General features: G+C 44.5%; 15 protein-coding genes and 11 long non-coding RNA genes across 41 annotated transcripts in view; 15 read left to right on the top strand and 11 right to left on the bottom strand.

The window, feature by feature from the left end:
- The window catches only part of sowahb (sosondowah ankyrin repeat domain family member B), a 236,346-nt gene extending 207,461 nt beyond the window's left edge, over positions 1-28,885 (top strand). For both annotated transcript variants that reach the window (XM_079365220.1, XM_079365219.1), the window contains one exon: positions 28,697-28,885. In XM_079365220.1, coding sequence (XP_079221346.1) covers positions 28,697-28,710 — 14 coding nt within the window. In that variant the 3' untranslated portion in view covers positions 28,711-28,885. The remainder of the gene's footprint in view (positions 1-28,696) is intronic.
- Positions 1-49,928, bottom strand: part of wdr7 (WD repeat domain 7) — an 85,758-nt gene extending 35,830 nt beyond the window's left edge. The window contains exons 1-23 of one of the 3 annotated variants that reach the window (XM_079365209.1): positions 49,738-49,928; positions 47,773-47,944; positions 47,557-47,663; positions 46,808-46,886; positions 46,548-46,722; positions 46,348-46,424; positions 45,815-45,934; positions 45,141-45,286; positions 44,949-45,051; positions 38,169-38,316; positions 37,548-37,663; positions 37,118-37,250; positions 36,501-36,721; positions 34,737-34,932; positions 32,288-32,502; positions 26,682-26,915; positions 26,269-26,562; positions 25,843-26,039; positions 20,282-20,379; positions 15,120-15,242; positions 9,506-9,624; positions 9,016-9,139; positions 3,971-4,084 (exon numbers count right to left, since the gene is read on the bottom strand). In XM_079365209.1, the coding sequence (XP_079221335.1) occupies positions 3,971-4,084; positions 9,016-9,139; positions 9,506-9,624; positions 15,120-15,242; positions 20,282-20,379; positions 25,843-26,039; positions 26,269-26,562; positions 26,682-26,915; positions 32,288-32,502; positions 34,737-34,932; positions 36,501-36,721; positions 37,118-37,250; positions 37,548-37,663; positions 38,169-38,316; positions 44,949-45,051; positions 45,141-45,286; positions 45,815-45,934; positions 46,348-46,424; positions 46,548-46,722; positions 46,808-46,886; positions 47,557-47,663; positions 47,773-47,931 (3,298 nt within the window). In that variant the 5' untranslated portion in view covers positions 47,932-47,944; positions 49,738-49,928. The remainder of the gene's footprint in view (positions 1-3,970; positions 4,085-9,015; positions 9,140-9,505; positions 9,625-15,119; positions 15,243-20,281; positions 20,380-25,842; positions 26,040-26,268; positions 26,563-26,681; positions 26,916-32,287; positions 32,503-34,736; positions 34,933-36,500; positions 36,722-37,117; positions 37,251-37,547; positions 37,664-38,168; positions 38,317-44,948; positions 45,052-45,140; positions 45,287-45,814; positions 45,935-46,347; positions 46,425-46,547; positions 46,723-46,807; positions 46,887-47,556; positions 47,664-47,772; positions 47,945-49,737) is intronic. The other 2 variants (XM_079365210.1, XM_079365211.1) reach the window with 2 other exon arrangements.
- A 1,802-nt stretch (positions 49,929-51,730) lies between these two features.
- On the top strand, positions 51,731-61,826 carry taf1c (TATA-box binding protein associated factor, RNA polymerase I subunit C). Of its 4 annotated transcripts, none has more exons than XM_079365218.1 (16): positions 51,731-52,179; positions 53,220-53,331; positions 53,741-53,790; positions 54,000-54,095; positions 54,186-54,253; positions 54,376-54,626; positions 55,193-55,327; positions 55,413-55,530; positions 55,615-55,686; positions 55,762-55,897; positions 55,999-56,127; positions 56,883-57,081; positions 57,166-57,303; positions 58,243-59,497; positions 59,780-60,002; positions 60,335-61,826. In XM_079365218.1, exons 1-16 carry the CDS (start codon positions 52,063-52,065, stop codon positions 60,560-60,562), a joined length of 3,327 nt encoding a protein of 1,108 aa, XP_079221344.1. In that variant the 5' UTR covers positions 51,731-52,062; the 3' UTR covers positions 60,563-61,826. The 4 variants fall into 4 exon arrangements, with proteins under 4 accessions (XP_079221344.1, XP_079221343.1, XP_079221342.1 ...); XM_079365217.1 differs by having other exon boundaries at positions 59,651-60,002; XM_079365216.1 differs by having other exon boundaries at positions 58,243-59,668.
- Positions 61,827-62,352: 526 nt separating this feature from the next.
- On the bottom strand, positions 62,353-70,348 carry ccng2 (cyclin G2). The gene is made up of 8 exons (XM_079365250.1): positions 69,983-70,348; positions 68,555-68,722; positions 68,231-68,368; positions 67,819-68,069; positions 67,044-67,122; positions 66,802-66,900; positions 65,675-65,874; positions 62,353-63,792 (listed from the first exon to the last, which is right to left on the bottom strand). Exons 2-8 carry the CDS (start codon positions 68,657-68,659, stop codon positions 63,660-63,662), a joined length of 1,005 nt encoding a protein of 334 aa, XP_079221376.1. The 5' UTR covers positions 68,660-68,722; positions 69,983-70,348; the 3' UTR covers positions 62,353-63,659.
- A 1,160-nt stretch (positions 70,349-71,508) lies between these two features.
- On the top strand, positions 71,509-84,749 carry ccni (cyclin I). The gene is made up of 10 exons (XM_079365240.1): positions 71,509-71,784; positions 72,697-72,856; positions 77,916-78,050; positions 79,241-79,315; positions 79,938-80,078; positions 80,929-81,057; positions 81,218-81,319; positions 82,523-82,688; positions 82,806-82,990; positions 83,142-84,749. Exons 2-10 carry the CDS (start codon positions 72,743-72,745, stop codon positions 83,358-83,360), a joined length of 1,266 nt encoding a protein of 421 aa, XP_079221366.1. The 5' UTR covers positions 71,509-71,784; positions 72,697-72,742; the 3' UTR covers positions 83,361-84,749.
- Positions 84,750-97,914: 13,165 nt separating this feature from the next.
- Positions 97,915-99,305, top strand: LOC306837532. The gene is made up of 3 exons (XR_013780943.1): positions 97,915-97,985; positions 98,891-98,935; positions 99,042-99,305. It is a non-coding gene; the product is annotated as an uncharacterized lncRNA (long non-coding RNA).
- Positions 99,306-99,308: 3 nt separating this feature from the next.
- On the top strand, positions 99,309-100,697 carry LOC306837529. The gene is made up of 3 exons (XR_013780940.1): positions 99,309-99,555; positions 99,728-99,820; positions 100,421-100,697. It is a non-coding gene; the product is annotated as an uncharacterized lncRNA (long non-coding RNA).
- Positions 100,698-115,527: 14,830 nt separating this feature from the next.
- Positions 115,528-116,911, top strand: LOC306837533. Its single transcript, XR_013780944.1, has 3 exons — positions 115,528-115,593; positions 116,497-116,541; positions 116,648-116,911. It is a non-coding gene; the product is annotated as an uncharacterized lncRNA (long non-coding RNA).
- Positions 116,912-116,914: 3 nt separating this feature from the next.
- LOC306837528 lies at positions 116,915-118,335 on the top strand. The gene is made up of 3 exons (XR_013780939.1): positions 116,915-117,161; positions 117,372-117,464; positions 118,059-118,335. It is a non-coding gene; the product is annotated as an uncharacterized lncRNA (long non-coding RNA).
- A 10,998-nt stretch (positions 118,336-129,333) lies between these two features.
- On the bottom strand, positions 129,334-130,099 carry LOC306837374 (uncharacterized protein). 4 transcript variants are annotated; one of them, XM_079365020.1, is made up of 3 exons: positions 129,929-130,099; positions 129,525-129,845; positions 129,334-129,399 (listed from the first exon to the last, which is right to left on the bottom strand). In XM_079365020.1, the coding sequence occupies exons 1-3, from the start codon at positions 130,049-130,051 to the stop codon at positions 129,394-129,396; spliced, it is 450 nt and encodes a 149-aa protein (XP_079221146.1). In that variant the 5' UTR covers positions 130,052-130,099; the 3' UTR covers positions 129,334-129,393. The 4 variants fall into 4 exon arrangements, with proteins under 4 accessions (XP_079221146.1, XP_079221147.1, XP_079221148.1 ...); XM_079365021.1 differs by having other exon boundaries at positions 129,525-129,716; XM_079365022.1 differs by having other exon boundaries at positions 129,525-129,713.
- An 806-nt stretch (positions 130,100-130,905) lies between these two features.
- On the top strand, positions 130,906-134,365 carry LOC306836620 (cyclin-I-like; the record flags this gene model as incomplete). Its single annotated transcript, XM_079363796.1, has 7 exons — positions 130,906-130,993; positions 131,718-131,800; positions 132,110-132,262; positions 132,393-132,494; positions 133,324-133,489; positions 133,605-133,789; positions 133,941-134,365. Coding segments are annotated over 7 exons (996 nt in total), but the record flags the coding sequence as incomplete, so codon positions are not given.
- A 12,404-nt stretch (positions 134,366-146,769) lies between these two features.
- LOC306837549 lies at positions 146,770-148,153 on the top strand. Its single transcript, XR_013780956.1, has 3 exons — positions 146,770-146,835; positions 147,739-147,783; positions 147,890-148,153. It is a non-coding gene; the product is annotated as an uncharacterized lncRNA (long non-coding RNA).
- A 3-nt stretch (positions 148,154-148,156) lies between these two features.
- On the top strand, positions 148,157-149,579 carry LOC306837548. The gene is made up of 3 exons (XR_013780955.1): positions 148,157-148,403; positions 148,614-148,706; positions 149,303-149,579. It is a non-coding gene; the product is annotated as an uncharacterized lncRNA (long non-coding RNA).
- A 10,989-nt stretch (positions 149,580-160,568) lies between these two features.
- On the bottom strand, positions 160,569-161,310 carry LOC306837094 (uncharacterized protein). Of its 3 annotated transcripts, none has more exons than XM_079364583.1 (3): positions 161,164-161,310; positions 160,760-161,080; positions 160,569-160,634 (listed from the first exon to the last, which is right to left on the bottom strand). In XM_079364583.1, the coding sequence occupies exons 1-3, from the start codon at positions 161,284-161,286 to the stop codon at positions 160,629-160,631; spliced, it is 450 nt and encodes a 149-aa protein (XP_079220709.1). In that variant the 5' UTR covers positions 161,287-161,310; the 3' UTR covers positions 160,569-160,628. The 3 variants fall into 3 exon arrangements, with proteins under 3 accessions (XP_079220709.1, XP_079220710.1, XP_079220711.1); XM_079364584.1 differs by having other exon boundaries at positions 160,760-160,951; XM_079364585.1 differs by having other exon boundaries at positions 160,760-160,948.
- Positions 161,311-162,051: 741 nt separating this feature from the next.
- On the top strand, positions 162,052-163,137 carry LOC306836619 (cyclin-I-like; the record flags this gene model as incomplete). Its single annotated transcript, XM_079363795.1, has 2 exons — positions 162,052-162,227; positions 162,931-163,137. Exons 1-2 carry the CDS (start codon positions 162,054-162,056, stop codon positions 163,135-163,137), a joined length of 381 nt encoding a protein of 126 aa, XP_079219921.1. The 5' UTR covers positions 162,052-162,053.
- A 5,225-nt stretch (positions 163,138-168,362) lies between these two features.
- Positions 168,363-171,094, top strand: LOC306837523 (cyclin-I-like). Its single transcript, XM_079365257.1, has 4 exons — positions 168,363-168,485; positions 169,327-169,492; positions 169,610-169,794; positions 169,946-171,094. Exons 1-4 carry the CDS (start codon positions 168,396-168,398, stop codon positions 170,072-170,074), a joined length of 570 nt encoding a protein of 189 aa, XP_079221383.1. The 5' UTR covers positions 168,363-168,395; the 3' UTR covers positions 170,075-171,094.
- Positions 171,095-178,782: 7,688 nt separating this feature from the next.
- Positions 178,783-240,353, bottom strand: LOC306837524 (uncharacterized protein). 2 transcript variants are annotated; one of them, XM_079365258.1, is made up of 4 exons: positions 240,107-240,353; positions 239,844-239,936; positions 179,618-179,710; positions 178,783-179,047 (listed from the first exon to the last, which is right to left on the bottom strand). In XM_079365258.1, the coding sequence occupies exons 1-4, from the start codon at positions 240,206-240,208 to the stop codon at positions 178,823-178,825; spliced, it is 513 nt and encodes a 170-aa protein (XP_079221384.1). In that variant the 5' UTR covers positions 240,209-240,353; the 3' UTR covers positions 178,783-178,822. The 2 variants fall into 2 exon arrangements, 1 of the variants encoding a protein (XP_079221384.1); XR_013780937.1 differs by lacking the exons at positions 178,783-179,047; positions 179,618-179,710 and adding an exon at positions 238,979-239,255.
- On the bottom strand, positions 180,175-181,532 carry LOC306837537. The gene is made up of 3 exons (XR_013780948.1): positions 181,495-181,532; positions 180,545-180,589; positions 180,175-180,438 (listed from the first exon to the last, which is right to left on the bottom strand). It is a non-coding gene; the product is annotated as an uncharacterized lncRNA (long non-coding RNA).
- On the bottom strand, positions 203,243-204,008 carry LOC306837092 (uncharacterized protein). Of its 4 annotated transcripts, none has more exons than XM_079364574.1 (3): positions 203,838-204,008; positions 203,434-203,754; positions 203,243-203,308 (listed from the first exon to the last, which is right to left on the bottom strand). In XM_079364574.1, the coding sequence occupies exons 1-3, from the start codon at positions 203,958-203,960 to the stop codon at positions 203,303-203,305; spliced, it is 450 nt and encodes a 149-aa protein (XP_079220700.1). In that variant the 5' UTR covers positions 203,961-204,008; the 3' UTR covers positions 203,243-203,302. The 4 variants fall into 4 exon arrangements, with proteins under 4 accessions (XP_079220700.1, XP_079220701.1, XP_079220702.1 ...); XM_079364575.1 differs by having other exon boundaries at positions 203,434-203,625; XM_079364576.1 differs by having other exon boundaries at positions 203,434-203,622.
- Positions 204,772-208,828, top strand: LOC306837517 (cyclin-I-like). Its single transcript, XM_079365249.1, has 7 exons — positions 204,772-204,903; positions 205,550-205,690; positions 206,563-206,691; positions 206,838-206,939; positions 207,785-207,950; positions 208,068-208,252; positions 208,404-208,828. Exons 1-7 carry the CDS (start codon positions 204,787-204,789, stop codon positions 208,620-208,622), a joined length of 1,059 nt encoding a protein of 352 aa, XP_079221375.1. The 5' UTR covers positions 204,772-204,786; the 3' UTR covers positions 208,623-208,828.
- On the top strand, positions 222,901-224,268 carry LOC306837166. Its single transcript, XR_013780881.1, has 3 exons — positions 222,901-223,146; positions 223,327-223,419; positions 223,992-224,268. It is a non-coding gene; the product is annotated as an uncharacterized lncRNA (long non-coding RNA).
- A 3-nt stretch (positions 240,354-240,356) lies between the features above and the next one.
- On the bottom strand, positions 240,357-241,747 carry LOC306837535. Its single transcript, XR_013780946.1, has 3 exons — positions 241,677-241,747; positions 240,727-240,771; positions 240,357-240,620 (listed from the first exon to the last, which is right to left on the bottom strand). It is a non-coding gene; the product is annotated as an uncharacterized lncRNA (long non-coding RNA).
- A 16,226-nt stretch (positions 241,748-257,973) lies between these two features.
- On the bottom strand, positions 257,974-258,804 carry LOC306837127 (uncharacterized protein). Its single transcript, XM_079364648.1, has 3 exons — positions 258,658-258,804; positions 258,254-258,574; positions 257,974-258,128 (listed from the first exon to the last, which is right to left on the bottom strand). The coding sequence occupies exons 1-3, from the start codon at positions 258,778-258,780 to the stop codon at positions 258,123-258,125; spliced, it is 450 nt and encodes a 149-aa protein (XP_079220774.1). The 5' UTR covers positions 258,781-258,804; the 3' UTR covers positions 257,974-258,122.
- A 787-nt stretch (positions 258,805-259,591) lies between these two features.
- LOC306837514 (cyclin-I-like) lies at positions 259,592-263,518 on the top strand. The gene is made up of 7 exons (XM_079365246.1): positions 259,592-259,723; positions 260,258-260,398; positions 261,250-261,378; positions 261,515-261,616; positions 262,475-262,640; positions 262,758-262,942; positions 263,094-263,518. Exons 1-7 carry the CDS (start codon positions 259,607-259,609, stop codon positions 263,310-263,312), a joined length of 1,059 nt encoding a protein of 352 aa, XP_079221372.1. The 5' UTR covers positions 259,592-259,606; the 3' UTR covers positions 263,313-263,518.
- A 15,042-nt stretch (positions 263,519-278,560) lies between these two features.
- Positions 278,561-279,979, bottom strand: LOC306837090. Its single transcript, XR_013780866.1, has 3 exons — positions 279,733-279,979; positions 279,468-279,560; positions 278,561-278,835 (listed from the first exon to the last, which is right to left on the bottom strand). It is a non-coding gene; the product is annotated as an uncharacterized lncRNA (long non-coding RNA).
- Positions 279,980-279,982: 3 nt separating this feature from the next.
- Positions 279,983-281,350, bottom strand: LOC306837091. The gene is made up of 3 exons (XR_013780867.1): positions 281,303-281,350; positions 280,353-280,397; positions 279,983-280,246 (listed from the first exon to the last, which is right to left on the bottom strand). It is a non-coding gene; the product is annotated as an uncharacterized lncRNA (long non-coding RNA).
- Between the last annotated feature and the right edge of the window lie 4,989 nt (positions 281,351-286,339).

Here is a 286,339-nt window from a genome sequence, read left to right as displayed (position 1 = left end):
ACTGGTCAGTGTGTAACACAATAATACTCTCATACAGCAGCTGGGTCCCTCGCTGTGTAGAACAGAAGAGACCCAATCAGGCCGTTCACAGTTTGAGCTCGGACCATTTATCTCTTCATAAGCTCAATCAGTTCAGAGGAGAAATGTGATCTGACCCAAACGACCTCCAGGCTCTGATATTAGATTAGCAGGGGAGGCTAGCGTTTCAGCTAACCAAATCACAACGGGGCTAATGACACAGAGAGGTGAGGGTCAGCCTGACCTCTGCTCTCTGACCTCTATCTGTGCTGCTCTGAAGCCTTCACAAGGACAACACTTCACTTTTCCCTCCAAAAAACAAAACAAAACAAAAAACACAAACACACACACACAGGATGAAGAACTGATGTCCTAAAAAAAAAATCAATCTTTCACAATTATTGTTCATATTCTGCAAAGAATCAGCTGATAATGCCCGCAGGCTTCTGAATCCTGGAGGAGACAAAGTGATTGCCAGCACAGAGGAAATGTGTGTGTGTGTGTGTGTGTTGTGTGTGTGTGTGTGTGTGTGTGTGTGTGTGTGTGTGTGAGAGAGAGAGGGGGTGTTGTGTCCAGCGAGGACCTTTGCCCTCCCTGGGGTCACCCCCTCCATCACAGGCAGAGATGAGATCGTCTCTCAATCTTCTCTCCAGAGGAGAAGCACATTATCGTGGATATGAACAGGTTTTGAATCGCGCTGCAGCATTTTAGTGATAAACTGAAGACAAATTCAGTCACCATTATCCTGAACAGTGATCCAGAAGACAAGAGAAGAAATGATAAAAGGGCAGGAAGATGTGAAAATAACAGTAGAAGAAGAACAGGTGACTCGAGCTTAGGCTTATGAGAATATGTGACGATTTCACAAGAAGTGAGCTTCAGTGTCACAGGATGAAGACAAGCAGAGCAACAAACTGCAGTTCCTACAGTGTCCCCTTGAGGCTGGCTGCATGGCTACTAGGTCCCTTATTAAAATATCCATTTTTTATTATTCATGTTCACAGGCTGCTCTAAAAGAACATTTATGGAGTCAAAGGCTCTTTTCTTCATCTTAAGTCTGGGAGTGTTTTAGGCGTGTCATTGAGTCCACTGGCTGATGAAGATCATCCCTTCATCTTGTGTGATCATTATTTTTCAGTATGGGGAGGCAGCAAAACAAAGACATGAGTCAGAAGAAGGTGAAACAGCAGTAGCATTTAAAACCAATGTACAGAGATTCACACATCTGTTGAAAATGAAGAACAATTAAATACCCAACCCTGAGTTTTTCCTTCAGTCCAAATTCATTGACTCCTATGAACAGTAAAATACAGAATGGTCTGTGTTACTCTGATTCTTAATGCTCTGTGCATTTCACAGTAAAACTTTTTTTTATTATATTGTTTTTATTTGTATTCCCCTTTTTGGATTTCACACTTTGGAAACACAACATGCTAAATGCAACGGCAAGAGAAATTCAATTAACCAGATGTAGTGTGTGTATGTGTGTGTGTGTGTGTGTGTGTGTGTGTGTGTGTGTGTGTGTGTGTGTGTGTAGATGTATGAGGATGACAGGGCTGGGGATCTTAATGACATCCCTTGACACTGCTAGGGTAATAATTATAGCACACACAGGTTTGTGTGTGTGTGTGTGTGTGTGTGTGTGTGTGTGTGTGTGTGTGTGTGTGTGTGTGTGTCAGCTCTGGGAGGTTTTGCAGCTGTGGCACTGAGCAACAACTGTTGTCACCTGCACATCCTGAAATCTGTGTTTTTGTGTGTGTGCATCTTGTGTGTGTGTGTGAGACAGGGGAGACAGGAGACTGAGGTGATGAGTCTATCGCCGTGGTAACAGCCTGCAGCCAAGTGATTCTGTTGCTGTCAACATCTCTGTCGTCTTCCTTTGTCTCCTCCTCTGATCTCCTCCGTTCCTCTCTTTCTCCCTCTCCTCACTTGTTTCCTTTCCTCATCCTTTTGTCTTCTTTTCTTCCATCCTCTGTTTTTCTATGTTTCCTCTTATACTGTAGAGAGGAGGAATGAATACAGTCCCCTGTTACTCTTCAAACGTACATACTGTACATCACTTAAGTGTTTGTATAATTAGCATCATACTAAGCTGCACATTGATTTTGTAAAAAAAAATTCTACTTTGAAATTATGTGAGAAAATTGTTCAACATGATCTATGCATAATGTTTTAATTTGCAGGTTCCCAAAAGCTGAGATGAATTGTTGTTAGCTTGTGATCTTTAATTGAAATCTGACATTTTGTCCAACTAGCATAACAAATAAAATAATAAAACTTTTTTTTTTTTTTTTATAAATCTGGTGTCAGTAAAAACCTTAATTTCTTGACCTTGAACTTAAAGAGCTGCTCTCCCTTTAAGGCCCCCCTCCCTACGTGCCCCACTTTCTCCTGATTGGCCAGCTCTCTGAAAAGGCAGAACGCTGCAGGGCTGCCAGAGGAGGGCTGCTCTCCAGTGCTGGGGGGTAAGAGGTTTACGTAAAGGCTTGAAGACGTCCCGTCTCGTTTCTTACGGGAGGGGAGCATTGCGTGATTTGAGGGGACAAGCTGTTGAGCGCCCTCTGCTGACTTATCCAGAGATTACATCAACATTCCTCATGAACTGAAACTTTGCACACACACAGTGAGGGCATCCAGCATTATAGCACTCTATGTTAGTTTAAAATGGGGATCAGCATGACGGGTCATGTTTTCTGTATGTTCTGGGTTGTGTTTGCTGAAAGTCTCAAAAACCCCACAAACTATCATCTCGATCACTTTAAATGATATCTGTTCTTTTCCCTCAGAGCTTCTTTAAGGACTGTTGCTTAAAGCCTTTAAGGTTATATCGCAAACCAATTATTCAGACAAAGGCGTTGGCATTGGTTACTGCGCTACAGTTTACTACAGCGCCTCATCGTTTCTGAACACCACGAGGCGGTGAGATGAAGAGTGAGAGCTGGAAAGTTTGAAAACTCCACTTCAGCTGAAATCATTCAGACTGTGCTCTGCTCTGTGTTCCAGGCATCGGCTAACAGATTTAATACTGCAGAGACTGAATGTGAAGGAAAAAACAGAAACTGATGTCAATAGGAGAAAAATGAGCTGTGAGAAAAGATAAATTGTCAGACGTGTGTGATATTGAGCGGTCTGAGAGGAAGGACACAGCAGGATGGTGTACCAGCCTGATTTGAGCTATGCTGCTTTTAAAAGCAGCTCATTTTAAATGAATACGTGTATTTCACATTTGAGATTCTGTTTGGTGTTTTTTTCTGCCATCTCTGGATGTGTTGTATTTACTGAAATGATGTAAACCATGTGAGAAGAAAAGAGGCAAAGATTTTAGGCATACGGCTGGTGGAAATGAAACAAATGGGAGACCGTGTGGTGTTGATTATATGTGTTCAGTGATAAATAAAAAATGGTCGAGTTGGTGTGAGTCACCAGAGTAGATCCACATGTCTGTGTCTGTAGCTGTTAAACTTTCAGGTAAATGTGACAAAAGATAAATGGACTGGAAAACTGTGTGTGTGTGTGTGTGTGTGTGTGTGTGTGTGTGTGTGTGTGTGTGTGTGTGTGTGTGTGTGTGTGTGTGTTCACCTGTGCGTCAGGTGTCAGTCGTTTCTGAGGAGAAGTGTTTCTCACCTTTATCATGTGTCTGAATGTGAGTGTCAAAGAGAGAGAGCATGTGTGCACGGCTAAACACCAAACTGCTTTTAACACCGTGCAGGTCACAGTACATCACACACACACACACACACACACACACACACACACACACACTGATTAACGGAGAGTTAAAATCAGCAGAGCAGAACTCTGAGATCTGCTGCACATAAATGATGAATGAGTTGTTCATGTTTATTATATCAGACCAGATGAGGCTCGAGGACGCAGCGAGCACCAGATACAAAAACCCCACTGTCGACTTTCATGTCAGAATAAACACAGGTCTCAACACATGAGTTCCTACCTGCTGTGATGTCATCATCGGTGACGTCCATCTCTTCGGCCGGAGCCGTGGTCTCTATTGGCTGAGCCTCGGGAGGAGGCGGGGCCGGAGTGGAGGGCTCGGTGGTCGCCCCGGCTGAGGAGAGAGAGATGGAGAACGGTTCATGTTAAATATCAGCACAGCGTTGAATCAAGAGTTTGATTAAAAGACACCAAGAGCACACATCCTGAAATATGACAACAACTGTATCTGTGAATCTGAAAGGTGTGTGTGTGTGTGTGTGTGTGTGTTTACACTCCTGAATAGTGTTTATTTAAGTCAGGTCATCAGACCAGGCTAAGTGTTCTGATTAGAAAGCTAATAAAGGTTTATTGGCTCTCCTTGTTATCTAAAGGATTAATGGATGGATGGATGGATGGACACACACACACACACACACACACACACACACACACACACACACACACACACACACACACACACACACACACACACACACACACACACACACACACACACACACACACACACACACACACACACACACACACACACACACACACACACACACACACACACACACACACACACACACACACACACACACACAGTATTTAGTGTTTTCATTTAGCCTTTATCTCTCTCTATTGCCAATTAAGAGAGGCCTTTCATTAACAGCCGGGTTAATGAATGAAGCGAGGAAGGGTAACAGAGCCTGCACTGACACGCTAATCTCTGAGAGAACACGCTAATTGATTAATTACAAACATAACACACACACGTGAAACACACACTCCCCCCAACAAAAACCTTCCTAAGGAAGTCATATGACTGAAGGAGGGCTGGAAAGAATAGAAACATCTGTGTGGAGTTCATGAGTTGGACCTGCACACACCTGGAATCACAGCGTACGTGCAATTCTATTGATTCATTTGACCTGGTTAACATTGTGCTTCATGTTCCAATTAACCTGCACACACACGCTGCTGACAGCGCCACATAATGATGCTTTATATCTCACACACACACTGACAGAAAGACCATTATACAGCCTGGCTGTTGATTATCAGTGTCAAGCATTAAAGTGATAAAAACTTAATTGAACTTAATTAAAACATAATTGATGCTTTGCTGTGATTGGACGAGAAAGATGGACTAATGTCTCTCTGTCTCTCTCTCTCTCCATCGACACTGTGATTAGAAGGAACGCCTCTCTCTCACAGAACAAACACCTTTCACTTCCTTCATACTTCCCTTTCTTTAATCAACCAGATGTGGTCACAGCCTTCCAGCTGTTAAGTGAGTCGTGTGGTTAGTTTGGGCGCCGCGAGCACACAGGCTGTCACGCCCACCTGTGACTTCATTCTCCCTTCCTGATTTCTGTCCCGTCTCTCCAATAAGAGCAATGATTCCCAAAAAACAAACGGTAACACAATCATCCTCCGCTACCACCTCCCGCCTCCATCGTCACCTTCCCTTCATGCACCATGAGGAAGGATCCAGACGCTGCGCACACACACACCATGATTCAACTCTGGATCATAAGCAAACTGCTCCTTCTTTCTTTCTTTTTTCAAACACGCATACGAACACACGCAGGGCCTATAACTCAGCTGTCCTCCACGAGGGGGAGGAGAGCTGCAGGAGCTGAGGGAGGAGAGGGAGGAGAGGGAGGTGGAGGAGGGGTGGAATGACAGGGGGGAGGAGGAGGAGGCGTGCTGCCCTGCTCCAAGGTCAAGCTTGTCATGTCAGCCATGACACATAGCTCCCAGCATGCCTTGTTAACCTTCCAGGATCTGGTGCTCCTCTCCTCTCTCCTGCTCTCTCTGACTCCTCCGCTTAAGGCTCTGTTCTTAGAAGACTCGGCTGCTTCTTTTCTACTGAGCCTGAATCTATGCTGTGTTTTGAACTTGGCTCTTCTGCTGATTTTGTCTGCGGTTGATGCAGAAGTATTTGTAATATGTCGTGTCATGTTTTATTTACAAGGAGGCAGAAAAAACAACAGAACTGAAATACTCTTCACTATTTACAGAGCACTGATAGGTATGTATCCTTATGTCACCTATTCTAACTGTCAATGTGTTTATAAAAACATACTCAATGAAAGAATGACAAAGATGGAGGGGGGAGAAAAGAGAGAAAGAAAAGTTAGAGGATTGAGAAGTAAGAAGAGTGAAGAGAAGAAGAGGAAGACGAAGAGACGGGGAAGAAGAACAGAAGTGAGCAGGAGGACAAGAGGTGATGAAAGAAGGATGCACAAAAGGAAACAAAGTGAAGGAAGGACAACAGGAAGGAGGAGGTGGATCTTAAACAGCAGCAGGTTGATGTGCTCAAACGAAGGAACCTGAACTGAGAGAGACATAGAGAGAGAGAGAGAGAGAGAGAGAGAGAGAGAGAGAGGAAATGAGGACTGCTGTTCAGTGATCAAAGAAACAGCTGCTTAACACACACACACACACACACACACACACACACACACACACACAGTTTGATCCTTAAAATGTGTGTGTTCATGCGAATGAGGACGGACAATGATGTGGATTGTTTAATCAAGTGTGTGTGAATATGAGAGGGAGTGTGTGTCGCCCCCCCCCCACACACAAACACACAAGGTACAAGTGTGAACAACCACATCAGGAGGATTTAAGGGGCAGTCTTCCTGAAATTCTCTAGAAATGTTTTTTTTTTTTTTGTGGGGGGGTAACATGTGAAAACAGCTCCAGACAAACATATAGATGCTCTTATACGGCTTTCAGAAAGAAAAGCTTTTAACAGCCTTCCAAAAAGAGAGCTTTTTCTTTAAGGTGTGGAGACAGTTATCTCTCTCTCTCTGTTTCCTTTGTGCTAAAGCCTTTTAAACTCTTCTCGGAGAGCTGAAAGGCCCCATAACCACTGCTTTGTGTGTGTGTGTGTGTGTGTGAGTGTGTGTGTGTGTGTGTGTGTGTGTGTGTGTGTGTGTGTGCGGTCAGCCCCACGCTGCGACAGAGTGACATTTCCTCAGCACTAAAAGCTAATGGATAAATACAGGTGTCTTCCTTCAGACACCAGGCGGAGAGAGAGGCAGAGAGAGGAGGATAAATTGGCTGTTTGATGAAGGTGTCAACGGCTTCAAATGAGTCCTTTTCCTCTTACGCTGCACTCCAGGCTCTTTCTACTTATAGCTACATAAAGTCAGCCAGTTATGTTTGCATTCATGCCGTCAAAACACTTACCCCACACTGCCTTATACAAAACCCTGAGCTTCTGTTTCCAGACGCAGCAGCTCTGACCCTGACACCCTGTGCTGGTCGGCCTGCCGTGCTGGCTGCACGATGAAACTTAGAAAGAAGAGCAGACTCTGCTCCAGTGACTTTTTTTAGACTCCCTGAATCCTGGTATTTTCACTCGGAAGTTTACATGAACGGAGATAATGTAATGTTCTTCAGTTGTGATAGCTTAACACCTTCAGAGGAGCCTTGTGGATGACGACTTCTCTGCTGAACACTTTCAATGTTTTACCTTCAAATCCCAAGCTGTGGAGATGATGTCACACACACACACACTTGTGGTTAAGTTCAGGGTAAAGTGTAGTGTCGCGTCACTGGGCCACACTCCAGAAAACAACGGCACGCGTCGTCTTAAAGGAAGAAAAAGTTTACCGCTTCAGGTTCAGAAGGACTTCTCCAGAGGATTCAGCACATTCCCTGACTTTCCTGTGATAGTCCGGGATTTCCAGGACTAGGAGGAGTCATCTTACTGTCTGTTCCAGTCCTGCTGTGCAGCACACAGATCAAATTCAATGACCCTTTAACCTCGCTCTCTCTCTCTCTCTCTCTCTCTCTCTCTCTCTCTGCTCCCTCCCTCGTCCCCCGAGGTCACCGGCCCATCACTGCCTCCCCAACCCCCCTGCCAAAACCTCCCCCCTTCCCCAGGCCTGCGGTACAGCTGTGGTAACACAACACTGACCGGTGCCCGTTACCATGGCAACTGTTCCCCTGAGAAACACCCAGCATCCCCAGCAACCACAGGGCAACTCCTGAACAGACACACGAGCACAGCACTTCGAAGGCTGCTTCTAGTAAAAGAAGGTTGAGATCCACCTTCCCATCAGCAGCTCTAAGTATAGACCGAGAGAGAGAGAGAGAGAGAGAGAGAGAGAGAGAGAGAGAGAGAGACAGAGAGAGAGACAGACAGACAGACAGAGAGAGAGAGAGAGACAGAGAGAGAGAGAGACAGACAGAGAGAGAGAGAGAGAGAGACAGACAGACAGAGAGAGAGAGAGACAGACAGACAGAGAGAGAGAGAGAGACAGAGAGAGAGAGAGACAGACAGAGAGAGAGAGAGAGAGAGGCTCAAATAAATGATGGTTATCTGCCTTTCCAAATAGCTCGCTATCTAAATCTTAGGAAAAAATTATATTTCCATTTGTTTTCCAAGAAGCATTGACCAATCATGTTTGAGCAGGCTTTTGATGTCGTGAAAATGTCAGTAAAAAGAAACATGTTTGACAAAATCAGAAGACAATGTAGCGTTGGATGTATCTCTATAAAGAAAATCTCTCCATTTCTCCATCTCCATTTACAATGTTATATTTCACATGTTAGCTGTTTTTTGGCACCAATACACAAAGACAAATTCCTTGTATATGTAAATGTACTTGTCAATAAAAAGGACCAGAGCCTCCGTACATGAGGCGCTAAGCAAACCTCAGGCTACCAGCTCCCCCTTTGAATGTCTTTATTGGGAGGATAGTAGAGAGTGAGAGGTTGGGGGAATACATGCAGTGAATGATGTCGAACTCCAACCTGGACTGTAGCCTCTTGATGAGACACGGGATATAACATCTGAACTAAAACAAGCACTCCGTCCACATGTTTAGGGATATATGGCATTAAGACAGTCCACATGGCATGTTGTGACATCAATTTTCTAAGTTTCGTTTTCGCAAAAAGCAGCGTTCATTCCAGTAGATAACGCCTCGAACTAACTTTTTTGCTTGTCTCATGAGAGCAGCTCAGGCATGAGGGCATGTGTGTATATTAAAGCTATCATGTTAATGCTAGAGACAGTGAAGACAAGGTACTTACGTGAGCTGACGGTGTCCACATACTGAGGTAAATAGGGAGCCCACAAGTCGATGGTATCCTTGCGTCCTGATTGGCCAATCCTTCTTAATTCAGCCAATAGAAGAGCTTGTGCCGCTTCTCGCACCTAAAACAGTTCGGAGGGTAAAGTTAGGATAGAGGGTCTTCAGAGAAGCTGGCGGGATCAGATCATCATGAGGGATTGAGTTCAGTGTTTGTGTATCATTTCCACTTTAACCAAAATGAACAAGCGGGTCTTATCCCTTGGACTGGTAATGCAATGCTAAATCATTCATACAAGTAGACAGGAAATGTCTTCAGCTAATTTTCAGTATGAACATTTAGTAAGACTGGATATGGCTTGTTATTTTAGATATCCGAGTAAAATTCTTGGTATGTATTTCTGTCAGATGAGTCACATTTTAAAAACATCAGCAGGGTTAGCCTGGAATGATTAGCTTGGACCTGTACTTTAGCCGCGTTTCTTTATTACCTCCAGACAGCGGTCCTGCCATCTCCTCGCCAACATCTCCAGCAGAGGTGGTCTGAACTTGTCCAGTCCCAGAAGGTCAGGAAGCATCACACAGTGCATGGCTGCCAGCTGGCTCCAACCTACACACACACAAACACAAAGTCAGAAAAGACTACTCCAGGATAAATACCTCAAAGACACTCATGTAGTCATAAACAAACCCTCACTGCTGTCATATGAAAACACTTAACTTGTTTCATGTCTTACCAAACAATATGAAACAATGGAGCTGACAATACGCAGATGATGTAGCTCTTTACAGCCTTAAGTCATATACACAGGAATCTTTATTGTAAAGGTGCTGCCGGACGAAAGTTAGCTAGCTCGATGAAAATGATGCCAAAGTAATTAGGATTCATCCTCTTTGGACTACGAAACAGAAGATTAACATGAAGATCAACAGACTCTATTACTGCTGGTAATTATACCTAGAATTTGCAAATGGACCAAGGTGTTGGGGTCTAACCAACTGATATAACAATCAGAGATAAAACTACAAATGCTACAGCTATTCACGTTTCTAATGCTAACGATGCTGTTTAAACTACTTCTTCTGCAACTAACAACAACAACCACTACTACTGATAATACTTTTGGGGCTGAAAATATTTACCTGAACCACCATCGTCACAGGTATAAAAAAAAGAAGCTTCATTTATTTATGCTACTTCTATCACAACTACATTCACCTAAATTGTCCAAATGGAACAAAACATTGAATAAGCTACTGGAAACCTTAAAGGCAGAATGTGCAAAATGTTAAACATAACTCCTTGTGTATAAAAATTGTTTGAGTGAGGAACGAGAGAAAAGGAAAATACTGTTTATTTGAACATCATGTAAGCGTTTTAGATCAACGTCATTCTGTGCAAATGTACCGGCAAGGTGCAGCTAAGAGCTAAATAAAGAGCAATATCATTAGCCTGCAAACAACAACGCAGCTCAGCAAGGACAATATCGTCCGCCACTCGTGCTTAGCGCTTGATTATGGTGCTTTCCAATTTCATAACTGATTTGTGGAAATGCGAGCGGAGAGGGGTTGGAGGTGTGACGCTGTAGGAGAACAGGTGTCGTTTGTTTTGGTTCCATGCTGGTGCTCAAGGGCGACATCTACTGGATCAAAAAGTTGCACATTCTTCCTTTAAATGCAATCCACTCTGGACCTTACATGTTTGTCTAAAGCTTCATATTTGGAAAGAAAGAAGACAGTAACATTCTCCATAACTGATTGTTGCTGTAGTGTTGAAATCCCTGATGTGACGCACATCTTTTCAAGCTTTATAAATTGTTTGCATATGACAACAGCGAGTTTCTTGAACTTCTTACACACAAAGTGGAACACACGTATTTCTATAATCCTCACAAACGCACAACAGTTAAACACGGGATGGGAATATTGTTGCTATCGTTTGCAGCCTTGGTTAGAGCAAAGATCTCATTTCTGCTAACCAGAGTCTGTTTGATGACGTTGAACAGGACAACAAGAGACTGACAGCACTGTCGGGTGAATCAACAGAAGCCTCAGCACGATACCTTGGCATGATGAACTTTAGTGCGTTTGGTCTACAATGTCTGTGAATTAGTTTAAAAATATTAAAAACCTTTTTCGTTTGACTAGTGTTTACAACTTGTAAAAGTGCTCTTTTCTTCATTAACATCACTCAGAGTCAGTGAAGAAGAAAGGGAACATTCAAAATGTCTTGGTATCGCCTTCATAGGGCTCATTTCTGGCTGCATCATTCAGAATAGAAATACATATATTGTCATATTTTACACCAAACATAGGAAGTACTTATCCCAATTGTAAAATGGGAGTGATAACAAATTGACAGGAGTGTTTATTGGCTGATACTCAACATAAACAACAGTCCTTACGCACATATATTGGTTCAATATATGGTTTCCAGAAGAAATGTACATATGAAATGCACTTGAATGGACACTGAATTGCTTTTAAGTTGGAAAGAAATTCGTCACAAATTTCTCTTCCAAGGGCCACCACGTGAACTTACCTCCGCCAACGAAACACTCAAGGTAAACTCAAACCATTATTACAGACATTCTGCATTCAGGGGAAATCAAATGTAGAGGTTGACAGATTTATTTTCATGAATTAAACAAAACACAAAAGTCATAATAGCCCTGATTGTCTCAGTAATGGTCATCAGAAAACAACAATCAGTCAACCTCTAGTTGCAACGCCTCCAACACTGTCTTGCAGAAACATGAACAATTTAAGAAGTTTGAAGAATCGTGTAGAACTTAAGTCTCCAATAAAAGATCACCACATGTTCAGGAAGAAGAGACCAGACTGCTCAACAAAGAGTTCATGTTACCAACACAATATGGCCGACTGTGAGAGTTAGGATCTATCCTTTTGGTAATCTGGCTTTCTTACCTTGAAATACATTTGGGAGCATGAGTGAACACTGTGCAGTGTATCAGTGTGTGGTACTTTGTTTTATGTACATTGACAGGCTCATGTTGTTTCAAAAACATTTTCTTTTGCTACAGGTCCCAAAACGTATTAAAGGTCCTATATTCTTCTACTTCTGGTTGTATTTTCTCTTTAGTGTGTTTCCCAGGTGTCTTCTCCTACGTCTGCATGTAACGCTCAGTGTGGCGTCTTTGCCAGTGTTATATCACTGATCCCATTGGCTCGTTGTAGCAAGACCAAGCTCGTGCTGCGCGCCCATGTGACATCCATGCTGAGCGACCAATTACAACAGAGTGGAATGGCTGACCAATCAGATCAGCCTCTGCCCGCGTGGGGAGCCTGATCGTGGGACATTCAGAGCGTTAGAAATGCGGGCAGATGAGACGCTGCATGGAGCGGCAGTACATGAAAACAGACATTTTCTTCAAACATAAGTGATTTTAAACGTACTATAGTAGATACATAAATTCTATATGAACCTCAAAAGGCAGAATAAGGTCGAGTCTGACTGATATGCAAATTTTGGGGCCTAGACTGAAATCAAGATCAGGAAGAGAAAAAAATCTGATACTGATAAATCTGCCGATAGCTTTCTTAGGCCGATGTTTGTTCTTAGAGATAGATATAGATGTGGATTTACACACGAGTTGCTTTGTTCCCACAAATGCAGAAAATCAAACACCAGGGGAAAATATTGATAATAAAGACAAGATGGTCGCTCAACTGGAATGTTAATACGCTAATATCGACCAATATTATTGGCTGGCGGATTATTAGGCCAGGCTCTATTTTGAACTACTACCATAGTAGTCAAGTTAGGATTGCTAGCTAGCAAAGCTTCTATACTCGTGTTGCCAACAAAATATCTTCCAACAATGTTTAGCAGTTGTGGGTAACTTTACAAATGAGTTATCCATCAACTATTTTCTGTTTGGCTTTTATTGAATAAGGAGAGTCCTGTGAACTTGAACTAGTGAAGATGGCTGCATTAAACGGTGCAGACTAAACACCTGCTAGCAACCTGCTAGCACAACTGAAACCGAGCTAGACGCAGCAGGATATACTAACTCAATACATTCACTAGAGTTCTTATTGGGTACAAAGTTGTAGTTCTTTAATAAACTAATGTATCTGAATGTGATGCTGCTCAGTGTATATATTTCGATAGTATATATATTTCAGTAGGAACTATTACGATGCTAAACAAAAGAATATCACAAAGTGTTTGGCATTTTCCTAAAAAGAAAACGTGGTTGAGAATAAACTTCACTTCAGCCTAAACAGAGGAAATCAATCATCAATTTTGCTCCAATCGCCTATTTGTGATCATATAAATATCCATAATAAAACTTCTAATGATAAAGACTTTACATGTATTATTTACGGGTTTCTGCAGGACAGTGTTTCAGGAAGAAACGTAAAATAAAAAATGTACATATCTGCCTTATTTTCAGTTTGCACACTATTTACAATCTGTTGTAGGGTGTCTCTGTGTGCATGCTTGCTGCTTCACAACTAAGCAAAATAAGTTTGAGTTTGTAGAAATTAGATACTACAGGGTATGAGCTCTGAAAGGCACTTTATCTTCCCTGCAGACACTGTAAAGCACATTCATTGTTTGGGTGGAGAGGGCAAAAAGACTTTGTGGTTAAAAGCAAAAATCCTGCTCAGGAAATTTCTGACAGTTTAGGAAAAAAAAAAAAAAACAGCATTAGACTCTCTGAGGGTCACAAGTGGACTTTCATCTATTCAATCTGAATGACTAACGTTGGTTCATTTCCAATAAACTTGAAAAAAAAAAGTGTTTCCCCAAAACCACTGGGGAAAAAGCACAATTTTGATGTCTTTTTAATTTGTTCTGTTTATTTATTTATTTTTATTTATTGCCTGTTTAATTTCCCCTCATTGACACACTCCCCATTCCATCAGGTGGTGTAGCAAGCATGCAAACAGTGAGCGCAGAGAGAGACCGGAGCATCAGGACACGAGGACGTTCTGACAGACAGACAGACATGTAGACTAAGAGACAGAACAGAAACAGGGCAGGACTGCACAGCACTACACACAACTGAAAAAAAGGACAAAAGACCAGGACCTAAGGACTGCGGTCAGTTCCCTCTCAATCATTCAAACATCACTGAAGTCTGCTCGTATGCTAACGATGCAGCTTGTTCATTTTTGGCACAAGGAAACTTGCACCGGGATTCTTTTTGTTCATTCAGATTCAAAGTGAAATCAATGCTGACATGCTTCACACTCTTTAAAAACTCAAATGTTAGCGAAGTGCATTTGTCTCCTTTCTAATCAAACCCTTACTGTAATCCATATTCACTTGACAAGTCCAGATAAATATCTTATTTCTAGATATGATGAGCAAAACATAAGGCCTGACTTGCTTGTAATAACTTTTATATATTATATTATATAGATATTTGCCAATCAGCATGAAAAATTTAATTATTTCAAAACACGTAATGTTCCGCAGAAAGGCTAAAAGAGTGCAATTTAATGTTTGGGTTCTTCACTACATAATGTCCTGATTATTTCTCTCTTTTTTTGGTGCTTTCCAATCTTTTTTTTTTTTTTTTTTTTAGCTATAGAAGGGATTCAGTGAAACTGCTAATTTAGCAAACACTGATTGACTGGTTTGATTCATCACGTTTGGTGATTTGCAGGATTCTGATGCTGGAAGGAGGTTTGAGAGTGGACTGAACTCAGTTATAACAGAAGGTCAGATAAACAGACAGCACTGTAGACAGAAAGGAGGACAAAGACGCTGAGAGAAACTGGATCCAGACACCTGAGATGAAAAACTAACGCTAGCTGCAGGAAGAACAAGACTGATGCAAGAAATGAGAAATTAGGCGTCTAGAGCCAAGAAGGAGAGAAACAGGAAAATAGTAGGGTGATGAATTACTGATGGAGTGAAGAGAGGAGAGGCGAAGAATTGTGATAGAGTGAGGCCAAGAGATAAAGAAAAAATAGGAAGAAGAATGGAGAGTGAAGAATACAAACTAGAAATGGGAATGAGAACCAAAATAAAGTCAGAAGAGAAGATGGAGAAAGCAAAAGAGCTCCACATGAAATAGTATGGCAGAAAGACTATCCCTGTGTTGTACCCATCAGTTCAGTCTGTACCTTCATTGACTGACGGGAGGTTATAAGAAGCAGTGCCGGGGCTTGGGGAGCCAGGGGCCCCCAGAGCCCCAGCCATGGTAGCAGAAGTAACAGCGCTGGAGTTGGCTGTGGCGGCTACAGCAGCTTGTAAAGGAAGAGAAGGAGAGAAAGAGCCAAGAAGGAAAGAAGAGGTTAGGAAGGCATTATAATATCACAGCGGAGAGAGAGAGAGAGAGAGAGAGAGAGGAGGAGATCAGTCAGGAGGCAGGGAGGAAAAGTTTTAGTGACACCATACAAGAACTAAGTAACAGAAAGACAGCCATCACATACAAGTGAAACACCCCTTTGACACAAATAGATCAGAGTGTATATCAGATACATTCAGGAAGTGTGTTATTGATATTGTTCTGATTGGAAGAGTAGTTCTCTGCAGAATGTTCTCTGTAGTCTCCTAAATGGAAATCAACTGTCCTGATCATCAAACCATTAGCATAGATTAGTATGGACTGGTAGCATTGACGGATTTCATGAGATGCTATGTGATTCTAAAGAACCACAAGCAAAGGCTACAGGACTTGTATGTATACAAGACAGATTGAAGGACCAAAACAACTACAACAATTATCAATAATAAAAGTAGGAACTTATTTGGGATTTGCACAACTAGCTTAGCTGTCCAAACAGAATTTCTGGTTGGATAAACTATTATTACTTTTTGATTATGTTGGCTCTTGATGCTGATCAAATGTTGTGTTTAAACGGTTACATATCCACCTGCCATTAGCCGCGACGGTAGCTAAAGACTGGCTGTGTGTAAAGGCTCCTCTCCTCTGGTTCTACTGCCCGGGTGGAAACAAGCACAATGAACGGCTGTTTGGAAGCACTTGGATCAATTTAAGCTGTGGCAGGTTAAAGATCAGCACAGACACTTGGATGTCAACCCTTCAAGAAGTCATCATAAAGTACATCTGTAAATAACCCTGTGATCCAGTGTTATAGTAAGATTACTAAAGCTCTGTAAGATTTAAATTCTTTTATTGAAATATATAAAGTGGGACTGATGGAAGCGGCTCGTGAATCTACGTTAGTTTTAAACAAATTGCTCAATCCCGACCTTTAAAATCAGATTGAGAGACTGCTTTTATAAAGACTGATTAATCAAATCAGTACACAGCAACTTATCTGAAACAGAAACAGAAAATAACCCTCGCTCAAAAAGGAAGACTTCTTCGGCATCGAAAACTCTCAAGCTAAACAAAGAGAAAGCAGTTATAATAGAAAGAAAATACAAGGATATCAGCTGTTACTTTTTTTTTCTTCTGACAAACAACAGGAGTCAAATTGATTTCTAATCGACCAGGACACAAAGGTTTCAGACTGTGGCACGAGCATTTTTCAACCAGCTCCGTCCCATTCAAGTTTGAAAAACGATATCTTGCAGGTGAAAATGTTTTGTTGCTTTCATTGACATAAAACATTGAATTGAATGCTTCTTTATGTTTGAGCGAGGATCCTGAAACTTTTATACTGTGGAGATGAGCCGTGTTATTTTCAGGTTTCAACACTTGACAATTTACAATCAAAGAAGGAACTCCCAGTTTTTCTCACAAAACTAAAACAATGTCTTTAACACATATAACATATAACACATGATACTGTTGTGTTCTCTATTTAAAACAATCATAACATCGCTACACATCTTTACTGTTCACACAAAAGCAGTTAAGCAGCTACGTAAAAAACCAACAGATACTTTGTCAGAGGAAACATTTAGGACAGACAAACACTCACAACATGACATCAGTTGGTGGAAAAGAAAGAAGAAAATAACAAATAAAATGTGTGAAAATACAAAATTGATATTCAGAAAAGTGAGAAAATACTGAAGAGAGTGTGACTGTGAAAGAGAACAGGCAGCAGGCTGAAGCCATGCAGTGAACAACCTCGTGATGATGGAGAGAGAGAGAGAGAGCGAGAGCGAGAGCGAGAGAGAGAGAGAGAGAGCGAGAGAGAGCGAGAGCGAGAGAGAGAGAGAGAGAGAGAGAGAGGGGTAAAGAAAGACTAAAGGCAGTCTACAGCAGTTTGTCAGCATTTATGCAGAAAAGAAATAGTTAATGACAACCTGCTGCATGAGGAGTTTAATTAATAGGAATATTTTAAATCTTATATTATGTATAAAGAACTTTAGGATCACTGGGCCAATAGCTCCTGTAAAGGCTTGGTTATAGAAAGTAATATGGAGATGATACTTCTAATTTAAACTCATTACATCCTGCTGGTGGACACAAGAATCTTTTTTCCTAACATCCTTTCTTTTAAACATAAATGAATACTCACTAAGCCTACACATCAGGTTTAGCCTGAGTCCAAGTGTGCTGTCATTGAGCAAACTAGATTTAACTCAAAGTTCAGCTCAAAGCTGAAGTTTGTTACCGAGGGGAAAAATCTGCAGGAAACCTGAAACATATGAAGAGTTCAATTTCACTTTTTTTTCCTAAAAAGTGACTTTATGTTATGTTGTCTTCTTTTAGAGCTGCAGCTCATTTTAACCTGGTGAGAAACGTTTAGGTCATACACAGTATAAACACACAAAGTACGTTGACATGCAGCTAGAAAAATATGACTCATTGAGTTAGTCTGACTTAAACCGGACTTTTAAAATAGATGTAGACATGTTAGTCTGACTGACATTATACAAAGTTTAAACTCTCAAAGTGAGACCATTAAACTTAGCAAACGTAGATATAAACCTCAACCGGTCCCAAACTGGCCTTTAGGGAAAATGTTTGCAAAATAATCACCTTAAATGAGCTGTTTTAGGTCAAAAATAAACTGAGATACCATCATGAAATATTCAATATGCAGAAGACATCTTAATATTCACATCTAACTGTGGTAGAGTCACAACAACAAATGAATCGGTGTTGTCTGGAGACGTCGCTCGATAAATCCTTCAAACAGGAGCATCTCGGTGTACGGATCTTGTTCTGCTTTCATTTCTTATTGGTGGTTTTTTTGGACCCACTGAGGGATGTTTGTGTCTTTTTTTCTTTTGGTACCTTAATGAGCTTAAACAGCTTGGATGTTGATGTAAATAGTATGTAAAAGGACAAATCTTCACATCCCTTTAAGACAAGCACCATCATCTGCTAATGATCAATCTCATGGATTACAGCTCCGGAATAATCTTTGTCCGAGATTTAATTTAAGTTTTATTTGGAAATGTGACTCATGGACTTGTTCTTCGTTTCCATCACTTTTAGGAGTGTTTTTATATGTATTATTTTTACTGGTAGTTGCTGTCAGTGTGTAGATAAAAGCCAGCAACAAAAGAAAAGGTAGTGTAAGTCTTTTCTGCGTTACTCTGAACACCATTATAAAATATCTAAACGATGTTTTTATGCCTGTTAAATAGTGTGCATGAACCGCGCTCTCTCTGTGAGTCTCAATGTAAACGCTGCACTATATAAGTGGAGCTTCCTCATTTATTTCCATGTGAAAGGAGAGCGTGAGCAGGGTTAACTGCACCCTCCTTCACAAAGCCTCCAACACACACACACACACACACACACACACACACACACACACACACACACACACACACACACACACACACACACACACACACACACACACACACACACACACACACACACACACACACACACACACACACACACACACACACACACACACACACACACACACACACACACACACACACACACACACACACACACACACACACACACACACACGCTGGCTGAGCAGAGGTCATGGCCGAGCGTTCCCCCTGAATGGCGGTGAATAGGCGTGTGGCGTGAATAAGTCCACACGCTTGTCACGCTTGGCCTCCATTAAGGAGTCACAATAGCATTGAAACCCCGCCTACCCTAAACACCCGAGGGTGCCACCCATGGCATATGCGTGTGTGTATGTGTGTGTTTTCAAAGAGACGAGAGTTGGGTGTGTGTATCTGTGTATGTTGAGCTCGTTGTAGTGTGGTAGCTAGTGATGTGCGTGTGTGTGTGTGTGTGCGTGTGTGTGTGTGTGTTAGGCAGATGGTGACGGCTGGTTAAAATGTCCCCGACAGTGAACCAGAGCGGCCTCCTCTCTTCTCCTTTCTATCCACCTTCACTCAGAGAAATATTACTGTTGGCACCATGACACGTGTCCTGTGACTCATTCAAATGTGGATTGTGCAGTGCGGTTAGCACGTTAGCTTTGGGAGCTGTAAGGTGTCAGACCTTTTGTGTCCTGAGAGAAACCTGCAGAAAAAGATGCTGCACCTGATTATCTTTGTATTTTCTCGCTTCTGGAAATATCTGACCATTACAGAATGATGATTATATAAAACACTTTCCTGTGGTCCTTCACACCACAAGGTTTCCAAAAAAGTACAGAAGTCAAACGAAGGAAAGCTCCGGTAAGGTGCTATTATTCTTAAAGGCATGAGATTTGTGTGAGGTCTCTCTTCACTCACATTAGCTGGCTGTTTTAGAAGCCCTGAAAGATGAGTTTAAAAACACTTCTGATGATGCAACTTCTGGATGAAACGTCCGGTAGCTATTTGTGCGTCTTCAGTAAAAGTGAGATTCACTTCTGTTGATGCTGAATGGTTTATAGATTCATATATTTTCATGCTAATAAATATGCATAGAGCATGAATGAATGTCTCTTTAGAGCCATTGTGAAAACAAACCAAGCTTGAGCATCGGTAGGAGGGTCAATGTGAGCAGGGCTCTCCTGTATCTATCCATCATATATCCCAAATCATGACTTTTAATTTGTTTCCAGCACACAGCGGTTAGAATTCACATAAGTAGAGTTCAATCAGCCTGTGTCCTATTGAGCTAACCTCTCCATGTGAATATGATTGGGGTTCAAATGTGTACATCCAAGTATAAATATGTTCCTTTGTTCCTCTACATGTGCTGCACTTGCAGTTCAAGCTGCTCTGCCCTTCATGTCAGAAACAGCAGAAGCTCCTTTAAAGGCCTGCTGACCGAGGAAACAGCATCAGCTTCCTCCTGTGATATTTCAGGTTTTTTTCTAACACTCTCTGTGGGTTCTGTTGCCGGTGGGCTGCATTATCAAAACCCCCGCCTTTCCCCCCTCTAACACCCTCCCCGCAGGGATCCCAGGGGGTGTGTGAAGCGAGCGGCCCCTCCTTTTGTAGTTACCTTGTTTGATCTGGGCCTGTAGCGCCGGGTTGGAGGGCTGAGGGGGGGCAGCCTGCGCCCTGCGAGGACTCTCCGGGGTTCCTCCTGGTCTGGGAGGCCTTGAGGAGGATCACAAAGAGGAGTCATGAAATATTAAAAGGAGCAGGGAGGAGAGAGACGGGCCAACACTCACACACGCACACACACAAGCACACACAAGCCCAAAATACAAAGACACACGCTCACATTAAACCAGAAGTTCACCCTTATTTTTTACTTCTCTTTCCAGAAGCCAACTGATTGTACTTCACAATGTGTTTCTGCGTGTGTGTGTGTGTGTGTGTGTGTGTGTGTGTGTGTGTGTGTGTGTGTGTGTGTGTGTGTGTGTGTGTGTGTGTGTGTGTGTGTGTGTGTGTGTGTGTGTGTGTGTGTGTGTGTGTGTGTGTGTGTGTGTGTGTGTGTGTGTGTGTGTGTGTGTGTGTGTGTGTGTGTGTGTGTGTGTGTGTGTGTGTGTGTGTGCAGGAGGGTTAGTCTGTGTCTTGTCAGGCTCCAGTCTATTGAATTTTGGGTGGAGGACACGGTCCTGGGTCTGAACAGACTGGAGGCGTCTAACTTCCAGAGACACACAAACACTTCCAATACAACAATCAATAGAGTGATCAATGACTGTTGCCAGGCAACACATCTCTGCCAGAGAGTTCTACATTCAGCAATTAAAAATGATCAAAATCAGCGTCATTAAACTGGAAACGGCTGGTTAGAGTTTCTGTATTTTAGTAAAAAAAAGAAAAAAGAAAAGAAAAAAAGATTTGAATTGAAAAGCAGCACGAATCACTTCTGACGTTTTATTTTCTGGCTGCAAAACTGTAAACATTTCACACACGTGAGAGTCTACATGGCTGCGAGATGAGCTGCACGATGAATCACTAACGTTGTGTAACTGGTAGAAACGAATGGGCCGTATTTCAGTGAGCTCGGAGTGAACTGAAGAGAATAAAGTTCACATCCTTCTCTGCATGCTCGCTTTGAAGAGTCCAAACTTTACTTCCACCGAGAACCTCCAGTGAGAACCATTCACAAGTACGGAGAATAAATGTTAGTGCACCTGCAGCTCCCCCCCCCCCCCCCCCCCCCCACACACACACACACACACACACACACCTGCTCTCACTGCTTTTCACTATAATTTTCTCTCTCTCACACACACAGAAAAAAGAAGAATCACACTCACTTCCTCATTTACACACACACACACACACACACACACACACACACTTTGTGTCAATAGGCAGGAGTCCAGAGAAACGTTTTCATAGTTTGGAGAACAGCTGGAGCCCCCCCCCCCCCTCCTCTAATACTGTGCGCACACAGCATGTATGAAGACAATGAGAGTTCCTTGAACACCATTTAGAGAGGATTTTCCAGCGACGGCTACAAAGAGGGTACAGCGAGCACAAGTGGGACCTTGAGTGAGGGAATTGAGCAGTGATTGGTCAAACACATGAGCCAAGACAGCACAGATATCGACGTCTCCTGAAACCTGAACAACGCCTTACAGCACGGCCGACTGAAAAGATTGCAGATCTAGTGGGTATAAATCTATGAAGCTGTCAGTCATTAAACGACGCTAACGTGGTCTCTGGGACTGACGGTCAATATTTGCTTCTTAATAAGACATACAGTGGCACATCTGGCCAGCTGCAGATGGAAACAAGCCTTTCAGCTAACTCTGACTTATTTACAGACATGTTTTGATTGTGACATTAAATGAAATATAAAACCACAGCTCGTCTTTACTCAGCGATTTCAGACGCAAAGCTGAGTAGAAACTCAGAGAGGAAATCTTTATCTAGGTTTAAGTTTCATATCCAACGATGGTTTATTGACATTTATAAAGACTTCACGTGTAGATGACTCTGATGAATGAACAACGTGTTGTAGACTGTCTCTCTCTTTCTTAAATCAAAGCAAAGTCTGCTCGAATGTGATCCCCCCCCCCCCCTGCAGAGTTCATATCAGTTAACAGACACTACGAGAGTGTCTTTAAATGTTCAGTCTTCTCTGGTATAAATCACTTCCCTTCACGACCCACTGAAAACGGCTCCACGTCCCACTTTTGGGTCCCGACCCACCAGTTGAGAACACCTGATGTCGAGTACTGCACAAAGTGTACTGTTCGCAGAGTCAGCAGAAACAGACTAAAAGCTTATAAGGTGATTAGCTTTCAGAGATTGTGCAGGAGACTCTTTTTTACTACGGGTCATAAACGTAGTTTCCTCCTCAGACTCATCATGAGCTGCTTTCTGTATCTGCGTGTGGAATGTGTGCACACGTTTAAAGTGGCTTTATCTAAACGCAGGGCTTGAAGTGAAAACAATCCTGAGCCTCAAACATTTTAGCTTCAAGGGCAATTGGAAGAAAAAAAACTACTCTGAAAGTCATAGAACATTCTGTCTGGGTGATTTCTTGTTATCTTAGTACAAATCAGAGGATCATTCTTTAATTTCCACCTTAAATGGGTGAAAAGGAACCTTGGCAGCATTTCACACCTTGTGGACAGAGTCTGACATGTCCAGTAGGTGAGGGTTCTTTTCCCTTGCTCCTCCTCACAGACAGTTATCCATTCAAATGCTGACGACCTGCTGCCAGTCAAGCCCACAGGCTAGCAGGACACCTTTCATTTCTTAAATGAGTACTGCAGCATTGGCAATATTTATAGATAGAAATAACGGGTTCTTTTCTGATTATTGGGTTAATTATTGAATTATTTGGCGCCACATGTCTCACGCCTGACGCCTGAGTTCAAGTTTAAGCCCCGTAAATGTAATCTTAATCCATCTGTTTCTTATTTTGTTTTCCATTTAAAACCAATGAAAACATATATAAAAATACAGCCCATTTTAAATTCTTGATTGGGTTTTGAGTGCTCTGACGAGATAAAGGTAGGACACTGAAGACAGGTGAGAATCAAGCTGTGAGGACGTTTGAAGATAACGTGTCCTTCAGCCTATCGTCAGTTCATCTCCACTGTGAAGGCGTGCTGACTGCGTGCTCTGTGTAAACCAGAGGAGACGCTTACTGTAGGACTGTTGAACAGGAGAGAAACCAATAACAAGCGTGACGTTGACCTTGTCCTTTCTGAGGCATCTGGTCGCATCCAGATACTAATAACTGTATTCTTAAGCATCATTTCTGTTGTTGGTCTTTTGCGTCAGCTACACAAAGTTGTCGTTAACTTTAAACCCAGCATTGTGTTTCTTATGATGACACGCCCCTTGGACAGAGGCTGTAGTCCTGGTCGCAGCGGCGGAGGGTTTGAATCCATCCTGCATGTCCTCCCCCTCGCTCTCTCCTCCCAACCCTCCCCGTCTCTCTTCAGCTGTCCTGTCCAATAAATAAACTAAAATAAATACAAACAGGAAGCAGCTGTGAGCTTTTCAAATTAAAGATTCTAAACGGCGTCATTTTAACTTTTGATCATGGAGGGAGCTGTTCCATCTCGTGGGATCGTCGTCATGGAGATTATTTTTGGGCACTTGGGGTTCCATCTGAATAACAGAGATGTTTTAATAGTGCCCTTCGGTACAATATGTAAATTAGGTCAGGGTCAGAACAGGAAAACAAAAGTGGATCTTTCCTACTAATGATTTGAACGTGTTTGTTTGACGCTCTGTAAACATCAGCAGACAACAGCTGTGTGTTGTTTTGGTGGAAGTGAGACAGAGCAGTGCTGCGCTTCATTTTTGAAAGTAGAGTTGAGTCAAAGAAAGAGGCAATAAAGACGTTTCTTTGAATGTTTCTTCTTTGAATCATCTCCCTGTAAACAATGTTGTCATGATTTGTTCAATCAGCTTCTTTTTAGACTCAAAGTTGAAAAGAGACAACAGGTGGAAGGAGAGGTAGAGAGTCCAGACGGGCTGCAGCTCTCAGCCTGGCAGGAGGGAGTCATTCTGGTTGTTGTAATAAAATACTAACATCCTCAAAGACTCGAGTCCGACTGCTTTTCAAACTCAGCACAAAGCGAGGAAGATTTTGCACGCTCATTAATGTGGGATGGGGAGCATGAAAAAGCCAACAAGCCAAACACGTTCAAATATTCACAACTGCTCGTTTGCAGCAGAGAGGAGAAGCTTGTTTGAGTTTTACCCATAGTTCATAGCTGCAAAATCCTCGTCTCTGATCCAGACGTACCCTCCAAGAGGAGAATCTGAGACAGCAGTGGAAAAGTTTTCAGAGCGTACCTGTTCTCTGGGAGGTTTCTTTTTCTGTCTCACTCCAATTCATCAAGAAGCAACTTTGTTTTTTACTGTAAATGAATTATTGTTTGAAGGCAGCAGCTGGAGGTAACTTGTAACGGCTCCCTCCTCTTGGCTTTATTGCCCCTCAGAAGCACACACTCACTGCAGGACGTAGTGTGTACGTTTACTGCTTGTACATACACAGCTAGCTACCGCACGCTAACACAAGCTAACAGCCCCTGTTTGTCCAACAGGCTCCAAAAGGTTCACCTTTGTTTGACATTTAGCCTCTTCTCCACAGAATGACTCTCTCTCTTTAATCGTTGTTTTGCTTCATAGAAAGTAAAACTGTGAACCCAGACTGGTGACAGAAGGCCGACGCCTTTAAACGAGGCACCCAGAGATATTGACATCAAAGTTAAGGCAGCAGGAAGGCATGTATGTGTTGATGGCAGATCGTGTCTGTCCATCCATGCTTCGTGTCATTGGTCATGTTCAGAGTCTCAGTGAAAGAGCGGAGGAGAACCTCATGACGAACACTTTGGACGGGTTAGTAAAGGGGACGGCGTTTACCGGAGGCTGGCAGACAAACTTGACACTCGCTTCATTAAATGAAAGAACCAAAAACATTTAGAAATTCACTTCATTTAGAGGTTATGTTTGACACGAAGAGAAGTGTAATTATCGACTGAAAACAGGTGAGGAAGCTAACACCACATGAGTCTCTCTCTCTCTCTCTCTCACTCGCTCGCCCTTCCTTCAGGGTTATTCTGTGCAGGTTTGACAAATGATGAAATGTTGAGTTGGTGTTACAGCAGCAGGACCTTGACCTCTGTGTTAAATCTTTCAGAGCACAATGAGGTCTCAGACAGACTAAACAATGAGCTGCGTGCACACACACACACACACACACACACACACACACACACACACACACACACACACCTCCAGCCTGCTCTGGTGTGTATGTGAGCGGCATCACTGTTCAAGTCCTTTGAATTCAGGTTGTGTCCCCGTTTGTGTGGGTTGGTGTTTTGTTTTTCAGCTGCAGTCACTGACTACACATCGCCGAGTGTCTCCTTCATCCAGGGAACCAAAATAAATCTTCACCTTTGGTTCACGTTATCTAAATTATTTGTGTGAAGTGCTGCAGATGTAGAATCCACAAATATGTTAATCTAACATTTAAAGATCAAGAGCAAGGACTTTAGTTAGAAAAATGTGAAAGTAAAACTCCCTTAAACACAAAGAAAGAATTAAATAAAAAGGAGAAAAAATAAACATATTGCAGTGCTGGACGTCTGTGTGTGTGCGTGTGTGCGTGTGTGTGTGTGTGTGTGTTACCTGGTTGGGGCCTTCTTCATGTGCTCTCCCATGAAGGTGGCGTTGGTCATGCCCATCAGAGTGTTGGCCAGTGAAATCACTGACAGCAGGTGCTGCGTGGTGACGGCCCTCGACACGCCGTACGTCCCCTTCCCCACGATGTCCGACAGAGCCAGCTTCAGACCGGTCATCAGGGACAACTGTCGAAGCAAGGACTCCTGGGAAACGGAGGCAGACAAGTGAAGTGAGGATCCTGAAAATACCGGCGTGAGGTGTAAAGTCGATAACCTGAGCGATCTGGAACTACTTCAGCTGACGTCCAGCTTTCTTTCATGATTCTTACTGCAGCATGTCGACATACAGGAATCAGAAAAATGTGAGCCCGAGTAGGTTCATTGATTAGATGTCTGTTAAAGTGTCACACGTGTTAGCAAACACCCAGGTTACCTTAAAGGTGGGCAGCATCAGCGACATGTGTCCTCCTCGTGAGATCAGACCGAAGGAGATGGGGCAGTGCGGTCTGAGCATGCCCAGTCGCTCCAGGCAGATGCCGTCCAGCTGCTCGTTCAGACCCCAGGCGTGCAGACAGGACATGAACAGCTTGGCCGTGTCCATCGTTAGGTTGTACTCCAGCAGACTCAGAGACTTGGACTTCTCCTCCCGCCTCCTCATCTCCTCCTCCTCTTCCTCGTCCTCGTCCAGAAGGTGCTCCTTGATGGTCTCCTTCATCGTCTCTTTCACCTGGTTTGGACAGAAAACCGGTTTAAATAAATAACAGACCTGACTGTAAGACTTCAGCGCAGTCGTGACGGAGCCCAACTTTACGTCTCCCACCCATTTCTCCTTTTGTATAAACAAACCTGTTTGAAGATCTTATTGGCCAGGAAGGAACCCCCCTTGTCGGCCCCAGCCTGACTTTTCTGCAGCGTCTCAGGAGACACCAGCATGGGGTTGGGTCTCTGGGCTTCTTCTGTCAGCAGCTGGATGATGACGGCCTCCACATCGAAGAACAGCACGTGCATGTCAGGGTCCGTCAGGTTGGTCTTCATGGCCTGAACAACCAGGGCATTGTGGGAATATTTGGACTGGTTTCCCTGGAAAAAGAAAGACAGATAACTTCATTGAATGAAGAATTCATCAGAAGGGTCCTTGTGATTAATAACAAGTGTCTGTGGACATGTTTCCATTTGTCCATGTGGTAAAAACTGTTGTTTGTTAAAAAATGGAACTACCCTTGGAAAAGTTGAATTGAATCAGTTTGTTCGGAATTGAACAGTGACCAATGAAATATGTTAAACACAAACACTCGGTCGGTGGAGATGTGACTAGTCTGTGTTCTGAGATGTGGTGGGGAGGAAAAGAGCAAACACAATGTGCCCAACGTAACACGGGTACGTGTTTTGTAGATTTAAAATATTTCTTTTAGCAGCAGTGTTAAATGGACTTGAGCTTGTATGGTGCTTTTCAAAGCACTTTTACACCACATGACTACCTATTCACACCTATTCACACCCATCCACACACTGATGGCGTTGGTTGCAATGTACATTTACCATCAGAATTAACTACTTCCATTCGCACACATTTATAGGCCCCTGGCTCAGCAGGGGGAGAAATTTGAGCTTTAGTGCCCGAGGACACATCGGACATGTTGCTCACAGGAGCTGGGTATCGAACCCTTGGCCTTCCAGTCGAGAGACTACAACGCTACCAAGTGAGCCTTGAATAGTAGCCAGTAGGAGGCGCTGTGATGGAGAAAAATGTGACAGCCGCCACTACTCCAAACAAGCGTACAAAAGCTTGTGTAGAAACGCTGATACACAGCAACAGCTGAGCTATAACAGTCTCAGTTTTTACGGTGACAAAATGTTCAGACATGGACTCAAACCAAGGCTGTGGGAAACCCTCATTTCCCATAATGCAACTGGATTGTGTTTATTGTTTACAGGTTAAAATGCAATCCCTCCAAGCCTGATGACAGAGTGTGTTAGTGTCTCTGAGCTGTCTGTTTTCTTCATCGTTACTGTCATGCCTTTACCTCTCTGTAAAGTAGGATTACATTCTAGATGTTTTAGTGAACATACTGTGTTTTAGATTTAGAATATTTGAGGCTATAATGACTACTGTAGAGTAGAATATGAAGTGATAGGGTTGATCTCGTGTGTATTTATTCCTCTGCTCCTGTGGCACCACTCTTTCCCAGTTTAGAAATAAAACACACATCTATCTGTCCATCTTTTTTCTGCCTAATGCAGATGGCGACGCGGTTGATGAGAAGTCTACGAGGCTGTTCACGCCTGACATTAACATCTGTTCTCTTTAATAAGACAGCGTGTGTCGTTGTTTACTCGTGGTGGAGGGCTGGCATTGGGCCGATGTGGACAGATGCATGCTCACACCACCTCCATGGGATCTGAGCTGTTGGACCCGTCCGACATTAAAGCAGTCCACTTGTGATCTAAATCGCCCTCGACACACGTTAATGCTCCGTGTTAACAGCCTGAAAAGAAGAGCTGGAAAACAGATGTTTTCATTTGTTGACACAGAATAATATTGATTTAGCTTTAACATTCACATTCTTCTTTATCTGAAATCCAACCATAAAAAACATAAAGTACTATTGGAGGAGGATTATTCCAATCAGTCATTCCTTTAAGTGCAATCACACACAAACACACACACACACACACACACACACACACACACAATTAGCTTTAATTGTAACCAATACTAACAGTCTGCTCGATTTTAATTGTATTAGCAGAGACACCTGCATTGAGCTTTATGCAGAGCGGCCCTGTTTGTTTACATGTTAATGACTTGATGACAGCAATCAGACTACTGTGATCTCGTTAGCGTGAGGAAGGAGGAGGAGGAGGAGGTGATTAAGGGAAGAATAAAAATGGAAAGAAGGGATGTTGATCTGAGTTTAGAGGATATTTTAGAACTGATGGATTCATGTGTTTCTGTATCTGCAAAATGTCGACCTGAATTAGTCAGATTTACAACACTAAAGATGCATATGTTCATATTTTAATAGGACTTCTTTCTTGGCACATTGAAGAAAGAAAAGTTTCCATCTGTGGTGATAATTGGGCTGACAGTCACTCAGGATCATAGCGAACCATCAAAGTAACAAAGCAGGCCGCTCCACTGCTGAGGCTGTGACGTCAGACAACATGACAGCGAGACATTTAGGGATGGAGTCAAGACACGATGATGAAAAGGTCGAAGGTTAAATGAATATATAAAAGCAACTGTGCACAGAAGACGAATCAGGAAGGAGTAGGAACGGATAAAAGAACGATAAAAAATAAGAAAGAAAGGATGAATGAAAGGAAGATTAGAGGGAGGATTAAGAAGGGATAAAACTCATTTTAATGGAGTAATTAATAATCTGCTGCTTCAGGAAACACTGGTTTTTATTCTATTGACTGTCATTGAACTGCCTGAGTGTGACTGTGAGAGAAACACACACACACAGCACTATTTATTTCTCTTTGGTTATTCGATGCTCGCTCTGGATCCTTCCATCAAACACTAACAAGTGAACAACACGTCTGATGTTGGTTAAAGCTGTTAGAGTTCTCTTAGCAACACGTGTATTTTTGTGTTTGTAGATTTCTTGGGCTTTAAGAAGAATCTGATCTGTGTTTTATTCTGTCAGCTTTGTGTGTGACTGTGTGTGTGCTGCTTTAGTGGATGAACACTGCCATCTAAAGGCAGCCAGACACATTACACACATATACACAGTCACAAGCACACACGCTCGGACGAGCTCATGCTGATGTTTTTGTTCGGATGTCAACACTGTCCTATAGCTCCTGGGCAGGAGATCCAAAGGTCATTGTCCTGCAGGGCCCTTCTGGCAAACACCACTGGAGACCAACACACACACACGCACACTAAACACACACTCCCACACACACGTTATCTCTATAAGTTTCTATTAAACCATGAGCACAGCTTTGACATATTCATTCATTTCAGATGACTGCAGTTTCCATATAAGGGCGTGCAGTCATGATCAAAGAGAAAACTAAAGAAACCTCTTTGTCTTGTTGCTCGACTCTACATTCCATCTTCAATCTTTAGTCCATGTGGCCTCGGCTCCTGGTGTTGTGTTTCATGAAATCTGTTGGTTGGCTATTTCACTGTCTGGTTATTTTGTGTTTTTTCTATCTTTGCTTGTAAAGCTGTTTCAGTCAAGGACTAGAGCGAGGAAGAAGAAGACACTGACAGCCTATTGAAACGTTACCTCTCAAACACACGTGTAATCTTCCTCACTCATCATCAGGTGAGCGCGTCCATGCTTTCACAGCGTTTGAATGCTGAGCTCTCTCTAACTCTGAGTTCAAGCTGACTCGCTCGGTCAGGTTTGTTTATTTATTGCTCCATGTGTCCTTATTGCAATAATGTCCTGGCACATTGTTCTCTCATCACGCAGGCTGTTAATAGTAATAATACTTTACATTTATATAGCGCTTTTAGAGGCTCAAAGCGCTGAACAGAGAATTGGTGTTAAGTGCAGGATCATCAGAGTGACCAGAGGAGAAACTCAAAGTCACACAAAGGAGATCAAAACAACAACACACATCAGCTGTAAACACAGCGGCTGGGCTGGGTGCAACGTCGGGGTTGATAGTCTGACATTTCACAGTCATTATCTGTCATTTCACACAACAGGGGAGCACACATTTACACTCACTCCCACCGGGGGAAGTGGATAGTTTTGGCCCATAATTTGAGTAGATATGAGAGAGAAATGACACCGGGGTGGAAGGCAGCAAAGGGAACAACAATGATGTGTTTTTGATGGAACGGGGAGAAAAGATTGCAGCTGTTGTGTGTTGGCCTTTTCAGAAAAGAGCTGTGATTAAGGGCAGTTATAGAGGAAAAACCCGGGAGACACCTGCAATAAAAAGCAACATACACAGAGGAGACAAAAGAAACAACACAAAGGTTATCTGCTGGGAGGAAAAAAGGAAAAATAAGGAGAAAACAGGACAGGAGGAGAGGTGAAAGGCTGACGTAAACAGCTTCCAACTGACAGGCTAAAAGTCAAACTGTAGCAGCAGCTGAACTAAACGCTGCTCAGACACTAAATAATTCAGAGCGTTTGTTTTCTGTGCTGGGAGGCCCAGGTGGGTGGAGTTTACTCCGTCAGGGCAGATCAGATCATCAGAGTCTGACAGGTGAAGCTCTGATCCTCTGAGGGGGTTAACGTGGACAATCACCTCACACACACACACACACACACACACACACACACACACACACACACACACACACACACACACACACACACACACACACACACACACACACACACACACACACACACACACACACACACACACACACACACACACACACACACACACACACACACACACACACACACACACACACACACACACACACACACACACACACACACACACACACACACAGTGTCGTTAAAACAGCCATCTGAACGGTGATTTGTTCGAAGTGAGGCTGACATAAACATCAACGTGCAAATCACAGGTCGCGTTTGTGCCGGCCCTTCAGCACGTTTTGCGTGTGAAGTCTGGAGAAGTCAAAAGAGAAATATTCAGGAAAATTCCCTGAAAGCTTGTGGGAGGGGTCGATGGCGTTTCATCGCGTGACCACACGCTGTCGTGTAGAGCGGTTAAAGAAGGCGCCTCATTATGTTTTCAGTTCACCTGCACGGTGTCTGCAGCGCTTTCATTGAGACGATAAATGTGCAGCGTTCGAAAGTTAAACAACCGTCATCATCGTGTCTGACTGTTGATTTGCCCGCCACTTTGGCCCCGCCCCCTTCCTGTCTGACAGGAGTAGTGCAGAGAGGCATCAGGGGAGGCCTGACTGACATGTTGTGTAGTAAGTTCTTCTTCATAAAGCTAACAGAAAAGAAACGGCACACTTCTTTTTCTTTAAAGATTTTGACATTTAAGAGAGTTCATCCTTCCCTTGGAGATCCTGGTAAGGGTCTCTCTCTCTCTCTCCGTCTCTCTCTCTCTCTCTCTCTCTCTCTGACGCACCCCCTCGCTCTCTCACTCACAAACACCGGCTGTAGCAGTGACCTTTAGGTTTGTCTCCAACAGAGTTTTAATTGGTCTGCAACTTCAGCCAGCTTTCTGACCAAGACGATCATTCTGTGTGTGTGTGTGTGTGTGTGTGTGTGTGTGTGTGTGTGTGTGTGTGTGTGTGTGTGTGTGTGTGTGTGTGTGTGTGTGTAAAGTTATTCTTTGTGTTATGTTCCAACTACACACCCAAAGAAAGAGAAAAGCTCTAATATGGGTGGAGGAGAGAAACCTAAACTATTTAATCTCATAAACGTTCGTCTGTATCGAGCTTTAAACCGACCTTCGTGTGTTGGTTTGTTCTGCTAACATTTGAATCCAAAACGTCTCCAATGAGTTGTTAGAGTTGACACAACTGTTGAGCGGTTGGTCCGTACCTTGTCGGCGTTCTCTGCTGCCAGCAGGTTGGTGGCGAGCGTCTGCAGTTTGTGCTGGGCCATGTTCTTCAGCGCTGCCAGGCTGCGTCGAGTCATCGCCTGCTTCAGGTTCACAGCCGAGTGGCTCAGAGCGTCCACCGTGGCTGGAGCCAGCTCGTCACAAGCGTTCAGGATCTCCACCGCTGTTATTCCCATCACACAGCGGTCCAAGGCTCCTGGAAACAAAAACAAGGAAAGAAACCGTTAACAAGGTCGACAGAGGAACTGAAATGAAACGGATAGAGGATCTGGAAGAATCTCAACAAAGTGCTTCTTGAGCTAATCTTGGTTACATGTAGATCATTCTTATCAATTAGTTTTTCTTTGGTTCTATTAGGAGATATTTACCTCATGTAAATGAATTGGGCAGCTTGCGTCGTACAACTACAGTCCTTCTAATGACCACTAGAGGGAGCCTTCACTGGTCGTTTATAAGAAGTCAGGACAGGTGTCCAGTGACTCACCTATAAGTTAGCTGACTGTGTAAAAAATTAAAAACAAAAATCCCAAATACAGTAAATGCACCACTTCCCACCAGTCAGTGTAAAGTAGTCATGTTTTCTTGGACATTGATGTTAATTTTCTACGTGGCACAATAAGAAGAGTAAAAAGTTCATGTTTGTTTAATGGACCTTGATGTGCATTTAAGATTATTGAGTGGCTTTTTGTAATTTCACTCACATACAAACAGTATCTTAATTCAGCTGATGTGTACTATGTAATTAAATGCAAGCGATGTGATGCAAGTAGCTCTTAGCGACACACTTTTTTTAAAGTAGCTCTCAGGTGAAGAAAGGTTGGAGACCCCTGTGAGAAAGCCACCTGTCAATCAGGGAGAGGCTTCTTAATGCTTAAATCACTCTTCTGCCCAAACACGGTCACTCCTGACTCCGAAGGAAAAAAAGATGGCTGAAATTTGAAATCCAAGGCTTGGAAAGACAAATAAATCTGTGGGTGTTGTCTTTGAGACTTTGAGGCTATGCTTTTGTCTCAGCCTCCTTCTGCGATCTGTTCTTTTATCAATCTCTCTCTTCTCGTCCTTGCTTTCTCCTTCCATTTATATCAATCTTCCAAACTCTCTCGCAGCATCTTGCCCTCGCCTCAGCGCTCCCTATCATCACCCAGAACATCTCTTGAATATGATTCAGGTCACAGATAAAGACTTCTCCATCTCTGACGGCAACAATCCTCAACCTTTAGCCAAAGAAAAAAAAAGGTTTAGAGAGACATCATTAGCTGCAGACAGAGCTGACATCAGTGTCGGCTCAGGTATTGAGTGAGAGGAGAAGTGGTGTACCTGTGTGTGTGTGTGTGTGTGTGTGTGTGTGTGTGTGTGTGTGTGTGTGTGTGTGTGTGTGTGTGTGTGTGTGTGTGTGTGTGTGTGTGTGTGTGTGTGTGTGTGTGTGTGTGTGTGATGAAGGGCCTGTGAGCCATGGCCCTATTACATGTCCAACGCCTGAGTACACACACACCTTCCTTAATTTCACACTTAGCTACCCTGCAATCTCCCAGCACTACAGCTCATTCTCACACACACACACACACACGCATACACACAGGCACGCACGCACACACACACACTTACTTACTCTCTCTCTCACACACACACACACACAAACTCACATACTCTCTCTCACACACGCACACACACTTCCAGTTTTTTTCCAGTGGCTAGTCATCATTCAAGCTAATGTTGCCTCCCTGCTGTGCCACAACCATGTTTACTGCAGATTGTGTTGTCATGGTAACGACAACAAAAAGGAAGGGGAGAGCAGGGTTGTCTGAAGGTGGGACGACATTTAAAGGACTAGTTCGGCATGCTGACTTTTTTTTTTGAGAGTCACCTCATCGACATCAATCATCTCTTCCCTGCTGGTTTCAACGTGTCGTTAGCCTAGCTTAGCATTTCTCTGTCTGCAAGCCCAGACTGCTGTATCTTAAGATAACATTTATTATGGCCCTTTATATAAAACATTTAATGATTGATTGAACTTGGGTATCAGGGCCTTCCCTCAGAACACTCTGACTGCAGGAGCCGGGACTTCATGATGAACACTCAATGAGGTTTTCATATACGTCATTTCAAGAATTTTAAAAATAGTTTACTTGTCATAATAAGTACCTCAGCTCGGAAGAGTTCTCGGAGGTCACAGACAGTGAAAGAAAACTTGGTGAAAGGTTTTAGTCATCAGTTGAGGTGAGAGCAGATATTAAACATATTTGGGTTAAAGCTGCATGTCTGAGAGCAAATCAATCAATTCTCTGGAGGGATCCAGAATTTTACTGCCTGACTACTTGGTCACTTCTTCATTGAACGATAGATTTTCCACGTGTCTCCAGTGGTGAGTCAGGCCTGGACTTCTGCACTGAACACCAGGATCCACTGCATTCCTGCTCATCCGCTTCTCACCTGTGTCCATCTGCCAGACGTAGACGGAGCCGTCGGAGCATCCTACCACCAGGTAGTCGTCTGCTGGACGCCACTTGATGACCTGGATGGGGAAGAGGTGTCGGGACGCCAGCATGATGCACTTCCTCTCCCTGAGACTGAGCAGGCCGACGGAGTGGTCGCTGGCCACCGAGCAGACGCAATGCTGCACCCGGGTCTGCAGAGGACACACAGCAGCTCCAGTGTCAGTCTATGTAATGTTTGAAATGACTGGAGTGATCCACCAGAGCACAATGTACATCCCAACGTTTCAACGTTTGTCTCTGCTTGAAACATCAGTCACTTCTGGCCCGTTTATTCTAAAATGATTTTTTTTTGTAAATATAGTTTAGGCTTAAAGTTACCGTAAATTCCGGACTATAAGCCGCTACTTTTTTCTCACACTTCGAGCACTGCGGCTTCTACTCCGGTGCGGCTAATGCATGGATTTTTTATGGGGGACAATGAGCTTCTGCCGCAAAAACATTTGACCTCGTCACGTCGGATCTTAATATCAGTCATTTTGCGCTTCATGCACGCACCCTCATGATGGAAAACACACGGAGAAATGCATATGATGCAGCTTTCAAGTTAAAGGCGATCGACCTGGCTGTCAAAGAAGCTAACAGAGCTGCTGCACGTTAAGATGACACTGACAGCGACAACAGAGACTGAGGAAGTGAGTAATGAAGTCATTCTGAGGCAGTGAATGGATGGACTTTTTCTTGTGAAATATATTACGGTCATCTTTTTCATCAGCCGTGTTACAGACACCGTCGGCTAGGCTTCGTATTGTAACGGTTCATGTTGTAAAGTCAGTAGTTGATAATGTGTTCATAATTCCGATTGTGTGGAGAGTCAGTGAATGCAACAGCGAGAACGTGTTGAGTGGCTGTATGAGAGAACTGGATTGTTACGGCAAGTTATGTGTTGCTCTCTGCTGTAAACGGCGTGGTCACGGCCGACAGTGATCGGGTTATTAAAAGTTATTATTTGAACGCTCTCGTCGTCCTTTAACGTCCGTACGAACGCTACATTATTTGCGGATGTTACCGGTAGCCTACGTCTGTGTAAATAGCTCTTGTTATAGCGTGGACACCTGCGGCTTATAATCAAGTGCGGCTTATATATGTACAAATACATTTATTAACTTATTTTTAGCCGGTGCGGCTTATATCCAGGTGCGCTCAATAGTACGGAATTTACGGTACTCTAATTGTATAAAGGCTCCATGTTGAGTAACTCTTCAGTAGATGAGCCGTTAGCAACACAGCGAACTGAAGGAACACTTTCTGCTTGAAATCTTCTCCTGTAAAATATTTTGAGTTATAATTTCAAAACTAGAACAAGGATTGAAGGTTTCATTTGTATTTTCATAACAGTGGACGGATGCTTAACATCCTGAGTCTTCATCAAAGAATGTGTTCAACAGGTCAAAGCAGCAGCTGACTTCTTGTTTCTACGACAACAACACATCTTAATGTCAGTTAAACAATGAGACGTTTCCATTGGTGTCGCGGTGCTGTTTGTCCATTTCAAATTCGACCACAACGACATAATGTCATTAAAGTTATTTCCATAGTAACTACGATGACATCATCCCCTTAACATTTACATCTAATGTCAGCAACATAACAAACTCCTTTTCAGCAGGTCGAGCACACGGAAGGTCAGAGCCAACAAATCGAAGGAGTGAAAAGAGGGAAAAGAAATGAACACAGAGACTGATATGTCACGAGGTCTTACGCTGCAGTTTTCCGGCGGGACGATGAGCTGGGTGATCTCGCCTCCGTGGACACAGAATATGTGCTTCATCTCTCCGGTGAAAATGTCCCACACGATGACGGAGAAGTCCACACCACCGGACACCAGCGAGCGCTGGTCGTAGCGAGGAGAGATCTGGTACGGATACAGGACGCACGTCACCTTGTTCCTGTGACCGCGCAGGGTGCGGTGTGGCGGCCAGCCTGCCGGGTGGACAGACAAAAGAGAAACACGAGGACAGCTGAAGCATGACTCTGTGGACAGGAGCTTTTTATCTTTTCATCCATATGTTCTGATTTCATTTTAAAATTGACAGAAAGCTGGTGAAAATATTTGGATTCCAAAAAAATCCATAGAGTGAATTCTGTAAACAAAACAACAACAATCTAACCAATCAGAGAAGAGATGAATTCATGGAGCACTAGGAAGATTGCTACCCTTAGAAAAACAAAACTTTGCAGGAATTACTAAGAGTATACTGGATCATTCCCAAACACTCATAGAAATAAATAATAAAGTTCCCCTTTAAAGTCAACATACAGTTGATTTCTGTTCAATGTTTCTCAGATTGAATCAGAAGTCCCCCCCCCCCCCCTCACCTCTCCTGAGCATGTGCTCGCCCTGCAGCAGCTGGACGATGGCGGTCTGAGTAGCAGGGACCAGGATGATGCTGCCGTCCTCTCTGCCGCACACCAGGCGACCCTGAGAGGGGATGTACACGCTGGCCGTCACCTGAGAGAGAGACAGACAGACACACAGACACACACACACACAGAGAGAGTTAGAAAGCTTCAAATCAACAAGTAGTGTTTTAGATTCAGACTGCATGTTATATTCAACATGCACAGAAACTACACAGATCCTTCAATTCATATCAGAAAGAAGATACAAACAAAGAGAAGAAAGGTAAAATGTACTTTAGGATTTCTCAACCCAAAACTCATAAGAGCAGTCTTTCAGGAGTGCGGAGCCTGAACTCCTCCGTTCACCACATTACAGACATGTACTTCCTGTTTTCAGAGTTCAAACCTTGATGGGTTCTTCTTTGCCAGGCAGGACGCTGAGCTGGTCAATGATTCCTGCAGACACGGGGGTCAGCTTATCAAACGCCTCCTGGAGACTGACGGTGGACGACACCTGCAGCTCTGAGCGGAGAGACGGAGACACAGTCAAAACCAGAGAGAAGGACTACAGTCCACATGAAGACTCTCAGGAAATAAATCAGCCAGGGCCGATAACTGAAACAAATACTTTCTAATGGATCAGTATTAAGTCAGAGTTTAAAATTTTGTTTTTCAGCTGTTGATGACGGAGAACTAAAATAAAAGCTCAGTTCTTCGGATCCTGAATGCTGCAGTCGTGTCTCTGTGAAGATCAATGGAAGCCTTGCTTCAAGGAAAAGATGATTGTGTGTTTTGTAACTTCCATTTCTCTATTGTTTGTGGTTGTTTAGTTGTTTGAATTTGCAGGGTTTCTTTGCCCATTGTTTCAGGACAAGAGTGGCTCTTGTTATCGACTGTGCGTCTCTTTTCAGTTCTAAAAACTGACTAACATTGATGTGCTATTAGCAGTAACTAAGAGGCCTGACTTTTGGCAGTGCTGTTGTATTTTGTGTGTTCATCTTTTGATTTATTTATGGTCAGTTCACACCTGCAGGTGTGGACTGCTGCTGTGGAGGCGAGGCGTCTGGGATGCTCCACATGGACAGTCTCCCTGCTGAGTCGCCCTGGATCAGCAGCTTGTGGAAAGGCTCCCGCCGGCCGAAGAAGAAGCGAGTCACAGGAGGACAGATCAGGAGCTGCAGCACGGATTGAGGGGAGAGAAAAAAACAACACATCAACGTCTGATACAATCTGAAGAGTGGGGTCTCCCAATTACATGCATAGAACTTGTCAACCCTCCGACCCGTCCCCGAAAAGACTCCAAAGAGTTGGACTTTCTGAGGTTTTATAAATGCCATGTTTGGTCTGAGTTGTCATGCCCACATGAAGATGTAATGTTTGGTTTTGCTCTTTGGTTTCATCCATAAAAAAACAACAAAACACAGCAAACGGCAGGAGAACAGAACCAAACGTATCCGATTCACCAGGACATGTGACTCCTCTACAGGCTGAGAAATTAAAATCACATGGGAACAGTTACTAACTGGTTCTGACGTGCCATTTGGAGAACGTATATGTTCAGGAAAAGGTTGTCAAAAGAGTGTCACAAATATCGATATGAAGAGTGAGAAACATGAAGAAATCAAACTGTATCTTTGTCCCTTTGCTCCATGTCTTGAGATGCGACGTCTGTCCACTGAAGGAAATCATGGACGAAATCAAGAGCCATAGACCTGAACAGTGTCAAATCTATCACTCTGGATATACAGTATGACAGTCTGACGGGGTTTGTTTTGTTTTGACATGTTGTTAAAACTCATCCAGGGTGCAAAGTGAAAGTGAAAGCAGGAACTGAGTGAAATGAGCTCAGCTGTGTTAAAAAAAAAAACACCACCAACAAATCCTGAACAGAGGAGACGTTCTGTCACAGTGTTGGCAGGAGTTCACTCCAGAAGTGTGTGGTTCCTCATCTATCCGAAGTCTAAAAACATCAGTTTTATATATATATATGTATTTTTTTACATGTATAAATAGTTTTTATGACCCACTGATAAGAAAATGTTTAACTGATGTGAAAAAGCAAATGTTCACTGTCTATCTGTGTTGCCTGTATAAAAATAAATAAATCTGGTCTGACTCCAGCCTGTGTCATTTACTGTTCCTTCTCAACGTCCTCCTCACTCCGCTCCACTTCCTGCTCTCAGGCTGTAGGATGGAGAATGAGACACAGGGTATTTTTCAAACCGTCCACGACATCCTAGCCCCACCCACTACCCCTCCACGCGGAGGGCCCGCCATATTAAGTCCGTCTCAAACCACTTAGCAGGGAGTGGTAGTGGGCCATAAAACCCTCCGCCAGCGAGTCTGCACCGATGCCCACTTGATGATCACGTGTAACGCCTATAGCGTCCGGTCGTCACGGAAGCAGTGAGCTATACAAAAGTAAGTTCAGTGTGTAAGTGTTTGTACAAACCAAAACACTGCTCCAACTAAGATGGACATTTAATATGATCATACAGACGTTAATAACTTCACCTGTTTATTGTTTTAAAGATCAAATAAAAGCCTCCTCTTCTTTTCTTCCTTCTGTTCACCCGTTTATTTCATTGTGTTTCATATTTAAAGGGACTGTTGCAAAAACTAAAGAATATTAAATCATGTTGCAGACAACTTCTCACTGTTATTTATTTATCATTGTTTTACTTTCGATTTCTTTGTAAAACTTAATTTCGGCTACAAAAAAATAAACGTCTTGCAGCTGTGATGTTCATTTATAGTCTCCTTGTCTGCTTTCATTGAAGACAACCTGTTCTTTGATATTATAATAAATTAACTAAACTAAAACTATTAAATTATAAATTATAATAAAGAATGTGGTCTCCATCTGATCGTTTTGCTATAAGTCTACGCAAATATAAATTTACTAGAGAAAAATAATCTACATAATGACTTTTACAGAATGTATTACGTACATTAATAAGCCGTTCCCCCAGGATGCTGCTGAGTAACCATGGTAACACACACTTCCTGTTTCCACCTGAGAGAGTGAAGTTTGTCCCAATGCCTGCTGCTGTATTTCTACCCTACACCTGGATGGAGGGGACTTCATTCAGCTACGAGTGTGACTTCTGATGGAGTGCACTCCGTCACGGAGGGGGAGTGTGTAGGGGTTGGTTTGAAAAAGGCCCACAGACTCCTTCACAGACTCTCACGTGTATGACCTCTGACCTCACCTGGAAACATCAGGCCGGTGAATATCCAGTGTTTTAGGGCCGGTGATGATGCTGTACGAGCACGTATGACGAGCGCGCGACAGGTTACGGGTGCAGTTTGCCTGACAGCCCTCCCTGTGCATTTTTAGGACAAGTGTCCTGAAACTGAAGCCCTGCTAAAGAAGGTGAAGGGTTGTGAAGATCCATCCCTGCGCTAAATGATGGACAGGATGGACATTTCATTTCATTTCAGTTCATCACATCTGAACACAGAGGATGAGCAAAGAGGGAAAGAAAGGTGCCACACAATGTTTGCTTTCGACACGATAATGGCACACACATGAAGCAAACCTCATCTGAACCAAAGATGTGAACAAAGCCCACATCAGTGAGCAGACGGCCCTGCAGAGGAAGAGAAACCAGAGCGATGCAATGATGCTGGGCTACTTTCAATCTGTTCTCTTTGTTTTACTTTTGGCTGAAATTCAGTGTAAAAAAGATGTTCTATCTAAATGTGTCGAGTCATGATTTATTGTTTGATGCTGATATTGGCTGGCCAATATATCGGTCGGACTCTCATAACTACCCAAAGTTCAGCAAATTAAAAAAACCTCACCCACCACCTATTAAAGAGGAACAAACACAGATTACTAAAAAGGAACACTTAAAGGCTGCCAAACACAGAAACATGTTTTTTACTTCCTGTATCTGTGACATTTAAAAAAGATCAACGTGTAAAATATAAACAATGCATTATAATTAGCTTTTAATTCACTTGTTATCCATTTCAAACTTGATTTAACTTGCAGCTATGACTGTCGCCATCTTCTGTCTAATATATACAACACGCTCATCTTACCTCCCATGAGTCCACTGTGTGTCGAGCTTGTATTATTAGTGTTCATTGGAGTTTAAAGTTTACTTGCAAAGACACAAAGTGTTTAGTTCAGATTTTACAGCTGACCAAATACTCTCCAAACCATGAGAGTGTTCTTCTTGCTTCTGTCCTGACTGTGTCGCACACACGGGGACTTTGCATGCATCGTCATCAGTATGGAGACAGATGAGGGGTGTGATGGTGCTTTTAGAAGAGGAGCTTAGTTTTAGTGGGAGGAGAGAGAGAGAGAGCATGAAATCAGGGAACCAGAGGGAGTTCAGTCTCTCAGTCAGGCAGGAAGGAGAACCGGCGGAGGAGCAAAGCAAACAGGCAGGTGACTTTAAACGTCATCAGCCACTCAGCGGCTCACTTTTCTACCCAAACACAGCGGGAAGAAATCTGACCTCTACAGTCATCACACACACACACTGATGCTTCTCTGGGAAACAATGGCAGGAAGAAGATATCATAAAGGATCATATGTTACTGAACATTTCTCTACATCTGGCGTTCCCAAAGGGTCTCTTATCTCCACCTGCTCACCGAGGTCGTTTTTAATGTTCCCTTTAAAGTGTCCCGCCTCATCACACACACACAGCATCTATTTTACAGGACTTTTCATTGGAATGAAACCTCTTACTAAATCAACTTTAACATACAGTAAATCAACAGCCGTTTCATTTAAACTGTAATCTTGACATTGGTCAATCAAACAGTCCATTCTGTCATGTTTCTACAACTTCTCTCTTTGTCTCTGTTAGGAAATCAAAAACACTGTTTTGTTTTATTATATAAAAGAGGAAAAATCCATCAACAGAGCACTTTACTGAAATTATTATTGCAGTCTGTCGCTTAGAGTTTATAGACTCCTCGTCATCCAGAATAGTAGAAATCAACAGCTCGGTGGGTTAATTAAAGATCACAGAACTCTTTAAGCTCAAATATCATGTTTTCAAATTTTGACCCACTTGGTGTCGTTTCATTCTGAACTTTTTTTTCTGAAATATTTAAATGGAGGTTTAGAAAAGTCTCATTGCAGGGTGAATGTGAGACACTGTGTGGACGTCTCCGTCTCACTGCTGTCCTCAGAGTTTGCTCCTCTCAGCTCGGGTCAGGATTTCTGGCCGAGCTGCAAAAGTCCAACTTGTGAAAAGTCGAGTTGACGTCTAACAAAGCTTTGAATAAAGTAACTCTTTTAATTTACAAACCACACTGATGGACTTACAACTTCACACTTCCCTGACAACAGGAACACGTCACTGTGCTCTTATATACTTGATATTTCATGGCATTGAGTTTGTTTCTTTAAATATCAGTGTTTTAAATTTGCTGCAGAAACATGCTGAAGTAGAATTTAAAGAATAAAGAACAACTACTAAAAGGATTCAGTGTAGGTAACCTACAGTAGTTTTACACATTTCAGCTTTTGCAGCTCAGCCAAGAAACTGAACCATCTTCTTCCTGCCTTTTTTTTTTTTTTTTTTCTTCAAGTGAGCATTTTCTCGGGCTTACTGGCGCCTCTAGAGGCCGGTGGTGGAATAGCAGCTCTGGGGTGTAGAGCTCCAAGTCGCACCCGCTGGCAGGGAGGCACATCACCTCCACAACCCCCACCTCCTCCTCCTCCTCTCCTCTTTCCTTCTGAGAGAAGTGAGGAGGTCAAAGGAGGGACGGGGGGACGGGGACAAAGGACAAAAGGAGGAACAACAAAAATAACAAAAGGCACAGACAACAAATATATACATACAGTACAAGACAATAACTCATAAATACACACAACACACAAGTGTACAGAAGCAGCAGGTTGATACATGTCTCTGCCTTCAATGAAAGACTTTAACATTTCAGGATTCATTGTCCTCATTCAATTCTTAAATGAAGGCTTGTATTAGACGCCTGGCCTTCACTTATGTAACGAGTGCAAAATCCAAACAGCTCGTAGCTACAGAATCAGGTTTTCTGGAATCTTCTGCATGTGAAATGTAATTTTTAAAAAAAAGTCAGTTTCCACATCACTGAAGCCAGATGAGAGAAGGCGTTCATGCCACAGAAGCCAGTTTACACTCCAGTGGGATTCATGGGAAATATTTTGTGATTTTTATTTTACAAATAGGAGCAGTGTTCCTCCAAGGTTTTTCTTCTTCTAGGAGCTTCTGTTTCATATCTACTGTCAACTGAGCCACGCTCATCAACCGACACACGCACAGAGCAGCGCTCCTCCGTCGACGAGCTCTCGCCACTATAAATATTAACCAATGAAAACCACAAACAGAGGAGGCTTTCTGCAACAGAATCAACATTACTGCGCTTTTGATTTGTCAACACTATCCACCATAAGAGCAGCGTGCTTGGGGCGCAGATGGCCTAGTGGTAAGTGGTACTCTAGCCACCGTCCTGTAGAAGGATAAAGGCTCTGAAAACAATTCTCTGACTCTCTCAGAGCAGCATGCTTCACTCACGTGTGTCAGGTAAAGCAGTAAAGGTCTGCAGGTTTAAAAAGAAAAGCTGTTTCAGTTTCAAACATATTCAAAGAAATACCTTTCAAAGAAGCCGACAGAACATGGTACATGAGAAGGAAACTGCTGACTCAGTCAAAATATTCCTATCCTCCTGCTTCGTCTGAGACAACCCATAAAAACACACACGCGTGTGTGTGTCAGCGTGATCGTGGGACAGACGAGGAACACGAGAGCAGGGCTCGATCGTCCTCTGCAGAAATCCAACCAGTGCTTGGAAATCACATCCACCATAATCAAGTCATTCAGGATTTTCTTTTGCCGTGGGCGCTCGCTCACGTTCAGGGTGTCGAGTCATCACTCTGAATGAACCGAAGTGGAAAGACTGAAGAAGTTGCCATCAATGAAACACTTTTTGTGTGCAGCTAAAAAGGTTAGCGAGTGCTGTGGAGACTTTGAACCACTTTGGCAGAGATGCCAGTTTAACATACTAATAAAGCTGCACACGTCTGCACCTTCCACCTGATGTCACCAAAGCCTCCGTGTTCGTCACATTTCTTTCATTAGTAACTGTGCCTTAACTTTCACAGCACGTTTAACAAGAAGGTGCTGATGAGAGCGAGGGCTAGTCTGCTCTGCTAAAATCCACCAATCAGAGCGAGTCTGAGCTTTTCCCCTCAGAGCTAACTGTGAGGAAGACAAACAGCACTCCACCCTCAGGAAGCTCGTCTTTCACTTTCAGCACACGTTAACACACCTCAAAGTTACATCCTGCTCTGACGTGATGTTTGTGATGTTGTATTTGTTCTGAATCACGATATCGTCCTTTACATTTGACTTTTTCCACGCTGTGTCTCCACTTCACTGATATATTTACTTCCTTTTCATTGTTATGGGGAAGCTGCTCTTCAACTGGGCAACTGGATTTACACTTATTTCAGTTGGTGGGAAAAAAAGAGAAGCACACTTTCACTTGTCTTATTCCATACTGTTTGATTTCCAGATACTTCTGTAGGATCAAACTGAGAAGCTAAAACACAAATATGTCCTGGACATGAACAAACAAACAGAGCTGGGACACATGATGAGGATTTGTTTTCTGCAGGAAATGTTTTCCTGTGTTGTTCCAAATATGCCGAGCCTGAATAGTAATGCTTCTATAATATTATTTATTATAGTTCCTAACACGCAAGATCACAACGCTCACAATAGACATGGTCAGAGAGTCTTGTGTTGGTTGGAAACTTAAAGCAAACCAAAGGAACAGTGGAGCACAGAGGACTGACCTGTTTGTCTGAGAAGCCGGAGATGCTGTAGATCAGTGGAGGGATGGAACCTTCTTTGGTTTTCCCGACGTCGCTGCGGAAATGTTCACTGGAGGGCGAACAGCTGAGGAGCACAAACAGAAGTCCCAGTCAGAAAAACGCAGCTCCGGTGAGCCTGACATCAGGAGCGATGGAGCGGAGCGTCGGGTTCACCTGGCAGGGAGTTTGTAGATGTGACTGCAGCCGTCTTCGGTCCAGATGATGACTTTGTCTGCAGAGATGAACTCTCCTCCGGTCCAGGCCTGCTCGTTCTCGCTGGGCACCGAGCACAGTAAGGAGTAGTCGCCTGCATCAAACACCTGACACACAGAGGCACAGACGTGACTTTCACTGTGGTGGTTCAGCTGTGGCAGAGACTCAACAACCAATCAGCTCCTGCAGAATTCCACTCAAACACTTAGGCCCTGCCCACACGTAGCCGGGTATCTCACAAAACAAAGATATTTTTCTATGTTTTGGCCCCTCATCCACACAAAAACGCAGATTTAGAGCATCAAAAATGAAGCTTTTAAAAACCTCCGACCAAAGTGAAGATTCTCCGTTTATGCATTTGCATGTGGACGTCAATAACTGGGGTTTTGCGTTTTTGAAACGTCACTGCCTGCGACAAAATAAGTTCTTACGTCACGCATGCGACCTGTGTTTACATTGGGAAACAGTCTGGGTGTGCTTAAAAAGGTTACGTGTGGATGAAGTTTTTTCTAAGAACGAGGTTGTGTGTACGTAAGTTTTTTTTCTGGACGAAGGGGGCAGGATATTTGTTTTTACAAAAACCCGGCTACGTGTGGACAAGGACTTAGTCTGTAGTGTTCACTTGTGAGTCTTACCCTCCAGTACTTTGAACAGACGACGAGCAGGCTGCTCTGAGTGAAGGTGCAGAAGGAAACACTCTGACAGCCCTGACAGTAGATGGGTTTGGACTCTTCTTCAAACACAGGGTCCAGGTCCTGAACACACACACACACACACACACACACACACACACACACACACAGATAAAACAAATTGCGCCTGAGTATTTTTACACATCAATGTCTAGAGTACAACCAAAAACATGAATGTCATGAATTCATTATTTGTAATCATTGTTTGCTTCTTTTTTCCCCCGAGGTGGTTTGAGTCCAAATATTCAACCCAAAGCTTTGTGCTACTGTACGGAGTCTCAAAAACACGACACCTGTTCACAGCGAACCTGAAGGAGTTTCTTCCTTTACTCTGACTGTACATAAAGTCGTGCGGTACAGTGACTGCACTTCTGTATCTATCACTGAGTTTGATTTCCTGCAGCACACAGGACTCATGGTTCACACACTGACGTTGAATAAAAAAAAAAAAAAAAAGAACCTGTCTGCCCGTGTACCTGCATCCTGCTGACCTCAGCTGTGATGATCCAGACTTTCAAAATCCCCGTCACTGACACGGCCACCACGGTGTCCTCTGCACAGACAAACAACGCGAGTGGCTCAATGTCCATTTACATGAAAGAACATGGCTATGTCTCACAAGCTAACACATTAACATGCAGGACGCGAGAGTGGAACGCCGTGCTCCGTCTCTCACCTTGTGTTCTGTGGGAGCGGATGATGCTCATCGAGCTGATCCAGTCCGGGGAGATCTTAGACACCAGCGAGTACAGGACCTCCAGGCTGGTGGCATCCACCACAAGGATTTCTGGGTAATGGCCGTTACAGAGCAGACGTCCTTCCCTCTCAGTGCCGATGGTGAACTGATAGAACTGGAGACGCAGAGAGTAGATTTAGATCTGCTCTGCATTATTCTCATCATTCAAAGAAGTTAGCTTTAAGGAGTGTTTCTCTTACATTAATGCCAGTGTGAGCGCACGCCAGCTTGGTGAACTCAATACAGCGTCCATCATTCACATCCCATAAACACATCTCTCTGTGGAGACATGAAGACGTTCGGTTCAGACTTGGAGTGAAGACAGATAAACAGCCCTTCTGTCTGCTTCTGTGAAGCTGCAGCCACTGAAAGACTGAAGAGTCCTCTGACAGGAAGTCAACTGACGGCAACGCACCAAACCTGCCGCTTCAGAAGTCCCTTTGTGTTCATCCCTCAGAGTCAAAACCTCACTGTGATCATGTGCTTGTGTTGATCCTTGGAGCTCGTGTGTCAGCGCCCTGCTCGGACACTTGAGCATGGTCTTTCAGTGCCATGTCCTGCCCTTTATATGACAGGGCCATTGTGTGTGTCATTACCCACAGAGACCACACGAGGGTGCTGGTGTGCCAGCAATCATCTGTCATTTGTTGTTTTTAAATGTATGCAGGTCTGGGTGAGCTGTGGAACCACATTATCCTCCGGGTTAAATAAAGCGTTCTATGTCTAAATTCTCAAGCGCAGAGGGAGTATAGCACTTATATATTTTTTTTTTTAAATGTAACATTTAGGAGACGTTCGGACGGCTGGTGAGTGCAAGAACAAATGTTCAGGATTCTGGAGGCGTTTTCAGAACGATGTTGGGCCTAACACTTCGCATTTGCAGTTGGTTCTATTTAGAGCGATTTATCACAATCAATGTAAATGTTCCGACCAATCAGAAAGTACTCACCCGCTTTCTGAAGCACTGACGATGTACTGCTTTTCACTGCATGCACTGGCTTTAGACAGACAGGTGATGGAGGCTGTGTGACCAAACAACATGGCCCTGGGACAAATCTGCAGAAGAAGAAGAAGAAGAAGTGGGAGTTAATACAAAACTACAAAAAGCTGAGCTAAAAAGATGTAAACCCCCCCCCCCCCCCCCCCCGCCCTCTCTCATCAGCACCTCCAGCTCGGGCGTCATGTCCCACAGGCAGATCTGTCCGTCATGGCAGCCGGTGATGATGGTGCTGAAGTCGTCCATCACCAAGAGGCTGCTGATGCAGTGGGTGGGAGCCGTGCGGCCCCATAGCACTATGGGTAGAACCAGGTTGTTCCCCGACATTATGCTGGTGTGTCTGGAGGGAGAGTTAGAACAGAGACGGAGAGGAGTTTGGGTTTTTTGAATAGCTTGTCATCATGTCGTTGCTTGAAATGATGGTGTGGAAGAAAGGTTGAAAGCATTAATGAAGAAAATGTCAAAGACTTCATTTTGTGAAGTGAATCAAATAAGAGGAATCATGATTAATTCAATATTTGAACAGCACCCTGATCTGGCATTTTCCATTGTTGGCCGAGTTCATATTTAACCCTTTAGATGAACTGCTTTACCCCGACATACACAGCTTGTCTTTGTAGGTCTGCACCCCGTAAATAGCTGTTTATTGGCCTTCAGAGAGGTGAGAGCAGTGCTCCTGTAGTTTAACATGAACAGTACAGTCTTTTGTTTTTCTGAATCTAAACTGTCACACTTCTCGTATTGGGAAAAAAACATTATGAAAGGACAGTATGGCACATCTCTAGATCTTTGATATGAACATGTATTTTATGTCATATTGATATTTAAACTCTGCACCTCTCGTATAAGTTCACAGAAACTGTGAACCGTGAATGTTGTTCAATGTGTTCTCTTACGTTTCATTTACAAATATATCCACAACTTTTTATATTTCTCCTAAACAGAATTAAAAGACATCCAGAGAGGAGTTCAATGAGAGCTTGGTGAAAACAATAAGTTTGGTCAAATTTAGAGTGGTCACCCAGGAAACTTCTAAGGTCAGTCTGGGAGGACTTGGGTCGGGGACTGGAGGGTTAACAGACCAAGTTTGTAAATTTGTTGTGTCTCTCCATTAGTGCAGGACCATTGGATCCTGTTTGTGTATTTCAGCCTGTGTTTGTGCAGCAGGAGTGTAAACAGTGAAGTTCACCTCGAGGGATTAAGAAAGTCCATCTCTTCCTCTTACTCATCTGATCGAGATCAAAGTAACTAAGTGTAAAAGGTGGCTCAGAGATAATCCTTTATTCATCTCACAAACGGAGACATTTACAGTGTAAATAAATGTGTAAATAAATAAATTAGATACAAATGTAATAAAATATGCATCAGAAATTAGTTAAAAATAACAACATCAATATGTAAGTCTGTTTTAAGTGCAGCACTATCATGCACACAGTGCATATAAAGATGGACATGCTACATGTCATGTTATATATAATAAATGTATATAAATAAGATCAGGTGACATTTTATAACAATATTAATGCACAAGAGGTAGGAGTGAACTTACGTCTTATGATCTACTGAGAGCAGGCTCGGTTAAACATCAGCATCGTGACATGCTGATGTTTAACAAGCTGAAATATCAGGAGGTATTGTGTGTAAAATTTGAGAGCGATACTATACTAATTTCCCAAACAAATAAAACATAATCAACAGGACTCGACACATTTACATATGTCAGATGAAGACAGACCACAGAAAGAGAAACACAGCGGAGAAGGTTTGATGAATCAAACCCATTAAAACATGCCTTCGTCTCAACGATAACATTTAGTTTATTTGTGCTTCATTTAATGAATTAACCTTGGAGTTACATTTATGTTAACGGGCTGTTTTTGCGATATTTAGAGGACGCATTAATTTGACTTTCAACTGCTGAACCGTCCCCCACACCTGAGGAGCAGCCTGCGACGCTGATATTTATTATATATATTAATATTATCAAGCTACATGTCACATAAATCGTCGGACATAAGAGAAAAGATTAGCTGTGCAGTGATCCATAAAACTACACCTGCAATGTGGCTACTACCGGGTTAGCAGCGCGGCTAACAGGACCAAAACACGGAGATAATAACGGTAATAACGTACCTCTAAACAAGTCCTACTGGGACATTTCCTCCTTTTTGGAAGCTTTTACAATGAAAGTGGGCCTCTGTGGCTGACAGGATCCGATTTTATCCTCTTTTTTCGGCTTATTTTAGGCTGCTTATGCCACTGACGAACAGATCTGTTCGGTCAGCTGATCACGCGACAACTGAGAGCTGCTTCCGGTCAAAGTAAAAGCATGAACCGTTACGACGCAATCTTGCGCAGTTTTCGTCTTATTTTCTTTATTATCTGTATATTCTAATTATTTATTTTTGACTGTACTTATTTAGGAGCAAAAAACCACAAGTCATTTTGTATTTGAAAAACAAAAAACACTTTGTCAGCGTATACAAATATATAAACGAAAATGAACAAACATCTCAAGCAATTGTTCTTTTTTACTTCCTGGATTTATTTTATCAACTGAGAAAGATTATATTTAATGATTTAATACTCTGTATGTATGTATATATGTATATACACTGTATACATTTGTAGTATGGGTTTTATTTTGAAAAGTATTATATCGCTTGCATGGTGGACTTCCGATATATTTAGTTAGCCTTCAAAATAAAAGTCACACTGCAAGTTTCAAACAGACTGTATTTCAAACGTCAGCACGCATTGAAGCCATAGACTGTACTTGAACCAGTTTTTTTTAACCATTTTATGTCATCCAACGTGCTTTTACTAAAGTTGTTTCGCTGACATATTGCTTTTTGTGTTTCTTGAAAAACTTTTTTTTAAGAGAACCTTATTTTGTGAGAAATAGAGACCTCGTTTTGTATGTCCTGTGTCAACAAAGAATGAATATAAAAAGCTGATTATCGCATAAGAGATTAATATTACATCTTTTGCTATTTTTTTTAATTGATAATCTAAATTCGTCTGTTTCTCTTTATTTACTTGGACGTAAATATATCCGCTGTAGTAGTGGAGAAAAAGTAAACTTGTCTTGGACTGGTTAATATATTACATTACTTCACGTTTTCTTATCTCTAAAGAGAGGTGCTAATTGTCAACAGGCCAGGCAGGTAACTGCTTGGGGCCCTAGACCAGCAGGGGGCCCTAGCTGCTGACCAACTTTAAACCACAGCATTGCCTGAAAATGAGAAGATTGTGCAGTGACAGTGTGAAACTTGGACATATCTAAACACACATATAAATGTATGTAAGTATGAGATATCTGGACACCATCTGCATTGACTGCTTAATGTCTCTTCTCACACCACTGGCACCAGTGTACATGCATAAACAACAAAACAACACATACTTCTAGAAGGTCAGCACTTCGTTTCTGAGGTTCCTTAACTGTTTAGGGGTCTCTTTTAAACAACACATATTTTCATGTAAATTATAAGTACAAATCTATTTTTAATTGCAAAGGTTTAATTTTTATTCTTTGTTTATTCTCAGACATCTGGGGGGGTGCTTCTAAATCTTGATTCGGGTTTATTATATACAGAGGGAGGATGTTTACTGTTTATTGTAACTAATTTCTTGTGTCCTGCATGTCTTGTATACTGCTACTGGATGCCATGAATTTCCCTGGGTATTAATAAAGCATCCATCCATCTGAAAGCATCCTCGGTGCCCTGCTAAGCGTTTAAAGCATTATTGCTATGAGAACCAGAATTTGTCAATCAAAAGGAAGAAGAATAATTATCTGTCCATGACTGAAAAAAGAAAAAGGAAAATAATCATGAACGCTTGTTAGAAGGACCCAATTCATTTTTGCCTGGGACCATTATGTAAATTAAATTATTAACTAATAATTAATATACCTACATATATATATATATAATATGTAGGTCGGTAGACATTCAGGTTACCAAATTAAATGTTCATTAAATAATTTTCGTATACTTTTTCATATGTCCCCTTTAATGTAAGATACTGTCACATAGCTCAAGCTACATCCTCGGTACAGTAGTTAACTTTCAGTGATGGTAGTAAACCAGACAATAAATTAAAAGTAGCAGAAGAAACCGGAAGTCCACGCGCTGCTAACAACTTTGAGCTTGACGTAAATCTGGGCGCAACTCAGCACGTGTCAAACGATACACTGCGGATTTGACATTTTCATCGCAAATATTAGCTTCTTATACTCGTCCTTTATCTCCTCGGATTTAATGGTGTAGTAGTTTGACCTTTTGGAGGCTTGTCACGGCGATTTAAAGAGGAGAAAGGTGTTTATTCGTGCTTTCTGAGTAGCTGCGTGAGGAGCTAACAGCTAGCCGAGGAGCCGGAGGAGGACAACATGTCCAGACTCGAGGAGAGACGCACACATGCACAGCTGCTTTGAACATTTCAGGACGTACATACATGGATTACCAGTTTCCACAGCAGCTGTTCCCCTCCTTTTATAACTGCGGCCCTCCGGACCCGGTCCTGAAAGTCCGGTCTGGAGATTGGGGCTGCTACGACCGGGTCAGACCTCAGGTGGGTCAGCTGTTAGCATCGTGCTAATGACAAGTGCTAACACGTTTGCACATGCATTTATGAAAACGGGTTTTTATTGGCAGCAGTTTTACATGCAAGCTGCCTGTTTATACTAGTTTTTTTTATTTAAAGTGAAATGTTCTGTGAGTGTGTTTTTTTTTTTTTTTTAATATTTTCTATGACGTCTTATTATCTAGGTAACTACCTAACCACGTGTCCAAGCACAATGTGTCACATTCTTTCTTTAGCTTTAGTATTTTATTTATTGGCTACCCTTTTCATTGTATTGCTGTTAATCGTTTTACCCATGACAAGTCTTTGTGATGCATTAACATTTTATTAATGACATACTAAATGTATCTGTTGTAAATCCGCTTTAACTTTATATTCTTCCGTTTTCGCCTTTATGTTTTATACACGTTTACTTTGGTTCAGTTTGTTGTCTGTTCGCTGATGTCTTCTTAAAATCTCGTTACCTTTCTTTCATTATTATTTTTACTGTTTTTATTATTTTTTCACTTCTTTAATCAAGTTGATTTTACTTTCTCAGCCCTCTGAAACTCAATGTTCACACTTTGATTCTTCATTTTTATTTATTCTTTTTGATATTTTTACCTTTTTGTTTGAAACTCGTCGACTTTTCTGTTCTGACTATTGTCGTTTTATGTTCCTGACTTCCTGCCTTTGCTTCATCTGTCAACATCACTTTGTTCAGCTGTCTTTAAAGCTGGTATGTTACTATCAATTAAAGTTATCCCTTTATTAGCTTTTGAGCTGCTCGTACGTGTTTATCGTGGGGCCAACTCAGTTAAATATTGTTTCTAAAATGTGGTTATAGCACCAAGTTATGAATGATTTTGGTTTTGTAAATAGGAAGAATAAATGTTTTGATCAGAGAGTCAGAGGTTAAATTTGAAAATGGTCAGTCTTAAATAGTGAAGATGTGCTTTAGATAATTTTCTCGACATGGGTTGTTTTTCCGCTTTAAATCTGTATCTCTGCGGCTGCAGCGTTACTTCCCTTTGTGTTTGTGGTTTCAGGGTGGTGATGGTCCTCTCTCCAGCTCGACCTTTACACCCCGGCATCGGGTCAAAGGGGAGACGTGGCGTCACACTGAGCCGGTACCGATTCCCCTCCTGGACCCGAGAAAATGTGAGTTTCTTCCAAACGTTTGATTTCATGGATGTAGGTCATTCAAATGTCAGATGACATTGGGTCGAGTTGAGTGCGCTGAAGAAGGCCTGAGACTCTTTATTTACCACCTTAAAGGTCTGGGTTTCTTTTTCCTCAATATTAACAACAACAACGAACGAAACATCACTTCAATGTCAACATTATGTTTTAGATCTGTTGGCTTAAAGTGTACACACGTATTTGATGTTTGTGTTTCTGGGTGAACAACCGGAGGGAAATAATGGACAAAGACTTGAAAACATAATTAATGAATGAAGTAAATCACTGACATAGAAGATTAAATTCAGATTCTCTTCGCATATCCTTTTTTTCTTTTTTCCCTTGTTTTCATGTTGTTGATTCTTAATTTGTATTGTGTTTTTTTCAGCCGTCCCTTGGCCTTCAAAGCCTCCAAATCCTCTGGACTTCAGAGAACATGTGAGTACATTAGTCCAAGAAAACCATTCAGTGTGTGAGGAGGATTTATCTTCACGTGGAGAACAAGTCGTACGCATCTTTAACGTTCTTGTTGCTAGTAAATGCGACGTACATCTAAAGCAGTCTGATGTGTAATGAATCCAATGTGTGTGAAAGCGTGTTTGTCTTTTGGAATGAAAGGCTTGTAAACGACTTGTTTTCTTGTTTAGATAAAGAACTTCTTCATGGATCACTCTCAGGACGCCTTTGGGTGCATGAGTGAGCTTCTGGGGGAACACTTCTGCTTCAAACACGGGAGGAAAGAGGTGAGACGAGAACGGTTGTTGATTTGTTCGTTTGTCGGTGTTGAAAGAGGCAGCATCATCAGTGCGTGTAAATGTGTGTTTGTTTCTCAGCTTTATCGTAAGGATTCAGTCCACATGTGGAAAGTGAAAAAGTTCCTGGACGAAATTAATCTAAAAATGTGAGTGGACCCGACTGACTGGTGTGGAAGTGAGTGTCAGTGGACAGAACTTTGAGTAAGATGAAGAAACAACAACTCACTGAGTGTCTGTGTTTTTAAATCACGCCGTCTCTTTTCTCCAGATGTCAAAGGCATTCTTCGTCCAACACGCTGAACGGGTACGGCGCTCTGCTGTCCGACGTGGTGCACGCCGTCCCTCCTGATCTGCTGGGAGACCTGCTGCATGAGGAGCTAACTGAGCAGAGGGACCGTCTCCTTTTCTGTGAAGGAGCCACAGGCGGGGCTCTGGCCTTTATTCCCTTCTCACAGAGCAGCAGCCACTCCCAGCACGGCTGTCTCATCTACCCCAGAAACCAGGGACTGGACGGCCTCAGTATCCTGAAGAGACAACCGAGCTTTTCCTTTTTGGAGGTGTAAAGCCAAAACGCATATTCAGTTATATTTCCATCCAGAGAGAGAGAGCAGTGGCGGCCCATTCAAATGTACAAGGAGCAAATGGTGAGGTCTCACTAGTCCTTTAGTTACAGTGAATCATAGAGAGGCAAAAGTTGTGCTCATGTATCATACAAACAAAAAGAAGAGGTGATATGTTTCCAATCTATTAGGGCTTTCACCCTCCTGAACACTTCCTGATATTTCCTGGAGGAGCTGTGTATGCGAACACAAACAGACACATTTTACAATCTGACTTCCACCAGAGTTTCTCCTGCCAGACCCCGAGTATTTATTCCACAGCAAGTCAGAGTGAGCTGATGTGAGAATTCATCTCAGGCCAGCGGGAGTGACGTTCATGTCCTCTTGACTGCTGCGCTTGTAGTTTTGCTGCCGTGGTATCAAAATAGTCGTTCTGCTATTTAAGATTCTTGTTTAGTGTCAACCTTCAGCTTTGTGTTGTTGCTGCTTCTGGTTCTGGTTCTGGTTCTTAACGCAGTACCTCAGACTTCCACAGAGTGGAGCTGCAGAACCACAGCGGGGCTTCTCCTTGCGTGAACGCCAGCTTCACACAAGGCCTGTCCAGCTTCCAGCTTAAAGGCCCCGTCAGACAGATCAGCTCGGCCTCCCTGTTGAACCAAAGTACGTTTAAAAAAAAAAAAAAAAAAAAAGATCACGTGCAAGTTCTAGTGTGGCATCTTGTGCAAACTTTTCAATATGCCTGCAGGTTGTGTTGCTGTGCGGTCGGATTATCTGTGTGGCGCCTGGAGGATGAGTGAGACTAACAACCCTCATCTGCTGCAAGTCATCAACACCAAAGAGGTGGCAACGTGCGTCAGTGTCGGGTAAGGAGCGCAGCATGAGAAGAAGACGGGTTCAAACTGAAGGAACGGTGCATCACAAGTGTTTCCTCTGCCATGTGTCGTCAGTCCTCATGTCTTAGGCGAAGTCCTGGTCGCCAGTGAGAGCGGAGCGGTGAACCTGTGGACTGTCGGCAGAGGGTGAGGACACGCTTTATTCGTCCAGATGTGCAAACAGCTGTGAGTCGGGTTACAAAAACCTCTCTGCCCCATCAGTACGCAGAAGGTTCGGGAGGAAGACGACAACCTGTACTTCAACGCAAAGTCAGCGTGGCGATGGTGCGAGTTCTCCGCCCACCCGAGGGTGATTCTGTACGCAGACAGGTCCGGGGTGGAGCTCACCGACATCAGGGTGAGAGCAGTTTGCGGGTCATGTCGTGGTTGTCGTGACGTGGGTCTGGTCTTGAAATGAACTAAATCTCCCGTCTTGGTTTTTTCCCCGTGTCGCTCCAGAGAAGTCCCGCCGAGGGTCACACACTGTTTCGCATCAGCAACAGTTCAGAGTGCCGCAGTGGGGAGAGACTCATCCTGTCCAAATACCTGGGAGACGCTCACTGCTTCCACCACCTCGTCACCACTCAGGTACCACACTACACACAAACTCTCCCATATTTACCACAAAGTATCCAAAACTCTATTTTACATCGTGTGACGCATCCACAAGCCGTTAAGATACCAAATAATATGCTTTTACTTCACAACACTGGTAGAATATATATCCTTTGGGAGGATGGAGTACTTGTTTGTGACCACTAGAGGTCAGGCTCTCGAGTGTTCAGATGTTTAAAGAAAGTCCTTTTTCCTGGACCACAGATCCTCAGAACTTTAAATGTCTTGTCTTTAAACTCTAATTTTAATGTGAATTTTATAAAATGATATTATTTTCAATGACTTATCATTGAACACACAGCCTCCTGATCATGCAAAGAGATATGTGGATTCTTTATTATTAGGTTCAACTGAAGGCGCATCATTTCCACTGGAGTCTGACTTTTATCACATATGCAAAAATGAGGACGCAGGCTGGTGCTGACTGATATATTGAATGGATTGTCATGAACGCGTGTTATTAATTTGGGCACCCTCTGGTTGCATGTAATTGTATTTTTAAATGACTGAATGTCAAACCTGCAGCTTTAACTCGCAGATAAAAGAAGCAGAAGAAGGTTTAAAATCACATGTGAGGATGTTTTGAAAAAGTCCCTAATCTTCCTTTCTGTTTTTCTGAAGTTAAATCAGAGTAATGATGATGAATAGATGATCGCTTTATGACAGGAGGCAGCTCATCTTCCTCTTCGGAGGATCTGTGAAGACTGACCGCTCCTCCTCTCTCTCAGTATTCAGCCTACATCATGGACGAGCGTTTCCCTGGAGTCCCCATGCTGAAGTGGGATCACTACATGCGGTCCCCGCCCATCTTTTGTCACGTGATTCCCGGCTCCGCCTCCTCTGAATCTGCAGTTGGCCGGACTGTGACCACCAAAGTGGTTTTGGGCTCTCACGGTTCTCAGGAGCTGACGCTGCTGCAGTACTCGGGTCAGTGTGCATGCTGGCTGTGTCATTGAGGCGTGTTCTGACTCTTCACCTTCGTGCGTGACCTTTCCCTCTGTACGTGTTCAGGAGGCAGAGCGGAGGCCTGTTCCAGCCATGGTCCTCCTCAGTCTCTGCTCAGACCCAGAGACAGCCTGACACACCTTCCTGTCCAGATCCCTCACCGCCATGAAGTCGCAACCAACAGACTGTCATCACCTGCAGCAGGTTTGTGTTCCACTCTGTTTATCAGAGATCAAGAGAGTGAGACCGAGTTCAGACTTCATCACAAAGAGCTTTTTCACACACTCCTGTAAATGTCAACGTCTTCCTTCCTGACACATTAAACACCACACAGTGGCACAGTATTGACTAACACATGGTGAAGAACTTCCCTGATGATTTCCCACATCGGTTCACTCTGAAGTCTCTGAACAAGGAGGCTAGCTGGTGGAAAAAAAATGTAGGTAAAGTCAGAATGTTGTCTCAATGAGTTTTAGGAAAGTGTTTGTGTCTCCTATGAATGCTGCTGCTGCTTTGTGTTTACCACAGCTCATCTCAGCAGCAGCTGGCTGAAGCTATTCACCGAGCAATGCCAAACGTTTAGTAGCTCTCAAAACAAGGCCGAGGTTTAACCCCTTGATGCCTGTTGTCGCGAATTTGCATCAAACCGCTTCGGCTCCAAATGCAGCCAAAACAGCGTCCGTATTCCTCCACTGCCTGTTGATGCACTTTCAATACAAACCAAGGAACCTTTTGCAAGCATTACATTGTCATAGGAGCAGAACAACATCCATTTGATGTGCTATATATGTGCTATTTTTTATGTAATATCTATTCATGTGCTATTGTCAAATTAACTTTCTCAACTTAAAAGGATACTTCACCCATTTGCATGAAGCTTTGTCGTCTCAGGGCAAAATGAGGGCTGGACTCACAACCATTCAACACTACTACCATGTTTCTAATGATACACAGCTTCATGTAAATGTGTGAAGTATCCCTTTAATTTAGCATCTGCTTGAAAGCAGAAACACATGTAAACGTTTTAATACTTGGAATCAAATTCAGGCGTCAAGGTTTAAAGGTTCACCAGAAATGCCTTTAAAACATGAAGTTGTGAAAGAAAGAAGCGCTTTATGTGATCTGTCTGGTTCTTGTTTGCAGGTCTGACTTGTATCCAGATGAGAGGAAGAAAAGAAGCAGGCGCTGCAGAGTGCCTCTGTGTCCTGCAGCTGACAGAAGCAGGAGATATTTTCTATCAGCTCCTCGAGCCTGAGCGGTCAGACGTCAGTCCACCTCGAGCAGCCGAGGACCGACCTGCAGCCGACACACCGGGAAGACGGCCTGCAGCAGATCGTCAGCTGGTCGTGGCAGAAACGTCGAGCGATGATGATGACGTCATCGAGCCCACTCAGCCTCAAACTGTGAAGATGTTTGTGAACGAGACACCCTCCGATTCTTCTTCTTCTTCTGAGGATTCAGCGTCCAGAGCGCGGAGAGATCGGAATCTCAGGCGGTTGAAGCTGCAGGTTGTCGTCAACGAGTCGGAGCCAGATCATAGAAATGGTTTCGATAAAGAGGCCGAAGAAGGACGAGCGGGTGAAGATAATGTGGAGAAGCCCAGGAGCGTCCCGGAAACGGTCGGCCGGAGCAGCCCGGCGCACGACGCTCAGACTCGGCTGAGGATCAGCGACGGCGCTCTCGTTAAATGGAAACATTGGCTTGTGAAATTGACGAAAAAGAACCGCGGAAAGAAGCCACGCCCACTCCGCCTGCAGCACTTCACAGTCCAAACCGAAGGCCTCCTCCAGCCGCCAGACAATCAAGAGAGAGATTCTGCAGAACAAGAGCGCTTTGAGGGGCTGAGGAGAGATCTCACGGCGTGCATGTCCACACGCTCTCTGCTGCTTCACGCCGCCGTCTCAGACTCTCTGACGGCGCCTGACATAAAGCCGCTTCCTGACCCGGTGGACACAGACGCCTTTAAGGATCAGCTGAGCCAGCGCCTGACGCTCTCCTGGCAGGGCGAGGAGGCGTGGCGGGCGTGGTGGGAGGACAGTTTGGGGCTGAACAGGGACAAGAAGGTGGAGAGTCTGAGGAGGAAGAGGAGGAGGGAGAAGGAGGCGAGGAGAGCTTCAGGGAAACGCTGGGAGCTGTCAGGGAGCTTCGGCTCGTCAAGCAGCTGCCAGTCCGGCCTCTCGGACTTCTCCGATTCGCAGGGCGGGAGCTTTGCGGCGAGTCAGGTCTCCTGGTCAGACATGGAGAGCGTCAGGTCCCGCTCGGTGGGAAATAAGGAGAGCGGAACGCCAAGAGCCGCAACGCCCTCTGTCGAGCAAACTGACGGTCCGGTTCCTGCTACACCTCAACGTGTCCGAGATAAACCAGAGGAGCAGCAGACTCCCAGCAGGTCCCAGTCCCAGTCCCAGTCCCTGACCCTGACCCTGACCCAGACCCAGTCCCTGACCCAGACACCGAGACCGAGACCGAGCTCCATCTCGCAAACTGACGGTCTGGTTCCTGCTACACCTCAACGTGTCCGAGATAAATCAGAGGAGCAGCAGACTCCCAGCAGGTCCCTGTCCCAGACCCAGTCCCTGACCCAGACACCGAGACCGAGCTCCATCTCGCAAACTGACGGTCTGGTTCCTGCTACACCTCAACGTGTCCGAGATAAATCAGAGGAGCAGCAGACTCCCAGCAGGTCCCAGTCCCAGTCCCAGTCCCTGACCCAGACACCAAACTCCATCTTGCAAAGTGACCGACCATTTCCTGCTACACCTCAACGTGTCAGAAATAAACCAGAGGAGCAGCAGACTCCCAGCGGGTCCCGCACCCTGACACCGAGACTGAGCTCCACATTGAGCAGTCAGAGGAAGAACAAACGTCCAGCAGCGGACGTCCTCAACTCTCTGTTTGCACCACAAGTAAGGCAGAATGTTTTATTTACTATTTATTTATTTACTACTATTTATTTACTGCCTCACATGTGTAACGACCTTGACGAGGTTTAATTAGAGAACAACAAACCCCCGCTCTCTGTGAATGATCATGACGTGGTGAGGAAGAAAAGATGTCAGAAGGTCTCTCTCCTGACCCCTGCTGCCGTGTGCTGTGCACTACAACCCCCCTCACCTCCATGCTTTTTATTTGTGTCAGATTGACAGAAACTGTTACTGTGATAGTGCCCATCCTGCCCGGTACTCTCACCCTGAACCTCAGTGACACTGTGTAATCAATGTCTGCCTTTTGTCCTCAGCTGGAGTCCTCGCAGCACGACAGTTTCTACCTGGAGGAGGGCAGCAGCCTGCAGCGTGCTCCTCCACCTGTCGCCTCCTCCTCCCAGCAGAGCTTCAGGGCCAGCCCGTCTCAGGACCCCTCCTCCTCCTGGTCCCAGCCTCGGACCTTCTCCCAGAGTTCACAGGGGCGACTGGGGCTGTCGCAGGCGTCGCAACCCAAGAAGAAGAAGTCTCGGATGGGATTCTGATTCAGTGCTGGAGTTTACGTTTCACTGTGGAGTGCTCGATCGATGTGAAAAGGTGGATGGAAAACCACTGTGATTCCTGCTTTCTTCAGCTGCCTTTAAAGTGGATGTTTGAGGGTTTTGTTCACTCGGATCGTACTTGAACATGCACGCTGGATATCAGTCTGGAGGACTTCATGTTGGAAAGCGTGACATGACGAAGAACCTCTGGAGGCTGAAAAGGACTGACTGCAGACTGGTTTGGTAGGATTCAGCCGAATTTCTTATCTTTTGTTCTGTGCTCGTGTCTCCTGAATGTGTGCGCGCTGATGTTCCCACGAGTCCTGTGCGACGCTAACGACGCTGTATCGACAGGTTAGAAGTGTGGAAAAGGAAAAGTTCAGCAGGATCTCAAACAGGGACACAGAATGTAAAGAAAGGAAAGTCATTGTTTGGAAGAGAAGTCGGCAGTGAGAGAGTAAGCCGAGCTCAGACTACGAGAGTTTTAGAGATGTGGTGTGAGCTGTACTGAGATGATCTGCAGCATGCTGACTCATCAAGGCCGCCCTCATAACATCAGACATGTCAGATGTTCAGGAGTTAATGTATTTAGGGACGGTACACTCCGGTTTTCTTTAAAGTCACACAGCCGGGTGTCTGTGTGTGTGTGTGTGTGTGTTATTTCTCTGCACCGCAGTGTGAGGACGGGCTGCACTCATGTTTCTGCTTTTCTTACTGGTGTATCAGTCACTCCCAGTCGTCTTAAACATCGTATCTGAACCAGTTCTCTCGCCCGCAGTAACTCCTGTCCGTCTGTCGGGGGCGTCCAAAACGGCCGACTTGTGCTTGGCATGTTTCCTTTAATGTCTGATGATGTCGTAAATGAATGTTCTGAACTTCTCACACTGTGTCCTGTAGTCTGAGCTCACTTACACTTTCTCTCTGCTGTGATAAAGCCGACAATGACCTGAGACACCTCAGCCAATCAAGTGAGAGGAACACTTCTCAAAGTCAAAACACAATGAGAGGAATTTCTGTATTCAGGAAAATTCATTGCTTTAACCAGGGTGGATGTTTTTTCTGGTTTGTGTTTGTGTAAGATAGTGTGTGTGTGTGTGTGTGTGTGTGTGTGCGTGTGTGTTGCGTCCGTTCAGCAGTTTCTGTTTCTCAGAAATGGCTCGATTGTGTTTGACTGATAAATGAAAGAACACTTCACTGTCAGAGAAACTATTTTCCACGTCTGCTCTTTTCTAAACTTATTTTATAAAATAAATCTTCTTTGATCAAACCTGAGACTCTGAGCTCTCCCTGTTGACCTGAAGAAGCTTTGATGACATCACACCGGGTTGACCATGAACCCTGTGATTTGTTCACTCCTCCCTGATGTTGACGACACGCTACGTGACAGTTAGCATGTAAAATAATAACATGGCAGCGTGTCCACAGACTGAACTGACACGCTGATTTGGCTGCTAATAAATTATGAAATGTTTCCGTTGATGCACACAGCGGACATCTTGGATTTTATTTCTGACTACTTAAAGTTTCTCCGAGTCAAAATTCAAACTTCAGTGGGACTTAAAATGTTTGAGCTCGAATGGATTCTTTGTAAAGGACGGCGGGGCCACGGGACAGAATCCGTCCTGGTCCTCTTAATGTTTGACAGATCAGACTTTTAAAGGTACCGCACATTTAAACTACGTTTAATGTCCTTTTAAATTCTCCAGACTAATTAAGGAGGAGAACTGATTTTCTATTCGTGCAGCTGATTGGTTTTTTTCAGGTGTGACGAAGAAAAGAGCAAAGACGAAGGATTAAAAAACAATATTTTTTATCAGATTTTCTGGTTTCAGTACAGGTGACAAAAACAGAATAAATAACTTAATATCTACAGAAAACTATTAACAGATTTTTTTTGTACATCATTTACAGTTTTACATGTTTTTATATTAACATTTTTGACATTTTTAGCTTTTTTTTGACACAGTCATCATTTCTTTCAGAACATCCTCTCCAAACAAAACCAAACTTTCTTTTTTTTTTTTTTTTTTTTTTTACGCTACATCCTAAAGTTGGCAACTTTGACGTTTTAAACCAGGGTCATACATACACACACACACATCCACAAACACACTCGTTAAATATTTATCTGAACACCCCAAGGTGTGACGGGTTTGAGTCTGAGGGGGAAAACGCTCGGGTTGGTCTTTGCTGCCTTTAAGCAAGGCACTTTGAGAGGACGGCCTTGATCTCTGTTTCCCTTCAGACTCGAACCTTCAGTCTGCCCATTTAACACTTGAAAAGAAAAACTGTGCAAATGAAACTTTTTTTTGGAACAGAAGACGAGAGCAGCCGTGATCAGTGGTCTCTGGAGATGTTTGAGACCGTGTGGTCCAGGAGGAGCAGGAGACCCTGTTAGACCTGATTCAGGTTCAGATCCCACTGGAGTCATGACCCAAGTTGTGTTTTAAGATGAATCTTTTAGGGGGGTTTCTGGTACAGTTTAAAATGAAACTGTGAGTCTCAGTAAAGATCTGGGTCAGTCCTGTGTCTCCTTACTTCCTAGGTCGAAGCTTCAATTTGCAACATGACCACAAAAAAAACTCCCCAAAATCTGTGCACTCCTGATCCAAAGACGACGTGTGTTATTCTTTGAGTTTTAAATATGACGAGCAGAAAGACCACAGCTGCTCTCGTGTTCTGTGCGTCACTACGAACTCGTCCTCAGTCTTACTAGGAACAGTCTTTAGATTAATAACAGTCAAAAACATTCTCATAAATAAATCACATTTTTAGCCTCTTTTTTTTTTTTTTCTCCCTGTCGACAACTCGAACCGTTTCTGACTCCACTGTGCACGCTCGGCCCCGTGAAGACCTGACGTCACAAGTCGACTTTTTCCTCTAATGTTCGTCCTGGAATGTGACATCTCAACATGCACCGACACGTCTACAGACTAAAGAATCAAAACAATCTAGCAGGAAGACTCCCGGGCGCTGCTCATCTGTTTTTGTGCGATTCTCCACCAGCAGCACCAGCGTGAATTAAAAGAATCTGTGTTTGTAAAAAGGTGAAGACGTTAGAAGGTGGCGGCGGTTGAGGCACGTGGTGGCGGCGCAGGCTTCAGGCGTGGAGGTGTTGGCGGTGTTTTTGGCGGCGGAGGTGCAGAGGGAAGTAGGGTCCTTCGGCGTCGCTGCCCGGAGAGCTGCTGAGAGACTCCTCGCCTGAACTCATCACGTCCTCGCACGAGTCCTCACTGTGGAAACACGAGCAGGGACACACGGTTACAGAAGACGTCAGCGCGTGGTCAGAAATGACCCGTCAAAAATATCACAAACTAACTTCAGCTCCGTCATAACGAGTGAAAATAAAACTGATACCGGCAATTTAAAAAATCTTTTTTGTACTCAAACAATCAAACAGTGAATATGGAGGACTCCTGTATTTGTCGACATGGTATGTTATCATGTTTCTGTTTGTTTCTTTACAGTCTGTGTTTGAGGCCTTGAAACGTCCTCATCAGAGTGTGAAGTCTTTAAAGTTGAAGGTTTTAAATTGAACTTAAAAAGAGTTGAATCTCTTAAATGTGCTTTGAGGAAGTTTGTTTGAAAACCGCTCGTACACGACGTGACTTTGTACTCGAGCAGTAACCGATGATTTAGTGTCGACTTTTAAAGGAACGTGAACCTGATATTTCAACTAAACCTGAGAAGTCAAGAGCCGAAGTTTAGTGTTTTATTTCAATGTTCCAGCTTTAACTGGAGGTTACTGAGCGTGGTCAATGATTGTCACTCACAGCTTCCTGATGAGTGCAGAATAACACACACACACCATCCTGTGTGTGTGTGTGTGAGCAGCTGATCTCACGTCCTGACTCAGTTAAAGTCCGACTCGGCTGATTGTGGAGGTCACGGAGTGGAGTTGAACTTGATATAAAATGATATAAACATAAAGGAAGGTTTCAGGATGAGCGTGTTTCAGAGCTGTCCTTTCTGTTTGCTCGACTCAGCGGGAGAAGTTTTCCCCGTCCGCTCCTTTCTTCACTTCACCGTTACATAAACGCACGCTGCTGAACTCCTGTGACATCATGGAAATGTCTGTGTCAGTGGGACGTGACTGGCAGCTCGCACGCCCTCCCATCATAACAAGCAGAGAGATATGAGAGGCCCCGACGAGCGGAGACAGCTGTGTGTGTGTGTGTGTGTGTGTGTTACAACATATACAGCTTGGTGTGTCGCCTCGGGCTCATTCTCAGTAAACAGCACACGATATGTTGTTCTTAACAGTGATGTTACACAATGACCTCAGTGTTTGTCAGAGTGCTGCTGATGAACAAACGGAAACATTAGGTGTGTGTGTGTGTGTGTTTATGTGGCAACACAGCAGGCGTGTGTGCTTCCTTTTAATCTTTAATTCCTCTCTCGTCGTCAGGAGTTTTTTCAGATTTTACAGCCGAGTGTGAGCCGTCACATGAGGTCACATGAACATCTGAGCGAGAAGGAAACTGAATCCAACACAAGTCACAGGTCGGACTGTGGAAGCGTCTGAGGACAGAGCTGTGAGCTCGGACTGAAGCCAGTCTGCAGCAACACTTTTAAAAACCACTGACGTTTAGTCGTACTGGTTCACATCAAACAAATGTGTTTTTGTGTCTTCTTCTTTAATTCTCGTTTCGTTCTGACGTTTACGACTGTTTGGATCTTGCTCGGGTGTGTTTATGAATAAAGGATTATCTTATCTTATCTTTATGGTTCGGATAGTTTTAGAATCTTCTTCAGGGAGATTCGGGGGTTTTGACCGTGTTGCCTTCGAGGACCTGACAGAATGAGTGACTGACTCAGTGCGTTGTGAGGATCGGTCTCTGCATGGCGTCCTTTCAGAGGCTGCTCACTCGTTGTATCGGCTCTGCTCGTGTGTTCGTGTCATGTTCAGCTGTGTTTTTGAGAGTGGTCTTTATTTTGATGTCAGATGCATCGACGGTTCGGCCAGTGTTGAGAATCATGTGTGTCTGTGGTCTGAGCGTGTGGGGATCGTTGTTTGTTTTCATAGATGTAGAGATGCTTGGGTGGGTTCTGGTTTGTGAGTGTGTGAGGGTCTCATGTTAGCATCGTGACCGGGTGAATCGGGGGGGGACTGACCTCTCGCTCTCATCCCAGCAGCCCTCGGGGATGGTGGGCAGTTCAGGGACGCTGCGGTAGCTGTGCAGGTTCTGGGCGGTCCGCCGCGAGACGATCCACTGCAGCTTCTTGTGGTTGGGTTTGCTGCATTCAGGGGACGCGTAGTCCAGCAGACAGCGTGCCACACGCTCACTCCATAGCAGCAGTTCACCGTCCGCAATCTGAAACCAAAGCACACAGGCGTTCAGTTCAGCCGCTTGGCCGCCGGCCCCGTACACTGACTGATCGTCTGTTTAAAATAACCGTTACTTAACACGGCGTTCCTGTAAACGCAGACCTGGTTTCTTTTTCCAGGTCAGGAGGTGACGTGAAACCAGGTTAAAACAGCGTCCGTACGTTTGTTCTGAAACCTGATCAGCAAGGTCATTTAACACCTGACGGGTCAAGTGTCGGGGGGTGGGAGGGTTTGAAAGACAAACACCCAGGGACCAAAATATCCCCGCGTCAGCACAGTCCACAAATGTCCCTGTGAGGAACCTTCACTTACAAAAACTTGTCCTCCATTATTGTTTTAGGCTCAAATTTAAAGGGAAAATGATTCATAATTTTAAAGGACTTTCTTTTAGGGAAACGGATAATTAGATTTCAGAAATCCCACCGTGAACGCAGACCTTTAAACGTCTCGTTATTATGCGTCGCTTTTAGCCGTCACAACACGACTGCAGGTTACATAACTCAGGGCGTCGATTGGAGGAAGAAAAAAAAAAAGGTTTTGAACTTGAGCCAGGCTAGGAATAAACAAACGAGCCTGCTGCCAGTCCTAATGAGTCCACGCCTATTCGCGTGTTGTGTTCACTTCCCCCCCGTTTAGTCCTAAACTAGAGGTTCATTTGGAGTTGGTTTGCCTGCAAGTTTATCAAGTCGTTCGTCATGTCAGTGTTCTCGTTGTCCCTAAAAAGTTTGTTCTGATACCAACAGAAACCACTCAGCCCGATTTTAAATCCAACCTTTAAAACATTGTCTGTCCTCTGAATTTGATTGGCTCAGAGCTGCTGCGGCCCACCTCAGTTCTTGTTTATTTTCACCGGCTGTTACTCTGCCTACATGGTGGTGAGGTTGTTGTGTTATAAAGACATGGGAGTGTTTACCTTGAGGTGTCTTTGGATGTGATAGAGTATCTCCAACATGTCCTCGGACTGGCCCGCTTCGATCTCCTGCCTCAGGAGAGACAGGGCGAGGACGGACGGCTGGACGGACAAACACACAGCCAGCGGTTAAAGGTGGCACAAACAAAATCTGTCTCTGTGCAGCTTTCAAACAACGACGTCTCATTAGAGCGCTGAGCAGCTGTAATCCAGCGTGACCTTTGAAACATGCACTGAATTCTTACCTTGGCTTTGGAGAAGGAGATTCTGCACAGACAGGCTTTGAGCTGAGCCTCCAGCTTCTCCAGGTTCAGAGTCTCCTTCCTGTTCCCACAGAAAAACACAAACATGTTCAGGTGAGTTCTCAGACGAGCTTTCAAGACTGTTTACGGCTGTTTGAGAAACGCGGTGACCTACAGTAACCTTGTGTGTGAAGTTTGGAAGCAAACATCGGCTAAGCATTATCGAAACAACACACTGTGCCAGGTCTTACACAAGCGTGAGGGATCTGTCGGGCCAAATCTTATCGCAGTCAGACCGAGTCGGCTGATAGCTGACTGCTGGCCTACATCAGGTGGAGCTACTGTGACAAACAAGCAGCAGGGCGCAGGAGCTCGTCCAATCACAGCCTTGGGAAAATCTCTGTTTGCACACCAACCCAAAGTCGATTTATGTAAACACTCAGGGATGTCCAATTAAACCAAAATGTGTTTCGACAGGAGCAGAAAAGAAAAAAACCTGATGTTGAATAATAAATTCACTGACTTTAAGGTCAAATCAAAAACCAGTTGATTCAGACAGGTGTGTGTGTGTGTGTGTGTGTGTGTGTGTGTGTGTGTGTGTGTGTGTGTGTGTGTGTGTGTGTGTGTGTGTGTGTGTGTGTGTGTGTGTGTGTGTGTGTGTGTGTGTGTGTGTGTGTGTGTGTGTGTGTGTGTGTGTGTGTGTGTGTGTGTGTGTGTGTGTGTGTGTGTGTGTGTGTGTGTGTGTGTGTGTGTGTGTGTGTGTGTGTGTGTCTCTTACCTGTCTGTGCAGTGTGAAAGTGTGATCTGGTGGTACAGGTGGAGGAAGGTTAAGGCAGTGATGGCTTTGGATTTAAAGTCGAGCTTCTCCGAGACGATCTTCTCCATGCGGTTGAGGTCGGACACGGTGAACCTGCACTGTCCGATGCGGATGAGCTCATCGCCCGGCGTCACGTTGCACTCCTCCTCCGTCACTTTGGCCGCCATGTGGAGGCAGCTGAGGCTGACACAGGAGAGGTGCTTTGGTTGGATCTGAGGTGGATACACGAAGGAGAAAATGTTTAAGTACAACCTGAATAACATTTAATTTAAATCCACTTTATTTGTTTTAACTTGTAGCTTTAAAAGTGACGCTGCAGAGCTTTCATGCAGCACAACTTCAAAAACAAGAGCTGTCGGTGTGCTTTTCGTACCCGCATCATGGCCAGGAATCTGTCCAGCAGGTTAACAGCCAGGACGAAGGTCTGTGTGCTATAACCAAAGAAGCTTGTGAGACTCCACAGGTCCTCCACTTTGGCATCTCTGCACTTGGCCGAGATTCGACTGTCATCCTGCAAAACAAAGACAAGACGTTCAATCACAACACTGCTGGTGACTTTTGGTCGAGGTTATTAGAAGAAAGGCTTAGCCTGCTAGAAAAGCATGACAGACTTGGATTATATACAGTATGTTATGGCATTGTTTTATAATAAAGGTGCTTTATGGATTTAAGGGTGATTACGAGGGACTTCTCTCACCTGTGTTGTGGATTCAATGAGGCTCAGTCCCGTCTCCTTGGGGAGGTAGTGAACTTCCTGCTCATAGTTCAGCCTCAGATCCTTCATCAGCTTGTAGGCGTCCATGTCTCGGCTGGCACTGGATTAAGGGATCTTTCTTCTTCTTTTTTTTCAGCACAGTATTTCTTACTGCAAAACAGGAAACTCTAAATCAGATTTTGTACATTGGTTGTTATTCTTGCAACAACAAAAAAAAGCTCCAGGCCATACAGTGGACGCTGAACGATTTGAGATGACTGTTTAAAGCTATTAAGAAAGCAACAATGAATTTCTAAACTTTGAAAGTCATCCTGTTATTATGAAAAGAAGTGTTTCCAAGCTCTGTGAGCACAGAACATTAATATCATTTAATACTGTCTGATATGTTGTCCCTTTTCTTTCTGTTAAAGTTTTTATATGATATCCTTGTTTAAAATGCATGTACTGTATCCATGGCCTACATTTGTTGCCTTCTCGCACAGGGGTCAGAGCTCGAAGCTCCGCCCACTCCTCTCAGAGCTCGAAGCCCCGCCCACTCCTCTCAGCTGGGCTTCGGTGTCAGATTTCCTGAGGTAAACGCCTTCCCCTTTTTTTTTGGTCTGACCGAAAAAAACAACTGCTTATCAAAAGGATCTGCCTGTTTATAATAAACAACCCCAAAACTAACAAAAAATATAATCTCCACGGTCTCTTTTTTACCTTGTTTGTTGATGCTAATCGAGGGAGCTAACGTCGAGCTAGCGTTTAAATCCTGTGTGAGGAGCGGGGGAGGGGCTGCTTTATGTTTCAATCCTCCGACCATAGAAGGCCTTTTTATTCTACTGTACAATCAATTTATCAAAATCAAATATTTTGTTATTGATCAAAGCACAGTACGGATGCACCAGACCCCCCCAAAAAACACATGTTATTGTTTCTCAATGTGTTTTTAACCGTGTAAAAATCTGCTTTAAAAAACATGAGATGAATCCAACAACAACAGAGCAGGAAAATATCTCCGGCTGTCGTCAGGAAATTGTCCGTGTAAAGTCGCTTAAATGTGCTTTATTGCATCTCAAAAGTGACAAGAATAGGGAAACACTTGCTTTAAGTGCCATTATTTCCTCAGAGAGATTTAAACGAGAAAATCCACTTGTATGTTATTACAAACATCCCTGGTGAAGAGAAAGACGAAAATCACTTGAAAATGAGACTTTAGGCTGTTAATTTTCGGCAAATTATAGCTTCGGTTCTTTAATGTTTATTGATATTAAATGTTCCTTTGTCGACAGTTCAATCTGATCAGCTGTGGTCCTTCTATTTCCAGTCAATTTGTAGCATAAAACAAGGCAAGATTTGTTCACAAGAGTAGCAAATCTATGTTTAGATAAGATTTACAGAGTGTGTTTATAATATAATAGTGTACGCTACCTGTTAATGCAAATTAAATCCACATATCTGTTGTCTTCGGCCGCAGCGTTTGGCGTTTCTCGTCTTCTCTCTCCTTTCTCCTTTTTCCTCTTTGTTGATGTCCCTGAAGCTCACGCCCACTCTGTGACGTCAGAAACTAGGAGTCAATCAGAGGCGAGGGTTTCAAGAATAGAGCTCACCCACTTTCCGCCTCTTACCGTGCTAAATGTCAAGACTTAAAAAACAAAAAATCACTTTGTCGACTCTCTGGCTGTGTCGTTCAAAATGTCACGCTTTATGAGCGTTTATAAAGCTTCAATCAACCTTTAAATCGAAAAAGAGCCGATCGTTCGACTTGAGACAGTCCTCTCTGAGCGATATGTCCATTAGCCAATCAGAAAACCGTATTTTAGAACGTTCAAATAGTCCGCCCAAAATGGTTTGATTTGATTGGCTATAAGCTATTTTTTATCCTGCCGCAACTTTAACATTACGTAGTGCCCGGTGCCCTCTGATAAAAGGCTCTGCCGGTGCCTACTGACTTCTTCTTTTATATTTTATTAACAAATGTCAATGTTTATGCTAATAAATATTAACAATTATCACCGGTCTGGTTGTTGGATAAACATAGTTTTATAGAGAGAAGAAAAAAAGAGATTTGGTCAAATAAATTGCATTTATGAGACAAATAAATGAAAAAAAATAAAATAAGAAATAAGAAAATGAACAATCTACGTGTTTGAGAAAATCGTTTTGGGGAACATTTGCCATCTTGATGGAAAAGTCAACAAACACCTTTGAGTTCCTCTTTCTCTTTTGAGAAAGTTCAACACACGCAAAAACTGGGTTTCTTACATCATAATGTGAAACACACAAGTGTTATGACGTTTTAAACGTAAATCCACTTGACAAATACTCATTCAAAGATTGTTTTCACAGTTTATTGTGTATATCAGAACTTGCTTCTGCTCTCCATAGACCAAAGTATAACTTTTAATATTAATAAACACATAAAAATGTCATGACTGAATAAGACAATATCACAGTGAGGAGAGCACTTGTGAACATGGTAATAGAGCATGTATTATCAATAAGTATTCTTATTTGATCATGCTATGAGCTTCAACTAAAGTCAAATATTATATTTTTAAATCACGTCTCAAAACCCACCTGATCAAACTCATTCTGACATTTCAATACAAAACTCTTGTTATGTAAAACGAAGATAGAGATGGATGGATGGATGGATGGATGGATGGATAGATAGATAGATAGATAGATAGATAGATAGATAGATAGATAGATAGATAGATAGATAGATAGATAGATAGATAGATAGATAGATTTATAGATAGATTTATAGATAGATTGATAGATTTATAGATAGATTGATAGATAGATTGATAGATAGATAGATAGATTTATAGATAGATAGATAGATAGATAGATAGATAGATAGATAGATAGATTTTTTTAGATAAACACTCCATAATACCAATAATAATAATAGTATATTGTTGATAGGAATTTTCCACAGAGGGTGTGTTTGTTTTGTTACCCCGTTCTGCCTGGAGGTGGGCGGAGTCTGCTTCCCTTATCTCTTCCCCCAGGTCCCCCTCCTCCTCTCGGAAGTAGACGTAGCTGTCTATTCCGTTCTTTTATTTTTATACATTTTTTACCCCTTTTCCCCGACACTTAGCACCATGGCCGCCACGATGGACGATTAAATCGAAGAACGGGTCCCCGATTTCACCCCCAAATTATCCTTGAACCGACCGGACCGGATGAAATCCAACTGTGGGTTACGCCGCTTCGCAGGGGAGGTAAGGCTCCGTCTATTGCCTGGATCTGACTTAGCCGTTGAAACGTCCCTGCTAACAGTTATCCCTTTTATGCGCTTTAATAAACTCCACATTTCACACCACACACTCTCTCAGGGTAGCGAACAACATTAACAACACGCATTTAAGAGATTTATATAATTTCACAGTTTGAGTGCGACGTCAACAAGCACAGCTAACGTGTTGCTAATGGTGCTAGCTATCAGCTTAGCTCCTCAGTTCCAGAGAATAGTCGCATCCAGCGTGATAATGAAAGGTGGTAATGCCTCCGCTTCGGACAGCCAGGTGCTTCCCGACAGAGAAGCCTTCCTCCTGGGTACATTCCCTAAAATAATGACACGTAGTTAGATATCAAACATCAGACGGCCCCTACCATCTGTACGATTGTTAATTGTTATGTAACTTAAAGTCAAATAAGGTTACAGCTGGCACACAGAAAGTGTCATCTGTGCAGTTAGGTTAAAAAAGTAATATACATGCAACATGGCACGTTTATGTACTTGTGTCAGTGTCTCCTTTTATAGTTTAAAATAAGTGAATATTTGTCTATAATTGTGCTGTCATTAAATGCTGCATCATGTTTGTGATATTTGTGTAGTTCCCTTGTCTTCTTTGTACAGTTTTTATCTCGTCTGTTCTCGTATCACCTCTTTCCGTTCTAGATCACCGAGTACTGCTCTGTGTCCTTGAGCAAGGCACCTAACACCCCCCCCCCCCCAACACACACACACACACACAGCTCTGGAGCACTCCCTGTGGAGCAGCCACATTTCAATGAGCGACAACATTTCATGTCCCTCAGCCTCTCCTCTGTCTCCCAACTGATAATGTGAAAAGGATGTGTTTTTTTTAGACATCTTTAATGAAGTGTTGATGTGCCCTGTCTCTGTTCAGGTAGCTGTATCCAGTGGGGAGGTAGGCTCATCCAGGAGAGGTCAGAATGAAGTTCATCGACCCCTGGGGACGCCAGAGGCTGTCTTTTCTTCTGGAAAAGGCCGCCTCTAGGGAAGCCAAGATGTGGAGGGTCTACGTGCCAAAGAAACCCTCCTCACAGGTGAGAGGATGACTGTAACCACTCAATTATGAATGGAGTCAGATTGATAACAAGCAGTGAATTCCACGTGTCTTCGTTACTGGAATGGGTGAAATAGTGCTTGAAATACTTTATGTTTTCATGGTTATCTTCTTGTTATTGGTTGTCAAACTCACAGATGGTGAGCTGGCTGTTTTCTGTAAAGTAGTAGGGTTGCTAGTTCTGCTGCATCACAAACACCACAGTTTGATGACGCGTAATGATGAGAGCACCTGTTTGTTAGAAACTCTGTGAGTCACTGAACACAGACATCACATGTTCTATTTAATCACATCCTTCGCCAGCTGTTCTCGCCCAGTGTACACGTCAGTCCAGACACACACTCGTATGCTGTCACGACGTCGAGTTTCATCACACCCTCAGCCAGTCACACCTCGCGAATGGACTCGCCCTCGCCTGGAATTACTTCAATTCATAATCTAATCATTCCGCGCCACCTTCTTTTCTTGAAGGTGTTTTTGGGTGCGTTTGTCTTTCTGAGATCGGACAGCAGAAGGGAGACGGGACATGTTGGGAGGAGAGAGCGAGGGGACAGAGGTTGGATTTTGAACCCATGACTCCTGCGCAGAGGACTCTAGTCTCCATACATGGGGCGCACGCCATCACCGCCAGGCCGTCCACACATACACTGTTTGATTTCATGCAGTAGTTATTGTCTTGATCATACGCCTTTCATTTTGACTCAAATTGAAAACGAAAACTTGAAGGAATGCATCACAATCACATTTTATTTAGGTAAAAAGGTTGTCAACAAAACATCTGAAAATGAATTCCTGACTTAAATCTTTCTGAAAATAGAATTGTAGTGTATCAGACGAAGAAGAAGACATTCCCACTGTCTTGGTAAACCTGTGTTCTCTGGTTGACGATCAGGAACTCTTCCTGCTTTGTTGCTCAAGTATTTTCCCTGAACATTTCCTGCTTAGAGACGTGTCAGAGCGGCTCGCTCAGCGTGCCGTGATGAAGCTAATGGAGCAGATGGGATTGACAGTGGGGCATCTCTAGTCCCTAATCTGTACGAGAGACACCTGCAGCGCTGCAGTCACACCCCTAAAGGAACCGTAATGCATCTCATCTGTGCTGCGTGCCGAAACCATAAACACATGTCATCTCAGTCCTTACACTCCCAGCTGATCGAAAGGTGCAGAGATTCAAATTAAGTGGAATTAGCATTGAGGTAATCCCTGACTGTTAATCCAGATCTTCCACTGCTGAGTCACTGTAGCATGTTCATCATGTGTCTGCCACTGTAATGGGGCCAATGGGACACCTTCCACCTCCTGCTGTTGATCTCTTTAGGTTTTGGATCCCTGAGTGCAGCCAGGTTAGCCAAGCACGGAAACCTCTGGTCCCGATCCAAACCACCGCCGGTGTCTTTACGGAGGTGCCCTTAGTTGATTGGCTGCTTCTGAACGTGTTTAAAAAAGAAGGTTTTCCTCAGTATGCTGTCCGAAGCTTCAAGTAAATCCCATCATTGAACTTGAACATTTCCTGGAGGTAAAACTCGGCAGTAAGCTCGGTGAGCATGTTGTCCTCAGACAGCCTCACTCAGTGCTCCTAATGCGTGTGTTCAGACTGTGCTTATTATGATGGTGAAACATGCACATTAACCTGACTTTACTTGAGAACACAAACACCTGTGTTATCACAGGACCTGCTTATCGTTGGTTTGGACTTGGGAGTGATAAAGAGGCAGTCAAGGACGGCGCTGGGACCGACGTTATAAAACTTCTCTTCTCCTTTTACTGAGGTGTAAGCTGCTTGTAAGAGGTGACTCTGTCTCCTCAGGACAAACAAACGGCAGCCATGTTTCTGGGTGAAATCTGTTGCTGCGTGCTCGATCACTGTCTTAGATTAATTACACCTCCCTGTGGTCCTTTACGTAATGCTAATGCAATCTTAATGACGGAGGCGCACAAAGGCGATGAAGTTTTGTTCAGTACTAAACTGTGAAGATTTATTTTAATAATAATAATAATAATTTACACTTTATTAATCCCACGAGGGGAAATTCGGTTTTTACACTCTGTCTAACACACACATAGGCCGAGATACACACTCATGCACAAACAGGGTTCTAGTGACATGCATTAATGGAGAGGTCTCAGAGTGAGGGGGCTGCCCACAGCGAGCGCTCCAGAGCAGTTTTGGGGTTCGGTGCCTTGCTCAGGGGCACCTCGGCAGTGCTCAGGAAATGGACTGGCTCCTCTCCAGTTACCAGACCAGTTTCCGGACTTGGTCCGTGCCGGGACTTGAACCGGCGACCCTCCGGTTCCCAACCCAAGTCCCTACAGACTGAGCTACTGCCGCCCAATAGAATAGAAGAAAAAAATTGAAGAAAAAATCAGTAGAAAGAAAACAAATACTGGAGAATAAGCAGAGTTTACATTCCTCCAATTTATTTTTTAATCCAAACGATAATCCGTAATCTTCTGTCAGAGAAGCCTTTCAGTGCTGCGTCTCTGATCCAGTCCTGTGTTTGCTCCTGAAACTGACCACCTGGACTCATTTGCCTTCTCAAATCTGAACAAGCATTCAGTTTTTACTGGTCAGAGGCCTCTGACAGCCAATGACACAACTCCGACAACTCAACCTCGGCTCACACTGCAAATACAATGAAGCTGAACATAATCCGTCCTCTCAGCCAGGATTCCATCTCGAGTGTTTTTCTCATTTTCAGTTTTTGAATGAAAAACACAGAGCGGGAAAGCCAGCTGTCGATCCTCCTGATTTAGACGGATGGATGGATAGATACTTTATTGATCCCGAGGGAAATTGTTCCTTTTCTGAAGTCATGTTTGATCACGTGAGTTTCTGTGAGATCTCGTGTCTGTGAGATCGTACAAACGGCAGGTTGTGTGGTCTCTTGGTCTGGCCCGGTCGTCCAGTGTGTTCATTGGAGGATTATAATGACAAACATTAGTTCAAACTGTCCTCGGTCGCAGCCTATGTTGGACTTTGTAAATGTAGCAACAGGGCTGAAACTGAAGGACGCTCACTCACTGTAGCTGCTGAGACGCAGCACTGAAAGCCTGAACTCACATTTCCTCAAACTGAGGAGTGATCGGCCTCTCCACGCTGGAAATGGAAATAAACAGAATCCAAATGCAGTTCCAGAGGTTGGCGGTGAAATGTGTCGACCTAAACTTTCTTCACCTCGCTCGCAGGTTGAAACAGGGACGAGTGTCTGTGCACATGAGCGCTCGCGTGCACGTGCACCAGCCCAGTTCCAGATTCACAATCCAAACATGTTTACCGTAAAGGAGAAATACATGTGAACTAAATGAGCTGAGGTTCGTCTCCTCTGGGTGCTGATGTCACAGGGAGATGATGATGTATATCTGTGCTGAATACGAACAGAAAAGGTTTGAACACACATCCTGTCCTCTGCAGGGACTTTGGACTGAGAGACACGGAGAGGGGGGGGACACGTTTAAAAAGAGGCAAATGTTAGGTATGCTCCGGTTACCCTGAACTTGTAAAACACTGGAGAGAAACGAACTCGACGACCTTTTCAGCCATGAGAAGGAGCTCAGACCAGCGACTCGCGCTGTCAAAACAAACCACCTGAAGAACATGAGGGTCTCTCTGGTTGCTGCTGTGACCTGTGGACCGGTGGAGGACACTTCAGACAGATTTGGGTGATTTTTTGGGGGAAAGGAGTTGAAGTAGGCCGTTTGTTTGTAGTGAAGACAGTAAAGAGCTCGGAGGCTGACCGGTGTCAGTTTGCAGATTAAGTTTGTGAGCGGGGTCAGTGTCCTCCTGACCTTTTGTCTCCTGCTTCCAGTCCACTGTTACACCTGCTTTGGTGTCAGCCGTGCGTTCTCCATCAGAGATCACATCCCACCGAAATGTGTGATGACTTTGATTTGTTGGTTTCCATGAGCAAATGTCGTTCGCCATAAAGTTTTTGTTTTTTTTAATAGATATTTGGAGATTTTTTGGCCTTTTATACAAACAGTGAAATTGGATGCGCTCACTAACTACTACACTAATAGCACCCGAGACCACGTCTTGTGTTAGTAGTAGATTTCACCACTCAGTGTTATTTTACATGAGCTGCCATCCCACTTTATCACCACAATGCTTCAGATGTTTCAAGAATTCAAGAAAGTGTGAACGCTAACCAACTTCTATCTCCCCCCGTCTTCACCTGGGCGTCTTCCTGCCCGGCCCCGGGTGTTTTATCCATGTAGTCTGAGTGAGCAGATGTGTGAACGGGGGGAAGCTTCACTCTCTGAGGGCGGGCTGTTCCTGAAATGATGTTTGTCAGAAGAAGAGTGTTTGGTTTTAGTAGTGTATCTCCCTTTATAAGTGCTTCTGTGATTGAGGTAAAGATGTTAACAGAATCATTTGAGTCAGTCTGTGTCACCCTGAATGATGTTTGTAACGATCATTCTTCTCAGAGACGCAGATCTTCATCGGCGCTCAGCTCGAGGTGAAGTCAGCTGTCAGACGCTGGAACATACTTGGAATGTTTTCTTTTGAGGCTTTGGGCTGATTGTTGAGGAAGATCCTGTTTCTCTGCTTAGTGGGTCTACGTCCGACACAAAGGCCTCCTTCAGGTCCTCGTCAGGTACTCCAAACTGGCAGACTGAATTGGCCCTGCAGCAGAAAGCAGGTCGACTGCTGCTCTGAACACGCCGTGCTGCTGTTGTTGTCGTCTTTGTCCAGAAATAATTTGTTTTGTTTTTCTGTCTGTGTCCTGATTTTAACTTTGGGTTCGTCTGGTGGACGGCTGTTTATAGGTACAACTGGCACACTGTTGTTTTTCTATTCGACATTTTTGTCACAAATCAGTGGAAAAATCTCTTGATTTATTCTCCACTCAGTATGAGTCAAACTGTCATCCATGACGTCTTATGCAGCTACAGAAAACTCCTCGGGATGTTTTTGAGGAGGCGCTGCATGTTTGAACTCAAACAGCCACAGCCTGCAGGACCTCCACAATTGTTTTCTGAAAGGCCTGCTTAGGTTCAGAGGAGAGAACAACCAGCTCTGATGTTTGTCTTTGTTTCAGGATACAGACATCTCCCCGGCCCAGCGGGACGAGGCCGTGCGCTGGTTGACGGAGCTCCATGGTAGACTGCAGCTGTACCCAGAGACCCTGGTGTTAGCTGTTAGCATCCTGGACCGCTTCCTCGCTCCCATCAAGGTAAAAAAAAACAATGTGGCTGTGAGTGTCTGCAGTGGCTGCTCAGGTTGGATCACTGTGTGTGTTCTCTGTAAATCATCAAACGACCTGAGGCTGCTGTTTTTCTAAAGTGTCCTGACATAGGAGTTTTATGGTGCCATATGAATGAAAATGGATGCATTCATTTGTTGACATTTATGTATTAGGCAGCTTTCATAGAATAAGGCAGCCAGAAGACTTTCACATTGAAACATTAAAGACAGAAAAGAAGAACAAAGGAAACGATGTGTCAGGACTTTACCATCACATATTCAGATGTAGAAGGACCGGGCGCCGCTCCTGTCATGGTTAGTGCGTCCCCCACGTAAGGAGGCTGAAGTCCGCCAAGCATGCACCCGGGTTCAAATCAGGCCTGTGTCTGTTTTCCTGACACATCATTTTTCTCTCTTTCTCTTCCTGCCTGAGTTCGGTCTCTTATCTTGTGTGTCCTAGATCTATAATAAAGACATAAAAAGCCCAAAATAAATCTTTAAAGACGGGAAAAAAAGGGTAGTTAGACAAAGTGTGCTGCACTCCACAGACAGAAAGTTCATGTTTGTAGCTGTGGAGTGAAACGCTGTGAGACTATCAGGGCCCTGGACTCTGTGTGCTCCTGATAAAGACTCACTTCAGACTGAAGTTCATCACGGACGTCTTATACAGTTTAGACTGTCCTATGATTTAGTGATCCCGACCTACATCAGTGATAAAAACTGCTACCATGACTTTTTATTTTTCTGAACAGAAACACAGCACACAACATCAGGAAGATTAAACGATATCACTGAGATGAAAAAGTAAAGTAAGGGGATATGATGTAATGTTCAAAAACAATATGAAGGCAGCACATCTCAAGTTAAGGAGGACCAAACATCGACTGACTCGATCTTTTTGATTTATTTTAAATGCTTTTTTTAATTCCTGAGGGGGAAATTCTTGTTTGGTTTTTATCTGGTCCAATCACTTCTATCTGAAGCAGTTCCACTGCCCGCTTCCATCGCTGCAACACCTGTTGACCTGATAACTGCTCTCATATCTGGGAAACCCAGGGGCGTCCAAAACGGCCATGCTGAATGAAAATGTCTCTCAGCATCCCGACAACTGAATCACATTCAGCAGCTCAAGTGTTCATGGATCAGATCTGTGGTGTTAACCTGACTGTTTGTCTTCAGGCTCGTCCAAAGTACCTCCGCTGCATCGCCATCGCCGCCTTCTTCCTGGCTGCCAAGACCTGCGAGGAAGACGAGGTGAGCACGCATGCACGCACACACACACACACACACACACACACACACACACACACACACACACACACACACACACACACACACACACACACACACACACACACACACACACACACACACACACACACACACACACACACATCAGAAAGTAGAGCTTCGTGTAAGCCGCATGTTTGATACAAAGCCTCGGATGAGAGGTGAACTGCTCTGATCAGCAGTTTTTGTTGAGTAAATTTCACACACAGGAATCGAGTGATCCATTGAAGCTTCACAAACACCTGAGAGATATGTCGCAGTTAAAAACACCTAAATCTGGTACAGAGACATTTGTTTTGACTGCAGCAACAGCTGAAAGCCAATGACAGTGCACGACACAGAGAGAGGGAAATATCGAGGGGAGGAGCGTAAAAAATGAACTGATTTTCTTTTCTTATTCATACTTTTTAAAACTTCAAATCGAAGCACAAAACAGCTTGGATCAGTCGCTCTTTCAAGTGTTTCTGGTTATTTTAGATCACAGAGGATCAATCATGTGACGTTAACTGAATTCTCACTGTGTGTGTGTGTGTGTGTGTGTGTGTGTGTGTGTGTGTGTGTGTGTGTGTGTGTGTGTGTGTGTCAGTGTGTGCCCTCTCTGAAGGAGCTAGTTGACTCCAGCAGCTGTGGCTGCTCCTCTGCAGAGATCCTGAGGATGGAGCGTCTCATCCTGGACAAACTGAACTGGGATCTGCACACCGCCACAGCACTGGACTTCCTGCACATTGTACGTCTTTTACACACGCACACGCACACACACACATATGCAACCTTCACTGTGTCTCATATTATCTGATATTATTCTCTAGCTTTCTCTTGTTTGTGTTTGAGCCTTATTCATTCAGTGCAGCATGTGCCACCTGGTGTTAAAGAGATGTTACTGCACCTGACTTTGTACCTCTCTCTGCATGATATTTTGTTTGTTATTAAAGGAGCTCCCCTCCAGAATAAGCAATGAGTGGAACGATGTCATGTTCAGGAGTCGAATGTAAATCAGTTAATTTTCAGACAGTTGTAGCTTCTTTTTGGGATTTCAGCCTTTCCTTAGACGTTCTCAACACGTCTGCCTTTTTCCCTGCTATTATCATGAGCAACTACCATAAAATTCCCTCCATCGAACACACTTTTTTTTCTCCATTTAATAAGTTGACTACACATAGACTGGTGTGATCAATAAGCCAGAATAAACCGCTGACACAAGCAGCGCCATGACTGGAAGTGCAGAAGCAGCCACCATCACCCTCCTCATGTGTATGGAAATGTTGAGCTGTGCTGGGACACGACACAGATCAGACTGGCAGCTTCTCTCCCTCATCAGGTCGTAGTCATGCGTTTAAAGAAGCGGTGATATACAGTTCAGTAAAGAGAGCTCGTGGAGCGCTCTGTTCACTGAAAGAGTCCTCGAAGTCAACGAGTGACCAGCGGAGGTGAAGTGCAATCTTAACACAATGAGACACGAGCTCAAACGCAGCATGCGACTCAGTCATGGATTCATGGCAGCACATGTCCAGCCCCAAACGTTCAGACTGTATGAAATAGACTCAGTACCTTGTAGTAATGGCTTTTCTTCCTCACAGTTCCATGCGATGGTGTTGTCGTGTCGTTCTGGGTTTTTGGACTCCATGTTGGGACTGAACCGCTCTCAGCACCTGTCCATGCTCACTCGACGGCTCTACCAGTGTCTGTCTGACCACACACTCGTACAGGTACACACACACACACACACACACACACACACACACACACACACACCTTCACTTCATCCCTGTGGAAATCTCTGCTCTGCTGCTGTCAACTAAAAGCAAAGCTGCTTTTTTTCCACCTGCCTGAAAACTGACCAAGTTTGACCCTCATGTGCTCCCGTAGCTGAGAGGATCCATGCTGGCCTTGGCCCTCATCACTCTGGAGCTGGAGACCTGCTGTCCTGACTGGCTGGCTCTCACCATCGAGCTGCTGAAGAAGGCACAGGTACCCAAGTCAATCTGCAAGTGTTCCGTTTGGATCAGCAGCAGCACAGAAGGCTCAAAGAAAGATCAAGAAAAGACGTCAACTTGAAAATAAAATCTTAAAAAAAAACTTCAGAAACTTGTAAAGGAAACTAAAGGGGGTCATGTTGCACGCCCCATGTAAAGAGGCTGTAGTCCTCATTGGGTTTGAATCTGACCTCTGCCCCTTCCTGCATGTCGTCCTCCGCTCTCTCTCTCCTCCCGACGTTTCCTGTCTCTTCAGCTGTCCAAAACCAACAGCACACTGAGCTTCAAAATCTCTTTTTACTCCGCTTTAACTCATCCGCTCAGGTAAACGTATTTAGTACGAGTCGCTGAATGAGAAGACTAATGGGGCGGCAGTAGCTCAGTCTGTAGGGACTTGGGTTGGGAACCGGAGGGTCGCCGGTTCAAGTCCCGGCACGGACCAAGTCCGGAAATTGGTCTGGTAGCTGGAGAGGTGCCAGTCCATTTCCTGAGCACTGCCGAGGTGCCCCTGAGCAAGGCACCAAACCCCAAAACTGCTCTGGAGCGCTCGCTGTGGGCAGCCCCCTCACTCTGAGACCTCTCCATTAATCCATGTCACTGGAACCCTGTTTGTGCATGAGTGTGTATCTCGGCCTATGTGTGTGTCATTAGACAGAGTGTAAAAAAACCGAATTTCCCCTCGTGGGATTAATAAAGTGTAACTTACTTACTTATTTACTTACTTAATGCAGTGCGGGGTCAGCCCAGCAGAGGGCGCTAAACAGGCAGTCGAAGTGATTCAGAGTCAGAACAGAGGAGGTCATATTTACACAGCGCTTGAACAAACTGAAACTACAAAGAGTTTTTTTTTTTTCGGTGATCTCTCCTGTGTTTGCCTTCCCTGCTCCTTCTTTAGATCCAAAAGTCAATAAATAATACATATTTGTCCTCAAGCTGTTTGTCATCTTGGGGAGATGAATGTTTGCTGTTTATTGTTCACAGGAAGGTCAGGAGCGCTGACATCGTGGTTGTTGATCTTAACAACGAGACTCATCATTTCAGTGATTGTTGATTCTTCAGTTTATCTCTTTGAGCTTTAATTTAGAGCACGCTGATTTAGATATCAATCCACCAGCTTCTCTGGATGAGCATAAAAACCAAAACTTTTTATCTGAATAAGTCTCGTCTGTTATCCCTCCCTCCTCTTCTTGTCTCTCAGATCGACAGCTCCGAGTTGATTCGAAGCCGAGAGCTGGTGGCTCGTAGTCTGTCCACACTTAAGGCTTCCCTGCCTCCCAACACTGTCTACATCTACCAACCCCTGCAGAGCCCGACCAGCCTGCAGCCTCCGGACCAGGACCCCACACTCCGCTGCTGCACACTGGGTACGTTAAAGGGACGCTGCCCGAGGTTTTCCACATCAAAGTCTAGTCCCAGGTGTAAACATGCGTGTGTCTGGAGTCGGTCCTTTAACTATTCAAGCATTTCTGTATCTTCTCCAGGGATCAGAAACTCCACCGCCGAGTCTTCTAGGGACCACGCCGTCATCATTGCTGCTCCACAGGAGCAAATAACACCTGGCTCCTCCACTGACATCCCAGAGCTGCTCTCTCCACCCAAAAACTTCCACCAACTTAACCACCTGCAGAAGGTCACACTGCGCTGCAAATCCTCCTCCAAACGCAAGGTACCACCATCTCTCTCTTTCTCTCTTCCACACTTGCAGACTGCAATACCTCAAGTGTCCACTTGAGGCTTGATGCAAAAAGCCAATAAATTGTCCCCATTTAAGTCCCATCTTCAAAAGCCCGTCGCTACATAACCGTCTGTGTGTCCAGGTGGAGGAGATGGAGGTAGATGAGTTCTTCGACGGCATCAAACGACTCTACAACGAAGACGTTACTTCCACAGCCGTCCAGGAGGGGGCGACACCTGCAGCGGGGGCGCCAGCAACAGAAGGAGGAGGAGGAGGTCTGGGTGTCTGCAGTGTCCTGTTATCCAGACAGGAAGGCAGCCGTTCCCCCTGCCCGCCTCTGCAGCCAGTCAGTGCCTCCTAGAGACCAAACAGGAACCAAAACCGCCTTCACGCGCTCGCCATCTTTATTTTTCAAATTCAAGTCCACAAATGAGGCAGCAGCGATGGGCAACTGCCCCAGCAACAATGAAAGAGACGACTTGTACTCAAGGTTCTCATTTGCATTAAAGCAATATAAAGGCAGCTCCTGTGGAAAGGTTGCTCATCAGAGAAAAGCGTGGCACGCCAAGAGAACGTTCACGTTGGTCACACAAAGTGGGCGCTGATAAAGACGGTTTCAGTGGTGAAGACGGTTTTGGTTTCAGTACAAACGACCCCGAGCTGCTCAGTCGTCCCGAGGTCAGCCGCCATCGTCCCCTCAGCCGGGAAAAACAGAGCCCAAAAAAAGTTTAAACATTTAAAAACTAAAAAACGTGCTGCTGCTACTATCTTAATAATTATATTTGTTCAACACAAAAACAATATTACAGAAATGTAAAAAAAAAAAAAAAAAAATTACACATATCAAGAAAACCTAGAACTAATGTCTTGAATCCCCGTGTCTCACTCTGTCAATGTTCGTCAACTTATATTTGTTTTTCACATCTTCATCTTTCCATTTTCATATTTCTGTTTTTATTCCGACTTCTTCTCTTTCCTCCCTCCCTCTGCATGTCGTCATCTCTGTAGCCTCTGCTTAGAGTGGAAATCACATGTATGAATGTTGCTCAGTAGACGATTCTCTGTCATATTCACCCAGATAGAAAAATGTTTGTTTGTTTCGAGTGAAGTGTGATTTGATTGTTAATAAGATGCTAATATAAAGATCCCTCCTCTGATGTTCCTCTTCCCCCTCTCAGCGTGTGGTGACGCCTCGTCTGAATCAAACGTTCTCAGCTTGTTTTATTCCTTCTGCAGAAGTCTTGACTTCAACATGCTGATTTATGGTTTGTTAAGAAGCCAAACAAACTCCTTAGTTACTTAATCAGCTCTTAATACGCTGAGTTAATCTTTATAGTCTGTTACTGTTTACCTAAAAAAAGGGGGGGGTCAACAATCCTGCAGGACCTCCAGTACTTTTGGTCCAATCAGGGCCTTCTACTCCTGCTTTAACATCCAGGTTTGACTGAAGAACAGCACTCTGCTAAAGATCAGACGTCACTCAGAGTCGTGGTATTTAAATGTAATAGAACAACCTCGAGTGAATTGAAATATTCTAAGCTGAGAAACAGAAATGTGACGAGTGACGATCTTCACTTTGACGTTTAAATACTTAGCTGACAACGCCCTCTGTTTCCATCTCTTGAAGTTCTGTTGAATATCGATTTTTTTGTTCCTGTAAAAAGCTCTGTTGATCCTGCTGGGGGAGGTTCTGGTGGCTGCTCCGGGTCCCTGAATGCACCACGGCACCAATGAATAAAGAGATAAGAGATTAAAACTGGCTGAGAATCGTGTCTTCATTTTATCTCTCAAAACATTTAATGTTAGATGAACAGATAATTGTTGTCTCGCTGTAAGTGGATTGACATTAAAAGAGCTGATGTGTCCAGGGGTGACAAACAAACATGCAGGTAGAGGGTCAGAAAAATAGAATGAAGTTACACAAAGTCCAGAGTAGGTCAAATGGATTTTAAGACCCAGAGAGGAGTGGTGATGAAACAATTCTCTGGTCGCTGTTTATCAGTCAAAGGCCATTTCATCTACAGCCCTGTCCATCCATTCACTTTTCTAGACTACATCTAACCCACAACCTGTGTACCTACCTACCTACCAACCATTGTGGAAGTGGTGAGTAGATAAGCATTAGGTCACAGGTGTCAAACTCCAGTCCTGGAGGGCCAGCTTCCTCTGACTTTTATGTGTCTCCCTGCTCTAACACACCTGCTTTAAACCAATGTGTTGTCATCAAGCTCTGCAGAAGCCTGATAACGAGTCAATCGAGTCGTCACCCCTGGCTATGCGCTGGGTCTCCGCCAGGGTAACAGGGACATGGCAGAAGTTGTCCCGAGTGAGTCCAGCCCACCACCCTTGCAGACTCAATGGTGTCATCTGCTTTTGGAGGGAGTGGAGCCAGGTTCCCCCGTCTGTGTTGCTGGGCTCCGCCGTCCGTACACGGGGCAATGCGGGACACAGGGGCAAGGGTCTGCATCGTCCCGTCTACGCAGACCCTGGGCCGTTTCCCTGATCATCAGCCCGCCTAGGGCACCTCACGCTGATGTGGCCAACCTGGATTCACTTGAACCGCAGATCTCACAGCAGGTCCACCGCCATTGTGGTCACATCCTGCGGGCCCTCCAATAATCTCCCTCTCCAACGCCAGCTCCAGCGCCTCCTGCAGAGTGCGGGGGTGCGCCAGCTGGGTCTGAACACGCAGCTCCCTGGGTGTTATGGCACGAACACCACCGCACCACCCAGCCAGCCCTTTGGGTTTGGGTGCGCGTGCGTGCGTGTGCATGCTGCAGGTTATGTTGGTGTCAGACGGATGGACCACTCGGACCATCCAACCAACTCGCCCTCCTATCTAAAGTGCATGTTTTGATGATTGTGGGAGGAAACCCACGCCTCAAGGGAAGAACATGCAAGCTCCCCATAGAGGCCCTGACCCCCTGCAACTCAAGGCCCCAGAGAGTTCTTTTTAATTTTTGATTTGAAAGAGCCTCTACTTATAACCTCGGTTGGCTCGTTCTGTGACGTCAAGAGTCACGTCATTAATTAGCTGCGCGTGCAGAAAGCCTCTGTACAGACTAAACACGTTGTGACGTCACGCTCCGGCTCCAATATGGTCTAAAACCGATGGGAGGTGGTGCACACTGATGAAGTAAACAAACAAAGTATAGATAATAAATACATGTGTAACCTCCTGCCTGATAAGAGGGGGACACGTTCTGTCCTTAACAATGTCCGAACATCAACAGAACTTTCCATATCTTTCATTATTCATACATTGGCACACCTGGCTCCACCTAGTGTTAAATTTCTGAATTACAAACAAAATACTGAAAGCAAACAGAGATTTCTCAAACAGAGATAAATGAACAAGTAAAGCTCAATTAGCTCCAAACAGTATTATCTATCTATCTGTAAATATCTCTTTAGTCTATGGAGACCAAACCGTACTGGCGCCTGTGACTGGCATTGCCACGGTTCGCTCTCTGTTTTGTAGATTATTGATGATTATTTTTTTCACTATATGTGATCTTTGCAGCCCAGATGACAAATGGAAGTGTCCTGGCTTTACTAACCTATGATCGGGACTCTTTATTTCGTATCAAAGAGTCATTGGAGGACATGTTTCATACCTGGGACCGTTACAAACAGGCATTTCTGCCTCCGTTTGAAATCGATCCCGTCTCACCTGACTACTTGGTGCTGTATCGGGTGCCGGGTAGGACCCGCAGGAGATCCAGAAAAAGAGGCTCTCGGTCCGGTATCCAAGTGAAGCGAGGGCGTGCTGCGGCTGCCGGGGGCTCCGTCGTCTTCGGCTGCCGGGACCACGCTCGGTTCCTGCGTCGGCATGTCCTCGCTGCCGCCTGCCCCGCGCTTCAACAGGTGTCCTGGACCCTTCACAGTGCTGGAGCCATGATCAGGGGTTTTCATCGCCATCGCCTACTTCCGTGTTTATGCCGGCTTTTCCAGCGTGGACCAGCTGGAGCTCACGTGACCGCTGGATGTGCCTTCGTCCAGTCCCGCTCCGCAACACGGACACTACCTCCGAGACGTCAATCCACGTCGGCCTATTGGATGCTCGTTCAATGTGACTCCGACACTTTCAAGAGTCAACTGGGGACGTTTTTATTTGTCCAGGCTTTTGGTTGGTCTCTTTTAGGGCTGCTATGATCTCTGTACTGTCTGTTTGTTGCTTGTGATGTTTTAAACCCTGTTTGTGAAGCACTTTGTGGCCCCTGCCTGTGAAAAGTGCTATATAAATACATTTTACTTACTTACTTACTTTACTATAGGCTATATGTTGGTTTGCATATTTTGTACCTGTGCTTGCGTGCGCGTGTATCTGTGCTTACACGTACAGCTATTTGGTTGGATGGTCGGATTCGTCCGTGCGCGCGCGCGCACACGCACACACACACACACACACACAGACGCACACGCTGCACTCTATGTTGGTGTCCGATAGACGGACGAATCCAACCACCCAACCAGCCCTGTGTGTTTGGGTGCGCGTGTGTGTTTCGTCTGGTTGGTTACATGGTCGGATTCGTTTGTCCGCCTACACACAAGCTGCAGGCTGCAAGTTATGTTGGTGTCAGACAGATGGACCACTCGGACCATCCAACCAACAAGCCCTGTGTGTGTGTTTGTGCAGGCTGGTTGGTCTGACGGTCGGATTCATCTGTCCGTCGCACACCAACATAGCCTGCAGCCTGCAGCGTGTGTGTAGGCTCCAGGCTGCAGGTTATGTTGGTGTCAGAGGGACGAACTACTCCGACCATCCAACCAACTAGCCCTCCTATCTAAAGTGCATGTTTTGATGATTGTGGGAGGAAGCCGGATTACCCGTGAACCCACGCCTCAAGGGAAGAACATGCAAACTCCCCATAGAGGCCCTGACCCCCCTGAAACACAAGGTCCCAGAGAGTTCTTAAGTGTTTGCAGGCTGGTTGTTCGGACGGTCGGATTCGTTTGTCCGTCGCACACCAAAACAACCTGCAGCCTGCAACGTGTGTGTAGGCTCCAGGCTGCAGGTTGTGTTGGTGTCAGAGGGACGAACTACTTCGACCATCCAACCAACTAGCCCTCCTATCTAAAGTGCATGTTTTGATGATTGTGGGGGGAAACCCACGCCTCAAGGGAAGAACACGCAAACTCCCCACAGAGGCCCCGACCCCCCTGGAACACAAGGTCCCAGAGAGTTCGTAAGTGTTTGCAGGCTGGTTGGTCGGATTCGTCCGTCGATCGGACACCAACATAGTGTGCAGGCAGCCTGCACCCAGCACGCACACACACATGCTGGAGGCTGCACTATGTTGGTGTCAGAGGGACGAACCACTTGGACCATCCAACCAACTAGCCCTCCTATCTAAAGTGCATGTTTTGATGATTGTGGGAGGAAGCCGGATTACCCGTGAACCCACACCTCAAGGGAAGAACATGCAAACTCCCCATAGAGGCCCCCCTGGAACACAAGGTCCCAGAGAGTTCTTTTTAATGTTTGGTTTGAAAGAGCCTCTACTTATAACCTCGGTTGGCTTGTTCTGTGACGTCAAGAGTCACGTCATTAATTAACTGCGCGTGCAGAAAGCCTCTGTACAGTCTAAACACGTTGTGACGTCACGCCCCGGCTCCAATATGGTCTAAAACCGATGGGAGGTGGTGAAGTAAACAAACAAAGTATAGATAATAAATACATGTGTAACCTCCTGCCTGATAAGAGGGGGACACGTTCTGTCCTTAACAATGTCCGAACATCAACAGAACTTTCCATATCTTTCATTATTCATACTGTTGAGATTTGTGCTCTAATTTCATTTTGTGTTGAGATTATGCCCCTGTCTGTATTTGTTTTTCTATTTTGATTTCCCATGTGTTGTCATGTGACCTAACCTGTGTAATTAGTGACCCTACAGGTGAACTTAATAAAAGTGCGTGTGCCCGCAATGCGGATGTTCACAGCAAAGAGAAGTTCATGTGTGTTTGTGTCTTCGTTTGAACGCTGCGTAAAAAGTTGTTCTGCTAACAGGTTATGGGCCCAAATCTCATAACGCACAGTGAGATTTACTTGTCGGGTGAGAGTCGCGACGTTTACAGCGTGCACCTGAATTCTGTGTGAACCTGCAACATGAGCAGAAAGTAGCCGCTGGGCGAGACTCGTTGTTGACGGTGACGAGAGAAATTATGAACTGTGGGAAACGACATTTTTGGGTCACCTTTGTCTACAAGGCTTGAAGGACACAATCCTAAAAGAGCCCATCGCCGATGATGTGGAGGAGGAGGGGGAAAATGCCGAGGCTTACGCGGAGCTCATTCAGTTCCTGGATGATAAGAGCCTGTCGCTTATAATGAGAGAAGCAGCAGATGATGGCCGCGCAGCGCTAAAGATTCTCCGAGAGTACTACGATGGAAAAGGAAAACCAAGGATTATTAACCTGTATACCGAGTTAACCTCTTTGCAAAAATCACCAAATGAGAGCGTCACCGAATATATAATCAGAGCAGAGACTGCAATCACTGCCCTCAGAAAAGCAGATGAACAATTAAGTGATGGCCTTCTGATAGCGATGGTTTTAAAGGGGCTACCAGAGACTTTTAAACCCTTTGCAATCCATATAACCCAGACTGACGATCAGTTCACTTTTGCTGAATTTAAGACGAAGCTGAGAAGTTTTGAGGACAATGAAACCATGCGCGCAACAGCTTTTGAGGACAATGTGATGAAGGCAAGAGCGCATTATGAATCAAAGCATGATCGAGAGGGAGCGAGTGGACGTAATACGGACATTGTGTGTTACAAATGCGGCAACAGAGGCCACATAGCCAGAAACTGTGTGCGCAAACAGTGGTGCCATCAATGTAAAAGTAACACTCACAACAGTGCAAGTTGTAGACGGAGGAAACAGCGGGACAAAGCACAGAGAGTTTCAGAGAAGACTGGGTGTAAGGAGTTCGCCTTCCAGATAAGTGACAAAGACGCGGAGAAGCAGGTGCCTGGTGTGAGAAGAGGGCTGATGGTCGATGCAGGTGCCACGTCACACATTGTCACAGACATTGCAAACTTCAAAAAGTTTGATGAAAGTTTCCAGGCTGGTACCCACTGTGTGGAACTGGCTGACGGATCCAGGTGCAATGGAGTGGCCAAACGCAGGGGTGACGCGGAGGTGTGGCTACTCGACAGCAAGGGACAATCATTCCGAACAATGCTGAAGGGTGCCCTGTACATTCCTACATACCCTCAAGATATCTTCTCCGTGAAGGCTGCTACTTCAAATGGAGCTACTGTGATTTTCAGCGAGAAGAGAAACGTCCTGCTACATAAAGACGGTACCAAATTCCCCATACATGTGCACAACAAACTTTATTATCTACACACAACAGAAAATGACTGTAATGACAAATGCAAGAAAAGCTTAGATCTGCAGGGCTGGCATGAGATTTTCGGACATTGTAATTTTGCAGATTTAAGGAGAATGTGTGATGTTGTTGATGGGATGGTCATTGATAAAAAGGGAGGCATACCTACCCCTAGTTGTGAGGTCTGCATACAGGGGAAATTTGTGCAAACCAGAAACAGAAATCTAGATCGAAGGGCCAAAGCGCCACTTGACATGGTTCATACTGATTTAGCCGGCCCCATAGATCCAATGTCTCTAGATGGTCACAGATACGCATTATCTTTTACAGATGATTATTCTAGTGCGGTATTTGTTTATTTTCTGAAAAAAAAAAGAGTGACACCGTGCAAGCTACTGAAAAGTTCATAGCTGATATGGCCCCTTATGGGACAATAAAATCGATGCGATCTGACAACGGGACTGAGTACACGGGCAGAGAGTTTCGGACATTGCTGAGCGAGAAAGGTATCCGGCATGAAACCTCGGCCCCATATTCCCCGCACCAAAACGGCACAGCCGAACGCAGTTGGCGAACACTGTTTGATATGGCCAGGTGTATGCTCATCGAGAGCGAGCTACCAAAATATTTGTGGACATATGCTGTCCAGACCGCGGCAGTCGTAAGGAATAGGTGTTTTAACAAGCGCACTAAACAGACACCTTATTACATGTTAACCGGTAGGCAGCCAAATGTCGCTATGCAGAAGTTCGGACAGATCTGTCTCACAAATAGGCCTAGAGATAACTGAAAGTGACGCAGAGCGCGACTCAGGCGCAACAGGCACAATAAAAGCGGAGAAAGAAGAGCGTGAGAATGGAGATGCGCCTCTAGAGAGGCGCTATCCTGCCAGAGAGCGAAGAGAGCCAGAGCGTTATGGCGATTACATTTGTGGTTTCGGAGATGATATGACCAACATTGATTACTGCTATAAACTTTTATGTGATATCCCTTTAACATACAAAGAAGCTGTAAGTTCAGTAAACGCGAAGAAATGGCGTAATGCTATGGATGAAGAAGTGCAATCGTTAAATGACAACTCAACATTCACCCTGACCACACTACCCGAGGGCAAAGGTGTAGTGGGGGGAAGGTGGGTTTATGCCTTGAAAAAGAACACTGATGGAACAGACAAATACAAGGCTAGATATGTCGCAAAAGGATTTAGTCAAAAACAAGGCGTAAATTATGACGAGACCTTTTCTCCAACAGCGAGCATGACGAGCGTAAGAGTTTTTGTACAAAAAGCGGTGCAGAATGATCTGATTGTCCACCAGATGGACGTGAAAACCGCATATTTGCATGCGCCAATTGAATGCGAGATATACATGGATCAGCCAGAAGGTTATGAAATAAAATCTGGAGATAATGGCGATAATGACACACTAGTATGTAAACTAAACAAATCCCTGTATGGACTAAAACAGTCAGGACGCAATTGGAACAAGATGTTGCATAACTATCTGTGTGAAATGAAGTTTGTGCAAAATCCAGTTGACCATTGTGTCTATAGTAAAGTCACTGAGAAAGTGAAGATTCACATAATCATATGGGTTGATGATTTAATTATTGCTGCTAGTGATGAGAAAATCTTGAAATGTGTCAAAGAAATGCTGAATTCCAAGTTTCAAATTAAAGATCTTGGCAAACTCTCTCATTTTCTTGGTATTGATTTTGTACAAAATGGTGACACTGTCAAAATGTCTCAGAGCAAGTATGTACAAAAAGTTCTGGAAAGATCTTCTATGTTAAACTGTAAACCAAGAGCAACCCCACGTGAACAAAAACTTGATTACAGTAATGATGCGGAAGACATGGATGATGTCAGGAAATACAGAGAGGCAGTAGGGAGTTTAATTTACTTAGCAACCTGTACAAGGCCAGATTTAAGTTTTGTTGTGAGTAAACTGTCTATGTATTTCAACGAACCTTTTTCTGATCAATGGGCAATTGTGAAGCATGTTTTACGATATTTGAAGGGAACCCAAGACAAAGCATTGTGTTTTTGTAAATATGCAGAGGACAACCTGATTCATGCCTACAGTGATGCAAATTGGGCTTCTGATGTTGATGATAGAAAGAGTACGACAGGGTACTGCATCAGCTTAAACAAGAACGGTCCACTGGTTTCTTGGAAAACCAAACGACAGCCAACAGTTGCATTATCTACCTGTGAGGCCGAATATATGGCATTAGCTGCGACAATGCAGGAATGTTTACATTTAAAACAGCTGATTAAGTGTTTTGACGGTCAAGGTTACAAATGCTGTGTCTATGAAGACAATCAAGGAGCTATAGCTTTAGCCAAAAATCCAGTTCATAGACAACGCTGCAAGCATGTCGACATAAAATAGCACTTTGTTAGGTCCTTAGTGAATGATGGTGAAATACACCTTAAGTACTGCCCAACCAATGATATGGTTGCAGATGTGTTAACGAAGCCTGCTACTAAGTTAAAGCTGGAAAGGTTTAAGATGTTTGTTTGGAATATGAAGTGTCTGCATTTTTCTGTATGCATGTTCATAAGATGGAATTTGGGAAATGTGAGCAAGCGGGGGTGTTGAGATTTGTGCTCTAATTTCATTTTGTGTTGAGATTATGCCCCTGTCTGTATTTGTTTTTCCATTTTGATTTCCCATGTGTTGTCATGTGACCTAACCTGTGTAATTAGTGACCCTACAGGTGAACTTAATAAAAGTGCGTGTGCCCGCAATGCGGATGTTCACAGCAAAGAGAAGTTCATGTGTGTTTGTGTCTTCGTTTGAACGCTGCGTAAAAAGTTGTTCTGCTAACACATACATTGGCACACCTGGCTCCACCTATAGTGTTACATTTCTGAATTACAAACAAAATATTCAAAGCAAACAGAGATTTCTCAAACCGAGATAAATGAACAAGTAAAGCCCAATTAGCTCCAAACAGTATTATCTATCTATCTCTGTAAATATCTCTTTAGTCTATGTTTCTATAGGCTATATGTTGGTTTGCATATTTTGTACCTGTGCTTCCGTGCGCGTGTATCTGTGCTTACACGTACAACTATTTGGTTGGATGGTCGGATTCGTCCGTGCGCGCTTGCGCACACACACGCGCGCGCGCACACGCACACGCTGCACTCTATGTTGGTGTCCGATAGACGGACGAATCCAACCACCCAACCAGCCCTGTGTGTTTGGGTGCGCGTGTGTGTTTCGTCTGGTTGGTTACATGGTCGGATTCGTTTGTCCGCCTACACACAAGCTGCAGGCTGCAGGTTATGTTGGTGTCAGACAGATGGACCACTCGGACCATCCAACCAACAAGCCCTGTGTGTGTGTTTGTGCAGGCTGGTTGGTCTGACGGTCGGATTCATCTGTCCGTCGCACACCAACATAGCCTGCAGCCTGCAGCGTGTGTGTAGGCTCCAGGCTGCAGGTTATGTTGGTGTCAGAGGGACGAACTACTCCGACCATCCAACCAACTAGCCCTCCTATCTAAAGTGCATGTTTTGATGATTGTGGGAGGAAACCCACGCCTCAAGGGAAGAACATGCAAACTCCCCATAGAGGCCCTGACCCCCTGCAACTCAAGGCCCCAGAGAGTTCTTTTTAATTTTTGGTTTGAAAGAGCCTCTACTTATAACCTCGGTTGGCTCGTTCTGTGACGTCAAGAGTCACGTCATTAATTAGCTGCGCGTGCAGAAAGCCTCTGTACAGTCTAAACACGTTGTGACGTCACGCTCCGGCTCCAATATGGTCTAAAACCGATGGGAGGTGGTGAAGTAAACGTCAACAGAACTTTCCATATCGTTCATTATTCATACATTGGCACACCTGGCTCCACCTAGTGTTAAATTTCTGAATTACAAACAAAATACTCAAAGCAAACAGAGATTTCTCAAACAGAGATAAATGAACAAGTAAAGCCCACGTAAAGTAAAGTAAAGTAAAGCACGCACGCACGCACGCACACGCTGCAGGCTATGTTGGTGTCCGACGGAAGTACGAACAAAGTATACAAACAAAGTATAGATAATAAATACATGTGTAACCTCCTGCCTGATAAGAGGGGGACACGCTCTGTGTGAGGGTTAAAAAAAGGTCCTTCAAAGAGGCTCTGGGTACACTGTGAAACTGGATGATCTGGATCATCTCTCATGGTGCGTTGTACACAGGTTTGTCTTGCAGGACCTGAACCACACTGTGATACAACTGGCCAGGACTCTGTCCACTGAGCCTCTGTGAGCTGGAGAGGATGAGTCTCCATCAGTCTCCCTGGGAGGTGGAGACGTCCTGACACCAGGTGAGGTCGCCAGAGAGGTGCACACTGAGTGACGAGTGACGATCTTCACTTTGACGTTTAAATACTTAGCTGACAACGCCCTCTGTTTCCATCTCTTGAAGTTCTGTTGAATATCTATTTTTTGTTCCTGTAAAAAGCTCTGTTGATCCTGCTGGGGGAGGTTCTGGTGGCTGCTCCGGGTCCCTGAATGCACCACGGCACCAATGAATAAAGAGATAAGAGATTAAAACTGGCTGAGAATCATGTCTTCATTTTATCTCTCAAAACATTTAATGTTAAATGAACAGATAATTGTTGTCTCGCTGTAAGTGGATTGACATTAAAAGAGCTGATGTGTCCAGGGGTGACAAACAAACATGCAGGTAGAGGGTCAGAAAAAATAGAATGAAGTTACACAAAGTCCAGAGTAGGTCAAATGGATTTTAAGACCCAGAGAGAAGTGATGATGAAACAATTCTCTGTTCGCTGTTTATCAGTGAAAAGCCATTTCATCTACAGCCCTGTCCATCCATTCACTTTTCTAGACTACATCTAACCCACAACCTGTGTACCTACCTACCTACCTACCATTGTGGAAGTGGTGAGTAGACAAGCATTAGATCACAGGTGTCAAACTCCAGTCCTGGAGGGCCGGCTTCCTCAGACTTTTAGATGTCTCCCTGCTCTAACACACCTGCTTTAAACCAATGTGTTGTCATCAAGCTCTGCAGAAGCCTGATAACGAGTCACTCATTGGATTCAGCTGCGTCCGAGCAGGGAGAAATCTAACAGTCTGAGGAAGCCGGCCCTCCAGGACTGGAGTTTGACTCCCCTGCATTAGATGGACAAATAGGAAACGTGTAGCCTTAAAACTTATCTCTGAAGTCCAACAAACGAATGAAGTGGGGTCAGCTTGAATATTTCATGTCCATCTCAAGTACAGCTCTGTATATGATAGATAGGTGGGGAGCTTGGTAGTGTATGCAGATAGATTTAGTAAGATAGGGAGTGCACACCTAAAGGTGCATTAGTGTGCTAACACACAATAACAGACCGAACATCAACAGACCTTTCCAAATCTTTTGTTATCTATGCATTGGCACACCTGGCTCCAACCACCTGGAGCCTTGGCTTTATAACCAGCATGAAACCAGGACTCCACCTAGTGTTACATTTCTGAGTTACATACAAAATACTCTGAATTTCCCTCGGGATCAATAAAGTATCTATCTATCTATCTATCTATCTATCTATCTATCTATCTATCTATCTACTCAAAGCAAACAGAGATTTCTCAAACCGAGATAAATGAACAAGTAAAGCCCAATTAGCTCCAAACGGTATTATCTATCTCTGTAAATATCTATTTAGTCTATGTTTCTATAGGCTATATGTTGGTTTGCATATTTTGTCCGTGTGCTTCCGTGCGCGTGTATCTGTGCTTACACGTGTATATGGTTGGATGGTCGGATTCGTCCGTGCGCGCGCGCAGACACACACGCACACGCTGCACGCTGTGTTGGTGTCCGATGGACGGACGAATCCAACCACCCAACCAGCCCTTTGTGTTTGGGTGCGCGTGCGTGCGTGCGTGCGTCTGTCCGTTTACACACACACACACACACACACACACACACACACGCTGCAGGCTGCAGGTTATGTTGGTGTCAGACAGATGGACCACTCGGACCATCCAACCAACAAGCCCTGTGTGTGTTAGGGTGTGCGTGCGGGTGTGTGTTTGTGCAGGCTGGTTGGTCTGACGGTCGGATTCATCTGTCCGTCACACCAACGTAGTCTGCAGCCTGTAGCGTGTGTGTAGGCTCCAGGCTGCAGGTTATGTTGGTGTCAGACGGACGAACCACTTCGACCATCCAACCAACTAGCCCTCCTATCTAAAGTGCATGTTTTGATGATTGTGGGGGGAAACCCACGCCTCAAGGGAAGAACATGCAAACCCCCCACAGAGGCCCCGACCCCCCTGGAACACAAGGTCCCAGAGAGTTCGTAAGTGTTTGCAGGCTGGTTGGTCGGATTCGTCCGTCGATCGGACACCAACATAGTGTGCAGGCAGCCTGCACCCAGCACGCACACACACATGCTGGAGGCTGCACTATGTTGGTGTCAGAGGGACGAACCACTTGGACCATCCAACCAACTAGCCCTCCTATCTAAAGTGCATGTTTTGATGATTGTGGGAGGAAGCCGGATTACCCGTGAACCCACACCTCAAGGGAAGAACATGCAAACTCCCCATAGAGGCCCCCCTGGAACACAAGGTCCCAGAGAGTTCTTTTTAATGTTTGGTTTGAAAGAGCCTCTACTTATAACCTCGGTTGGCTTGTTCTGTGACGTCAAGAGTCACGTCATTAATTAACTGCGCGTGCAGAAAGCCTCTGTACAGTCTAAACACGTTGTGACGTCACGCTCCGGCTCCAATATGGTCTAAAACCGATGGGAGGTGGTGAAGTAAACAAACAAAGTATAGATAATAAATACATGTGTAACCTCCTGCCTGATAAGAGGGGGACACGTTCTGTCCTTAACAATGTCCGAACATCAACAGAACTTTCCATATCTTTCATTATTCATACATTGGCACACCTGGCTCCACCTAGTGTTAAATTTCTGAATTACAAACAAAATATTCAAAGCAAACAGATTTCTCAAACCGAGATAAATGAACAAGTAAAGCCCAATTAGCTCCAAACAGTATTATCTATCTATCTGTAAATATCTCTTTAGCCTATGTTTCTATAGGCTATATGTTGGTTTGCATATTTTGTACCTGTGCTTGCGTGCGCGTGTATCTGTGCTTACACGTACAGCTATTTGGTTGGATGGTCGGATTCGTCCGTGCGCGCGCAGACGCACATGCACATGCACACACACGCACACGCGCACACACACACGCACACACGCTGCACTCTATGTTGGTGTCCATAGACGGACGAATCCAACCACCCAACCAGCCCTGTGTGTTTGGGTGCGCGTGTGTGTTTCGTCTGGTTGGACAAAAGCATATTATAGAAGATTATTATTAATACACTCAAAAAACTGATTCAAGCCCTTCTTAGATGTGACACACTTAAGTATTGTTGAATTTATTAAAAAATATCGAGTTTTAAAATATAGACAGATATATTTAGTCAGTGAAACATAAACTTTCTCATAATTGATCCTGTGGGATTGATTTGATGTTGATTAACGCAAAATAAATGAGTTCAGAATTTGGAGCCGCCCTTTGCGCATGCGCATAATCTTCGCGGGCATAACGTCTTTCCGCTGGATTAGACCACATCAACCGTAATCGGGAAACCTGCAGCAGGTTGGAGCTCGGTCTTTGGTAAGTATTAATTGTTTTTTATAACTGTAATACTGTAGACTGTACCGCTGGTGTATTCAGTGCTATATACCACAATTCGTGTAATGTTTGTGGGGGTGAACTTTACTTTTAAAGTCCGAGTTTGCGTGCTAGTTTGGTAACCTCCAACATGGCCGCTAGTTTAATAGTCCAGAAATGAACACGGCAGTCGGAAAACTGCACGATGATTGTGAGGTGAACGAATTTGCCCTCACTTATTATATAACATAAGTCAGGCCGGGATGAACGTGAGGACCAGCGTGAGCGGGTAAGATTATTGACTCGACAGTCGGAGATAAATGCATGTAATGTCTGCCCATGTAGTTTTACTTTATTCAATGTGTGTGCTTCCGCTGGGTCCGCTGCGTTGCGTGTCAGCTCCGGCACTCCGGAGACTGCCTGTATGTGTGTTTGAATGCGTGTTTATAAGGATTATATAGTGTTTTATACCTCATAAAGAGTATTATCTCGCGCTATCGCGAGTGACTCTGGTTGAAGTTCAGGCACCAGATCCTGTTGGTGTTGAGCTTGCCCTGTTTTGTTGAACTCCATCATCTCCGCCGGTCTCTGCCTCTTTCACACCCTCTCTCCTTCAGTAAAGCTGTCGATTAAGCAGTAAATGTAGATTCTAGGTTATAGATGGTCAGTGAATACATGCAGGAAGGTTAATATTGTTCCTGTGTTTATTTTAATAAAATGGCAGAATTTAAAATAATCTCATGTCTTGAATTTAATTATTGAAACTTAATTGTTTGTCAAATAATGGGTAGCCTATTCTAAATGTTATCTTGTTTTATTGGTCAGAGCTTTAATTCAATTGCAACTTGTCTGCATTTCTGGGTATTCTGGTACTTGCACTCACAACTTAATGTTATCATCTTTTGCAGATTGATCTTTTTTTTCAAGCTTCATGTGGCAGCCTCTTAGTGATTGTAAGTAATAGGTTATGTGTTTAATGCTGGTACAAGCTGATCTCTATCATTGTCATCCTTTTGATGTGATGTTATATATGCTAATTCTCTTTATTCTCTATTTCAGGACTATGAACGTGGCAGTGTAAAGAATGCAGTTTGGAACTATCTAGCAGGTATTTGTTGTTGCAGCATTTTAGGCAGACTCACGGGCATTTAAGGGGCAGTTATCGCTATCCATGTCCATATGCAGATTGCCCATGCAGGTTTTAGTACATGGAGTAAGCTACTAAATCATACATACAAAGTTCATGGTAAACAGCAAACTCCCAAAACAGCAGAAGTAGCTACATTCAAGTGTCATGAACAGAGGCCCATGATTGAGGAATTCCAGCAGAGTGAAGTAAGTTAACTTGTAACTTGTATTGATATTTAACTGTAAGAAAATGGTAATTTTTTCTAAAGATTTTTAAAAATATATTTTTCAGATTAATGAGGAGTTCTTGCGGATCACTACAAAGCCACTGAAGTCAAAGTTTATGTCACAACTGGACCACTTTTCACTCAAGTTGATGCAGATCTTCAAAAGCAAAGGATTGAAGGGGCAACAAATCAAAGACGTTCTGGCAAAAATAGATTTGGTAAGTAGAAATACTCGAACCGTTTTTATATATATATATATATATATGTATGTGTGTGTGTGTTAGTTTATCTTGTTTTTTCACACCCTCTAGTCAACTTGCCCCCCTCCCTGTGCCACTGTTGCACCAATATTTAGCCAAATTCTGTTTTGATTTTTCACCCCTGCTTTAGTGTGACGACATTGACACCAGGAGGGAGTGCATCCTGAGAAGCCTTGTTATCTACCTCAATGAAGATCCAGACACTTTCTTCGAGGAATATCTGGTAAGTCAATAGTTCGTCTTACACAGTAGCATGAAATAGTGTTACAGATTCATATTTACATATATTGTGGTCCTTTGAGCTCAACACACTACAACCTTTTGGCATTTTGTAAACAATGTGGCTCTTTAAATTTTTATTTTGGTTTGAAATCACTGGTAGGTGCAAGAAGAGTCAGAGTCAGAGTCTCCTAAGCTGATAGTGGCAAATGGTCGGAGGCCCTGTGGAGTAAAACAGCTATTTCTGTCCCACAGGTCCATCTCTATAGGGATGTGGTTGCCTAAAGGATCATTTAGCAGCAATTGCATTATGTTCATGGCTGCTTGCTGAAGTTATTTACTGGCCCAATGTCAAACATATTATTTTATATATATATATATATATATATATATATATATATATATATATATATGGTTAACTTTCCAATCACATTTAACTCATGATAGATACATGATTGATTTGACAAGCAATGAGGACTTAAAAAAAAAAATCAAATTCATATATAACACATTACAGATGCATGCCACAAAACAGTTGATTTTCTGTTAGTGGTGTTCAGCCTTTTATCTAATACAAGTGTTATGTTTTTGTGTTGTTGTTCAGGCCTCCGCCACTGAGGATGCAGAAAGGGACATTGATCCTCACGGTCATGGGGATATACATAATCCGTGGAGATGGCGAGAGGCAGCCAGAGGATGTGGGAGTTGTTATCGAAGGCATCAAAGTCCTGAGCAACGTGGACAGTGTCATCATGGGGGTCATAATGATGTTTGGGCTCATTTATGCCCTGGATCTAAACTTTCCAGACAACCTCAAGTACACATTTGAGTTTTTCTAGAAGATCCTAATGAACCTGGATGGGCACAAGCTGAACACAAAGATACAGCAGCTGAAAAATGAGGTGAACACTTGTTGGCAAAGTTCATCATCGGATCTTTATTTTTGGTTGTATTGTTCTTGCCTTCATTTTCACCCCATATAAAGACAATCTATGACCTACAACATTTTGGACTTGAGAATTGGACTCAGAATTGACTTAAGTTACAGGGAAGAAGAGGCTGTTTATTGAACTGCTGGAAGTACACGATCAACATCATATGCAGTCATGGGGAGTGGAGAGAGATTACGGGGGTTTAGACTGGATGAACAGTTTGCTCACTTTACCTCCACATTTTATCTCTGAGTGTGACTACCCTCCACACTTCTCACATCCATTGTCTCCTCCATCACTCATGTCAGGATAAATGGAGTTCGTTTCATGTTTTGTTTTTACTGGCTTACATTCAAAGGACATTTTCTACTAGCATCCCATTAATATCAGATTCCTGGTCTGTGAATGTTAATTTTCTTATTTTTGTTTGTTGCCAATTTGATCCATGGGAATTTAGTTTTTGCCTTGTTTTCTTTTCTTTATCTCTAGTACATTAAGGCTAATGGCTTTTGTAACGACTGTTTCATTAACTCAACAATACTTGTCAGCTTTTCAACCTTTTCTGTTAACTGCTGTATTGTGTCCATTTTAGGTTTTCTTCCTGTGCTTTCCTCCTTCACGCTAGGACACTGAGTTGCATTTATCTCAACCTGAGTACTGTGCACATTTGTGTGCTTTTGACGAGTGACTGGACCATGGCGACGCTGTCTTTCACTTTCATCACTCATCACCTTTTTCAGTTGTTTCAGGATAGCTTCATCAGTGACTGTAGTATCTTCAAGCAGTGGTTTTAGCTCCCTTTGAATGTCACCATGTCTGTGCCCTAGACCTTGATATACAGTGTGGAGAAAAACATCTTGGACCGTGCTGGCAGAGTATTTTATGTCTGTGTCTGTGTGTTTCGAAGCAAGCAAGATCTTCTGTTTCAGTCCTATGACTCTATATAAGAACTGTTGGGGTGTCTCATTGTCATTTTGTTTGGTGCACATTAACTCTTGGAAAAGCTCTGTGTTGTTTTGTTCACCAAGGTGAGAGTGTAGGAAGTCTTTAAGCTCCTCTACTGTAAGTTCATCTTTGTTCATTAGCATGTCCTTGACATTTCCAGGCTTGATGACTTGGAGGACAGCTCTGACAATTTCAGCATCACTAAACTGTTCTTTAAAAGCTTCTTTTATCTGGCGACAAATGTTGTTGTAACTAATGTCTGACCCCTGGTCTCCAATCTGACCCCCTTGAATCTTAAACTCTCTACGATGGAGATAAGACAGGTCTCTTAAGGAAAACCCATTGTCATGTGTTACATGTTTTGAGTGCTCAACAGGACTTTTAGCTGAATGTTGTGATACATTTCTACTTTGTGACCTGGACTGTGTCATTACAGGTGGCTGACATGCAGACTGATCAACGGATGTGGGCATATACTGCATAATTTTCTGATTGAGCTCTTAAGTAATTTCTGCAGCTCTGTGTCATTCGCAACTGTACGATTAACATCTGCATGGTGAGTTGCCCTACCAAAAACAGGCTGTCTCTCATCTTCATCATCTACATGTAAAGCTAACTTGACATTACCCTTAGCTTGACTCTGTGCAATACCATCAGCATTAAACTGATCATCTGAATTTACTTTGGCTGCTATTTGTAATAGTGGCTCAGATACACGACTTTGAATGACTTCATCCACTACATCTTTCAAATTCATTGTGACAAACCCTGATCCTCGGATTCTAACAAGGGCTTACTGCACATGAAATTACTGATGTACTCAAAGCAACTGTCTTCATCCCCGAACTTGGGTCGAGCCTGGTCCCCTTCTCCCATCGGACCGAGAGTCTTGACGATCTGGAACACTTTTTAGCTTGCTCAATTTCCAATCAAATTTGAGTTGGGCATGATGTAAATCAATTTAGCTTAATAACCAAAATAATTTCATTTCCTTCTGCAGGTGGTTAAGTGTTTTATTCCTTCTGCAGAAGTCTTGACTTCAACGTGCTGATTTATGGTTTGTTAAGAAGCCAAACAAACAAACTCCTTAGTTACTTCATCAGCTCTTAATACGCTGAGTTAATCTTTATAGTCTGTTACTGTTTACCTAAAAAAAAAGGGTCGACAATCCTGCAGGACCTCCAGTACTTTTGGTCCAATCAGGGCCTTCTACTCCTGCTTTAACATCCAGGTTTGACTGAAGAACAGCACTCTGCTAAAGATCAGACGTCACTCAGAGTCGTGGTATTTAAATGTAATAGAACAACCTCGAGTAAATTGAAATATTCTAAGCTGAGAAACAGAAATGTGACGAGTGACGATCTTCACTTTGACGTTTAAATACTTAGCTGACAACGCCCTCTGTTTCCATCTCTTGAAGTTCTGTTGAACATCTATTTTTTGTTCCTGTAAAAAGCTCTGTTGATCCTGCTGGGGGAGGTTCTGGTGGCTGCTCCGGGTCCCTGAATGCACCACGGCACCAATGAATAAAGAGATAAGAGATTAAAACTGGCTGAGAATCATATCTTCATTTTATCTCTCAAAACATTTAATGTTAGATGAACAGATAATTGTTGTCTCGCTGTAAGTGGATTGACATTAAAAGAGCTGATGTGTCCAGGGGTGACAAACAAACATGCAGGTAGAGAGTCAGAAAAAATAGAATGAAGTTACGCAAAGTCCAGAGTAGGTCAAATGGATTTTAAGACCCAGAGAGGAGTGGTGATGAAACAATTCTCTGGTCGCTGTTTATCAGTCAAAGGCCATTTCATCTACAGCCCTGTCCATCCATTCACTTTTCTAGACTACATCTAACTCACAACCTGTGTACCTACCTACCTACCAACCATTGTGGAAGTGGTGAGTAGATAAGCATTAGATCACAGGTGTCAAACTCCAGTCCTGGAGGGCCGGCTTCCTCAGACTTTTAGATGTCTCCCTGCTCTAACACACCTGCTTTAAACCAATGTGTTGTCATCAAGCTCTGCAGAAGCCTGATAACGAGTCAATCGAGTCGTCACCCCTGGCTATGCGCTGGGTCTCCGCCAGGGTAACGGGGACATGGCAGAAGTTGCCCGAGTGAGTCCAGCCCACCACCCTTGCAGACTCAATGGTGCCATGTGCTTTTGGAGGGAGTGGAGCCAGGTTCCCCCGTCTGTGTTGCTGGGCTCCGCCGTCCGTACACGGGGCAATGCGGGACACAGGGGCAAGGGTCTGCATCGTCCCGTCTACGCAGACCCTGGGCCGTTTCCTTGATCATCAGCCCGCCTAGGGCACCTCACGCTGATGTGGCCAACCTGGATTCACTTGAACCGCAGATCTCACAGCAGGTCCACCGCCATTGTGGTCACATCCTGCGGGCCCTCCAATAATCTCCCTCTCCAACGCCAGCTCCAGCGCCTCCTGCAGAGTGCGGGGGTGCGCCAGCTGGGTCTGAACACGCAGCTCCCTGGGTGTTATGGCACGAACACCACCGCACCACCACCGCACCACCCAGCCAGCCCTTTGGGTTTGGGTGCGCGTGCGTGCGTGTGCATGCTGCAGGTTATGTTGGTGTCAGACGGATGGACCACTCGGACCATCCAACCAACTCGCCCTCCTATCTAAAGTGCATGTTTTGATGATTGTGGGAGGAAACCCACGCCTCAAGGGAAGAACATACAAACTCCCCATAGAGGCCCTGACCCCCTGCAACTCAAGGCCCCAGAGAGTTCTTTTTAATTTTTGATTTGAAAGAGCCTCTACTTATAACCTCAGTTGGCTCGTTCTGTGACGTCAAGAGTCACGTCATTAATTAGCTGCGCGTGCAGAAAGCCTCTGTACAGTCTAAACACGTTGTGACGTCACGCTCCGGCTCCAATATGGTCTAAAACCGATGGGAGGTGGTGAAGTAAACAAACAAAGTATAGATAATAAATACATGTGTAACCTCCTGCCTGATAAGAGGGGGACACGTTCTGTCCTTAACAATGTCCGAACATCAACAGAACTTTCCATATCTTTCATTATTCATACATTGGCACACCTGGCTCCACCTATAGTGTTACATTTCTGAATTACAAACAAAATATTCAAAGCAAACAGAGATTTCTCAAACAGAGATAAATGAACAAGTAAAGCTCAATTAGCTCCAAACAGTATTATCTATCTATCTTTGTAAATATCTCTTTAGTCTATGTTTCTATAGGCTATATGTTGGTTTGCATATTTTGTACCTGTGCTTCCGTGCGCGTGTATCTGTGCTTACACGTACAGCTATTTGGTTGGATGGTCGGATTCGTCCGTGCGCGCGCGCGCACACACACACGCACACGCTGCACTCTATGTTGGTGTCCGATAGACGGACGAATCCAACCACCCAACCAGCCCTGTGTGTTTGGGTGCGCGTGTGTGTTTCGTCTGGTTGGTTACATGGTCGGATTCGTTTGTCCGCCTACACACACAAGCTGCAGGCTGCAAGTTATGTTGGTGTCAGACAGATGGACCACTCGGACCATCCAACCAACAAGCCCTGTGTGTGTGTTTGTGCAGGCTGGTTGGTCTGACGGTCGGATTCATCTGTCCGTCGCACACCAACATAGCCTGCAGCCTGCAGCGTGTGTGTAGGCTCCAGGCTGCAGGTTATGTTGGTGTCAGAGGGACGAACTACTCCGACCATCCAACCAACTAGCCCTCCTATCTAAAGTGCATGTTTTGATATTGTGGGAGGAAACCCACGCCTCAAGGGAAGAACACGCAAACTCCCCATAGAGGCCCTGACCCCCCTGAAACACAAGGTCCCAGAGAGTTCTTAAGTGTTTGCAGGCTGGTTGTTCGGACGGTCGGATTCGTTTGTCCGTCGCACACCAACACAACCTGCAGCCTGCAGCCTGTAGCGTGTGTGTAGGCTCCAGGCTGCAGGTTGTGTTGGTGTCAGAGGGACGAACTACTTCGACCATCCAACCAACTAGCCCTCCTATCTAAAGTGCATGTTTTGATGATTGTGGGGGGAAACCCACGCCTCAAGGGAAGAACACGCAAACTCCCCACAGAGGCCCCGACCCCCCTGGAACACAAGGTCCCAGAGAGTTCGTAAGTGTTTGCAGGCTGGTTGGTCGGATTCGTCCGTCGATCGGACACCAACATAGTGTGCAGGCAGCCTGCACCCAGCACGCACACACACATGCTGGAGGCTGCACTATGTTGGTGTCAGAGGGACGAACCACTTGGACCATCCAACCAACTAGCCCTCCTATCTAAAGTGCATGTTTTGATGATTGTGGGAGGAAGCCGGATTACCCGTGAACCCACACCTCAAGGGAAGAACATGCAAACTCCCCATAGAGGCCCCCCTGGAACACAAGGTCCCAGAGAGTTCTTTTTAATGTTTGGTTTGAAAGAGCCTCTACTTATAACCTCGGTTGGCTTGTTCTGTGACGTCAAGAGTCACGTCATTAATTAACTGCGCGTGCAGAAAGCCTCTGTACAGTCTAAACACGTTGTGACGTCACGCCCCGGCTCCAATATGGTCTAAAACCGATGGGAGGTGGTGAAGTAAACAAACAAAGTATAGATAATAAATACATGTGTAACCTCCTGCCTGATAAGAGGGGGACGCGTTCTGTCCTTAACAATGTCCGAACATCAACAGAACTTTCCATATCTTTCATTATTCATACTGTTGAGATTTGTGCTCTAATTTCATTTTGTGTTGAGATTATGCCCCTGTCTGTATTTGTTTTTCTATTTTGATTTCCCATGTGTTGTCATGTGACCTAACCTGTGTAATTAGTGACCCTACAGGTGAACTTAATAAAAGTGCGTGTGCCCGCAATGCGGATGTTCACAGCAAAGAGAAGTTCATGTGTGTTTGTGTCTTCGTTTGAACGCTGCGTAAAAAGTTGTTCTGCTAACAGGTTATGGGCCCAAATCTCATAACGCACAGTGAGATTTACTTGTCGGGTGAGAGTCGCGACGTTTACAGCGTGCACCTGAATTCTGTGTGAACCTGCAACATGAGCAGAAAGTAGCCGCTGGGCGAGACTCGTTGTTGACGGTGACGAGAGAAATTATGAACTGTGGGAAACGACATTTTTGGGTCACCTTTGTCTACAAGGCTTGAAGGACACAATCCTAAAAGAGCCCATCGCCGATGATGTGGAGGAGGAGGGGAAAAATGCCGAGGCTTACGCGGAGCTCATTCAGTTCCTGGATGATAAGAGCCTGTCGCTTATAATGAGAGAAGCAGCAGATGATGGCCGCGCAGCGCTAAAGATTCTCCGAGAGTACTACGATGGAAAAGGAAAACCAAGGATTATTAACCTGTATACCGAGTTAACCTCTTTGCAAAAATCACCAAATGAGAGCGTCACCGAATATATAATCAGAGCAGAGACTGCAATCACTGCCCTCAGAAAAGCAGATGAACAATTAAGTGATGGCCTTCTGATAGCGATGGTTTTAAAGGGGCTACCAGAGACTTTTAAACCCTTTGCAATCCATATAACCCAGACTGACGATCAGTTCACTTTTGCTGAATTTAAGACGAAGCTGAGAAGTTTTGAGGACAATGAAACCATGCGCGCAACAGCTTTTGAGGACAATGTGATGAAGGCAAGAGCGCATTATGAATCAAAGCATGATCGAGAGGGAGCGAGTGGACGTAATACGGACATTGTGTGTTACAAATGCGGCAACAGAGGCCACATAGCCAGAAACTGTGTGCGCAAACAGTGGTGCCATCAATGTAAAAGTAACACTCACAACAGTGCAAGTTGTAGACGGAGGAAACAGCGGGACAAAGCACAGAGAGTTTCAGAGAAGACTGGGTGTAAGGAGTTCGCCTTCCAGATAAGTGACAAAGACGCGGAGAAGCAGGTGCCTGGTGTGAGAAGAGGGCTGATGGTCGATGCAGGTGCCACGTCACACATTGTCACAGACATTGCAAACTTCAAAAAGTTTGATGAAAGTTTCCAGGCTGGTACCCACTGTGTGGAACTGGCTGACGGATCCAGGTGCAACGGAGTGGCCAAACGCAGGGGTGACGCGGAGGTGTGGCTACTCGACAGCAAGGGACAATCATTCCGAACAATGCTGAAGGGTGCCCTGTACATTCCTACATACCCTCAAGATATCTTCTCCGTGAAGGCTGCTACTTCAAATGGAGCTACTGTGATTTTCAGCGAGAAGAGAAACGTCCTGCTACATAAAGACGGTACCAAATTCCCCATACATGTGCACAACAAACTTTATTATCTACACACAACAGAAAATGACTGTAATGACAAATGCAAGAAAAGCTTAGATCTGCAGGGCTGGCATGAGATTTTCGGACATTGTAATTTTGCAGATTTAAGGAGAATGTGTGATGTTGTTGATGGGATGGTCATTGATAAAAAGGGAGGCATACCTACCCCTAGTTGTGAGGTCTGCATACAGGGGAAATTTGTGCAAACCAGAAACAGAAATCTAGATCGAAGGGCCAAAGCGCCACTTGACATGGTTCATACTGATTTAGCCGGCCCCATAGATCCAATGTCTCTAGATGGTCACAGATACGCATTATCTTTTACAGATGATTATTCTAGTGCGGTATTTGTTTATTTTCTGAGAAAAAAAAAAGAGTGACACCGTGCAAGCTACTGAAAAGTTCATAGCTGATATGGCCCCTTATGGGACAATAAAATCGATGCGATCTGACAACGGGACTGAGTACACGGGCAGAGAGTTTCGGACATTGCTGAGCGAGAAAGGTATCCGGCATGAAACCTCGGCCCCATATTCCCCGCACCAAAACGGCACAGCCGAACGCAGTTGGCGAACACTGTTTGATATGGCCAGGTGTATGCTCATCGAGAGCGAGCTACCAAAATATTTGTGGACATATGCTGTCCAGACCGCGGCAGTCGTAAGGAATAGGTGTTTTAACAAGCGCACTAAACAGACACCTTATTACATGTTAACCGGTAGGCAGCCAAATGTCGCTATGCAGAAGTTCGGACAGATCTGTCTCACAAATAGGCCTAGAGATAACTGAAAGTGACACAGAGCGCGACTCAGGCGCAACAGGCACAATAAAAGCGGAGAAAGAAGAGCGTGAGAATGGAGATGCGCCTCTAGAGAGGCGCTATCCTGCCAGAGAGCGAAGAGAGCCAGAGCGTTATGGCGATTACATTTGTGGTTTCGGAGATGATAGGACCAACATTGATTACTGCTATAAACTTTTATGTGATATCCCTTTAACATACAAAGAAGCTGTAAGTTCAGTAAACGCGAAGAAATGGCGTAATGCTATGGATGAAGAAGTGCAATCGTTAAATGACAACTCAACATTCACCCTGACCACACTACCCGAGGGCAAAGGTGTAGTGGGGGGAAGGTGGGTTTATGCCTTGAAAAAGAACACTGATGGAACAGACAAATACAAGGCTAGATATGTCGCAAAAGGATTTAGTCAAAAACAAGGCGTAAATTATGACGAGACCTTTTCTCCAACAGCGAGCATGACGAGCGTAAGAGTTTTTGTACAAAAAGCGGTGCAGAATGATCTGATTGTCCACCAGATGGACGTGAAAACCGCATATTTGCATGCGCCAATTGAATGCGAGATATACATGGATCAGCCAGAAGGTTATGAAATAAAATCTGGAGATAATGGCGATAATGACACACTAGTATGTAAACTAAACAAATCCCTGTATGGACTAAAACAGTCAGGACGCAATTGGAACAAGATGTTGCATAACTATCTGTGTGAAATGAAGTTTGTGCAAAATCCAGTTGACCATTGTGTCTATAGTAAAGTCACTGAGAAAGTGAAGATTCACATAATCATATGGGTTGATGATTTAATTATTGCTGCTAGTGATGAGAAAATCTTGAAATGTGTCAAAGAAATGCTGAATTCCAAGTTTCAAATTAAAGATCTTGGCAAACTCTCTCATTTTCTTGGTATTGATTTTGTACAAAATGGTGACACTGTCAAAATGTCTCAGAGCAAGTATGTACAAAAAGTTCTGGAAAGATTTTCTATGTTAAACTGTAAACCAAGAGCAACCCCACGTGAACAAAAACTTGATTACAGTAATGATGCGGAAGACATGGATGATGTCAGGAAATACAGAGAGGCAGTAGGGAGTTTAATTTACTTAGCAACCTGTACAAGGCCAGATTTAAGTTTTGTTGTGAGTAAACTGTCTATGTATTTCAACGAACCTTTTTCTGATCAATGGGCAATTGTGAAGCATGTTTTACGATATTTGAAGGGAACCCAAGACAAAGCATTGTGTTTTTGTAAATATGCAGAGGACAACCTGATTCATGCCTACAGTGATGCAAATTGGGCTTCTGATGTTGATGATAGAAAGAGTACGACAGGGTACTGCATCAGCTTAAACAAGAACGGTCCACTGGTTTCTTGGAAAACCAAACGAGAGCCAACAGTTGTATTATCTACCTGTGAGGCCGAATATATGGCATTAGCTGCGACAATGCAGGAATGTTTACATTTAAAACAGCTGATTAAGTGTTTTGACGGTCAAGGTTACAAATGCTGTGTCTATGAAGACAATCAAGGAGCTATAGCTTTAGCCAAAAATCCAGTTCATAGACAACGCTGCAAGCATGTCGACATAAAATAGCACTTTGTTAGGTCCTTAGTGAATGATGGTGAAATACACCTTAAGTACTGCCCAACCAATGATATGGTTGCAGATGTGTTAACGAAGCCTGCTACTAAGTTAAAGCTGGAAAGGTTTAAGATGTTTATGTTTGGAATATGAAGTGTCTGCATTTTTCTGTATGCATGTTCATAAGATGGAATTTGGGAAATGTGAGCAAGCGGGGGTGTTGAGATTTGTGCTCTAATTTCATTTTGTGTTGAGATTATGCCCCTGTCTGTATTTGTTTTTCTATTTTGATTTCCCATGTGTTGTCATGTGACCTAACCTGTGTAATTAGTGACCCTACAGGTGAACTTAATAAAAGTGCGTGTGCCCGCAATGCGGATGTTCACAGCAAAGAGAAGTTCATGTGTGTTTGTGTCTTCGTTTGAACGCTGCGTAAAAAGTTGTTCTGCTAACACATACATTGGCACACCTGGCTCCACCTATAGTGTTACATTTCTGAATTACAAACAACATATTCAAAGCAAACAGAGATTTCTCAAACCGAGATAAATGAACAAGTAAAGCCCAATTAGCTCCAAACAGTATTATCTATCTATCTCTGTAAATATCTCTTTAGCCTATGTTTCTATAGGCTATATGTTGGTTTGCATATTTTGTACCTGTGCTTCCGTGCGCGTGTATCTGTGCTTACACGTACAACTATTTGGTTGGATGGTCGGATTCGTCCGTGCGCGCTTGCGCACACACACGCGCGCGCGCACACGCACACGATGCACTCTATGTTGGTGTCCGATAGACGGACGAATCCAACCACCCAACCAGCCCTGTGTGTTTGGGTGCGCGTGTGTGTTTCGTCTGGTTGGTTACATGGTCGGATTCGTTTGTCCGCCTACACACACAAGCTGCAGGCTGCAAGTTATGTTGGTGTCAGACAGATGGACCACTCGGACCATCCAACCAACAAGCCCTGTGTGTGTGTTTGTGCAGGCTGGTTGGTCTGACGGTCGGATTCATCTGTCCGTCGCACACCAACATAGCCTGCAGCCTGCAGCGTGTGTGTAGGCTCCAGGCTGCAGGTTATGTTGGTGTCAGAGGGACGAACTACTCCGACCATCCAACCAACTAGCCCTCCTATCTAAAGTGCATGTTTTGATGATTGTGGGAGGAAACCCACGCCTCAAGGGAAGAACATGCAAACTCCCCATAGAGGCCCTGACCCCCTGCAACTCAAGGCCCCAGAGAGTTCTTTTTAATTTTTGGTTTGAAAGAGCCTCTACTTATAACCTCGGTTGGCTCGTTCTGTGACGTCAAGAGTCACGTCATTAATTAGCTGCGCGTGCAGAAAGCCTCTGTACAGTCTAAACACGTTGTGACGTCACGCTCCGGCTCCAATATGGTCTAAAACCGATGGGAGGTGGTGAAGTAAACGTCAACAGAACTTTCCATATCGTTCATTATTCATACATTGGCACACCTGGCTCCACCTAGTGTTAAATTTCTGAATTACAAACAAAATACTCAAAGCAAACAGAGATTTCTCAAACAGAGATAAATGAACAAGTAAAGCCCACGTAAAGTAAAGTAAAGTAAAGCACGCACGCACGCACACGCTGCAGGCTATGTTGGTGTCCGACGGAAGTACGAACAAAGTATACAAACAAAGTATAGATAATAAATACATGTGTAACCTCCTGCCTGATAAGAGGGGGACACGCTCTGTGTGAGGGTTAAAAAACGGTCCTTCAAAGAGGCTCTGGGTACACTGTGAAACTGGATGATCTGGATCATCTCTCATGGTGCGTTGTACACAGGTTTGTCTTGCAGGACCTGAACCACACTGTGATACAACTGGCCAGGACTCTGTCCACTGAGCCTCTGTGAGCTGGAGAGGATGAGTCTCCATCAGTCTCCCTGGGAGGTGGAGACGTCCTGACACCAGGTGAGGTCGCCAGAGAGGTGCACACTGAGTGACGAGTGACGATCTTCACTTTGACGTTTAAATACTTAGCTGACAACGCCCTCTGTTTCCATCTCTTGAAGTTCTGTTGAATATCTATTTTTTGTTCCTGTAAAAAGCTCTGTTGATCCTGCTGGGGGAGGTTCTGGTGGCTGCTCCGGGTCCCTGAATGCACCACGGCACCAATGAATAAAGAGATAAGAGATTAAAACTGGCTGAGAATCATGTCTTCATTTTATCTCTCAAAACATTTAATGTTAAATGAACAGATAATTGTTGTCTCGCTGTAAGTGGATTGACATTAAAAAAGCTGATGTGTCCAGGGGTGACAAACAAACATGCAGATAGAGGGTCAGAAAAAATAGAATGAAGTTACACAAAGTCCAGAGTAGGTCAAATGGATTTTAAGACCCAGAGAGAAGTGATGATGAAACAATTCTCTGTTCGCTGTTTATCAGTGAAAAGCCATTTCATCTACAGCCCTGTCCATCCATTCACTTTTCTAGACTACATCTAACCCACAACCTGTGTACCTACCTACCTACCTACCATTGTGGAAGTGGTGAGTAGACAAGCATTAGATCACAGGTGTCAAACTCCAGTCCTGGAGGGCCGGCTTCCTCAGACTTTTAGATATCTCCCTGCTCTAACACACCTGCTTTAAACCAATGTGTTGTCATCAAGCGCTGCAGAAGCCTGATAACAAGTCACTCATTGGATTCAGCTGCGTCCGAGCAGGGAGAAATCTAACAGTCTGAGGAAGCCGGCCCTCCAGGACTGGAGTTTGACTCCCCTGCATTAGATGGACAAATAGGAAACGTGTAGCCTTAAAACTTATCTCTGAAGTCCAACAAACGAATGAAGTGGGGTCAGCTTGAATATTTCATGTCCATCTCAAGTATACAGCTCTGTATATGATAGATAGGTGGGGAGCTTGGTAGTGTATGCAGATAGATTTAGTAAGATAGGGAGTGCACACCTAAAGGTGCATTAGTGTGCTAACACACAATAACAGACCGAACATCAACAGACCTTTCCAAATCTTTTGTTATCTATGCATTGGCACACCTGGCTCCAACCACCTGGAGCCTTGGCTTTATAACCAGCATGAAACCAGGACTCCACCTAGTGTTACATTTCTGAATTACATACAAAATACTCTGAATTTCCCTCGGGATCAATAAAGTATCTATCTATCTATCTATCTATCTATCTATCTATCTACTCAAAGCAAACAGAGATTTCTCAAACCGAGATAAATGAACAAGTAAAGCCCAATTAGCTCCAAACGGTATTATCTATCTCTGTAAATATCTATTTAGTCTATGTTTCTATAGGCTATATGTTGGTTTGCATATTTTGTCCGTGTGCTTCCGTGCGCGTGTATCTGTGCTTACACGTGTATATGGTTGGATGGTCGGATTCGTCCGTGCGCGCGCGCAGACACACACGCACACGCTGCACGCTGTGTTGGTGTCCGATGGACGGACGAATCCAACCACCCAACCAGCCCTTTGTGTTTGGGTGCGCGTGCGTGCGTGCGTGCGTCTGTCCGTTTACACACACACACACACACACACACACACGCTGCAGGCTGCAGGTTATGTTGGTGTCAGACAGATGGACCACTCGGACCATCCAACCAACAAGCCCTGTGTGTGTTAGGGTGTGCGTGCGGGTGTGTGTTTGTGCAGGCTGGTTGGTCTGACGGTCGGATTCATCTGTCCGTCACACCAACGTAGTCTGCAGCCTGTAGCGTGTGTGTGTAGGCTCCAGGCTGCAGGTTATGTTGGTGTCAGACGGACGAACCACTTCGACCATCCAACCAACTAGCCCTCCTATCTAAAGTGCATGTTTTGATGATTGTGGGGGGAAACCCACGCCTCAAGGGAAGAACATGCAAACTCCCCACAGAGGCCCCGACCCCCCTGGAACACAAGGTCCCAGAGAGTTCGTAAGTGTTTGCAGGCTGGTTGGTCGGATTCGTCCGTCGATCGGACACCAACATAGTGTGCAGGCAGCCTGCACCCAGCACGCACACACACATGCTGGAGGCTGCACTATGTTGGTGTCAGAGGGACGAACCACTTGGACCATCCAACCAACTAGCCCTCCTATCTAAAGTGCATGTTTTGATGATTGTGGGAGGAAGCCGGATTACCCGTGAACCCACACCTCAAGGGAAGAACATGCAAACTCCCCATAGAGGCCCCCCTGGAACACAAGGTCCCAGAGAGTTCTTTTTAATGTTTGGTTTGAAAGAGCCTCTACTTATAACCTCGGTTGGCTTGTTCTGTGACGTCAAGAGTCACGTCATTAATTAACTGCGCGTGCAGAAAGCCTCTGTACAGTCTAAACACGTTGTGACGTCACGCTCCGGCTCCAATATGGTCTAAAACCGATGGGAGGTGGTGAAGTAAACAAACAAAGTATAGATAATAAATACATGTGTAACCTCCTGCCTGATAAGAGGGGGACACGTTCTGTCCTTAACAATGTCCGAACATCAACAGAACTTTCCATATCTTTCATTATTCATACATTGGCACACCTGGCTCCACCTAGTGTTAAATTTCTGAATTACAAACAAAATATTCAAAGCAAACAGATTTCTCAAACCGAGATAAATGAACAAGTAAAGCCCAATTAGCTCCAAACAGTATTATCTATCTATCTGTAAATATCTCTTTAGCCTATGTTTCTATAGGCTATATGTTGGTTTGCATATTTTGTACCTGTGCTTCCGTGCGCGTGTATCTGTGCTTACACGTACAGCTATTTGGTTGGATGGTCGGATTCGTCCGTGCGCGCGCAGACGCACATGCACATGCACACACACGCACACGCACACGCGCACACACACGCACACACGCTGCACTCTATGTTGGTGTCCGATAGACGGACGAATCCAACCACCCAACCAGCCCTGTGTGTTTGGGTGCGCGTGTGTGTTTCGTCTGGTTGGACAAAAGCATATTATAGAAGATTATTATTAATACACTCAAAAAACTGATTCAAGCCCTTCTTAGATGTGACACACTTAAGTATTGTTGAATTTATTAAAAAATATCGAGTTTTAAAATATAGACAGATATATTTAGTCAGTGAAACATAAACTTTCTCATAATTGATCCTGTGGGATTGATTTGATGTTGATTAACGCAAAATAAATGAGTTCAGAATTTGGAGCCGCCCTTTGCGCATGCGCATAATCTTCGCGGGCATAACGTCTTTCGGCTGGATTAGACCACATCAACCGTAATCGGGAAACCTGCAGCAGGTTGGAGCTCGGTCTTTGGTAAGTATTAATTGTTTTTTATAACTGTAATACTGTAGACTGTACCGCTGGTGTATTCAGTGCTATATACCACAATTCGTGTAATGTTTGTGGGGGTGAACTTTACTTTTAAAGTCCGAGTTTGCGTGCTAGCTTGGTAACCTCCAACATGGCCGCTAGTTTAATAGTCCAGAAATGAACACGGCAGTCGGAAAACTGCACGATGATTGTGAGGTGAACGAATTTGCCCTCACTTATTATATAACATAAGTCAGGCCGGGATGAACGTGAGGACCAGCGTGAGCGGGTAAGATTATTGACTCGACAGTCGGAGATAAATGCATGTAATGTCTGCCCATGTAGTTTTACTTTATTCAATGTGTGTGCTTCCGCTGGGTCCGCTGCGTTGCGTGTCAGCTCCGGCACTCCGGAGACTGCCTGTATGTGTGTTTGAATGCGTGTTTATAAGGATTATATAGTGTTTTATACCTCATAAAGAGTATTATCTCGCGCTATCGCGAGTGACTCTGGTTGAAGTTCAGGCACCAGATCCTGTTGGTGTTGAGCTTGCCCTGTTTTGTTGAACTCCATCATCTCCGCCGGTCTCTGCCTCTTTCACACCCTCTCTCCTTCAGTAAAGCTGTCGATTAAGCAGTAAATGTAGATTCTAGGTTATAGATGGTCAGTGAATACATGCAGGAAGGTTAATATTGTTCCTGTGTTTATTTTAATAAAATGGCAGAATTTAAAATAATCTCATCTTGAATTTAATTATTGAAACTTAATTGTTTGTTAAATAATGGGTAGCCTATTCTAAATGTTATCTTGTTTTATTGGTCAGAGCTTTAATTCAATTGCAACTTGTCTGCATTTCTGGGTATTCTGGTACTTGCACTCACAACTTAATGTTATCATCTTTTGCAGATTGATCTTTTTTTTCAAGCTTCATGTGGCAGCCTCTTAGTGATTGTAAGTAATAGGTTATGTGTTTAATGCTGGTACAAGCTGATCTCTATCATTGTCATCCTTTTGATGTGATGTTATATATGCTAATTCTCTTTATTCTCTATTTCAGGACTATGAACGTGGCAGTGTAAAGAATGCAGTTTGGAACTATCTAGCAGGTATTTGTTGTTGCAGCATTTTAGGCAGACTCACGGGCATTTAAGGGGCAGTTATCGCTATCCATGTCCATATGCAGATTGCCCATGCAGGTTTTAGTACATGGAGTAAGCTACTAAATCATACATACAAAGTTCATGGTAAACAGCAAACTCCCAAAACAGCAGAAGTAGCTACATTCAAGTGTCATGAACAGAGGCCCATGATTGAGGAATTCCAGCAGAGTGAAGTAAGTTAACTTGTAACTTGTATTGATATTTAACTGTAAGAAAATGGTAATTTTTTCTAAAGATTTTTAAAAATATATTTTTCAGATTAATGAGGAGTTCTTGCGGATCACTACAAAGCCACTGAAGTCAAAGTTTATGTCACAACTGGACCACTTTTCACTCAAGTTGATGCAGATCTTCAAAAGCAAAGGAGTGAAGGGGCAACAAATCAAAGACGTTCTGGCAAAAATAGATTTGGTAAGTAGAAATACTCGAACCGTTTTTATATATATATATATATATATATATATATATATATATATATATATATATATATATATATGTATGTGTGTGTGTGTTAGTTTATCTTGTTTTTTCACACCCTCTAGTCAACTTGCCCCCCTCCCTGTGCCACTGTTGCACCAATATTTAGGCAAATTCTGTTTTGATTTTTCACCCCTGCTTTAGTGTGACGACATTGACACCAGGAGGGAGTGCATCCTGAGAAGCCTTGTTATCTACCTCAATGAAGATCCAGACACTTTCTTCGAGGAATATCTGGTAAGTCAATAGTTCGTCTTACACAGTAGCATGAAATAGTGTTACAGATTCATATTTACATATATTGTGGTCCTTTGAGCTCAACACACTACAACTTTTTGGCATTTTGTAAACAATGTGGCTCTTTGAATTTTTATTTTGGTTTGAAATCACTGGTAGGTGCAAGAAAAGACAGAGTCAGAGTCTCCTAAGCTGGTAGTGGCAAATGGTCGGAGGCCCTGTGGAGTAAAACAGCTATTTCTGTCCCACAGGTCTATCTCTATAGGGATGTGGTTGCCTAAAGGATCATTTAGCAGCAATTGCATTATGTTCATGGCTGCTTGCTGAAGTTATTTACTGGCCCAATGTCAAACATATTATTTTATATATATATATATATATATATATATATATATATATATATGGTTAACTTTCCAATCACATTTAACTCATGATAGATACATGATTGATTTGACAAGCAATGAGGACTTAAAAAAAAAATTCAAATTCATATATAACACATTACAGATGCATGCCACAAAACAGTTGATTTTCTGTTAGTGGTGTTCAGCCTTTTATCTAATACAAGTGTTATGTTTTTGTGTTGTTGTTCAGGCCTCCGCCACTGAGGATGCAGAAAGGGACATTGATCCTCACGGTCATGGGGATATACATAATCCGTGGAGATGGCGAGAGGCAGCCAGAGGATGTGGGAGTTGTTATCGAAGGCATCAAAGTCCTGAGCAACGTGGACAGTGTCATCATGGGGGTCATAATGATGTTTGGGCTCATTTATGCCCTGGATCTAAACTTTCCAGACAACCTCAAGTACACATTTGAGTTTTTCTAGAAGATCCTAATGAACCTGGATGGGCACAAGCTGAACACAAAGATACAGCAGCTGAAAAATGAGGTGAACACTTGTTGGCAAAGTTCATCATCGGATCTTTATTTTTGGTTGTATTGTTCTTGCCTTCATTTTCACCCCATATAAAGACACTCTATGACCTACAACATTTTGGACTTGAGAATTGGACTCAGAATTGACTTAAGTTACAGGGAAGAAGAGGCTGTTTATTGAACTGCTGGAAGTACACGATCAACATCATATGCAGTCATGGGGAGTGGAGAGAGATTACGGGGGTTTAGACTGGATGAACAGTTTGCTCACTTTACCTCCACATTTTATCTCTGAGTGTGACTACCCTCCACACTTCTCACATCCATTGTCTCCTCCATCACTCATGTCAGGATAAATGGAGTTCGTTTCATGTTTTGTTTTTACTGGCTTACATTCAAAGGACATTTTCTACTAGCATCCCATTAATATCAGATTCCTGGTCTGTGAATGTTAATTTTCTTATTTTTGTTTGTTGCCAATTTGATCCATGGGAATTTAGTTTTTGCCTTGTTTTCTTTTCTTTATCTCTAGTACATTAAGGCTAATGGCTTTTGTAACGACTGTTTCATTAACTCAACAATACTTGTCAGCTTTTCAACCTTTTCTGTTAACTGCTGTATTGTGTCCATTTTAGGTTTTCTTCCTGTGCTTTCCTCCTTCACGCTAGGACACTGAGTTGCATTTATCTCAACCTGAGTACTGTGCACATTTGTGTGCTTTTGACGAGTGACTGGACCATGGCGACGCTGTCTTTCACTTTCATCACTCATCACCTTTTTCAGTTGTTTCAGGATAGCTTCATCAGTGACTGTAGTATCTTCAAGCAGTGGTTTTAGCTCCCTTTGAATGTCACCATGTCTGTGCCCTAGACCTTGATATACAGTGTGGAGAAAAACATCTTGGACCGTGCTGGCAGAGTATTTTATGTCTGTGTCTGTGTGTTTCGAAGCAAGCAAGATCTTCTGTTTCAGTCCTATGACTCTATATAAGAACTGTTGGGGTGTCTCATTGTCATTTTGTTTGGTGCACATTAACTCTTGGAAAAGCTCTGTGTTGTTTTGTTCACCAAGGTGAGAGTGTAGGAAGTCTTTAAGCTCCTCTACTGTAAGTTCATCTTTGTTCATTAGCATGTCCTTGACATTTCCAGGCTTGATGACTTGGAGGACAGCTCTGACAATTTCAGCATCACTAAACTGTTCTTTAAAAGCTTCTTTTATCTGGCGACAAATGTTGTTGTAACTAATGTCTGACCCCTGGTCTCCAATCTGACCCCCTTGAATCTTAAACTCTCTACGATGGAGATAAGACAGGTCTCTTAAGGAAAACCCATTGTCATGTGTTACATGTTTTGAGTGCTCAACAGGACTTTTAGCTGAATGTTGTGATACATTTCTACTTTGTGACCTGGACTGTGTCATTACAGGTGGCTGACATGCAGACTGATCAACGGATGTGGGCATGTACTGCATAATTTTCTGATTGAGCTCTTAAGTAATTTCTGCAGCTCTGTGTCATTCGCAACTGTACGATTAACATCTGCATGGTGAGTTGCCCTACCAAAAACAGGCTGTCTCTCATCTTCATCATCTACATGTAAAGCTAACTTGACATTACCCTTAGCTTGACTCTGTGCAATACCATCAGCATTAAACTGATCATCTGAATTTACTTTGGCTGCTATTTGTAATAGTGGCTCAGATACACGACTTTGAATGACTTCATCCACTACATCTTTCAAATTCATTGTGACAAATCCTGATCCTCGGATTCTAACAAGGGCTTACTGCACATGAAATTGCTGATGTACTCAAAGCAACTGTCTTCATCCCCGAACTTGGGTCGAGCCTGGTCCCCTTCTCCCATCGGACCGAGAGTCTTGACGATCTGGAACACTTTTTAGCTTGCTCAATTTCCAATCAAATTTGAGTTGGGCATGATGTAAATCAATTTAGCTTAATAACCAAAATAATTTCATTTCCTTCTGCAGGTGGTTAAGTGTTTTATTCCTTCTGCAGAAGTCTTGACTTCAACGTGCTGATTTATGGTTTGTTAAGAAGCCAAACAAACAAACTCCTTAGTTACTTCATCAGCTCTTAATACGCTGAGTTAATCTTTATAGTCTGTTACTGTTTACCTAAAAAAAAAGGGTCGACAATCCTGCAGGACGTCCAGTACTTTTGGTCCAATCAGGGCCTTCTACTCCTGCTTTAACATCCAGGTTTGACTGAAGAACAGCACTCTGCTAAAGATCAGACGTCACTCAGAGTCGTGGTATTTAAATGTAATAGAACAACCTCGAGTGAATTGAAATATTCTAAGCTGAGAAACAGAAATGTGACGAGTGACGATCTTCACTTTGACGTTTAAATACTTAGCTGACAACGCCCTCTGTTTCCATCTCTTGAAGTTCTGTTGAATATCTATTTTTTGTTCCTGTAAAAAGCTCTGTTGATCCTGCTGGGGGAGGTTCTGGTGGCTGCTCCGGGTCCCTGAATGCACCACGGCACCAATGAATAAAGAGATAAGAGATTAAAACTGGCTGAGAATCGTGTCTTCATTTTATCTCTCAAAACATTTAATGTTAGATGAACAGATAATTGTTGTCTCGCTGTAAGTGGATTGACATTAAAAGAGCTGATGTGTCCAGGGGTGACAAACAAACATGCAGGTAAAGGTTCAGAAAAATAGAATGAAGTTACACAAAGTCCAGAGTAGGTCAAATGGATTTTAAGACCCAGAGAGGAGTGATGATGAAACAATTCTCTGGTCGCTGTTTATCAGTCAAAAGCCATTTCATCTACAGCCCTGTCCATTCATTCACTTTTCTAGACTACATCTAACTCACAACCTGTGTACCTACCTACCTACCTACCATTGTGGAAGTGGTGAGTAGACAAGCATTGGATCACAGGTGTCAAACTCCAGTCCTGGAGGGCCGGCTTCCTCTGACTTTTATGTGTCTCCCTGCTCTAACACACCTGCTTTAAACCAATGTGTTGTCATCAAGCTCTGCAGAAGCCTGATAACGAGTCAATCGAGTCGTCACCCCTGGCTATGCGCTGGGTCTCCGCCAGGGTAACGGGGACATGGCAGAAGTTGTCCCGAGTGAGTCCAGCCCACCACCCTTGCAGACTCAATGGTGTCATCTGCTTTTGAGGGAGTGGAGCCAGGTTCCCCCGTCTGTGTTGCTGGGCTCCGCCGTCCGTACACGGGGCAATGCGGGACACAGGGGCAAGGGTCTGCATCGTCCCGTCTACGCAGACCCTGGGCCGTTTCCCTGATCATCAGCCCGCCTAGGGCACCTCACGCTGATGTGGCCAACCTGGATTCACTTGAACCGCAGATCTCACAGCAGGTCCACCGCCATTGTGGTCACATCCTGCGGGCCCTTCAATAATCTCCCTCTCCAACGCCAGCTCCAGCGCCTCCTGCAGAGTGCGGGGGTGCGCCAGCTGGGTCTGAACACGCAGCTCCCTGGGTGTTATGGCACGAACACCACCGCACCACCTCCGCACCACCCAGCCAGCCCTTTGGGTTTGGGTGCGCGTGCGTGCGTGCGTGTGCATGCTGCAGGTTATGTTGGTGTCAGACGGATGGACCACTCGGACCATCCAACCAACTCGCCCTCCTATCTAAAGTGCATGTTTTGATGATTGTGGGAGGAAACCCACGCCTCAATGGAAGAACATGCAAACTCCCCATAGAGGCCCTGACCCCCTGCAACTCAAGGCCCCAGAGAGTTCTTTTTAATTTTTGATTTGAAAGAGCCTCTACTTATAACCTTGGTTGGCTCGTTCTGTGACGTCAAGAGTCACGTCATTAATTAGCTGCGCGTGCAGAAAGCCTCTGTACAGACTAAACACGTTGTGACGTCACGCTCCGGCTCCAATATGGTCTAAAACCGATGGGAGGTGGTGCACACTGATGAAGTAAACAAACACAGTATAGATAATAAATACATGTGTAACCTCCTGCCTGATAAGAGGGGGACACGTTCTGTCCTTAACAATGTCCCAACATCAACAGAACTTTCCATATCTTTCATTACATACAGTATTATCTATCTATCTGTAAATATCTCTTTAGCCTATGTTTCTATAGGCTATATGTTGGTTTGCATATTTTGTACCTGTGCTTCCGTGCGCGTGTATCTGTGCTTACACGTACAGCTATTTGGTTGGATGGTCGGATTCGTCCGTGCGCGCGCACACACACACACACACACACACACACACACACACACACACACACACACACACACACACACACACACACACACACACACACACACACGCACACGCTGCACTCTATGTTGGTGTCCGATAGACGGACGAATCCAACCACCCAACCAGCCCTGTGTGTTTGGGTGCGCGTGTGTGTTTCGTCTGGTTGGTTACATGGTCGGATTCGTTTGTCCGCCTACACACACAAGCTGCAGGCTGCAAGTTATGTTGGTGTCAGACAGATGGACCACTCGGACCATCCAACCAACAAGCCCTGTGTGTGTGTTTGTGCAGGCTGGTTGGTCTGACGGTCGGATTCATCTGTCCGTCGCACACCAACATAGCCTGCAGCCTGCAGCGTGTGTGTAGGCTCCAGGCTGCAGGTTATGTTGGTGTCAGAGGGACGAACTACTCCGACCATCCAACCAACTAGCCCTCCTATCTAAAGTGCATGTTTTGATGATTGTGGGAGGAAACCCACGCCTCAAGGGAAGAACATGCAAACTCTCCATAGAGGCCCCGACCCCCCTGGAACACAAGGTCCCAGAGAGTTCGTAAGTGTTTGCAGGCTGGTTGGTCGGATTCGTCCGTCGATCGGACACCAACATAGTGTGCAGGCAGCCTGCACCCAGCACGCACACACACATGCTGGAGGCTGCACTATGTTGGTGTCAGAGGGACGAACCACTTGGACCATCCAACCAACTAGCCCTCCTATCTAAAGTGCATGTTTTGATGATTGTGGGAGGAAGCCGGATTACCCGTGAACCCACACCTCAAGGGAAGAACATGCAAACTCCCCATAGAGGCCCCCCTGGAACACAAGGCCCCAGAGAGTTCTTTTAAATGTTTGGTTTGAAAGAGCCTCTACTTATAACCTCGGTTGGCTTGTTCTGTGACGTCAAGAGTCACGTCATTAATCAGCCTGCAGAAAGCCTCTGTACAGTCTCAACTTTATCATTGGATCACGACTACAAGAAAGCCCGTCCTGTTCCGTCCACCTGTTAACTGACAAGTCAAACCAAGGAGACGACAAAAATCAGGTACCTGACCCCGAAGTTTTGCGTGGGGTGGGGGCCAACTTCACGCAGGTCTGGTTAGATGGTTGGATTCGTTCATCTGTCGTTGACCGCAAGTCCAACACAGCGTGCAGCGTGTGCGTGTCTGCGCGCGCGCACGGACGAATCCGAACATCCAACCAAATACACGTGTAAGCACAGATACACGCGCACGGAAGCACAGGTACAAAATATGCAAACCAACATATAGCCTATAGAAACATAGACTAAAGAGATATTTACAAAGATAGATAGATAATACTGTTTGGAGCTAATTGGGCTTTACTTGTTCATTTATCTCGGTTTGAGAAATCTGTTTGCTTTGAATATTTTGTTTGTAATTCAGAAATTTAACACTAGGTGGAGCCAGGTGTGCCAATGTATGAATAATGAAAGATATGGAAAGTTCTGTTGATGTTCGGACATTGTTAAGGACAGAACGTGTCCCCCTCTTATCAGGCAGGAGGTTACACATGTTTTTATTCTTTATACTTTGTTTGTTTACTTCATCAGTTTATTGCCCTCACTGTGAAATAGTTCAGTGACTATACACAGGTCACCCATTCATGCTCAACAAAATATGATTCACAGCCAGTCAAAATAATTTGGAGCACATCTTGCAGTCGTGTTTGATGTTATGTTGTTGTTTATTATTTTAAAGACATTTATTTCATTTGCACTAAACTCTCTTAGCCCCTCCCAGTCTGTGAGAAACATCATTAGGTTCAGACACATCATTATAAGATGCCGTCAAATAATAGCATCTCACTTATCGATATGGCTCACAGTATTAATAATAATCTTCTATAATATGGGTAAGCTCCTCTAAGTAGCTGATCGTTCACCACAAGCTTTCTTTAAGTTTGGCTCATTAAAGCATTGAAATGTGGACTGCTTTAGTGATGTCACAACTTAGGAGCACCTTTATGTGTGCACCACCTCCCATCGGTTTTAGACCATACTGGAGCCGGAGCGTGACGTCACAACGTGTTGAGACTGTACAGAGGCTTTCTGCAGGCTGATTAATGACGTGACTCTTGACGTCACAGAACAAGCCAACCTAGGTTATAAGTAGAGGCTCTTTCAAACCAAATATTTAAAAGAACTCTCTGGGGCCTTGTGTTCCAGGGGGGCCTCTCTGGGGAGTTTGCATGTTCTTCCCTTGAGGTGTGGGTTCACGGGTAATCCGGCTTCCTCCCACAATCATCAAAACATGCACTTTAGATAGGAGGGCGAGTTGGTTGGATGGTCCGAGTGGTCCATCCGTCTGACACCAACATAGCAGCATGCACACGCACGCACGCGCACCCAAACCCAAAGGGCTGGCTGGGTGGTGCGGTGGTGTTCGTGCCATAACACCCAGGGAGCTGCGTGTTCAGACCCAGCTGGCGCACCCCCGCACTCTGCAGGAGGCGCTGGAGCTGGCGTTGGAGAGGGAGATTATTGGAGGGCCCGCAGGATGTGACCACAATGGCGGTGGACCTGCTGTGAGATCTGCGGTTCAAGTGAATCCAGGTTGGCCACATCAGCGTGAGGTGCCCTAGGCGGGCTGATGATCAGGGAAACGGCCCAGGGTCTGCGTAGACGGGACGATGCAGACCCTTGCCCCTGTGTCCCGCATTGCCCCGTGTACGGACGGCGGAGCCCAGCAACACAGACGGGGGAACCTGGCTCCACTCCCTCCAAAAGCAGATGACACCATTGAGTCTGCAAGGGTGGTGGGCTGGACTCACTCGGGACAACTTCTGCCATGTCCCTGTTACACTGGCGGAGACCCAGCGCATAGCCAGGGGTGACGACTCGGCCCTGGAGACGGAAAAGGCCCCCGGGTCGCCTCAGGGACTTTGTTTGTGATCCCTCGGGGCGAGGGATTCAGTAAGGGGGGGACAGTGTAACGGTTCATGTTGTAAAGTCAGTAGTTGATTATGTGTTTCGTGTGAACCACTCTCTACGGGACAAATCGACCCTCTCGTATTTGTTCAAACAACAAAAGTTATTTTAATGACATTTACATAAAGTACTGAGCCCTAAGCAGACAAACGTACAGTGTTCTCCTGTGACCACTACATTCCTGTTTTTATTATTATTATAATTTATCTCTGGGTTGACACTCCGGCTTTCATGCATTAAGTCAAATCTGGGTTTTTTTCCTCAAGAAATTAACTCGTTAATGAAAGAAAACAGGAGCCACTCGCGATATGGACATTCCTGCCATCCACTCATGGGTCATTTTACAGTCCATGGTCATGAGCCACTTTCGGGCCTTGTAAAAAAGATTGTAAAATTGACAGTAAAGTGCTGTAAAATCATGACAGCAAAAACATGTAAACAGGAAAACAACAAAACAATGTTCAACTGACTGAAATATTTTGTGAAATACAGAACTAAACCCAACTGTTAATTTTAAAGCAAAAATATGTGAACATAATCACATTTCTTTGTAGAATCTACATACTAATGTAACTTTAACTAAGAAGACCTGTAATACAAAAAACAATACAGTACAGTTAAAACTACAACATGAGAGTGTTAAAATGCTTTTTTTTTGGTCAAGTTATTTCTTTTTTACAGAAAGAAACTGTTTAGCATGATCATTTGTATAATGCACATTGCAAACTACTTTAAAGGGAAAATAAATAGGTTAGAGCTGTAAAGTTGAAGGATTACAAATGGAGATTGTCATTGGGAGCCATGGGCCAGTGTTGTGTTGCATTGTTTAGATGCAAAATGATAACTATACCAAATTCCCTTTCACTTTGTCTTATGTTAAAAAGAACTACAACAACAACAACAACAAACAGCATACATCATTATAATTTCTTATTTTCATGACGTGATTTATTTATTCGAAAAACAGAACCTTATGGCAGGCCAGCTTTGACCATTTGTGATTCGTCACTCTGCATTTCATAAAATATATAAAGAGGCTTGTAGTTTATATTTTTAAACAATTTAACAATTTTGTCCCTAAGTGACAAAATAACTTAGAAGTGTTTCAAACATCACCACAGTGTTAAACTAAAATATTCCTGAATTACTGAATAACAATGTAAAAGACTGTATTTAAATTAAGTTTAATGTTGTCATCAATGTTGTTTTCTCCAGGTAAGTGCACCATAGATGGTTATGAAATTATGGCTAATAACATCCACTGTGGAAAAACAGTCTATGGGAAAAACATTTATTTCATTGCACCACTGAACCATCGCGAGAGGATGCGGTACTCGCTTTTCAAAGTAGCTCGTGCCCAGCCTGGCATTTCATGCAGGTCTGTGTCTACTGCTCTGTGCGTCACGGCCTCATGCTGCTACAACTTGGAGCTGCGAAAGAAAAACAACACTTGGAGCTGCGATGACGTAATACTTGTAAGTATAACATTGACGTTGTATAAAATTGTTCTGCTCAATTACTAAAGTCACCTGTAAGATAAATAAAATACTACCTCTGTTTGTGAGCGCAGTTAAAACACTGACTGGCGGGGCTAACTCGACTGGGCAGTTTTGAGGTAAAATTAGCTGATTCTTTGGCACCAAAACACACACACGTAATGTAAATTGGCGCTGACTCTAAGCTAGCATTTTGTTATTCAGCGTGTTTGTTGCTAAAATCCTTATGTTCGGATTTTTCATGGGGCTTTGCTTTGCAATTGTGCAATAGGCGTTCTTGTGTGTACAGCCAAGCTAGCAAGAGAAGTCGACGTTTTTTTTCTACGTGTATTTCGCGCTTACAGCAGACGGGCATCATGTGAGTTTTCATGGCGAACTTAACTGAGCTTTTTTTCTAGTGCTTTGTCGGGGTAGTGCTTATTAGAGGAAATAATTAAATATCTGGTTTTGTGCCTCTGTAGGATTAGCTTTCGTTTTCACTGTAAAACACTATATTGTCCATTTTTTTCTCCATTAATTAAATTTGTATGGGAGGGAAAAAGTGCCATTTTCTCCAACATTAGTCCATGTTATTTGTCAGTTTAGTTTGCTAAAAATGATTACTTGCGGGTTTTGCAGCAAAACACTAGAGACAACGAGGGGCTACGTGCTGCATTGTAGAGTTCATAGAAATGAACCCCATTGTCTTCTCAGTAACTGGTTGTAAAAATACATTTACTGTGAAATCGTCATTCACTGCTCATATGTCCAGGAAACATAGAGCATGCTCCTTTGAAAGCATAAGTGACATTCAGAAAAAACATTTCTCAGTCTTCTGTTGTCGGTGCACGTGAAGATGCTCCCCAGAGTCCAAACGAAACACCAATGAATGAAAACACTGATCTGCCACAGAACTTCAGTGAGACCTTTCTTAGGAATGTGTGTTTATTTGACTTAAAACTGCAAGGGCAGACATTCAAAAAGATGTTTAAATACGTAGAGCCTCAAAAAATACTGTTGGGAACTGTGACATTCGTCAGGTCACGGATAGCCTATACTGCGTTTCTGGAGGACAAAGTAGAGCTGAGGCTTCTTCATGTGCACCTAGGTGACATTTATTTACAAAATAACAAAACAAACAATTTTAAAAACAACATGTCTGGCAGCATGCCCCGCAGCACCTCACCCTAGCCTCCCCCTGGCAGAGTGAGTGTGCTGCTTTTATACCAGCTGGTCCTCGTTAGGCCGGAACCTTCTCTCTTCTTCTCTTTCCCCAGGGACTCTTTTGGCTGGAACACCTTTTATCCCTGGTAATGGACATAGCTCCATTACATTTCCTCCCCCCTCTTTTAGGGCCACGCACCTCTAACTTTCATGAACCCTAGAGAGAGAGTCAGCCACCGTATTGGACTTGCCCGCCTTGTAGAAGACAGTGAAGCTGTAAGGTTGTAGAGCCAGGTACCAACCAGCGATTCTAGTGTTGGAGTCTTTCATTTTGTGGAGCCACTGAAGCGCACGATGGTCAGTTTCCAAGCTGAAGTGTCGCCCCAACAAATAGTACCTCAATGACTCGATTGCCCACTTCATGGCCAAGCACTCTTTCTCCACGGTTGAATATCTGGTCTCTCTGTCAAGAAGTTTTCGGCTCAAAAAGGCAACAGGCCTCCTCTCCATCCACCTCCTGCAACAGAACTCCACCAAGGCCCACACCTGATGCATCCGTTTGCAGAATAAACGGTTGGTTGAAATCAGGGGTCTGCAGCACTGTGTATACATTTATGGCTTCCTTGAGATCCCTGAAAGCAAGGTCACATTGATCACTCCATTTTACCTTTCTTGGTGATACATCTTTGGTGAGATCGTGGAGAACAGCTGCACGATCTGAAAAGCGAGGAATGAATTTCCTGTACCAGCCCACCAGACCAATGAAACTCTTCACTTTCTTCTTTGTGGTTGGGATGGGGGAAAGAATGGATTGCCTCCATTTTTCCCACCTGAGGTCTGAGCTTTCCATGGCCAATCACGAACCCGAGGTACTCCACTTCGCTCTGAGCCAGACAGCATTTCTGTGGGTTGATGGTTAGGCCAGCTGCTTTGATGCACTGCAGGACTCGTTGAAGATGATACATGTGTTCTTCCCAGGTTTGGCTGTAGATCACCACGTCGTCCAGATATGCAGCTGCAAACTCTGAAACATCTCTCAGCACATAGTCCATTAGCCTTTGAAACGTAGCGGGCGCCCCCTGGAGCCCAAATGGCATAACCCGAAATTGGTACATACCAAATGGAGTTTTGAATGCTGTCAGTTCACGGGCCTCAGATGCCAGTGCCACTTGCCAGTAGCCCTTGCTCAGGTCTAAGGTGGAGATGTATTCGGCTCGTCCCACTCGCTCCACCAGCTCATCAATCCTGGGCATGGGGTACAGGTCACACAATGACACAGCATTCAAGTAACGAAAGTCTATGCAAAATCTCAGTGAGCCATCTTTCTTTGGTACTAGAACCACTGGACTGCACCAGTCACTACTGGATACCTCAATTATACCGAGTTCAAGCATCAATTTGATCTCCTTCTTCAGCACCGACACCAGTCGCTCTGGGATTCTGTAGCTCTTCTGACGTGGTGGCGCCTCCACCTTCAGCCGGATGTTGTGCTGTACCAGGTCAGTGTAGCCCGGGGTGTCTTTGAAGAGCTCTGGGTCAATAAGTGGAGTCACCTCTTTCTGCTGAGAAATAGAAAGGTGTGATGTGTCGATCACAGATGACTCACCCAGGCTTCCCGGTATGAATTTCTCTGGCATGTCTTCATCCTGTACTGCCCGGATCAACAGTTGAGGGACAGCTTCCTGGCGAGACTGAAATTCTTTTAACAAGTTCACATGAAATGTCTGGTGCTTTTTGGTTCTGTCAGGCATAAACAGTTCATATGTGAGCTTACCCACTTTTCTGGTGATTTCATAGGGACCGTACCACTTGGAGAGGAGTTTGCTGTCAGATGTGGGGAGGAGTAGGAGAACCTTTTGGCCTGGTTTGAAGCTTCGCTCTCTGGCTTTACGATCATACCATGTTTTCTGGTTTTGTTGAGCTACCTTCATGCTCTCTTGTGCCAGTGCGGGTTCAAATCAGACCTGTGCCTGTTTTCCTGACACATCATTTTTCTCTCTTTCTCTTCCTGCCTGAGTTCGGTCTCTTATCTTGTGTGTCCTAGATCTATAATAAAGACATAAAAAGCCCAAAATAAATCTTTAAAGACGGGAAAAAAAGGGTAGTTAGACAAAGTATGCTGCACTCCACAGACAGAAAGTTCATGTTTGTAGCTGTGGAGTGAAACGCTGTGAGACTATCAGGGCCCTGGACTCTGTGTGCTCCTGATAAAGACTCACTTCAGACTGAAGTTCATCACGGACGTCTTATACAGTTTAGACTGTCCTATGATTTAGTGATCCCGACCTACATCAGTGATAAAAACTGCTACCATGACTTTTTATTTTTCTGAACAGAAACACAGCACACAACATCAGGAAGATTAAACAATAGCACTGAGATGGAAAAAGTAAAGTAAGGGGATATGATGTAATGTTCAAAAACAATATGAAGGCAGCACATCTCAAGTTAAGGAGGACCAAACATCGACTGACTCGATCTTTTTGATTTATTTTAAATGCTTTTTTTAATTCCTGAGGGGGAAATTCTTGTTTGGTTTTTATCTGGTCCAATCACTTCTATCTGAAGCAGTTCCACTGCCCGCTTCCATCGCTGCAACACCTGTTGACCTGATAACTGCTCTCATATCTGGCAAACCCAGGGGCGTCCAAAACGGCCATGCTGAATGAAAATGTCTCTCAGCATCCCGACAACTGAATCACATTCAGCAGCTCAAGTGTTCATGGATCAGATCTGTGGTGTTAACCTGACTGTTTGTCTTCAGGCTCGTCCAAAGTACCTCCGCTGCATCGCCATCGCCGCCTTCTTCCTGGCTGCCAAGACCTGCGAGGAAGACGAGGTGAGCACGCACGCACGCACACACACACACACACACACACACACATCAGAAAGTAGAGCTTCGTGTAAGCCGCATGTTTGATACAAAGCCTCAGATGAGAGGTGAACTGCTCTGATCAGCAGTTTTTGTTGAGTAAATTTCACACACAGGAATCGAGTGATCCATTGAAGCTTCACAAACACCTGAGAGATATGTCGCAGTTAAAAACACCTAAATCTGGTACAGACACATTTGTTTTGACTGCAGCAACAGCTGAAAGCCAATGAGAGTGCACGACACAGAGAGAGGGAAATATCGAGGGGAGGAGCGTAAAAAATGAACTGATTTTCTTTTCTTATTCATACTTTTTAAAACTTCAAATCGAAGCACAAAACAGCTTGGATCAGTCGCTCTTTCAAGTGTTTCTGGTTATTTTAGATCACAGAGGATCAATCATGTGACGTTAACTGAATTCTCACTGTGTGTGTGTGTGTGTGTGTGTGTGTGTGTGTGTGTGTGTGTGTGTGTGTGTGTGTGTGTGTGTGTGTGTGTGTGTGTGTGTGTGTGTGTGTGTGTGTGTGTGTGTGTGTGTGTGTGTGTGTGTGTGTGTGTGTGTGTGTGTGTGTGTGTGTGTGTGTGTGTGTGTGTGTGTGTGTGTGTGTGTGTGTGTGTGTGTGTGTGTGTGTGTGTGTGCCCTCTCTGAAGGAGCTAGTTGACTCCAGCAGCTGTGCCTGCTCCTCTTCAGAGATCCTGAGGATGGAGCGTCTCATCCTGGACAAACTGAACTGGGATCTGCACACCGCCACAGCACTGGACTTCCTTCACATTGTACGTCTTTTACACACACACACATATGCAACCTTCACTGTGTCTCATATTATCTGATATTATTCTCTAGCTTTCTCTTGTTTGTGTTTGAGCCTTATTCATTCAGTGCAGCATGTGCCACCTGGTGTTAAAGAGATGTTACTGCACCTGACTTTGTACTTCTCTCTGCATGATATTTTGTTTGTTATTAAAGGAGCTCCCCTCCAGAATAAGCAATGAGTGGAACGATGTCATGTTCAGGAGTCGAATGTAAATCAGTTAATTTTCAGACAGTTGTAGCTTCTTTTTGGGATTTCATCCTTTCCTTAGACGTTCTCAACACATCTGCCTTTTTTTGTTGCGATGGTGTTGTCGTGTCGTTCTGGGTTTTTGGACTCCATGTTGGGACTGAACCGCTCTCAGCACCTGTCCATGCTCACTCGACGGCTCTACCAGTGTCTGTCTGACCACACACTCGTACAGGTACACACACACACACCTTCACTTCATCCCTGTGGAAATCTCTGCTCTGCTGCTGTCAACTAAAAGCAAAGCTGCTTTTTTTCCACCTGCCTGAAAACTGACCAAGTTTGACCCTCATGTGCTCCCGTAGCTGAGAGGATCCATGCTGGCCTTGGCCCTCATCACTCTGGAGCTGGAGACCTGCTGTCCTGACTGGCTGGCTCTCACCATCGAGCTGCTGAAGAAGGCACAGGTACCCAAGTCAATCTGCAAGTGTTCCGTTTGGATCAGCAGCAGCACAGAAGGCTCAAAGAAAGATCAAGAAAAGACGTCAACTTGAAAATAAAATCTTAAAAAAAAACTTCAGAAACTAAAAGGGGGTCATGTTGCACGCCCCATGTAAAGAGGCTGTAGTCCTCATTGGGTTTGAATCTGACCTCTGCCCCTTCCTGCATGTCGTCCTCCGCTCTCTCTCTCCTCCCGACGTTTCCTGTCTCTTCAGCTGTCCAAAACCAACAGCACACTGAGCTTCAAAATCTCTTTTTACTCCGCTTTAACTCATCCGCTCAGGTAAACGTATTTAGTACGAGTCGCTGAATGAGAAGACTAATGCAGTGCGGGGTCAGCCCAGCAGAGGGCGCTAAACAGGCAGTCGAAGTGATTCAGAGTCAGAACAGAGGAGGTCATATTTACACAGCGCTTGAACAAACTGAAACTACAAAGAGTTTGTTTTTTTTCAGTGATCTCTCCTGTGTTTGCCTTCCCTGCTCCTTCTTTAGATCCAAAAGTCAATAAATGATACATATTTGTCCTCAAGCTGTTTGTCATCTTGGGGAGATGAATGTTTGCTGTTTATTGTTCACAGGAAGGTCAGGAGAGCTGACATCGTGGTTGTTGATCTTAACAACGAGACTCATCATTTCAGTGATTGTTGATTCTTCAGTTTATCTCTTTGAGCTTTAATTTAGAGCACGCTGATTTAGATATGAATCCACCAGCTTCACTGGATGAGCATAAAAACCAAAACTTTTTATCTGAATAAGTCTCGTCTGTTATCCCTCCCTCCTCTTCTTGTCTCTCAGATCGACAGCTCCGAGTTGATTCGAAGCCGAGAGCTGGTGGCTCGTAGTCTGTCCACACTTAAGGTTTCCCTGCCTCCCAACACTGTCTACATCTACCAACCCCTGCAGAGCCCGACCAGCCTGCAGCCTCCGGACCAGGACCCCACACTCCGCTGCTGCACACTGGGTACGTTAAAGGGACGCTGCCCGAGGTTTTCCACATCAAAGTCTAGTCCCAGGTGTGAACATGTGTGTCTGGAGTCGGTCCTTTAACTATTCAAGCATTTCTGTATCTTCTCCAGGGATCAGAAACTCCACCGCCGAGTCTTCTAGGGACCACGCCGTCATCACCGCTGCTCCACAGGAGCAAATAACACCTGGCTCCTCCACTGACATCCCAGAGCTGCTCTCTCCACCCAAAAACTTCCACCAACTTAACCACCTGCAGAAGGTCACACTGCGCTGCAAATCCTCCTCCAAACGCAAGGTACCACCATCTCTCTCTTTCTCTCTTCCACACTTGCAGACTGCAATACCTCAAGTGTCCACTTGAGGCTTGATGCAAAAAGCCGATAAATTGTCCCCATTTAAGTCCCATCTTCAAAAGCCCGTCGCTACATAACCGTCTGTGTGTCCAGGTGGAGGAGATGGAGGTAGATGAGTTCTTCGACGGCATCAAACGACTCTACAACGAAGACGTTACTTCCACAGCCGTCCAGGAGGGGGCGACACCTGCAGCGGGGGCGCCAGCAACAGAAGGAGGAGGAGGAGGTCTGGGTGTCTGCAGTGTCCTGTTATCCAGACAGGAAGGCAGCCGTTCCCCCTGCCCGCCTCTGCAGCCAGTCAGTGCCTCCTAGAGACCAAACAGGAACCAAAACCGCCTTCACGCGCTCGCCATCTTTATTTTTCAAATTCAAGTCCACAAATGAGGCAGCAGCGATGGGCAACTGCCCCAGCAACAATGAAAGAGACGACTTGTACTCAAGGTTCTCATTTGCATTAAAGCAATATAAAGGCAGCTCCTGTGGAAAGGTTGCTCATCAGAGAAAAGCGTGGCACGCCAAGAGAACGTTCACGTTGGTCACACAAAGTGGACGCTGATAAAGACGGTTTCAGTGGTGAAGACGGTTTTGGTTTCAGTACAAACGACCCCGAGCTGCTCAGTCGTCCCGAGGTCAGCCGCCATTGTCCCCTCAGCCGGGAAAAACAGAGCCCAAAAAAAGTTTAAACATTTAAAAACTAAAAAACGTGCTGCTGCTACTATCTTAATAATTATATTTGTTCAACACAAAAACAATATTACAAAAACGTAAAAAAAAAAAAAAAAAAATTACACATATCAAGAAAACCTAGAACTAATGTCTTGAATCCCCGTGTCTCACTCTGTCATTGTTCGTCAACTTATATTTGTTTTTCACATCTTCATCTTTCCATTTTCATATTTCTGTTTTTATTCCGACTTCTTCTCTTTCCTCCCTCCCTCTGCATGTCGTCATCTCTGTAGCCTCTGCTTAGAGTGGAAATCACATGTATGAATGTTGCTCAGTAGACGATTCTCTGTCATATTCACCCAGATAGAAAAATGTTTGTTTGTTTCGAGTGAAGTGTGATTTGATTGTTAATAAGATGCTAATATAAAGATCCCTCCTCTGATGTTCCTCTTCCCCCTCTCAGCGTGTGGTGACGCCTCGTCTGAATCAAACGTTCTCAGCTTGTTTTATTCCTTCTGCAGAAGTCTTGACTTCAACGTGCTGATTTATGGTTTGTTAAGAAGCCAAACAAACAAACTCCTTAGTTACTTCATCAGCTCTTAATACGCTGAGTTAATCTTTATAGTCTGTTACTGTTTACCTAAAAAAAAAGGGTCGACAATCCTGCAGGACCTCCAGTACTTTTGGTCCAATCAGGGCCTTCTACTCCTGCTTTAACATCCAGGTTTGACTGAAGAACAGCACTCTGCTAAAGATCAGACGTCACTCAGAGTCGTGGTATTTAAATGTAATAGAACAACCTCGAGTGAATTGAAATATTCTAAGCTGAGAAACAGAAATGTGACGAGTGACGATCTTCACTTTGACGTTTAAATACTTAGCTGACAACGCCCTCTGTTTCCATCTCTTGAAGTTCTGTTGAATATCTATTTTTTGTTCCTGTAAAAAGCTCTGTTGATCCTGCTGGGGGAGGTTCTGGTGGCTGCTCCGGGTCCCTGAATGCACCACGGCACCAATGAATAAAGAGATAAGAGATTAAAACTGGCTGAGAATCATGTCTTCATTTTATCTCTCAAAACATTTAATGTTAAATGAACAGATAATTGTTGTCTCGCTGTAAGTGGATTGACATTAAAAGAGCTGATGTGTCCAGGGGTAACAAACAAACATGCAGGTAGAGGGTCAGAAAAAATAGAATGAAGTTACACAAAGTCCAGAGTAGGTCAAATGGATTTTAAGACCCAGAGAGGAGTGGTGATGAAACAATTCTCTGGTCGCTGTTTATCAGTGAAAAGCCATTTCATCTACAGCCCTGTCCATCCATTCACTTTTCTAGACTACATCTAACCCACAACCTGTGTACCTACCTACCTACCTACCTACCATTGTGGAAGTGGTGAGTAGACAAGCATTGGATCACAGGTGTCAAACTCCAGTCCTGGAGGGCCGGCTTCCTCTGACTTTTAGATATCTCCCTGCTCTAACACACCTGCTTTAAACCAATGTGTTGTCATCAAGCTCTGCAGAATCCTGATAACGAGTCAATCGAGTCGTCACCCCTGGCTATGCGCTGGGTCTCCGCCAGTGTAACAGGGACATGGCAGAAGTTGTCCCGAGTGAGTCCAGCCCACCACCCTTGCAGACTCAATGGTGTCATCTGCTTTTGGAGGGAGTGGAGCCAGGTTCCCCCGTCTGTGTTACTGGGCTCCGCCGTCCGTACACGGGGCAATGCGGGACACAGGGGCAAGGGTCTGCATCGTCCCGTCTACGCAGACCCTGGGCCGTTTCCCTGATCATCAGCCCGCCTAGGGCACCTCACGCTGATGTGGCCAACCTGGATTCACTTGAACCGCAGATCTCACAGCAGGTCCACCGCCATTGTGGTCACATCCTGCGGGCCCTCCAATAATCTCCCTCTCCAACGCCAGCTCCAGCGCCTCCTGCAGAGTGCGGGGGTGCGCCAGCTGGGTCTGAACACGCAGCTCCCTGGGTGTTATGGCACGAACACCACCGCACCACCCAGCCAGCCCTTTGGGTTTGGGTGCGCGTGCGTGCGTGCGTGTGCATGCTGCAGGTTATGTTGGTGTCAGACGGATGGACCACTCGGACCATCCAACCAACTCGCCCTCCTATCTAAAGTGCATGTTTTGATGATTGTGGGAGGAAGCCGGATTACCCGTGAACCCACACCTCAAGGGAAGAACATGCAAACTCCCCATAGAGGCCCTGACCCCCCTGAAACACAAGGTCCCAGAGAGTTCTTAAGTGTTTGCAGGCTGGTTGTTCGGACGGTCGGATTCGTTTGTCCGTCGCACACCAACATAGCCTGCAGCCTGCAGCGTGTGTGTAGGCTCCAGGCTGCAGGTTGTGTTGGTGTCAGAGGGACGAACTACTTCGACCATCCAACCAACTAGCCCTCCTATCTAAAGTGCATGTTTTGATGATTGTGGGGGGAAACCCACGCCTCAAGGGAAGAACACGCAAACTCCCCACAGAGGCCCCGACCCCCCTGGAACACAAGGTCCCAGAGAGTTCGTAAGTGTTTGCAGGCTGGTTGGTCGGATTCGTCCGTCGATCGGACACCAACATAGTGTGCAGGCAGCCTGCACCCAGCACGCACACACACATGCTGGAGGCTGCACTATGTTGGTGTCAGAGGGACGAACCACTTGGACCATCCAACCAACTAGCCCTCCTATCTAAAGTGCATGTTTTGATGATTGTGGGAGGAAGCCGGATTACCCGTGAACCCACACCTCAAGGGAAGAACATGCAAACTCCCCATAGAGGCCCCCCTGGAACACAAGGTCCCAGAGAGTTCTTTTTAATGTTTGGTTTGAAAGAGCCTCTACTTATAACCTCGGTTGGCTTGTTCTGTGACGTCAAGAGTCACGTCATTAATTAACTGCGCGTGCAGAAAGCCTCTGTACAGTCTAAACACGTTGTGACGTCACGCCCCGGCTCCAATATGGTCTAAAACCGATGGGAGGTGGTGAAGTAAACAAACAAAGTATAGATAATAAATACATGTGTAACCTCCTGCCTGATAAGAGGGGGACACGTTCTGTCCTTAACAATGTCCGAACATCAACAGAACTTTCCATATCTTTCATTATTCATACTGTTGAGATTTGTGCTCTAATTTCATTTTGTGTTGAGATTATGCCCCTGTCTGTATTTGTTTTTCTATTTTGATTTCCCATGTGTTGTCATTTGACCTAACCTGTGTAATTAGTGACCCTACAGGTGAACTTAATAAAAGTGCGTGTGCCCGCAATGCGGATGTTCACAGCAAAGAGAAGTTCATGTGTGTTTGTGTCTTCGTTTGAACGCTGCGTAAAAAGTTGTTCTGCTAACAGGTTATGGGCCCAAATCTCATAACGCACAGTGAGATTTACTTGTCGGGTGAGAGTCGCGACGTTTACAGCGTGCACCTGAATTCTGTGTGAACCTGCAACATGAGCAGAAAGTAGCCGCTGGGCGAGACTCGTTGTTGACGGTGACGAGAGAAATTATGAACTGTGGGAAACGACATTTTTGGGTCACTTTTGTCTACAAGGCTTGAAGGACACAATCCTAAAAGAGCCCATCGCCGATGATGTGGAGGAGGAGGGGAAAAATGCCGAGGCTTACGCGGAGCTCATTCAGTTCCTGGATGATAAGAGCCTGTCGCTTATAATGAGAGAAGCAGCAGATGATGGCCGCGCAGCGCTAAAGATTCTCCGAGAGTACTACGATGGAAAAGGAAAACCAAGGATTATTAACCTGTATACCGAGTTAACCTCTTTGCAAAAATCACCAAATGAGAGCGTCACCGAATATATAATCAGAGCAGAGACTGCAATCACTGCCCTCAGAAAAGCAGATGAACAATTAAGTGATGGCCTTCTGATAGCGATGGTTTTAAAGGGGCTACCAGAGACTTTTAAACCCTTTGCAATCCACATAACCCAGACTGACGATCAGTTCACTTTTGCTGAATTTAAGACGAAGCTGAGAAGTTTTGAGGACAATGAAACCATGCGCGCAACAGCTTTTGAGGACAATGTGATGAAGGCAAGAGCGCATTATGAATCAAAGCATGATCGAGAGGGAGCGAGTGGACGTAATACGGACATTGTGTGTTACAAATGCGGCAACAGAGGCCACATAGCCAGAAACTGTGTGCGCAAACAGTGGTGCCATCAATGTAAAAGTAACACTCACAACAGTGCAAGTTGTAGACGGAGGAAACAGCGGGACAAAGCACAGAGAGTTTCAGAGAAGACTGGGTGTAAGGAGTTCGCCTTCCAGATAAGTGACAAAGACGCGGAGAAGCAGGTGCCTGGTGTGAGAAGAGGGCTGATGGTCGATGCAGGTGCCACGTCACACATTGTCACAGACATTGCAAACTTCAAAAAGTTTGATGAAAGTTTCCAGGCTGGTACCCACTGTGTGGAACTGGCTGACGGATCCAGGTGCAATGGAGTGGCCAAACGCAGGGGTGACGCGGAGGTGTGGCTACTCGACAGCAAGGGACAATCATTCCGAACAATGCTGAAGGGTGCCCTGTACATTCCTACATACCCTCAAGATATCTTCTCCGTGAAGGCTGCTACTTCAAATGGAGCTACTGTGATTTTCAGCGAGAAGAGAAACGTCCTGCTACATAAAGACGGTACCAAATTCCCCATACATGTGCACAACAAACTTTATTATCTACACACAACAGAAAATGACTGTAATGACAAATGCAAGAAAAGCTTAGATCTGCAGGGCTGGCATGAGATTTTCGGACATTGTAATTTTGCAGATTTAAGGAGAATGTGTGATGTTGTTGATGGGATGGTCATTGATAAAAAGGGAGGCATACCTACCCCTAGTTGTGAGGTCTGCATACAGGGGAAATTTGTGCAAACCAGAAACAGAAATCTAGATCGAAGGGCCAAAGCGCCACTTGACATGGTTCATACTGATTTAGCCGGCCCCATAGATCCAATGTCTCTAGATGGTCACAGATACGCATTATCTTTTACAGATGATTATTCTAGTGCGGTATTTGTTTATTTTCTGAAAAAAAAAGAGTGACACCGTGCAAGCTACTGAAAAGTTCATAGCTGATATGGCCCCTTATGGGACAATAAAATCGATGCGATCTGACAACGGGACTGAGTACACGGGCAGAGAGTTTCGGACATTGCTGAGCGAGAAAGGTATCCGGCATGAAACCTCGGCCCCATATTCCCCGCACCAAAACGGCACAGCCGAACGCAGTTGGCGAACACTGTTTGATATGGCCAGGTGTATGCTCATCGAGAGCGAGCTACCAAAATATTTGTGGACATATGCTGTCCAGACCGCGGCAGTCGTAAGGAATAGGTGTTTTAACAAGCGCACTAAACAGACACCTTATTACATGTTAACCGGTAGGCAGCCAAATGTCGCTATGCAGAAGTTCGGACAGATCTGTCTCACAAATAGGCCTAGAGATAACTGAAAGTGACGCAGAGCGCGACTCAGGCGCAACAGGCACAATAAAAGCGGAGAAAGAAGAGCGTGAGAATGGAGATGCGCCTCTAGAGAGGCGCTATCCTGCCAGAGAGCGAAGAGAGCCAGAGCGTTATGGCGATTACATTTGTGGTTTCGGAGATGATAGGACCAACATTGATTACTGCTATAAACTTTTATGTGATATCCCTTTAACATACAAAGAAGCTGTAAGTTCAGTAAACGCGAAGAAATGGCGTAATGCTATGGATGAAGAAGTGCAATCGTTAAATGACAACTCAACATTCACCCTGACCACACTACCCGAGGGCAAAGGTGTAGTGGGGGGAAGGTGGGTTTATGCCTTGAAAAAGAACACTGATGGAACAGACAAATACAAGGCTAGATATGTCGCAAAAGGATTTAGTCAAAAACAAGGCGTAAATTATGACGAGACCTTTTCTCCAACAGCGAGCATGACGAGCGTAAGAGTTTTTGTACAAAAAGCGGTGCAGAATGATCTGATTGTCCACCAGATGGACGTGAAAACCGCATATTTGCATGCGCCAATTGAATGCGAGATATACATGGATCAGCCAGAAGGTTATGAAATAAAATCTGGAGATAATGGCGATAATGACACACTAGTATGTAAACTAAACAAATCCCTGTATGGACTAAAACAGTCAGGACGCAATTGGAACAAGATGTTGCATAACTATCTGTGTGAAATGAAGTTTGTGCAAAATCCAGTTGACCATTGTGTCTATAGTAAAGTCACTGAGAAAGTGAAGATTCACATAATCATATGGGTTGATGATTTAATTATTGCTGCTAGTGATGAGAAAATCTTGAAATGTGTCAAAGAAATGCTGAATTCCAAGTTTCAAATTAAAGATCTTGGCAAACTCTCTCATTTTCTTGGTATTGATTTTGTACAAAATGGTGACACTGTCAAAATGTCTCAGAGCAAGTATGTACAAAAAGTTCTGGAAAGATTTTCTATGTTAAACTGTAAACCAAGAGCAACCCCACGTGAACAAAAACTTGATTACAGTAATGATGCGGAAGACATGGATGATGTCAGGAAATACAGAGAGGCAGTAGGGAGTTTAATTTACTTAGCAACCTGTACAAGGCCAGATTTAAGTTTTGTTGTGAGTAAACTGTCTATGTATTTCAACGAACCTTTTTCTGATCAATGGGCAATTGTGAAGCATGTTTTACGATATTTGAAGGGAACCCAAGACAAAGCATTGTGTTTTTGTAAATATGCAGAGGACAACCTGATTCATGCCTACAGTGATGCAAATTGGGCTTCTGATGTTGATGATAGAAAGAGTACGACAGGGTACTGCATCAGCTTAAACAAGAACGGTCCACTGGTTTCTTGGAAAACCAAACGAGAGCCAACAGTTGTATTATCTACCTGTGAGGCCGAATATATGGCATTAGCTGCGACAATGCAGGAATGTTTACATTTAAAACAGCTGATTAAGTGTTTTGACGGTCAAGGTTACAAATGCTGTGTCTATGAAGACAATCAAGGAGCTATAGCTTTAGCCAAAAATCCAGTTCATAGACAACGCTGCAAGCATGTCGACATAAAATAGCACTTTGTTAGGTCCTTAGTGAATGATGGTGAAATACACCTTAAGTACTGCCCAACCAATGATATGGTTGCAGATGTGTTAACGAAGCCTGCTACTAAGTTAAAGCTGGAAAGGTTTAAGATGTTTATGTTTGGAATATGAAGTGTCTGCATTTTTCTGTATGCATGTTCATAAGATGGAATTTGGGAAATGTGAGCAAGCGGGGGTGTTGAGATTTGTGCTCTAATTTCATTTTGTGTTGAGATTATGCCCCTGTCTGTATTTGTTTTTCTATTTTGATTTCCCATGTGTTGTCATGTGACCTAACCTGTGTAATTAGTGACCCTACAGGTGAACTTAATAAAAGTGCGTGTGCCCGCAATGCGGATGTTCACAGCAAAGAGAAGTTCATGTGTGTTTGTGTCTTCGTTTGAACGCTGCGTAAAAAGTTGTTCTGCTAACACATACATTGGCACACCTGGCTCCACCTATAGTGTTACATTTCTGAATTACAAACAACATATTCAAAGCAAACAGAGATTTCTCAAACCGAGATAAATGAACAAGTAAAGCCCAATTAGCTCCAAACAGTATTATCTATCTATCTCTGTAAATATCTCTTTAGCCTATGTTTCTATAGGCTATATGTTGGTTTGCATATTTTGTACCTGTGCTTCCGTGCGCGTGTATCTGTGCTTACACGTACAACTATTTGGTTGGATGGTCGGATTCGTCCGTGCGCGCTTGCGCACACACACGCGCGCGCGCACACGCACACGATGCACTCTATGTTGGTGTCCGATAGACGGACGAATCCAACCACCCAACCAGCCCTGTGTGTTTGGGTGCGCGTGTGTGTTTCGTCTGGTTGGTTACATGGTCGGATTCGTTTGTCCGCCTACACACACAAGCTGCAGGCTGCAAGTTATGTTGGTGTCAGACAGATGGACCACTCGGACCATCCAACCAACAAGCCCTGTGTGTGTGTTTGTGCAGGCTGGTTGGTCTGACGGTCGGATTCATCTGTCCGTCGCACACCAACATAGCCTGCAGCCTGCAGCGTGTGTGTAGGCTCCAGGCTGCAGGTTATGTTGGTGTCAGAGGGACGAACTACTCCGACCATCCAACCAACTAGCCCTCCTATCTAAAGTGCATGTTTTGATGATTGTGGGAGGAAACCCACGCCTCAAGGGAAGAACATGCAAACTCCCCATAGAGGCCCTGACCCCCTGCAACTCAAGGCCCCAGAGAGTTCTTTTTAATTTTTGGTTTGAAAGAGCCTCTACTTATAACCTCGGTTGGCTCGTTCTGTGACGTCAAGAGTCACGTCATTAATTAGCTGCGCGTGCAGAAAGCCTCTGTACAGTCTAAACACGTTGTGACGTCACGCTCCGGCTCCAATATGGTCTAAAACCGATGGGAGGTGGTGAAGTAAACGTCAACAGAACTTTCCATATCGTTCATTATTCATACATTGGCACACCTGGCTCCACCTAGTGTTAAATTTCTGAATTACAAACAAAATACTCAAAGCAAACAGAGATTTCTCAAACAGAGATAAATGAACAAGTAAAGCCCACGTAAAGTAAAGTAAAGTAAAGCACGCACGCACGCACACGCTGCAGGCTATGTTGGTGTCCGACGGAAGTACGAACAAAGTATACAAACAAAGTATAGATAATAAATACATGTGTAACCTCCTGCCTGATAAGAGGGGGACACGCTCTGTGTGAGGGTTAAAAAACGGTCCTTCAAAGAGGCTCTGGGTACACTGTGAAACTGGATGATCTGGATCATCTCTCATGGTGCGTTGTACACAGGTTTGTCTTGCAGGACCTGAACCACACTGTGATACAACTGGCCAGGACTCTGTCCACTGAGCCTCTGTGAGCTGGAGAGGATGAGTCTCCATCAGTCTCCCTGGGAGGTGGAGACGTCCTGACACCAGGTGAGGTCGCCAGAGAGGTGCACACTGAGTGACGAGTGACGATCTTCACTTTGACGTTTAAATACTTAGCTGACAACGCCCTCTGTTTCCATCTCTTGAAGTTCTGTTGAATATCTATTTTTTGTTCCTGTAAAAAGCTCTGTTGATCCTGCTGGGGGAGGTTCTGGTGGCTGCTCCGGGTCCCTGAATGCACCACGGCACCAATGAATAAAGAGATAAGAGATTAAAACTGGCTGAGAATCATGTCTTCATTTTATCTCTCAAAACATTTAATGTTAAATGAACAGATAATTGTTGTCTCGCTGTAAGTGGATTGACATTAAAAAAGCTGATGTGTCCAGGGGTGACAAACAAACATGCAGATAGAGGGTCAGAAAAAATAGAATGAAGTTACACAAAGTCCAGAGTAGGTCAAATGGATTTTAAGACCCAGAGAGAAGTGATGATGAAACAATTCTCTGTTCGCTGTTTATCAGTGAAAAGCCATTTCATCTACAGCCCTGTCCATCCATTCACTTTTCTAGACTACATCTAACCCACAACCTGTGTACCTACCTACCTACCTACCATTGTGGAAGTGGTGAGTAGACAAGCATTAGATCACAGGTGTCAAACTCCAGTCCTGGAGGGCCGGCTTCCTCTGACTTTTAGATATCTCCCTGCTCTAACACACCTGCTTTAAACCAATGTGTTGTCATCAAGCGCTGCAGAAGCCTGATAACAAGTCACTCATTGGATTCAGCTGCGTCCGAGCAGGGAGAAATCTAACAGTCTGAGGAAGCCGGCCCTCCAGGACTGGAGTTTGACTCCCCTGCATTAGATGGACAAATAGGAAACGTGTAGCCTTAAAACTTATCTCTGAAGTCCAACAAACGAATGAAGTGGGGTCAGCTTGAATATTTCATGTCCATCTCAAGTATACAGCTCTGTATATGATAGATAGGTGGGGAGCTTGGTAGTGTATGCAGATAGATTTAGTAAGATAGGGAGTGCACACCTAAAGGTGCATTAGTGTGCTAACACACAATAACAGACCGAACATCAACAGACCTTTCCAAATCTTTTGTTATCTATGCATTGGCACACCTGGCTCCAACCACCTGGAGCCTTGGCTTTATAACCAGCATGAAACCAGGACTCCACCTAGTGTTACATTTCTGAATTACATACAAAATACTCTGAATTTCCCTCGGGATCAATAAAGTATCTATCTATCTATCTATCTATCTATCTATCTATCTACTCAAAGCAAACAGAGATTTCTCAAACCGAGATAAATGAACAAGTAAAGCCCAATTAGCTCCAAACGGTATTATCTATCTCTGTAAATATCTATTTAGTCTATGTTTCTATAGGCTATATGTTGGTTTGCATATTTTGTCCGTGTGCTTCCGTGCGCGTGTATCTGTGCTTACACGTGTATATGGTTGGATGGTCGGATTCGTCCGTGCGCGCGCGCAGACACACACGCACACGCTGCACGCTGTGTTGGTGTCCGATGGACGGACGAATCCAACCACCCAACCAGCCCTTTGTGTTTGGGTGCGCGTGCGTGCGTGCGTGCGTCTGTCCGTTTACACACACACACACACACACACACACACGCTGCAGGCTGCAGGTTATGTTGGTGTCAGACAGATGGACCACTCGGACCATCCAACCAACAAGCCCTGTGTGTGTTAGGGTGTGCGTGCGGGTGTGTGTTTGTGCAGGCTGGTTGGTCTGACGGTCGGATTCATCTGTCCGTCACACCAACGTAGTCTGCAGCCTGTAGCGTGTGTGTGTAGGCTCCAGGCTGCAGGTTATGTTGGTGTCAGACGGACGAACCACTTCGACCATCCAACCAACTAGCCCTCCTATCTAAAGTGCATGTTTTGATGATTGTGGGGGGAAACCCACGCCTCAAGGGAAGAACATGCAAACTCCCCACAGAGGCCCCGACCCCCCTGGAACACAAGGTCCCAGAGAGTTCGTAAGTGTTTGCAGGCTGGTTGGTCGGATTCGTCCGTCGATCGGACACCAACATAGTGTGCAGGCAGCCTGCACCCAGCACGCACACACACATGCTGGAGGCTGCACTATGTTGGTGTCAGAGGGACGAACCACTTGGACCATCCAACCAACTAGCCCTCCTATCTAAAGTGCATGTTTTGATGATTGTGGGAGGAAGCCGGATTACCCGTGAACCCACACCTCAAGGGAAGAACATGCAAACTCCCCATAGAGGCCCCCCTGGAACACAAGGTCCCAGAGAGTTCTTTTTAATGTTTGGTTTGAAAGAGCCTCTACTTATAACCTCGGTTGGCTTGTTCTGTGACGTCAAGAGTCACGTCATTAATTAACTGCGCGTGCAGAAAGCCTCTGTACAGTCTAAACACGTTGTGACGTCACGCTCCGGCTCCAATATGGTCTAAAACCGATGGGAGGTGGTGAAGTAAACAAACAAAGTATAGATAATAAATACATGTGTAACCTCCTGCCTGATAAGAGGGGGACACGTTCTGTCCTTAACAATGTCCGAACATCAACAGAACTTTCCATATCTTTCATTATTCATACATTGGCACACCTGGCTCCACCTAGTGTTAAATTTCTGAATTACAAACAAAATATTCAAAGCAAACAGATTTCTCAAACCGAGATAAATGAACAAGTAAAGCCCAATTAGCTCCAAACAGTATTATCTATCTATCTGTAAATATCTCTTTAGCCTATGTTTCTATAGGCTATATGTTGGTTTGCATATTTTGTACCTGTGCTTCCGTGCGCGTGTATCTGTGCTTACACGTACAGCTATTTGGTTGGATGGTCGGATTCGTCCGTGCGCGCGCAGACGCACATGCACATGCACACACACGCACACGCACACGCGCACACACACGCACACACGCTGCACTCTATGTTGGTGTCCGATAGACGGACGAATCCAACCACCCAACCAGCCCTGTGTGTTTGGGTGCGCGTGTGTGTTTCGTCTGGTTGGACAAAAGCATATTATAGAAGATTATTATTAATACACTCAAAAAACTGATTCAAGCCCTTCTTAGATGTGACACACTTAAGTATTGTTGAATTTATTAAAAAATATCGAGTTTTAAAATATAGACAGATATATTTAGTCAGTGAAACATAAACTTTCTCATAATTGATCCTGTGGGATTGATTTGATGTTGATTAACGCAAAATAAATGAGTTCAGAATTTGGAGCCGCCCTTTGCGCATGCGCATAATCTTCGCGGGCATAACGTCTTTCGGCTGGATTAGACCACATCAACCGTAATCGGGAAACCTGCAGCAGGTTGGAGCTCGGTCTTTGGTAAGTATTAATTGTTTTTTATAACTGTAATACTGTAGACTGTACCGCTGGTGTATTCAGTGCTATATACCACAATTCGTGTAATGTTTGTGGGGGTGAACTTTACTTTTAAAGTCCGAGTTTGCGTGCTAGCTTGGTAACCTCCAACATGGCCGCTAGTTTAATAGTCCAGAAATGAACACGGCAGTCGGAAAACTGCACGATGATTGTGAGGTGAACGAATTTGCCCTCACTTATTATATAACATAAGTCAGGCCGGGATGAACGTGAGGACCAGCGTGAGCGGGTAAGATTATTGACTCGACAGTCGGAGATAAATGCATGTAATGTCTGCCCATGTAGTTTTACTTTATTCAATGTGTGTGCTTCCGCTGGGTCCGCTGCGTTGCGTGTCAGCTCCGGCACTCCGGAGACTGCCTGTATGTGTGTTTGAATGCGTGTTTATAAGGATTATATAGTGTTTTATACCTCATAAAGAGTATTATCTCGCGCTATCGCGAGTGACTCTGGTTGAAGTTCAGGCACCAGATCCTGTTGGTGTTGAGCTTGCCCTGTTTTGTTGAACTCCATCATCTCCGCCGGTCTCTGCCTCTTTCACACCCTCTCTCCTTCAGTAAAGCTGTCGATTAAGCAGTAAATGTAGATTCTAGGTTATAGATGGTCAGTGAATACATGCAGGAAGGTTAATATTGTTCCTGTGTTTATTTTAATAAAATGGCAGAATTTAAAATAATCTCATCTTGAATTTAATTATTGAAACTTAATTGTTTGTTAAATAATGGGTAGCCTATTCTAAATGTTATCTTGTTTTATTGGTCAGAGCTTTAATTCAATTGCAACTTGTCTGCATTTCTGGGTATTCTGGTACTTGCACTCACAACTTAATGTTATCATCTTTTGCAGATTGATCTTTTTTTTCAAGCTTCATGTGGCAGCCTCTTAGTGATTGTAAGTAATAGGTTATGTGTTTAATGCTGGTACAAGCTGATCTCTATCATTGTCATCCTTTTGATGTGATGTTATATATGCTAATTCTCTTTATTCTCTATTTCAGGACTATGAACGTGGCAGTGTAAAGAATGCAGTTTGGAACTATCTAGCAGGTATTTGTTGTTGCAGCATTTTAGGCAGACTCACGGGCATTTAAGGGGCAGTTATCGCTATCCATGTCCATATGCAGATTGCCCATGCAGGTTTTAGTACATGGAGTAAGCTACTAAATCATACATACAAAGTTCATGGTAAACAGCAAACTCCCAAAACAGCAGAAGTAGCTACATTCAAGTGTCATGAACAGAGGCCCATGATTGAGGAATTCCAGCAGAGTGAAGTAAGTTAACTTGTAACTTGTATTGATATTTAACTGTAAGAAAATGGTAATTTTTTCTAAAGATTTTTAAAAATATATTTTTCAGATTAATGAGGAGTTCTTGCGGATCACTACAAAGCCACTGAAGTCAAAGTTTATGTCACAACTGGACCACTTTTCACTCAAGTTGATGCAGATCTTCAAAAGCAAAGGAGTGAAGGGGCAACAAATCAAAGACGTTCTGGCAAAAATAGATTTGGTAAGTAGAAATACTCGAACCGTTTTTATATATATATATATATATATATATATATATATATATATATATATATATATATATATATGTATGTGTGTGTGTGTTAGTTTATCTTGTTTTTTCACACCCTCTAGTCAACTTGCCCCCCTCCCTGTGCCACTGTTGCACCAATATTTAGGCAAATTCTGTTTTGATTTTTCACCCCTGCTTTAGTGTGACGACATTGACACCAGGAGGGAGTGCATCCTGAGAAGCCTTGTTATCTACCTCAATGAAGATCCAGACACTTTCTTCGAGGAATATCTGGTAAGTCAATAGTTCGTCTTACACAGTAGCATGAAATAGTGTTACAGATTCATATTTACATATATTGTGGTCCTTTGAGCTCAACACACTACAACTTTTTGGCATTTTGTAAACAATGTGGCTCTTTGAATTTTTATTTTGGTTTGAAATCACTGGTAGGTGCAAGAAAAGACAGAGTCAGAGTCTCCTAAGCTGGTAGTGGCAAATGGTCGGAGGCCCTGTGGAGTAAAACAGCTATTTCTGTCCCACAGGTCTATCTCTATAGGGATGTGGTTGCCTAAAGGATCATTTAGCAGCAATTGCATTATGTTCATGGCTGCTTGCTGAAGTTATTTACTGGCCCAATGTCAAACATATTATTTTATATATATATATATATATATATATATATATATATATATATATGGTTAACTTTCCAATCACATTTAACTCATGATAGATACATGATTGATTTGACAAGCAATGAGGACTTAAAAAAAAAATTCAAATTCATATATAACACATTACAGATGCATGCCACAAAACAGTTGATTTTCTGTTAGTGGTGTTCAGCCTTTTATCTAATACAAGTGTTATGTTTTTGTGTTGTTGTTCAGGCCTCCGCCACTGAGGATGCAGAAAGGGACATTGATCCTCACGGTCATGGGGATATACATAATCCGTGGAGATGGCGAGAGGCAGCCAGAGGATGTGGGAGTTGTTATCGAAGGCATCAAAGTCCTGAGCAACGTGGACAGTGTCATCATGGGGGTCATAATGATGTTTGGGCTCATTTATGCCCTGGATCTAAACTTTCCAGACAACCTCAAGTACACATTTGAGTTTTTCTAGAAGATCCTAATGAACCTGGATGGGCACAAGCTGAACACAAAGATACAGCAGCTGAAAAATGAGGTGAACACTTGTTGGCAAAGTTCATCATCGGATCTTTATTTTTGGTTGTATTGTTCTTGCCTTCATTTTCACCCCATATAAAGACACTCTATGACCTACAACATTTTGGACTTGAGAATTGGACTCAGAATTGACTTAAGTTACAGGGAAGAAGAGGCTGTTTATTGAACTGCTGGAAGTACACGATCAACATCATATGCAGTCATGGGGAGTGGAGAGAGATTACGGGGGTTTAGACTGGATGAACAGTTTGCTCACTTTACCTCCACATTTTATCTCTGAGTGTGACTACCCTCCACACTTCTCACATCCATTGTCTCCTCCATCACTCATGTCAGGATAAATGGAGTTCGTTTCATGTTTTGTTTTTACTGGCTTACATTCAAAGGACATTTTCTACTAGCATCCCATTAATATCAGATTCCTGGTCTGTGAATGTTAATTTTCTTATTTTTGTTTGTTGCCAATTTGATCCATGGGAATTTAGTTTTTGCCTTGTTTTCTTTTCTTTATCTCTAGTACATTAAGGCTAATGGCTTTTGTAACGACTGTTTCATTAACTCAACAATACTTGTCAGCTTTTCAACCTTTTCTGTTAACTGCTGTATTGTGTCCATTTTAGGTTTTCTTCCTGTGCTTTCCTCCTTCACGCTAGGACACTGAGTTGCATTTATCTCAACCTGAGTACTGTGCACATTTGTGTGCTTTTGACGAGTGACTGGACCATGGCGACGCTGTCTTTCACTTTCATCACTCATCACCTTTTTCAGTTGTTTCAGGATAGCTTCATCAGTGACTGTAGTATCTTCAAGCAGTGGTTTTAGCTCCCTTTGAATGTCACCATGTCTGTGCCCTAGACCTTGATATACAGTGTGGAGAAAAACATCTTGGACCGTGCTGGCAGAGTATTTTATGTCTGTGTCTGTGTGTTTCGAAGCAAGCAAGATCTTCTGTTTCAGTCCTATGACTCTATATAAGAACTGTTGGGGTGTCTCATTGTCATTTTGTTTGGTGCACATTAACTCTTGGAAAAGCTCTGTGTTGTTTTGTTCACCAAGGTGAGAGTGTAGGAAGTCTTTAAGCTCCTCTACTGTAAGTTCATCTTTGTTCATTAGCATGTCCTTGACATTTCCAGGCTTGATGACTTGGAGGACAGCTCTGACAATTTCAGCATCACTAAACTGTTCTTTAAAAGCTTCTTTTATCTGGCGACAAATGTTGTTGTAACTAATGTCTGACCCCTGGTCTCCAATCTGACCCCCTTGAATCTTAAACTCTCTACGATGGAGATAAGACAGGTCTCTTAAGGAAAACCCATTGTCATGTGTTACATGTTTTGAGTGCTCAACAGGACTTTTAGCTGAATGTTGTGATACATTTCTACTTTGTGACCTGGACTGTGTCATTACAGGTGGCTGACATGCAGACTGATCAACGGATGTGGGCATGTACTGCATAATTTTCTGATTGAGCTCTTAAGTAATTTCTGCAGCTCTGTGTCATTCGCAACTGTACGATTAACATCTGCATGGTGAGTTGCCCTACCAAAAACAGGCTGTCTCTCATCTTCATCATCTACATGTAAAGCTAACTTGACATTACCCTTAGCTTGACTCTGTGCAATACCATCAGCATTAAACTGATCATCTGAATTTACTTTGGCTGCTATTTGTAATAGTGGCTCAGATACACGACTTTGAATGACTTCATCCACTACATCTTTCAAATTCATTGTGACAAATCCTGATCCTCGGATTCTAACAAGGGCTTACTGCACATGAAATTGCTGATGTACTCAAAGCAACTGTCTTCATCCCCGAACTTGGGTCGAGCCTGGTCCCCTTCTCCCATCGGACCGAGAGTCTTGACGATCTGGAACACTTTTTAGCTTGCTCAATTTCCAATCAAATTTGAGTTGGGCATGATGTAAATCAATTTAGCTTAATAACCAAAATAATTTCATTTCCTTCTGCAGGTGGTTAAGTGTTTTATTCCTTCTGCAGAAGTCTTGACTTCAACGTGCTGATTTATGGTTTGTTAAGAAGCCAAACAAACAAACTCCTTAGTTACTTCATCAGCTCTTAATACGCTGAGTTAATCTTTATAGTCTGTTACTGTTTACCTAAAAAAAAAGGGTCGACAATCCTGCAGGACGTCCAGTACTTTTGGTCCAATCAGGGCCTTCTACTCCTGCTTTAACATCCAGGTTTGACTGAAGAACAGCACTCTGCTAAAGATCAGACGTCACTCAGAGTCGTGGTATTTAAATGTAATAGAACAACCTCGAGTGAATTGAAATATTCTAAGCTGAGAAACAGAAATGTGACGAGTGACGATCTTCACTTTGACGTTTAAATACTTAGCTGACAACGCCCTCTGTTTCCATCTCTTGAAGTTCTGTTGAATATCTATTTTTTGTTCCTGTAAAAAGCTCTGTTGATCCTGCTGGGGGAGGTTCTGGTGGCTGCTCCGGGTCCCTGAATGCACCACGGCACCAATGAATAAAGAGATAAGAGATTAAAACTGGCTGAGAATCGTGTCTTCATTTTATCTCTCAAAACATTTAATGTTAGATGAACAGATAATTGTTGTCTCGCTGTAAGTGGATTGACATTAAAAGAGCTGATGTGTCCAGGGGTGACAAACAAACATGCAGGTAAAGGTTCAGAAAAATAGAATGAAGTTACACAAAGTCCAGAGTAGGTCAAATGGATTTTAAGACCCAGAGAGGAGTGATGATGAAACAATTCTCTGGTCGCTGTTTATCAGTCAAAAGCCATTTCATCTACAGCCCTGTCCATTCATTCACTTTTCTAGACTACATCTAACTCACAACCTGTGTACCTACCTACCTACCTACCATTGTGGAAGTGGTGAGTAGACAAGCATTGGATCACAGGTGTCAAACTCCAGTCCTGGAGGGCCGGCTTCCTCTGACTTTTATGTGTCTCCCTGCTCTAACACACCTGCTTTAAACCAATGTGTTGTCATCAAGCTCTGCAGAAGCCTGATAACGAGTCAATCGAGTCGTCACCCCTGGCTATGCGCTGGGTCTCCGCCAGGGTAACGGGGACATGGCAGAAGTTGTCCCGAGTGAGTCCAGCCCACCACCCTTGCAGACTCAATGGTGTCATCTGCTTTTGAGGGAGTGGAGCCAGGTTCCCCCGTCTGTGTTGCTGGGCTCCGCCGTCCGTACACGGGGCAATGCGGGACACAGGGGCAAGGGTCTGCATCGTCCCGTCTACGCAGACCCTGGGCCGTTTCCCTGATCATCAGCCCGCCTAGGGCACCTCACGCTGATGTGGCCAACCTGGATTCACTTGAACCGCAGATCTCACAGCAGGTCCACCGCCATTGTGGTCACATCCTGCGGGCCCTTCAATAATCTCCCTCTCCAACGCCAGCTCCAGCGCCTCCTGCAGAGTGCGGGGGTGCGCCAGCTGGGTCTGAACACGCAGCTCCCTGGGTGTTATGGCACGAACACCACCGCACCACCTCCGCACCACCCAGCCAGCCCTTTGGGTTTGGGTGCGCGTGCGTGCGTGCGTGTGCATGCTGCAGGTTATGTTGGTGTCAGACGGATGGACCACTCGGACCATCCAACCAACTCGCCCTCCTATCTAAAGTGCATGTTTTGATGATTGTGGGAGGAAACCCACGCCTCAATGGAAGAACATGCAAACTCCCCATAGAGGCCCTGACCCCCTGCAACTCAAGGCCCCAGAGAGTTCTTTTTAATTTTTGATTTGAAAGAGCCTCTACTTATAACCTTGGTTGGCTCGTTCTGTGACGTCAAGAGTCACGTCATTAATTAGCTGCGCGTGCAGAAAGCCTCTGTACAGACTAAACACGTTGTGACGTCACGCTCCGGCTCCAATATGGTCTAAAACCGATGGGAGGTGGTGCACACTGATGAAGTAAACAAACACAGTATAGATAATAAATACATGTGTAACCTCCTGCCTGATAAGAGGGGGACACGTTCTGTCCTTAACAATGTCCCAACATCAACAGAACTTTCCATATCTTTCATTACATACAGTATTATCTATCTATCTGTAAATATCTCTTTAGCCTATGTTTCTATAGGCTATATGTTGGTTTGCATATTTTGTACCTGTGCTTCCGTGCGCGTGTATCTGTGCTTACACGTACAGCTATTTGGTTGGATGGTCGGATTCGTCCGTGCGCGCGCACACACACACACACACACACACACACACACACACACACACACACACACACACACACACACACACACACACACACACGCACACGCTGCACTCTATGTTGGTGTCCGATAGACGGACGAATCCAACCACCCAACCAGCCCTGTGTGTTTGGGTGCGCGTGTGTGTTTCGTCTGGTTGGTTACATGGTCGGATTCGTTTGTCCGCCTACACACACAAGCTGCAGGCTGCAAGTTATGTTGGTGTCAGACAGATGGACCACTCGGACCATCCAACCAACAAGCCCTGTGTGTGTGTTTGTGCAGGCTGGTTGGTCTGACGGTCGGATTCATCTGTCCGTCGCACACCAACATAGCCTGCAGCCTGCAGCGTGTGTGTAGGCTCCAGGCTGCAGGTTATGTTGGTGTCAGAGGGACGAACTACTCCGACCATCCAACCAACTAGCCCTCCTATCTAAAGTGCATGTTTTGATGATTGTGGGAGGAAACCCACGCCTCAAGGGAAGAACATGCAAACTCTCCATAGAGGCCCCGACCCCCCTGGAACACAAGGTCCCAGAGAGTTCGTAAGTGTTTGCAGGCTGGTTGGTCGGATTCGTCCGTCGATCGGACACCAACATAGTGTGCAGGCAGCCTGCACCCAGCACGCACACACACATGCTGGAGGCTGCACTATGTTGGTGTCAGAGGGACGAACCACTTGGACCATCCAACCAACTAGCCCTCCTATCTAAAGTGCATGTTTTGATGATTGTGGGAGGAAGCCGGATTACCCGTGAACCCACACCTCAAGGGAAGAACATGCAAACTCCCCATAGAGGCCCCCCTGGAACACAAGGTCCCAGAGAGTTCTTTTTAAATGTTTGGTTTGAAAGAGCCTCTACTTATAACCTCGGTTGGCTTGTTCTGTGACGTCAAGAGTCACGTCATTAATCAGCCTGCAGAAAGCCTCTGTACAGTCTCAACTTTATCATTGGATCACGACTACAAGAAAGCCCGTCCTGTTCCGTCCACCTGTTAACTGACAAGTCAAACCAAGGAGACGACAAAAATCAGGTACCTGACCCCGAAGTTTTGCGTGGGGTGGGGGCCAACTTCACGCAGGTCTGGTTAGATGGTTGGATTCGTTCATCTGTCGTTGACCGCAAGTCCAACACAGCGTGCAGCGTGTGCGTGTCTGCGCGCGCGCACGGACGAATCCGAACATCCAACCAAATACACGTGTAAGCACAGATACACGCGCACGGAAGCACAGGTACAAAATATGCAAACCAACATATAGCCTATAGAAACATAGACTAAAGAGATATTTACAAAGATAGATAGATAATACTGTTTGGAGCTAATTGGGCTTTACTTGTTCATTTATCTCGGTTTGAGAAATCTGTTTGCTTTGAATATTTTGTTTGTAATTCAGAAATTTAACACTAGGTGGAGCCAGGTGTGCCAATGTATGAATAATGAAAGATATGGAAAGTTCTGTTGATGTTCGGACATTGTTAAGGACAGAACGTGTCCCCCTCTTATCAGGCAGGAGGTTACACATGTTTTTATTCTTTATACTTTGTTTGTTTACTTCATCAGTTTATTGCCCTCACTGTGAAATAGTTCAGTGACTATACACAGGTCACCCATTCATGCTCAACAAAATATGATTCACAGCCAGTCAAAATAATTTGGAGCACATCTTGCAGTCGTGTTTGATGTTATGTTGTTGTTTATTATTTTAAAGACATTTATTTCATTTGCACTAAACTCTCTTAGCCCCTCCCAGTCTGTGAGAAACATCATTAGGTTCAGACACATCATTATAAGATGCCGTCAAATAATAGCATCTCACTTATCGATATGGCTCACAGTATTAATAATAATCTTCTATAATATGGGTAAGCTCCTCTAAGTAGCTGATCGTTCACCACAAGCTTTCTTTAAGTTTGGCTCATTAAAGCATTGAAATGTGGACTGCTTTAGTGATGTCACAACTTAGGAGCACCTTTATGTGTGCACCACCTCCCATCGGTTTTAGACCATACTGGAGCCGGAGCGTGACGTCACAACGTGTTGAGACTGTACAGAGGCTTTCTGCAGGCTGATTAATGACGTGACTCTTGACGTCACAGAACAAGCCAACCTAGGTTATAAGTAGAGGCTCTTTCAAACCAAATATTTAAAAGAACTCTCTGGGGCCTTGTGTTCCAGGGGGGCCTCTCTGGGGAGTTTGCATGTTCTTCCCTTGAGGTGTGGGTTCACGGGTAATCCGGCTTCCTCCCACAATCATCAAAACATGCACTTTAGATAGGAGGGCGAGTTGGTTGGATGGTCCGAGTGGTCCATCCGTCTGACACCAACATAGCAGCATGCACACGCACGCACGCGCACCCAAACCCAAAGGGCTGGCTGGGTGGTGCGGTGGTGTTCGTGCCATAACACCCAGGGAGCTGCGTGTTCAGACCCAGCTGGCGCACCCCCGCACTCTGCAGGAGGCGCTGGAGCTGGCGTTGGAGAGGGAGATTATTGGAGGGCCCGCAGGATGTGACCACAATGGCGGTGGACCTGCTGTGAGATCTGCGGTTCAAGTGAATCCAGGTTGGCCACATCAGCGTGAGGTGCCCTAGGCGGGCTGATGATCAGGGAAACGGCCCAGGGTCTGCGTAGACGGGACGATGCAGACCCTTGCCCCTGTGTCCCGCATTGCCCCGTGTACGGACGGCGGAGCCCAGCAACACAGACGGGGGAACCTGGCTCCACTCCCTCCAAAAGCAGATGACACCATTGAGTCTGCAAGGGTGGTGGGCTGGACTCACTCGGGACAACTTCTGCCATGTCCCTGTTACACTGGCGGAGACCCAGCGCATAGCCAGGGGTGACGACTCGGCCCTGGAGACGGAAAAGGCCCCCGGGTCGCCTCAGGGACTTTGTTTGTGATCCCTCGGGGCGAGGGATTCAGTAAGGGGGGGACAGTGTAACGGTTCATGTTGTAAAGTCAGTAGTTGATTATGTGTTTCGTGTGAACCACTCTCTACGGGACAAATCGACCCTCTCGTATTTGTTCAAACAACAAAAGTTATTTTAATGACATTTACATAAAGTACTGAGCCCTAAGCAGACAAACGTACAGTGTTCTCCTGTGACCACTACATTCCTGTTTTTATTATTATTATAATTTATCTCTGGGTTGACACTCCGGCTTTCATGCATTAAGTCAAATCTGGGTTTTTTTCCTCAAGAAATTAACTCGTTAATGAAAGAAAACAGGAGCCACTCGCGATATGGACATTCCTGCCATCCACTCATGGGTCATTTTACAGTCCATGGTCATGAGCCACTTTCGGGCCTTGTAAAAAAGATTGTAAAATTGACAGTAAAGTGCTGTAAAATCATGACAGCAAAAACATGTAAACAGGAAAACAACAAAACAATGTTCAACTGACTGAAATATTTTGTGAAATACAGAACTAAACCCAACTGTTAATTTTAAAGCAAAAATATGTGAACATAATCACATTTCTTTGTAGAATCTACATACTAATGTAACTTTAACTAAGAAGACCTGTAATACAAAAAACAATACAGTACAGTTAAAACTACAACATGAGAGTGTTAAAATGCTTTTTTTTTGGTCAAGTTATTTCTTTTTTACAGAAAGAAACTGTTTAGCATGATCATTTGTATAATGCACATTGCAAACTACTTTAAAGGGAAAATAAATAGGTTAGAGCTGTAAAGTTGAAGGATTACAAATGGAGATTGTCATTGGGAGCCATGGGCCAGTGTTGTGTTGCATTGTTTAGATGCAAAATGATAACTATACCAAATTCCCTTTCACTTTGTCTTATGTTAAAAAGAACTACAACAACAACAACAACAAACAGCATACATCATTATAATTTCTTATTTTCATGACGTGATTTATTTATTCGAAAAACAGAACCTTATGGCAGGCCAGCTTTGACCATTTGTGATTCGTCACTCTGCATTTCATAAAATATATAAAGAGGCTTGTAGTTTATATTTTTAAACAATTTAACAATTTTGTCCCTAAGTGACAAAATAACTTAGAAGTGTTTCAAACATCACCACAGTGTTAAACTAAAATATTCCTGAATTACTGAATAACAATGTAAAAGACTGTATTTAAATTAAGTTTAATGTTGTCATCAATGTTGTTTTCTCCAGGTAAGTGCACCATAGATGGTTATGAAATTATGGCTAATAACATCCACTGTGGAAAAACAGTCTATGGGAAAAACATTTATTTCATTGCACCACTGAACCATCGCGAGAGGATGCGGTACTCGCTTTTCAAAGTAGCTCGTGCCCAGCCTGGCATTTCATGCAGGTCTGTGTCTACTGCTCTGTGCGTCACGGCCTCATGCTGCTACAACTTGGAGCTGCGAAAGAAAAACAACACTTGGAGCTGCGATGACGTAATACTTGTAAGTATAACATTGACGTTGTATAAAATTGTTCTGCTCAATTACTAAAGTCACCTGTAAGATAAATAAAATACTACCTCTGTTTGTGAGCGCAGTTAAAACACTGACTGGCGGGGCTAACTCGACTGGGCAGTTTTGAGGTAAAATTAGCTGATTCTTTGGCACCAAAACACACACACGTAATGTAAATTGGCGCTGACTCTAAGCTAGCATTTTGTTATTCAGCGTGTTTGTTGCTAAAATCCTTATGTTCGGATTTTTCATGGGGCTTTGCTTTGCAATTGTGCAATAGGCGTTCTTGTGTGTACAGCCAAGCTAGCAAGAGAAGTCGACGTTTTTTTTCTACGTGTATTTCGCGCTTACAGCAGACGGGCATCATGTGAGTTTTCATGGCGAACTTAACTGAGCTTTTTTTCTAGTGCTTTGTCGGGGTAGTGCTTATTAGAGGAAATAATTAAATATCTGGTTTTGTGCCTCTGTAGGATTAGCTTTCGTTTTCACTGTAAAACACTATATTGTCCATTTTTTTCTCCATTAATTAAATTTGTATGGGAGGGAAAAAGTGCCATTTTCTCCAACATTAGTCCATGTTATTTGTCAGTTTAGTTTGCTAAAAATGATTACTTGCGGGTTTTGCAGCAAAACACTAGAGACAACGAGGGGCTACGTGCTGCATTGTAGAGTTCATAGAAATGAACCCCATTGTCTTCTCAGTAACTGGTTGTAAAAATACATTTACTGTGAAATCGTCATTCACTGCTCATATGTCCAGGAAACATAGAGCATGCTCCTTTGAAAGCATAAGTGACATTCAGAAAAAACATTTCTCAGTCTTCTGTTGTCGGTGCACGTGAAGATGCTCCCCAGAGTCCAAACGAAACACCAATGAATGAAAACACTGATCTGCCACAGAACTTCAGTGAGACCTTTCTTAGGAATGTGTGTTTATTTGACTTAAAACTGCAAGGGCAGACATTCAAAAAGATGTTTAAATACGTAGAGCCTCAAAAAATACTGTTGGGAACTGTGACATTCGTCAGGTCACGGATAGCCTATACTGCGTTTCTGGAGGACAAAGTAGAGCTGAGGCTTCTTCATGTGCACCTAGGTGACATTTATTTACAAAATAACAAAACAAACAATTTTAAAAACAACATGTCTGGCAGCATGCCCCGCAGCACCTCACCCTAGCCTCCCCCTGGCAGAGTGAGTGTGCTGCTTTTATACCAGCTGGTCCTCGTTAGGCCGGAACCTTCTCTCTTCTTCTCTTTCCCCAGGGACTCTTTTGGCTGGAACACCTTTTATCCCTGGTAATGGACATAGCTCCATTACATTTCCTCCCCCCTCTTTTAGGGCCACGCACCTCTAACTTTCATGAACCCTAGAGAGAGAGTCAGCCACCGTATTGGACTTGCCCGCCTTGTAGAAGACAGTGAAGCTGTAAGGTTGTAGAGCCAGGTACCAACCAGCGATTCTAGTGTTGGAGTCTTTCATTTTGTGGAGCCACTGAAGCGCACGATGGTCAGTTTCCAAGCTGAAGTGTCGCCCCAACAAATAGTACCTCAATGACTCGATTGCCCACTTCATGGCCAAGCACTCTTTCTCCACGGTTGAATATCTGGTCTCTCTGTCAAGAAGTTTTCGGCTCAAAAAGGCAACAGGCCTCCTCTCCATCCACCTCCTGCAACAGAACTCCACCAAGGCCCACACCTGATGCATCCGTTTGCAGAATAAACGGTTGGTTGAAATCAGGGGTCTGCAGCACTGTGTATACATTTATGGCTTCCTTGAGATCCCTGAAAGCAAGGTCACATTGATCACTCCATTTTACCTTTCTTGGTGATACATCTTTGGTGAGATCGTGGAGAACAGCTGCACGATCTGAAAAGCGAGGAATGAATTTCCTGTACCAGCCCACCAGACCAATGAAACTCTTCACTTTCTTCTTTGTGGTTGGGATGGGGGAAAGAATGGATTGCCTCCATTTTTCCCACCTGAGGTCTGAGCTTTCCATGGCCAATCACGAACCCGAGGTACTCCACTTCGCTCTGAGCCAGACAGCATTTCTGTGGGTTGATGGTTAGGCCAGCTGCTTTGATGCACTGCAGGACTCGTTGAAGATGATACATGTGTTCTTCCCAGGTTTGGCTGTAGATCACCACGTCGTCCAGATATGCAGCTGCAAACTCTGAAACATCTCTCAGCACATAGTCCATTAGCCTTTGAAACGTAGCGGGCGCCCCCTGGAGCCCAAATGGCATAACCCGAAATTGGTACATACCAAATGGAGTTTTGAATGCTGTCAGTTCACGGGCCTCAGATGCCAGTGCCACTTGCCAGTAGCCCTTGCTCAGGTCTAAGGTGGAGATGTATTCGGCTCGTCCCACTCGCTCCACCAGCTCATCAATCCTGGGCATGGGGTACAGGTCACACAATGACACAGCATTCAAGTAACGAAAGTCTATGCAAAATCTCAGTGAGCCATCTTTCTTTGGTACTAGAACCACTGGACTGCACCAGTCACTACTGGATACCTCAATTATACCGAGTTCAAGCATCAATTTGATCTCCTTCTTCAGCACCGACACCAGTCGCTCTGGGATTCTGTAGCTCTTCTGACGTGGTGGCGCCTCCACCTTCAGCCGGATGTTGTGCTGTACCAGGTCAGTGTAGCCCGGGGTGTCTTTGAAGAGCTCTGGGTCAATAAGTGGAGTCACCTCTTTCTGCTGAGAAATAGAAAGGTGTGATGTGTCGATCACAGATGACTCACCCAGGCTTCCCGGTATGAATTTCTCTGGCATGTCTTCATCCTGTACTGCCCGGATCAACAGTTGAGGGACAGCTTCCTGGCGAGACTGAAATTCTTTTAACAAGTTCACATGAAATGTCTGGTGCTTTTTGGTTCTGTCAGGCATAAACAGTTCATATGTGAGCTTACCCACTTTTCTGGTGATTTCATAGGGACCGTACCACTTGGAGAGGAGTTTGCTGTCAGATGTGGGGAGGAGTAGGAGAACCTTTTGGCCTGGTTTGAAGCTTCGCTCTCTGGCTTTACGATCATACCATGTTTTCTGGTTTTGTTGAGCTACCTTCATGCTCTCTTGTGCCAGTGCGGGTTCAAATCAGGCCTGTGTCTGTTTTCCTGACACATCATTTTTCTCTCTTTCTCTTCCTGCCTGAGTTCGGTCTCTTATCTTGTGTGTCCTAGATCTATAATAAAGACATAAAAAGCCCAAAATAAATCTTTAAAGACGGGAAAAAAGGGTAGTTAGACAAAGTGTGCTGCACTCCACAGACAGAAAGTTCATGTTTGTAGCTGTGGAGTGAAACGCTGTGAGACTATCAGGGCCCTGGACTCTGTGTGCTCCTGATAAAGACTCACTTCAGACTGAAGTTCATCACGGACGTCTTATACAGTTTAGACTGTCCTATGATTTAGTGATCCCGACCTACATCAGTGATAAAAACTGCTACCATGACTTTTTATTTTTCTGAACAGAAACACAGCACACAACATCAGGAAGATTAAACGATAGCACTGAGATGAAAAAAGTAAAGTAAGGGGATATGATGTAATGTTCAAAAACAATATGAAGGCAGCACATCTCAAGTTAAGGAGGACCAAACATCGACTGACTCGATCTTTTTGATTTATTTTAAATGCTTTTTTTAATTCCTGAGGGGGAAATTCTTGTTTGGTTTTTATCTGGTCCAATCACTTCTATCTGAAGCAGTTCCACTGCCCGCTTCCATCGCTGCAACACCTGTTCACCTGATAACTGCTCTCATATCTGGCAAACCCAGGGGCGTCCAAAACGGCCATGCTGAATGAAAATGTCTCTCAGCATCCCGACAACTGAATCACATTCAGCAGCTCAAGTGTTCATGGATCAGATCTGTGGTGTTAACCTGACTGTTTGTCTTCAGGCTCGTCCAAAGTACCTCCGCTGCATCGCCATCGCCGCCTTCTTCCTGGCTGCCAAGACCTGCGAGGAAGACGAGGTGAGCACGCACGCACGCACGCACACACACACACACACACACACACACACACACACACACACACATCAGAAAGTAGAGCTTCGTGTAAGCCGCATGTTTGATACAAAGCCTCGGATGAGAGGTGAACTGCTCTGATCAGCAGTTTTTGTTGAGTAAATTTCACACACAGGAATCGAGTGATCCATTGAAGCTTCACAAACACCTGAGAGATATGTCGCAGTTAAAAACACCTAAATCTGGTACAGACACATTTGTTTTGACTGCAGCAACAGCTGAAAGCCAATGACAGTGCACGACACAGAGAGAGGGAAATATCGAGGGGAGGAGCGTAAAAAATGAACTGATTTTCTTTTCTTATTCATACTTTTTAAAACTTCAAATCGAAGCACAAAACAGCTTGGATCAGTCGCTCTTTCAAGTGTTTCTGGTTATTTTAGATCACAGAGGATCAATCATGTGACGTTAACTGAATTCTCACTGTGTGTGTGTGTGTGTGTGTGTGTGTGTGTGTGTGTGTGTGTGTGTGTGTGTGTGTGTGTGTGTGTGTGTGTGTGTGTGTGTGTGTGTGTGTGTGTGTGTGTGTGTGTGTGTGTGTGTGTGTGTGTGTGTGTGTGTGTGTGTGTGTGTGTGTGTGTGTGTGTGTGTGTGTGTGTGTGTGTGTGTGTGTGTGTGTGTGTGTGTGTGTGTGTGTGTGTGTGTGTCCTCTCTGAAGGAGCTGGTTGACTCCAGCAGCTGTGGCTGCTCCTCTGCAGAGATCCTGAGGATGGAGCGTCTCATCCTGGACAAACTGAACTGGGATCTGCACACCGCCACAGCACTGGACTTCCTGCACATTGTACGTCTTTTACACACACACACACACACACACACACACACATATGCAACCTTCACTGTGTCTCATATTATCTGATATTATTCTCTAGCTTTCTCTTGTTTGTGTTTGAGCCTTATTCATTCAGTGCAGCATGTGCCACCTGGTGTTAACACTAGAAGCGCCAGCATACAGCACCCCCTACTGTCGCCGCGGCGGTATTTTTTACCGCAGCTTGAAAGTAGCCTACCTGAATATTAATGTGCCAGCCGCACGAAAGATTATGATTAGTTTTTATTTATGTACTTGACAGAAACGGGTTCTGACGACACTGCACATCCCAGCATACCAATTTGTCAAGTAATTAGAATAATGTATCAATGCTATCAAAATACATGTTGACCCTTTGGTTGCCGCAGCGATAGGCTATGTCGAGAGGAGAGAGTAAATGTAGAAAAGACAACCACACATTGTACAGGCTACACTATTTGTTAGGAAACTTAACATAACCATAGTGAAAGAAGGAGGCAACGAAAACAAGTACAAGAACTTGGGGGTTAGATAAATGAATTTATTAATTAATTAGCGAAGATGAACTAAATAGATTTGTTTGAACAACGTGAAAACAATCGATGTCGGTCAAAATAAACCTTTATAAACTTGAAATCACAACAATATTTACATATATTCTTTATGACCTGGAAATGTAGAATTTTAAATTTAATTTAAATGAACAAAGCCGAAAGGAATATATTTTCAATTTAGAACAAAGAGGAATTATGTCGAAACCATACTATATACACATATAATAACAATAAACATCCTATACATACATTCTTTATTACTCTAATAAACTGTTACTCTAATGAATTATTTATATATTTACATTACCTGCGCGTCACTAAATGTCTATTTACTGGCAATCTGCGCAGTAGGTGTCCACTTTGCGTGTGCACTTGCCACAGACAGGGCGCTTGCAATGTTTACATGTGGCCCATGTTTTATTTTGCAGGCAGCTGCTGTTAATTTGGCACTGCCTTCTTTTAGGCTCGGGCTGCACCTCTCTCACACGAGCATTGAGGCTGGGCTGCTTCACCTTGATGTGGTCCTCCCTCAGCTCCATGGCCAGCTGCCTGATAAAGGCCCTCCTCGCGATGGGTTTGCTGCTACATTTCTTATGCAGAATATGTGCATTGATGGCAGCCAGGTCCAAGATGTTATAAAGGACTGCCACTGGCCACCGGCGAGTACCCCCTTTGGTGGAGCACTGTTTGGCCATCTGGTCCAGGACGTCGACACCAACTTTCGTGTAGTTATAAAATACTACACTTTCCGGTTTTTTCTTTCTGTCCTTCCCACATTCGACATCCGGATGCATGGTGCTGAGGATGGCCACGTTCTTATTTGTTTTCCCCTGGTAAACTGTCAGCGTAGCCCCCTCCGCTTTCAGCACCTTTGTGGAAAACAGCTCCCCTCTGCCTTGCACAGATGGAGGAAGCTCCCGTCTGGTCTTATTCATGGTCCCCACTAGGCTGGTGTTCTTTGCACGCAGTTGTTTGGCAAGTGAGAGGGAGGTGAAAAAATTGTCAGTGGTGACATTTCTCCCCTTTCCCTCAAATGGCTGCACCAACTTCAACACCACACTCTCTCCTAAACGCTGGCCAGCAGGTCGGCTCTCATCTTTTCCCAGATAAGGGAAGCCATTGAGCATGTATTTGCTCTGCACGTCAGCCGCAAGCCAGAATTTGATCCCGAACTTGTCGGGTTTGTTCCCCATATACTGTGTGAAGCGGCACCGCGCTTTTGTGGGGAATAGCTGCTCGTCCACAGTGATGTGCGCACCAGGTTTGTAGCAGGCAATGCAGTTCTGCACAAATTTTTCCCACACCTCTGATATCAGGGCAAACTTGTCGCTAGAGAGACGTGAACGCCTGCTATCTTTTTTATCAAACCGTAGATAGCGCATGATTTCTCTGTAGCGGTTGCGGGGCATTGTTGAGCTAAAAAAGGGAATCCCCCAGGTCTCTGACCAAAAACTCTCCATACTGCTGTTCTTTCCGCTGTATGTCCCACGCACATATAGGAGCGCAATAAAAGCCCTCAGCTCCTCCACAGACACATTCCAGGTGTTGTCACCTTGCACCCTGTGCGCCTCTGCCACTGTGCAATCACGGATGTGGTGAAGCATTGAGTTGTCAAATAAACATAAAAAGGCACTGAGGGGATCATCAATGTTCCTTCTTGCGTGTGCAGTAGGGCCGCTATTTTCTGTAACAACATTTTGCGACTGACGTCTGCCTGGCTGTGCTCCAGGCTGAATGAGTTGCCATTGTGTCCCGTCTTTCGCCGTTTCCACAGTTGGAGGCGTCAGCCCTGCAAAAAAATCACGTCATATGTCTGTCATATCAATCAGAAAGTTATTTTGACTGAAATGAGCGTGTTGGTAGTATAATTTGTGGATGAGCGACCGTCGGCAGATTGCTTTTTGTGGATTAAAAAGAGACTAAAAAGACAGTTTAAACTGAACTTTCTGGCTCATAGTGTATATTTCGTTTTTTTGGGGACTTATAGTGTATTTTGGATTCATAAAAGGGTAAATTAAAGTTATATTTTTGACGTAATTAAAACTTTTCTTTCATGCAACGCACCGTGTAGATGGCAATTATGTCCGGGACTAATCCAATTAGCCCATAATTAAAAGAAGAATATATACATTTTGAGGTTTGGTTTTTTGCTGCTGCGAAAGGAAAAAGTAGCCTACCTGTTGCATCTAAAGAATGCGCTCTCACTTGTGGACTGATATGGAGACTGTGGTCTGCCATTCCTTGTGGCTGCTCTGTAAATCAAGAGGATTAATCAATATTAGGAACATAAAGTAGCCTACAAATAAAAGCAGGAATTCCCTGAATGAAATAAAATAGACTATGTATAATAATCCATGTTCTCACAATATAGTTGCCTAGATTTGCCACGAAGCAAATATAAAACATATTTTATTAGCCTATAGGCGTAGTATATTTTTAGAAACTAAAATAACCAACCTTGCACATCTTCCAGTCGTGGTGTTGGCGTTGCAGCTTGTAGGGCATGGGCAGCTGCTGCTGGTTGCTCTGTTGATTCAGACATTAATATTTCTAGTTAGAGAGGGCCAACAATCCTCTCAAAACAATGTCAACTCTTCTTTCAACTCTTTTGGCCTAATCATAAATGTTTATCACAACCAGAGAGCAAATGTAGCTTATGTGTAATAATGTGCTCCAGTCCGGAGGAGTGTCATATGGCTTATATGTTAATCTTTTCAGCTATGATTTTTAAATTTTCAGACTTAGAAAACAATATTGTTCTGCTGTTGCGGAAATCAATAGCTCAGAAAAAAAGTATGCCTACCTCGAGAGCGTCTCTCCTCTTGTCCTGGGGCAAGTCTCCGCTTTTTATGCGGTGGTGGTACTGGTCTGTACTCGTCTTCAGACTCGGTACTTGAACTGTCCTCTATCTCCCAGTCGCTCATCGAAACGTCTCCTCCATCTGAATTATCCTCTTCCAGATTTTGGAGAAGTTCTAAAGCCTGTTTGGCTGTCAGATTTCTTTTTTTTCTATCCATTTATCTTTTCTTCTATTCAATCTGCTTTCCTCTTATCCTTTGATTAGCTAAATTAGCTGATGTTATAGCTACTTGCCGATTCTGTTCTCTTCTCTTCTCTTCTTTTCTATTCTGTTCTTTTCTGTCCTTTTCTCTTCTCTGCTCTTCAAACTTATTATTTCTTATTTATACTAACTCTATTGTCTATTATATCTATGCTCTTATCTGCTATTCAGTTGTCTTCTAATCTATTCTTTTCCCTCAAAAAATGTACGCTCGTGCTTGAAAAGGATGTGCGCGAGGACGTGTTGCTAGGCAACGGTACATTAAAAACAAAGGGCGCGAAAAATAGGCTGCCGGTAAATTTGACCACTTCTGGCGCTAATGGGTATAAATGCTTCTAACTTTTTTGTCATTTATTCTACAAACCTGTAACAGCTCAAAACATCAATCAACACATATTTAGGTAAAGTCATGTGCCAGAGGATACATGTAATTTATTTGAAGAAAGTTACAGACATTTAAAAAATGGGAAAGGTAAATTAGACCGTTTGGCGCTCCTAGTGTTAAAGAGATGTTACTGCACCTGACTTTGTACTTCTCTCTGCTTGATATTTTGTTTGTTATTAAAGGAGCTCCCCTCCAGAATAAGCAATGAGTGGAACGATGTCATGTTCAGGAGTCGAATGTAAATCAGTTAATTTTCAGACAGTTGTAGCTTCTTTTTGGGATTTCAGCCTTTCCTTAGACGTTCTCAACACGTCTGCCTTTTTCCCTGCTATTATCATGAGCAACTACCATAAAATTCCCTCCATCGAACACACTTTTTTTTTCTCCATTTAAAAAGTTGACTACACGGGGTCGCCGGTGGCGCAGCGGCAGTGCGCGCGACCCCATGTATTGAGGCTCAGTCCTCGCGCGCGGGCGGCCCGGGTTCGCGTCCGGCCTGTGGCCCATTTCCCGCATGTCTCTCCCCACTCTCTCTCCCCCTTTCCGACTCTATCCACTGTCCTCCCTCTACAATAAAGGCAAAAAGGCCAAAAAAAAAAAAAAAAAGTTGACTACACAGACTGGTGTGATCAATAAGCCAGAATAAACCGCTGACACAAGCAGCGCCATGACTGGAAGTGCAGAAGCAGCCACCATCACCCTCCTCATGTGTATGGAAATGTTGAGCTGTGCTGGGACACGACACAGATCAGACTGGCAGCTTCTCTCCCTCATCAGGTCGTAGTCATGCGTTTAAAGAAGCGGTGATATACAGTTCAGTAAAGAGAGCTCGTGGAGCGCTCTGTTCACTGAAAGAGTCCTCGAAGTCAACGAGTGACCAGTGGAGGTGAAGTGCAATCTTAACCTAATGAGACACGAGCTCAAACGCAGCATGCGACTCAGTCATGGATTCATGGCAGCACATGTCCAGCCCCAAACGTTCAGACTGTATGAAATAGACTCAGTACCTTGTAGTAATGGCGTTTCTTCCTCACAGTTCCATGCGATGGTGTTGTCGTGTCGTTCTGGGTTTTTGGACTCCATGTTGGGACTGAACCGCTCTCAGCACCTGTCCATGCTCACTCGACGGCTCTACCAGTGTCTGTCTGACCACACTCTCGTACAGGTACACACACACACACACACACACACACATACACACCTTCACTTCATCCCTGTGGAAATCTCTGCTCTGCTGCTGTCAACTAAAAGCAAAGCTGCTTTTTTTCCACCTGCCTGAAAACTGACCAAGTTTGACCCTCATGTGCTCCCGTAGCTGAGAGGATCCATGCTGGCCTTGGCCCTCATCACTCTGGAGCTGGAGACCTGCTGTCCTGACTGGCTGGCTCTCACCATCGAGCTGCTGAAGAAGGCACAGGTACCCAAGTCAATCTGCAAGTGTTCCGTTTGGATCAGCAGCAGCACAGAAGGCTCAAAGAAAGATCAAGAAAAGACGTCAACTTGAAAATAAAATCTTAAAAAAAAAAATCTGAAACTTGAAAAGGAAACTCAAGGGGGTCATGTTGCACGCCCCATGTAAAGAGGCTGTAGTCCTCATTGGGTTTGAATCTGACCTCTGCCCCTTCTTGCATGTCGTCCTCCGCTCTCTCTCTCCTCCCGACGTTTCCTGTCTCTTCAGCTGTCCAAAACCAACAGCACACTGAGCTTCAAAATCTCTTTTTACTCCGCTTTAACTCATCCGCTCAGGTAAACGTATTTAGTACGAGTCGCTGAATGAGAAGACTAATGCAGTGCGGGGTCAGCCCAGCAGAGGGCGCTAAACAGGCAGTCGAAGTGATTCAGAGTCAGAACAGAGGAGGTCATATTTACACAGCGCTTGAACAAACTGAAACTACAAAGAGTTTTTTTTTTTTCGGTGATCTCTCCTGTGTTTGTCTTCCCTGCTCCTTCTTTAGATCCAAAAGTCAATAAATGATACATATTTGTCCTCAAGCTGTTTGTCATCTTGGGGAGATGAATGTTTGCTGTTTATTGTACACAGGAAGGTCAGGAGCGCTGACATCGTGGTTGTTGATCTTAACAACGAGACTCATCATTTCAGTGATTGTTGATTCTTCAGTTTATCTCTTTGAGCTTTAATTTAGAGCACGCTGATTTAGATATGAATCCACCAGCTTCACTGGATGAGCATAAAAACCAAAACTTTTTATCTGAATAAGTCTCGTCTGTTATCCCTCCCTCCTCTTCTTGTCTCTCAGATCGACAGCTCCGAGTTGATTCGAAGCCGAGAGCTGGTGGCTCGTAGTCTGTCCACACTTAAGGCTTCCCTGCCTCCCAACACTGTCTACATCTACCAACCCCTGCAGAGCCCGACCAGCCTGCAGCCTCCGGACCAGGACCCCACACTCCGCTGCTGCACACTGGGTACGTTAAAGGGACGCTGCCCGAGGTTTTCCACATCAAAGTCTAGTCCCAGGTGTGAACATGTGTGTGTCTGGAGTCGGTCCTTTAACTATTCAAGCATTTCTGTATCTTCTCCAGGGATCAGAAACTCCACCGCCGAGTCTTCTAGGGACCACGCCGTCATCACCGCTGCTCCACAGGAGCAAATAACACCTGGCTCCTCCACTGACATCCCAGAGCTGCTCTCTCCACCCAAAAACTTCCACCAACTTAACCACCTGCAGAAGGTCACACTGCGCTGCAAATCCTCCTCCAAACGCAAGGTACCACCATCTCTCTCTTTCTCTCTTCCACACTTGCAGACTGCAATACCTCAAGTGTCCACTTGAGGCTTGATGCAAAAAGCCGATAAATTGTCCCCATTTAAGTCCCATCTTCAAAAGCCCGTCGCTACATAACCGTCTGTGTGTCCAGGTGGAGGAGATGGAGGTAGATGAGTTCTTCGACGGCATCAAACGACTCTACAACGAAGACGTTACTTCCACAGCCGTCCAGGAGGGGGCGACACCTGCAGCGGGGGCGCCAGCAACAGAAGGAGGATGAGGAGGTCTGGGTGTCTGCAGTGTCCTGTTATCCAGACAGGAAGGCAGCCGTTCCCCCTGCCCGCCTCTGCAGCCAGTCAGTGCCTCCTAGAGACCAAACAGGAACCAAAACCGCCTTCACGCGCTCGCCATCTTTATTTTTCAAATTCAAGTCCACAAATGAGGCAGCAGCGATGGGCAACTGCCCCAGCAACAATGAAAGAGACGACTTGTATTCAAGGTTCTCATTTGCATTAAAGCAATATAAAGGCAGCTCCTGTGGAAAGGTTGCTCATCAGAGAAAAGCGTGGCACGCCAAGAGAACGTTCACGTTGGTCACACAAAGTGGACGCTGATAAAGACGGTTTCAGTGGTGAAGACGGTTTTGGTTTCAGTACAAACGACCCCGAGCTGCTCAGTCGTCCCGAGGTCAGCCGCCATCGTCCCCTCAGCCGGGAAAAACAGAGCCCAAAAAAAGTTTAAACATTTAAAAACTAAAAAACGTGCTGCTGCTACTATCTTAATAATTATATTTGTTCAACACAAAAACAATATTACAAAAATGTAAAAAAAAAACAAAAAAAATTACACATATCAAGAAAACCTAGAACTAATGTCTTGAATCCCCGTGTCTCACTCTGTCAATGTTCGTCAACTTATATTTGTTTTTCACATCTTCATCTTTCCATTTTCATATTTCTGTTTTTATTCCGACTTCTTCTCTTTCCTCCCTCCCTCTGCATGTCGTCATCTCTGTAGCCTCTGCTTAGAGTGGAAATCACATGTATGAATGTTGCTCAGTAGACGATTATCTGTCATATTCACCCAGATAGAAAAATGTTTGTTTGTTTCGAGTGAAGTGTGATTTGATTGTTAATAAGATGCTAATATAAAGATCCCTCCTCTGATGTTCCTCTTCCCCCTCTCAGCGTGTGGTGACGCCTCGTCTGAATCAAACGTTCTCAGCTTGTTTTATTCCTTCTGCAGAAGTCTTGACTTCAACGTGCTGATTTATGGTTTGTTAAGAAGCCAAACAAACAAACTCCTTAGTTACTTCATCAGCTCTTAATACGCTGAGTTAATCTTTATAGTCTGTTACTGTTTACCTAAAAATAAAGGGGGTCGACAATCCTGCAGGACGTCCAGTACTTTTGGTCCAATCAGGGCCTTCTACTCCTGCTTTAACATCCAGGTTTGACTGAAGAACAGCACTCTGCTAAAGATCAGACGTCACTCAGAGTCGTGGTATTTAAATGTAATAAAACAACCTCGAGTGAATTGAAATATTCTAAGCTGAGAAACAGAAATGTGACGAGTGACGATCTTCACTTTGACGTTTAAATACTTAACTGACAACGCCCTCTGTTTCCATCTCTTGAAGTTCTGTTGAATATCTATTTTTTGTTCCTGTAAAAAGCTCTGTTGATCCTGCTGGGGGAGGTTCTGGTGGCTGCTCCGGGTCCCTGAATGCACCACGGCACCAATGAATAAAGAGATAAGAGATTAAAACTGGCTGAGAATCATGTCTTCATTTTATCTCTCAAAACATTTAATGTTAGATGAACAGATAATTGTTGTCTCGCTGTAAGTGGATTGACATTAAAAGAGCTGATGTGTCCAGGGGTAACAAACAAACATGCAGGTAGAGGGTCAGAAAAAATAGAATGAAGTTACACAAAGTCCAGAGTAGGTCAAATGGATTTTAAGACCCAGAGAGGAGTGGTGATGAAACAATTCTCTGGTCGCTGTTTATCAGTCAAAAGCCATTTCATCTACAGCCCTGTCCATCCATTCACTTTTCTAGACTACATCTAACCCACAACCTGTGTACCTACCTACCTACCAACCATTGTGGAAGTGGTGAGTAGACAAGCATTAGATCACAGGTGTCAAACTCCAGTCCTGGAGGGCCGGCTTCCTCAGACTTTTAGATGTCTCCCTGCTCTAACACACCTGCTTTAAACCAATGTGTTGTCATCAAACTCTGCAGAAGCCTGATAACGAGTCAATCGAGTCGTCACCCCTGGCTATGCGCTGGGTCAACGCCAGGGTAACGGGGACATGGCAGAAGTTGTCCCGAGTGAGTCCAGCCCACCACCCTTGCAGACTCAATGGTGTCATCTGCTTTTGGAGGGAGTGGAGCCAGGTTCCCCCGTCTGTGTTGCTGGGCTCCGCCGTCCGTACACGGGGCAATGCGGGACACAGGGGCAAGGGTCTGCATCGTCCCGTCTACGCAGACCCTGGGCCGTTTCCCTGATCATCAGCCCGCCTAGGGCACCTCACGCTGATGTGGCCAACCTGGATTCACTTGAACCGCAGATCTCACAGCAGGTCCACCGCCATTGTGGTCACATCCTGCGGGCCCTCCAATAATCTCCCTCTCCAACGCCAGCTCCAGCGCCTCCTGCAGAGTGCGGGGGTGCACCAGCTGGGTCTGAACACGCAGCTCCCTGGGTGTTATGGCACGAACACCACCGCACCACCCAGCCAGCCCTTTGGGTTTGGGTGTGCGTGCGTGCGTGTGCATGCTGCAGGTTATGTTGGTGTCAGACGGATGGACCACTCGGACCATCCAACCAACTCGCCCTCCTATCTAAAGTGCATGTTTTGATGATTGTGGGAGGAAACCCACGCCTCAAGGGAAGAACATGCAAACTCCCCATAGAGGCCCTGACCCCCTGCAACTCAAGGCCCCAGAGAGTTCTTTTTAATTTTTGATTTGAAAGAGCCTCTACTTATAACCTCGGTTGGCTCGTTCTGTGACGTCAAGAGTCACGTCATTAATTAGCTGCGCGTGCAGAAAGCCTCTGTACAGACTAAACACGTTGTGACGTCACGCTCCGGCTCCAATATGGTCTAAAACCGATGGGAGGTGGTGAAGTAAACAAACAAAGTATAGAGAATAAATACATGTGTAACCTCCTGCCTGATAAGAGGGGGACACGTTCTGTCCTTAACAATGTCCCAACATCAACAGAACTTTCCATATCTTTCATTATTCATACATTGGCACACCTGGCTCCACCTAGTGTTAAATTTCTGAATTACAAACAAAATACTGAAAGCAAACAGATTTCTCAAACAGAGATAAATGAACAAGTAAAGCCCAATTAGCTCCAAACAGTAGTATCTATCTATCTGTAAATATCTCTTTAGCCTATGTTTCTATAGGCTATATGTTGGTTTGCATATTTTGTACCTGTGCTTCCGTGCGCGTGTATCTGTGCTTACACGTACAGCTATTTGGTTGGATGGTCGGATTCGTCCGTGCGCGCACACACACACACGCGCGCACACACACGCTGCACTCTATGTTGGTGTCCGATAGACGGACGAATCCAACCACCCAACCAGCCCTGTGTGTTTGGGTGCGCGTGTGTGTTTCGTCTGGTTGGTTACATGGTCGGATTCGTTTGTCCGCCTACACACACAAGCTGCAGGCTGCAAGTTATGTTGGTGTCAGACAGATGGACCACTCGGACCATCCAACCAACAAGCCCTGTGTGTGTGTTTGTGCAGGCTGGTTGGTCTGACGGTCGGATTCATCTGTCCGTCGCACACCAACATAGCCTGCAGCCTGCAGCGTGTGTGTAGGCTCCAGGCTGCAGGTTATGTTGGTGTCAGAGGGACGAACTACTCCGACCATCCAACCAACTCGCCCTCCTATCTAAAGTGCATGTTTTGATGATTGTGGGAGGAAACCCACGCCTCAAGGGAAGAACATGCAAACTCCCCATAGAGGCCCTGACCCCCTGCAACTCAAGGCCCCAGAGAGTTCTTTTTAATTTTTGGTTTGAAAGAGCCTCTACTTATAACCTCGGTTGGCTCGTTCTGTGACGTCAAGAGTCACGTCATTAATTAGCTGCGCGTGCAGAAAGCCTCTGTAGTCTCAACACGTTGTGACGTCACGCTCCGGCTCCAGTATGGTCTAAAACCGATGGGAGGTGGTGCACACATAAAGGTGCTCCTAAGTTGTGACATCACTAAAGCAGTCCACATTTCAATGCTTTAATGAGCCAAACTTAAAGAAAGCTTGTGGTGAACGATCAGCTACTTAGAGGAGCTTACCCATATTATAGAAGATTATTATTAATACTGTGAGCCATATCGATAAGTGAGATGCTATTATTTGACGGCATCTTATAATGATGTGTCTGAACCTAATGATGTTTCTCACAGACTGGGAGGGGCTAAGAGAGTTTAGTGCAAATCAAATAAATGTCTTTAAAATAATAAACAACAACATAACATCAAACACGACTGCAAGATGTGCTCCAAATTATTTAGACTGGCTGTGAATCATATTTTGTTGAGCATGAATGGGTGACCTGTGTATAGTCACTGAACTATTTCACAGTGAGGGCAATAAACTGATGAAGTAAACAAACAAAGTATAGATAATAAATACATGTGTAACCTCCTGCCTGATAAGAGGGGGACACGTTCTGTCCTTAACAATGTCCGAACATCAACAGAACTTTCCATATCTTTCATTATTCATACATTGGCACACCTGGCTCCACCTAGTGTTACATTTCTGAATTACAAACAAAATATTCAAAGCAAACAGATTTCTCAAACCGAGATAAATGAACAAGTAAAGCCCAATTAGCTCCAAACAGTATTATCTATCTATCTCTGTAAATATCTCTTTAGCCTATGTTTCTATAGGCTATATGTTGGTTTGCATATTTTGTACCTGTGCTTCCGTGCGCGTGTATCTGTGCTTACACGTACAGCTATTTGGTTGGATGGTCGGATTCGTCCGTGGCGCGCGCGCACACACACACACACGCACGCACACACACACGCACACGCTGCACTCTATGTTGGTGTCCGATAGACGGACGAATCCAACCACCCAACCAGCCCTGTGTGTTTGGGTGCGCGTGTGTGTTTCGTCTGGTTGGTTACATGGTCGGATTCGTTTGTCCGCCTACACACACAAGCTGCAGGCTGCAAGTTATGTTGGTGTCAGACAGATGGACCACTCGGACCATCCAACCAACAAGCCCTGTGTGTGTGTTTGTGCAGGCTGGTTGGTCTGACGGTCGGATTCATCTGTCCGTCGCACACCAACATAGCCTGCAGCCTGCAGCGTGTGTGTGTAGGCTCCAGGCTGCAGGCTATGTTGGTGTCAGAGGGACGAACTACTCCGACCATCCAACCAACTAGCCCTCCTATCTAAAGTGCATGTTTTGATGATTGTGGGAGGAAACCCACGCCTCAAGGGAAGAACATGCAAACTCCCCATAGAGGCCCTGACCCCCTGCAACTCAAGGCCCCAGAGAGTTCTTTTTAATTTTTGGTTTGAAAGAGCCTCTACTTATAACCTCGGTTGGCTCGTTCTGTGACGTCAAGAGTCACGTCATTAATTAGCTGCGCGTGCAGAAAGCTTCTGTACAGTCTAAACACGTTGTGACGTCACGCTCCGGCTCCAATATGGTCTAAAACCGATGGGAGGTGGTGAAGTACACAAACAAAGTATAGAGAATAAATACATGTGTAACCTCCTGCCTGATAAGAGGGGGACACGTTCTGTCCTTAACAATGTCCGAACATCAACAGAACTTTCCATATCTTTCATTATTCATACATTGGCACACCTGGCTCCACCTAGTGTTACATTTCTGAATTACAAACAAAATATTCAAAGCAAACAGATTTCTCAAACCGAGATAAATGAACAAGTAAAGCCCAATTAGCTCCAAACAGTATTATCTATCTATCTCTGTAAATATCTCTTTAGCCTATGTTTCTATAGGCTATATGTTGGTTTGCATATTTTGCCCATGTGCTTGCGTGCGCGTGTATCTGTGCTTACACGTGTATTTGGTTGGATGGTCGGATTCGTCCGTGCGCGCGCGCAGACACGCACACGCTGCACGCTGTGTTGGACTGCGGTCAACGACAGATGAACGAATCCAACCATCCAACCAGACCTGCGTGAAGTTGGCCCCCACCCCACTCTGGGTCTTAAAATCCATTTGACCTACTCTGGACTTTGTGTAACTTCATTCTATTTTTCTGACTCTCTACCTGCATGTTTGTTTGTTACCCCTGGACACATCAGCTCTTTTAATGTCAATCCACTTACAGCGAGACAACAATTATCTGTTCATCTAACATTAAATGTTTTGAGAGATAAAATAAAGACATGATTCTCAGCCAGTTTTAATCTCTTATCTCTTTATTCATTGGTGCCGTGGTGCATTCAGGGACCCGGAGCAGCCACCAGAACCTCCCTCAGCAGGATCAACAGAGCTTTTTACAGGAACAAAAAATAGATATTCAACAGAACTTCAAGAGATGGAAACAGAGGGCGTTGTCAGCTAAGTATTTAAACGTCAAAGTGAAGATCGTCACTCGTCACATTTCTGTTTCTCAGCTTAGAATATTTCAATTTACTCGAGGTTGTTCTATTACATTTAAATACCACGACTCTGAGTGACGTCTGATCTTTAGCAGAGTGCTGTTCTTCAGTCAAACCTGGATGTTAAAGCAGGAGTAGAAGGCCCTGATTGGACCAAAAGTACTGGACGTCCTGCAGGATTGTCGACCCCCTTTTTTTTTAGGTAAACAGTAACAGACTATAAAGATTAACTCAGCGTATTAAGAGCTGATGAAGTAACTAAGGAGTTTGTTTGTTTGGCTTCTTAACAAACCATAAATCAGCATGTTGAAGTCAAGACTTCTGCAGAAGGAATAAAACACTTAACCACCTGCAGAAGGAAATGAAATTATTTTGGTTATTAAGCTAAATTGATTTACATCATGCCCAACTCAAATTTGATTGGAAATTGAGCAAGCTAAAAAGTGTTCCAGATCGTCAAGACTCTCGGTCCGATGGGAGAAGGGGACCAGGCTCGACCCAAGTTCGGGGATGAAGACAGTTGCTTTGAGTACATCAGCAATTTCATGTGCAGTAAGCCCTTGTTAGAATCCGAGGATCAGGGTTTGTCACAATGAATTTGAAAGATGTAGTGGATGAAGTCATTCAAAGTCGTGTATCTGAGCCACTATTACAAATAGCAGCCAAAGTAAATTCAGATGATCAGTTTAATGCTGATGGTATTGCACAGAGTCAAGCTAAGGGTAATGTCAAGTTAGCTTTACATGTAGATGATGAAGATGAGAGACAGCCTGTTTTTGGTAGGGCAACTCACCATGCAGATGTTAATCGTACAGTTGCGAATGACACAGAGCTGCAGAAATTACTTAAGAGCTCAATCAGAAAATTATGCAGTACATGCCCACATCCGTTGATCAGTCTGCATGTCAGCCACCTGTAATGACACAGTCCAGGTCACAAAGTAGAAATGTATCACAACATTCAGCTAAAAGTCCTGTTGAGCACTCAAAACATGTAACACATGACAATGGGTTTTCCTTAAGAGACCTGTCTTATCTCCATCGTAGAGAGTTTAAGATTCAAGGGGGTCAGATTGGAGACCAGGGGTCAGACATTAGTTACAACAACATTTGTCGCCAGATAAAAGAAGCTTTTAAAGAACAGTTTAGTGATGCTGAAATTGTCAGAGCTGTCCTCCAAGTCATCAAGCCTGGAAATGTCAAGGACATGCTAATGAACAAAGATGAACTTACAGTAGAGGAGCTTAAAGACTTCCTACACTCTCACCTTGGTGAACAAAACAACACAGAGCTTTTCCAAGAGTTAATGTGCACCAAACAAAATGACAATGAGACACCCCAACAGTTCTTATATAGAGTCATAGGACTGAAACAGAAGATCTTGCTTGCTTCGAAACACACAGACACAGACATAAAACACTCTGCCAGCACGGTCCAAGATGTTTTTCTCCACACTGTATATCAAGGTCTAGGGCACAGACATGGTGACATTCAAAGGGAGCTAAAACCACTGCTTGAAGATACTACAGTCACTGATGAAGCTATCCTGAAACAACTGAAAAAGGTGATGAGTGATGAAAGTGAAAGACAGCGTCGCCATGGTCCAGTCACTCGTCAAAAGCACACAAATGTGCACAGTACTCAGGTTGAGATAAATGCAACTCAGTGTCCTAGCGTGAAGGAGGAAAGCACAGGAAGAAAACCTAAAATGGACACAATACAGCAGTTAACAGAAAAGGTTGAAAAGCTGACAAGTATTGTTGAGTTAATGAAACAGTCGTTACAAAAGCCATTAGCCTTAATGTACTAGAGATAAAGAAAAGAAAACAAGGCAAAAACTAAATTCCCATGGATCAAATTGGCAACAAACAAAAATAAGAAAATTAACATTCACAGACCAGGAATCTGATATTAATGGGATGCTAGTAGAAAATGTCCTTTGAATGTAAGCCAGTAAAAACAAAACATGAAACGAACTCCATTTATCCTGACATGAGTGATGGAGGAGACAATGGATGTGAGAAGTGTGGAGGGTAGTCACACTCAGAGATAAAATGTGGAGGTAAAGTGAGCAAACTGTTCATCCAGTCTAAACCCCCGTAATCTCTCTCCACTCCCCATGACTGCATATGATGTTGATCGTGTACTTCCAGCAGTTCAATAAACAGCCTCTTCTTCCCTGTAACTTAAGTCAATTCTGAGTCCAATTCTCAAGTCCAAAATGTTGTAGGTCATAGATTGTCTTTATATGGGGTGAAAATGAAGGCAAGAACAATACAACCAAAAATAAAGATCCGATGATGAACTTTGCCAACAAGTGTTCACCTCATTTTTCAGCTGCTGTATCTTTGTGTTCAGCTTGTGCCCATCCAGGTTCATTAGGATCTTCTAGAAAAACTCAAATGTGTACTTGAGGTTGTCTGGAAAGTTTAGATCCAGGGCATAAATGAGCCCAAACATCATTATGACCCCCATGATGACACTGTCCACGTTGCTCAGGACTTTGATGCCTTCGATAACAACTCCCACATCCTCTGGCTGCCTCTCGCCATCTCCACGGATTATGTATATCCACATGACCGTGAGGATCAATGTCCCTTTCTGCATCCTCAGTGGCGGAGGCCTGAACAACAACACAAAAACATAACACTTGTATTAGATAAAAGGCTGAACACCACTAACAGAAAATCAACTGTTTTGTGGCATGCATCTGTAATGTGTTATATATGAATTTGAATTTTTTTTTTAAGTCCTCATTGCTTGTCAAATCAATCATGTATCTATCATGAGTTAAATGTGATTGGAAAGTTAACCATATATATATATATATAAAATAATATGTTTGACATTGGGCCAGTAAATAACTTCAGCAAGCAGCCATGAACATAATGCAATTGCTGCTAAATGATCCTTTAGGCAACCACAGCCCTATAGAGATGGACCTGTGGGACAGAAATAGCTGTTTTACTCCACAGGGCCTCCGACCATTTGCCACTATCAGCTTAGGAGACTCTGACTCTGTCTTTTCTTGCACCTACCAGTGATTTCAAACCAAAATAAAAATTTAAAGAGCCACATTGTTTACAAAATGCCAAAAAGTTGTAGTGTGTTGAGCTCAAAGGACCACAATATATGTAAATATGAATCTGTAACACTATTTCATGCTACTGTGTAAGACGAACTATTGACTTACCAGATATTCCTCGAAGAAAGTGTCTGGATCGTCATTGAGGTAGATAACAAGGCTTCTCAGGATGCACTCCCTCCTGGTGTCAATGTCGTCACACTAAAGCAGGGGTGAAAAATCAAAACAGAATTTGGCTAAATATTGGTGCAACAGTGGCACAGGGAGGGGGGCAAGTTGACTAGAGGGTGTGAAAAAACAAGATAAACTAACACACACACACACACATACATATATATATATATATATATATATATATATATATATATATATATATATATATATATATAAAAACGGTTCGAGTATTTCTACTTACCAAATCTATTTTTGCCAGAACGTCTTTGATTTGTTGCCCCTTCACTCCTTTGCTTTTGAAGATCTGCATCAACTTGAGTGAAAAGTGGTCCAGTTGTGACATAAACTTTGACTTCAGTGGCTTTGTAGTGATCCGCAAGAACTCCTCATTAATCTGAAAAATATATTTTTAAAAATCTTTAGAAAAAATTACCATTTTCTTACAGTTAAATATCAATACAAGTTACAAGTTAACTTACTTCACTCTGCTGGAATTCCTCAATCATGGGCCTCTGTTCATGACACTTGAATGTAGCTACTTCTGCTGTTTTGGGAGTTTGCTGTTTACCATGAACTTTGTATGTATGATTTAGTAGCTTACTCCATGTACTAAAACCTGCATGGGCAATCTGCATATGGACATGGATAGCGATAACTGCCCCTTAAATGCCCGTGAGTCTGCCTAAAATGCTGCAACAACAAATACCTGCTAGATAGTTCCAAACTGCATTCTTTACACTGCCACGTTCATAGTCCTGAAATAGAGAATAAAGAGAATTAGCATATATAACATCACATCAAAAGGATGACAATGATAGAGATCAGCTTGTACCAGCATTAAACACATAACCTATTACTTACAATCACTAAGAGGCTGCCACATGAAGCTTGAAAAAAAAGATCAATCTGCAAAAGATGATAACATTAAGTTGTGAGTGCAAGTACCAGAATACCCAGAAATGCAGACAAGTTGCAATTGAATTAAAGCTCTGACCAATAAAACAAGATAACATTTAGAATAGGCTACCCATTATTTGACAAACAATTAAGTTTCAATAATTAAATTCAAGACATGAGATTATTTTAAATTCTGCCATTTTATTAAAATAAACACAGGAACAATATTAACCTTCCTGCATGTATTCACTGACCATCTATAACCTAGAATCTACATTTACTGCTTAATCGACAGCTTTACTGAAGGAGAGAGGGTGTGAAAGAGGCAGAGACCGGCGGAGATGATGGAGTTCAACAAAACAGGGCAAGCTCAACACCAACAGGATCTGGTGCCTGAACTTCAACCAGAGTCACTCGCGATAGCGCGAGATAATACTCTTTATGAGGTATAAAACACTATATAATCCTTATAAACACGCATTCAAACACACATACAGGCAGTCTCCGGAGTGCCGGAGCTGACACGCAACGCAGCGGACCCAGCGGAAGCACACACATTGAATAAAGTAAAACTACATGGGCAGACATTACATGCATTTATCTCCGACTGTCGAGTCAATAATCTTACCCGCTCACGCTGGTCCTCACGTTCATCCCGGCCTGATTTATGTTATATAATAAGTGAGGGCAAATTCGTTCACCTCACAATCATCGTGCAGTTTTCCGACTGCCGTGTTCATTTCTGGACTATTAAACTAGCGGCCATGTTGGAGGTTACCAAGCTAGCACGCAAACTCGGACTTTAAAAGTAAAGTTCACCCCCACAAACATTACACAAATTGTGGTATATAGCACTGAATACACCAGCGGTACAGTCTACAGTATTACAGTTATAAAAAACAATTAATACTTACCAAAGACCGAGCTCCAACCTGCTGCAGGTTTCCCGATTACGTTGATGTGGTCTAATCCAGCCGAAAGACGTTATGCCCGCGAAGATTATGCGCATGCGCAAAGGGCGGCTCCAAATTCTGAACTCATTTATTTTGCGTTAATCAACATCAAATCAATCCCACAGGATCAATTATGAGAAAGTTTATGTTTCACTGACTAAATATATCTGTCTATATTTTAAAACTCGATATTTTTTAATAAATTCAACAATACTTAAGTGTGTCACATCTAAGAAGGGCTTGAATCAGTTTTTTGAGTGTATTAATAATAATCTTCTATAATATGCTTTTGTCCAACCAGACGAAACACACACGCGCACCCAAACACACAGGGCTGGTTGGGTGGTTAGATTCGTCCGTCTATCGGACACCAACATAGAGTGCAGCGTGTGTGCGTGTGTGTGTGCGCGTGTGCGTGTGTGTGCATATGCATGTGCGTCTGCGCGCGCACGGACGAATCCGACCATCCAACCAAATAGCTGTACGTGTAAGCACAGATACACGCGCACGCAAGCACAGGTACAAAATATGCAAACCAACATATAGCCTATAGAAACATAGGCTAAAGAGATATTTACAGATAGATAGATAATACTGTTTGGAGCTAATTGGGCTTTACTTGTTCATTTATCTCTGTTTGAGAAATCTCTGTTTGCTTTCAGTATTTTGTTTGTAATTCAGAAATGTAACACTAGGTGGAGCCAGGTGTGCCAATGTATGAATAATGAAAGATATGGAAAGTTCTGTTGATGTTCGGACATTGTTAAGGACAGAACGTGTCCCCCTCTTATCAGGCAGGAGGTTACACATGTATTTATTATCTATACTTTGTTTGTTTACTTCACCACCTCCCATCGGTTTTAGACCATATTGGAGCCGGAGCGTGACGTCACAACGTGTTTAGACTGTACAGAGGCTTTCTGCACGCGCAGTTAATTAATGACGTGACTCTTGACGTCACAGAACAAGCCAACCGAGGTTATAAGTAGAGGCTCTTTCAAACCAAACATTAAAAAGAACTCTCTGGGACCTTGTGTTCCAGGGGGGCCTCTATGGGGAGTTTGCATGTTCTTCCCTTGAGGTGTGGGTTCACGGGTAATCCGGCTTCCTCCCACAATCATCAAAACATGCACTTTAGATAGGAGGGCTAGTTGGTTGGATGGTCGAAGTGGTTCGTCCGTCTGACACCAACATAGCCTGCAGCGTGTGTGCGTGTGTGTGTGCGCGTGTGCGTGTGTGTGCATATGCATGTGCGTCTGCGCGCGCACGGACGAATCCGACCATCCAACCAAATAGCTGTACGTGTAAGCACAGATACACGCGCACGCAAGCACAGGTACAAAATATGCAAACCAACATATAGCCTATAGAAACATAGGCTAAAGAGATATTTACAGATAGATAGATAATACTGTTTGGAGCTAATTGGGCTTTACTTGTTCATTTATCTCTGTTTGAGAAATCTCTGTTTGCTTTCAGTATTTTGTTTGTAATTCAGAAATGTAACACTAGGTGGAGCCAGGTGTGCCAATGTATGAATAATGAAAGATATGGAAAGTTCTGTTGATGTTCGGACATTGTTAAGGACAGAACGTGTCCCCCTCTTATCAGGCAGGAGGTTACACATGTATTTATTATCTATACTTTGTTTGTTTACTTCACCACCTCCCATCGGTTTTAGACCATATTGGAGCCGGAGCGTGACGTCACAACGTGTTTAGACTGTACAGAGGCTTTCTGCACGCGCAGTTAATTAATGACGTGACTCTTGACGTCACAGAACAAGCCAACCGAGGTTATAAGTAGAGGCTCTTTCAAACCAAACATTAAAAAGAACTCTCTGGGACCTTGTGTTCCAGGGGGGCCTCTATGGGGAGTTTGCATGTTCTTCCCTTGAGGTGTGGGTTCACGGGTAATCCGGCTTCCTCCCACAATCATCAAAACATGCACTTTAGATAGGAGGGCTAGTTGGTTGGATGGTCGAAGTGGTTCGTCCGTCTGACACCAACATAGCCTGCAGCCTGGAGCGTACACACACACGCTGCAGGCTGCAGACTACGTTGGTGTGACGGACAGATGAATCCGACCGTCAGACCAACCAGCCTGCACAAACACACACCCGCACGCACACCCTAACACACACAGGGCTTGTTGGTTGGATGGTCCGAGTGGTCCATCTGTCTGACACCAACATAACCTGCAGCCTGCAGCGTGTGTGTGTGTGTAAACGGACAGACGCACGCACGCACGCACGCGCACCCAAACACAAAGGGCTGGTTGGGTGGTTGGATTCGTCCGTCCATCGGACACCAACACAGCGTGCAGCGTGTGCGTGTGTGTCTGCGCGCGCGCACGGACGAATCCGACCATCCAACCATATACACGTGTAAGCACAGATACACGCGCACGGAAGCACACGGACAAAATATGCAAACCAACATATAGCCTATAGAAACATAGACTAAATAGATATTTACAGAGATAGATAGATAATACTGTTTGGAGCTAATTGGGCTTTACTTGTTCATTTATCTCGGTTTGAGAAATCTCTGTTTGCTTTGAGTAGATAGATAGATAGATAGATAGATAGATACTTTATTGATCCCGAGGGAAATTCAGAGTATTTTGTATGTAATTCAGAAATGTAACACTAGGTGGAGTCCTGGTTTCATGCTGGTTATAAAGCCAAGGCTCCAGGTGGTTGGAGCCAGGTGTGCCAATGCATAGATAACAAAAGATTTGGAAAGGTCTGTTGATGTTCGGTCTGTTATTGTGTGTTAGCACACTAATGCACCTTTAGGTGTGCACTCCCTATCTTACTAAATCTATCTGCATACACTACCAAGCTCCCCACCTATCTATCATATACAGAGCTGTACTTGAGATGGACATGAAATATTCAAGCTGACCCCACTTCATTCGTTTGTTGGACATCAGAGATAAGTTTTAAGGCTACACGTTTCCCATTTGTCCATCTAATGCAGGGGAGTCAAACTCCAGTCCTGGAGGGCCGGCTTCCTCAGACTGTTAGATTTCTCCCTGCTCGGACGCAGCTGAATCCAATGAGTGACTCATTATCAGGCTTCTGCAGAGCTTGATGACAACACATTGGTTTAAAGCAGGTGTGTTAGAGCAGGGAGACATCTAAAAGTCAGAGGAAGCCGGCCCTCCAGGACTGGAGTTTGACACCTGTGATCTAATGCTTGTCTACTCACCACTTCCACAATGGTTGGTAGGTAGGTAGGTACACAGGTTGTGGGTTAGATGTAGTCTAGAAAAGTGAATGGATGGACAGGGCTGTAGATGAAATGGCTTTTCACTGATAAACAGCGAACAGAGAATTGTTTCATCATCACTTCTCTCTGGGTCTTAAAATCCATTTGACCTACTCTGGACTTTGTGTAACTTCATTCTATTTTTTCTGACCCTCTACCTGCATGTTTGTTTGTCACCCCTGGACACATCAGCTTTTTTAATGTCAATCCACTTACAGCGAGACAACAATTATCTGTTCATCTAAAATTAAATGTTTTGAGAGATAAAATGAAGACATGATTCTCAGCCAGTTTTAATCTCTTATCTCTTTATTCATTGGTGCCGTGGTGCATTCAGGGACCCGGAGCAGCCACCAGAACCTCCCCCAGCAGGATCAACAGAGCTTTTTACAGGAACAAAAAATAGATATTCAACAGAACTTCAAGAGATGGAAACAGAGGGCGTTGTCAGCTAAGTATTTAAACGTCAAAGTGAAGATCGTCACTCGTCACTCAGTGTGCACCTCTCTGGCGACCTCACCTGGTGTCAGGACGTCTCCACCTCCCAGGGAGACTGATGGAGACCCATCCTCTCCAGCTCACAGAGGCTCAGTGGACAGAGTCCTGGCCAGTTGTATCACAGTGTGGTTCAGGTCCTGCAAGACAAACCTGTGTACAACGCACCATGAGAGATGATCCAGATCATCCAGTTTGTCACGATCCGGGGTAGGAAACAGGGAGGAGGACCCAATTGCAGAAAAATAATAATTTATTTTAACAAAAAGGTAACAACAAAAACTTACTGAGAAAAAACTAAATCCAAAACGAAGAACATCTAAATCCAAAGTTCAGGGCACTAGCACAGGATACAACCGACAGCAAAAGACATCCAACAAGACAATGACACGACACCATACATACACAGAACACGAGGGAAATAATGAAAACTAAAACAGGACCAAACACAGAACAAAACCAAACCATGACAGTTTCACAGTGTACCCAGAGCCTCTTTGAAGGACCTTTTTTTAACCCTCACACAGAGCGTGTCGCCCTCTTATCAGGCAGGAGGTTACACATGTATTTATTATCTATACTTTGTTTGTATACTTTGTTCATACTTCCGTCGGACACCAACATAGCCTGGTGTGTGTGCGTGCGTGCGTGCTTTACTTTACTTTACTTTACATGGGCTTTACTTGTTCATTTATCTCTGTTTGAGAAATCTCTGTTTGCTTTGAGTATTTTGTTTGTAATTCAGAAATTTAACACTAGGTGGAGCCAGGTGTGCCAATGTATGAATAATGAACGATATGGAAAGTTCTGTTGACGTTTACTTCACCACCTCTCATCGGTTTTAGACCATATTGGAGCCGGAGCGTGACGTCACAACGTGTTTAGACTGTACAGAGGCTTTCTGCACGCGCAGCTAATTAATGACGTGACTCTTGACGTCACAGAACGAGCCAACCGAGGTTATAAGTAGAGGCTCTTTCAAACCAAAAATTAAAAAGAACTCTCTGGGGCCTTGAGTTGCAGGGGGTCAGGGCCTCTATGGGGAGTTTGCATGTTCTTCCCTTGAGGCGTGGGTTTCCTCCCACAATCATCAAAACATGCACTTTAGATAGGAGGGCTAGTTGGTTGGATGGTCGGAGTAGTTCGTCCCTCTGACACCAACATAACCTGCAGCCTGGAGCCTACACACACGCTGCAGGCTGCAGGCTATGTTGGTGTGCGACGGACAGATGAATCCGACCGTCAGACCAACCAGCCTGCACAAACACACACACAGGGCTTGTTGGTTGGATGGTCCGAGTGGTCCATCTGTCTGACACCAACATAACTTGCAGCCTGCATCGTGTGTGTGTGTAGGCGGACAAACGAATCCGACCATGTAACCAACCAGACGAAACACACACGCGCACCCAAACACACAGGGCTGGTTGGGTGGTTGGATTCGTCCGTCTATCGGACACCAACATAGAGTGCAGCGTGTGCGTGTGCGCGCGCGCGCGTGTGTGTGCAAGCGCGCACGGACGAATCCGACCATCCAACCAAATAGTTGTACGTGTAAGCACAGATACACACGCACGGAAGCACAGGTACAAAATATGCAAACCAACATATAGCCTATAGAAACATAGGCTAAAGAGATATTTACAGAGATAGATAGATAGATAATACTGTTTGGAGCTAATTGGGCTTTACTTGTTCATTTATCTCGGTTTGAAAAATCTCTGTTTGCTTTGAATATTTTGTTTGTAATTCAGAAATGTAACACTATAGGTGGAGCCAGGTGTGCCAATGTATGTGTTAGCAGAACAACTTTTTACGCAGCGTTCAAACGAAGACACAAACACACATGAACTTCTCTTTGCTGTGAACATCCGCATTGCGGGCACACGCACTTTTATTAAGTTCACCTGTAGGGTCACTAATTACACAGGTTAGGTCACATGACAACACATGGGAAATCAAAATAGAAAAACAAATACAGACAGGGGCATAATCTCAACACAAAATGAAATTAGAGCACAAATCTCAACACCCCCGCTTGCTCACATTTCCCAAATTCCATCTTATGAACATGCATACAGAAAAATGCAGACACTTCATATTCCAAACATAAACATCTTAAACCTTTCCAGCTTTAACTTAGTAGCAGGCTTCGTTAACACATCTGCAACCATATCATTGGTTGGGCAGTACTTAAGGTGTATTTCACCATCATTCACTAAGGACCTAACAAAGTGCTATTTTATGTCGACATGCTTGCAGCGTTGTCTATGAACTGGATTTTTGGCTAAAGCTATAGCTCCTTGATTGTCTTCATAGACACAGCATTTGTAACCTTGACCGTCAAAACACTTAATCAGCTGTTTTAAATGTAAACATTCCTGCATTGTCGCAGCTAATGCCACATATTCGGCCTCACAGGTAGATAATGCAACTGTTGGCTGTCGTTTGGTTTTCCAAGAAACCAGTGGACCGTTCTTGTTTAAGCTGATGTATTATGTCCAGTAAGACACGGACATCGACTGTGTGCTTATGGCGGCTTTATTGTCGTAACACAGGTTGTACACTCAACACACCTTGCCTTCAAAAACACCGAACACTTTCCGGCCGTGACGTCACACTGTCGTGACTACCACACCATAGCATGTGGTGATACACCACATTTACCCCCCCTTTTTAAAGCGTCCAAACAACTGCAACAGGGTTAACAATTTATAATAACACACTATGGCCCGAACGGCCAACCTGACTGGATAAGCCGGGTAGACTGCCGACTTACCCGCATAGCCTTGTGGTTTATTCTGCCACATGACAGGCTATGCGCTATACTAAGGTTTAAAAGTCTGTGACATAGTCTGTGAGGTAAGGGGGCCTCTGGCGGACCCGGACAGGATGGGGTCTAGGCTGCAGAGGTTCGACAGGCACATTCGGCTCCGGGAGATTCTCAGCCGGGGTCTCAGCCTGTATACTTGGCAGGTCCCAGTCCCCATCTGTGTGACGCCGATGAGCTGCGGTTACCTGGTCCGAGGCAGGCGGTGGTGCCACTCGTCTGAGGCGACTGGCATGCCAACGTGAACCGTCGGCCAGGCGAAAGGTGGCTGATCCCAGTTGTGCTGTAACTTGCTGTGGTGCAGACCAGAATGAGAGCAGTTTGTGGGACCGGCTGGGTCGCCGGATCCGGACCCAGTCCAATGCGGTGAGTGTGGGGTGCTTCACGCGATGCTTCTTGTCGAACTGCTGCTTCATGCTGTGTTGTCTCTTTGCCACTCTGTCACATGAGACGGGCGTCACTGCTGGAGAGTCCCCTACCGGAGGGCGCAGGCGGTCCAACGGTAGTTGCAGCTCGCGCCCCAGCATCAGAAGGGCTGGAGAGCTACCAGTCGTCGTGTGTGTCGTTGCTCTGTAATGCAGCAAGGTGCTCTGCAGTGATGATGAGAATGTTAGGCCGTCTGCCATGTGTGCTCTGAGCCCGTTCTTGAGGGTTTGATTAAACCTCTCGACGCCACCGTTGGCCTGCGGGTGGTAAAAGGCAGTTCTTATGTGTTTTATCCCCCTCCCCACCACGAAAGAGGCAAATTCGGCCGAGATGAACTGGGGCCCGTTATCAGTGGTGATGGCGTCGGGTACACCCCAGCGGGCAAACAGGGAGGATAGGAAGTCGATTACCACTCTGGTGGTGACGGACCCAGCAGGCAGCACCTCTGGCCATTTAGAGTGAAGATCGTAGGCCACCAGGAGGAAGCGCTGATGCTGTGGGGTGCCATGGAGTTCACCGCAGATGTCCACCTGAATGTGGGTCCATGGCGCCTGGGGCCATGGCAGAGGCTGCAAGGGCGGAGGCGGGGGAGGGCCAGTCTTCCCGCTGGTGAGACAGGCCACACAGTCTTTGACCAATGACTCCACGTCTCTGTCGATACCCGGCCACCAGACCAGGCCCCTGCAGCGTTGTTTGACCTTCACAATGCCCAGGTGGCCGTCATGAACCATGGCCAGGACACGTTCCCTCAGAGCGCTCGGGACCACTGTGCACAGCCCTCTTGCCACGCAAACATCATTCCAGCATGAGAGGTCGCCCTTGACCCGGTGGAAGGGTGCTAGTTCCTCCGGGACTCTGGTGGGCCAGCCTTCACGGATGAAAGTGCGGAGTTGGGTGAGTACAGGGTCCTGTGCGGAAGCTGCCTGAAGCTCCGGCAGAGAAACAGCAGCCTGGAGGGGTGCGTGCAGCATGAGGATCAGTTCTGGTTCTGAGGAGTCGTGGGTGACGTCTGGGACCGAGCTGGGTGTAGCCCTGGAGAGGAGGTCAGCCACGACATTCTCTCTGCCAGGTGTAAACTGCGTGGAGAAGTTGTACGCCTGTAACCTCTCAGACCACCGATAAAGGCGCAGTGGCTTGTGACCCGACCCGGTTGTGGCCAGGAGGGCTGTGAGGGCCTGGTGGTCGGTCCGCAGTGTAAAATGCCGACCATAGAGGTACATGTGCCATCGCTCGCATGCCCAGACGCAGGCCAGTGCCTCCCTCTCCCCCACCGAATACTTCTGCTCAGTCGGGGTGAGGGACCTTGAAGCGAACGCCACTGGGCGCTCGGTCCCTTGCTGGAGCTGGGACAGGACCGCACCAACTGCAGTGTTGGAGGCATCACAGGTCACAAACGTGGGGCTCTGCAGATCGAAGTGAGCGAGCACAGGTGGGGAGGTGAGCTGCGACTTTAGCCGGCGGACTGCAGCAGAGCATGCAGGAGTCCAGGTCCAGGGTGCATCCTGCTTAAGGAGGGCGCGCAGAGGTGCAGTGGTGTCAGAGTAGAGAGGGAGGAAGCGTAGATAATAAGCAGTCATCCCCAGGAATGATGACAGTTGCGCAGGGCAGGAGGGCTCAGGCAGGCGCAGAATGGCTTCCACGTTAGAATGAAGTGGGCTTAAGCCGTCGGCGGTCAGGCGAAACCCCACAAACTCGATGACAGGTGCAGCGAAGATGCACTTCTCCCCATTCAGTGTGAGGTTGTGACGGGCGAGCACACTTAGCACCCTGGCGAGGCGGTCGTCATGCAGTGAGGATGTCGCTCCATGCACCACGATGTCGTCCAAGTACACAACCACGCCGGGGATGCCGGCAAAGATTGTGGACATAATCTTCTGAAAGCAGCTGGGAGCGGAGCTGAGGCCAAAAGGCATGCGGGTGTAACGAAAGACCCCCATGTGGGTCACGAAGGCAGTGAGGTTGCGGCTGTCTGGATGTAGGGGCACCTGCAGATAACCCTGGCGGAGGTCGAGCTTTGAAAAAACTGTCGAGCCGTGGAACTTGGCAGAGAGCTCCTCCACTGTGGGCAGTGGGTATTTGTCGGGGACCACCGCTTTGTTCACTTGTCTGAGGTCAATACATGGCCGCAGGCCACCTGTCTTTTTCTTTGCCACCACCAGATTGGAGATCCAGGGCGAGGCGTCAACTCGCTCAATAATGCCACCGTCCAGCAGTTTCTGCAGCTCGGCTGTGACGTCATCACGCAGGGTGAGGGGTAGCCGGCGCAGAGGTTGGATGACAGGGGACGTGGTTGGATCGATGAGCGGCTGGTGGTTGAAGGCAGTGAGGCAGCCCAGCCCAGTGAACAGCGATGGCCAGCGCTGCTGCCAGGACGTGGTCACAGTCAGGACGGTGGCTCCCATGTTGTCTGTGATGGAGAAGCCCAGGGCACAGAAGAGGTCAAACCCCAGAAGGTTGGCACCATGGCGAGATACTTGGAATGTGAAAGCCGGGAGGGCTCTGGAGCCATAGCGCACGGAAAAGGAAGCGGTGCCCAACATGCTGATTTTAGTGTGTCCATAGCCGTACAGTTCCTCTGCTTCTGCCTTGATCGTCTGTCTGGGGAAGAGCCGTCGTACAGTGGATTCATTGAGAAGAGACCTGGAAGCAGCTGTGTCCAGTAGCAGTGGCAAGCACACGCCATCCAGCTCCACTGTGCACCATGTAAATGGCTTGGCGCTTGAGCCCACAGAGTGGATGGTAGTTGTGCCTGATGGATAGGATGAGCGGCGCTGAGGTTTTGTGGGAGCGGGTGCTGAGCGGCACACTTTGGCGAAGTGATGTAATTTACCACAGCGCTGGCACCTCTGCCCCGTGGCTGGACAGATCTGAGCGTGTGTGGAGTGAGACGAAGAGCCACAGTTCCCACAGGGCCTGCATGCTGCGGTCTCCTGACGCCCTGCTACATTAACCTCCAGATCGATGTGAGGGGAAGTGGGGCTGGGAAGCTGAGCGGCTGGGGCTACTGTCTGTGCTAGTGGAGCAGAGTGTGAGGCAGCCGGGTCCGTGGCCGCTAGCCGCGGTGTAACTGAGCAGCAGATTCCAGCTGAAAAGCTATTTCCACCGCTTTGGCCAGGGTCAGGTCGTCTGGCGACATTAACAGTTTTTCTCTCAGCTTGTGATCGGCCGTGTGCTCAGCTAGCTGGTCTCGAATTAACTCCTCCTCTAGCCGGTCGAATTTACAGAGGCTAGCCAAACACCGGAGGTCGGTGACGTATTGGTGGACAGACTCACCCGGCCGTTGTCGGCGCTGGCGGAAGACGATCCGCCGGACTATTACGCTCTGTGGAGCGGCGAAATGTCTGGCCAGTAAGGCAACACAGTCTGCGTACTTATCTGCGGGTCCGAGAGTGCGGAAAATGCGTTGTCCCTCGCTGCCCAGGCTGTTGATGAGCAAAGCCTTTAGCCGTGCGTCGTCAGCCCCGGCTAATCCCATAGCAGCAATAAACGTCTGAAACGACTCATACCAGCGGGGCCATGGAATCGTCGGCTCGCCCGGCAAAGCGAGGAACGGAGATAGAGGTGATAGAGGAAGCTCCATCTTCGTCGCCAATATTATGTCCAGTAAGACACGGACATCGACTGTGTGCTTATGGCGGCTTTATTGTCGTAACACAGGTTGTACACTCAACACACCTTGCCTTCAAAAACACCGAACACTTTCCGGCCGTGACGTCACACTGTCGTGACTACCACACCATAGCATGTGGTGATACACCACATGATGCAGTACCCTGTCGTACTCTTTCTATCATCAACATCAGAAGCCCAATTTGCATCACTGTAGGCATGAATCAGGTTGTCCTCTGCATATTTACAAAAACACAATGCTTTGTCTTGGGTTCCCTTCAAATATCGTAAAACATGCTTCACAATTGTCCATTGATCAGAAAAAGGTTCGTTGAAATACATAGACAGTTTACTCACAACAAAACTTCAATCTGGCCTTGTACAGGTTGCTAAGTAAATTAAACTCCCTACTGCCTCTCTGTATTTCCTGACATCATCCATGTCTTCCGCATCATTACTGTAATCAAGTTTTTGTTCACGTGGGGTTGCTCTTGGTTTACAGTTTAACATAGAAAATCTTTCCAGAACTTTTTGTACATACTTGCTCTGAGACATTTTGACAGTGTCACCATTTTGTACAAAATCAATACCAAGAAAATGAGAGAGTTTGCCAAGATCTTTAATTTGAAACTTGGAATTCAGCATTTCTTTGACACATTTCAAGAATTTCTCATCACTAGCAGCAATAATTAAATCATCAACCCATATGATTATGTGAATCTTCACTTTCTCAGTGACTTTACTATAGACACAATGGTCAACTGGATTTTGCACAAACTTCATTTCACACAGATAGTTATGCAACATCTTGTTCCAATTGCGTCCTGACTGTTTTAGTCCATACAGGGATTTGTTTAGTTTACATACTAGTGTGTCATTATCGCCATTATCTCCAGATTTTATTTCATAACCTTCTGGCTGATCCATGTATATCTCGCATTCAATTGGCGCATGCAAATATGCGGTTTTCACGTCCATCTGGTGGACAATCAGATCATTCTGCACCGCTTTTTGTACAAAAACTCTTACGCTCGTCATGCTCGCTGTTGGAGAAAAGGTCTCGTCATAATTTACGCCTTGTTTTTGACTAAATCCTTTTGCGACATATCTAGCCTTGTATATGTCTGTTCCATCAGTGTTCTTTTTCAAGGCATAAACCCACCTTCCCCCCACTACACCTTTGCCCTCGGGTAGTGTGGTCAGGGTGAATGTTGAGTTGTCATTTAACGATTGCACTTCTTCATCCATAGCATTACGCCATTTCTTCGCGTTTACTGAACTTACAGCTTCTTTGTATGTTAAAGGGATATCACATAAAAGTTTATATCAGTAATCAATGTTGGTCATATCATCTCCGAAACCACAAATGTAATCGCCATAACGCTCTGGCTCTCTTCGCTCTCTGGCAGGATAGCGCCTCTCTAGAGGCGCATCTCCATTCTCACGCTCTTCTTTCTCCGCTTTTATTGTGCCTGTTGCGCCTGAGTCGCGCTCTGCGTCACTTTCAGTTATCTCTAGGCCTATTTGTGAGACAGATCTGTCCGAACTTCTGCATAGCGACATTTGGCTGCCTACCGGTTAACATGTAATAAGGTGTCTGTTTAGTGCGCTTGTTAAAACACCTATTCCTTACGACTGCCGCGGTCTGGACAGCATATGTCCACAAATATTTTGGTAGCTCGCTCTCGATGAGCATACACCTGGCCATATCAAACAGTGTTCGCCAACTGCGTTCGGCTGTGCCGTTTTGGTGCGGGGAATATGGGGCCGAGGTTTCATGCCGGATACCTTTCTCGCTCAGCAATGTCCGAAACTCTCTGCCCGTGTACTCAGTCCCGTTGTCAGATCGCATCGATTTTATTGTCCCATAAGGGGCCATATCAGCTATGAACTTTTCAGTAGCTTGCACGGTGTCACTCTTTTTTTTTTCAGAAAATAAACAAATACCGCACTAGAATAATCATCTGTAAAAGATAATGCGTATCTGTGACCATCTAGAGACATTGGATCTATGGGGCCGGCTAAATCAGTATGAACCATGTCAAGTGGCGCTTTGGCCCTTCGATCTAGATTTCTGTTTCTGGTTTGCACAAATTTCCCCTGTATGCAGACCTCACAACTAGGGGTAGGTATGCCTCCCTTTTTATCAATGACCATCCCATCAACAACATCACACATTCTCCTTAAATCTGCAAAATTACAATGTCCGAAAATCTCATGCCAGCCCTGCAGATCTAAGCTTTTCTTGCATTTGTCATTACAGTCATTTTCTGTTGTGTGTAGATAATAAAGTTTGTTGTGCACATGTATGGGGAGTTTGGTACCGTCTTTATGTAGCAGGACGTTTCTCTTCTCGCTGAAAATCACAGTAGCTCCATTTGAAGTAGCAGCCTTCACGGAGAAGATATCTTGAGGGTATGTAGGAATGTACAGGGCACCCTTCAGCATTGTTCGGAATGATTGTCCCTTGCTGTCGAGTAGCCACACCTCCGCGTCACCCCTGCGTTTGGCCACTCCATTGCACCTGGATCCGTCAGCCAGTTCCACACAGTGGGTACCAGCCTGGAAACTTTCATCAAACTTTTTGAAGTTTGCAATGTCTGTGACAATGTGTGACGTGGCACCTGCATCGACCATCAGCCCTCTTCTCACACCAGGCACCTGCTTCTCCGCGTCTTTGTCACTTATCTGGAAGGCGAACTCCTTACACCCAGTCTTCTCTGAAACTCTCTGTGCTTTGTCCCGCTGTTTCCTCCGTCTACAACGTGCACTGTTGTGAGTGTTACTTTTACATTGATGGCACCACTGTTTGCGCACACAGTTTCTGGCTATGTGGCCTCTGTTGCCGCATTTGTAACACACAATGTCCGTATTACGTCCACTCGCTCCCTCTCGATCATGCTTTGATTCATAATGCGCTCTTGCCTTCATCACATTGTCCTCAAAAGCTGTTGCGCGCATGGTTTCATTGTCCTCAAAACTTCTCAGCTTCGTCTTAAATTCAGCAAAAGTGAACTGATCGTCAGTCTGGGTTATATGGATTGCAAAGGGTTTAAAAGTCTCTGGTAGCCCCTTTAAAACCATCGCTATCAGAAGGCCATCACTTAATTGTTCATCTGCTTTTCTGAGGGCAGTGATTGCAGTCTCTGCTCTGATTATATATTCGGTGACGCTCTCATTTGGTGATTTTTGCAAAGAGGTTAACTCGGTATACAGGTTAATAATCCTTGGTTTTCCTTTTCCATCGTAGTACTCTCGGAGAATCTTTAGCGCTGCGCGGCCATCATCTGCTGCTTCTCTCATTATAAGCGACAGGCTCTTATCATCCAGGAACTGAATGAGCTCCGCGTAAGCCTCGGCATTTTTCCCCTCCTCCTCCACATCATCGGCGATGGGCTCTTTTAGGATTGTGTCCTTCAAGCCTTGTAGACAAAGGTGACCCAAAAATGTCGTTTCCCACAGTTCATAATTTCTCTCGTCACCGTCAACAACGAGTCTCGCCCAGCGGCTACTTTCTGCTCATGTTGCAGGTTCACACAGAATTCAGGTGCACGCTGTAAACGTCGCGACTCTCACCCGACAAGTAAATCTCACTGTGCGTTATGAGATTTGGGCCCATAACCTGTTAGCAGAACAACTTTTTACGCAGCGTTCAAACGAAGACACAAACACACATGAACTTCTCTTTGCTGTGAACATCCGCATTGCGGGCACACACACTTTTATTAAGTTCACCTGTAGGGTCACTAATTACACAGGTTAGGTCACATGACAACACATGGGAAATCAAAATAGAAAAACAAATACAGACAGGGGCATAATCTCAACACAAAATGAAATTAGAGCACAAATCTCAACAGTATGAATAATGAAAGATATGGAAAGTTCTGTTGATGTTCGGACATTGTTAAGGACAGAACGTGTCCCCCTCTTATCAGGCAGGAGGTTACACATGTATTTATTATCTATACTTTGTTTGTTTACTTCATCAGTTTATTGCCCTCACTGTGAAATAGTTCAGTGACTATACACAGGTCACCCATTCATGCTCAACAAAATATGATTCACAGCCAGTCTAAATAATTTGGAGCACATCTTGCAGTCGTGTTTGATGTTATGTTGTTTATTATTTTAAAGACATTTATTTGATTTGCACTAAACTCTCTTAGCCCCTCCCAGTCTGTGAGAAACATCATTAGGTACAGACACATCATTATAAGATGCCGTCAAATAATAGCATCTCACTTATCGATATGGCTCACAGTATTAATAATAATCTTCTATAATATGGGTAAGCTCCTCTAAGTAGCTGATCGTTCACCGCAAGCTTTCTTTAAGTTTGGCTCATTAAAGCATTGAAATGTGGACTGCTTTAGTGATGTCACAACTTAGGAGCACCTTTATGTGTGCACCACCTCCCATCGGTTTTAGACCATATTGGAGCCGGGGCGTGACGTCACAACGTGTTTAGACTGTACAGAGGCTTTCTGCACGCGCAGTTAATTAATGACGTGACTCTTGACGTCACAGAACAAGCCAACCGAGGTTATAAGTAGAGGCTCTTTCAAACCAAACATTAAAAAGAACTCTCTGGGACCTTGTGTTCCAGGGGGGCCTCTATGGGGAGTTTGCATGTTCTTCCCTTGAGGTGTGGGTTCACGGGTAATCCGGCTTCCTCCCACAATCATCAAAACATGCACTTTAGATAGGAGGGCGAGTTGGTTGGATGGTCCAAGTGGTTCGTCCCTCTGACACCAACATAGTGCAGCCTCCAGCATGTGTGTGTGCGTGCTGGGTGCAGGCTGCCTGCACACTATGTTGGTGTCCGATCGACGGACGAATCCAACCAACCAGCCTGCAAACACTTACGAACTCTCTGGGACCTTGTGTTCCAGGGGGGTCGGGGCCTCTGTGGGGAGTTTGCGTGTTCTTCCCTTGAGGCGTGGGTTTCCCCCCACAATCATCAAAACATGCACTTTAGATAGGAGGGCTAGTTGGTTGGATGGTCGGAGTAGTTCGTCCCTCTGACATCAACATAACCTGCAGCCTGGAGCCTACACACACGCTGCAGGCTGCAGGCTATGTTGGTGTGCGACGGACAGATGAATCCGACCGTCAGACCAACCAGCCTGCACAAACACACACACAGGGCTTGTTGGTTGGATGGTCCGAGTGGTCCATCTGTCTGACACCAACATAACTTGCAGCCTGCAGCTTGTGTGTGTAGGCGGACAAACGAATCCGACCATGTAACCAACCAGACGAAACACACACGCGCACCCAAACACACAGGGCTGGTTGGGTGGTTGGATTCGTCCGTCTATCGGACACCAACATAGAGTGCAGCGTGTGCGTGTGTGTGCGTGTGTGCGCGCGCGCACGGACGAATCCGACCATCCAACCAAATAGCTGTACGTGTAAGCACAGATACACGCGCACGGAAGCACAGGTACAAAATATGCAAACCAACATATAGCCTATAGAAACATAGGTTAAAGAGATATTTACAGATAGATAGATAATACTGTTTGGAGCTAATTGGGCTTTACCTGTTCATTTATCTCGGTTTGAGAAATCTGTTTGCTTTGAATATTTTGTTTGTAATTCAGAAATTTAACACTAGGTGGAGCCAGGTGTGCCAATGTATGAATAATGAAAGATATGGAAAGTTCTGTTGATGTTCGGACATTGTTAAGGACAGAACGTGTCCCCCTCTTATCAGGCAGGAGGTTACACATGTATTTATTCTCTATACTTTGTTTGTTTACTTCATCAGTTTATTGCCCTCACTGTGAAATAGTTCAGTGACTATACACAGGTCACCCATTCATGCTCAACAAAATATGATTCACAGCCAGTCTAAATAATTTGGAGCACATCTTGCAGTCGTGTTTGATGTTATGTTGTTGTTTATTATTTTAAAGACATTTATTTGATTTGCACTAAACTCTCTTAGCCCCTCCCAGTCTGTGAGAAACATCATTAGGTTCAGACACATCATTATAAGATGCCGTCAAATAATAGCATCTCACTTATCGATATGGCTCACAGTATTAATAATAATCTTCTATAATATGGGTAAGCTCCTCTAAGTAGCTGATCGTTCACCACAAGCTTTCTTTAAGTTTGGCTCATTAAAGCATTGAAATGTGGACTGCTTTAGTGATGTCACAACTTAGGAGCACCTTTATGTGTGCACCACCTCCCATCGGTTTTAGACCATACTGGAGCCGGAGCGTGACGTCACAACGTGTTGAGACTGTACAGAGGCTTTCTGCAGGCTGATTAATGACGTGACTCTTGACGTCACAGAACAAGCCAACCTAGGTTATAAGTAGAGGCTCTTTCAAACCAAAAATTTAAAAGAACTCTCTGGGGCCTTGTGTTCCAGGGGGGCCTCTATGGGGAGTTTGCATGTTCTTCCCTTGAGGTGTGGGTTCACGGGTAATCCGGCTTCCTCCCACAATCATCAAAACATGCACTTTAGATAGGAGGGCGAGTTGGTTGGATGGTCCGAGTGGTCCATCCGTCTGACACCAACATAGCAGCATGCACACGCACGCACGCGCACCCAAACCCAAAGGGCTGGCTGGGTGTTGCGGAGGTGGTGCGGTGGTGTTCGTGCCATAACACCCAGGGAGCTGCGTGTTCAGACCCAGCTGGCGCACCCCCGCACTCTGCAGGAGGCGCTGGAGCTGGCGTTGGAGAGGGAGATTATTGGAGGGCCCGCAGGATGTGACCACAATGGCGGTGGACCTGCTGTGAGATCTGCGGTTCAAGTGAATCCAGGTTGGCCACATCAGCGTGAGGTGCCCTAGGCGGGCTGATGATCAGGGAAACGGCCCAGGGTCTGCGTAGACGGGACGATGCAGACCCTTGCCCCTGTGTCCCGCATTGCCCCGTGAACGGACGGCGGAGCCCAGCAACACAGACGGGGAACCTGGCTCCACCCAGCGCATAGCCCTTGTTGATACGGGGTCCACTGCGACGCTGGTGAGACCGCATGTGATCCCAGCCGGGACACGGTTGGAGCCTACAGTGGTGAAACTGCAGAGCATGCTCTGAGAGAGTGTCAGACCTCTGACAAGACAAGCATGGCGGAGCGGATCCAGAGAGGGAAGCGCAAGTGCCCATTTTCAGTCCAAAATATACATTTATGTTCATGCTGGCCAAAAAAACTTTCTGTCAGTATAATTTTAACTGTTACAAGTAATAATATATGATGTTATTTTGAACATATATCATGTATTTAATTTAAAGGTGTTAGGTGTTAGAATATAAAGAAAAAGCATACTTGTAGCTTGATGCCACGGTTCAGTTATTCATAATTATGCAATTTTTAATATATATTTTTTGTACATAATGTTCTTGTAGAGCAGGGGTATCCAACCCTGGTCCTCGAGGGCTACTATCCTGCATGTTTTAGATGTCTCCCTCTTCCAACACACCTGACAGTGGTGGTCCCCACAGCTCTAAGAGAAGATGTGATAAAGGCCTGTCATGGCACGGCTGGAGCGGGGCATTTTGGAGTCTCAAAGACCCTTCGCCGGGTGCAGCAGAGTTTTTACTGGGGCCAGCTCAGACGGGACGTGGAGGACTTTTGCCACCACTGTGACCTCTGCACATCGCGTACAGGCCCCCCGACCTATCCCGTGGACATCGACCGATGGAGATGGTTTTTGGATATCCTCCAGACACACCAGCAGTTCCGCAAGGGCAGGAATACGCCAGGAGGCTCCAGGATAGGATGGAGTCAGCTCCTGCTTTTGCCCGTGACCAGCTTGGGAAAACAGGGATAAGGCAAGAACGAAACTACGACCTGAGGTCCAGAGGGAAGGACTTCAGGGCTGGTGACTGGGTGTGGGTGTACACCCCGAAAAGGAAGAAAGGACGGTGTCCAAAGTTAGACTGTCATTGGGTGGGGCCCTGTTAGAGGTGGGACGTCACCACCCCTTGACTCACCTCCTGCACAGCAGCTGGATGCTGCAGGGGTGACGACTCGACCTTGGAGACGGAAAAGGCCCCCGGGTCGCCTCAGGGACTTTGTTTGTGATCCCTCGGGGCGAGGGATTCAGTAAGGGGGGGACAGTGTAACGGTTCATGTTGTAAAGTCAGTAGTTGATTATGTGTTTCGTGTGAACCACTCTATACGGGACAAATCGACCCTCTCGTATTTGTTCAAACAACAAAAGTTATTTTAATGACATTTACATAAAGTACTGACCCCTAAGCAGACAAACGTACAGTGTTCTCCTGTGACCGCTACATTCCTGTTTTTATTATTATTATAATTTATCTCTGGGTTGACAACAATTTAACAATTTTGTCCCTAAGTGACAAAATAACTTAGAAGTGTTTCAAACATCACCACAGTGTTAAACTAAAATATTCCTGAATTACTGAATAACAATGTAAAAGACTGTATTTAAATTAAGTTTAATGTTGTCATCAATGTTGTTTTCTCCAGGTAAGTGCACCATAGATGGTTATGAAATTATGGCTAATAACATCCACTGTGGAAAAACAGTCTATGGGAAAAACATTTATTTCATTGCACCACTGAACCATCGCGAGAGGATGCGGTACTCGCTTTTCAAAGTAGCTCGTGCCCAGCCTGGCATTTCATGCAGGTCTGTGTCTACTGCTCTGTGCGTCACGGCCTCATGCTGCTACAACTTGGAGCTGCGAAAGAAAAACAACACTTGGAGCTGCGATGACGTAATACTTGTAAGTATAACATTGACGTTGTATAAAATTGTTCTGCTCAATTACTAAAGTCACCTGTAAGATAAATAAAATACTACCTCTGTTTGTGAGCGCAGTTAAAACACTGACTGGCGGGGCTAACTCGACTGGGCAGTTTTGAGGTAAAATTAGCTGATTCTTTGGCACCAAAACACACACACGTAATGTAAATTGGCGCTGACTCTAAGCTAGCATTTTGTTATTCAGCGTGTTTGTTGCTAAAATCCTTATGTTCGGATTTTTCATGGGGCTTTGCTTTGCAATTGTGCAATAGGCGTTCTTGTGTGTACCGGCAAGCTAGCAAGAGAAGTCGACGTTTTTTTTCTACGTGTATTTCGCGCTTACAGCAGACGGGCATCATGTGAGTTTTCATGGCGAACTTAACTGAGCTTTTTTTCTAGTGCTTTGTCGGGGTAGTGCTTATTAGAGGAAATAATTAAATATCTGGTTTTGTGCCTCTGTAGGATTAGCTTTCGTTTTCACTGTAAAACACTATATTGTCCATTTTTTTCTCCATTAATTAAATTTGTATGGGAGGGAAAAAGTGCCATTTTCTCCAACATTAGTCCATGTTATTTGTCAGTTTAGTTTGCTAAAAATTTTTACTTGCGGGTTTTTGCAGCAAAACACTAGAGACAACGAGGGGCTACGTGCTGCATTGTAGAGTTCATAGAAATGAACCCCATTGTCTTCTCAGTAACTGGTTGTAAAAATACATTTACTGTGAAATCGTCATTCACTGCTCATATGTCCAGGAAACATAGAGCATGCTCCATTGAAAGCATAAGTGACATTCAGAAAAAACATTTCTCAGTCTTCTGTTGTCGGTGCACGTGAAGATGCTCCCCAGAGTCCAAACGAAACACCAATGAATGAAAACACTGATCTGCCACAGAACTTCAGTGAGACCTTTCTTAGGAATGTGTGTTTATTTGACTTAAAACTGCAAGGGCAGACATTCAAAAAGATGTTTTTAAATACGTAGAGCCTCAAAAAATACTGTTGGGAACTGTGACATTCGTCAGGTCACGGATAGCCTATACTGCGTTTCTGGAGGACAAAGTAGAGCTGAAGCTTCTTCATGTGCACCTAGGTGACATTTATTTACAAAATAACAAAACAAACAATTTTAAAAACAACATGTCTGGCAGCATGCCCCGCAGCACCTCACCCTAGCCTCCCCCTGGCAGAGTGAGTGTGCTGCTTTTATACCAGCTGGTCCTCGTTAGGCCGGAACCTTCTCTCTTCTTCTCTTTCCCCAGGGACTCTTTTGGCTGGAACACCTTTTATCCCTGGTAATGGACATAGCTCCATTACATTCCCTCCCCCCTCTTTTAGGGCCACGCACCTCTAACTTTCATGAACCCTAGAGAGAGAGTCAGCCACCGTATTGGACTTGCCCGCCTTGTAGAAGACAGTGAAGCTGTAAGGTTGTAGAGCCAGGTACCAACCAGCGATTCTAGTGTTGGAGTCTTTCATTTTGTGGAGCCACTGAAGCGCACGATGGTCAGTTTCCAAGCTGAAGTGTCGCCCCAACAAATAGTACCTCAATGACTCGATTGCCCACTTCATGGCCAAGCACTCTTTCTCCACGGTTGAATATCTGGTCTCTCTGTCAAGAAGTTTTCGGCTCAAAAAGGCAACAGGCCTCCTCTCTCCATCCACCTCCTGCAACAGAACTCCACCAAGGCCCACACCTGATGCATCCGTTTGCAGAATAAACGGTTGGTTGAAATCAGGGGTCTGCAGCACTGTGTATACATTTATGGCTTCCTTGAGATCCCTGAAAGCAAGGTCACATTGATCACTCCATTTTACCTTTCTTGGTGATACATCTTTGGTGAGATCGTGGAGAACAGCTGCACGATCTGAAAAGCGAGGAATGAATTTCCTGTACCAGCCCACCAGACCAATGAAACTCTTCACTTTCTTCTTTGTGGTTGGGATGGGGAAAGAATGGATTGCCTCCATTTTTCCCACCTGAGGTCTGAGCTTTCCATGGCCAATCACGAACCCGAGGTACTCCACTTCGCTCTGAGCCAGACAGCATTTCTGTGGGTTGATGGTTAGGCCAGCTGCTTTGATGCACTGCAGGACTCGTTGAAGATGATACATGTGTTCTTCCCAGGTTTGGCTGTAGATCACCACGTCGTCCAGATATGCAGCTGCAAACTCTGAAACATCTCTCAGCACATAGTCCATTAGCCTTTGAAACGTAGCGGGCGCCCCCTGGAGCCCAAATGGCATAACCCGAAATTGGTACATACCAAATGGAGTTTTGAATGCTGTCAGTTCACGGGCCTCAGATGCCAGTGCCACTTGCCAGTAGCCCTTGCTCAGGTCTAAGGTGGAGATGTATTCGGCTCGTCCCACTCGCTCCACCAGCTCATCAATCCTGGGCATGGGGTACAGGTCACACAATGACACAGCATTCAAGTAACGAAAGTCTATGCAAAATCTCAGTGAGCCATCTTTCTTTGGTACTAGAACCACTGGACTGCACCAGTCACTACTGGATACCTCAATTATACCGAGTTCAAGCATCAATTTGATCTCCTTCTTCAGCACCGACACCAGTCGCTCTGGGATTCTGTAGCTCTTCTGACGTGGTGGCGCCTCCACCTTCAGCCGGATGTTGTGCTGTACCAGGTCAGTGTAGCCCGGGGTGTCTTTGAAGAGCTCTGGGTCAATAAGTGGAGTCACCTCTTTCTGCTGAGAAATAGAAAGGTGTGATGTGTCGATCACAGATGACTCACCCAGGCTTCCCGGTATGAATTTCTCTGGCATGTCTTCATCCTGTACTGCCCGGATCAACAGTTGAGGGACAGCTTCCTGGCGAGACTGAAATTCTTTTAACAAGTTCACATGAAATGTCTGGTGCTTTTTGGTTCTGTCAGGCATAAACAGTTCATATGTGAGCTTACCCACTTTTCTGGTGATTTCATAGGGACCGTACCACTTGGAGAGGAGTTTGCTGTCAGATGTGGGGAGGAGTAGGAGAACCTTTTGGCCTGGTTTGAAGCTTCGCTCTCTGGCTTTACGATCATACCATGTTTTCTGGTTTTGTTGAGCTACCTTCATGCTCTCTTGTGCCAGTGCGGGTTCAAATCAGACCTGTGTCTGTTTTCCTGACACATCATTTTTTTCTCTTTCTCTTCCTGCCTGAGTTCGGTCTCTTATCTTGTGTGTCCTAGATCTATAATAAAGACATAAAAAGCCCAAAATAAATCTTTAAAGACGGGAAAAAAAGGGTAGTTAGACAAAGTGTGCTGCACTCCACAGACAGAAAGTTCATGTTTGTAGCTGTGGAGTGAAACGCTGTGAGACTATCAGGGCCCTGGACTCTGTGTGCTCCTGATAAAGACTCACTTCAGACTGAAGTTCATCACGGACGTCTTATACAGTTTAGACTGTCCTATGATTTAGTGATCCCGACCTACATCAGTGATAAAAACTGCTACCATGACTTTTTATTTTTCTGAACAGAAACACAGCACACAACATCAGGAAGATTAAACGATATCACTGAGATGAAAAAGTAAAGTAAGGGGATATGATGTAATGTTCAAAAACAATATGAAGGCAGCACATCTCAAGTTAAGGAGGACCAAACGCATCGACTGACTCGATCTTTTTGATTTATTTTAAATGCTTTTTTTAATTCCTGAGGGGGAAATTCTTGTTTGGTTTTTATCTGGTCCAATCACTTCTATCTGAAGCAGTTCCACTGCCCGCTTCCATCGCTGCAACACCTGTTGACCTGATAACTGCTCTCATATCTGGCAAACCCAGGGGCGTCCAAAACGGCCATGCTGAATGAAAATGTCTCTCAGCATCCCGACAACTGAATCACATTCAGCAGCTCAAGTGTTCATGGATCAGATCTGTGGTGTTAACCTGACTGTTTGTCTTCAGGCTCGTCCAAAGTACCTCCGCTGCATCGCCATCGCCGCCTTCTTCCTGGCTGCCAAGACCTGCGAGGAAGACGAGGTGAGCACGCACGCGCACACACACACACACACACACACACACACACACACACACACACACACACACACACACACACACACACACACACACACACACACACACACACACACACACACACACACACACACACACACACACACACACACACACACACACACACACACACACACACACACACACACACATCAGAAAGTAGAGCTTCGTGTAAGCCGCATGTTTGATACAAAGCCTCGGATGAGAGGTGAACTGCTCTGATCAGCAGTTTTTGTTGAGTAAATTTCACACACAGGAATCGAGTGATCCATTGAAGCTTCACAAACACCTGAGAGATATGTCGCAGTTAAAAACACCTAAATCTGGTACAGACACATTTGTTTTGACTGCAGCAACAGCTGAAAGCCAATGACAGTGCACGACACAGAGAGAGGGAAATATCGAGGGGAGGAGCGTAAAAAATGAACTGATTTTCTTTTCTTATTCATACTTTTTAAAACTTCAAATCGAAGCACAAAACAGCTTGGATCAGTCGCTCTTTCAAGTGTTTCTGGTTATTTTAGATCACAGAGGATCAATCATGTGACGTTAACTGAATTCTCACTGTGTGTGTGTGTGTGTGTGTGTGTGTGTGTGTGTGTGTGTGTGTCAGTGTGTGCCCTCTCTGAAGGAGCTGGTTGACTCCAGCAGCTGTGGCTGCTCCTCTGCAGAGATCCTGAGGATGGAGCGTCTCATCCTGGACAAACTGAACTGGGATCTGCACACCGCCACAGCACTGGACTTCCTGCACATTGTACGTCTTTTACACACACACACACACACACACACACACACACACACACATATATGCAACCTTCACTGTGTCTCATATTATCTGATATTATTCTCTAGCTTTCTCTTGTTTGTGTTTGAGCCTTATTCATTCAGTGCAGCATGTGCCACCTGGTGTTAAAGAGATGTTACTGCACCTGACTTTGTACTTCTCTCTGCATGATATTTTGTTTGTTATTAAAGGAGCTCCCCTCCAGAATAAGCAATGAGTGGAACGATGTCATGTTCAGGAGTCGAATGTAAATCAGTTAATTTTCAGACAGTTGTAGCTTCTTTTTGGGATTTCAGCCTTTCCTTAGACGTTCTCAACACGTCTGCCTTTTTCCCTGCTATTATCATGAGCAACTACCATAAAATTCCCTCCATCGAACACACCTTTTTTTTTTTTTTTCCATTTAAAAAGTTGACTACACATAGACTGGTGTGATCAATAAGCCAGAATAAACCGCTGACACAAGCAGCACCATGACTGGAAGTGCAGAAGCAGCCACCATCACCCTCCTCATGTGTATGGAAATGTTGAGCTGTGCTGGGACACGACACAGATCAGACTGGCAGCTTCTCTCCCTCATCAGGTCGTAGTCATGCGTTTAAAGAAGCGGTGATATACAGTTCAGTAAAGAGAGCTCGTGGAGCGCTCTGTTCACTGAAAGAGTCCTCGAAGTCAACGAGTGACCAGTGGAGGTGAAGTGCAATCTTAACACAATGAGACACGAGCTCAAACACAGCATGCGACTCAGTAATGGATTCATGGCAGCACATGTCCAGCCCCAAACGTTCAGACTGTATGAAATAGACTCAGTACCTTGTAGTAATGGCTTTTCTTCCTCACAGTTCCATGCGATGGTGTTGTCGTGTCGTTCTGGGTTTTTGGACTCCATGTTGGGACTGAACCGCTCTCAGCACCTGTCCATGCTCACTCGACGGCTCTACCAGTGTCTGTCTGACCACACTCTCGTACAGGTACACACACACACACACACACACATACACACCTTCACTTCATCCCTGTGGAAATCTCTGCTCTGCTGCTGTCAACTAAAAGCAAAGCTGCTTTTTTTCCACCTGCCTGAAAACTGACCAAGTTTGACCCTCATGTGCTCCCGTAGCTGAGAGGATCCATGCTGGCCTTGGCCCTCATCACTCTGGAGCTGGAGACCTGCTGTCCTGACTGGCTGGCTCTCACCATCGAGCTGCTGAAGAAGGCACAGGTACCCAAGTCAATCTGCAAGTGTTCCGTTTGGATCAGCAGCAGCACAGAAGGCTCAAAGAAAGATCAAGAAAAGACGTCAACTTGAAAATAAAATCTTAAAAAAAAACTTCAGAAACTTGTAAAGGAAACTAAAGGGGGTCATGTTGCACGCCCCATGTAAAGAGGCTGTAGTCCTCATTGGGTTTGAATCTGACCTCTGCCCCTTCTTGCATGTCGTCCTCCGCTCTCTCTCTCCTCCCGACGTTTCCTGTCTCTTCAGCTGTCCAAAACCAACAGCACACTGAGCTTCAAAATCTCTTTTTACTCCGCTTTAACTCATCCGCTCAGGTAAACGTATTTAGTACGAGTCGCTGAATGAGAAGACTAATGCAGTGCGGGGTCAGCCCAGCAGAGGGCGCTAAACAGGCAGTCGAAGTGATTCAGAGTCAGAACAGAGGAGGTCATATTTACACAGCGCTTGAACAAACTGAAACTACAAAGAGTTTGTTTTTTTTCGGTGATCTCTCCTGTGTTTGCCTTCCCTGCTCCTTCTTTAGATCCAAAAGTCAATAAATGATACTTGCATATTTGTCCTCAAGCTGTTTGTCATCTTGGGGAGATGAATGTTTGCTGTTTATTGTACACAGGAAGGTCAGGAGAGCTGACATCGTGGTTGTTGATCTTAACAACGAGACTCATCATTTCAGTGATTGTTGATTCTTCAGTTTATCTCTTTGAGCTTTAATTTAGAGCACGCTGATTTAGATATGAATCCACCAGCTTCTCTGGATGAGCATAAAAACCAAAACTTTTTATCTGAATAAGTCTCGTCTGTTATCCCTCCCTCCTCTTCTTGTCTCTCAGATCGACAGCTCCGAGTTGATTCGAAGCCGAGAGCTGGTGGCTCGTAGTCTGTCCACACTTAAGGCTTCCCTGCCTCCCAACACTGTCTACATCTACCAACCCCTGCAGAGCCCGACCAGCCTGCAGCCTCCGGACCAGGACCCCACACTCCGCTGCTGCACACTGGGTATGTTAAAGGGACGCTGCCCGATGTTTTCCACATCAAAGTCTAGTCCCAGGTGTGAACATGTGTGTGTCTGGAGTCGGTCCTTTAACTATTCAAGCATTTCTGTATCTTCTCCAGGGATCAGAAACTCCACCGCCGAGTCTTCTAGGGACCACGCCGTCATCATTGCTGCTCCACAGGAGCAAATAACACCTGGCTCCTCCACTGACATCCCAGAGCTGCTCTCTCCACCCAAAAACTTCCACCAACTTAACCACCTGCAGAAGGTCACACTGCGCTGCAAATCCTCCTCCAAACGCAAGGTACCACCATCTCTCTCTTTCTCTCTTCCACACTTGCAGACTGCAATACCTCAAGTGTCCACTTGAGGCTTGATGCAAAAAGCCGATAAATTGTCCCCATTTAAGTCCCATCTTCAAAAGCCTGTCGCTACATAACCGTCTGTGTGTCCAGGTGGAGGAGATGGAGGTAGATGAGTTCTTCGACGGCATCAAACGACTCTACAACGAAGACGTTACTTCCACAGCCGTCCAGGAGGGGGCGACACCTGCAGCGGGGGCGCCAGCAACAGAAGGAGGAGGAGGAGGTCTGGGTGTCTGCAGTGTCCTGTTATCCAGACAGGAAGGCAGCCGTTCCCCCTGCCCGCCTCTGCAGCCAGTCAGTGCCTCCTAGAGACCAAACAGGAACCAAAACCGCCTTCACGCGCTCGCCATCTTTATTTTTCAAATTCAAGTCCACAAATGAGGCAGCAGCGATGGGCAACTGCCCCAGCAACAATGAAAGAGACGACTTGTACTCAAGGTTCTCATTTGCATTAAAGCAATATAAAGGCAGCTCCTGTGGAAAGGTTGCTCATCAGAGAAAAGCGTGGCACGCCAAGAGAACGTTCACGTTGGTCACACAAAGTGGACGCTGATAAAGACGGTTTCAGTGGTGAAGACGGTTTTGGTTTCAGTACAAACGACCCCGAGCTGCTCAGTCGTCCCGAGGTCAGCCGCCATCGTCCCCTCAGCCGGGAAAAACAGAGCCCAAAAAAAGTTTAAACATTTAAAAACTAAAAAACGTGCTGCTGCTACTATCTTAATAATTCTATTTGTTCAACACAAAAACAATATTACAAAAATGTAAAAAAAAAACAAAAAAAATTACACATATCAAGAAAACCTAGAACTAATGTCTTGAATCCCCGTGTCTCACTCTGTCAATGTTCGTCAACTTATATTTGTTTTTCACATCTTCATCTTTCCATTTTCATATTTCTGTTTTTATTCCGACTTCTTCTCTTTCCTCCCTCCCTCTGCATGTCGTCATCTCTGTAGCCTCTGCTTAGAGTGGAAATCACATGTATGAATGTTGCTCAGTAGACGATTATCTGTCATATTCACCCAGATAGAAAAATGTTTGTTTGTTTCGAGTGAAGTGTGATTTGATTGTTAATAAGATGCTAATATAAAGATCCCTCCTCTGATGTTCCTCTTCCCCCTCTCAGCGTGTGGTGACGCCTCGTCTGAATCAAACGTTCTCAGCTTGTTTTATTCCTTCTGCAGAAGTCTTGACTTCAACGTGCTGATTTATGGTTTGTTAAGAAGCCAAACAAACAAACTCCTTAGTTACTTAATCAGCTCTTAATACGCTGAGTTAATCTTTATAGTCTGTTACTGTTTACCTAAAAAAAGGGGGGGTCGACAATCCTGCAGGACCTCCAGTACTTTTGGTCCAATCAGGGCCTTCTACTCCTGCTTTAACATCCAGGTTTGACTGAAGAACAGCACTCTGCTAAAGATCAGACGTCACTCAGAGTCGTGGTATTTAAATGTAATAGAACAACCTCGAGTGAATTGAAATATTCTAAGCTGAGAAACAGAAATGTGACGAGTGACGATCTTCACTTTGACGTTTAAATACTTAGCTGACAACGCCCTCTGTTTCCATCTCTTGAAGTTCTGTTGAATATCTATTTTTTGTTCCTGTAAAAAGCTCTGTTGATCCTGCTGGGGGAGGTTCTGGTGGCTGCTCCGGGTCCCTGAATGCACCACGGCACCAATGAATAAAGAGATAAGAGATTAAAACTGGCTGAGAATCATGTCTTCATTTTATCTCTCAAAACATTTAATGTTAGATGAACAGATAATTGTTGTCTCGCTGTAAGTGGATTGACATTAAAAGAGCTGATGTGTCCAGGGGTGACAAACAAACATGCAGGTAGAGAGTCAGAAAAATAGAATGAAGTTACACAAAGTCCAGAGTAGGTCAAATGGATTTTAAGACCCAGAGAGGAGTGGTGATGAAACAATTCTCTGTTCGCTGTTTAGCAGTGAAAAGCCATTTCATCTACAGCCCTGTCCATCCATTCACTTTTCTAGACTACATCTAACCCACAACCTGTGTACCTACCTACCTACCAACCATTGTGGAAGTGGTGAGTAGACAAGCATTGGATCACAGGTGTCAAACTCCAGTCCTGGAGGGCCGGCTTCCTCAGACTTTTAGATGTCTCCCTGCTCTAACACACCTGCTTTAAACCAATGTGTTGTCATCAAGCTCTGCAGAAGCCTGATAACGAGTCACTCATTGGATTCAGCTGCGTCCGAGCAGGGAGAAATCTAACAGTCTGAGGAAGCCGGCCCTCCAGGACTGGAGTTTGACTCCCCTGCATTAGATGGACAAATGGGAAACGTGTAGCCTTAAAACTTATCTCTGAAGTCCAACAAACGAATGAAGTGGGGTCAGCTTGAATATTTCATGTCCATCTCAAGTACAGCTCTGTATATGATAGATAGGTGGGGAGCTTGGTAGTGTATGCAGATAGATTTAGTAAGATAGGGAGTGAACACCTAAAGGTGCATTAGTGTGCTAACACACAATAACAGACCGAACATCAACAGACCTTTCCAAATCTTTTGTTATCTATGCATTGGCACACCTGGCTCCAACCACCTGGAGCCTTGGCTTTATAACCAGCATGAAACCAGGACTCCACCTAGTGTTACATTTCTGAATTACATACAAAATACTCTGAATTTCCCTCGGGATCAATAAAGTATCTATCTATCTATCTATCTATCTATCTATCTATCTATCTATCTATCTACTCAAAGCAAACAGAGATTTCTCAAACCGAGATAAATGAACAAGTAAAGCCCAATTAGCTCCAAACGGTATTATCTATCTCTGTAAATATCTATTTAGTCTATGTTTCTATAGGCTATATGTTGGTTTGCATATTTTGTCCGTGTGCTTCCGTGCGCGTGTATCTGTGCTTACACGTGTATATGGTTGGATGGTCGGATTCGTCCGTGCGCGCGCGCAGACACACACGCACACGCTGCACGCTGTGTTGGTGTCCGATGGACGGACGAATCCAACCACCCAACCAGCCCTTTGTGTTTGGGTGCGCGTGCGTGCGTGCGTGCGTCTGTCCGTTTACACACACACACACACACACGCTGCAGGCTGCAGGTTATGTTGGTGTCAGACAGATGGACCACTCGGACCATCCAACCAACAAGCCCTGTGTGTGTTAGGGTGTGCGTGCGGGTGTGTGTTTGTGCAGGCTGGTTGGTCTGACGGTCGGATTCATCTGTCCGTCACACCAACGTAGTCTGCAGCCTGCAGCGTGTGTGTGTACGCTCCAGGCTGCAGGCTATGTTGGTGTCAGACGGACGAACCACTTCGACCATCCAACCAACTAGCCCTCCTATCTAAAGTGCATGTTTTGATGATTGTGGGGGGAAACCCACGCCTCAAGGGAAGAACATGCAAACTCCCCACAGAGGCCCCGACCCCCCTGGAACACAAGGTCCCAGAGAGTTCGTAAGTGTTTGCAGGCTGGTTGGTCGGATTCGTCCGTCGATCGGACACCAACATAGTGTGCAGGCAGCCTGCACCCAGCACGCACACACACATGCTGGAGGCTGCACTATGTTGGTGTCAGAGGGACGAACCACTTGGACCATCCAACCAACTCGCCCTCCTATCTAAAGTGCATGTTTTGATGATTGTGGGAGGAAGCCGGATTACCCGTGAACCCACACCTCAAGGGAAGAACATGCAAACTCCCCATAGAGGCCCCCCTGGAACACAAGGCCCCAGAGAGTTCTTTTAAATTTTTGGTTTGAAAGAGCCTCTACTTATAACCTCGGTTGGCTTGTTCTGTGACGTCAAGAGTCACGTCATTAATCAGCCTGCAGAAAGCCTCTGTACAGTCTCAACACGTTGTGACGTCACGCTCCGGCTCCAGTATGGTCTAAAACCGATGGGAGGTGGTGCACACATAAAGGTGCTCCTAAGTTGTGACATCACTAAAGCAGTCCACATTTCAATGCTTTAATGAGCCAAACTTAAAGAAAGCTTGTGGTGAACGATCAGCTACTTAGAGGAGCTTACCCATATTATAGAAGATTATTATTAATACTGTGAGCCATATCGATAAGTGAGATGCTATTATTTGACGGCATCTTATAATGATGTGTCTGAACCTAATGATGTTTCTCACAGACTGGGAGGGGCTAAGAGAGTTTAGTGCAAATCAAATAAATGTCTTTAAAATAATAAACAACAACATAACATCAAACACGACTGCAAGATGTGCTCCAAATTATTTAGACTGGCTGTGAATCATATTTTGTTGAGCATGAATGGGTGACCTGTGTATAGTCACTGAACTATTTCACAGTGAGGGCAATAAACTGATGAAGTAAACAAACAAAGTATAGATAATAAATACATGTGTAACCTCCTGCCTGATAAGAGGGGGACACGTTCTGTCCTTAACAATGTCCGAACATCAACAGAACTTTCCATATCTTTCATTATTCATACATTGGCACACCTGGCTCCACCTAGTGTTACATTTCTGAATTACAAACAAAATATTCAAAGCAAACAGATTTCTCAAACCGAGATAAATGAACAAGTAAAGCCCAATTAGCTCCAAACAGTATTATCTATCTATCTCTGTAAATATCTCTTTAGCCTATGTTTCTATAGGCTATATGTTGGTTTGCATATTTTGTACCTGTGCTTCCGTGCGCGTGTATCTGTGCTTACACGTACAGCTATTTGGTTGGATGGTCGGATTCGTCCGTGCGCGCGCGCGCACACACACACACACGCACGCACACACACACGCACACGCTGCACTCTATGTTGGTGTCCGATAGACGGACGAATCCAACCACCCAACCAGCTCTGTGTGTTTGGGTGCACGTGTGTGTTTCGTCTGGTTGGTTACATGGTCGGATTCGTTTGTCCGCCTACACACACAAGCTGCAGGCTGCAAGTTATGTTGGTGTCAGACAGATGGACCACTCGGACCATCCAACCAACAAGCCCTGTGTGTGTGTTTGTGCAGGCTGGTTGGTCTGACGGTCGGATTCATCTGTCCGTCGCACACCAACATAGCCTGCAGCCTGCAGCGTGTGTGTAGGCTCCAGGCTGCAGGTTATGTTGGTGTCAGAGGGACGAACTACTCCGACCATCCAACCAACTAGCCCTCCTATCTAAAGTGCATGTTTTGATGATTGTGGGAGGAAACCCACGCCTCAAGGGAAGAACATGCAAACTCCCCATAGAGGCCCTGACCCCCTGCAACTCAAGGCCCCAGAGAGTTCTTTTTAATTTTTGGTTTGAAAGAGCCTCTACTTATAACCTCGGTTGGCTCGTTCTGTGACGTCAAGAGTCACGTCATTAATTAGCTGCGCGTGCAGAAAGCCTCTGTACAGTCTAAACACGTTGTGACGTCACGCTCCGGCTCCAATATGGTCTAAAACCGATGGGAGGTGGTGAAGTAAACAAACAAAGTATAGAGAATAAATACATGTGTAACCTCCTGCCTGATAAGAGGGGGACACGTTCTGTCCTTAACAATGTCCGAACATCAACAGAACTTTCCATATCTTTCATTATTCATACATTGGCACACCTGGCTCCACCTATAGTGTTACATTTCTGAATTACAAACAAAATATTCAAAGCAAACAGATTTCTCAAACCGAGATAAATGAACAAGTAAAGCCCAATTAGCTCCAAACAGTATTATCTATCTATCTCTGTAAATATCTCTTTAGTCTATGTTTCTATAGGCTATATGTTGGTTTGCATATTTTGCCCATGTGCTTGCGTGCGCGTGTATCTGTGCTTACACGTGTATTTGGTTGGATGGTCGGATTCGTCCGTGCGCGCGCGCAGACACGCACACGCTGCACGCTGTGTTGGACTGCGGTCAACGACAGATGAACGAATCCAACCATCCAACCAGACATGCGTGAAGTTGGCCCCCCACCCCACGCAAAACTTCGGGGTCAGGTACCTGATTTTTGTCGTCTCCTTGGTTTGACTTGTCAGTTAACAGGTGGACGGAACAGGACGGGCTTTCTTGTAGTCGTCATGCAATGATGGAAATAAAACTGTTTTAATAACAATAATAATATTAAAATAAAGATACGGTGAAAAACCAATTCAGTATACATAAATAATTATTTTTTTAAAAATAAATAAAATATAAATAGAACTACAAAAGGTTTTGAACTCACAGTGACAAAAATAAAATAAAAAAGCTGGGGAAAAAACTTTGAATAAGAAATGATGAGTTAAAAAATTAAAATGACGTGATGAAACAAAAAATAAATATACGGAATTTATTATTAATGTATAAAAGAATAAAAGGAAACTAAAATAGTCAATAAAAGGATAAACTCAAACGGAAATCAAAGTGTGCCAATGTCACTACTTGTACGAATTCTTTTCTGACTTAAGGGGGTTCTGGTCCTCAACTGGTGAGTGGGGCCCGAAAGTGGCTCATGACCATGGACTGTAAAATGACCCATGAGTGGATGGCAGGAATGTCCATATCGCGAGTGGCTCCTGTTTTCTTTCATTAACGAGTTAATTTCTTGAGGAAAAAAACCCAGATTTGACTTAATGCATGAAAGCCGGAGTGTCAACCCAGAGATAAATTATAATAATAATAAAAACAGGAATGTAGCGGTCACAGGAGAACACTGTACGTTTGTCTGCTTAGGGGTCAGTACTTTATGTAAATGTCATTAAAATAACTTTTGTTGTTTGAACAAATACGAGAGGGTCGATTTGTCCCGTAGAGAGTGGTTCACACGAAACACATAATCAACTACTGACTTTACAACATGAACCGTTACACTGTCCCCCCCCCTTACTGAATCCCTCGCCCCGAGGGATCACAAACAAAGTCCCTGAGGCGACCCGGGGGCCTTTTCCGTCTCCAGGGCCGAGTCGTCACCCCTGGCTATGCGCTGGGTCTCCGCCAGTGTAACAGGGACATGGCAGAAGTTGTCCCGAGTGAGTCCAGCCCACCACCCTTGCAGACTCAATGGTGTCATCTGCTTTTGGAGGGAGTGGAGCCAGGTTCCCCCGTCTGTGTTGCTGGGCTCCGCCGTCCGTACACGGGGCAATGCGGGACACAGGGGCAAGGGTCTGCATCGTCCCGTCTACGCAGACCCTGGGCCGTTTCCCTGATCATCAGCCCGCCTAGGGCACCTCACGCTGATGTGGCCAACCTGGATTCACTTGAACCGCAGATCTCACAGCAGGTCCACCGCCATTGTGGTCACATCCTGCGGGCCCTCCAATAATCTCCCTCTCCAACGCCAGCTCCAGCGCCTCCTGCAGAGTGCGGGGGTGCGCCAGCTGGGTCTGAACACGCAGCTCCCTGGGTGTTATGGCACGAACACCACCGCACCACCTCCGCACCACCCAGCCAGCCCTTTGGGTTTGGGTGCGCGTGCGTGCGTGTGCATGCTGCTATGTTGGTGTCAGACGGATGGACCACTCGGACCATCCAACCAACTCGCCCTCCTATCTAAAGTGCATGTTTTGATGATTGTGGGAGGAAGCCGGATTACCCGTGAACCCACACCTCAAGGGAAGAACATGCAAACTCCCCATAGAGGCCCCCCTGGAACACAAGGCCCCAGAGAGTTCTTTTAAATTTTTGGTTTGAAAGAGCCTCTACTTATAACCTCGGTTGGCTTGTTCTGTGACGTCAAGAGTCACGTCATTAATCAGCCTACAGAAAGCCTCTGTACAGTCTCAACACGTTGTGACGTCACGCTCCGGCTCCAGTATGGTCTAAAACCGATGGGAGGTGGTGCACACATAAAGGTGCTCCTAAGTTGTGACATCACTAAAGCAGTCCACATTTCAATGCTTTAATGAGCCAAACTTAAAGAAAGCTTGTGGTGAACGATCAGCTACTTAGAGGAGCTTACCCATATTATAGAAGATTATTATTAATACTGTGAGCCATATCGATAAGTGAGATGCTATTATTTGACGGCATCTTATAATGATGTGTCTGAACCTAATGATGTTTCTCACAGACTGGGAGGGGCTAAGAGAGTTTAGTGCAAATCAAATAAATGTCTTTAAAATAATAAACAACAACATAACATCAAACACGACTGCAAGATGTGCTCCAAATTATTTAGACTGGCTGTGAATCATATTTTGTTGAGCATGAATGGGTGACCTGTGTATAGTCACTGAACTATTTCACAGTGAGGGCAATAAACTGATGAAGTAAACAAACAAAGTATAGAGAATAAATACATGTGTAACCTCCTGCCTGATAAGAGGGGGACACGTTCTGTCCTTAACAATGTCCGAACATCAACAGAACTTTCCATATCTTTCATTATTCATACATTGGCACACCTGGCTCCACCTAGTGTTACATTTCTGAATTACAAACAAAAATTCAAAGCAAACAGATTTCTCAAACCGAGATAAATGAACAAGTAAAGCCCAATTAGCTCCAAACAGTATTATCTATCTATCTGTAAATATCTCTTTAGCCTATGTTTCTATAGGCTATATGTTGGTTTGCATATTTTGTACCTGTGCTTCCGTGCGCGTGTATCTGTGCTTACACGTACAGCTATTTGGTTGGATGGTCGGATTCGTCCGTGCGCGCGCACACACACACACACACGCACACGCTGCACTCTATGTTGGTGTCCGATAGACGGACGAATCCAACCACCCAACCAGCCCTGTGTGTTTGGGTGCGCGTGTGTGTTTCGTCTGGTTGGTTACATGGTCGGATTCGTTTGTCCGCCTACACACACAAGCTGCAGGCTGCAAGTTATGTTGGTGTCAGACAGATGGACCACTCGGACCATCCAACCAACAAGCCCTGTGTGTGTGTTTGTGCAGGCTGGTTGGTCTGACGGTCGGATTCATCTGTCCGTCGCACACCAACATAGCCTGCAGCCTGCAGCGTGTGTGTAGGCTCCAGGCTGCAGGTTATGTTGGTGTCAGAGGGACGAACTACTCCGACCATCCAACCAACTAGCCCTCCTATCTAAAGTGCATGTTTTGATGATTGTGGGAGGAAACCCACGCCTCAAGGGAAGAACATGCAAACTCCCCATAGAGGCCCTGACCCCCTGCAACTCAAGGCCCCAGAGAGTTCTTTTTAATTTTTGGTTTGAAAGAGCCTCTACTTATAACCTCGGTTGGCTCGTTCTGTGACGTCAAGAGTCACGTCATTAATTAGCTGCGCGTGCAGAAAGCCTCTGTACAGTCTAAACACGTTGTGACGTCACGCTCCGGCTCCAATATGGTCTAAAACCGATGGGAGGTGGTGAAGTAAACAAACAAAGTATAGAGAATAAATACATGTGTAACCTCCTGCCTGATAAGAGGGGGACACGTTCTGTCCTTAACAATGTCCGAACATCAACAGAACTTTCCATATCTTTCATTATTCATACTGTTGAGATTTGTGCTCTAATTTCATTTTGTGTTGAGATTATGCCCCTGTCTGTATTTGTTTTTCTATTTTGATTTCCCATGTGTTGTCATGTGACCTAACCTGTGTAATTAGTGACCCTACAGGTGAACTTAATAAAAGTGCGTGTGCCCGCAATGCGGATGTTCACAGCAAAGAGAAGTTCATGTGTGTTTGTGTCTTCGTTTGAACGCTGCGTAAAAAGTTGTTCTGCTAACAGGTTATGGGCCCAAATCTCATAACGCACAGTGAGATTTACTTGTCGGGTGAGAGTCGCGACGTTTACAGCGTGCACCTGAATTCTGTGTGAACCTGCAACATGAGCAGAAAGTAGCCGCTGGGCGAGACTCGTTGTTGACGGTGACGAGAGAAATTATGAACTGTGGGAAACGACATTTTTGGGTCACTTTTGTCTACAAGGCTTGAAGGACACAATCCTAAAAGAGCCCATCGCCGATGATGTGGAGGAGGAGGGGAAAAATGCCGAGGCTTACGCGGAGCTCATTCAGTTCCTGGATGATAAGAGCCTGTCGCTTATAATGAGAGAAGCAGCAGATGATGGCCGCGCAGCGCTAAAGATTCTCCGAGAGTACTACGATGGAAAAGGAAAACCAAGGATTATTAACCTGTATACCGAGTTAACCTCTTTGCAAAAATCACCAAATGAGAGCGTCACCGAATATATAATCAGAGCAGAGACTGCAATCACTGCCCTCAGAAAAGCAGATGAACAATTAAGTGATGGCCTTCTGATAGCGATGGTTTTAAAGGGGCTACCAGAGACTTTTAAACCCTTTGCAATCCACATAACCCAGACTGACGATCAGTTCACTTTTGCTGAATTTAAGACGAAGCTGAGAAGTTTTGAGGACAATGAAACCATGCGCGCAACAGCTTTTGAGGACAATGTGATGAAGGCAAGAGCGCATTATGAATCAAAGCATGATCGAGAGGGAGCGAGTGGACGTAATACGGACATTGTGTGTTACAAATGCGGCAACAGAGGCCACATAGCCAGAAACTGTGTGCGCAAACAGTGGTGCCATCAATGTAAAAGTAACACTCACAACAGTGCAAGTTGTAGACGGAGGAAACAGCGGGACAAAGCACAGTGAGTTTCAGAGAAGACTGGGTGTAAGGAGTTCGCCTTCCAGATAAGTGACAAAGACGCGGAGAAGCAGGTGCCTGGTGTGAGAAGAGGGCTGATGGTCGATGCAGGTGCCACGTCACACATTGTCACAGACATTGCAAACTTCAAAAAGTTTGATGAAAGTTTCCAGGCTGGTACCCACTGTGTGGAACTGGCTGACGGATCCAGGTGCAATGGAGTGGCCAAACGCAGGGGTGACGCGGAGGTGTGGCTACTCGACAGCAAGGGACAATCATTCCGAACAATGCTGAAGGGTGCCCTGTACATTCCTACATACCCTCAAGATATCTTCTCCGTGAAGGCTGCTACTTCAAATGGAGCTACTGTGATTTTCAGCGAGAAGAGAAACGTCCTGCTACATAAAGACGGTACCAAATTCCCCATACATGTGCACAACAAACTTTATTATCTACACACAACAGAAAATGACTGTAATGACAAATGCAAGAAAAGCTTAGATCTGCAGGGCTGGCATGAGATTTTCGGACATTGTAATTTTGCAGATTTAAGGAGAATGTGTGATGTTGTTGATGGGATGGTCATTGATAAAAAGGGAGGCATACCTACCCCTAGTTGTGAGGTCTGCATACAGGGGAAATTTGTGCAAACCAGAAACAGAAATCTAGATCGAAGGGCCAAAGCGCCACTTGACATGGTTCATACTGATTTAGCCGGCCCCATAGATCCAATGTCTCTAGATGGTCACAGATACGCATTATCTTTTACAGATGATTATTCTAGTGCGGTATTTGTTTATTTTCTGAAAAAAAAAAGAGTGACACCGTGCAAGCTACTGAAAAGTTCATAGCTGATATGGCCCCTTATGGGACAATAAAATCGATGCGATCTGACAACGGGACTGAGTACACGGGCAGAGAGTTTCGGACATTGCTGAGCGAGAAAGGTATCCGGCATGAAACCTCGGCCCCATATTCCCCGCACCAAAACGGCACAGCCGAACGCAGTTGGCGAACACTGTTTGATATGGCCAGGTGTATGCTCATCGAGAGCGAGCTACCAAAATATTTGTGGACATATGCTGTCCAGACCGCGGCAGTCGTAAGGAATAGGTGTTTTAACAAGCGCACTAAACAGACACCTTATTACATGTTAACCGGTAGGCAGCCAAATGTCGCTATGCAGAAGTTCGGACAGATCTGTCTCACAAATAGGCCTAGAGATAACTGAAAGTGACACAGAGCGCGACTCAGGCGCAACAGGCACAATAAAAGCGGAGAAAGAAGAGCGTGAGAATGGAGATGCGCCTCTAGAGAGGCGCTATCCTGCCAGAGAGCGAAGAGAGCCAGAGCGTTATGGCGATTACATTTGTGGTTTCGGAGATGATATGACCAACATTGATTACTGCTATAAACTTTTATGTGATATCCCTTTAACATACAAAGAAGCTGTAAGTTCAGTAAACGCGAAGAAATGGCGTAATGCTATGGATGAAGAAGTGCAATCGTTAAATGACAACTCAACATTCACCCTGACCACACTACCCGAGGGCAAAGGTGTAGTGGGGGGAAGGTGGGTTTATGCCTTGAAAAAGAACACTGATGGAACAGACAAATACAAGGCTAGATATGTCGCAAAAGGATTTAGTCAAAAACAAGGCGTAAATTATGACGAGACCTTTTCTCCAACAGCGAGCATGACGAGCGTAAGAGTTTTTGTACAAAAAGCGGTGCAGAATGATCTGATTGTCCACCAGATGGACGTGAAAACCGCATATTTGCATGCGCCAATTGAATGCGAGATATACATGGATCAGCCAGAAGGTTATGAAATAAAATCTGGAGATAATGGCGATAATGACACACTAGTATGTAAACTAAACAAATCCCTGTATGAACTAAAACAGTCAGGACGCAATTGGAACAAGATGTTGCATAACTATCTGTGTGAAATGAAGTTTGTGCAAAATCCAGTTGACCATTGTGTCTATAGTAAAGTCACTGAGAAAGTGAAGATTCACATAATCATATGGGTTGATGATTTAATTATTGCTGCTAGTGATGAGAAAATCTTGAAATGTGTCAAAGAAATGCTGAATTCCAAGTTTCAAATTAAAGATCTTGGCAAACTCTCTCATTTTCTTGGTATTGATTTTGTACAAAATGGTGACACTGTCAAAATGTCTCAGAGCAAGTATGTACAAAAAGTTCTGGAAAGATTTTCTATGTTAAACTGTAAACCAAGAGCAACCCCACGTGAACAAAAACTTGATTACAGTAATGATGCGGAAGACATGGATGATGTCAGGAAATACAGAGAGGCAGTAGGGAGTTTAATTTACTTAGCAACCTGTACAAGGCCAGATTTAAGTTTTGTTGTGAGTAAACTGTCTATGTATTTCAACGAACCTTTTTCTGATCAATGGGCAATTGTGAAGCATGTTTTACGATATTTGAAGGGAACCCAAGACAAAGCATTGTGTTTTTGTAAATATGCAGAGGACAACCTGATTCATGCCTACAGTGATGCAAATTGGGCTTCTGATGTTGATGATAGAAAGAGTACGACAGGGTACTGCATCAGCTTAAACAAGAACGGTCCACTGGTTTCTTGGAAAACCAAACGACAGCCAACAGTTGCATTATCTACCTGTGAGGCCGAATATATGGCATTAGCTGCGACAATGCAGGAATGTTTACATTTAAAACAGCTGATTAAGTGTTTTGACGGTCAAGGTTACAAATGTTGTGTCTATGAAGACAATCAAGGAGCTATAGCTTTAGCCAAAAATCCAGTTCATAGACAACGCTGCAAGCATGTCGACATAAAATAGCACTTTGTTAGGTCCTTAGTGAATGATGGTGAAATACACCTTAAGTACTGCCCAACCAATGATATGGTTGCAGATGTGTTAACGAAGCCTGCTACTAAGTTAAAGCTGGAAAGGTTTAAGATGTTTATGTTTGGAATATGAAGTGTCTGCATTTTTCTGTATGCATGTTCATAAGATGGAATTTGGGAAATGTGAGCAAGCGGGGGTGTTGAGATTTGTGCTCTAATTTCATTTTGTGTTGAGATTATGCCCCCTGTCTGTATTTGTTTTTCTATTTTGATTTCCCATGTGTTGTCATGTGTTGCGTGTCAGCTCCGGCACTCCGGAGACTACCTGTATGTGTGTTTGAATGCGTGTTTATAAGGATTATATAGTGTTTTATACCTCATAAAGAGTTTTATCTCGCGCTATCGCGAGTGACTCTGGTTGAAGTTCAGGCACCAGATCCTGTTGGTGTTGAGCTTGCCCTGTTTTGTTGAACTCCATCATCTCCGCCGGTCTCTGCCTCTTTCACACCCTCTCTCCTTCAGTAAAGCTGTCGATTAAGCAGTAAATGTAGATTCTAGGTTATAGATGGTCAGTGAATACATGCAGGAAGGTTAATATTGTTCCTGTGTTTATTTTAATAAAATGGCAGAATTTAAAATAATCTCATGTCTTGAATTTAATTATTGAAACGTAATTGTTTGTCAAATAATGGGTAGCCTATTCTAAATGTTATCTTGTTTTATTGGTCAGAGCTTTAATTCAATTGCAACTTGTCTGCATTTCTGGGTATTCTGGTACTTGCACTCACAACTTAATGTTATCATCTTTTGCAGATTGATCTTTTTTTTCAAGCTTCATGTGGCAGCCTCTTAGTGATTGTAAGTAATAGGTTATGTGTTTAATGCTGGTACAAGCTGATCTCTATCATTGTCATCCTTTTGATGTGATGTTATATATGCTAATTCTCTTTATTCTCTATTTCAGGACTATGAACGTGGCAGTGTAAAGAATGCAGTTTGGAACTATCTAGCAGGTATTTGTTGTTGCAGCATTTTAGGCAGACTCACGGGCATTTAAGGGGCAGTTATCGCTATCCATGTCCATATGCAGATTGCCCATGCAGGTTTTAGTACATGGAGTAAGCTACTAAATCATACATACAAAATTCATGGTAAACAGCAAACTCCCAAAACAGCAGAAGTAGCTACATTCAAGTGTCATGAACAGAGGCCCATGATTGAGGAATTCCAGCAGAGTGAAGTAAGTTAACTTGTAACTTGTATTGATATTTAACTGTAAGAAAATGGTAATTTTTTCTAAAGATTTTTAAAAATATATTTTTCAGATTAATGAGGAGTTCTTGCGGATCACTACAAAGCCACTGAAGTCAAAGTTTATGTCACAACTGGACCACTTTTCACTCAAGTTGATGCAGATCTTCAAAAGCAAAGGAGTGAAGGGGCAACAAATCAAAGACGTTCTGGCAAAAATAGATTTGGTAAGTAGAAATACTCGAACCGTTTTTATATATATATATATATATATATATATATGTATGTGTGTGTGTGTTAGTTTATCTTGTTTTTTCACACCCTCTAGTCAACTTTCCCCCCTCCCTGTGCCACTGTTGCACCAATATTTAGCCAAATTCTGTTTTGATTTTTCACCCCTGCTTTAGTGTGACGACATTGACACCAGGAGGGAGTGCATCCTGAGAAGCCTTGTTATCTACCTCAATGAAGATCCAGACACTTTCTTCGAGGAATATCTGGTAAGTCAATAGTTCGTCTTACACAGTAGCATGAAATAGTGTTACAGATTCATATTTACATATATTGTGGTCCTTTGAGCTCAACACACTACAACTTTTTGGCATTTTGTAAACAATGTGGCTCTTTGAATTTTTATTTTGGTTTGAAATCACTGGTAGGTGCAAGAAAAGACAGAGTCAGAGTCTCCTAAGCTGATAGTGGCAAATGGTCGGAGGCCCTGTGGAGTAAAACAGCTATTTCTGTCCCACAGGTCCATCTCTATAGGGATGTGGTTGCCTAAAGGATCATTTAGCAGCAATTGCATTATGTTCATGGCTGCTTGCTGAAGTTATTTACTGGCCCAATGTCAAACATATTATTTTATATATATATATATATGGTTAACTTTCCAATCACATTTAACTCATGATAGATACATGATTGATTTGACAAGCAATGAGGACTTAAAAAAAAAAAATTCAAATTCATATATAACACATTACAGATGCATGCCACAAAACAGTTGATTTTCTGTTAGTGGTGTTCAGCCTTTTATCTAATACAAGTGTTATGTTTTTGTGTTGTTGTTCAGGCCTCCGCCACTGAGGATGCAGAAAGGGACATTGATCCTCACGGTCATGGGGATATACATAATCCGTGGAGATGGCGAGAGGCAGCCAGAGGATGTGGGAGTTGTTATCGAAGGCATCAAAGTCCTGAGCAACGTGGACAGTGTCATCATGGGGGTCATAATGATGTTTGGGCTCATTTATGCCCTGGATCTAAACTTTCCAGACAACCTCAAGTACACATTTGAGTTTTTCTAGAAGATCCTAATGAACCTGGATGGGCACAAGCTGAACACAAAGATACAGCAGCTGAAAAATGAGGTGAACACTTGTTGGCAAAGTTCATCATCGGATCTTTATTTTTGGTTGTATTGTTCTTGCCTTCATTTTCACCCCATATAAAGACACTCTATGACCTACAACATTTTGGACTTGAGAATTGGACTCAGAATTGACTTAAGTTACAGGGAAGAAGAGGCTGTTTATTGAACTGCTGGAAGTACACGATCAACATCATATGCAGTCATGGGGAGTGGAGAGAGATTACGGGGGTTTAGACTGGATGAACAGTTTGCTCACTTTACCTCCACATTTTATCTCTGAGTGTGACTACCCTCCACACTTCTCACATCCATTGTCTCCTCCATCACTCATGTCAGGATAAATGGAGTTCGTTTCATGTTTTGTTTTTACTGGCTTACATTCAAAGGACATTTTCTACTAGCATCCCATTAATATCAGATTCCTGGTCTGTGAATGTTAATTTTCTTATTTTTGTTTGTTGCCAATTTGATCCATGGGAATTTAGTTTTTGCCTTGTTTTCTTTTCTTTATCTCTAGTACATTAAGACTAATGGCTTTTGTAACGACTGTTTCATTAACTCAACAATACTTGTCAGCTTTTCAACCTTTTCTGTTAACTGCTGTATTGTGTCCATTTTAGGTTTTCTTCCTGTGCTTTCCTCCTTCACGCTAGGACACTGAGTTGCATTTATCTCAACCTGAGTACTGTGCACATTTGTGTGCTTTTGACGAGTGACTGGACCATGGCGACGCTGTCTTTCACTTTCATCACTCATCACCTTTTTCAGTTGTTTCAGGATAGCTTCATCAGTGACTGTAGTATCTTCAAGCAGTGGTTTTAGCTCCCTTTGAATGTCACCATGTCTGTGCCCTAGACCTTGATATACAGTGTGGAGAAAAACATCTTGGACCGTGCTGGCAGAGTATTTTATGTCTGTGTCTGTGTGTTTCGAAGCAAGCAAGATCTTCTGTTTCAGTCCTATGACTCTATATAAGAACTGTTGGGGTGTCTCATTGTCATTTTGTTTGGTGCACATTAACTCTTGGAAAAGCTCTGTGTTGTTTTGTTCACCAAGGTGAGAGTGTAGGAAGTCTTTAAGCTCCTCTACTGTAAGTTCATCTTTGTTCATTAGCATGTCCTTGACATTTCCAGGCTTGATGACTTGGAGGACAGCTCTGACAATTTCAGCATCACTAAACTGTTCTTTAAAAGCTTCTTTTATCTGGCGACAAATGTTGTTGTAACTAATGTCTGACCCCTGGTCTCCAATCTGACCCCCTTGAATCTTAAACTCTCTACGATGGAGATAAGACAGGTCTCTTAAGGAAAACCCATTGTCATGTGTTACATGTTTTGAGTGCTCAACAGGACTTTTAGCTGAATGTTGTGATACATTTCTACTTTGTGACCTGGACTGTGTCATTACAGGTGGCTGACATGCAGACTGATCAACGGATGTGGGCATGTACTGCATAATTTTCTGATTGAGCTCTTAAGTAATTTCTGCAGCTCTGTGTCATTCGCAACTGTACGATTAACATCTGCATGGTGAGTTGCCCTACCAAAAACAGGCTGTCTCTCATCTTCATCATCTACATGTAAAGCTAACTTGACATTACCCTTAGCTTGACTCTGTGCAATACCATCAGCATTAAACTGATCATCTGAATTTACTTTGGCTGCTATTTGTAATAGTGGCTCAGATACACGACTTTGAATGACTTCATCCACTACATCTTTCAAATTCATTGTTACAAACCCTGATCCTCGGATTCTAACAAGGGCTTACTGCACATGAAATTGCTGATGTACTCAAAGCAACTGTCTTCATCCCCGAACTTGGGTCGAGCCTGGTCCCCTTCTCCCATCGGACCGAGAGTCTTGACGATCTGGAACACTTTTTAGCTTGCTCAATTTCCAATCAAATTTGAGTTGGGCATGATGTAAATCAATTTAGCTTAATAACCAAAATAATTTCATTTCCTTCTGCAGGTGGTTAAGTGTTTTATTCCTTCTGCAGAAGTCTTGACTTCAACGTGCTGATTTATGGTTTGTTAAGAAGCCAAACAAACAAACTCCTTAGTTACTTCATCAGCTCTTAATACGCTGAGTTAATCTTTATAGTCTGTTACTGTTTACCTAAAAAAAAAGGGGGTCGACAATCCTGCAGGACGTCCAGTACTTTTGGTCCAATCAGGGCCTTCTACTCCTGCTTTAACATCCAGGTTTGACTGAAGAACAGCACTCTGCTAAAGATCAGACGTCACTCAGAGTCGTGGTATTTAAATGTAATAGAACAACCTCGAGTGAATTGAAATATTCTAAGCTGAGAAACAGAAATGTGACGAGTGACGATCTTCACTTTGACGTTTAAATACTTAGCTGACAACGCCCTCTGTTTCCATCTCTTGAAGTTCTGTTGATATCTATTTTTTGTTCCTGTAAAAAGCTCTGTTGATCCTGCTGGGGGAGGTTCTGGTGGCTGCTCTGGGTCCCTGAATGCACCACGGCACCAATGAATAAAGAGATAAGAGATTAAAACTGGCTGAGAATCATGTCTTCATTTTATCTCTCAAAACATTTAATGTTAAATGAACAGATAATTGTTGTCTCGCTGTAAGTGGATTGACATTAAAAAAGCTGATGTGTCCAGGGGTGACAAACAAACATGCAGATAGAGAGTCAGAAAAATAGAATGAAGTTACACAAAGTCCAGAGTAGGTCAAATGGATTTTAAGACCCAGAGAGAAGTGGTGATGAAACAATTCTCTGTTCGCTGTTTATCAGTGAAAAGCCATTTCATCTACAGCCCTGTCCATCCATTCACTTTTCTAGACTACATCTAACTCACAACCTGTGTACCTACCTACCTACCTACCATTGTGGAAGTGGTGAGTAGACAAGCATTAGATCACAGGTGTCAAACTCCAGTCCTGGAGGGCCAGCTTCCTCAGACTTTTAGATGTCTCCCTGCTCTAACACACCTGCTTTAAACCAATGTGTTGTCATCAAGCTCTGCAGAAGCCTGATAACGAGTCACTCATTGGATTCAGCTGCGTCCGAGCAGGGAGAAATCTAACAGTCTGAGGAAGCCGGCCCTCCAGGACTGGAGTTTGACTCCCCTGCATTAGATGGACAAATGGGAAACGTGTAGCCTTAAAACTTATCTCTGAAGTCCAACAAACGAATGAAGTGGGGTCAGCTTGAATATTTCATGTCCATCTCAAGTATACAGCTCTGTATATGATAGATAGGTGGGGAGCTTGGTAGTGTATGCAGATAGATTTAGTAAGATAGGGAGTGCACACCTAAAGGTGCATTAGTGTGCTAACACACAATAACAGACCGAACATCAACAGACCTTTCCAAATCTTTTGTTATCTATGCATTGGCACACCTGGCTCCAACCACCTGGAGCCTTGGCTTTATAACCAGCATGAAACCAGGACTCCACCTAGTGTTACATTTCTGAATTACATACAAAATACTCTGAATTTCCCTCGGGATCAATAAAGTATCTATCTATCTATCTATCTATCTATCTATCTATCTATCTATCTATCTACTCAAAGCAAACAGAGATTTCTCAAACCGAGATAAATGAACAAGTAAAGCCCAATTAGCTCCAAACGGTATTATCTATCTCTGTAAATATCTATTTAGTCTATGTTTCTATAGGCTATATGTTGGTTTGCATATTTTGTCCGTGTGCTTCCGTGCGCGTGTATCTGTGCTTACACGTGTATATGGTTGGATGGTCGGATTCGTCCGTGCGCGCGCGCAGACACACACGCACACGCTGCACGCTGTGTTGGTGTCCGATGGACGGATGAATCCAACCACCCAACCAGCCCTTTGTGTTTGGGTGCGCGTGCGTGCGTGCGTGCGTCTGTCCGTTTACACACACACACACACGCTGCAGGCTGCAGGTTATGTTGGTGTCAGACAGATGGACCACTCGGACCATCCAACCAACAAGCCCTGTGTGTGTTAGGGTGTGCGTGCGGGTGTGTGTTTGTGCAGGCTGGTTGGTCTGACGGTCGGATTCATCTGTCCGTCACACCAACGTAGCCTGCAGCCTGCAGCGTGTGTGTACGCTCCAGGCTGCAGGCTATGTTGGTGTCAGACGGACGAACCACTTCGACCATCCAACCAACTCGCCCTCCTATCTAAAGTGCATGTTTTGATGATTGTGGGGGGAAACCCACGCCTCAAGGGAAGAACATGCAAACTCCCCACAGAGGCCCCGACCCCCCTGGAACACAAGGTCCCAGAGAGTTCGTAAGTGTTTGCAGGCTGGTTGGTCGGATTCGTCCGTCGATCGGACACCAACATAGTGTGCAGGCAGCCTGCACCCAGCACGCACACACACATGCTGGAGGCTGCACTATGTTGGTGTCAGAGGGACGAACCACTTGGACCATCCAACCAACTAGCCCTCCTATCTAAAGTGCATGTTTTGATGATTGTGGGAGGAAGCCGGATTACCCGTGAACCCACACCTCAAGGGAAGAACATGCAAACTCCCCATAGAGGCCCCCCTGGAACACAAGGTCCCAGAGAGTTCTTTTTAATGTTTGGTTTGAAAGAGCCTCTACTTATAACCTCGGTTGGCTTGTTCTGTGACGTCAAGAGTCACGTCATTAATTAACTGCGCGTGCAGAAAGCCTCTGTACAGTCTAAACACGTTGTGACGTCACGCTCCGGCTCCAATATGGTCTAAAACCGATGGGAGGTGGTGAAGTAAACAAACAAAGTATAGATAATAAATACATGTGTAACCTCCTGCCTGATAAGAGGGGGACACGTTCTGTCCTTAACAATGTCCGAACATCAACAGAACTTTCCATATCTTTCATTATTCATACTGTTGAGATTTGTGCTCTAATTTCATTTTGTGTTGAGATTATGCCCCTGTCTGTATTTGTTTTTCTATTTTGATTTCCCATGTGTTGTCATGTGACCTAACCTGTGTAATTAGTGACCCTACAGGTGAACTTAATAAAAGTGCGTGTGCCCGCAATGCGGATGTTCACAGCAAAGAGAAGTTCATGTGTGTTTGTGTCTTCGTTTGAACGCTGCGTAAAAAGTTGTTCTGCTAACAGGTTATGGGCCCAAATCTCATAACGCACAGTGAGATTTACTTGTCGGGTGAGAGTCGCGACGTTTACAGCGTGCACCTGAATTCTGTGTGAACCTGCAACATGAGCAGAAAGTAGCCGCTGGGCGAGACTCGTTGTTGACGGTGACGAGAGAAATTATGAACTGTGGGAAACGACATTTTTGGGTCACCTTTGTCTACAAGGCTTGAAGGACACAATCCTAAAAGAGCCCATCGCCGATGATGTGGAGGAGGAGGGGGAAAATGCCGAGGCTTACGCGGAGCTCATTCAGTTCCTGGATGATAAGAGCCTGTCGCTTATAATGAGAGAAGCAGCAGATGATGGCCGCGCAGCGCTAAAGATTCTCCGAGAGTACTACGATGGAAAAGGAAAACCAAGGATTATTAACCTGTATACCGAGTTAACCTCTTTGCAAAAATCACCAAATGAGAGCGTCACCGAATATATAATCAGAGCAGAGACTGCAATCACTGCCCTCAGAAAAGCAGATGAACAATTAAGTGATGGCCTTCTGATAGCGATGGTTTTAAAGGGGCTACCAGAGACTTTTAAACCCTTTGCAATCCATATAACCCAGACTGACGATCAGTTCACTTTTGCTGAATTTAAGACGAAGCTGAGAAGTTTTGAGGACAATGAAACCATGCGCGCAACAGCTTTTGAGGACAATGTGATGAAGGCAAGAGCGCATTATGAATCAAAGCATGATCGAGAGGGAGCGAGTGGACGTAATACGGACATTGTGTGTTACAAATGCGGCAACAGAGGCCACATAGCCAGAAACTGTGTGCGCAAACAGTGGTGCCATCAATGTAAAAGTAACACTCACAACAGTGCAAGTTGTAGACGGAGGAAACAGCGGGACAAAGCACAGAGAGTTTCAGAGAAGACTGGGTGTAAGGAGTTCGCCTTCCAGATAAGTGACAAAGACGCGGAGAAGCAGGTGCCTGGTGTGAGAAGAGGGCTGATGGTCGATGCAGGTGCCACGTCACACATTGTCACAGACATTGCAAACTTCAAAAAGTTTGATGAAAGTTTCCAGGCTGGTACCCATTGTGTGGAACTGGCTGACGGATCCAGGTGCAATGGAGTGGCCAAACGCAGGGGTGACGCGGAGGTGTGGCTACTCGACAGCAAGGGACAATCATTCCGAACAATGCTGAAGGGTGCCCTGTACATTCCTACATACCCTCAAGATATCTTCTCCGTGAAGGCTGCTACTTCAAATGGAGCTACTGTGATTTTCAGCGAGAAGAGAAACGTCCTGCTACATAAAGACGGTACCAAATTCCCCATACATGTGCACAACAAACTTTATTATCTACACACAACAGAAAATGACTGTAATGACAAATGCAAGAAAAGCTTAGATCTGCAGGGCTGGCATGAGATTTTCGGACATTGTAATCTTGCAGATTTAAGGAGAATGTGTGATGTTGTTGATGGGATGGTCATTGATAAAAAGGGAGGCATACCTACCCCTAGTTGTGAGGTCTGCATACAGGGGAAATTTGTGCAAACCAGAAACAGAAATCTAGATCGAAGGGCCAAAGCGCCACTTGACATGGTTCATACTGATTTAGCCGGCCCCATAGATCCAATGTCTCTAGATGGTCACAGATACGCATTATCTTTTACAGATGATTATTCTAGTGCGGTATTTGTTTATTTTCTGAAAAAAAAAAGAGTGACACCGTGCAAGCTACTGAAAAGTTCATAGCTGATATGGCCCCTTATGGGACAATAAAATCGATGCGATCTGACAACGGGACTGAGTACACGGGCAGAGAGTTTCGGACATTGCTGAGCGAGAAAGGTATCCGGCATGAAACCTCGGCCCCATATTCCCCGCACCAAAACGGCACAGCCGAACGCAGTTGGCGAACACTGTTTGATATGGCCAGGTGTATGCTCATCGAGAGCGAGCTACCAAAATATTTGTGGACATATGCTGTCCAGACCGCGGCAGTCGTAAGGAATAGGTGTTTTAACAAGCGCACTAAACAGACACCTTATTACATGTTAACCGGTAGACAGCCAAATGTCGCTATGCAGAAGTTCGGACAGATCTGTCTCACAAATAGGCCTAGAGATAACTGAAAGTGACGCAGAGCGCGACTCAGGCGCAACAGGCACAATAAAAGCGGAGAAAGAAGAGCGTGAGAATGGAGATGCGCCTCTAGAGAGGCGCTATCCTGCCAGAGAGCGAAGAGAGCCAGAGCGTTATGGCGATTACATTTGTGGTTTCGGAGATGATATGACCAACATTGATTACTGCTATAAACTTTTATGTGATATCCCTTTAACATACAAAGAAGCTGTAAGTTCAGTAAACGCGAAGAAATGGCGTAATGCTATGGATGAAGAAGTGCAATCGTTAAATGACAACTCAACATTCACCCTGACCACACTACCCGAGGGCAAAGGTGTAGTGGGGGGAAGGTGGGTTTATGCCTTGAAAAAGAACACTGATGGAACAGACAAATACAAGGCTAGATATGTCGCAAAAGGATTTAGTCAAAAACAAGGCGTAAATTATGACGAGACCTTTTCTCCAACAGCGAGCATGACGAGCGTAAGAGTTTTTGTACAAAAAGCGGTGCAGAATGATCTGATTGTCCACCAGATGGACGTGAAAACCGCATATTTGCATGCGCCAATTGAATGCGAGATATACATGGATCAGCCAGAAGGTTATGAAATAAAATCTGGAGATAATGGCGATAATGACACACTAGTATGTAAACTAAACAAATCCCTGTATGGACTAAAACAGTCAGGACGCAATTGGAACAAGATGTTGCATAACTATCTGTGTGAAATGAAGTTTGTGCAAAATCCAGTTGACCATTGTGTCTATAGTAAAGTCACTGAGAAAGTGAAGATTCACATAATCATATGGGTTGATGATTTAATTATTGCTGCTAGTGATGAGAAAATCTTGAAATGTGTCAAAGAAATGCTGAATTCCAAGTTTCAAATTAAAGATCTTGGCAAACTCTCTCATTTTCTTGGTATTGATTTTGTACAAAATGGTGACACTGTCAAAATGTCTCAGAGCAAGTATGTACAAAAAGTTCTGGAAAGATTTTCTATGTTAAACTGTAAACCAAGAGCAACCCCACGTGAACAAAAACTTGATTACAGTAATGATGCGGAAGACATGGATGATGTCAGGAAATACAGAGAGGCAGTAGGGAGTTTAATTTACTTAGCAACCTGTACAAGGCCAGATTGAAGTTTTGTTGTGAGTAAACTGTCTATGTATTTCAACGAACCTTTTTCTGATCAATGGGCAATTGTGAAGCATGTTTTACGATATTTGAAGGGAACCCAAGACAAAGCATTGTGTTTTTGTAAATATGCAGAGGACAACCTGATTCATGCCTACAGTGATGCAAATTGGGCTTCTGATGTTGATGATAGAAAGAGTACGACAGGGTACTGCATCAGCTTAAACAAGAACGGTCCACTGGTTTCTTGGAAAACCAAACGACAGCCAACAGTTGCATTATCTACCTGTGAGGCCGAATATATGGCATTAGCTGCGACAATGCAGGAATGTTTACATTTAAAACAGCTGATTAAGTGTTTTGACGGTCAAGGTTACAAATGTTGTGTCTATGAAGACAATCAAGGAGCTATAGCTTTAGCCAAAAATCCAGTTCATAGACAACGCTGCAAGCATGTCGACATAAAATAGCACTTTGTTAGGTCCTTAGTGAATGATGGTGAAATACACCTTAAGTACTGCCCAACCAATGATATGGTTGCAGATGTGTTAACGAAGCCTGCTACTAAGTTAAAGCTGGAAAGGTTTAAGATGTTTATGTTTGGAATATGAAGTGTCTGCATTTTTCTGTATGCATGTTCATAAGATGGAATTTGGGAAATGTGAGCAAGCGGGGGTGTTGAGATTTGTGCTCTAATTTCATTTTGTGTTGAGATTATGCCCCTGTCTGTATTTGTTTTTCTATTTTGATTTCCCATGTGTTGTCATGTGACCTAACCTGTGTAATTAGTGACCCTACAGGTGAACTTAATAAAAGTGCGTGTGCCCGCAATGCGGATGTTCACAGCAAAGAGAAGTTCATGTGTGTTTGTGTCTTCGTTTGAACGCTGCGTAAAAAGTTGTTCTGCTAACACATACATTGGCACACCTGGCTCCACCTATAGTGTTACATTTCTGAATTACAAACAAAATATTCAAAGCAAACAGAGATTTCTCAAACCGAGATAAATGAACAAGTAAAGCCCAATTAGCTCCAAACAGTATTATCTATCTATCTATCTCTGTAAATATCTCTTTAGCCTATGTTTCTATAGGCTATATGTTGGTTTGCATATTTTGTACCTGTGCTTCCGTGCGCGTGTATCTGTGCTTACACGTACAACTATTTGGTTGGATGGTCGGATTCGTCCGTGCGCGCTTGCGCACACACACGCGCGCGCGCACACGCACACGATGCACTCTATGTTGGTGTCCGATAGACGGACGAATCCAACCACCCAACCAGCCCTGTGTGTTTGGGTGCGCGTGTGTGTTTCGTCTGGTTGGTTACATGGTCGGATTCGTTTGTCCGCCTACACACACAAGCTGCAGGCTGCAAGTTATGTTGGTGTCAGACAGATGGACCACTCGGACCATCCAACCAACAAGCCCTGTGTGTGTTTGTGCAGGCTGGTTGGTCTGACGGTCGGATTCATCTGTCCGTCGCACACCAACATAGCCTGCAGCCTGCAGCGTGTGTGTAGGCTCCAGGCTGCAGGTTATGTTGGTGTCAGAGGGACGAACTACTCCGACCATCCAACCAACTAGCCCCCCTATCTAAAGTGCATGTTTTGATGATTGTGGGAGGAAACCCACGCCTCAAGGGAAGAACATGCAAACTCCCCATAGAGGCCCTGACCCCCTGCAACTCAAGGCCCCAGAGAGTTCTTTTTAATGTTTGGTTTGAAAGAGCCTCTACTTATAACCTCGGTTGGCTCGTTCTGTGACGTCAAGAGTCACGTCATTAATTAGCTGCGCATGCAGAAAGCCTCTGTACAGTCTAAACACGTTGTGACGTCACGCATCTGCTCCAATATGGTCTAAAACCGATGGGAGGTGGTGAAGTAAACAAACAAAGTATAGATAATAAATACATGTGTAACCTCCTGCCTGATAAGAGGGGGACACGTTCTGTCCTTAACAATGTCCGAACATCAACAGAACTTTCCATATCTTTCATTATTCATACATTGGCACACCTGGCTCCACCTAGTGTTACATTTCTGAATTACAAACAAAATATTCAAAGCAAACAGATTTCTCAAACCGAGATAAATGAACAAGTAAAGCCCAATTAGCTCCAAACAGTATTATCTATCTTTGTAAATATCTCTTTAGTCTATGTTTCTATAGGCTATATGTTGGTTTGCATATTTTGCCCATGTGCTTGCGTGCGCGTGTATCTGTGCCTACACGTGTATTTGGTTGGATGGTCGGATTCGTCTGTGCGCGCGCGCAGACACGCACACGCTGCACGCTGTGTTGGACTGCGGTCAACGACAGATGAACGAATCCAACCATCCAACCAGACCTGCGTGAAGTTGGCCCCCCACCCCACGCAAAACTTCGGGATCAGGTACCTGATTTTTGTCGTCTCCTTGGTTTGACTTGTCAGTTAACAGGTCGACGGAACAGGACGGGCTTTCTTGTAGTCGTGATCCAATGATAAAGTTGAGACTGTACAGAGGCTTTCTGCAGGCTGATTAATGACGTGACTCTTGACGTCACAGAACAAGCCAACCGAGGTTATAAGTAGAGGCTCTTTCAAACCAAAAATTTAAAAGAACTCTCTGGGGCCTTGTGTTCCAGGGGGGCCTCTATGGGGGAGTTTGCATGTTCTTCCCTTGAGGTGTGGGTTCACGGGTAATCCGGCTTCCTCCCACAATCATCAAAACATGCACTTTAGATAGGAGGGCGAGTTGGTTGGATGGTCCGAGTGGTCCATCCGTCTGACACCAACATAGCAGCATGCACACGCACGCACGCGCACCCAAACCCAAAGGGCTGGCTGGGTGGTGCGGTGGTGTTCGTGCCATAACACCCAGGGAGCTGCGTGTTCAGACCCAGCTGGCGCACCCCCGCACTCTGCTGGAGGCGCTGGAGCTGGCGTTGGAGAGGGAGATTATTGGAGGGCCCGCAGGATGTGACCACAATGGCGGTGGACCTGCTGTGAGATCTGCGGTTCAAGTGAATCCAGGTTGGCCACATCAGCGTGAGGTGCCCTAGGCGGGCTGATGATCAGGGAAACGGCCCAGGGTCTGCGTAGACGGGACGATGCAGACCCTTGCCCCTGTGTCCCGCATTGCCCCGTGTACGGACGGCGGAGCCCAGCAACACAGACGGGGGAACCTGGCTCCACTCCCTCCAAAAGCAGATGACACCATTGAGTCTGCAAGGGTGGTGGGCTGGACTCACTCGGGACAACTTCTGCCATGTCCCTGTTACACTGGCGGAGACCCAGCGCATAGCCAGGGGTGACGACTCGATTGACTCGTTATCAGGCTTCTGCAGAGCTTGATGACAACACATTGGTTTAAAGCAGGTGTGTTAGAGCAGGGAGACACATAAAAGTCAGAGGAAGCCGGCCCTCCAGGACTGGAGTTTGACACCTGTGATCCAATGCTTGTCTACTCACCACTTCCACAATGGTTGGTAGGTAGGTAGGTACACAGGTTGTGGGTTAGATGTAGTCTAGAAAAGTGAATGAATGGACAGGGCTGTAGATGAAATGGCTTTTGACTGATAAACAGCGACCAGAGAATTGTTTCATCACCACTCCTCTCTGGGTCTTAAAATCCATTTGACCTACTCTGGACTTTGTGTAACTTCATTCTATTTTTTCTGACCCTCTACCTGCATGTTTGTTTGTTACCCCTGGACACATCAGCTCTTTTAATGTCAATCCACTTACAGCGAGACAACAATTATCTGTTCATCTAACAATAAATGTTTTGAGAGATAAAATGAAGACATGATTCTCAGCCAGTTTTAATCTCTTATCTCTTTATTCATTGGTGCCGTGGTGCATTCAGGGACACGGAGCAGCCACCAGAACCTCCCCCAGCAGGATCAACAGAGCTTTTTACAGGAACAAAAAATAGATATTCAACAGAACTTCAAGAGATGGAAACAGAGGGCGTTGTCAGCTAAGTATTTAAACGTCAAAGTGAAGATCGTCACTCGTCACATTTCTGTTTCTCAGCTTAGAATATTTCAATTTACTCGAGGTTGTTCTATTACATTTAAATACCACGACTCTGAGTGACGTCTGATCTTTAGCAGAGTGCTGTTCTTCAGTCAAACCTGGATGTTAAAGCAGGAGTAGAAGGCCCTGATTGGACCAAAAGTACTGGACGTCCTGCAGGATTGTCGACCCCCTTTTTTTTTAGGTAAACAGTAACAGACTATAAAGATTAACTCAGCGTATTAAGAGCTGATGAAGTAACTAAGGAGTTTGTTTGTTTGGCTTCTTAACAAACCATAAATCAGCACGTTGAAGTCAAGACTTCTGCAGAAGGAATAAAACACTTAACCACCTGCAGAAGGAAATGAAATTATTTTGGTTATTAAGCTAAATTGATTTACATCATGCCCAACTCAAATTTGATTGGAAATTGAGCAAGCTAAAAAGTGTTCCAGATCGTCAAGACTCTCGGTCCGATGGGAGAAGGGGACCAGGCTCGACCCAAGTTCGGGGATGAAGACAGTTGCTTTGAGTACATCAGCAATTTCATGTGCAGTAAGCCCTTGTTAGAATCCGAGGATCAGGGTTTGTCACAATGAATTTGAAAGATGTAGTGGATGAAGTCATTCAAAGTCGTGTATCTGAGCCACTATTACAAATAGCAGCCAAAGTAAATTCAGATGATCAGTTTAATGCTGATGGTATTGCACAGAGTCAAGCTAAGGGTAATGTCAAGTTAGCTTTACATGTAGATGATGAAGATGAGAGACAGCCTGTTTTTGGTAGGGCAACTCACCATGCAGATGTTAATCGTACAGTTGCGAATGACACAGAGCTGCAGAAATTACTTAAGAGCTCAATCAGAAAATTATGCAGTACATGCCCACATCCGTTGATCAGTCTGCATGTCAGCCACCTGTAATGACACAGTCCAGGTCACAAAGTAGAAATGTATCACAACATTCAGCTAAAAGTCCTGTTGAGCACTCAAAACATGTAACACATGACAATGGGTTTTCCTTAAGAGACCTGTCTTATCTCCATCGTAGAGAGTTTAAGATTCAAGGGGGTCAGATTGGAGACCAGGGGTCAGACATTAGTTACAACAACATTTGTCGCCAGATAAAAGAAGCTTTTAAAGAACAGTTTAGTGATGCTGAAATTGTCAGAGCTGTCCTCCAAGTCATCAAGCCTGGAAATGTCAAGGACATGCTAATGAACAAAGATGAACTTACAGTAGAGGAGCTTAAAGACTTCCTACACTCTCACCTTGGTGAACAAAACAACACAGAGCTTTTCCAAGAGTTAATGTGCACCAAACAAAATGACAATGAGACACCCCAACAGTTCTTATATAGAGTCATAGGACTGAAACAGAAGATCTTGCTTGCTTCGAAACACACAGACACAGACATAAAATACTCTGCCAGCACGGTCCAAGATGTTTTTCTCCACACTGTATATCAAGGTCTAGGGCACAGACATGGTGACATTCAAAGGGAGCTAAAACCACTGCTTGAAGATACTACAGTCACTGATGAAGCTATCCTGAAACAACTGAAAAAGGTGATGAGTGATGAAAGTGAAAGACAGCGTCGCCATGGTCCAGTCACTCGTCAAAAGCACACAAATGTGCACAGTACTCAGGTTGAGATAAATGCAACTCAGTGTCCTAGCGTGAAGGAGGAAAGCACAGGAAGAAAACCTAAAATGGACACAATACAGCAGTTAACAGAAAAGGTTGAAAAGCTGACAAGTATTGTTGAGTTAATGAAACAGTCGTTACAAAAGCCATTAGCCTTAATGTACTAGAGATAAAGAAAAGAAAACAAGGCAAAAACTAAATTCCCATGGATCAAATTGGCAACAAACAAAAATAAGAAAATTAACATTCACAGACCAGGAATCTGATATTAATGGGATGCTAGTAGAAAATGTCCTTTGAATGTAAGCCAGTAAAAACAAAACATGAAACGAACTCCATTTATCCTGACATGAGTGATGGAGGAGACAATGGATGTGAGAAGTGTGGAGGGTAGTCACACTCAGAGATAAAATGTGGAGGTAAAGTGAGCAAACTGTTCATCCAGTCTAAACCCCCGTAATCTCTCTCCACTCCCCATGACTGCATATGATGTTGATCGTGTACTTCCAGCAGTTCAATAAACAGCCTCTTCTTCCCTGTAACTTAAGTCAATTCTGAGTCCAATTCTCAAGTCCAAAATGTTGTAGGTCATAGATTGTCTTTATATGGGGTGAAAATGAAGGCAAGAACAATACAACCAAAAATAAAGATCCGATGATGAACTTTGCCAACAAGTGTTCACCTCATTTTTCAGCTGCTGTATCTTTGTGTTCAGCTTGTGCCCATCCAGGTTCATTAGGATCTTCTAGAAAAACTCAAATGTGTACTTGAGGTTGTCTGGAAAGTTTAGATCCAGGGCATAAATGAGCCCAAACATCATTATGACCCCCATGATGACACTGTCCACGTTGCTCAGGACTTTGATGCCTTCGATAACAACTCCCACATCCTCTGGCTGCCTCTCGCCATCTCCACGGATTATGTATATCCCCATGACCGTGAGGATCAATGTCCCTTTCTGCATCCTCAGTGGCGGAGGCCTGAACAACAACACAAAAACATAACACTTGTATTAGATAAAAGGCTGAACACCACTAACAGAAAATCAACTGTTTTGTGGCATGCATCTGTAATGTGTTATATATGAATTTGATTTTTTTTTTTAAGTCCTCATTGCTTGTCAAATCAATCATGTATCTATCATGAGTTAAACGTGATTGGAAAGTTAACCATATATATATATATATATATATATATATATTTATAAAATAATATGTTTGACATTGGGCCAGTAAATAACTTCAGCAAGCAGCCATGAACATAATGCAATTGCTGCTAAATGATCCTTTAGGCAACCACATCCCTATAGAGATGGACCTGTGGGACAGAAATAGCTGTTTTACTCCACAGGGCCTCCGACCATTTGCCACTATCAGCTTAGGAGACTCTGACTCTGTCTTTTCTTGCACCTACCAGTGATTTCAAACCAAAATAAAAATTCAAAGAGCCACATTGTTTACAAAATGCCAAAAAGTTGTAGTGTGTTGAGCTCAAAGGACCACAATATATGTAAATATGAATCTGTAACACTATTTCATGCTACTGTGTAAGACGAACTATTGACTTACCAGATATTCCTCGAAGAAAGTGTCTGGATCTTCATTGAGGTAGATAACAAGGCTTCTCAGGATGCACTCCCTCCTGGTGTCAATGTCGTCACACTAAAGCAGGGGTGAAAAATCAAAACAGAATTTGGCTAAATATTGGTGCAACAGTGGCACAGGGAGGGGGGCAAGTTGACTAGAGGGTGTGAAAAAACAAGATAAACTAACACACACACACATACATATATATATATATATATAAAAACGGTTCGAGTATTTCTACTTACCAAATCTATTTTTGCCAGAACGTCTTTGATTTGTTGCCCCTTCACTCCTTTGCTTTTGAAGATCTGCATCAACTTGAGTGAAAAGTGGTCCAGTTGTGACATAAACTTTGACTTCAGTGGCTTTGTAGTGATCCGCAAGAACTCCTCATTAATCTGAAAAATATATTTTTAAAAATCTTTAGAAAAAATTACCATTTTCTTACAGTTAAATATCAATACAAGTTACAAGTTAACTTACTTCACTCTGCTGGAATTCCTCAATCATGGGCCTCTGTTCATGACACTTGAATGTAGCTACTTCTGCTGTTTTGGGAGTTTGCTGTTTACCATGAACTTTGTATGTATGATTTAGTAGCTTACTCCATGTACTAAAACCTGCATGGGCAATCTGCATATGGACATGGATAGCGATAACTGCCCCTTAAATGCCCGTGAGTCTGCCTAAAATGCTGCAACAACAAATACCTGCTAGATAGTTCCAAACTGCATTCTTTACACTGCCACGTTCATAGTCCTGAAATAGAGAATAAAGAGAATTAGCATATATAACATCACATCAAAAGGATGACAATGATAGAGATCAGCTTGTACCAGCATTAAACACATAACCTATTACTTACAATCACTAAGAGGCTGCCACATGAAGCTTGAAAAAAAAGATCAATCTGCAAAAGATGATAACATTAAGTTGTGAGTGCAAGTACCAGAATACCCAGAAATGCAGACAAGTTGCAATTGAATTAAAGCTCTGACCAATAAAACAAGATAACATTTAGAATAGGCTACCCATTATTTGACAAACAATTAAGTTTCAATAATTAAATTCAAGACATGAGATTATTTTAAATTCTGCCATTTTATTAAAATAAACACAGGAACAATATTAACCTTCCTGCATGTATTCACTGACCATCTATAACCTAGAATCTACATTTACTGCTTAATCGACAGCTTTACTGAAGGAGAGAGGGTGTGAAAGAGGCAGAGACCGGCGGAGATGATGGAGTTCAACAAAACAGGGCAAGCTCAACACCAACAGGATCTGGTGCCTGAACTTCAACCAGAGTCACTCGCGATAGCGCGAGATAATACTCTTTATGAGGTATAAAACACTATATAATCCTTATAAACACGCATTCAAACACACATACAGGCAGTCTCCGGAGTGCCGGAGCTGACACGCAACGCAGCGGACCCAGCGGAAGCACACACATTGAATAAAGTAAAACTACATGGGCAGACATTACATGCATTTATCTCCGACTGTCGAGTCAATAATCTTACCCGCTCACGCTGGTCCTCACGTTCATCCCGGCCTGACTTATGTTATATAATAAGTGAGGGCAAATTCGTTCACCTCACAATCATCGTGCAGTTTTCCGACTGCCGTGTTCATTTCTGGACTATTAAACTAGCGGCCATGTTGGAGGTTACCAAGCTAGCACGCAAACTCGGACTTTAAAAGTAAAGTTCACCCCCACAAACATTACACGAATTGTGGTATATAGCACTGAATACACCAGCGGTACAGTCTACAGTATTACAGTTATAAAAAACAATTAATACTTACCAAAGACCGAGCTCCAACCTGCTGCAGGTTTCCCGATTACGGTTGATGTGGTCTAATCCAGCCGAAAGACGTTATGTCCGCGAAGATTATGCGCATGCGCAAAGGGCGGCTCCAAATTCTGAACTCATTTATTTTGCGTTAATCAACATCAAATCAATCCCACAGGATCAATTATGAGAAAGTTTATGTTTCACTGACTAAATATATCTGTCTATATTTTAAAACTCGATATTTTTTAATAAATTCAACAATACTTAAGTGTGTCACATCTAAGAAGGGCTTGAATCAGTTTTTTGAGTGTATTAATAATAATCTTCTATAATATGCTTTTGTCCAACCAGACGAAACACACACGCGCACCCAAACACACAGGGCTGGTTGGGTGGTTGGATTCGTCCGTCTATCGGACACCAACATAGAGTGCAGCGTGTGTGCGTGTGTGCGTGTGCGCGTGTGCGTGTGTGTGCATGTGCATGTGCGTCTGCGCGCGCACGGACGAATCCGACCATCCAACCAAATAGCTGTACGTGTAAGCACAGATACACGCGCACGGAAGCACAGGTACAAAATATGCAAACCAACATATATTGGGGCGGCAGTAGCTCAGTCTGTAGGGACTTGGGTTGGGAACCGGAGGGTCGCCGGTTCAAGTCCCGGCACGGACCAAGTCCGGAACCTGGTCTGGTAGCTGGAGAGGTGCCAGTCCATTTCCTGAGCACTGCCGAGGTGCCCCTGAGCAAGGCACCGAACCCCAAAACTGCTCTGGATCGCTCGCTGTGGGCAGCCCCCTCACTCTGAGACCTCTCCATTAATGCATGTCACTAGAACCCTGTTTGTGCATGAGTGTGTATCTCGGCCTATGTGTGTGTTAGACAGAGTGTAAAAACTGAATTTCCCCTCGTGGGATTAATAAAGTGTAAATTATTTATTATAGCCTATAGAAACATAGACTAAAGAGATATTTACAGATAGATAGATAATACTGTTTGGAGCTAATTGGGCTTTACTTGTTCATTTATCTCTGTTTGAGAAATCTCTGTTTGCTTTCAGTATTTTGTTTGTAATTCAGAAATGTAACACTAGGTGGAGCCAGGTGTGCCAATGTATGAATAATGAAAGATATGGAAAGTTCTGTTGATGTTCGGACATTGTTAAGGACAGAACGTGTCCCCCTCTTATCAGGCAGGAGGTTACACATGTATTTATTATCTATACTTTGTTTGTTTACTTCACCACCTCCCATCGGTTTTAGACCATATTGGAGCCGGAGCGTGACGTCACAACGTGTTTAGACTGTACAGAGGCTTTCTGCACGCGCAGTTAATTAATGACGTGACTCTTGACGTCACAGAACAAGCCAACCGAGGTTATAAGTAGAGGCTCTTTCAAACCAAACATTAAAAAGAACTCTCTGGGACCTTGTGTTCCAGGGGGGCCTCTATGGGGAGTTTGCATGTTCTTCCCTTGAGGTGTGGGTTCACGGGTAATCCGGCTTCCTCCCACAATCATCAAAACATGCACTTTAGATAGGAGGGCGAGTTGGTTGGATGGTCCAAGTGGTTCGTCCCTCTGACACCAACATAGTGCAGCCTCCAGCATGTGTGTGTGCGTGCTGGGTGCAGGCTGCCTGCACACTATGTTGGTGTCCGATCGACGGACGAATCCGACCAACCAGCCTGCAAACACTTACGAACTCTCTGGGACCTTGTGTTCCAGGGGGGTCGGGGCCTCTGTGGGGAGTTTGCATGTTCTTCCCTTGAGGCGTGGGTTTCCCCCCACAATCATCAAAACATGCACTTTAGATAGGAGGGCTAGTTGGTTGGATGGTCGAAGTGGTTCGTCCGTCTGACACCAACATAGCCTGCAGCCTGGAGCCTACACACACGCTACAGGCTGCAGACTACGTTGGTGTGACGGACAGATGAATCCGACCGTCAGACCAACCAGCCTGCACAAACACACACCCGCACGCACACCCTAACACACACAGGGCTTGTTGGTTGGATGGTCCGAGTGGTCCATCTGTCTGACACCAACATAACCTGCAGCCTGCAGCGTGTGTGTGTGTGTGTGTGTAAACGGACAGACGCACGCACGCACGCACGCGCACCCAAACACAAAGGGCTGGTTGGGTGGTTGGATTCGTCCGTCCATCGGACACCAACACAGCGTGCAGCGTGTGCGTGTGTGTCTGCGCGCGCGCACGGACGAATCCGACCATCCAACCATATACACGTGTAAGCACAGATACACGCGCACGGAAGCACACGGACAAAATATGCAAACCAACATATAGCCTATAGAAACATAGACTAAATAGATATTTACAGAGATAGATAATACCGTTTGGAGCTAATTGGGCTTTACTTGTTCATTTATCTCGGTTTGAGAAATCTCTGTTTGCTTTGAGTAGATAGATAGATAGATAGATAGATAGATAGATAGATAGATAGATAGATAGATAGATAGATAGATAGATAGATAGATAGATAGATAGATAGATAGATAGATAGATAGATAGATAGATAGATAGATAGATAGATAGATAGATAGATAGATAGATAGATAGATACTTTATTGATCCCGAGGGAAATTCAGAGTATTTTGTATGTAATTCAGAAATGTAACACTAGGTGGAGTCCTGGTTTCATGCTGGTTATAAAGCCAAGGCTCCAGGTGGTTGGAGCCAGGTGTGCCAATGCATAGATAACAAAAGATTTGGAAAGGTCTGTTGATGTTCGGTCTGTTATTGTGTGTTAGCACACTAATGCACCTTTAGGTGTGCACTCCCTATCTTACTAAATCTATCTGCATACACTACCAAGCTCCCCACCTATCTATCATATACAGAGCTGTACTTGAGATGGACATGAAATATTCAAGCTGACCCCACTTCATTCGTTTGTTGGACTTCAGAGATAAGTTTTAAGGCTACACGTTTCCTATTTGTCCATCTAATGCAGGGGAGTCAAACTCCAGTCCTGGAGGGCCGGCTTCCTCAGACTGTTAGATTTCTCCCTGCTCGGACGCAGCTGAATCCAATGAGTGACTCGTTATCAGGCTTCTGCAGCGCTTGATGACAACACATTGGTTTAAAGCAGGTGTGTTAGAGCAGGGAGACATCTAAAAGTCTGAGGAAGCCGGCCCTCCAGGACTGGAGTTTGACACCTGTGATCTAATGCTTGTCTACTCACCACTTCCACAATGGTTGGTAGGTAGGTAGGTACACAGGTTGTGGGTTAGATGTAGTCTAGAAAAGTGAATGGATGGACAGGGCTGTAGATGAAATGGCTTTTCACTGATAAACAGCGAACAGAGAATTGTTTCATCACCACTCCTCTCTGGGTCTTAAAATCCATTTGACCTACTCTGGACTTTGAGTAACTTCATTCTATTTTTCTGACCCTCTACCTGCATGTTTGTTTGTCACCCCTGGACACATCAGCTCTTTTAATGTCAATCCACTTACAGCGAGACAACAATTATCTGTTCATCTAACATTAAATGTTTTGAGAGATAAAATGAAGACACGATTCTCAGCCAGTTTTAATCTCTTATCTCTTTATTCATTGGTGCCGTGGTGCATTCAGGGACCCGGAGCAGCCACCAGAACCTCCCCCAGCAGGATCAACAGAGCTTTTTACAGGAACAAAAAATAGATGTTCAACAGAACTTCAAGAGATGGAAACAGAGGGCGTTGTCAGCTAAGTATTTAAACGTCAAAGTGAAGATCGTCACTCGTCACTCAGTGTGCACCTCTCTGGCGACCTCACCTGGTGTCAGGACGTCTCCACCTCCCAGGGAGACTGATGGAGACTCATCCTCTCCAGCTCACAGAGGCTCAGTGGACAGAGTCCTGGCCAGTTGTATCACAGTGTGGTTCAGGTCCTGCAAGACAAACCTGTGTACAACGCACCATGAGAGATGATCCAGATCATCCAGTTTCACAGTGTACCCAGAGCCTCTTTGAAGGACCGTTTTTTAACCCTCACACAGAGCGTGTCCCCCTCTTATCAGGCAGGAGGTTACACATGTATTTATTATCTATACTTTGTTTGTATACTTTGTTCGTACTTCCGCCGGACACCAACATAGCCTGCAGCGTGTGCGTGCGTGCGTGCTTTACTTTACTTTACTTTACGTGGGCTTTACTTGTTCATTTATCTCTGTTTGAGAAATCTCTGTTTGCTTTGAGTATTTTGTTTGTAATTCAGAAATGTAACACTAGGTGGAGCCAGGTGTGCCAATGTATGAATAATGAACGATATGGAAAGTTCTGTTGACGTTTACTTCACCACCTCCCATCGGTTTTAGACCATATTGGAGCCGGAGCGTGACGTCACAACGTGTTTAGACTGTACAGAGGCTTTCTGCACGCGCAGCTAATTAATGACGTGACTCTTGACGTCACAGAACGAGCCAACCGAGGTTATAAGTAGAGGCTCTTTCAAACCAAAAATTAAAAAGAACTCTCTGGGGCCTTGAGTTGCAGGGGGTCAGGGCCTCTATGGGGAGTTTGCATGTTCTTCCCTTGAGGCGTGGGTTTCCTCCCACAATCATCAAAACATGCACTTTAGATAGGAGGGCTAGTTGGTTGGATGGTCGGAGTAGTTCGTCCCTCTGACACCAACATAACCTGCAGCCTGGAGCCTACACACACACGCTGCAGGCTGCAGGCTATGTTGGTGTGCGACGGACAGATGAATCCGACCGTCAGACCAACCAGCCTGCACAAACACACACACAGGGCTTGTTGGTTGGATGGTCCGAGTGGTCCATCTGTCTGACACCAACATAACTTGCAGCCTGCAGCTTGTGTGTGTAGGCGGACAAACGAATCCGACCATGTAACCAACCAGACGAAACACACACGCGCACCCAAACACACAGGGCTGGTTGGGTGGTTGGATTCGTCCGTCTATCGGACACCAACATAGAGTGCAGCGTGTGCGTCTGTGTGTGTGTGCGTGTGTGTGTGCGCAAGCGCGCACGGACGAATCCGACCATCCAACCAAATAGTTGTACGTGTAAGCACAGATACACGCGCACGGAAGCACAGGTACAAAATATGCAAACCAACATATAGCCTATAGAAACATAGGCTAAAGAGATATTTACAGAGATAGATAGATAGATAGATAATACTGTTTGGAGCTAATTGGGCTTTACTTGTTCATTTATCTCGGTTTGAGAAATCTCTGTTTGCTTTGAATATTTTGTTTGTAATTCAGAAATGTAACACTATAGGTGGAGCCAGGTGTGCCAATGTATGTGTTAGCAGAACAACTTTTTACGCAGCGTTCAAACGAAGACACAAACACACATGAACTTCTCTTTGCTGTGAACATCCGCATTGCGGGCACACGCACTTTTATTAAGTTCACCTGTAGGGTCACTAATTACACAGGTTAGGTCACATGACAACACATGGGAAATCAAAATAGAAAAACAAATACAGACAGGGGCATAATCTCAACACAAAATGAAATTAGAGCACAAATCTCAACACCCCCGCTTGCTCACATTTCCCAAATTCCATCTTATGAACATGCATACAGAAAAATGCAGACACTTCATATTCCAAACATAAACATCTTAAACCTTTCCAGCTTTAACTTAGTAGCAGGCTTCGTTAACACATCTGCAACCATATCATTGGTTGGGCAGTACTTAAGGTGTATTTCACCATCATTCACTAAGGACCTAACAAAGTGCTATTTTATGTCGACATGCTTGCAGCGTTGTCTATGAACTGGATTTTTGGCTAAAGCTATAGCTCCTTGATTGTCTTCATAGACACAACATTTGTAACCTTGACCGTCAAAACACTTAATCAGCTGTTTTAAATGTAAACATTCCTGCATTGTCGCAGCTAATGCCATATATTCGGCCTCACAGGTAGATAATGCAACTGTTGGCTGTCGTTTGGTTTTCCAAGAAACCAGTGGACCGTTCTTGTTTAAGCTGATGCAGTACCCTGTCGTACTCTTTCTATCATCAACATCAGAAGCCCAATTTGCATCACTGTAGGCATGAATCAGGTTGTCCTCTGCATATTTACAAAAACACAATGCTTTGTCTTGGGTTCCCTTCAAATATCGTAAAACATGCTTCACAATTGCCCATTGATCAGAAAAAGGTTCGTTGAAATACATAGACAGTTTACTCACAACAAAACTTCAATCTGGCCTTGTACAGGTTGCTAAGTAAATTAAACTCCCTACTGCCTCTCTGTATTTCCTGACATCATCCATGTCTTCCGCATCATTACTGTAATCAAGTTTTTGTTCACGTGGGGTTGCTCTTGGTTTACAGTTTAACATAGAAGATCTTTCCAGAACTTTTTGTACATACTTGCTCTGAGACATTTTGACAGTGTCACCATTTTGTACAAAATCAATACCAAGAAAATGAGAGAGTTTGCCAAGATCTTTAATTTGAAACTTGGAATTCAGCATTTCTTTGACACATTTCAAGATTTTCTCATCACTAGCAGCAATAATTAAATCATCAACCCATATGATTATGTGAATCTTCACTTTCTCAGTGACTTTACTATAGACACAATGGTCAACTGGATTTTGCACAAACTTCATTTCACACAGATAGTTATGCAACATCTTGTTCCAATTGCGTCCTGACTGTTTTAGTCCATACAGGGATTTGTTTAGTTTACATACTAGTGTGTCATTATCGCCATTATCTCCAGATTTTATTTCATAACCTTCTGGCTGATCCATGTATATCTCGCATTCAATTGGCGCATGCAAATATGCGGTTTTCACGTCCATCTGGTGGACAATCAGATCATTCTGCACCGCTTTTTGTACAAAAACTCTTACGCTCGTCATGCTCGCTGTTGGAGAAAAGGTGTCGTCATAATTTACGCCTTGTTTTTGACTAAATCCTTTTGCGACATATCTAGCCTTGTATTTGTCTGTTCCATCAGTGTTCTTTTTCAAGGCATAAACCCACCTTCCCCCCACTACACCTTTGCCCTCGGGTAGTGTGGTCAGGGTGAATGTTGAGTTGTCATTTAACGATTGCACTTCTTCATCCATAGCATTACGCCATTTCTTCGCGTTTACTGAACTTACAGCTTCTTTGTATGTTAAAGGGATATCACATAAAAGTTTATAGCAGTAATCAATGTTGGTCATATCATCTCCGAAACCACAAATGTAATCGCCATAACGCTCTGGCTCTCTTCGCTCTCTGGCAGGATAGCGCCTCTCTAGAGGCGCATCTCCATTCTCACGCTCTTCTTTCTCCGCTTTTATTGTGCCTGTTGCGCCTGAGTCGCGCTCTGCGTCACTTTCAGTTATCTCTAGGCCTATTTGTGAGACAGATCTGTCCGAACTTCTGCATAGCGACATTTGGCTGCCTACCGGTTAACATGTAATAAGGTGTCTGTTTAGTGCGCTTGTTAAAACACCTATTCCTTACGACTGCCGCGGTCTGGACAGCATATGTCCACAAATATTTTGGTAGCTCGCTCTCGATGAGCATACACCTGGCCATATCAAACAGTGTTCGCCAACTGCGTTCGGCTGTGCCGTTTTGGTGCGGGGAATATGGGGCCGAGGTTTCATGCCGGATACCTTTCTCGCTCAGCAATGTCCGAAACTCTCTGCCCGTGTACTCAGTCCCGTTGTCAGATCGCATCGATTTTATTGTCCCATAAGGGGCCATATCAGCTATGAACTTTTCAGTAGCTTGCACGGTGTCACTCTTTTTTTTTTTTCAGAAAATAAACAAATACCGCACTAGAATAATCATCTGTAAAAGATAATGCGTATCTGTGACCATCTAGAGACATTGGATCTATGGGGCCGGCTAAATCAGTATGAACCATGTCAAGTGGCGCTTTGGCCCTTCGATCTAGATTTCTGTTTCTGGTTTGCACAAATTTCCCCTGTATGCAGACCTCACAACTAGGGGTAGGTATGCCTCCCTTTTTATCAATGACCATCCCATCAACAACATCACACATTCTCCTTAAATCTGCAAAATTACAATGTCCGAAAATCTCATGCCAGCCCTGCAGATCTAAGCTTTTCTTGCATTTGTCATTACAGTCATTTTCTGTTGTGTGTAGATAATAAAGTTTGTTGTGCACATGTATGGGGAATTTGGTACCGTCTTTATGTAGCAGGACGTTTCTCTTCTCGCTGAAAATCACAGTAGCTCCATTTGAAGTAGCAGCCTTCACGGAGAAGATATCTTGAGGGTATGTAGGAATGTACAGGGCACCCTTCAGCATTGTTCGGAATGATTGTCCCTTGCTGTCGAGTAGCCACACCTCCGCGTCACCCCTGCGTTTGGCCACTCCATTGCACCTGGATCCGTCAGCCAGTTCCACACAATGGGTACCAGCCTGGAAACTTTCATCAAACTTTTTGAAGTTTGCAATGTCTGTGACAATGTGTGACGTGGCACCTGCATCGACCATCAGCCCTCTTCTCACACCAGGCACCTGCTTCTCCGCGTCTTTGTCACTTATCTGGAAGGCGAACTCCTTACACCCAGTCTTCTCTGAAACTCTCTGTGCTTTGTCCCGCTGTTTCCTCCGTCTACAACTTGCACTGTTGTGAGTGTTACTTTTACATTGATGGCACCACTGTTTGCGCACACAGTTTCTGGCTATGTGGCCTCTGTTGCCGCATTTGTAACACACAATGTCCGTATTACGTCCACTCGCTCCCTCTCGATCATGCTTTGATTCATAATGCGCTCTTGCCTTCATCACATTGTCCTCAAAAGCTGTTGCGCGCATGGTTTCATTGTCCTCAAAACTTCTCAGCTTCGTCTTAAATTCAGCAAAAGTGAACTGATCGTCAGTCTGGGTTATATGGATTGCAAAGGGTTTAAAAGTCTCTGGTAGCCCCTTTAAAACCATCGCTATCAGAAGGCCATCACTTAATTGTTCATCTGCTTTTCTGAGGGCAGTGATTGCAGTCTCTGCTCTGATTATATATTCGGTGACGCTCTCATTTGGTGATTTTTGCAAAGAGGTTAACTCGGTATACAGGTTAATAATCCTTGGTTTTCCTTTTCCATCGTAGTACTCTCGGAGAATCTTTAGCGCTGCGCGGCCATCATCTGCTGCTTCTCTCATTATAAGCGACAGGCTCTTATCATCCAGGAACTGAATGAGCTCCGCGTAAGCCTCGGCATTTTCCCCCTCCTCCTCCACATCATCGGCGATGGGCTCTTTTAGGATTGTGTCCTTCAAGCCTTGTAGACAAAGGTGACCCAAAAATGTCGTTTCCCACAGTTCATAATTTCTCTCGTCACCGTCAACAACGAGTCTCGCCCAGCGGCTACTTTCTGCTCATGTTGCAGGTTCACACAGAATTCAGGTGCACGCTGTAAACGTCGCGACTCTCACCCGACAAGTAAATCTCACTGTGCGTTATGAGATTTGGGCCCATAACCTGTTAGCAGAACAACTTTTTACGCAGCGTTCAAACGAAGACACAAACACACATGAACTTCTCTTTGCTGTGAACATCCGCATTGCGGGCACACGCACTTTTATTAAGTTCACCTGTAGGGTCACTAATTACACAGGTTAGGTCACATGACAACACATGGGAAATCAAAATAGAAAAACAAATACAGACAGGGGCATAATCTCAACACAAAATGAAATTAGAGCACAAATCTCAACAGTATGAATAATGAAAGATATGGAAAGTTCTGTTGACGTTCGGACATTGTTAAGGACAGAACGTGTCCCCCTCTTATCAGGCAGGAGGTTACACATGTATTTATTATCTATACTTTGTTTGTTTACTTCACCACCTCCCATCGGTTTTAGACCATATTGGAGCCGGAGCGTGACGTCACAACGTGTTTAGACTGTACAGAGGCTTTCTGCACGCGCAGTTAATTAATGACGTGACTCTTGACGTCACAGAACGAGCCAACCGAGGTTATAAGTAGAGGCTCTTTCAAACCAAACATTAAAAAGAACTCTCTGGGACCTTGTGTTCCAGGGGGGCCTCTATGGGGAGTTTGCATGTTCTTCCCTTGAGGTGTGGGTTCACGGGTAATCCGGCTTCCTCCCACAATCATCAAAACATGCACTTTAGATAGGAGGGCTAGTTGGTTGGATGGTCCAAGTGGTTCGTCCCTCTGACACCAACATAGTGCAGCCTCCAGCATGTGTGTGTGCGTGCTGGGTGCAGGCTGCCTGCACACTATGTTGGTGTCCGATCGACGGACGAATCCGACCAACCAGCCTGCAAACACTTACGAACTCTCTGGGACCTTGTGTTCCAGGGGGGTCGGGGCCTCTGTGGGGAGTTTGCGTGTTCTTCCCTTGAGGCGTGGGTTTCCCCCCACAATCATCAAAACATGCACTTTAGATAGGAGGGCTAGTTGGTTGGATGGTCGAAGTAGTTCGTCCCTCTGACACCAACATAACCTGCAGCCTGGAGCCTACACACACGCTGCAGGCTGCAGGCTATGTTGGTGTGCGACGGACAGATGAATCCGACCGTCAGACCAACCAGCCTGCACAAACACACACACAGGGCTTGTTGGTTGGATGGTCCGAGTGGTCCATCTGTCTGACACCAACATAACTTGCAGCCTACAGCTTGTGTGTGTAGGCGGACAAACGAATCCGACCATGTAACCAACCAGACGAAACACACACGCGCACCCAAACACACAGGGCTGGTTGGGTGGTTGGATTCGTCCGTCTATCGGACACCAACATAGAGTGCAGCGTGTGCATGTGTGTGTGCGCGCGTGTGTGTGTGTGTGCGCGCGCGCACGGACGAATCCGACCATCCAACCAAATAGCTGTACGTGTAAGCACAGATACACGCGCACGGAAGCACAGGTACAAAATATGCAAACCAACATATAGCCTATAGAAACATAGACTAAAGAGATATTTACAAAGATAGATAGATAATACTGTTTGGAGCTAATTGGGCTTTACTTGTTCATTTATCTCGGTTTGAGAAATCTGTTTGCTTTGAATATTTTGTTTGTAATTCAGAAATGTAACACTAGGTGGAGCCAGGTGTGCCAATGTATGAATAATGAAAGATATGGAAAGTTCTGTTGATGTTCGGACATTGTTAAGGACAGAACGTGTCCCCCTCTTATCAGGCAGGAGGTTACACATGTATTTATTATCTATACTTTGTTTGTTTACTTCATCAGTTTATTGCCCTCACTGTGAAATAGTTCAGTGACTATACACAGGTCACCCATTCATGCTCAACAAAATATGATTCACAGCCAGTCTAAATAATTTGGAGCACATCTTGCAGTCGTGTTTGATGTTATGTTGTTGTTTATTATTTTAAAGACATTTATTTGATTTGCACTAAACTCTCTTAGCCCCTCCCAGTCTGTGAGAAACATCATTAGGTTCAGACACATCATTATAAGATGCCGTCAAATAATAGCATCTCACTTATCGATATGGCTCACAGTATTAATAATAATCTTCTATAATATGGGTAAGCTCCTCTAAGTAGCTGATCGTTCACCACAAGCTTTCTTTAAGTTTGGCTCATTAAAGCATTGAAATGTGGACTGCTTTAGTGATGTCACAACTTAGGAGCACCTTTATGTGTGCACCACCTCCCATCGGTTTTAGACCATACTGGAGCCGGAGCGTGACGTCACAACGTGTTGAGACTGTACAGAGGCTTTCTGCAGGCTGATTAATGACGTGACTCTTGACGTCACAGAACAAGCCAACCGAGGTTATAAGTAGAGGCTCTTTCAAACCAAAAATTTAAAAGAACTCTCTGGGGCCTTGTGTTCCAGGGGGGCCTCTATGGGGAGTTTGCATGTTCTTCCCTTGAGGTGTGGGTTCACGGGTAATCCGGCTTCCTCCCACAATCATCAAAACATGCACTTTAGATAGGAGGGCGAGTTGGTTGGATGGTCCGAGTGGTCCATCCGTCTGACACCAACATAGCAGCATGCACACGCACGCACGCGCACCCAAACCCAAAGGGCTGGCTGGGTGGTGCGGAGGTGGTGCGGTGGTGTTCGTGCCATAACACCCAGGGAGCTGCGTGTTCAGACCCAGCTGGCGCACCCCCGCACTCTGCAGGAGGCGCTGGAGCTGGCGTTGGAGAGGGAGATTATTGGAGGGCCCGCAGGATGTGACCACAATGGCGGTGGACCTGCTGTGAGATCTGCGGTTCAAGTGAATCCAGGTTGGCCACATCAGCGTGAGGTGCCCTAGGCGGGCTGATGATCAGGGAAACGGCCCAGGGTCTGCGTAGACGGGACGATGCAGACCCTTGCCCCTGTGTCCCGCATTGCCCCGTGTACGGACGGCGGAGCCCAGCAACACAGACGGGGGAACCTGGCTCCACTCCCTCCAAAAGCAGATGACACCATTGAGTCTGCAAGGGTGGTGGGCTGGACTCACTCGGGAAAACTTCTGCCATGTCCCTGTTACACTGGCGGAGACCCAGCGCATAGCCAGGGGTGACGACTCGGCCCTGGAGACGGAAAAGGCCCCCGGGTCGCCTCAGGGACTTTGTTTGTGATCCCTCGGGGCGAGGGATTCAGTAAGGGGGGGACAGTGTAACGGTTCATGTTGTAAAGTCAGTAGTTGATTATGTGTTTCGTGTGAACCACTCTCTACGGGACAAATCGACCCTCTCGTATTTGTTCAAACAACAAAAGTTATTTTAATGACATTTACATAAAGTACTGACCCCTAAGCAGACAAACGTACAGTGTTCTCCTGTGACCGCTACATTCCTGTTTTTATTATTATTATAATTTATCTCTGGGTTGACACTCCGGCTTTCATGCATTAAGTCAAATCTGGGTTTTTTTCCTCAAGAAATTAACTCGTTAATGAAAGAAAACAGGAGCCACTCGCGATATGGACATTCCTGCCATCCACTCATGGGTCATTTTACAGTCCATGGTCATGAGCCACTTTCGGGCCTTGTAAAAAAGATTGTAAAATTGACAGTAAAGTGCTGTAAAATCATGACAGTAAAAACATGTAAACAGGAAAACAACAAAACAATGTTCAATTGACTGAAATATTTTGTGAAATACAGAACTAAACCCAACTGTTAATTTTAAAGCAAAAATATGTGAACATAATCACATTTCTTTGTAGAATCTACATACTAATGTAACTTTAACTAAGAAGACCTGTAATACAAAAAACAATACAGTACAGTTAAAACTACAACATGAGAGTGTTAAAATGCTTTTTTTTTGGTCAAGTTATTTCTTTTTTACAGAAAGAAACTGTTTAGCATGATCATTTGTATAATGCACATTGCAAACTACTTTAAAGGGAAAATAAATAGGTTAGAGCTGTAAAGTTGAAGGATTACAAATGGAGATTGTCATTGGGAGCCATGGGCCAGTGTTGTGTTGCATTGTTTAGATGCAAAATGATAACTATACCAAATTCCCTTTCACTTTGTCTTATGTTAAAAAGAACTACAACAACAACAACAAACAGCATACATCATTATAATTTCTTATTTTCATTACGTGATTTATTTATTCGAAAAACAGAACCTTATGGCAGGCCAGCTTTGACCATTTGTGATTCGTCACTCTGCATTTCATAAAATATATAAAGAGGCTTGTAGTTTATATTTTTAAACAATTTAACAATTTTGTCCCTAAGTGACAAAATAACTTAGAAGTGTTTCAAACATCACCACAGTGTTAAACTAAAATATTCCTGAATTACTGAATAACAATGTAAAAGACTGTATTTAAATTAAGTTTAATGTTGTCATCAATGTTGTTTTCTCCAGGTAAGTGCACCATAGATGGTTATGAAATTATGGCTAATAACATCCACTGTGGAAAAACAGTCTATGGGAAAAACATTTATTTCATTGCACCACTGAACCATCGCGAGAGGATGCGGTACTCGCTTTTCAAAGTAGCTCGTGCCCAGCCTGGCATTTCATGCAGGTCTGTGTCTACTGCTCTGTGCGTCACGGCCTCATGCTGCTACAACTTGGAGCTGCGAAAGAAAAACAACACTTGGAGCTGCGATGACGTAATACTTGTAAGTATAACATTGACGTTGTATAAAATTGTTCTGCTCAATTACTAAAGTCACCTGTAAGATAAATAAAATACTACCTCTGTTTGTGAGCGCAGTTAAAACACTGACTGGCGGGGCTAACTCGACTGGGCAGTTTTGAGGTAAAATTAGCTGATTCTTTGGCACCAAAACACACACACGTAATGTAAATTGGCGCTGACTCTAAGCTAGCATTTTGTTATTCAGCGTGTTTGTTGCTAAAATCCTTATGTTCGGATTTTTCATGGGGCTTTGCTTTGCAATTGTGCAATAGGCGTTCTTGTGTGTACAGCCAAGCTAGCAAGAGAAGTCGACGTTTTTTTTCTACGTGTATTTCGCGCTTACAGCAGACGGGCATCATGTGAGTTTTCATGGCGAACTTAACTGAGCTTTTTTTCTAGTGCTTTGTCGGGGTAGTGCTTATTAGAGGAAATAATTAAATATCTGGTTTTGTGCCTCTGTAGGATTAGCTTTCGTTTTCACTGTAAAACACTATATTGTCCATTTTTTTCTCCATTAATTAAATTTGTATGGGAGGGAAAAAGTGCCATTTTCTCCAACATTAGTCCATGTTATTTGTCAGTTTAGTTTGCTAAAAATGATTACTTGCGGGTTTTGCAGCAAAACACTAGAGACAACGAGGGGCTACGTGCTGCATTGTAGAGTTCATAGAAATGAACCCCATTGTCTTCTCAGTAACTGGTTGTAAAAATACATTTACTGTGAAATCGTCATTCACTGCTCATATGTCCAGGAAACATAGAGCATGCTCCATTGAAAGCATAAGTGACATTCAGAAAAAACATTTCTCAGTCTTCTGTTGTCGGTGCACGTGAAGATGCTCCCCAGAGTCCAAACGAAACACCAATGAATGAAAACACTGATCTGCCACAGAACTTCAGTGAGACCTTTCTTAGGAATGTGTGTTTATTTGACTTAAAACTGCAAGGGCAGACATTCAAAAAGATGTTTAAATACGTAGAGCCTCAAAAAATACTGTTGGGAACTGTGACATTCGTCAGGTCACGGATAGCCTATACTGCGTTTCTGGAGGACAAAGTAGAGCTGAGGCTTCTTCATGTTCACCTAGGTGACATTTATTTACGAAATAACAAAACAAACAATTTTAAAAACAACATGTCTGGCAGCATGCCCCGCAGCACCTCACCCTAGCCTCCCCCTGGCAGAGTGAGTGTGCTGCTTTTATACCAGCTGGTCCTCGTTAGGCCGGAACCTTCTCTCTTCTTCTCTTTCCCCAGGGACTCTTTTGGCTGGAACACCTTTTATCCCTGGTAATGGACATAGCTCCATTACATTCCCTCCCCCCTCTTTTAGGGCCACGCACCTCTAACTTTCATGAACCCTAGAGAGAGAGTCAGCCACCGTATTGGACTTGCCCGCCTTGTAGAAGACAGTGAAGCTGTAAGGTTGTAGAGCCAGGTACCAACCAGCGATTCTAGTGTTGGAGTCTTTCATTTTGTGGAGCCACTGAAGCGCACGATGGTCAGTTTCCAAGCTGAAGTGTCGCCCCAACAAATAGTACCTCAGTGACTCGATTGCCCACTTCATGGCCAAGCACTCTTTCTCCACGGTTGAATATCTGGTCTCTCTGTCAAGAAGTTTTCGGCTCAAAAAGGCAACAGGCCTCCTCTCCATCCACCTCCTGCAACAGAACTCCACCAAGGCCCACACCTGATGCATCCGTTTGCAGAATAAACGGTTGGTTGAAATCAGGGGTCTGCAGCACTGTGTATACATTTATGGCTTCCTTGAGATCCCTGAAAGCAAGGTCACATTGATCACTCCATTTTACCTTTCTTGGTGATACATCTTTGGTGAGATCGTGGAGAACAGCTGCACGATCTGAAAAGCGAGGAATGAATTTCCTGTACCAGCCCACCAGACCAATGAAACTCTTCACTTTCTTCTTTGTGGTTGGGATGGGGAAAGAATGGATTGCCTCCATTTTTCCCACCTGAGGTCTGAGCTTTCCATGGCCAATCACGAACCCGAGGTACTCCACTTCGCTCTGAGCCAGACAGCATTTCTGTGGGTTGATGGTTAGGCCAGCTGCTTTGATGCACTGCAGGACTCGTTGAAGATGATACATGTGTTCTTCCCAGGTTTGGCTGTAGATCACCACGTCGTCCAGATATGCAGCTGCAAACTCTGAAACATCTCTCAGCACATAGTCCATTAGCCTTTGAAACGTAGCGGGCGCCCCCTGGAGCCCAAATGGCATAACCCGAAATTGGTACATACCAAATGGAGTTTTGAATGCTGTCAGTTCACGGGCCTCAGATGCCAGTGCCACTTGCCAGTAGCCCTTGCTCAGGTCTAAGGTGGAGATGTATTCGGCTCGTCCCACTCGCTCCACCAGCTCATCAATCCTGGGCATGGGGTACGGGTCACACAATGACACAGCATTCAAGTAACGAAAGTCTATGCAAAATCTCAGTGAGCCATCTTTCTTTGGTACTAGAACCACTGGACTGCACCAGTCACTACTGGATACCTCAATTATACCGAGTTCAAGCATCAATTTGATCTCCTTCTTCAGCACCGACACCAGTCGCTCTGGGATTCTGTAGCTCTTCTGACGTGGTGGCGCCTCCACCTTCAGCCGGATGTTGTGCTGTACCAGGTCAGTGTAGCCCGGGGTGTCTTTGAAGAGCTCTGGGTCAATAAGTGGAGTCACCTCTTTCTGCTGAGAAATAGAAAGGTGTGATGTGTCGATCACAGATGACTCACCCAGGCTTCCCGGTATGAATTTCTCTGGCATGTCTTCATCCTGTACTGCCCGGATCAACAGTTGAGGGACAGCTTCCTGGCGAGACTGAAATTCTTTTAACAAGTTCACATGAAATGTCTGGTGCTTTTTGGTTCTGTCAGGCATAAACAGTTCATATGTGAGCTTACCCACTTTTCTGGTGATTTCATAGGGACCGTACCACTTGGAGAGGAGTTTGCTGTCAGATGTGGGGAGGAGTAGGAGAACCTTTTGGCCTGGTTTGAAGCTTCGCTCTCTGGCTTTACGATCATACCATGTTTTCTGGTTTTGTTGAGCTACCTTCATGCTCTCTTGTGCCAGTGCGGGTTCAAATCAGGCCTGTGTCTGTTTTCCTGACACATCATTTTTCTCTCTTTCTCTTCCTGCCTGAGTTCGGTCTCTTATCTTGTGTGTCCTAGATCTTTAATAAAGACATAAAAAGCCCAAAATAAATCTTTAAAGACGGGAAAAAAAGGGTAGTTAGACAAAGTGTGCTGCACTCCACAGACAGAAAGTTCATGTTTGTAGCTGTGGAGTGAAACGCTGTGAGACTATCAGGGCCCTGGACTCTGTGTGCTCCTGATAAAGACTCACTTCAGACTGAAGTTCATCACGGACGTCTTATACAGTTTAGACTGTCCTATGATTTAGTGATCCCGACCTACATCAGTGATAAAAACTGCTACCATGACTTTTTATTTTTCTGAACAGAAACACAGCACACAACATCAGGAAGATTAAACGATAGCACTGAGATGAAAAAGTAAAGTAAGGGGATATGATGTAATGTTCAAAAACAATATGAAGGCAGCACATCTCAAGTTAAGGAGGACCAAACACATCGACTGACTCGATCTTTTTGATTTATTTTAAATGCTTTTTTTAATTCCTGAGGGGGAAATTCTTGTTTGGTTTTTATCTGGTCCAATCACTTCTATCTGAAGCAGTTCCACTGCCCGCTTCCATCGCTGCAACACCTGTTGACCTGATAACTGCTCTCATATCTGGGAAACCCAGGGGCGTCCAAAACGGCCATGCTGAATGAAAATGTCTCTCAGCATCCCGACAACTGAATCACATTCAGCAGCTCAAGTGTTCATGGATCAGATCTGTGGTGTTAACCTGACTGTTTGTCTTCAGGCTCGTCCAAAGTACCTCCGCTGCATCGCCATCGCCGCCTTCTTCCTGGCTGCCAAGACCTGCGAGGAAGACGAGGTGAGCACGCATGCACGCACACACACACGCACGCACGCACGCACACACGCACGCACACACACACACACATCAGAAAGTAGAGCTTCGTGTAAGCCGCATGTTTGATACAAAGCCTCGGATGAGAGGTGAACTGCTCTGATCAGCAGTTTTTGTTGAGTAAATTTCACACACAGGAATCGAGTGATCCATTGAAGCTTCACAAACACCTGAGAGATATGTCGCAGTTAAAAACACCTAAATCTGGTACAGACACATTTGTTTTGACTGCAGCAACAGCTGAAAGCCAATGAGAGTGCACGACACAGAGAGAGGGAAATATCGAGGGGAGGAGCGTAAAAAATGAACTGATTTTCTTTTCTTATTCATACTTTTTAAAACTTCAAATCGAAGCACAAAACAGCTTGGATCAGTCGCTCTTTCAAGTGTTTCTGGTTATTTTAGATCACAGAGGATCAATCATGTGACGTTAACTGAATTCTCACTGTGTGTGTGTGTGTGTGTGTGTGTGTGTGTGTGTGTGTGTGTGTGTGTCAGTGTGTGCCCTCTCTGAAGGAGCTGGTTGACTCCAGCAGCTGTGGCTGCTCCTCTGCAGAGATCCTGAGGATGGAGCGTCTCATCCTGGACAAACTGAACTGGGATCTGCACACCGCCACAGCACTGGACTTCCTGCACATTGTACGTCTTTTATACACACACACACACACACACACATATGCAACCTTCACTGTGTCTCATATTATCTGATATTATTCTCTAGCTTTCTCTTGTTTGTGTTTGAGCCTTATTCATTCAGTGCAGCATGTGCCACCTGGTGTTAAAGAGATGTTACTGCACCTGACTTTGTACCTCTCTCTGCATGATATTTTGTTTGTTATTAAAGGAGCTTCCCTCCAGAATAAGCAATGAGTGGAACGATGTCATGTTCAGGAGTCGAATGTAAATCAGTTAATTTTCAGACAGTTGTAGCTTCTTTTTGGGATTTCAGCCTTTCCTTAGACGTTCTCAACACGTCTGCCTTTTTCCCTGCTATTATCATGAGCAACTACCATAAAATTCCCTCCATCGAACACACTTTTTTTTTCTCCATTTAAAAAGTTGACTACACATAGACTGGTGTGATCAATAAGCCAGAATAAACCGCTGACACAAGCAGCGCCATGACTGGAAGTGCAGAAGCAGCCACCATCACCCTCCTCATGTGTATGGAAATGTTGAGCTGTGCTGGGACACGACACAGATCAGACTGGCAGCTTCTCTCCCTCATCAGGTCGTAGTCATGCGTTTAAAGAAGCGGTGATATACAGTTCAGTAAAGAGAGCTCGTGGAGCGCTCTGTTCACTGAAAGAGTCCTCGAAGTCAACGAGTGACCAGCGGAGGTGAAGTGCAATCTTAACGCAATGAGACACGAGCTCAAACACAGCATGCAACTCAGTCATGGATTCATGGCAGCACATGTCCAGCCCCAAACGTTCAGACTATATGAAATAGACTCAGTACCTTGTAGTAATGGCGTTTCTTCCTCACAGTTCCATGCGATGGTGTTGTCGTGTCGTTCTGGGTTTTTGGACTCCATGTTGGGACTGAACCGCTCTCAGCACCTGTCCATGCTCACTCGACGGCTCTACCAGTGTCTGTCTGACCACACACTCGTACAGGTACACACACACACACACACACCTTCACTTCATCCCTGTGGAAATCTCTGCTCTGCTGCTGTCAACTAAAAGCAAAGCTGCTTTTTTTCCACCTGCCTGAAAACTGACCAAGTTTGACCCTCATGTGCTCCCGTAGCTGAGAGGATCCATGCTGGCCTTGGCCCTCATCACTCTGGAGCTGGAGACCTGCTGTCCTGACTGGCTGGCTCTCACCATCGAGCTGCTGAAGAAGGCACAGGTACCCAAGTCAATCTGCAAGTGTTCCGTTTGGATCAGCAGCAGCACAGAAGGCTCAAAGAAAGATCAAGAAAAGACGTCAACTTGAAAATAAAATCTTAAAAAAAAAAATCTGAAACTTGAAAAGGAAACTCAAGGGGGTCATGTTGCACGCCCCATGTAAAGAGGCTGTAGTCCTCATTGCAGCGGCCGTGGGTTTGAATCTGACCTCTGCCCCTTCCTGCATGTCGTCCTCCGCTCTCTCTCTCTCCTCCCGACGTTTCCTGTCTCTTCAGCTGTCCAAAACCAACAGCACACTGAGCTTCAAAATCTCTTTTTACTCCGCTTTAACTCATCCGCTCAGGTAAACGTATTTAGTACGAGTCGCTGAATGAGAAGACTAATGCAGTGCGGGGTCAGCCCAGCAGAGGGCGCTAAACAGGCAGTCGAAGTGATTCAGAGTCAGAACAGAGGAGGTCATATTTACACAGCGCTTGAACAAACTGAAACTACAAAGAGTTTGTTTTTTTTCGGTGATCTCTCCTGTGTTTGCCTTCCCTGCTCCTTCTTTAGATCCAAAAGTCAATAAATGATACTTGCATATTTGTCCTCAAGCTGTTTGTCATCTTGGGGAGATGAATGTTTGCTGTTTATTGTACACAGGAAGGTCAGGAGCGCTGACATCGTGGTTGTTGATCTTAACAACGAGACTCATCATTTCAGTGATTGTTGATTCTTCAGTTTATCTCTTTGAGCTTTAATTTAGAGCACGCTGATTTAGACATCAATCCACCAGCTTCTCTGGATGAGCATAAAAACCAAAACTTTTTATCTGAATAAGTCTCGTCTGTTATCCCTCCCTCCTCTTCTTGTCTCTCAGATCGACAGCTCCGAGTTGATTCGAAGCCGAGAGCTGGTGGCTCGTAGTCTGTCCACACTTAAGGCTTCCCTGCCTCCCAACACTGTCTACATCTACCAACCCCTGCAGAGCCCGACCAGCCTGCAGCCTCCGGACCAGGACCCCACACTCCGCTGCTGCACACTGGGTACGTTAAAGGGACGCTGCCCGAGGTTTTCCACATCAAAGTCTAGTCCCAGGTGTGAACATGTGTGTGTCTGGAGTCGGTCCTTTAACTATTCAAGCATTTCTGTATCTTCTCCAGGGATCAGAAACTCCACCGCCGAGTCTTCTAGGGACCACGCCGTCATCACCGCTGCTCCACAGGAGCAAATAACACCTGGCTCCTCCACTGACATCCCAGAGCTGCTCTCTCCACCCAAAAACTTCCACCAACTTAACCACCTGCAGAAGGTCACACTGCGCTGCAAATCCTCCTCCAAACGCAAGGTACCACCATCTCTCTCTTTCTCTCTTCCACACTTGCAGACTGCAATACCTCAAGTGTCCACTTGAGGCTTGATGCAAAAAGCTGATAAATTGTCCCCATTTAAGTCCCATCTTCAAAAGCCCGTCGCTACATAACCGTCTGTGTGTCCAGGTGGAGGAGATGGAGGTAGATGAGTTCTTCGACGGCATCAAACGACTCTACAACGAAGACGTTACTTCCACAGCCGTCCAGGAGGGGGCGACACCTGCAGCGGGGGCGCCAGCAACAGAAGGAGGAGGAGGAGGTCTGGGTGTCTGCAGTGTCCTGTTATCCAGACAGGAAGGCAGCCGTTCCCCCTGCCCGCCTCTGCAGCCAGTCAGTGCCTCCTAGAGACCAAACAGGAACCAAAACCGCCTTCACGCGCTCGCCATCTTTATTTTTCAAATTCAAGTCCACAAATGAGGCAGCAGCGATGGGCAACTGCCCCAGCAACAATGAAAGAGACGACTTGTACTCAAGGTTCTCATTTGCATTAAAGCAATATAAAGGCAGCTCCTGTGGAAAGGTTGCTCATCAGAGAAAAGCGTGGCACGCCAAGAGAACGTTCACGTTGGTCACACAAAGTGGACGCTGATAAAGACGGTTTCAGTGGTGAAGACGGTTTTGGTTTCAGTACAAACGACCCCGAGCTGCTCAGTCGTCCCGAGGTCAGCCGCCATCGTCCCCTCAGCCGGGAAAAACAGAGCCCAAAAAAAGTTTAAACATTTAAAAACTAAAAAACGTGCTGCTGCTACTATCTTAATAATTATATTTGTTCAACACAAAAACAATATTACAGAAATGTAAAAAAAAACAAAAAAAATTACATATATCAAGAAAACCTAGAACTAATGTCTTGAATCCCCGTGTCTCACTCTGTCAATGTTCGTCAACTTATATTTGTTTTTCACATCTTCATCTTTCCATTTTCATATTTCTGTTTTTATTCCGACTTCTTCTCTTTCCTCCCTCCCTCTGCATGTCGTCATCTCTGTAGCCTCTGCTTAGAGTGGAAATCACATGTATGAATGTTGCTCAGTAGACGATTATCTGTCATATTCACCCAGATAGAAAAATGTTTGTTTGTTTTGAGTGAAGTGTGATTTGATTGTTAATAAGATGCTAATATAAAGATCCCTCCTCTGATGTTCCTCTTCCCCCTCTCAGCGTGTGGTGACGCCTCGTCTGAATCAAACTCTCAGCTTGTTTTATTCCTTCTGCAGAAGTCTTGACTTCAACATGCTGATTTATGGTTTGTTAAGAAGCCAAACAAACAAACTCCTTAGTTACTTAATCAGCTCTTAATACGCTGAGTTAATCTTTATAGTCTGTTACTGTTTACCTAAAAAAAGGGGGGGTCAACAATCCTGCAGGACCTCCAGTACTTTTGGTCCAATCAGGGCCTTCTACTCCTGCTTTAACATCCAGGTTTGACTGAAGAACAGCACTCTGCTAAAGATCAGACGTCACTCAGAGTCGTGGTATTTAAAAGTAATAGAACAACCTCGAGTAAATTGAAATATTCTAAGCTGAGAAACAGAAATGTGACGATCTTCACTTTGACGTTTAAATACTTAGCTGACAACGCCCTCTGTTTCCATCTCTTGAAGTTCTGTTGAATATCTATTTTTTGTTCCTGTAAAAAGCTCTGTTGATCCTGCTGGGGGAGGTTCTGGTGGCTGCTCCGGGTCCCTGAATGCACCACGGCACCAATGAATAAAGAGATAAGAGATTAAAACTGGCTGAGAATCGTGTCTTCATTTTATCTCTCAAAACATTTAATGTTAGATGAACAGATAATTGTTGTCTCGCTGTAAGTGGATTGACATTAAAAGAGCTGATGTGTCCAGGGGTGACAAACAAACATGCAGGTAGAGGGTCAGAAAAATAGAATGAAGTTACACAAAGTCCAGAGTAGGTCAAATGGATTTTAAGACCCAGAGAGGAGTGGTGATGAAACAATTCTCTGGTCGCTGTTTATCAGTCAAAGGCCATTTCATCTACAGCCCTGTCCATCCATTCACTTTTCTAGACTACATCTAACCCACAACCTGTGTACCTACCTACCTACCAACCATTGTGGAAGTGGTGAGTAGATAAGCATTAGGTCACAGGTGTCAAACTCCAGTCCTGGAGGGCCGGCTTCCTCTGACTTTTAGATGTCTCCCTGCTCTAACACACCTGCTTTAAACCAATGTGTTGTCATCAAGCTCTGCAGAAGCCTGATAACGTGTCAATCGAGTCGTCACCCCTGGCTATGCGCTGGGTCTCCGCCAGGGTAACAGGGACATGGCAGAAGTTGTCCCGAGTGAGTCCAGCCCACCACCCTTGCAGACTCAATGGTGTCATCTGCTTTTGGAGGGAGTGGAGCCAGGTTCCCCCGTCTGTGTTGCTGGGCTCCGCCGTCCGTACACGGGGCAATGCGGGACACAGGGGCAAGGGTCTGCATCGTCCCGTCTACGCAGACCCTGGGCCGTTTCCCTGATCATCAGCCCGCCTAGGGCACCTCACGCTGATGTGGCCAACCTGGATTCACTTGAACCGCAGATCTCACAGCAGGTCCACCGCCATTGTGGTCACATCCTGCGGGCCCTCCAATAATCTCCCTCTCCAACGCCAGCTCCAGCGCCTCCTGCAGAGTGCGGGGGTGCGCCAGCTGGGTCTGAACACGCAGCTCCCTGGGTGTTATGGCACGAACACCACCGCACCACCCAGCCAGCCCTTTGGGTTTGGGTGCGCGTGCGTGCGTGTGCATGCTGCAGGTTATGTTGGTGTCAGACGGATGGACCACTCGGACCATCCAACCAACTCGCCCTCCTATCTAAAGTGCATGTTTTGATGATTGTGGGAGGAAACCCACGCCTCAAGGGAAGAACATGCAAGCTCCCCATAGAGGCCCTGACCCCCTGCAACTCAAGGCCCCAGAGAGTTCTTTTTAATTTTTGATTTGAAAGAGCCTCTACTTATAACCTCGGTTGGCTCGTTCTGTGACGTCAAGAGTCACGTCATTAATTAGCTGCGCGTGCAGAAAGCCTCTGTACAGACTAAACACGTTGTGACGTCACGCTCCGGCTCCAATATGGTCTAAAACCGATGGGAGGTGGTGCACACTGATGAAGTAAACAAACAAAGTATAGATAATAAATACATGTGTAACCTCCTGCCTGATAAGAGGGGGACACGTTCTGTCCTTAACAATGTCCGAACATCAACAGAACTTTCCATATCTTTCATTATTCATACATTGGCACACCTGGCTCCACCTAGTGTTAAATTTCTGAATTACAAACAAAATACTGAAAGCAAACAGAGATTTCTCAAACAGAGATAAATGAACAAGTAAAGCTCAATTAGCTCCAAACAGTATTATCTATCTATCTGTAAATATCTCTTTAGTCTATGGAGACCAAACCGTACTGGCGCCTGTGACTGGCATTGCCACGGTTCGCTCTCTGTTTTGTAGATTATTGATGATTATTTTTTTCACTATATGTGATCTTTGCAGCCCAGATGACAAATGGACGTGTCCTGGCTTTACTAACCTATGATCGGGACTCTTTATTTCGTATCAAAGAGTCATTGGAGGACATGTTTCATACCTGGGACCGTTACAAACAGGCATTTCTGCCTCCGTTTGAAATCGATCCCGTCTCACCTGACTACTTGGTGCTGTATCGGGTGCCGGGTAGGACCCGCAGGAGATCCAGAAAAAGAGGCTCTCGGTCCGGTATCCAAGTGAAGCGAGGGCGTGCTGCGGCTGCCGGGGGCTCCGTCGTCTTCGGCTGCCGGGACCACGCTCGGTTCCTGCGTCGGCATGTCCTCGCTGCCGCCTGCCCCGCGCTTCAACAGGTGTCCTGGACCCTTCACAGTGCTGGAGCCATGATCAGGGGTTTTCATCGCCATCGCCTACTTCCGTGTTTATGCCGGCTTTTCCAGCGTGGACCAGCTGGAGCTCACGTGACCGCTGGATGTGCCTTCGTCCAGTCCCGCTCCGCAACACGGACACTACCTCCGAGACGTCAATCCACGTCGGCCTATTGGATGCTCGTTCAATGTGACTCCGACACTTTCAAGAGTCAACTGGGGACGTTTTTATTTGTCCAGGCTTTTGGTTGGTCTCTTTTAGGGCTGCTATGATCTCTGTACTGTCTGTTTGTTGCTTGTGATGTTTTAAACCCTGTTTGTGAAGCACTTTGTGGCCCCTGCCTGTGAAAAGTGCTATATAAATACATTTTACTTACTTACTTACTTTACTATAGGCTATATGTTGGTTTGCATATTTTGTACCTGTGCTTGCGTGCGCGTGTATCTGTGCTTACACGTACAGCTATTTGGTTGGATGGTCGGATTCGTCCGTGCGCGCGCGCGCACACGCACACACACACACACACACAGACGCACACGCTGCACTCTATGTTGGTGTCCGATAGACGGACGAATCCAACCACCCAACCAGCCCTGTGTGTTTGGGTGCGCGTGTGTGTTTCGTCTGGTTGGTTACATGGTCGGATTCGTTTGTCCGCCTACACACACAAGCTGCAGGCTGCAAGTTATGTTGGTGTCAGACAGATGGACCACTCGGACCATCCAACCAACAAGCCCTGTGTGTGTGTTTGTGCAGGCTGGTTGGTCTGACGGTCGGATTCATCTGTCCGTCGCACACCAACATAGCCTGCAGCCTGCAGCGTGTGTGTAGGCTCCAGGCTGCAGGTTATGTTGGTGTCAGAGGGACGAACTACTCCGACCATCCAACCAACTAGCCCTCCTATCTAAAGTGCATGTTTTGATATTGTGGGAGGAAGCCGGATTACCCGTGAACCCACGCCTCAAGGGAAGAACATGCAAACTCCCCATAGAGGCCCTGACCCCCCTGAAACACAAGGTCCCAGAGAGTTCTTAAGTGTTTGCAGGCTGGTTGTTCGGACGGTCGGATTCGTTTGTCCGTCGCACACCAACACAACCTGCAGCCTGCAGCCTGCAGCGTGTGTGTAGGCTCCAGGCTGCAGGTTGTGTTGGTGTCAGAGGGACGAACTACTTCGACCATCCAACCAACTAGCCCTCCTATCTAAAGTGCATGTTTTGATGATTGTGGGGGGAAACCCACGCCTCAAGGGAAGAACACGCAAACTCCCCACAGAGGCCCCGACCCCCCTGGAACACAAGGTCCCAGAGAGTTCGTAAGTGTTTGCAGGCTGGTTGGTCGGATTCGTCCGTCGATCGGACACCAACATAGTGTGCAGGCAGCCTGCACCCAGCACGCACACACATGCTGGAGGCTGCACTATGTTGGTGTCAGAGGGACGAACCACTTGGACCATCCAACCAACTAGCCCTCCTATCTAAAGTGCATGTTTTGATGATTGTGGGAGGAAGCCGGATTACCCGTGAACCCACACCTCAAGGGAAGAACATGCAAACTCCCCATAGAGGCCCCCCTGGAACACAAGGTCCCAGAGAGTTCTTTTTAATGTTTGGTTTGAAAGAGCCTCTACTTATAACCTCGGTTGGCTCGTTCTGTGACGTCAAGAGTCACGTCATTAATTAACTGCGCGTGCAGAAAGCCTCTGTACAGTCTAAACACGTTGTGACGTCACGCTCCGGCTCCAATATGGTCTAAAACCGATGGGAGGTGGTGAAGTAAACAAACAAAGTATAGATAATAAATACATGTGTAACCTCCTGCCTGATAAGAGGGGGACACGTTCTGTCTTTAACAATGTCCGAACGTCAACAGAACTTTCCATATCTTTCATTATTCATACTGTTGAGATTTGTGCTCTAATTTCATTTTGTGTTGAGATTATGCCCCTGTCTGTATTTGTTTTTCTATTTTGATTTCCCATGTGTTGTCATGTGACCTAACCTGTGTAATTAGTGACCCTACAGGTGAACTTAATAAAAGTGCGTGTGCCCGCAATGCGGATGTTCACAGCAAAGAGAAGTTCATGTGTGTTTGTGTCTTCGTTTGAACGCTGCGTAAAAAGTTGTTCTGCTAACAGGTTATGGGCCCAAATCTCATAACGCACAGTGAGATTTACTTGTCGGGTGAGAGTCGCGACGTTTACAGCGTGCACCTGAATTCTGTGTGAACCTGCAACATGAGCAGAAAGTAGCCGCTGGGCGAGACTCGTTGTTGACGGTGACGAGAGAAATTATGAACTGTGGGAAACGACATTTTTGGGTCACTTTTGTCTACAAGGCTTGAAGGACACAATCCTAAAAGAGCCCATCGCCGATGATGTGGAGGAGGAGGGGGAAAATGCCGAGGCTTACGCGGAGCTCATTCAGTTCCTGGATGATAAGAGCCTGTCGCTTATAATGAGAGAAGCAGCAGATGATGGCCGCGCAGCGCTAAAGATTCTCCGAGAGTACTACGATGGAAAAGGAAAACCAAGGATTATTAACCTGTATACCGAGTTAACCTCTTTGCAAAAATCACCAAATGAGAGCGTCACCGAATATATAATCAGAGCAGAGACTGCAATCACTGCCCTCAGAAAAGCAGATGAACAATTAAGTGATGGCCTTCTGATAGCGATGGTTTTAAAGGGGCTACCAGAGACTTTTAAACCCTTTGCAATCCATATAACCCAGACTGACGATCAGTTCACTTTTGCTGAATTTAAGACGAAGCTGAGAAGTTTTGAGGACAATGAAACCATGCGCGCAACAGCTTTTGAGGACAATGTGATGAAGGCAAGAGCGCATTATGAATCAAAGCATGATCGAGAGGGAGCGAGTGGACGTAATACGGACATTGTGTGTTACAAATGCGGCAACAGAGGCCACATAGCCAGAAACTGTGTGCGCAAACAGTGGTGCCATCAATGTAAAAGTAACACTCACAACAGTGCAAGTTGTAGACGGAGGAAACAGCGGGACAAAGCACAGAGAGTTTCAGAGAAGACTGGGTGTAAGGAGTTCGCCTTCCAGATAAGTGACAAAGACGCGGAGAAGCAGGTGCCTGGTGTGAGAAGAGGGCTGATGGTCGATGCAGGTGCCACGTCACACATTGTCACAGACATTGCAAACTTCAAAAAGTTTGATGAAAGTTTCCAGGCTGGTACCCACTGTGTGGAACTGGCTGACGGATCCAGGTGCAACGGAGTGGCCAAACGCAGGGGTGACGCGGAGGTGTGGCTACTCGACAGCAAGGGACAATCATTCCGAACAATGCTGAAGGGTGCCCTGTACATTCCTACATACCCTCAAGATATCTTCTCCGTGAAGGCTGCTACTTCAAATGGAGCTACTGTGATTTTCAGCGAGAAGAGAAACGTCCTGCTACATTAAGACGGTACCAAATTCCCCATACATGTGCACAACAAACTTTATTATCTACACACAACAGAAAATGACTGTAATGACAAATGCAAGAAAAGCTTAGATCTGCAGGGCTGGCATGAGATTTTCGGACATTGTAATTTTGCAGATTTAAGGAGAATGTGTGATGTTGTTGATGGGATGGTCATTGATAAAAAGGGAGGCATACCTACCCCTAGTTGTGAGGTCTGCATACAGGGGAAATTTGTGCAAACCAGAAACAGAAATCTAGATCGAAGGGCCAAAGCGCCACTTGACATGGTTCATACTGATTTAGCCGGCCCCATAGATCCAATGTCTCTAGATGGTCACAGATACGCATTATCTTTTACAGATGATTATTCTAGTGCGGTATTTGTTTATTTTCTGAAAAAAAAAAGAGTGACACCGTGCAAGCTACTGAAAAGTTCATAGCTGATATGGCCCCTTATGGGACAATAAAATCGATGCGATCTGACAACGGGACTGAGTACACGGGCAGAGAGTTTCGGACATTGCTGAGCGAGAAAGGTATCCGGCATGAAACCTCGGCCCCATATTCCCCGCACCAAAACGGCACAGCCGAACGCAGTTGGCGAACACTGTTTGATATGGCCAGGTGTATGCTCATCGAGAGCGAGCTACCAAAATATTTGTGGACATATGCTGTCCAGACCGCGGCAGTCGTAAGGAATAGGTGTTTTAACAAGCGCACTAAACAGACACCTTATTACATGTTAACCGGTAGGCAGCCAAATGTCGCTATGCAGAAGTTCGGACAGATCTGTCTCACAAATAGGCCTAGAGATAACTGAAAGTGACGCAGAGCGCGACTCAGGCGCAACAGGCACAATAAAAGCGGAGAAAGAAGAGCGTGAGAATGGAGATGCGCCTCTAGAGAGGCGCTATCCTGCCAGAGAGCGAAGAGAGCCAGAGCGTTATGGCGATTACATTTGTGGTTTCGGAGATGATATGACCAACATTGATTACTGCTATAAACTTTTATGTGATATCCCTTTAACATACAAAGAAGCTGTAAGTTCAGTAAACACGAAGAAATGGCGTAATGCTATGGATGAAGAAGTGCAATCGTTAAATGACAACTCAACATTCACCCTGACCACACTACCCGAGGGCAAAGGTGTAGTGGGGGGAAGGTGGGTTTATGCCTTGAAAAAGAACACTGATGGAACAGACAAATACAAGGCTAGATATGTCGCAAAAGGATTTAGTCAAAAACAAGGCGTAAATTATGACGAGACCTTTTCTCCAACAGCGAGCATGACGAGCGTAAGAGTTTTTGTACAAAAAGCGGTGCAGAATGATCTGATTGTCCACCAGATGGACGTGAAAACCGCATATTTGCATGCGCCAATTGAATGCGAGATATACATGGATCAGCCAGAAGGTTATGAAATAAAATCTGGAGATAATGGCGATAATGACACACTAGTATGTAAACTAAACAAATCCCTGTATGGACTAAAACAGTCAGGACGCAATTGGAACAAGATGTTGCATAACTATCTGTGTGAAATGAAGTTTGTGCAAAATCCAGTTGACCATTGTGTCTATAGTAAAGTCACTGAGAAAGTGAAGATTCACATAATCATATGGGTTGATGATTTAATTATTGCTGCTAGTGATGAGAAAATCTTGAAATGTGTCAAAGAAATGCTGAATTCCAAGTTTCAAATTAAAGATCTTGGCAAACTCTCTCATTTTCTTGGTATTGATTTTGTACAAAATGGTGACACTGTCAAAATGTCTCAGAGCAAGTATGTAAAAAAAGTTCTGGAAAGATCTTCTATGTTAAACTGTAAACCAAGAGCAACCCCACGTGAACAAAAACTTGATTACAGTAATGATGCGGAAGACATGGATGATGTCAGGAAATACAGAGAGGCAGTAGGGAGTTTAATTTACTTAGCAACCTGTACAAGGCCAGATTGAAGTTTTGTTGTGAGTAAACTGTCTATGTATTTCAACGAACCTTTTTCTGATCAATGGGCAATTGTGAAGCATGTTTTACGATATTTGAAGGGAACCCAAGACAAAGCATTGTGTTTTTGTAAATATGCAGAGGACAACCTGATTCATGCCTACAGTGATGCAAATTGGGCTTCTGATGTTGATGATAGAAAGAGTACGACAGGGTACTGCATCAGCTTAAACAAGAACGGTCCACTGGTTTCTTGGAAAACCAAACGACAGCCAACAGTTGCATTATCTACCTGTGAGGCCGAATATATGGCATTAGCTGCGACAATGCAGGAATGTTTACATTTAAAACAGCTGATTAAGTGTTTTGACGGTCAAGGTTACAAATGCTGTGTCTATGAAGACAATCAAGGAGCTATAGCTTTAGCCAAAAATCCAGTTCATAGACAACGCTGCAAGCATGTCGACATAAAATAGCACTTTGTTAGGTCCTTAGTGAATGATGGTGAAATACACCTTAAGTACTGCCCAACCAATGATATGGTTGCAGATGTGTTAACGAAGCCTGCTACTAAGTTAAAGCTGGAAAGGTTTAAGATGTTTGTTTGGAATATGAAGTGTCTGCATTTTTCTGTATGCATGTTCATAAGATGGAATTTGGGAAATGTGAGCAAGCGGGGGTGTTGAGATTTGTGCTCTAATTTCATTTTGTGTTGAGATTATGCCCCTGTCTGTATTTGTTTTTCTATTTTGATTTCCCATGTGTTGTCATGTGACCTAACCTGTGTAATTAGTGACCCTACAGGTGAACTTAATAAAAGTGCGTGTGCCCGCAATGCGGATGTTCACAGCAAAGAGAAGTTCATGTGTGTTTGTGTCTTCGTTTGAACGCTGCGTAAAAAGTTGTTCTGCTAACACATACATTGGCACACCTGGCTCCACCTATAGTGTTACATTTCTGAATTACAAACAAAATATTCAAAGCAAACAGAGATTTCTCAAACCGAGATAAATGAACAAGTAAAGCCCAATTAGCTCCAAACAGTATTATCTATCTATCTCTGTAAATATCTCTTTAGCCTATGTTTCTATAGGCTATATGTTGGTTTGCATATTTTGTACCTGTGCTTCCGTGCGCGTGTATCTGTGCTTACACGTACAACTATTTGGTTGGATGGTCGGATTCGTCCGTGCGCGCTTGCGCACACACACGCGCGCGCGCACACGCACACGATGCACTCTATGTTGGTGTCCGATAGACGGACGAATCCAACCACCCAACCAGCCCTGTGTGTTTGGGTGCGCGTGTGTGTTTCGTCTGGTTGGTTACATGGTCGGATTCGTTTGTCCGCCTACACACACAAGCTGCAGGCTGCAAGTTATGTTGGTGTCAGACAGATGGACCACTCGGACCATCCAACCAACAAGCCCTGTGTGTGTGTTTGTGCAGGCTGGTTGGTCTGACGGTCGGATTCATCTGTCCGTCGCACACCAACATAGCCTGCAGCCTGCAGCGTGTGTGTAGGCTCCAGGCTGCAGGTTATGTTGGTGTCAGAGGGACGAACTACTCCGACCATCCAACCAACTAGCCCTCCTATCTAAAGTGCATGTTTTGATGATTGTGGGAGGAAACCCACGCCTCAAGGGAAGAACATGCAAACTCCCCATAGAGGCCCTGACCCCCTGCAACTCAAGGCCCCAGAGAGTTCTTTTTAATGTTTGGTTTGAAAGAGCCTCTACTTATAACCTCGGTTGGCTCGTTCTGTGACGTCAAGAGTCACGTCATTAATTAGCTGCGCATGCAGAAAGCCTCTGTACAGTCTAAACACGTTGTGACGTCACGCTCCTGCTCCAATATGGTCTAAAACCGATGGGAGGTGGTGAAGTAAACAAACAAAGTATAGATAATAAATACATGTGTAACCTCCTGCCTGATAAGAGGGGGACACGTTCTGTCCTTAACAATGTCCGAACATCAACAGAACTTTCCATATCTTTCATTATTCATACATTGGCACACCTGGCTCCACCTATAGTGTTACATTTCTGAATTACAAACAAAATATTCAAAGCAAACAGATTTCTCAAACCGAGATAAATGAACAAGTAAAGCCCAATTAGCTCCAAACAGTATTATCTATCTTTGTAAATATCTCTTTAGTCTATGTTTCTATAGGCTATATGTTGGTTTGCATATTTTGCCCATGTGCTTGCGTGCGCGTGTATCTGTGCTTACACGTGTATTTGGTTGGATGGTCGGATTCGTCTGTGCGCGCGCGCAGACACGTACACGCTGCACGCTGTGTTGGACTGCGGTCAACGACAGATGAACGAATCCAACCATCCAACCAGACCTGCGTGAAGTTGGCCCCCCACCCCACGCAAAACTTCGGGATCAGGTACCTGATTTTTGTCGTCTCCTTGGTTTGACTTGTCAGTTAACAGGTCGACGGAACAGGACGGGCTTTCTTGTAGTCGTGATCCAATGATAAAGTTGAGACTGTACAGAGGCTTTCTGCAGGCTGATTAATGACGTGACTCTTGACGTCACAGAACAAGCCAACCGAGGTTATAAGTAGAGGCTCTTTCAAACCAAAAATTTAAAAGAACTCTCTGGGGCCTTGTGTTCCAGGGGGGCCTCTATGGGGAGTTTGCATGTTCTTCCCTTGAGGTGTGGGTTCACGGGTAATCCGGCTTCCTCCCACAATCATCAAAACATGCACTTTAGATAGGAGGGCGAGTTGGTTGGATGGTCCGAGTGGTCCATCCGTCTGACACCAACATAGCAGCATGCACACGCACGCACGCGCACCCAAACCCAAAGGGCTGGCTGGGTGGTGCGGTGGTGTTCGTGCCATAACACCCAGGGAGCTGCGTGTTCAGACCCAGCTGGCGCACCCCCGCACTCTGCTGGAGGCGCTGGAGCTGGCGTTGGAGAGGGAGATTATTGGAGGGCCCGCAGGATGTGACCACAATGGCGGTGGACCTGCTGTGAGATCTGCGGTTCAAGTGAATCCAGGTTGGCCACATCAGCGTGAGGTGCCCTAGGCGGGCTGATGATCAGGGAAACGGCCCAGGGTCTGCGTAGACGGGACGATGCAGACCCTTGCCCCTGTGTCCCGCATTGCCCCGTGTACGGACGGCGGAGCCCAGCAACACAGACGGGGGAACCTGGCTCCACTCCCTCCAAAAGCAGATGACACCATTGAGTCTGCAAGGGTGGTGGGCTGGACTCACTCGGGACAACTTCTGCCATGTCCCTGTTACCCTGGCGGAGACCCAGCGCATAGCCAGGGGTGACGACTCGATTGACTCGTTATCAGGCTTCTGCAGAGCTTGATGACAACACATTGGTTTAAAGCAGGTGTGTTAGAGCAGGGAGACATCTAAAAGTCAGAGGAAGCCGGCCCTCCAGGACTGGAGTTTGACACCTGTGATCCAATGCTTGTCTACTCACCACTTTCACAATGGTTGGTAGGTAGGTAGGTACACAGGTTGTGGGTTAGATGTAGTCTAGAAAAGTGAATGGATGGACAGGGCTGTAGATGAAATGGCTTTTGACTGATAAACAGCGACCAGAGAATTGTTTCATCACCACTCCTCTCTGGGTCTTAAAATCCATTTGACCTACTCTGGACTTTGTGTAACTTCATTCTATTTTTTCTGAACCTTTACCTGCATGTTTGTTTGTTACCCCTGGACACATCAGCTCTTTTAATGTCAATCCACTTACAGCGAGACAACAATTATCTGTTCATCTAACATTAAATGTTTTGAGAGATAAAATGAAGACATGATTCTCAGCCAGTTTTAATCTCTTATCTCTTTATTCATTGGTGCCGTGGTGCATTCAGGGACACGGAGCAGCCACCAGAACCTCCCCCAGCAGGATCAACAGAGCTTTTTACAGGAACAAAAAATAGATATTCAACAGAACTTCAAGAGATGGAAACAGAGGGCGTTGTCAGCTAAGTATTTAAACGTCAAAGTGAAGATCGTCACTCGTCACATTTCTGTTTCTCAGCTTAGAATATTTCAATTCACTCGAGGTTGTTCTATTACATTTAAATACCACGACTCTGAGTGACGTCTGATCTTTAGCAGAGTGCTGTTCTTCAGTCAAACCTGGATGTTAAAGCAGGAGTAGAAGGCCCTGATTGGACCAAAAGTACTGGAGGTCCTGCAGGATTGTCGACCCTTTTTTTTTTTAGGTAAACAGTAACAGACTATAAAGATTAACTCAGCGTATTAAGAGCTGATGAAGTAACTAAGGAGTTTGTTTGTTTGGCTTCTTAACAAACCATAAATCAGCACGTTGAAGTCAAGACTTCTGCAGAAGGAATAAAACACTTAACCACCTGCAGAAGGAAATGAAATTATTTTGGTTATTAAGCTAAATTGATTTACATCATGCCCAACTCAAATTTGATTGGAAATTGAGCAAGCTAAAAAGTGTTCCAGATCGTCAAGACTCTCGGTCCGATGGGAGAAGGGGACCAGGCTCGACCCAAGTTCGGGGATGAAGACAGTTGCTTTGAGTACATCAGCAATTTCATGTGCAGTAAGCCCTTGTTAGAATCCGAGGATCAGGGTTTGTCACAATGAATTTGAAAGATGTAGTGGATGAAGTCATTCAAAGTCGTGTATCTGAGCCACTATTACAAATAGCAGCCAAAGTAAATTCAGATGATCAGTTTAATGCTGATGGTATTGCACAGAGTCAAGCTAAGGGTAATGTCAAGTTAGCTTTACATGTAGATGATGAAGATGAGAGACAGCCTGTTTTTGGTAGGGCAACTCACCATGCAGATGTTAATCGTACAGTTGCGAATGACACAGAGCTGCAGAAATTACTTAAGAGCTCAATCAGAAAATTATGCAGTACATGCCCACATCCGTTGATCAGTCTGCATGTCAGCCACCTGTAATGACACAGTCCAGGTCACAAAGTAGAAATGTATCACAACATTCAGCTAAAAGTCCTGTTGAGCACTCAAAACATGTAACACATGACAATGGGTTTTCCTTAAGAGACCTGTCTTATCTCCATCGTAGAGAGTTTAAGATTCAAGGGGGTCAGATTGGAGACCAGGGGTCAGACATTAGTTACAACAACATTTGTCGCCAGATAAAAGAAGCTTTTAAAGAACAGTTTAGTGATGCTGAAATTGTCAGAGCTGTCCTCCAAGTCATCAAGCCTGGAAATGTCAAGGACATGCTAATGAACAAAGATGAACTTACAGTAGAGGAGCTTAAAGACTTCCTACACTCTCACCTTGGTGAACAAAACAACACAGAGCTTTTCCAAGAGTTAATGTGCACCAAACAAAATGACAATGAGACACCCCAACAGTTCTTATATAGAGTCATAGGACTGAAACAGAAGATCTTGCTTGCTTCGAAACACACAGACACAGACATAAAATACTCTGCCAGCACGGTCCAAGATGTTTTTCTCCACACTGTATATCAAGGTCTAGGGCACAGACATGGTGACATTCAAAGGGAGCTAAAACCACTGCTTGAAGATACTACAGTCACTGATGAAGCTATCCTGAAACAACTGAAAAAGGTGATGAGTGATGAAAGTGAAAGACAGCGTCGCCATGGTCCAGTCACTCGTCAAAAGCACACAAATGTGCACAGTACTCAGGTTGAGATAAATGCAACTCAGTGTCCTAGCGTGAAGGAGGAAAGCACAGGAAGAAAACCTAAAATGGACACAATACAGCAGTTAACAGAAAAGGTTGAAAAGCTGACAAGTATTGTTGAGTTAATGAAACAGTCGTTACAAAAGCCATTAGTCTTAATGTACTAGAGATAAAGAAAAGAAAACAAGGCAAAAACTAAATTCCCATGGATCAAATTGGCAACAAACAAAAATAAGAAAATTAACATTCACAGACCAGGAATCTGATATTAATGGGATGCTAGTAGAAAATGTCCTTTGAATGTAAGCCAGTAAAAACAAAACATGAAACGAACTCCATTTATCCTGACATGAGTGATGGAGGAGACAATGGATGTGAGAAGTGTGGAGGGTAGTCACACTCAGAGATAAAATGTGGAGGTAAAGTGAGCAAACTGTTCATCCAGTCTAAACCCCCGTAATCTCTCTCCACTCCCCATGACTGCATATGATGTTGATCGTGTACTTCCAGCAGTTCAATAAACAGCCTCTTCTTCCCTGTAACTTAAGTCAATTCTGAGTCCAATTCTCAAGTCCAAAATGTTGTAGGTCATAGAGTGTCTTTATATGGGGTGAAAATGAAGGCAAGAACAATACAACCAAAAATAAAGATCCGATGATGAACTTTGCCAACAAGTGTTCACCTCATTTTTCAGCTGCTGTATCTTTGTGTTCAGCTTGTGCCCATCCAGGTTCATTAGGATCTTCTAGAAAAACTCAAATGTGTACTTGAGGTTGTCTGGAAAGTTTAGATCCAGGGCATAAATGAGCCCAAACATCATTATGACCCCCATGATGACACTGTCCACGTTGCTCAGGACTTTGATGCCTTCCATAACAACTCCCACATCCTCTGGCTGCCTCTCGCCATCTCCACGGATTATGTATATCCCCATGACCGTGAGGATCAATGTCCCTTTCTGCATCCTCAGTGGCGGAGGCCTGAACAACAACACAAAAACATAACACTTGTATTAGATAAAAGGCTGAACACCACTAACAGAAAATCAACTGTTTTGTGGCATGCATCTGTAATGTGTTATATATGAATTTGATTTTTTTTTTTAAGTCCTCATTGCTTGTCAAATCAATCATGTATCTATCATGAGTTAAATGTGATTGGAAAGTTAACCATATATATATATATATATATATATATATATATATATATATATATATATATATATATATATATATATATATATATATATAAAATAATATGTTTGACATTGGGCCAGTAAATAACTTCAGCAAGCAGCCATGAACATAATGCAATTGCTGCTAAATGATCCTTTAGGCAACCACATCCCTATAGAGATGGACCTGTGGGACAGAAATAGCTGTTTTACTCCACAGGGCCTCCGACCATTTGCCACTATCAGCTTAGGAGACTCTGACTCTGACTCTTCTTGCACCTACCAGTGATTTCAAACCAAAATAAAAATTTAAAGAGCCACATTGTTTACAAAATGCCAAAAGGTTGTAGTGTGTTGAGCTCAAAGGACCACAATATATGTAAATATGAATCTGTAACACTATTTCATGCTACTGTGTAAGACGAACTATTGACTTACCAGATATTCCTCGAAGAAAGTGTCTGGATCTTCATTGAGGTAGATAACAAGGCTTCTCAGGATGCACTCCCTCCTGGTGTCAATGTCGTCACACTAAAGCAGGGGTGAAAAATCAAAACAGAATTTGGCTAAATATTGGTGCAACAGTGGCACAGGGAGGGGGGCAAGTTGACTAGAGGGTGTGAAAAAACAAGATAAACTAACACACACACACATACATATATATATATATATATATAAAAACGGTTCGAGTATTTCTACTTACCAAATCTATTTTTGCCAGAACGTCTTTGATTTGTTGCCCCTTCACTCCTTTGCTTTTGAAGATCTGCATCAACTTGAGTGAAAAGTGGTCCAGTTGTGACATAAACTTTGACTTCAGTGGCTTTGTAGTGATCCGCAAGAACTCCTCATTAATCTGAAAAATATATTTTTAAAAATCTTTAGAAAAAATTACCATTTTCTTACAGTTAAATATCAATACAAGTTACAAGTTAACTTACTTCACTCTGCTGGAATTCCTCAATCATGGGCCTCTGTTCATGACACTTGAATGTAGCTACTTCTGCTGTTTTGGGAGTTTGCTGTTTACCATGAACTTTGTATGTATGATTTAGTAGCTTACTCCATGTACTAAAACCTGCATGGGCAATCTGCATATGGACATGGATAGCGATAACTGCCCCTTAAATGCCCGTGAGTCTGCCTAAAATGCTGCAACAACAAATACCTGCTAGATAGTTCCAAACTGCATTCTTTACACTGCCACGTTCATAGTCCTGAAATAGAGAATAAAGAGAATTAGCATATATAACATCACATCAAAAGGATGACAATGATAGAGATCAGCTTGTACCAGCATTAAACACATAACCTATTACTTACAATCACTAAGAGGCTGCCACATGAAGCTTGAAAAAAAAGATCAATCTGCAAAAGATGATAACATTAAGTTGTGAGTGCAAGTACCAGAATACCCAGAAATGCAGACAAGTTGCAATTGAATTAAAGCTCTGACCAATAAAACAAGATAACATTTAGAATAGGCTACCCATTATTTGACAAACAATTAAGTTTCAATAATTAAATTCAAGACATGAGATTATTTTAAATTCTGCCATTTTATTAAAATAAACACAGGAACAATATTAACCTTCCTGCATGTATTCACTGACCATCTATAACCTAGAATCTACATTTACTGCTTAATCGACAGCTTTACTGAAGGAGAGAGGGTGTGAAAGAGGCAGAGACCGGCGGAGATGATGGAGTTCAACAAAACAGGGCAAGCTCAACACCAACAGGATCTGGTGCCTGAACTTCAACCAGAGTCACTCGCGATAGCGCGAGATAATACTCTTTATGAGGTATAAAACACTATATAATCCTTATAAACACGCATTCAAACACACATACAGGCAGTCTCCGGAGTGCCGGAGCTGACACGCAACGCAGCGGACCCAGCGGAAGCACACACATTGAATAAAGTAAAACTACATGGGCAGACATTACATGCATTTATCTCCGACTGTCGAGTCAATAATCTTACCCGCTCACGCTGGTCCTCACGTTCATCCCGGCCTGACTTATGTTATATAATAAGTGAGGGCAAATTCGTTCACCTCACAATCATCGTGCAGTTTTCCGACTGCCGTGTTCATTTCTGGACTATTAAACTAGCGGCCATGTTGGAGGTTACCAAGCTAGCACGCAAACTCGGACTTTAAAAGTAAAGTTCACCCCCACAAACATTACACGAATTGTGGTATATAGCACTGAATACACCAGCGGTACAGTCTACAGTATTACAGTTATAAAAAACAATTAATGCTTACCAAAGACCGAGCTCCAACCTGCTGCAGGTTTCCCGATTACGGTTGATGTGGTGTAATCCAGTCGAAAGACGTTATGGCCGCGAAGATTATGCGCATGCGCAAAGGGCGGCTCCAAATTCTGAACTCATTTATTTTGCGTTAATCAACATCAAATCAATCCCACAGGATCAATTATGAGAAAGTTTATGTTTCACTGACTAAATATATCTGTCTATATTTTAAAACTCGATATTTTTTAATAAATTCAACAATACTTAAGTGTGTCACATCTAAGAAGGGCTTGAATCAGTTTTTTGAGTGTATTAATAATAATCTTCTATAATATGCTTTTGTCCAACCAGACGAAACACACACGCGCACCCAAACACACAGGGCTGGTTGGGTGGTTGGATTCGTCCGTCTATCGGACACCAACATAGAGTGCAGCGTGTGTGCGTGTGTGTGCGCGTGTGCGTGTGTGTGCATGTGCATGTGCGTCTGCGCGCGCACGGACGAATCCGACCATCCAACCAAATAGCTGTACGTGTAAGCACAGATACACGCGCACGCAAGCACAGGTACAAAATATGCAAACCAACATATAGCCTATAGAAACATAGGCTAAAGAGATATTTACAGATAGATAGATAATACTGTTTGGAGCTAATTGGGCTTTACTTGTTCATTTATCTCTGTTTGAGAAATCTCTGTTTGCTTTTTGTTTGTAATTCAGAAATGTAACACTAGGTGGAGCCAGGTGTGCCAATGTATGAATAATGAAAGATATGGAAAGTTCTGTTGATGTTCGGACATTGTTAAGGACAGAACGTGTCCCCCTCTTATCAGGCAGGAGGTTACACATGTATTTATTCTCTATACTTTGTTTGTTTACTTCACCACCTCCCATCGGTTTTAGACCATATTGGAGCCGGAGCGTGACGTCACAACGTGTTTAGACTGTACAGAGGCTTTCTGCACGCGCAGTTAATTAATGACGTGACTCTTGACGTCACAGAACAAGCCAACCGAGGTTATAAGTAGAGGCTCTTTCAAACCAAACATTAAAAAGAACTCTCTGGGACCTTGTGTTCCAGGGGGGCCTCTATGGGGAGTTTGCATGTTCTTCCCTTGAGGTGTGGGTTCACGGGTAATCCGGCTTCCTCCCACAATCATCAAAACATGCACTTTAGATAGGAGGGCTAGTTGGTTGGATGGTCCAAGTGGTTCGTCCCTCTGACACCAACATAGTGCAGCCTCCAGCATGTGTGTGTGCGTGCTGGGTGCAGGCTGCCTGCACACTATGTTGGTGTCCGATCGACGGACGAATCCGACCAACCAGCCTGCAAACACTTACGAACTCTCTGGGACCTTGTGTTCCAGGGGGGTCGGGGCCTCTGTGGGGAGTTTGCGTGTTCTTCCCTTGAGGCGTGGGTTTCCCCCCACAATCATCAAAACATGCACTTTAGATAGGAGGGCTAGTTGGTTGGATGGTCGAAGTGGTTCGTCCGTCTGACACCAACATAACCTGCAGCCTGGAGCGTACACACACGCTGCAGGCTGCAGACTACGTTGGTGTGCGTTGGTGTGACGGACAGATGAATCCGACCGTCAGACCAACCAGCCTGCACAAACACACACCCGCACGCACACCCTAACACACACAGGGCTTGTTGGTTGGATGGTCCGAGTGGTCCATCTGTCTGACACCAACATAACCTGCAGCCTGCAGCGTGTGTGTGTGTGTAAACGGACAGACGCACGCACGCACGCACGCGCACCCAAACACAAAGGGCTGGTTGGGTGGTTGGATTCGTCCGTCCATCGGACACCAACACAGCGTGCAGCGTGTGCGTGTGTGTCTGCGCGCGCGCACGGACGAATCCGACCATCCAACCATATACACGTGTAAGCACAGATACACGCGCATGGGAAGCACACGGACAAAATATGCAAACCAACATATAGCCTATAGAAACATAGACTAAATAGATATTTACAGAGATAGATAGATAATACCGTTTGGAGCTAATTGGGCTTTACTTGTTCATTTATCTCGGTTTGAGAAATCTCTGTTTGCTTTGAGTAGATAGATAGATAGATAGATAGATAGATAGATAGATAGATAGATAGATAGATAGATAGATAGATAGATAGATAGATAGATAGATAGATAGATAGATAGATAGATAGATAGATAGATAGATAGATAGATAGATAGATAGATAGATAGATAGATAGATACTTTATTGATCCCGAGGGAAATTCAGAGTATTTTGTATGTAATTCAGAAATGTAACACTAGGTGGAGTCCTGGTTTCATGCTGGTTATAAAGCCAAGGCTCCAGGTGGTTGGAGCCAGGTGTGCCAATGCATAGATAACAAAAGATTTGGAAAGGTCTGTTGATGTTCGGTCTGTTATTGTGTGTTAGCACACTAATGCACCTTTAGGTGTTCACTCCCTATCTTACTAAATCTATCTGCATACACTACCAAGCTCCCCACCTATCTATCATATACAGAGCTGTATACTTGAGATGGACATGAAATATTCAAGCTGACCCCACTTCATTCGTTTGTTGGACTTCAGAGATAAGTTTTAAGGCTACACGTTTCCTATTTGTCCATCTAATGCAGGGGAGTCAAACTCCAGTCCTGGAGGGCCGGCTTCCTCAGACTGTTAGATTTCTCCCTGCTCGGACGCAGCTGAATCCAATGAGTGACTCGTTATCAGGCTTCTGCAGCGCTTGATGACAACACATTGGTTTAAAGCAGGTGTGTTAGAGCAGGGAGACATCTAAAAGTCAGAGGAAGCCGGCCCTCCAGGACTGGAGTTTGACACCTGTGATCTAATGCTTGTCTACTCACCACTTCCACAATGGTTGGTAGGTAGGTAGGTACACAGGTTGTGGGTTAGATGTAGTCTAGAAAAGTGAATGGATGGACAGGGCTGTAGATGAAATGGCTTTTCACTGATAAACAGCGAACAGAGAATTGTTTCATCACCACTCCTCTCTGGGTCTTAAAATCCATTTGACCTACTCTGGACTTTGCGTAACTTCATTCTATTTTTCTGACCCTCTACCTGCATGTTTGTTTGTCACCCCTGGACACATCAGCTCTTTTAATGTCAATCCACTTACAGCGTGACAACAATTATCTGTTCATTTAACATTAAATGTTTTGAGAGATAAAATGAAGACACGATTCTCAGCCAGTTTTAATCTCTTATCTCTTTATTCATTGGTGCCGTGGTGCATTCAGGGACCCGGAGCAGCCACCAGAACCTCCCCCAGCAGGATCAACAGAGCTTTTTACAGGAACAAAAAATAGATATTCAACAGAACTTCAAGAGATGGAAACAGAGGGCGTTGTCAGCTAAGTATTTAATCGTCAAAGTGAAGATCGTCACTCGTCACTCAGTGTGCACCTCTCTGGTGACCTCACCTGGTGTCAGGACGTCTCCACCTCCCAGGGAGACTGATGGAGACCCATCCTCTCCAGCTCACAGAGGCTCAGTGGACAGAGTCCTGGCCAGTTGTATCACAGTGTGGTTCAGGTCCTGCAAGACAAACCTGTGTACAACGCACCATGAGAGATGATCCAGATCATCCAGTTTCACAGTGTACCCAGAGCCTCTTTGAAGGACCTTTTTTTAACCCTCACACAGAGCGTGTCCCCCTCTTATCAGGCAGGAGGTTACACATGTATTTATTATCTATACTTTGTTTGTATACTTTGTTCGTACTTCCGTCGGACACCAACATAGCCTGCAGCGTGTGTGTGTGTGTGCGTGCGTGCGTGCGTGCGTGCTTTACTTTACATGGGCTTTACTTGTTCATTTATCTCTGTTTGAGAAATCTCTGTTTGCTTTGAATATTTTGTTTGTAATTCAGAAATGTAACACTAGGTGGAGCCAGGTGTGCCAATGTATGAATAATGAAAGATATGGAAAGTTCTGTTGATGTTCGGACATTGTTAAGGACAGAACGTGTCCCCCTCTTATCAGGCAGGAGGTTACACATGTATTTATTCTCTATACTTTGTTTGTTTACTGCATCAGTGTGCACCACCTCCCATCGGTTTTAGACCATACTGGAGCCGGAGCGTGACGTCACAACGTGTTTAGACTGTACAGAGGTTTTCTGCACGCGCAGCTAATTAATGACGTGACTCTTGACGTCACAGAACGAGCCAACCGAGGTTATAAGTAGAGGCTCTTTCAAACCAAAAATTATAAAGAACTCTCTGGGGCCTTGAGTTGCAGGGGGTCAGGGCCTCTATGGGGAGTTTGCATGTTCTTCCCTTGAGGCGTGGGTTTCCTCCCACAATCATCAAAACATGCACTTTAGATACGAGGGCGAGTTGGTTGGATGGTCGGAGTGGTTCGTCCCTCTGACACCAACATAACCTGCAGCATGCACACGCACGCACGCACGCGCACCCAAACCCAAAGGGCTGGCTGGGTGGTGCGGAAGTGGTGCGGTGGTGTTCGTGCCATAACACCCAGGGAGCTGCGTGTTCAGACCCAACTGGCGCACCCCCGCACTCTGCAGGAGGCGCTGGAGCTGGCGTTGGAGAGGGAGATTATTGGAGGGCGGTGGACCTGCGGTCTGTGTGGTCAGGTTGGCCACATCAGCGTGAGGTGCCCTAGGCGGGCTGATGATCAGGGAAACGGCCCAGGGTCTGCGTAGACGGGACGATGCAGACCCTTGCCCCTGTGTCCCGCATTGCCCCGTGTACAGACGGCGGAGCCCAGCAACACAGACGGGGGAACCTGGCTCCACCCAGCGCATAGCCCTTGTTGATACGGGCTCCACTGCGACGCTGGTGAGACCGGATGTGATCCCAGCCGGGACACGGTTGGAGCCTACAGTGGTGAAACTGCAGAGCATGCTCTGAGAGAGTGTCAGACCTCTGACAAGACAAGCATGGTGGAGCGGATCCAGAGAGGGAAGCGCAAGTGCCCATTTTCAGTCAAAAATATACATTTATGTTCATGCTGGCCAAAAAAACTTTCTGTCAGTATGATTTCAACTGTTACGAGTAATAATATATGAA

This window comes from Symphodus melops (assembly GCF_947650265.1).
Source record: "Symphodus melops genome assembly, chromosome: 16".
Classification (NCBI taxonomy): Eukaryota; Metazoa; Chordata; class Actinopteri; order Labriformes; family Labridae; genus Symphodus; species Symphodus melops.
This window is presented reverse-complemented; position numbering and strand designations above follow the sequence as displayed.

Excerpts from the sequence above, each read along its gene's own strand:
- taf1c (XM_079365215.1), top strand. The coding sequence starts at position 52,063 with ATGGATTACCAGTTTCCACAGCAGCTGTTCCCCTCCTTTTATAACTGC. Across the intron at positions 55,328-55,412 it reads GGCCTCCCTGTTGAACCAAA|GTTGTGTTGCTGTGCGGTCG; the intron begins GTACGTTTAAAA and ends ATATGCCTGCAG. Across the intron at positions 57,082-57,165 it reads GACGCTGCTGCAGTACTCGG|GAGGCAGAGCGGAGGCCTGT; the intron begins GTCAGTGTGCAT and ends GTACGTGTTCAG.
- ccng2 (XM_079365250.1), bottom strand. The coding sequence starts at position 68,659 with ATGGACGCCTACAAGCTGATGAAGGATCTGAGGCTGAACTATGAGCAG. Across the intron at positions 66,901-67,043 it reads TCTCCTTCTCCAAAGCCAAG|CCGTCCGTCCTCGCCCTGTC; the intron begins GTAAGAATTCAG and ends TTGTCCGTCCAG. Across the intron at positions 65,875-66,801 it reads ACATCCAAAGACACCTCAAG|ATTGCGGACGGTGAACTGCT; the intron begins GTAAACACTCCC and ends CTTTGGTTTCAG.
- ccni (XM_079365240.1), top strand. The coding sequence starts at position 72,743 with ATGAAGTTCATCGACCCCTGGGGACGCCAGAGGCTGTCTTTTCTTCTG. Across the intron at positions 72,857-77,915 it reads CAAAGAAACCCTCCTCACAG|GATACAGACATCTCCCCGGC; the intron begins GTGAGAGGATGA and ends TCTTTGTTTCAG. Across the intron at positions 81,320-82,522 it reads AGCTGCTGAAGAAGGCACAG|ATCGACAGCTCCGAGTTGAT; the intron begins GTACCCAAGTCA and ends CTTGTCTCTCAG.
- LOC306837374 (XM_079365019.1), bottom strand. The coding sequence starts at position 130,085 with ATGAAGGTAGCTCAACAAAACCAGAAAACATGGTATGATCGTAAAGCC.
- LOC306837094 (XM_079364583.1), bottom strand. The coding sequence starts at position 161,286 with ATGATCGTAAAGCCAGAGAGCGAAGCTTCAAACCAGGCCAAAAGGTTC. Across the intron at positions 161,081-161,163 it reads TGAAATCACCAGAAAAGTGG|TCTCGCCAGGAAGCTGTCCC; the intron begins GTAAGCTCACAT and ends AAAGAATTTCAG.
- LOC306837523 (XM_079365257.1), top strand. The coding sequence starts at position 168,396 with ATGCTGGCCTTGGCCCTCATCACTCTGGAGCTGGAGACCTGCTGTCCT. Across the intron at positions 168,486-169,326 it reads AGCTGCTGAAGAAGGCACAG|ATCGACAGCTCCGAGTTGAT; the intron begins GTACCCAAGTCA and ends CTTGTCTCTCAG. Across the intron at positions 169,795-169,945 it reads AATCCTCCTCCAAACGCAAG|GTGGAGGAGATGGAGGTAGA; the intron begins GTACCACCATCT and ends CTGTGTGTCCAG.
- LOC306837092 (XM_079364573.1), bottom strand. The coding sequence starts at position 203,994 with ATGAAGGTAGCTCAACAAAACCAGAAAACATGGTATGATCGTAAAGCC.
- LOC306837517 (XM_079365249.1), top strand. The coding sequence starts at position 204,787 with ATGGATCAGATCTGTGGTGTTAACCTGACTGTTTGTCTTCAGGCTCGT. Across the intron at positions 206,692-206,837 it reads CTGACCACACTCTCGTACAG|CTGAGAGGATCCATGCTGGC; the intron begins GTACACACACAC and ends GTGCTCCCGTAG. Across the intron at positions 208,253-208,403 it reads AATCCTCCTCCAAACGCAAG|GTGGAGGAGATGGAGGTAGA; the intron begins GTACCACCATCT and ends CTGTGTGTCCAG.
- LOC306837524 (XM_079365258.1), bottom strand. The coding sequence starts at position 240,208 with ATGTCACAACTGGACCACTTTTCACTCAAGTTGATGCAGATCTTCAAA. Across the intron at positions 239,937-240,106 it reads TTCTGGCAAAAATAGATTTG|TGTGACGACATTGACACCAG; the intron begins GTAAGTAGAAAT and ends CCCCTGCTTTAG. Across the intron at positions 179,711-239,843 it reads CTTTCTTCGAGGAATATCTG|TGTGACGACATTGACACCAG; the intron begins GTAAGTCAATAG and ends CCCCTGCTTTAG.
- LOC306837127 (XM_079364648.1), bottom strand. The coding sequence starts at position 258,780 with ATGATCGTAAAGCCAGAGAGCGAAGCTTCAAACCAGGCCAAAAGGTTC. Across the intron at positions 258,575-258,657 it reads TGAAATCACCAGAAAAGTGG|TCTCGCCAGGAAGCTGTCCC; the intron begins GTAAGCTCACAT and ends AAAGAATTTCAG.
- LOC306837514 (XM_079365246.1), top strand. The coding sequence starts at position 259,607 with ATGGATCAGATCTGTGGTGTTAACCTGACTGTTTGTCTTCAGGCTCGT. Across the intron at positions 262,641-262,757 it reads ACTCCGCTGCTGCACACTGG|GGATCAGAAACTCCACCGCC; the intron begins GTACGTTAAAGG and ends TATCTTCTCCAG. Across the intron at positions 262,943-263,093 it reads AATCCTCCTCCAAACGCAAG|GTGGAGGAGATGGAGGTAGA; the intron begins GTACCACCATCT and ends CTGTGTGTCCAG.